We start from the raw sequence: 211,469 nt of genomic DNA, 5'->3' as shown, positions 1-211,469 counted from the left end.
GCTCCCGCTCCTGTCCCGGGAAGGAGGCCGCCTGGAGAGGAGGCAGCATCCAAGCGAGTTGGAGCTGACATTTTCTTTATCGCCGGGCCAGAGCTCTGTTCTCACTTAGAGCAGTGCTGGGCAGGAATATCTCCGTTGGGTTTGATGTCTTATTTGTTGGGTTTGGAGGGATTTTTTTTGTTGTTCTTGTTTTTCTTTGGCCTCACTTACATCACTGTGCGCGGCGGAAGACGGGCCGGTGAGCTTTCTGAGATACCTGTTTGCTTTGCGGCACGAAATCGCTCGAAGAGGACAAATTCCTGATCCCTGGAGCGCGGTGGGGATGGGACCGCTGAGAACCCCGGTGCCAGCAGCAGCCCCGTGTCGGCGCGGGGCCGACCCTGCAGGGTGGTGGAGGATCGTACTGTATGTGCCCCATAGCTGCAGGCTCCTGACTCCGTCCCATGGCACTATACATGCCCGCCAGCCCAGCCTGGCCTCCAGCGATGACCTTGGACACTGCTCCTGAGGGCCTGGGGCTCCCCAGCGGGCTCCAGGCTGAGCCCCCCGAGCAGATTTCCCCACACTCTGCCACGGGGCACATCCCTGCGGGCTGAGGTTGGCCACATCCATCTGCGTTGCTGCACCGAAGGCCTGGTCCCACTGCGTGCTCCAGCACCTTGCCTGGACAGAGCCCCCCGCCCGCCGCAGCGGGACCCTCGCCCACCAGAGCCCGGCTTTCCCAAGCCAAGCGTGGGCACCCGTTTCTTTATCCCCTAATCTCCGCTCCGTGGCGCGGAGCTCAGAGCGGCGGGGACAATCTCCTAGCGTGTCGGCAGCTAAATTCCCCGATTGTCCCCGCTCTGCAGAGGGGACCTGGAAATAGCGGCTACCTTGGGGGACAACGTCGGGATCCACCAGACAGGATTACAGAAGGGGCTTTTCTTCCAAGTGCGGGAACTGGAAGTTTGTCTGCATTTCTGTTCCTGCGCCGCATCTCCAAGGAGGTTTTCACTTTCTAAGAAGGATGTTACCCACTGAGCTATTCATCGAAGTTAAATGAGAAAAGGGGTTAATAAAATACATGCTAGAAAAAAGAAAATAAGATTAGAGGGACTGATGTTTTGGCTGTGAGGCCTTCTGTGGGCTGCGGAGAGAGGGGAAAAAAAGGAACAAGATTATTATTTTCTTTTCCCCAGCTCAAAGAACTTCATGGCCGGAATGGCACCGCTAATCCAATTTTCTTTCTAACAAGTGTTTTATCAACACCTCTCTTTTTTTCCCCTCTCCTCCTTCTCCCAGTCTCCACGCTGACATATCGGTAGGTGCACTCTTAAAATCAGAGTTTCAGCCGCGCGGTGCCTCCGCTCTGCGCTCGCAGGACTTGCGCAGGACTCGGAGACCCCTGGCCCGTCTCCCCCAGCACACGCACGCCTGCGCACACGCATGCAGTGCTGCTCTTTGGGCACCTGGTTTCTCTTGCCAACCGCAGAGAAGTCTCTTTTCCAGGGAGCTCAGCGCCATTTGGCAGAGGATCAGATAGCAGCTCCACTGCGAGCAAACAGCCGTCTTTCCGAGGGAGTAAATATTTCGCAACGTGTTACTTCAGTGTTATTTATTACGAACATATTTTCCCTTTTATCCAGGGATTTGCCAACTCGTCAGAGTCCCAAAACCTCGCCGCGGCCTCGTGCAGCGCGGCTGCGCCTCTCCTCCCTGTCCCTCCGGCTGCTTTGGGAAGGTCTGAACCTGCAGGGGCTGTGCGGGGAGGAGGAGGCATTACCAGGGATTACCCCCCTGCTCCTTTAAACCCATGGGACACCCGGGAAGGGAGGCGTTAATTTGTAAGCATTGCTGGCGGGTCATGCATCAGAGCGGGGATGAGTTGCAGTAGGACCCGTCTGCCCCAGCACGCACATGATGAGGAGGGTTTGAGGCAGTATGTTGGAGGAATGGTAAAAGGCAGGGAGGGAGCCGCTTGCCTCCAGCCCTGCTGGTGGCTCAGCCTTGTCCTCGCCACCCCTCGAGCCGGGATGGAGGCAGGAGCCAGCCCGGCAGCCCCATCACCGGGACCATCACCGCGGTGCCGAAAGCAGGGGCCGACACTCATCGCTCTCCCGTTGTCTGCCTCCGCTCTTAATGGTGGAGGGAGAAAAAGGGAAGGTGCCGAGGATGAGTGGGTGGGGGGGAGACCCAGGGGAAGGCTGTTTGTCTTGGGTGGGGAGAAAACGCGTTGAAGCCTTAATGGAAGCTGGTTGAGCTTTGTTAGCCCGTGATTCCTGCCTGGCCCTGAGAACCCTCTGGTGCCCCGTGTCTCCGAGATGGGGAGAGCCGCCTGGCCTCCCCGGCGCAGCTCCTGCAGCTCCAGGCGCTGCCTGGCTCGGGGCTCCTCCGTGTACCCCAGGGCTTTATGGCACCGTTTTGCCCTCTTCCAAGACCCAAGGGACCTGGTCACCCCCTGCAAGATCCCCCTGGGCCTGGGGAAGGACCATGTACATGACTTCTCCGTCCGCCAGCTCAGCAGCAGCTCTCAGGGCTGGGGGCACCAGCGTGGGCCCCAGCTGGGTTACACGAGCACCGCAGAAGAGGAAATGCCTGGTGTGTTTCCTGGGAGCAGAGCAGTGCAGCACGCTGTCCTCAGCCACGTACACTGCTTTCTGGAGGAACTGGGACCTTTTATAACAAACTCATCTATTTTTTTTTTAGGGTATTTGGCTCCATTCTTTGATACAAGTTGGGAAAAAAAAAATACTAATTCTCATACTGCACCCCCAGGACATGTCCGTGCTCCCCGCGCCACGGCCGGCCACGTCTCAGCAGCCAGGGATGCTCCCGGAGCTGGGGTGTGCTCGCACCGTCCCGGGCAGAAGCATTATTACAGAAGCAGCGAGAACTTGAAAGTGTTTCTTTCTTCCTTCATTACCTCCTTCCATTACCTCCGTCTTGCCTGAGTATCCAGGTGCTGATAATTGGCCAAACATCAGAGCAGCTGGAGCCGGTGCGAGCACTGCCGAGCCCTGGCTGGCTGCTGAGCCCCACGGCCACGGCTGCTGCTCGTTTGCTTAGCCGGTAATTAACCCGGGCCAGGCGTCCTCCTGGTCCTCCTGGGCTGATGCATGAAAGGGCTCTGGAGGTAGGCGAGCAATTACCCGCAGTGGCTCTCTGGGCCTGGTGCAAGAGGAAGCCATCGCGGGGTGTTTCCATTTGTTCCTGAAGCTTCTTGGCACTCGTCTTCGCTAGAAAATTAGACCGTGTTGGAACATGACTTCACTTCGGCGTATTAATTACGAGGATGATTAAGATAGGTCAGCAGTTAAGAGCAGGCAGGCACGGTCATGTTCAAGGTAACGTCGGATGATGGGAGTTAATCCTGCCGTTCCAGGGAGATTCACTTGGGACCAGGTGGCAGAGCTACAGCCAACTGAAATGATTTTAGTTGAATTTGGGTTTTGACGCGGGGACAAAAAAGATGTTAGGCTGTAACACTGTGTTTACCAGCTTTGTTGTTTTTTTTTCAAGTCAGCTCCATTTTCTTTGAAAAACCTTCCCTGCCACTCCTTTTTCAGCCAGTTGGCTGCACAAAGAGCAAAAACCTCCGCCTCTCTCTGCTAGGCTCGGCCCTCCGCGTCTCACCGTGCTGCTCTCGGTGGTTTCCTCGCCCCCCTGCGTGACATTCGGTGTCCCTGCTGGTGTCAGCCTCTCCAGCAAGCCTCCCGGTCTGCCACCAGCCCGCTCCATGCCTGCCCCTCGCAGCGCAAGGCTCTCCCCGGCTTGCTTCACTGCATCCCGCGGAGGCTGTCATTAGCGTTTCTCAATCAATGCATTCTCGTTAGTGACTGGGAGCTTTGAATGAACGTGGAGCCGAGCCAGAAAAAGTTCCTCTCCTGAAAAATTATAATGAAAGCAATAATGGTTGGGTCCTTGAGCAACGCCGCTGTATGACAATCGTTGTCTCGAGGCTACCTTAATTACGAAACAGTGTTCTCAGCCCCGGGCTCCGCGGTCTCGGTGCCTTTGCTCTCTCTTGAGCAATATTTTATTGCTATTGTCCTAAACCTATTTCTTATTAAGTTCAGAGTATCTGAAAATTGTATGAGCTATATATTTGTTTTCTATTATGTTTGCACAAATTTCTTGCATTGTTCTATTTTTTTATCAGTATCTGGAAGCCTAAAGCTGGGATTATCTGAAGGATTATAGGGGAATTAGGCACCCAAAGCCAATTGATTTTTCACTGTGATTTAGCCAAGTGCATTTGGAGGGCTGGAAGCTGAGGTCTGCACTCATGGGCTTGGATCCACCTCTCCTTGTACCTTCACGGTAGAGAGACCTCGGCACCTCTCAGGAGGCCCTTAAAAAGAACCAGAACAGGGGCAGGCAGTAAGAAAGTGCAGGTACGAGGAGGCAGACGTGGCCCTGAGACATTGAACTGCCATTGTGCCTTTGAAAATCTCCTTCTGATTCCCTTAGGCTCTTTAGAAAATGCCACTATAAGTTACCATCAATTTCGATAATTAAGCACTGATTTAATTTCAGAGTAACAATAATTGTCAACATTTTCCAACCCAAGCACCTTAAATTAGACACACAAATCCAAACGTTGGCACCGGATCAAAGCAAAGCGGGGCGATTTTCAGAGATGCTGAGCACATGCAGCTCTCGCTTGACAGTGTTGGAGGTTGTGCTCAGGACTTCAGAAAAACCAGGCCATTTGGATTTGATCCCGCGCCAAGCTCGGCGTTCGAAACACAGATTTCAACACCTTGCTTTAGGCACCTCGGATTTAAAAAAAAAAAAAAAAAGAAAAAGAAAGAAAGAAAGAAAATTGGCCAGCAGTACTACAACAATTTTCCCTTGATGGAGTAAAAGCAGAGGGTGTCTGCCTTTCCTTGGGGAAGGGGCTGGGTGGCACGCCGATGTCCTTTGGGGGTGCGCAAAGGGACGTGGCCGGTGTCGGGGCTCCTCGTTGGCAGTGTGCGTGCAGGGCTGGGGTAACAACCTCGTCGTGGCTCCCCTGGGCCAGCCGTTCTCCAAAAAGGGACTCCCGTGTCCCTTGGTGGCTTCGTGGTGCTGGGAGGTGGCCAAGGACCAGCGGGGTGCAGGTGGCAGAGGGCAAGACGTCCCCTCGCAAGGGACCCTGCGGGTTGGGGCTGGGAGCGACCCGCCTGTGACCTGTTGGGCATCTCGTGGTGTCTCTGCTGGTGCCACCATTCGACCCAGGCACTGCTCTTGTTGGGCTGAGGTCCTACAATGGGGACTACTCGCCGTGCTGGGGACCACTCGCCGTGCTGGGGACCACTCGCCGTGCTGGGGACCACTGGCCACGCAGCTCTGCAGCGGGACAGGGGGGACGCAGCCGTCCCTGTCCCTGCTGTCGCCCGGCAGGGTGACGTGCCGTGGCGGACATCAAAGCCCCGATTAAGCCAATACTTTAATCGTATCTGTGGGCCTCATTGCTTGTCCCGCGCCTTTGATGAGCGCCTCACCTCGCTGTGCTCTCCCCACTCCCAGCCCCACCCCGAATTAGTGCTTTTGCTTTATTTTTAGCAGTGGTTTGGAAATTGCTGGGGCTCCTGTTTTTTTTTTTCTTTCCTTTCTTTCTTTCCCCCCTTTTCCCCTTTCTTTCTTTCTATTTTTTTTTTTTTTTTAAGATCATATCACTGAGCACCACGTCCCCTGCAGCCCCCAGAACCGCAGCCAGCCGTTAAGGGCACATTCACACCTCTTTCCCTGGCCTTGTCTCCCCTTTATTCTTATGAAGCTCTCATTGATTATTGCCCTTAAATTCCTCAGTCCGGTCATAGATAAAAGGATAACCACTTCAAAGCGAAGTGTTAAGAGTTTAACCTCGAGCTAAAAGAGTGGACAACAAGGTAATTGAGGGTAATAACTGATCACAGACCTACTTTCAAAGGCACATGCAAGCCTCACTTTCAGATGGCTTTAATTTTATTAACATTTGTAGCAGCTCTAGATGCTTTTGAATCATTACAAACTTCAAAGCTTGAGGTAACACTCCAAATGGAGAACCTGACACCAGGTTTTTTGTTCAGACCCACATCATATTGATAGTCTCTGTTGCAAGCATGTAACATCTCTTCTCAAACTATAAAAACCTCGCAGAAAAAATATTGCCAATAGAGAAGATCAAAGCCTGAACCTCCCTTTGAATAATCCAAAAGGAGTCAAAACAGAAAACAACATGGAAAAAAATGTATCTATATTATTCCAACTATCTTTATCCATATTTAAACTTGTCTGCTGAGGTGGGTATGTCTGGATAATTCTCCCTGAGTTTTATCAAACTCTGTGGCTAAGCATCCATTTCTTTTGGGCACTTGGAGCTGCCCTTTGCGCCCTCTGCGTCCGAGGCATTTAAAGCCAGGGCTGGCCCAGGAATTTGGAAACAGCACATAAAGGAACAGCCCTGACTCGCTGGGAGCGGGGGACACCTGAAGTAAATACAAAAAATACGTTTGTACGCTGAAAACATACGGAATAAAATCAAAAGTAAAGACAATTGCACAGAGTCCTCCCATCCCCAGTGCCGTGGCCACTGCCGGTGCAGCGTCTCGTGCCTTGCACCGGTGCAACCGTCCTGTGGCTGCGTGCTGAATCAGGGCAAGGAATTGATCCAGAGTCTAAAGAGCCTCTTTCTGTGTCTGTTTTTTGTGGGGAGGAGGGCTGTTTTGAACTGGATGCATTCCCTGATCCCGCACGAAGCACTCACAGTGAAGGGGGCGGCCTAAGGAAGCGGGCTGTGGCTGCTGCCCCAAAGCGTGTCCCTGCTCCCCTCTGCAGCAAGGGGAGGCAGGTAGGTTGGAGGTAGAGGATCTTTAGGGTCCAAAAGAGGATCTTTAGGGTCCACATGGCCAAAGCCCAGGGCTGGGCGCTGATTGACCCCAGGTGGCCGGCCCCCAGGTTTTTGTCATTTTACTTAGAGCCCCGTGTGACAGATGGACACTCGCAGCGCTGCCTGCTGTCAGGTGTACCACATCAGGCTGTGAGCTGTGCTCCCTTCAACAGCAGATGGGAACGGGCATGAGCTCGTGGAAACGACACACTGCTGAATTTAATAAATTAACGGGGGGGATGTGCTGGCCTTTTCCAGACTAACAATAGCAAACTAGGCCCTGCTCCAGTCCCATGGCGGAGGTGGGCTATGACTTGTACAGCCCAGGAACTGGAAGGCTCTTGAATTAACGGGGTGGCTATTCGCCACGGTCATCCTGAAAAACAAAAATGTTATGAAAAATGGGAGGGAGGTCAGTGGCATTGAGAAAAGTCCAGGATTATGCTCTCAAGATATCAGGAGACTTAAGTTAAATTTGTTCTCAAGGGAAAAAGGTGTCTTAATTTCAGCTGTGTTGGGAAGAGGGAGCCCAGAACGTGGTTTCAGTGGCCACAGCTGGTGACTGCAGCTTTGGGACTACACAGTAGCGAGGATGTGGCCAAATCTCTCTCCAGTTTCTCCTGATTTTCAGTGACATAACAAGGTTCCCAGTTCCCCCAGTTTCTTATGGGGAGAAAGGATATTGAGAAAATGATTTCCAGGCTTCTACAAAAAGATGAGAAGTCATAACTAGCAAAAGGAGAAAAGTTTAAAACAATATTTTGATGGTCTCTCCCACGGCATGATGATTTCTACTAAAAAGAAAAATCAATAATGACTCTTAACCAAAGATATGTCCAAAGAGCCATTTTGAGGTCTAGTCTGGAGAGAGATTGACCTCATGCTTACTGAGCCTTCCCTACATTTAATGAAAAGGTGAAACAATGATGCTGAGATTAATTATTTAACCTGTCTTGAAAGGATTATGGTGTAGGTTCCCATGGTGGAAGAAAACGTGTTTTCTTACAATCAATAGGGCTTTGGCAGGGGAAGATACTGTCTACTAAAAAAAGATGCATAAATTAGAGAAATTGCGAAAAAGGGAGAGCAGTGCAACCTGGTATTGGATGAAATGGTACCGAAAAATTGCACTGGGTGTTCCTTGGGCAGAAGGGGCCCAGTGCCAGGGAAAGCTCTCCCAAGCACCATCCAGGTATTTGTTTGAGAGCCGGAGGGCCCCTCAGCAATAAACATATTCTGGATGTTGGTGCTGCTCTGGAGGGAGGACACGGGCTGGCAGCTGGGCCTGTGTTGTGCCACAACAGCACAATGAATTTTTCTGGTTCCAGCTCTAGAAAATTGTGTAAAGAATACACGCATGCTTCTGATGTGGAGGGCCAGGCCCTACAGCACAAATTCTGTCACTGCTGGCCCCCTGTTTGCTGGCTTGAACAAAAGAGTACAGGAGTGGCAGCCCTCAGGGCTTTTTGTGCATTCAAGGCAATGAAGGAGAGCTTTGTATGGAGCCTGTCCCCAGCAGCCTGCCAGCGGCGGCTTGGGCGAAGGAGAAATCGAACCAAAGGGCGTCACTCATCTTTTGGGGACTCTGGGGGACTGTGCTGGTTTCCCCACACAGTGGGAAGTCCCACCCAGTTTGGTGCAGGTCAGCAACAAACCCAGCTCGCTGCTTTTGCTCTGTAACAGAGGCAGACCCAGGGTAGAGAGTCCCATCCCATCCCATCCCATCCCATCCCATCCCGTCCCGTCCCGTCCCGTCCCGTCCCGTCCCGTCCCGTCCCGTCCCATCCCATCCCATCCCATCCCATCCCGTCCCGTCCCGTCCCGTCCCGTCCCGTCCCGTCCCGTCCCGTCCCGTCCCGTCCCATCCCATCCCATCCCATCCCATCCCATCCCATCCCATCCCACCCCACCCTTCTTCAGGCAGACAGCCCATGTGAACCATTTTTACCATCCCAGGAGGCTGGGGTTTCCCCTGATGCAAGGCCAAGAGGGACCCTTGGGGCATTCCCAGCACCACAGCCAGGTTCACGTTGTGTCCTACGTGGTGTGTTTGAGCACGGGCGTCTCAAACCATAAAAACATCGCTTAACTGAATAATCTGCCTCTGGTTCCTCCCTGTTATTGTCCCCTCCATCTGGTGGATACTGGGGTTATTCTCAGAGGTGTTTCCAGCATCGACTGGGCTCAGATAAGGGGTTTGGTTGTGTAACTGTTTGTGTGCAGGAAACCCCAGGGACCTTGGGGCTGGGGCTGTGCCTGCTGTACAACGTGGGGATGAGGCTTTCACCACGCAAAGTCTCCTCCCTCCAGTCTGTATTTCACAGGCATCCTTTAAAAAAAAATGGTGGTTTTGCAGCCTCGGTATTGGTCCCGCTTGTGAGAGGCATGGTGGTGGCATCACCCAGCTCCTTCAGTGCCTTCCCTGGTACTGAGAATTGAACGGACAGGCAGAAACAAACCAAAACTGGTGTCGTTTTAGGGCGCTCAACTTTGACAGTGCACCTGAAAATAGCTGTGCAAAAGGATTGCGGGTTGGTTTTATCATTGGTTCTGTTTTCTTTTTCTTTTTTCCCCTGGAAGTGGAGAGTTCCATTTGACTTAGTGGTCTCAAAGGTTGCCACTAATCGGGAAGGACTTACTGCTTGTAACTGGTTTCTCTTCTCCTGCTTTTCCCATTATCATCGCCCTTTTGGGATCATGGGGGTACCCAGGGCCCTGCTGTCTGCGTGGGGTGCCCCGCGGCAGGCGCGGCTCAAACCATCCTGCAGCAGCCCAGCAAGCACCCCGCTGCATGGGAAGGGTTAAACTTCGTGCTGCAGCTGCAAAGCCCAATTTCTTGATTTCCTGTTAATGACATTATTGCCTACATAAAACCATTGAAACATGTTTCTTTCATTTGTTTAATTTCAAATTCTGAGCACACTAGCTGGAAACTATGCTTAATAGTTAAACTCAAAACATTTGGGTTTCCTTTCCTCGCTGAGACTTTCAGTGAGTGCACTTCATACTTAGTTGAGTTTTTAAGTAACCGTTTTTACACAGCTCTAGAAACCAGCCAGAAAACAAAACGGATTATATTGCAGAATCGAATCCCATCAGTTCAGGCTGGTAACACATCATATATTTCACTTCCTGCGCTGCACTGCCAAGACACCCTCGGCCCCGACTCGTTACCCCGCTGGCCACGGGCTCGTCCAGCCCTCGCAGGACTGGAGCCAGTGCACGCTGCTTGCTCTGCGCACGCAGCAGAACGGCTCCCCTGAGCAGGGGAGAACGGGCCCGTTCCTGAGCACATGGGATGGATTCTGCTCCCGGCCTTCCTGCCCCTCGCCAGCACCGGTGCTGCCATCACCTCCTGGTGTTTCTCCTGTTCCCCCCCCCGCTGAAACGCAGAGCCGGTGCTGCCCAGCGCTCTCGGGGCGAGGGCAGGGGGCTGGGGTGGGCAGGAGCAGGAGGAGTGCACGTGTGGGTGGGGCTGAAGCTTCTCGAATTGGAAGGGAAGGCCCTTCTGAGCCCATTTGGCAGACAAAGATCCAAACTGCCAGAGAAACGTTATCCGTTGATGCTTTTAGCAAGCCAACAACACCGGTGCAGGAGGACACCTCGCCTGGGGGTGCCCTAGGGGCGCTTCACTGGCACCCGTGGGTGCAGTGGGTGCAGAACCCCTGCAGGCTGACCTCCAGGCCGCTCTGCATTCACGGTCAACACGGCACTCATAGGCTATGTATGAAGCTAAACCAGAATCAGTACTAAGCCTAGCAAAGCAGTGAGCAGAGACAGATCGAGGAACGTGGACTCTAAGGAGTTCCCACCTTGCCTGCCAAGAGGACCACGCTCAGTGGCTCCGCTGTGGCATCCCGGGTACGTCCCCAGCAGGCACAGCAGTCCCATCCCACACCTAAGTCCATCAGTGGAAATATTTCCACCTTCTCCCAAATCAGTTCCACCTGATTTCAGGGTGTTTTTGTAACGTAGGCACCTCCTGGCCTCCAGCAGGATTTAAATGTTACCTTCAGGGGTAAAATTTGGACTCTGGCGCCTGTGAGGAGCTCAGCAGAGGACGTAGCACAGCCGCATGCGACAGCGTAGGGTTCGCATCCCTTGTTCCCAAGGCAGTGGCACACATCCAGGCAAGTAGCCGCCCGTCAGAGGCCTTGCAGACCTTCTGGTTGTTGAACAAGAAGCTAGCAGAGAAAGCGGTGTCTAGTTCATGCGTAATGAGGAAGGGCGTGTGGAAAAAATAAGTCGCGGAAAGTTGGCCATAAATATCCTCGTTCCCCTTTTTTGCCCCCACCCTCTTTTCAATCACTGTTCCGTGCAGGTGAAGGAAGCAGTTCAAAAATGTTAATAGATAGCAAAGTGCTTGTGTGCGTTTTATCAGCTCTCAGAGAACGTTTAATGCTGATACGGGGCCCCTTTCAAGTCTAAAAAATCCGGCCAAACGTGTGCAGATAGCAGGGAGTGCGCTGAACAAAACATCAAGGAAAAAAGTCTGTAGGGGGGAATGGAAATGTTAAAAGGATTATAGGAAGAGAAAATGTATCAGACTTATCTGGCGATACTTGGTAACAAAAGTATGTCGATTTATGAAATGAACTTCAAATCCCATAAAACTAATTGTGTGTTTTCTTGTCTTATTTTTGAGTATCTCTGGCAGTGCTTTCTTCTCCACCGCAAAAGCATGCCTGCGTGCGGGTAATGCTCTGTGCTTGCAGTATGTAGAGAGCTTACACAGCCGATCGGTTTTATACCTCTTAAACTAATGATGTTAAACTAGTTTATAAAAAATAAAATTAGAAAAAAAGAATAACTTCAAAGGTTCACATGTGGGTTGCAAACCTCTCATGTCGTCTGTATACAGGGCCTTCCTCTTATTTTGATCAAGACTGTTCCCAGCACTTCTGTTGAAATACTCGCAAGCCTTTGATCTTGTTATCAACATGACCACCAGCGAGAACGCCGCAGCTTGCTGAGCATATGACAGCGCCCGTGATGTCAGCCTCTGACTAACGCCGCGTTCGGATTTTGCCCGTGCTGCCGCGTGGGTCCCCTCGGGCTGTGCGATGCCGCGTGCCCCGAGCCCCCCGGCCCGCCGCTGCCGTGCGTTTCGCGGCGGTGGGAAGGGTCGGCGTCACTGCTGGCTCTCCTCTGACCTGCTGGTGCCAAAGTGGCTGGGGCTGGCCAGGGCTTGGTGGCGTTTTGGGGCTTTGTTGCTGGTTTGGGGACGGACACGGGGAAGGCACTGCCCTGTCCTCAGTGTCCCCGGTGTGTGCAGCGATGGGCACCGACTTTCATCTGCGGTACAGGACTTGCAGTCCAGGAAAAGCAAGATGTAAGATGTAGGCGTCGCTATTCTTGTTATTTACCAGGCTGTTAGATTTCGTTATGCTCCCCATATCACTAGAATTTCAACATAGAGGAGAGCAATTAGCCATCGGAGCTGGCCCTGGGGATGGCCAAACACCTGCCGTGGCTGGATGGAGCAGCGGAGAGGCACCACTCACCTAAAAGAAAAGGGAGCCCCCCCCAGCGAGCAGCCAATGCTTGCACAAGTTGCCGAGGATGCTTTGCACCTCTCCTCCCCTGGACACGCACGGTGGCAGGAGGCACCTGATGGATGCAGTGGTCCCTGAGGGGTGGAGGCCATCAGCGAGGCTTGCTCCAAACAGCATGAGCGACGTGACAAGGCAGGAGGGGACAGCAGCGTCGCCTTTAGACATGCCGGCACTGAGAGGACTATTTCAAGGTGAAGGCAGTTTAAGAACTGGCAAGGCGTAGGTCCCTCGGCTCGGGTGTACCCATAAATAACTGTAGCCAGGAGAGCTGAGCGGCACAGCCCCGGTGTCACCTTCAGAGCCTCGCCATCGCTGGCGCTTGACCTCGTTTTCTGCAGGCAGACACCAACCTGGAGACACCTCCCGTGGAGCAGCACACCTGCAGGCAACGGCCTTGTGGGCAGGAGAGGCGGCGGAGGCACCGAGCTGCTTGGGGGCAGGCGGGACAGCGCGGGGTGCTGCGCTGCACCGGGAGCTCTTCGGCTCCTTAATGGCTCCCGCTGCTTTTTTTCTTTCCTACAGTGTTTTGTTTTTCTTCACCACCTGCTCCAAAAAAAAGCTCTCACACACATTAAAAAAAAAAAAAAAAAACATTTCTTTTTATTATGGAGCTTCACTGCACACGGATTCTTCTTTTCATCTAAAATTATTCCTTTTTGGTGCCACGATGTGACTTCAAGCTTCTTTGCTCTGACTGTGAGTGCAATCTGTAGCAGCATCCAGCAAGGCGAGGATGTGGCTGGCCTTTGCAGTGGCACCACGAGGGCATTAGCTTGGCTGGGTGATGCTACCTTGCAGAGCTTTTTGCTGTCGTTTTTTTTTCACATATTTACTGAATTTATATCTAAAATAAAAAAGAGCTAACAAATAAAATATAAATAGTTAATTTTCCTGCTGTTCAGCCTGGGAATTCAGATTCAAGTTTAGACTGGAAAATCAGAAGAAAATTCAAAGATACTCTGCTTTCTTGATGACTGCAGCTGCTACCTGAGCACAGAGATTCCCTGTAGATCTACGAACAAGGACTTCCAGAAACTGATAAAGATGAAGAAAACTGTGGAGGCCCTTCTTGTACCTGCCACCGCCTGCCTAGTTCATCAGATTACTTTCAAACCTCAGGCACTATGTGACTCTTCCCCGTTGGCAGGAGGAGAAAATAGACTCCCTGACTGGACGTGCAGAAAATGAATGGGGCCACCGCGGCGCTGGGAGGACAGTGCTCCGCGGGCACTTCACACAAAGCCATGGCCCCAGGGGCTTGCCCTCCTCTAATTTTGCTCCCAAAGCGTCCGCCTGCGGTGTCAGAGGCAGGATGGCGGGCTGTTCTTTGGGTGGGCCGTTCTGGTGTGTGTGATCCCGAATAATGCAGTAAATTTAAGAACCTGAGCTGCCTTATTGCTTGGTGCAGGGCATCAGTGCGTGGCTGAGGGCAGTACTACTGCACGATGGGGCTTGGAGAAAACGGGTTGGTTCAATGACACTTTGATGCCTACGTGAGGTGTAACGAAATGATGCTGCATGAGATTTTATCCCAAAGTGGAAAAGTTCAAGGTTTTCAGCTTCCGTTGCAATGGCTTAATTTTTCTGTGCTGTGGTGGTAAATGGGACACGGAGTTTTCAATGCCAGCTTGGTGCCTCGGAGCAAGTTCGGGACAAAGCAGCAGGCAGAGCTCAGTCCCCTCCCGGCGGCTGGCGGTGGTCTCTCCTGGGCTAGCGGAGGTCTCACACCCCCATCACAAGGGGCTCGGGGCACGCAGGCTGCGCGTTCTCCCAGGAAGGGATCCTTTTGTGTGGCTCGGTAGCATCTGGCACGGTGGCGTGTCGATAGTCGGCACCAGCGGCAGTAAAAATACCAGTAATCCTAGTAACTCCTAACCGCGTGCTGGGCCTAGAAATGGCTTTTACTGCTCGGCATTAGAGGACGCTTGTAGGTTTGGCAGAAAGTTTGCTTTCCCTGTCCAGTGGCAGACGTTCCCAGGCCTGAAAAATGTGTAATTGGGCAGCAACAACCAACCACCGCTGTGTTACTTCGTATTATTAGCCCGGGCCAGGCAGCTATTAACATGCACGGGGTCAGCTCCTCGCTGCTCGCAGCTCTCGGGTGCACTCGGCCGTCCCAGAGCTGGTGGAATCGAAGCTTCAGAGGCCGCCACATCGGGGCTACCATGACTCGTGGCCTCCTCGCTGCTCAGCTCGGGATCGTGGTGCCACCGGTGGGGCCGAGAGTTTAGGAAGATCCATCGAGCTCTCAAGCTCCTGGCGGGGACAAGCACCTCATTTAGGGGCGCTGCAAACGAGCTGTGCTTTCGGCGGTGTACAACGAGAAGGCGGCACGGGTGGGCAGGGAGTTTTATGGCCGCGACTCTCTGATTTCCATCCCAGGGTCACCCTCAGCACCTGGGGCCAGAGCTGGGGTTTGTCTCCCCGCTGTGCCAGCTGCTGGGGATGGGGATGTGAGCGGGGCCCCGCGCGCCTCCTCGTGCCCCCGGGGTCTCACAGCGGGGTCCACCCGTGCGGTGGGGATGTGGGATGGCAGGAGGGGCAGGATGAGGCTGGCGGGACGCTCCTCAGCGGTGGGTCCTTTTTGGCTCCCCTTCTCAGGGCCGTGGGCGATTTTGGCTGGCGTGGGCAACTCCAGGCTGTGCCCCGCGGGGCAGGCTGGGGGCCCAGCACCGCGCGTGTGCTTTTGCCCAGGGCATGCCGTAAACGATGCTCAGGCACACCAAAGCTAGAAAGTGCCTTTTTATTTTATTTATTTATTTATTTAGCTAGAGGCATCACCACGTGCGCTGCCTGCCCTGCGCTGCCCAGCTGCCCACCACCTTCCTGGCCCCAAGGGGCTCATTTTGTGGAGCTTTTCCCCTAGCAGAAGGGGGGATGGAGGGGTGCGGAGGCCAGCCTGGGCATGGGGTGCCCACAGCTGTCCCTCCTGGGGGCTTGTGGAGTACCAGGCGCTGCAGGGGGCCTGTTTGCTGCCTTCCAGCACCGTGGAAAATGGGGCTGAGGACCGGGGGGGCGGGGGGGCAGCAGGATGGGGGCCAGAGCCCAGCAGGGCTTTGCCCAGGGGGACCCGCGGAGCCCCCACGGGCAGCCCGGGAGCGGGGCCGGGCGCAGGGCAGCAGGCGCCTTGGGTCTGGGGGACAGGTTTGGGGGCCAAGCCCTAATGAAAACCTCTTGCACGGAGCCAACCCGCCCCGTTCCGTGCCTGCTTAATATTTAACAGATGGGGGGGCGGGATGGGGGGGGGGATACGAACACGACGGCAGGAAAGAGTTGTGCTGCTGTGCCAGCTGTATCGCAGTCAGAGAGTGTTCAGTTAGCATGCAGAGCGAAAACATGCCTTCGGATTATTGATTAAAGAAATGTAAAAAAGGGGAAAAAAGGGGGGGGGGGGGGCGGCGGCGGACCCGTTTTCTCCCCGAGACGAAAACTTTTCGGCAAGTTTGCCCGGCTGCGAGTGCCCCCCCCGGCCTGCAGCGCTGCGGCTGGCCAGGGGATGGGGGCATGGGGGGGGATATGGGGGGGATATGGGGAGCACGGGGGGGGGTTAAGGGGCCCCGGGGGGGGTAGGGGGGGCCTCGCCTGCGCCTTTAAGGCTGGGGGCGGCGGTGCCGCGGTGCCCCCGCCCGGGGGCGGTGGCTGCCGATCGCTTCCCTTTGATAAGGTCCTGGCAACTCCGTAGCCGCTCCGGGATGCCGAGAGCAGGGGGGGGCTTTATTTTATCCCCCCCCCCCCCCCCAAATATTTTCTCTCCCCCTCCCCGGACAGGGCCAGCCCCCCCCCGCAGCAGGCTCCCCGCCGCACGCCCCGCACCGGGGATGCCCGCAGGCAGGAGCACCGGGCGGTGCTGGGGGGGGAGGTGGGGGCTCCCCCCGCTTCTGCTGTGCATGTGCGGTGATTTTTATGGTTTTTGCTTTTTTCCCCCGCTTTTCGGCCTCAAAACGCGGCTTCGCTACCGCCCTTGCAGGACCGCTCCGGCGGCCCCCGCTTTGATGCGGGGAGAGCCCGGGGGGGGGGCGGGGAGGGGCGGGGGGAGGCAGGGAGGGGGAGGAGGCGGGGGAGGGGCCAGCGCTTTTGTATTTAAAATAAATAAAATAAAACAGCCAGGGGAGGGAGGGAGAGGAGGGAGGCGCGGATCGCAGGGGGCTCCTTCCCTCGCAGAGCCCCCCCCCCCCCCCCGCTCCCTTTTCCCACCTTCCCCCCCCCACCCCCCGATGCTCTCCGATGCGGTTGCACCGCCGGGGAGGAGGAGAGGAGGAGGAGGAGGAGGAGGAGGAGGAGGAGGAAGGCCGCTCGGACAGACGGGCAGGCGGCGGGGCCGCGGGCGCGCAGCGAGCTCCGGCCGCGCGGTGAGTGGCAACTTCGGGGCCGCGCTCCCCGCCGGCCGCTTCTATCGCTCTATCTCGCTCCTGTTTACGGATCTTTATGCGTTTATTTAATTAATTGATCTCCTCCGCCGATCGGCGCGGTGTGAGGGGCGCGGGGGCTGCGCGGGGGCTGCGCGGAGCGGGGCCGGGGGAGCCGCGGCGTGCCGGGCTGCTCCCCTGCGCCGTGCCCGGCTCCCTCCTCCCGGCTCCGTCGCCATTTCGGGAGCAGGTTTTTTACGGGCAGCCTCCGTCGGGATCGAGCCTGGGCTCCGCGCAGCGCCGGGCAGCGAGGCTTCACCCCCCCGGCCCCCCCCCGGCCCCTTCCCTTTTATTCCTATTTATCGCCCGGGGAGCCCGGGATGCCCCCTGCGCCCAGGTACGCCTGCCGCCCCCCCCCCCCCTTATACATTTAATTTTTTTAATTATTTTTTTTGGGGTGGTGGTGGAGCGGGTGGCGTCCGGCTGCCCGTGCCCCGCTCCCGGATTTCACGCGAAGCACCCCAAAAAGCCCCTCTCCCCCCCCCCCAGCAGGGAGGGCGGGGGGGTACCCCGAAATGGGGCGAGCGCTGCCCGGCCGGGGGGGGGGGGTCCGGAGGGTGCTGGGGGGGCCCCGATGGGCAGCAGCCGGCGGGGCAGAGCCACCCGGAGCCCCCCCGAGCTGGGGGAGGGCCGAGGTGCCCCCCCCGGCCCCGTAAAAGTGCTCCGGGAGTTGAGCGGAGCGGGGCTGGTACTCGCCACCGGGCTGCCATGGAGCCGCGCTCCCGCTCCCCTTCTCCCCTTCCTTTCTCTCCCCCCTCCTCTCTCTCTCTCTTTCTTTTTTTTTTTTTTTTTTTTGAAGAGTTGAAAAGCCTGTTTACTTTTTGTCTTTGATGTCGGGAGGATCTGGTTTTGATTAGATCAATACTCCTTTTTTCTCTTCCCCCCCCCCCCCCCCTTTTTCTTTTTCCCTTTGCAGAGAGGAGGCTCAGAGGATCCCCTGCTGACTTGAGCGAGAGGCAGGCGGAGGCGCAGGCGGCTCCTGCAGGATCTCCGAGCCCCTCTCCCCGCCGGGCTCCGGAGCCATGAGCAGCGCCGTGGTCCTCGCCCACCTCCCAGACCCCAGCAGCAGCTTCAGGGAAGACGCCCCCCGGCCCCCTGTCCCGGGGGAGGAAGGAGAGGCACCATGCCCGCAGCCCGCCAGCTCCTTCCTCGTGAAAAGCCAAAGCTTCAAGGCCATGCCGGTGCCTCCTGCCCCGAGGAGGAATGAGAACGGGCTCGGGGAGCCGGAAGGCAGCGCGTCTCCAGACTCCCCTCTGGCCAGATGGACCAAATCCTTGCATTCCTTGTTGGGAGATCAAGATGGTGCCTATCTTTTTCGGACCTTCTTGGAAAGGGAAAAATGTGTGGATACCTTAGACTTCTGGTTTGCCTGCAATGGCTTCAGGCAGATGGACCTTAAGGATACCAAAACTTTAAGAGTAGCCAAAGCTATATACAAAAGGTACATCGAGAACAACAGCATTGTCTCCAAGCAGCTCAAGCCTGCTACCAAGACCTACATAAGGGATAGCATCAAGAAGCAGCAGATAGATTCTATAATGTTTGATCAGGCACAGACTGAGATTCAGACTGTGATGGAGGAAAATGCTTACCAGATGTTTTTAACTTCTGATATATACCTCGAATATGTAAGGAGTGGAGGAGAGAATCCTGCTTACATGAACAGCAACGGACTGGGGAGCTTAAAAGTTGTCTGTGGCTATCTCCCGACCTTGAATGAAGAAGAGGAATGGAGCTGTGCAGACTTTAAAAACAAAATCCTGCCTTCGGTGGTTGGACTATCCAGCAAGACGTTGAGGGTTACAGCGAACGTCAGAGCTACGGAAGCTATCGAGAACGGCTACAGGTAAGGGAAGCCGTGGGAATCGTGCTCTGTGCTAACTTTGGGGACTTTGAGGCTGCTTTTGGAGAGGCTGGTGGAGCGGCGTGCTGGGCAGCGAGGCCGGGGAAGGCTGGGCTCGCAGGGGACACGGGTGCCTCATGCACCTCCGAGTGTTGTGGAATTCGGGGGGCGTTGGCTTTTTCTTTTTTTTTCCCCTCTCTGCAGAGGGAAAACAAGATACTGTGCTCCTGAGCTCTATTGGCTCTTTCAGTTCTCTTATAGATCAAAAACTTCATAGCAACTATGTCCTCCGGACATACGTTAATTATTGGTTCAACTTTCAAACCTATTAAGCGCAGTAGTAGAGAGGATCACATAGACACATGAATAATGTAACCTACTTGTTCACCAACTTCACCATCAGCCAGCGTTTAACTATGTTGGTTATGTGGGAAGCAATTGTGCGGTCATGGAGCAGGAAATGTATGCACTTACTACATCAAACTGTGCAACTTGCAGAAAATCTTCTTTTATTTTGACTGTGTGTGTGTGATACGCAGCCTCTCTCATCGCGTTCGCGGTTGGTATCATGTCAAAGCCATTTGGGATGGCTGTGAGCCAATGTATACAGAGGGATACTTAAAATTAAGTACTGAAGGTAGTGCAGACATCCCAGGTGTGGAGTAAGAGCAGATCTTTGGTGCTCTCCTCTTGGCTGTGTACTCAGAGCTAAACTTGCAAGATGTGGTTGTGCCTAATGGCAGCTGGAGAGGATGCGTGCGGGTTATGGGATGGCACTTGTGCCCGTGGTAGGGGCACGTCTGCCACCCCGACCCCTTTCTTTTGTTGGAAGCAAAAGAAATGATGATGAGGTGAGGAGATGAGGGTGAGGAGAGCAAGAGCCCTCTCCGAGAGAAGGGGGATGGGGAAGAGAGACTCTGATGAGCAAATGATGAGTTGTATAATCCTCTGAAAATGTATTCTTTCCTCTCCCCACCCTTACCATAAATGTGGCTTGTTGAATCAGGGTTGAGAGGAGAGGGCTCTGCTGGCAGATGTGTGCTCCTGTCTGCTGGACGAGGAGTTTGGGTTTTGCTATGGTAAGTGTTTGACATCTCGTTTACAGGAATTTTGAGAGCGTGTCTGTGATTCATGGACATCAAAGGGCATCGGGCTGCTTTGGGCTGCGCTCTGCCTCGCAGGGGAGGCTGTGCTGGAGTGCTCTCTGCTCCTGCCCTGCAGAGAGCTTCCAGCTGTGCAGGGCTTCCTGGTGCCGAGCAGCTCGAGGGGCTGCGAGCCTGAGCCTCCTCCTGCCCCAGCAGGAGCTGGGAGGGCTCCTCAGGGCTGCAGGGGCGATGCTGTGGGGCCGAGCGAGAGGCGGCTTTGGTCCTTTGCCTCTGCTGGAGGGGTGACAGCCGTCAGCGTGGGTACGGGACAGGAGGGACGCGCCCCGTCCCGCCGTGGCCTCGGGGGCTCTCCTGCTGGGAGCCGTCGCGGGGCGGAGGCGCCGCTTGGCAGCTGGCGTGTGGAGGACGTGGGGTTTGGGGATCCTCGTCTCGTGCCTCTCCGTGTTGCTGCCCGAGCATCTGCTGTTCTGCAGAACCTGGTTTGAACTGCTGCCCTTCGCTTGCTTTCCAGGAGGGGGATGTTGGATGCTTTTATCTTGCAGCCTTTGTTGGTATTCAGAGCTGGAAGGGCTTGGCTGTAATGTTCTAGCAGTGCTGCAGGCCCTGCTGAAAACCCACGCGCTCCTTGTCCGTGAGAGCTCTCGCAGAACTGTGGCTGCTTGCCCGATTAGTGCTGTGGTTTTTTTTTCCTTGTCTTTTTTCCCCTTTTTTTTTGTCCAAGGATTAGTGCAGCTTGCTCCTCACACATCAGATCTACCCTCCCAGGACATGAGGTGGTGCATTTGGCTTTGATCACCTTCTGTTGAATTTCCAGGAGCGTTTGCTCTCCATGGGGCCAAGAGATCTCAATGCAAAGAGAGGGAGGTCAAGCTGAGATGCTTCTCGGTCCCTCCCCGAGCTGTCCGTTTGTGAAGCCACTTGTGCGTGCATGTGCTAGGAGCTGATGAGCATATGGATGGGTTCTCTCTCATCGCTCAGCATTTAGGATTGCATTTAGGATTGGAGCTGGAGCTTACACACAGTCTTTCCTGGTGAGTGGCCAAACCACACCTCCCTCCTAGTATGTGCAACGGAATTAAAGAATTCCTGCTCTCCTCCCCAGTGTGTTACGTTCTGGAAGTGCTGTGCAGGCTCTTTCCACTTGCTTCAGTGGGTTGCGATGTGACCATAGCAGCAAAAGCCGGGCTGAGCGCACCTGATCCCAGGAGCTGAGCAATCTGGGGCCAGCCCAGTGTTTGGTTGGGAGACCACCTGGACATCCCAGGGCACGGAGTCACGGCCAAAAGCATGGCAAGCTGGAGACCACAGAAACCGTGCGAGCTGCAGGACGTTGGCTCCAGCACCAGTAACGGCCAGGAACAGAAGTGAAGTGACAACACGGTGTTTGCGCCTGGCTGCAGAGCAGGCGCGTGCATGCAAATTGCTGCCTATGTATTTGGAGCCCTAATGCAGGAAATATTTTTGACTTAGAGAGCTCTTGTCCTTTAGAGTGGCTGCCCTCCCCTGTATGTTGTGGTGAGGTTAAAAGCGGCCTCCCCACGCCGCCGAGAGCGTTGGACCTGGCCCCATTGTCCAGGAATTCCAGCTATTATTTATATGCGCTTCTAAATTTATCATGCACGAGTTTGTGTACACAGAGCTGGGCTCCTTCCTTTGCAGCCCCGCCGCACAGTGTGTTTTTGTTCAGGCCAAGGTGGACTCATCTGCCTCCCATTAAGCTCTCGGCTCTAACATCAGTGGGGCTGGCCTTGCTCGGGGAAGGCTGGGGCTCGCAGATGGCCTTCTGCCGGCTCCGAGGGCTTCCTGGCCTTTGAAAGAACCCGCCGGTGGAGCTCGTTTTGTGTGAAGTTATTGGAACCGAGTTTGGCTTCAATTATCAAAGTAAATGATGCCATTGTAAAGCTATGCTTCAAGCAGTGTTCTACAATTAGAGCATGGAAGCTGTGATTAACATAGTTTTGTTGAAATACACTTTTTTTTTCACATTTGTGCACGCATTTTTTTTCCTTTTTTTGCCTTTAAACCTGTGATTGCCCCGTGCCGTTTGTCCCAAGAAAATACCTAATGAGATTCAGTTTTGCCTCGAAACGCTCCTTGTAGGCTTTCACTTCTCTGTATAAATCTCTGGTTTGCACTGCCAGAGTGCTTTCATTTCGAAGAAGTGGAGTTTGTCAATTAAAAAAAAAAAAATCCCACTCTGCAACTGCGCCCTCGTAACAGGGGGTAGGACCAAGAGCCCCTGAAAGTTTCATGGCAGGGTCCCGCCTCTGCTGTGCCCACGGCCGAACGCGGCACGTGGAGTTACCCGCTGCGTGTCACCGCATCAGGGTAAGAGTAGTCGCAGAAACATCAGGCACTCTCCTTGGAGCTCCGGAGCAACTGCTACCTGACAGCTGAAAGCACTTTGCATGGGGGTTTGGAGGCTGGGGGGGGGGTGTGTGTGCGCCTGGGCACAGCATCTGTGGCAGGAGCCCACCGCTTTCCCCTGGAATTTAAAACCCTCGCAGGCAACTTGGTGCATCTGGGTGCAATTACTGGAGTAAGGTGGTCGAATTAAAATAAAAATTAAACAGAGAGAACCGGCGGGGGCTGTTTTGCTTGAAGTATGTGGGGATTTCTGGAGGGTGCTGTGGTGAAGGGGGAGCATGGGGGCCTACTTTAAAAAATACGTAGACTTTGGGGATTTTTGTGTCAGTGGGGTTTTGGTAGGTGAAGCAGTGCTGCAGCCTGGTACTGCCTGGGAAGATGAGTTAGTTCTGGCCACTTTCTCTAATTATATCTTCCCAAACGCTGTGCTTGGACACACCTCCTCTCCCTGTGCCGTGTTCATACGGAGCCGCTGCCTCCGCCCCCACCGCAGCTTCTCCAGCAATCGCATCCGCGGGGAGAGCACGGGAACGCAGCCCTCCTGGCTCGGCCTGCGAGAAGCCAGGCCCCTCTGGGCAGGGCAGTGGTCCTGGGCTGGGGAGCATCCTGCTCCACCGAGCCTCATGGAGCATCCTGCTCCACCGAGCCTTGTGGAGCATCCTCTCCGCCAAGCCCCATGGTCCTCGGATGCACTCCTAAGACCCAAGCTGGTTTCAAGTCAAAGTCACGACGAGCTGCACCCTGTGCGCAGTCAGCCCAGCAGCCCCCCGAGGACCCGGGCGGTGTCACGGGGACTCCACGTCCCCCTGAGGCCGAGCAGAAGGCTGCACGTTTTTAGAGGAACTTTTCTGGAGCAGTAGTGGGATAACTTAGCTTTCGCCCACATGTGGAATTAATTCATCTTTGAAGATTTAACTTCTTTCCTGTGGCATTCCTCACTATCTCGTTTTTTGCTGGGTTTTTTTTTGGCTATATATTTTTTAACATCTTGATCTCCTCATCAGAAACGTCTTGGCCTCCCTCGGAAAGGAATGCAGCCCCGGCTGGGCGGAATACCTGCGAGCAGCCCCAGCCCTGCGCCTCATACCAGAGAGGCCCATCAGCTCCCCCATGCTTCCCCCTCCTGTTTTTTTTTTTTGCCTTTTTCATTATTTTTTTTTTAACCTCAGCCTTTGTAAAGCTCCTGTTCTCCCGTGCTGGTGGGGCGTGGATGCATGGCGGTGGGGCAGTGGTGGCTGGATGTTTGTGAGAGCAGAGCAGGGGATGGGCGATGGGGTGGGTAGCGGCAGGAGGGCTCTGCTGCTCCCCATTAGGGCCGCTCTGCTGCTCACTTGCATCCAGCCCCGGCCCCTCCAGCCCCGCCGTGGTGGGGGTGGGGAGCTTGAAAGCCCATTAAAAAACCTGCTGAGCCTGCTGGCACATTCCTTAGGCCCCCAAGTCCTGGGTAAGTGGCCCTAATTATTAAAATCAGCAGTCCTTATCAGATGACAAGGCCCTTTGCTTTGATATACAAACGCGGAAGCTTAACAACCCCATCTTCCCTCGCAGAGGAACAAAATGTGCACCTTAACACGCAGCTTTAGAAGCTCCCTGCGTAATCCCCTTATCGCCTGCCCAAGGTATGGCTATTGATCCCGGCTGGGACCTTGGGGGTGCTGGAGGTGGCCCCCAGCGGGCGCAGGGACGCCCGGTTCCCCCACATGGTGACCCCGCCGTGCCGTCGCCGTGAATTCCTCATGTCTGCTCCTGGGCGCTCAGCTCGAACGCCCCGGTGGGACTTTGGGTTTGCCAAGCCCGTGGTGTCGGTGTCGGTAACCGCTAACGCGAGCCGCTGCCACCTTCCCCCTTCAAAGCGCCGCCCGCAGCACGTCATGCTGGTCCTGCCCTCCCATCCTCCTCTCCCCTCACCCAACCCTAAGCACAAGAAACCCCAGACTGAGGAAGCAGTCGGTTCTCCTTAAAAGTGGGCCGCTTTGTAGTGCGGGGAAGATGGCAGCCCTCTGCGAGGCCAAGGCGGAGGCAGCGGATGGCGGCTCTGGCCATGCTCGCCGTGACACATGGTGGTCCTGCCCCAGCAGTTTTGGGCAGTTCTTTTGTCGCAGGCCGGACCGATACCGTAACTGGTTCTCCCAAAGCGCCCCTAACTCCTGTGTTCAGTGGAGATTGAGGCATTTATCAGCCGGTCCCTCAGCGGCTTGCAGTGGGACTTGAGCTCTGAACTTCTTGATTTTGTGCTTGCTGATGCCAACAGCAGAGCTCCCGTTGGCCTTGGCAGAGCAGCACCAGGCTCTAAGGAGCAAGTCTCTGAAGGTGTCAGAGCGCCCAGGGGTGCTTCGTGGGATTTCGTAAACTGCATGTCCAATGCCAAAAGCAACATCTTTAAGGTTGGTCTTTGGATGCTCTTAGACACTGCCCAGGCAGTGGGTGGCTGGTTGCTCCTCAGGAGCCTGAGCAGCCAGTGTAGGTGGTTCCCAAAAGGAGAGTGCTGCCCTTAAACTCGTGTGTTGTCCTCCAGCCCGAGCCCGACTGGTAACTGGACTCTTGTTTTGCTCATCCCTAGGTCCTTCAAGAGGAACGATCCCGTTAACCCCTACCATGTGAATTCCGGCTATGTCTTTGCCCCCGCAACGAGCGCAAACGACAGTGAAATATCCAGCGATGCCCTGACGGACGACTCCATGTCGATGACGGACAGCAGCGTGTGAGTATCCTGTCCTGCTCGGGCCCTTTGGGACGTGCCATCTGCAGATCTGTGCCGATGCGTGACGGGGACTGGTGGGACCGAGGGTCCTGCCAAACCGGGGCGGCGTAGCAAGGCCTGGCAGCCTCGTGCTTCGTGCTGTCGCCGTAGGCATTGGATGGAGTAAGGTGGTGAACCCCTCTGTTGCCATTGTGCAGCTGCAGCTGAGCAAACGTGTTTTCCCCTGTGCTGGTAGTGCTGCCTAACCCAGGAGCGCATCTCCCTGTGCCTTCTGTCTTAAGGCCAGGCTTCCTTAACTAGTTATCAGTCATCAAAGAGAAGGAGATTGCTTCCTGTAGGAAGTACTTGCTGTAATTAAGGTTCATTGGTAATGTCAGAACGTACATTAATAGGGCCAGTGACCTGAAGGGGCAAATAGCTGCTCATCTAGTGTGGCTGGGGCAGTCTTCAAAGGGCCATTTGAATGGAGCTGCGTGGAGCAGGGCTGAGTGTGTTAGGAGGGTAGGGGTGAGAGGTGGTTTTGTGGCTGAGCCCAGGAACTGCAGGATCTGTGCTTTCCTCCTGGCTCTGCTGAGAAGTGTGCAGCTGGGAGTAAGTTGTGTGACTGTTCTTCCTCAGTTTGCCTTCCCCAGCAGGAGAGAAATGGGGCTTTTGTGTCTGGGGGTAGAAGAGACAGTAGGACTCGCATAGTGCTCTTAAGGACCATTTTCTTCAACTGGATACAAGGCAGATGTTTCCGTTTGTGTTTCATGATCTTCACTTAAGTACAAGTCCTCTAGAAAAACCAACCTGTCACTTAACAGTGCTGTGCTCTGTGTCTCGCCAGTGGAACTTCCCCAGTGCCTCTGTCACTTGTGGCCAGCGATTCCCGTGTACTCCTCAGGGAGATTTGCATTCTGGGTTTTGTAAGTCAGCAGTGCTGCATGATGCTGCACAATGGAAAACAGGATTTACCAAAAATCCTTGATGCATAAACAAAAGCTTTTTTTTTTTTTGCCTTTTTTTTTTTTTTATGCACAAGTGTGTTTTGAACTGATATTATGGAAAAAAATAGTTTGTTGTCCCACTAGATTCCCTTATTGAACAATATTGGCATTAAATAAAAGAGCTGAATCATAGGGTGACTTCTTTATTTCTTCTTACTGGCTCTGGTTGTATGTGATCATGTGTCAACAGAGCATTCATTGGGTTAGTCATTTCTGGACCAGTGTAGGGTCACTTGGGATTCACAGGGCTAGGATTATACCCTCTCTTCACAGCAATGCCAATTGTAGGCCTTATACAGATGAGAGCACTGAGTGAGAAATAAAGTGCATGGTGGATGAAAGGCTTAACTGAATCGCTTTCAGCCCATTGTTAGTCCAGGGGAGCTTAGCGGGGATAAGAGGGTAGCAGCCCGCTTTGAAATTTCCTTGAACAAGTGAATAGGAGCTCCCCATAAAGCAGCGCATGAAAGAAGCCTGCCTGTTTTTTCCTGCCGTAACAATAGCCCGTGCAGGCTGTGAGAGTTTGGGGAAGCTTGGCTGATTAAACTGCCCGCAGCTCCAGGTTGGGGGGCGGCTGGGGGGGCAGCACGGCGGGGCTGGGAGCAGCCCTGCCAAAGGACCGGGTCCTGCTGCGGAGCCAGCTCCCGGGCGTCCCCACGGCCCCGCTCCATCCGCGGGCCGGGGGCGGGCGGGCACCGGGGCGGTTGTGTTTTGGAAGTGGGAGAGGTGAATTGGCACTTCTTGAGGCTCGGCTGAAGTTAAGGCTGATGTAAAACTTCCTTTACGGAGACGGAGGGCTGCTGCCAAGATCGCAGTAAAACACTTGGGATTAGCAGCCGTTCCTGGCACCTGGCTCTGCCGGTTCCTGAAGGCACCGTGCGTGCGATGGGGGCACAAGCCCGCCGTGCTTCTGCAGGCCGTGCCAGGGTGCTCTCCTGCTGCCAGGCTTTGCCACTTTTCAACAGGGGACCCGGTTTTATTCTGTTCCGTCGGCGCGAATGGAAATGAGTTCTTTTGGCTTCTGTTGGTATCGACTGAAGAGCAAAAACTCGTTCTGGAAAAGTCTGTCAGACATAACAGCAAAGTCAGTTTTTTAAAAATATATCTAAACCTCAACTGCACCGGACTTAGGAGAGGTCTCCAAATAATGCACAAGCTGCCTTTTTTTTTTTTTCTGTGTTAGGTGCCAGGGATCAGCCTGTGTGTATATGTTTTGTAATAGCCACAAAGCATCATGCAAATTTATATTTCCATTTCTTGATTGGGGGGGGGGAGAGGAAAGGGGATTTTTTTTTTATTTGCTTATATCTTATTTATGGATTTACTTTGGACACAGGGGAATGCTGCTGAGCAAACTTCAAATATTACCTTATCTTACAAACCAGGCTTTTGATGTTGGCAAGATCAGAGGCTTGTTTCAGAGCCGTTGCCAAATGAAGATGGGAGTGAATGCATATGCGCATGAGTCTGATATTTCAAAGCAGCAGTAAAACTACATTCAGGTTAGGTCAGGCACATCTGAGTCAAAAGGCTAAGATAATTGGCTCGGCTTAAATGGCAGCTGACTGGGTAGAAGACTTCAAACTAGTATTTCCCCCAGAAACAGATTGGCTTAGCCCCAGCCTGGTTAGCTGAAATGTTTATAATTAAACTCTACTATTTAGTGCCTAAACCCTGTAGCTCTTCAGCCCACAGCCTTTAGTAGCCAAGAAGGTGAGTGCAAATGTTTGCTGCTGGAGCATGGGGAGAGGCTGCACCAAGAGGAGCACCTTCTTGCTTGGCGTTGACCCTAAACCCGTGCTCTGTGCTGGAGCCTTTTAGTTTTAAAGGCACTTTCTCCTCATCAGGGGGGCTATTTCAGTGTCGGGGTTTTGCCCCCCACAGTATCTCTTGGCTGTACTCAGCCTGGCTCCAGCTCTACCCGCCTGTCCCTCCTGCAGTAGGTGACCACGTTTTGTTCAGCCCTCCTAATCTGGCATTGTCCGTTCTCCCCCATTTCATGTGGAAGGCCTAGATTTAGAAAGCACTCATCAAACTGGCTATAAAAGTCCCTCCTCATTCTCCAGGCTGACTTTCCCAAGCTGCACTGCCTTCCCATCACAGTGAAATACCTTCTTTTTTTTTTTTTTTCCCTTTAATTCTGCACTTTGTTACAAGTTGTAAAACTCTTCTGACAAGGCAGGGCTGTAAAAGCAGGGAGCAGGAGGCTTGATCTGGGGCTCTGCTGTGCAACCAGGGGAGGTTTAGGGGAAAGGAGCAGCCTTCATAGTGACCTGAACAAGGGCAGATCTTAAATAAAGAGAGGAGCCGCGCTCTTGAGTCGGCTTCTGCAGGGCTTTGCTTTTTCTCCTCCTTTTCAAGCCACTCTGCCTGGCTGGGCTGCGGGAGCAGCACAAGTCCCCACTCCTGCTCCGTATCTCATGGACCATCCCTTTGGGCAGAGGTGGTCCCGCAGTGCAGGGAACATGGGGACACCCCGCAAGGAGAGCTGCACCCAGCCTGGTACAAGGGCTGGGGACAGCATCTCCTGCTGGCAGACCCAGGGGGAGGGAGGTGGGGAGCTCCCCCTTGTCCCTTGGTCGTGTCCTTGGGTGCCTCGTGCTGAGCACAGACCCTCAGCATCCCCCCGGCGTGCCCCGTCTGGCCCCTGGGACTGCCACCGAGGGAGGGCACCTCCTCTGTCATTGACTGTGCTAACGGGATTAGACCTTTATGTATGTGTGCATGTAATGTGCTCATGCTGGCGGTTTTACTTACCTTTAAAATCTCTATTTTACTCATTATTCTGTGTACTGAAGGTCTTCCCTAAGAGACCTTTATCTCAGTAAGCCTCAGTGAACAGATGCTTCTCTGAAGGTGCAGCTCATTTGGCTTTCACTCAAGATTTGCTCTCCCCCGTCCTTCCCCCAGCCTAATGCAAGCAATGTCAGGTGCCCCGCGCACGGGGCAGAAACACTCGGGGGCCACCAGCGGCTGCGGTTGGTGGCCATGGCCAGCTGCCCCCCCCCAAGGCGCTCCGCAGCCCCGTGTTGTGCAACGGGCACAAGTAGCTCCTTCCACTCGGAGCGTAATGCACGCTCACGGGCTGCGTCTGCAGGAGCCTGGTGATCCTCTTGTGGCATCACGGACTGTTCGTGGGCTCCCAGCGCGCTCGCGCTCATTATCAAGATTTTTCCAAGTTCATGAAGATGAATTTGTTCTGCTCTTTCACTCTGGGCTTTGCGACTTAGTCTTGCCCATTAAAACAGTCGCTCGTTAATAGCGACTGAAGGATTAGCTGAGCTCTTCGTGAAGGCCTGAGACAGGGCGCTTCAAACCAGGAGTGTGGAGTGGCAAGATCTAGCCATCCGCCTCCGGAGAAGGGACCCGGCACCCCGGGATGGCGTTCCCTCGTGTGGTGGCTCTGGCCGTGCACCCGAAACGTGTCGCACCACCAGCGCAGCCTGCGCACGCAGGGCTGCCGCTGCCTGCTCGGCCGCCACAGCTTTCTGCTGGGCAGGAGCTGTTCTGGAGATGAGTAAGGTGTGGGGGCAGAGGGATGAAAGGGACTGGGCCGGAGATCAAGGTTATTCAGCGAGTCTGAGGGAAGGGGTGGCATCAGACATTCAGGATTTCCAGGCACGCTCTTCCGGTTGTCCCCGCTGTCTGCGGAAGGCCCTTTAATCCTAACCGAGGTGGTTTTTTTTTTGCGTGGCCAGATGAGAACGCCCCGCGTTGCCTTGAGCAGGCCGTGCAGTGCTCTGTTGGCACCCGTGCTCCTCTCCCAGCCTCTCCTCGTGGCTTCCTGGCGATGAGGGGAGCGATGTTGTGCTGAAGGGCACGGCCCGCATTTGCTCGCACCTCGCCAGCCTGTGCTGGCCAGCCTCAGGGCAGGGGAAACATCTCGGAGCCTCAGTAGGGCTGGAGGTGGGGAGCAGCCCTTTGGTGGCCATCCATCTTCAGCCTCCTTCTTGTTTCCGTAGTGCCGATGTCCCATGGGGTGGTTTAGGGCTAGAAGAAAGTTGTGGCCTCAGCTTAATTTGGTGGTGAAAACTGCAACAAAGCTGAAGGGCAAAAGCTTCAGCCTATCAGTGGAAGGGCCTTTCAGGGAGATGCCTCAGAAGTGAAGCTAATGGGATCTTCGGGGCGTCTTCTCAGGTGGAGTTGCCTTCAGCTTGCTGCTCAGCTTTTACTTAGTTACTGCTCAGCCGTGCCTATGGTGACACAGCCCCTTCCCGAGCCGCCAGATGCTGGAGGCTTATCCTGGCCTCAGGTGACATCCAGGGCACTCGGGACAGCTGGGAACACGGGCCTGTAGCATGCCCAGGGTATTTTAGGGCCGATGGAGAACTGGCTTGGTTAGAGCACGGGGTGATTGCGTGGAAGCCAGGCTGATCTGCCATGCCATGCCTCCAAGAGCCCCAGCTGACGGTGACCTCTCTTCCGTGTGCAGAGATGGGATCCCCCCGTACAGAATCGGGAGCAAGAAGCAGCTCCAGAGGGAGATGCATCGGAGCGTTAAGGCCAACGGTCAAGTTTCTCTACCTCATTTTCCGGTAAGTTCAGGTGGGAGCTGCAGGGCCTGGGACAAACCCCCTGGGACCGTCGGTACACCTGGAGGGATGGGAGCAGGGGAGGGGCGCGTTTCCATCCTTACCCGGTGCCAGAGCTTTTCAGGAGAGATCTTGCTCAGCGTCAGGCAGGAGCCGTGTGCTTTCAGCATCCTGCCAGAAACCTGCTTATGCACAGTCACATCTGGTCATCGCCTGAAAGCCAGGTGCTAATTAGAGCTCTTCCATGGCACTGAATTTGCCCTCCTGGTCTCAATTCAAGCATGGATGCTCTGGTGGGGTCCGGCAGAGCATTGGCTGCAGGTGCAGGAGCCGGGCACCACCTTGACACCTCCTCGGTGCCGCACAGACCAGGGTTTGCCTTGCGCGCGTTGCTTGCAGCCTTCAAAAGCACACCATGTGTAAGCTGGCAGGAAGGAGGCTCTCCCGAAAGAGAAACATTTGCAGCAAATATGTGCCTTCAGAACTCTCGCTGCCTTGCTTTGAGGGGGTCCAGTTCGTGGGGTTGCCTTGCTCTTGAAAATTAACTCGCTGACTTGCTAATTCAGTTGACTCGCAGGCTCCTGATTCCTGCAGTGAATAAACTGTTTACACAGACAAGTATAAACTTATCTTGTCTTGAGATTAATATGCTAAAATTCCTCTTTCTGCTGTCTTAAGCAGCAGGAAATCATAGATGATATTTCTGGTGGAGGGGGGTGGTTTATGTGGTTTTTCTTTTTGGTATTTTTTTCCCTTCCTCCATAAAGAAAGTTCTATAGCCTGAGCTTGTAAATTAGATTATTTTGTCCCAGGGCGTGCAAATCGACTTTCTCTGTAAGGCAGTGCTTTGATCAGGGACTGAATAGAGCCAGCTTGTGTAAGAGTGACAATTTCCAGCAGAGTGGCCTTTTTCTACCCTCACATCATTTCTGGAGCTAAGTGGTTGCCGGAGAGAGGCCCCACCTCATCTGGTGGGTAGTATGTGAAAGAGTTGGCAGTTCAGCTTTCTGCTTTCAACAAAAAAAAAAAAAAGGAAAGAGTGAAAGTAGGGGTGAGGGGGAGTGGAGTGGGGGTGCGTGGGGATGGCAGGAAGGAGGGGAGAGTCAGGTGGGTGCTTTCTTTTTCCATTTTTTTTCCCCCCCATTTCCCTACCATGTTTGCTGCTTTTGGCAGAAATTCTCGTTTTGCCTTTTTATATTCTGCACTTGATTTGGAGATGTTCCCTTTTTCCCTTGATAGATCTGCTTGAGGCAGCCAAGCTCAGCAGTGTAGCACTGCTAGCCTGCAGCAGCTTTCTTCATTTTCTGTACAAAGAGATGGAGGGGGGGGAAGAGATCTAGGACACTGTTGAGACAACACTACCTCAAAGGTGCCCAGTGTGTAGCCAGGAAATAAATTACCAGTACTTCTCTGATCTGCAACCGTTTGACTTCTTTTTTTTTTTTCTTTCCCTTTTTCTCCCCCATCTTATTTTTTTTAATTTCCAACTCCTTTCTGTTTATACTCACTTTATTCCTTGAGTTAAAGTCTCTCCCTCCCACCTCAGAGGTTTTTTTTTTTGTTTTTTTTTTTGATGTTTGACAACAGTCTTTGAAGATTTTCTACTTCAGAGTAGCTACTGATGGGCTGGTTGTACTACAGAGAGAACAAGCGGGGGTTCCTCAGAGTGCGACCAACTGCTCCTGCCGAAGGCAAACGCTGGTGGGGAGGATGTCACTCCATGAGGCCACAGCACTAGCTCATAAAAATCCGGAGCAGACCATGCCTAGTTGCGGTCGTCTTTTCATCCAAACATGGATACACAACAAGCGTAGCGGGGCCGGCGATGCTGCTCCGGCTAAGCGCCCGCGCCCCGCGCCGCCCGCTAACCATGCCTTGTGCCTTCTGTCCCCGCTCCTTGTAGAGGACCCACCGGCTTCCCAAGGAGATGACCCCGGTGGAGCCGGCTGCCTTCGCTGCGGAGCTCATTTCCCGGCTGGAGAAGCTGAAGCAGGAGCAAGAAACCATGGACAGTCTGGAGGAGAGGCTGCAGCAAATCAAGGAGGTAGGAGGATTAACCGAGCAGAGATCCCGCATGCCGCTGGGCTGGGGGGGCAGCGGGGCCGTATCCTGCCTGCTCTGAGGGCACAGGGAGGAGCGCGGCTCCTGTGGGATGGCTCTGTAGTGGGCAAGCTGGGGGGGGATGTCCCAGCTTGTGTCTCACTGACTCCCCGACCTCTTGCATTTATCCCCCACCAATGCTTCACCTCCAGGACGAGGAGAAAGAGGGCTCGGAGCTCCCTGCCAGCCTGCAGAGCAGTCGGGAGATGGCGAACCCCCAGCACCCGCAGCACCCGCTCTCGCTCCTACCGTCTGGCAGCTACGAGGAGGACCCCCAGGCCATCCTGGACGAGCACCTCTCCCGCGTGCTGAAGACCCCCGGCTGCCAGTCTCCCGGCATGGGCCGGCACAGCCCCCGTGCCCGCTCCCCTGATCGCCTGCCAGGAGGCAAGCTGCAGCCCGGTGTGGCCTCGCCGGCCGCCTGCACCCTCCTGGGTAAGGGATTTATCACCAAGCAGACCACCAAGCACGTCCACCACCACTACATCCACCACCACGCCGTACCCAAGACGAAGGAGCAGATCGAGGCGGAGGCGGCTCAGCGGGCGCAGTGCTGCTGCCCAGCAGGCAGCGACTACTACTGCTTCTCCAAGTGCAAGGGCCACCTGAAAGGCACAGACCCACCTCTCCCTCCGCTGGAGCCCTTCGGGTAAGCCGCGAGCCTTTCTCCATCACACCCACACAAAAATCACCAGCCCATCCTCCTCCCGCAGTGGGATCGCTTGGGAAAACCACAGGGGGCTGGGTGGGTTGTGGTCGGTGCTGCCTGGGGTGCGTGGGGCAGCGCAGGCGACTAACCATGGGCTCGTGTCCCCTTCTCGCCACCAGCAGGACGGGCACGCTGACCAAGAGGCCAGGCAGAGGAGCGGAGAGCGTCGCCCTGCCGGCTGGGGACGGGGGGCTGCCCGGCCCCGGTGGGGTGCAGCTACCTGGCGGTGAGGCGGACCGGGCGCAGAACGTCTGGCAGTGGATGCTGGAGAGTGAGAGACAAAATAAGCACAAGCCCCATAGGTAAATACGCAGCTGTCTACAGCAATATCGCTCCCGGTAAATATTTATATATTACATGGGCTGTCTATTTTTACAATCGCTAAAAACAAATGAGACTCTTTGCTCCTCCGGTTTAATATAAAAGCTGTTCCGCAGAACCAGAAAAACCACAAAAATGTCATGTTTTTGGCAATAAACCTCCTTTCATGTTATGACAGACTTTTGAGAGGGAGCGAGCAGAATAGGAGCTGCTATTAAAGTCATATTTTCCAGCTTTTCTAACCCGACTTCTTCCCCTCCCCAAGCACACAAAGCACAAAGAAGGCCTACAGCTCCGACTTTGCCAAGGGGGCCCCCGGCGAGCGCCCCGGCCGCCACCACCCCTGGGGGACCGGCAGCCACCCGCGCGGGGTGCAGCCCGCCCACCCCTTCGTCCAGGACCCCACCATGCCCCCGCTCACACCGCCCAACACCCTCGCCCAGTTGGAGGAAGCGTGTCGCCGGCTCGCCGAAGTCTCCAAGCCTCAGAAGCAACGGTAACGGCGGCAGGAGGGACGGGGTGGCCCCAGCTGGGTTTGGTGCTGGGATTTGGGGAGCAGTAGGGGTTTGCCCGGGGTAGGAGCCTCAGCCAGGGCCATTTGCTGGGTGCTGGTTGTGCTTTTCTTCACCCGAGTGGAGGCTGAGCGCTGGCAAGGCTGTAGCAGGCGTGTGCGAATGCGTGGACGGTGTCTTCCTTGCGGTGTAGGTAGAGGTCCAGATCAGGAATGGGGCCGGACCATGGGGATGCATGACGGCACAGCTTGGCCAAGCCCCAAGGATGAGCCTCCTTATTCCAACCCCACCCTACCCCGGCACAAATAGTTTGAATCCTAGGCTATTACTTCCACTCTTTTGATGGCTGTAATTTGCCCATTTTTCCTCTGGGCCGGACTCCAGCTACATACCAAGTGGAGAATTGGACTGGTTATCATTCATTTGGGTATGGAAGGATCATTAGCCCACAGCATTTTTAATTCTTCCTTTGATTGTTTACAACATATGAGGGTTGATACAAAGAGCGAACTTAACGACCCACAGGAGATTTCAATTAAGAAGGCTGTATTTCAACAATTTTTAAAAGATCTTTTTTTTTTTTTTTTATTTCCTCTCCCCCATTTGTTCCCCCCAACTTCAGATGTTCAACCTCAAATCAGCAGAGGGATCGAAACCACTCAGCTGCTGTTCAGGGGGGAAACACCCCATTTTGCAATGCAAGTCTAACGACAGAAGAGTGAGTATTGCACATGGATAAAAGGATTGGGAAATATATATATCATAATAATTTTATTTTCATTAAATGGATTGTGCTTTGAAAAGAGAGGAAATTTTTATATCTGAAGTTTTAGTCTTTCAAACATTCTTCTTAAAGAAAGAACAAAACATTTTCAAATCTTGTCTCTGGCTCTTTTTAACTTGCATTCCTGTAAAGTGGACAAAGATTGGATTAGTCTAATTACAGGATGGTTCTTTTAACAAGAAATCTGCTACAGAGAGGTCTAAAATGGCCTAAATAATTAAAGTTTTCTTTCTTACCCTCTTCATCTTAAGCAATGAGTAATGTTTGAAGTCCAGACTGAGCCACCTGACTAGAGCCTTTCATTTTTAATTGGTTGACCTTAAGTCCACCAGCTGTCTTTGCTAGCAGCTTTTTTTCTGAAGCCACTCTACAAAGACTTAGAACAAATTAGGAAGACTAAATTACTGCGGACTAACACTTTGTGACCTTTTGACATGCCAAGTGTACATTGCCTCAGAAGCAGTTGTAGATTTGGCTGCATGGCATTCACCAGAGCGTTGCCATTTTGCTGTGTAATATTGTTTTAATTATTCTTTAAGAAGAGTTCCTTATTTCAAATGACAAGATCCGGTTAATTTTATCCTTGCTGTTCATGAGTAAAAAAAATAAGATCACCTGTGTACTTCAGGTGAAATAGTCTTGGAGTAATTTTACTGTTAGCTGTTGCTGGTTGCAGGTAGATTTGTGCATGAGAAAGAAGTCTGTCAGATGCTTTGTGTGAAGGTAGATGAAATGAATCTTTTAAAATCAGACACGTACAGTGCTTGGGCCTGGCAGGTACTTAGCCTATGGTGAGCCCTGTGCACGCTCATCCGGACCTTGGTCCTGATTTTACAGCAAGTTCCTAACCTCAGTTCTCCCAGCCACAGACTGGGACTGAGTCTCTGCTGCTCAGATGCACCCTGAGGCTGGGCGCTTTGTGATGCTGATATTTCCACCATCAAAGCAACCAGGAGCTGCTGTCAGAGCCCAGCATCCCACAGGGCTAAGTGCTGTGCAAACACAGCATGACAAATTCACCTCGAGTACAGGAATATCTGACTTTCAGGTCACACCCACTGTATTTCTGACCAGCATTACGTGTAGACTGAGTGCAGTGAAACTGCTTGTTCTCAAGTGGAAAAATAGAGTTTTTGTGTGTGTTGTTTTTGTTTTACAGTCACAAAGAGCCAAAGAAACTCCCGGTTGTTCACACCTCTCAGTCTAGTGAGTTGGTTGTCACCTATTTTTTTTGCGGAGAAGAAATTCCCTACAGGAGAATGTTAAAGGCCCAGAGCCTGACACTTGGGCACTTTAAAGAGCAGCTGAGCAAAAAGGGAAATTATAGGTAAGAATCTTTGTCATTTGTTTGTTCTTTCATGTACTGAAATAAGACAAAAGAATCAGCAGATATTTTTGCAGATCTGCCCACAGCAACACATTTACATCACCTTTTGGAGCCTGTAGCTTTTCTATTCTTACTCTCTTCCCACTCAAACCAAGAGCAGCTTGGAGATGGAGCAATGGGACAAGCTGCACTCCCTGAGCAGCAGCTTGGCTACTGGGCCACCTCCTCTCCTTCTCCATCCCCTGCCTCTTTCCGAGTTGCATAAACATGCAGGCTGGCAAGCCTCATGCTACAGCTCTTGTCCAAAAAGCTGGATACCAGGTGAATACCTCACCTTGCAGCGAGGGCCTGGAGCCCCTAGAGTGGGGTGGGCTGTGGGGTGCACTTTACAAACCAGAGGTGTCAATGTTCATACGGCTCTGTCCTCCTGTTGCTACTGTAATTTTTTGTGTGTTTGTAAAATGGGCACAAGGCCACCTCTGTCCCACAGCTCCTGGGGTGTGTTTGAATAGTGTTGCTGTAAATCCAGTGAGTGGAAGGCTGGGATACTGCATCTGAGCGGACATGTAGCTGAGGTGCAAGCCAGTTTGTTTCAGCTCGTCAAAAACCTTTTCTCTTTGTTAGGGGGGAAAAAACACTGCCCTGTAGGGAAAAATCCACCATTGATACTGGGTTTTTCCTCAGACACCACCAGCGAACCCTGCGTGTCTGGTTTCCAGGGCCCAGTTTAGCCAGTTTGCTCCTTCCTTGCTCTTGTTCCCATGGCAGTATCTTTGTCGGCTGTTTTTGCTGTAATCTCCCACTGGATTTGGGTGCTAGTGGGATCATCTGTCTGCCACTTCTTGTACAGGCTGTGCAGGGGGGGTGAAGGTCCAGCTTTAAGGTTTGAATTTGCACTGAATTTGGCACTTCTTCAAAGAGCCAGGCAGCCTGCCCTGTAACTGGCAGCTTCGGATTTAACCTCCAAATGGTCATTTTGTTTTGTTAAGAGGCCTTTCCAGCTGGTGCACCATCACTGGCTTGCCTTTAGCTTTGGAAACTCCACATATGCGGCTCAGAAATCACCCTGGGGCGCTCTCAGGCTGGGAGGGTGCTGAGCTGTGGGTCTGTCTCTGGATGCTGCCCAGTGGGGCTGGGGCTGAAATATTGCCAATCCTGCCCCCCAGTCATCTTTGCAGCCCGCCCAGCTGCCATCAGATGGCAGCAACCTGCAAGTACACCCAACCTGGACAACCTCCAGGGTAGGTGCTGGTGTCTCTTGCACCCCTTCACCACTTCCCAGCTCGTACAGTCTCTCATGGCCCTCCGTATAGTTCCTCTTGCTACAGCCATGGATGCAGCCCCATGACCCAGTTGCAGACCAGCTTGCTCAGCCTCGCCCTGGTTTGCTGCTGCTCTGTTCCTTGTGGCTGTAGTACCCTGCTACCCCCCTGCCCCCCCCCCCCCCCAAAAAAAAAAAACTTTTTTAATTTTTTTGGTGCGTTTGTTTTCCGTGACAATTTTTGTACGATGACTGAGTGCTGGAGTAGGATCCTAGAACCTCTGTGGCCTGAAAGCCCCTCCAGGTGCAATTATTTGTGCCTTGTCAGACTGTAATTACTTTAGAAAATGTTTTTAAGTGACTGACAAGGATGAAACAATGTTTTGCTTAGATCTCACCCCTTTACACCTGGGTAAAGACAATACTGAAATTTATAAAAGGAACTTGGGTACATGCCCAGTATTTTATCTTGCACAGACACAAGGTGAAACTAATTACACAAATGTGTGTACCTCCAGGGAATCATTTTGATCTAAGCTTTGACTTTTGGCTGGACTTTGAGTGAAACTGCGGGTGACCTTCAGGGAAGAGGGCCGCAGTGCCCAGAGTAGCGTGTGTGTTACGGGGAGGCACTAACTAGGCTGCTTTGGTCACATCTGGCATTGATTTCTTTTTAAGGCACATTTAATAAGCATGTCTTTGAAGCCTTTGCCTTTCATTTAATGCACAAAGACATGCATAAATGCTCGACTCTCCAAATTCTTTATTGATTGAATCAGTTTGTGAGGCGGGTACCTCAGGCCCTGTCACTGCTCCTCCTCGAAGCCGAGGCCTGCGCCCGCTGGGCCATGGGGCAGCCCCGCAAAAAATTGCTGCTTTGCCCCCCACAACCCCCCCCCCCCAAAAAAAAAGAAGGAATTAAGCAGTGATTTAATACTGATGGCGTTAACAAAAAACAAACACACACACACAAAAAAACTGGGTGGTGTCGGGTAATCTTAACATGGCAGTGGTTCAAAACAGAGCTGTAACACCAGGCCTGCTCGGCTCTATTGGTGCCAGATGTCCAAAAAAAAAAAAAAAAAGAAAAGCAAGGCTTGCCACATAAAATATGTTTCAATGGAAAGCCCATTTCTGAGCAAATAAGAGCAGAGCGACTTGTTTGAAGATGTTGTGGGGGAGGATTTTGCTTTGCCTCCTCTTTTTTTTTTTTTCCCCCTTTTTTCTGTGAAATAAGGTTGTAATTATGTAAAAGGTCATAGCGTGTTTTCTCAAATAAAAATTTTGTAAACACAGCCAGCATTTCAGCTCGTGGAGGAAGTTATTGGGAAGAACGGCTGTTATCTGGAGAGGGGCGGAGAAGGGGAAAGGAAAGAGAAAGTTCTTTGTAATTCATTCAAACTTTCCTTGTTTTTTTGGTTTTGTTTCAAGCCTGCTGGCCTGGGGAATTGTGGCCTTGACCTGCAGCATTAACGGTGGTGGGAGTTGTGCCATTGCCTTCAGTGAGCGCAGGCTGTGAGGAACTTAAATAATGTGTTTTCCTTGCTGAACCTTTAAAGACACAACATGTGTCAATTCAGCTTGGACTGACTTTACAAAAATAAATCCTAAACATACCTTGACTAAATGTAGCTGCTTCAATCTCTGTAAGCAAAAAGCCAGCTTTTATCCCCCTACCAAAATAATTTTAACTTACCCTAAAAATAAATAGATATGAAAGTCATCTTTACTGTGTATTTTAAAAATGCGTAATAGAACATTCCCTACTTAAAAACAAAATTCTAATAGCCTGCCCTGGCCTTTTCAGTTTTACCAGTAAGAGTAAGTTTAATTTGCTCTCCTTTTTTGAAAATCTCACCTAGCAAACATCTGCTAACCCCAGTTGTCTGGAAACTACAGGGGAGGGGTGTGGGAAGTGTTTTTTTGGTGTTTTTTTTTTTTTGGTAATTCTGATGAAGGTTTTTCCATTTCTGGTGATCAGATGGGAAAGCACTTTTCCAAGAGAGCAAGGGAGCAGGCATGTCCGAGGAGGTGTGCGGTGGCAGACGGACAGGCTCCCTAAATGCTACCCCTCTGAATGGAAGCCCTTCATTTGTGCATATGCAATTAAGCAGCCTTAGAGGGAAGAAAGCTAGAAACGGGATAAAAGGAACCTTTAATCAAGAAGCTGAACGGTCTAATTCAGGATAATAGAGGGGTCCTTACTGTTTGACACAGGAGGGGTGGGGGGTGTTTTTTGTCTCTGGGAGCATTGGCTTCATGATCTAACGACCCAAAGCAAAAGAGAAGGAATGCAGGACACTGCTACTTGACCTTCTGGTGTCACATCTTGCAAGCTAGACCGGGGTTGCTCTTTGCATGTGACCGCTAGGAAGCATCAGGAAACAAATACAGTAGTTTCTGTCATTTAAAATGGATATGTGAATTAGGCACTTTGTTGTTTCTAATGGGGAGCTCCCAGTTTTTCTGTAGCAGTGCCACAGAGTTTCAGCTGCTGCTTTGCAGGAAGCTGGGCAGGCTTTCTTTTAATCCATCTGTATGCCTAAAAAGCCTCTCCTTTTAATAACAGTTGCTAATTTTAATGTTGGGACTAGGCTTTGAAACAAGAAAACACATGAAAGAAAGGAGGTGGGGAGAGAGGGGAACCTTAAGAATGCCTTGCTTTGAAATTGTATTTATTTATTTTTTAAATAAGATATTTGACCAGAAATCACCGTGCTTTCTAATTTTCCTTACTGCTAAGGATACCCACTGCCAACGCGTGTAATTTACTCACAGTGCTGTAGAAGCTGCTGTCACTGCTGAGGAGCGTGCTCAGCCTCGCTCCCTCTGTCCCATCGCTGTCCCCGCTTACATCCCTGCAGAGCCGGGGACGCTTTCATGTTGCTGGACCTGACCTGCCCTGAGGTTTTCCTGGCCACGCTGGGAGCTGGAGGAGCGTCCTAGGAGGGAGAGATTGAAAATGTTGTGGTTTAAAGAGCTGCCAAAGCATCCTTTACTTTACCTTTTGATTTTTAACTGTGTTTTAATTCTCCTCACCACAGATACTACTTCAAAAAAGCAAGCGACGAGTTTGACTGTGGTGCAGTGTTTGAAGAGATTTGGGAAGATGAAACAATTCTGCCCATGTACGAAGGAAGGATTCTTGGGAAAGTAGAAAGGATCGATTGATGGCATCTGTGTTTCTTAAGAAAATTTAAGCTAGAAAAGTCTTTGGACACACAACAGTAGTGATGACAAGGAAAAAAAAACTCTGAAGGAAAGTTTTGAACCAATGAAGAAAAAAAAGTGAAGTCTCTGAAGACTTTGCTGAATTAGCCTTAGAGGAAAAAAATGGCATTTATTATTCATGAGTTGGGTACTGAGATGATAAAAACCCTGAACTATTTATTAAAAACATGACCACTGTTGGCTATTGGAGATGCAGACTGTGTTTGAGAGACTTCCATACATAATATATGATTTCCCGGGGATCTGAAATCTATGGACTAAGAGAAACTATGTATAGCTTACCTTAACAGTAATCCTTATTGATATTTATTGAACAGTCTGTTTTCCCTTATGTCCAGTTTTTGGATATGCTGCTTTAACAATGGAGAAGAGAGGGGCTGGGAAGTAGGGTGATGGGAGGAAGGATTATTTTATTTTTTTATATTGTTCCCACTATCTAAAATTTAGGAGTATGCCCAGGAGCGCATTCATGATTTTTTTGAAGGGGGAGGAGGGAAGGACCGATATTGTGCCCAATATTTCTCCAAGTGAAGATAAAACTTTTCTAAAGGAATAATAATAATAATAATAAAAAGAAATAAAAATACTGTCCTACCATCCATCTAGAGACCGGTGCATTTTAATCTATGCTGCTCTAATTTGAAATAAAGGTCTTAAGCATTAAATATGTTAGATGCAATATAACACCAAAAACTTGCTATTTCGTCCATGGATTTCTGTGGTATGAGGTTTTTGCTTTGCTGCTGTCAGTGTTGAGGGTGCCGTGTGGTGTCCAGTGCCTATCTTGGTCGAGGTGAGCTAGAGCAAAACCCCAGTGTGGAAGAGCTGTAGAAGGAGCCATCCAGTTCCCATTTCCATACTTAACACACCAAAAGGACACATTGCTAAAGCCAGGTTAAAAACCCGTATGTATTCCACACAGCTAGCTAATTTCTTAGCCATTCTACTTCAATGTTAGCACAACTTATATTTAAACGACATGTAACTATGATGAGGAGTATTTTCAGATCGTTGTGGAGCGTGTGATTAGTTGTGTCGTGGTTTTTGGTGGTGGTTTTTTTTTTTTTTTGCCTTACCCTCACAACACCCATTGAAGCCAATGGGAGGTGTCAGCGAAGGCTCTCTGCAACCCTTTGGAAAGCTTCGTGTGTGTGTGCGTGGGTGTTAGGACAGAGCGACCCTTTCCCGAGGAAGACCTTGCATTTCTACAGTTGGGTTTTGTGTTGATTAAGTTAATCTGTGCATTCTGTTTGCCATTGCTACTTCGTGTAAGTCTGTATATATTGTAGAAAATGTATGGTGAAAATATTAATACACTATCTCTAGTGTTGTTTAAATTTAATCAGTACAGTACCTGTGCCTGCATGGTGTTACTAGGCCATGCGTCGCCCTATATTCAGGGTTCAAGCTTTCCCTTGTTTGTTTAAGGGGTTTATGTATAAATATATTTTATGCCTTTTATTACAAGTCCTGTACTCATGACTTTTGCCATGGCATTTTGTTCTACTTATACTGTAAATTATGCATTATAAAGAGTTTCATTTAAAAAAAAATTACTTGGTACAATAATTATTGTAATTAAGAGATGTAGCCTTTATTAAAATTTTATATTTTTCAAATTAATATTGTCTGACTTCTTTTTTTTCCACCCCTAATGTCTTAAAAGGTTTCTTCTCATGTGTGGTGGTAGCTGAGAACAGTAGCTGAGCTCTGCCCTGCCTTCCCTCCCTCCCCTCCTTGTCAGGAGTTGTTCCTGCTGGGAAGCATTTGCAGCTCCAGTAGGTAAGGCAAAGGCTTGGGCTGGACTCGAGTGCAGCGATTAAATCACGCACAGGTCCTTCAGGTAACTCGGGCACAAATTTGGTGTGGCCTGCAAACCTGCCTGATGGGGAGGCAAAGGCAGAACAGAGGAGGAGGACTTTCTCTTGGGATGCTGAAGCCCAGGAGGGATTTCTCAAACTCCCCATTCTGGCTCTCTCTGGCCAGCCCAGGTTGGCCCATCGGTGGGCTTTGTGGTGGAGGGGGGGCACATCCCTACGGGGTGCTCCTGGCTTCCAGCTCATCTGCCTCAGCTGCCTGCAGCTCCTGCCCGAGCCACCCCCACCTCTTGGCTCGCCCGCCTGCCTTTGGGAGGGAGCTGAGGGGCGAGTGAGACGAAGGCCGGGAGCTGCTAACCGCGTGCCCATCCTCGCGCTGGTATTTATGGCACAAAACCTATTTTATAGATGAACGACCTTAATTTGTTCCTGAGGGAAGCTGCCCGTACCAGGGCTGGATTTGTCTCCCAGCTGTCGCCCAGACCTTTCCCGTCTCAAGCAAGTAACCCTGGGAAAGCAATTGTGGAAAAGCTTTTGGTCTGTCATGTTGGTAACCAAAGCCAGCCTCCTTTCTTCTGCTAGACCAATGGCACCAACTACCTTTTTTTTTTTTTCCTCTCCACCCTATTTTTTCTGTGAGGTTTTAAATTATCTGGGTTATTTTGTGTGTTTGAGAAGACTTCATTTAAAACATCAGTAAAACTTCTATCAAAGGGCTCAACTTCACACCGAGTACACAGAGCTCGGGACTGAATCCCGCACTTAAAGGGAGCCGCAGGCAGTTTTACACATTTAAATGGATGGTGCCTTGTTTTAAAAACCATCTGAAGTTCATGGGGTTCATCTTAATTGATAAGCTGGACATAACGGATGGGTGTAGGGAGACTTCAACAACATAAGGGAAGAAAGATTTTTTTTCTCTCTCTCTTTTTTTAGTCTACCATCAAAGGTTGGGAACTTAGCACTACATCGTAGTATTATTTTTCTTCTGCTATTAAAATGAATCACACTGTGCCTAATTCTTCTTGGGAAGATAAATGCGTTTGAGGCAGCTTGAAGCCATTCAGTGCCTCACAAGCCTTTGCATCTTTCTATCAATGTTCCAAAATACTCACCTCTGTTTTTTGGATGTCTGTAGAAACAAAATATAAAATGGCTTCAAATACATGGCAGGCTGTTTAGCGGAGATGAAAGGGTATTTGAATAGTCTTTTAAAAATGAATGAAAAGTGAACACTCTCTTCTGTTTCAATTATAAGTGGGACATGGAGATCGTTAGACACAACCTTAATGTGTGACACCCTGAAAATGTTCAGCTACCTTCAGCATTTCAGAAGCATTTTGTTTTTCAGCCTGTCTCGGGATGAAGATGGTGATTACAGCTCAGTCTTGTCAGCGTTTAAATGGAACGGCAGCGTGGGAAAATTGCACGGCTACAACTTTAAAAGTACAACTTCGATTTTTTTTAAATGGTACAGAAGACACCTGTCTGTCTGGGGGAGCACAGCCTCCCTAGCACCCCGGGGCCCTGCTTTCCAAGCCAACATCCCCCTGCGAGGAGCTGTGCTGCTCCCGCGGGAGCACCGCCTCACCCCCCAGCGCCGTGCCCAGCACTGAGCTTTGCAAAAGCAAAGCCGAGCAGGGCTCGCTGCAGGAAGGAATGTGAGCGAGACCTAACTGCTCCGTACGCCTAAATCACACTAATACTTAACACTTAGAGCGTTTTTCATCTTCAAAGCCTGCTGGAAACATTCATTAAGGCCTACAGCACCCGCGGAGGTAGGAGAGCCGCCCGCGCTAGGCTGCAGCGCGGGGCGTAATTGGCGGCGTGGATGGGGCAAGCGGCAGCCGCGCCGGGCAGAGAGCTTCAAAGCCGTGGTTCTGCTCTGCAGGCTGGGTCATGGTCCAACAAAAACACAATTAAAACGTGTCGACGGACCTTTAACAGTCCTCGGGAGCGTTCGGGCTGGGTGGAGCCTGGAGCAAGCAGCGGGCTGGGGGGCTGTTATGGGCATGCATTGCCTGGAGGCTTTTTCTGGGGGGGGGGGGGAACACTTTCCCAAGTGCCTCACAGCTTGAATTTGTTGGGGAGGTGTGAAGAAGTGCAATGGTCTTGCTGGATCCCAAATGGAGCCCGAAGTGGTGGGGAGTGGGGGCTGGGTTTGGGTCGTGGGCAGGCATGCAGGCACCGGGTCATCTCCAGCGTCCGAGTACCCCGAGCACATGCACTTCCCTTCCTTAAGCAACAACCAGTCTGTGCTGGGACACAAAACAGGCTCAGCCCCCGCTGGCAGGTAGGTCAAAGCCGGTGCATGACATATTTTGCTCTCCTGCCTCTAGCCTGAATGTCTGACGTCTGCCTCAAAGGCGGCAAAACTTCTGAGTCAGCGTCCAAAAACGCACGAAGCTGCCCCCAATATAACAAATAAAAATCCGCCAACCCCCTCAAGCCATGAGTCCTGTCTGATTCTTCAATTCCTGGCTTTTGGTGTGAAAGCAGGAGGCAACGATGGTGTGACTAAGGGCACTGACTCACTCTGCTCTGTCCCGCGTTTGCCACCGTCCCGCAGTCCCTCTGTGCCACGGCACCGTCAGAGGGGCCGGGAGTTTCCTCTCCCTTACCCGACACAATTCACAGCAACCCAAGTACATCAGCCCTCTCCGCAGCCTTCCAGTGCTTTCCTGCACACCAGTCTCTCAGACCATAAAGTGAAGATCCCAAAACAACGACAAAATGCTCCCTACCACCACGAACACAAGGGTAGACTATAGGCTCTGCAGTAATAGGAACGGAGCCAGTATCAGGGCAGGAGGGCGTCTTGCACTGGAAAAGTCCCATGAAAACTCCCTCTTCCTCCTCGCAGGTGCCCTGGTCCTGCAGCGTCTCAGTGCTGCTGCCCCCCAGGCATTTCTCGGGGCTCTGTGACGTTTTCTCCCCCCGTCAAGGGAAGTTTATTCTCCTGAAACGAGGAGGAAGCCGTGCACTGGCCAGGCAGGGCATCTGCTGCTTCACGCTGCTCGCCGCATGCTGGCGATGGTTATTCCCTTCTGCTTCCACCTTCCACTAAGAAGTGGAACACTTCCTCGTGTTCCTCAAGCACCTTCCTCCAACTGCTCCACTCCAGGAGCAACCTCAGATTAATTAAAAAGGAAAAAAGTAAGGAACACTTGGGCTCTGAATGAGGTTCCTATCCCATTGCTTTCCAACGTTCTCTCTATTAATCACAGAGTCCAGAAAACACCCACACAGAGGAGGCTGGAGGATTATTTAAAGCAAATCATCTTCCTTCCCCTTCTGTAAAAAGCTCAGACTGGTTCTGGATACGGAAAGCTGCCCTGGTTCAGGCCCTTTCAATTATTCCCAGCAACATCCTCGATTCCTGCCCCAGCCCTGCCCAGCCTCCTCGCACAGCCCCGCGAACGCTCCTTCCCCCGTGGCTTCGTTAGCATATTACTAATCATCACAGAGAGTCCCGAGCTCAGTTTTTCTGACATTTAAACTATGGCATGCCATATGTCTTAGACTCTCTTTAGATTAAATGAATGTTGTGCTGCGTTTAATCTTCAGGGAGCATTGAACCCACGCAGTGAGAGAGGAGGCTAATTTTGGACACCAGATCTAGGTGATAGCGTAATTTCAGCCAATTTCGGCTGACCTCCCTGGGCAATGCCCTTCATCTCTTTCATGAGAGGATCTATTTTTAGGGAAGAAAGCCCATTAAGTCTTGTCTTCCTTAATTCAGCGCTTCACTCGATACTATTTGACAGGTAGATTTTTTTTATTAGTATTTTTATTTTTTAAAAAGAAAGCAGAAAGACCCTCTGGGAATTCTGGCTTTCAACATTTGTCTTGGGCCCTGCAGGAGTCTGGAACATCTCTGAACCCCACGGCTCGCCCTGCTTTGAACCAACCACCTCTTCATTCCCGATGCGCGGCGCCTGCTCTGCCTCCTCATCTGCAGTCCCGGCACTGCCACGGCCCCATCCCATGGCTCCGTGCCCCATCCCACGGCTCCGTGCCCCATCCCGTGTCCCCCCTTCCTCGTCCCACAGCCTCCCAGCAGTGCCCCAGCCCCCGGAGCCCAGCCCCGTTCCCCCCAAGGAGCTCAGAGCTAGGGCGCCCTCTCCATGGGGTCTCGCTGGGCTCTGCGCTGCCCCTTTGTTCTCCCCTTCTGCTGTGACAGCTCGAAGAGAGCTCTCACTCCCCCCAAATCCTTCGCAAGTCGAAGGATAAATGGGATGCGTGGCCAGGGTGCTCCTGGCCTTGCCTTTTCTCCTCCCTCCCCTCGCAAAGCAACGCATCCCGGAGAAATGCTGACGCTTCGGCATCGTCCCTGTGCGGGGGCTTGCCCCCGGCACCAACAGCCCGGCCGAGCGGCTCCCTCCTGCCCTCCCCAGGCTGCCCCCGGGCAGGAGGCTCACCTAGGCGTGGGGGAGCCCAGGCAACCCTCAAGATCTCACCCGGACCCAAACTACGAACTGCAAGGAGTCCAGCAAAAAACCTTTCCACCCTCCAAAAACCCCAGCACCTGCAGGCGGCTGCGGCAGCCTGGCAGAGCTTGGAGCAAAAGGTTTGGGCCTTTTCTAAAGCTCTCGATTCCTCACATCCTTACATCTTCGAAGGTTTCGGGCAGCCCTACAAATGCAGCATCAGATTGCAACCGTTTCGCAGCCAGCTGCTAACCTGGCCGTCCTCTACAGGTAACACACCGAAGGGTTGCACCGGCAGACGCGGCGCAGCAGCAGCAGCCACCGCACGCAACAGGGCGAATGTCCCCAGTCAGCTATTTGTGTTCACAGACCGACCACCCTCCCAACAGCCCCAGCAGGACGGAGGCAAAGGGCAGCGTTTGGGACATCTGCCCCAGAGGAGATGCTGTAAAACCAAAAGGTGGTTGGGCAATATCGACGGGCACGTGGGCAGGGAGCCCGCTGCGGCACGGCCGGGCAGGGGTTAAAGCCCGCAGCGCCTTGCTGCCATGCAAAAACCACCCAAAACGCATTTTTTTTTTTTTAGAGTTTTGCATTGAGATTCAAATGCCCGGATCAAAGCAGAGCTCCAGGAAGGAAGGGCCAATTTAGGTTGGAAGCGGAGAAAACTTTCTCAGCTCACTTCTGGGAAGTGAGGCAGCCGGGTTCCAGAGAGCTCCCATCCAAAAGGTGCCTCCAAGGGAGACGGCGTTCCCGCGGGAGCGGAGGAGGTGGCTCTCTCCCTCTCCTCCCAGCCAGGGAACTGTTATTGGACGCTGGCTAACAGCACACCCCATTACGGCACTCGCCCCGCTCTCCCGAAGCTGTCACCGAGTTTCCCCGGCTCGTTCACAGCCTCCCAGCGAGGGACGAGCAGGAGCCGAGCCCTGCCAGCCTTGCACCACCGGTGCCGTTCGTGCCCAGGCCTTCCCCAGAGCCAAGCCCGAGCCCTTCGGAGAGCGCTCGCCTCCAAGTCCGTGCTCCCTGGCCTTCGGGGCCGGCCCCTGGCCCGCAGCGCGGCATTTGATGGAGCAGCCAAAGTGCTATTTCCAACTTTTTCTTCCTTACGGTTCGTTCCAAAGCAAACAAACAAACGAAAAAAAAAAAAAAAAACACGTTTGAGAGTTGAGCTTTGATAATTTACGGCCATCTCAGCTGTCCTTTCTCCTCCGGGATCCGCTGCCTGACCTTGGCGAGGCTGCAGGAGGAGGGAGAGCTCTCACCTTGCCTGCGGGACAGGGTGCCAACGGAGGGAGAAAGTGTCTTATTCTAGTAGCATGGAGTGCTTTTGTATTTCAAGGCTTTGTAGATTTGCAGCGCCTTTAAAAACCCTCGCAACTGTCCAACATGGGGTGTTTAATTACCAGGTAAAAGAATTTTTTTAGACTCCATTTAATTATTTGATTGCACAGTAACCAAAGAGTGTAAGAGGGCTGTAGCCAGAAGGCACTTCAAAGCAACGCCTTGATGTTTCTTAGTGGGCATTAATGGTTTCTGAAGGCAGGAGATTGTTTAAAAAAAATATTAAAACCCTCCTCATGATCCCGCCAGCAATCTCAAAAAAATGCATAAACACTGGAATCCTCTGCCAGGGAGGAAAAAAAGAGTTCAAAGGGATCTGAGAGTTTTCATGTAAAGTTTAGAGTTTAAGGCGTGACTGTTGGCTACGGAGCCCCACTGTTTGAACTCTTGTTTATTAAAAACAGTTTCCCAGCATTTCACAGGGTTCAGAAAGACAACAGTAAAGTGCAGCCTTTTTCACAGTGCACTGTTTAAAGGCTCCATTGATTTCTACCTATATGTTTTATCCTTTTTTTTTTTTTTCTTGATCAAATGCTGCAGTCGAGCACAATATCCAAGGGAAGGCTGAGCTGGGTACAAGGAGGAGAGAACCGCTCTGGAAGAAGGGTTTTACTTTGTTTTTAAAAATACTTTTCAGCTGTTCGCTCCAGACTCTCCGTGCCCCAGAAGGCTGGATGACAGCAGCGTAAGGAAATGACAATTTGGCTGGCCCAGAGCTCCAACTGCCTTTTTGATATTATCGCCAACCCCCCAGCCTTTGTCCGAGAACGAGCCTCAGTCAACATCCAGCCAAACAATCGCCACTTGGAAAGGAAAAGGAAAAATCAGTTTTTTTCCCAGGGTGGGAGATAATCTTTCAGTCTGTCCTGTCTGGGCACGCGCCTTATTTTTGATGAGCCCACCGCCATACCACGAGTTGTCTCATTCTGTGCTCAAACATTGCCTTTTCTTTTCTTTCTTTTTTTTTTTCCTGTGGCTTCAGCCAGCATCATCTGCTTGAAACCCCCTATTTTTTCAAGCCAGGGCTTTCTTTTCATCCAACAAAAAAGCGAACCGAGGGGGAGAGGGAAGCGCAGCACGCTGCAGCTTGGCCCTGCCGGCGGTGGCAGAGCTGGGCTTTGAGCGGGGCGCGGATCCCTGCAGGACAAGGAGAGGAGCTCGGGGATACGTGGCAGCACTGGGAAAATCCTGCGCTGTCCTGGGAAAAAAGCTTCCAGCCGAGTGTTTTAGCACGTTCTGAAGTCTGACTGGAGAGATCTGAAGATAACACAGCCCAGAGCCGCCCAACCTCAGCCTTTAACAACAGAGGCTAGCATCCATCCAGCACAGGCCTAGAAGTACTGCCAGAAGACGTTATAAAAGGCACATTAAGAGCAGAATTAAAGCAAGCATAAAACAAAACAAACAGAACCATCTGCCGAGCAGGTAGCCTGAGAACAAACCCCCTGCTAAAGCCGTTCCCAAGGCCGAAGCCCCAGCTCCAAGTCACCGGGGCGCCGCTGGGTGACACCAGCCGAGGTCCCCTTGCAGGAGAGGAGAGCTAATGGCAGAGCGGGGTCAGGGACCAGTTTGCCTCGCACAAACACAGCAAGGGGAAAAGAGGGACAAGCAATGGGAAAAGGGGGTGCTCGGGAAGCAAGCGGGGTTTTGTTTGAGTCCTGCCAGGCTCCTCTGCAAACGTGGCTGGGAGCTAACGCGGGACATGGATCTTCCTGGGAACGTCCCCGTGAGCCGGAGCATTTCTACATCTCCACCGAGGGAAAGAGGCGTGTGTAGCGGGGTAGGGCAGGTTCGGGTGAGCTCAGACCTCGGGCATTGCAGTCACACGCCGCATTTTGCACCGGAGGGGTCCCCTTCGGACCCGAGGACACAAAACGTCTCCTGAACGAGAAGGTGCTCGTGTGGGAAAACGCGCCGTGTGCTGCACGGCCAGGGGGATAAACCAAAGCTGCAGTGGGGAAAGAAGCTAAAAGAAAAAAAAATCTAAGTCCAGGAAGGAAGGAAGGAGGGAGCACCAGGCTTCTCGCAGTGCCCGGCGGTACCTGTTCCTGCCCGGCCGCCTCCAGCCGCAGAGCGCGGCGGAGCCGGTGCTGCCCTCCTGCCATCCCCGCTCGCGGCAAAAGCCTCCTCCCTGCGAACTCCAGGGATCGATGGAAAATATGAACTTAATTTCGGGTTCTGTTTTCCTTAAATCGGCGCAGTTCCAGTAAAATCAGATTAAAATACCTCCAGTTCCTGATGTTTGGGGATATTTAAAGTCAGATCAAAGCGCTCCTAACCAGCCCTTTTGGTAGCACGTTTGATGAGAAACACAGGTGCACTAATACGCGGAGCTCGCAGCCGGCCTGATTTAAATGCTGCCTTGCAATTCTGCTTCTGATCCCCTTAAATATCAGCTGGGGGCGAGAGGAAGGAGTGGATGGATGATGTTTTAATAGAAGACTACTTTTTTTTTTTTTTTCCCCTGGATGCAATTTGAGCTGCTTCACTTTCTGCATGAAAACTTGCTCGCCTCCCTTTTTTTTTTTTTCCCCTATAACAATTACGAGGAGAAAGAGACTGTCAGAGAAGGGAGAGCCACGGAAAGGTGAACTGATTTACAGACCATAATCTTTCAAGCACAAGCTGTTGGCTCGCGCTTGCAGGGAGCCGAGCACGAGCTCCACGTCTCGCACAGAGCCCCGAAGGTCCAACCCTGACACGTGGGCACATTTTTTTTTGTTTCATGGCACACCTGCAGAACCCGCTGGCTCTGGTGGCACAGGGGGCCGGACCCTCTCACCTGGCTCCGTGCAGGTGAGGAGCGGGGCCGGCGCTGGTTTTAGCCCCAAGCCCACCACTGCTGTCGGGTGGGGAAAGCTCTCCCAGCCCCGCAGCACACGGGACTTCTGCAGGGATCTCCCCGGAGGCACTTAGGTGGGAATTTTTGCTTTTGGAGATCAGGGAACAAAACCCAACTGCGCTCAGCAAACGGGACTGGATTCTAGATAACTCTGCAGGGTTAACCCCAAACCACACAGTGCTGGTGTTGACGAGCAGAGCTACTGAAAGCAGAGGAGAGCTGCTCCAGGGCATCCCTTCCCCATATTCTGGGTACCACCGTTTGTCAGGAATTATGAGAGGTCTCCTTTCACTCTTGGCACTCGTGGCGTGCTTGTCCTGCCTCCAAACAACACCTGCTCCGTTCAAAACGCACCCCGCTAACCCCAAGTGAAGGCAGGCTAAACTGAATTTTTTTGACAAGGCCAATGAAAAGTTATTAGTGCAGTTCATTAGTGCATATACTTCAGGAAAATCAGCACATTTCTTACAAGCACTGGTTTCTTACATGGTTCTTCAGCCCTGGTTGTTGACAAACGACGTGACCCCAACAACTCATCCCCAGTGAGACAGGATGGAAAGTAGGATAGGATTTTCTCTGCTGGGAGCTTTCAAGTTTTATTGTGTGCAATTAAAATGCAGATGAATAACGTAGTAAAATAATAAAAACCTCCTATAAAAGCGCCCCAGCGAAACGAAACTGTCAAAACACAAGGAGGAAATAAAAAAAAAAAGGAGCAAACATGGCTTTCTCTCAAAAAATCATGCAAGTTTAAACAAACTCCTTGTTATCAAGAGATAGCAGCCAGTGGTTTGGTTACAGCTTCCCATCTGCTCGTCAACAACTCAAGAAGGTGGCTGGAAACACAGAAACCTCCAAAACACCGGCTGCCCCCCCACCAGCCCAGCTCTGCTGCATCGCGGTGGCATCTCACCGCCAGTGCTGCTGTCCCCACCTGCACCCGGGTGGCACTGCCTGGCGGCACTGCCTGGCCCTGCAGAAGGGAAGCACGGAGGCACCTCCCTGCCCACTGGTTGCTTTTGCCAACGCGAAATTGCAAATGGTCCCTGAGAGTCAGTCGTTGACTTTTTTTACTTTTTGCATTAAAATCACATTGAAAATGCAATCCAAACCTTGCTGACACTGCGTGGTTAGGGAGTGGCTGCATTTTATAAGGCGGGTTGTTTTAACCGAGCTACTGTCACGTTACAAATAAGAGGCATAAAAATAAAAAATAAAAATTAATAAAAAAAACAACACAGGCTTTTGGTCAGTTCAATCACTTCAAAAATCAGAAGATGCCAGATTTGTGTTTCCCACCTAAACCGAGTGCAAACACAGATGAGAATAAAGTTACAACAGACCTGGACAGGGCTGGACGCAGCCGTGGGGTGGGTGGCACAAGGCTGCCCCCGACCCCCTCCCCAGCACGTCCCCCCCAAATCATCCCTCCAAGCCCCACCTCGGATTTACACAAGCAGGTGTTGCAGCACGGGTTAAAGCACCATACAAACCTAATAATAAAAAGGAAGAAGGATGCACTGAATTCACAGACTGCCTCTTCTCTTGTGACAAATGACGGGGCCGAACAACAAACGAGGCCAATAACAGCAGGAAAATCAACCCGCACGGCCTGAGCATCACCGAGGAGAGCGGCTGTTAGAGCTGGAAGGGCAGCAGCTGCCTTGCAGCATGCTCCTGGTGGCTCCGTGTCTCAGCTCGGAGCAATCCAAGCAGGCCAAGGCACAACCTGGGTAACGTGCCCTGGGCTGTGCACTTCGCGCACCTGATTCAGCAGTGACATGCAGAGAAATCCCTTAACTGAGAAGGCTCCAAGGGAAGACGCTGCTTGGCGGTACAAGCTCGCTCCGTCTGTGTTTAGATGCTCTCAGCAGATGCTGTGCACGTTTTGGGTGGTATCAGAGCTCGGATTGTCACCGCTACCACAATTCATCTTCTGTCAGCTTCGTTCCTGGGGCTCAGAGCCCTTTTGCAGCCCTACTTTCCCCATCACATCAACCCCTGCCAGGCTCGATGGATGCTGAGGCAGGGCTGCACTGGTGGCCAAGCAGGATAAAAGCACAAGAACCCTCCCCACATGCAAAAACACCCTAAAAACATGGGGTTTTAGCTTAGGTGGGATGTCCTGCTGACATGCAGCCACCTGCAACCCCCAGCTCCAGCTCCCCTGATGAGCACCACATGGAGATTTGCTCCGTTTGGAGCGCTTCAGAGCAGCTCCCACCTTTCCCAGCAGCTCCTGCACTTACAGCTGTGATTTTCCCCTTTCGTACGGCCATTGAACTCCTGTTATCTCTCTGAATTCATATGAACGGCTTCCTTTACGTTCCCCCATTAGCTCTCACTCCTTCCAATGACATTTTGATGATTTTGATTCCCCCGGACTCCTTCTCCCCATCTCCCCTCTGTCCTCACGCTGCTCCTCTGCCTCTAACCCACGGCGTGTCCCCAGGACGGCACCGGTGGCACTTGCTGCGGGGTTACTCAGGTTAGCAATGCTTTTAGCCCCCCACCCCTGCCGCCTGCTCAGCTGTTGCCCTGCCTCCTGCCGAGGGCCCAAAAATGCTAAAGCAGAGGCCACGCGAGCCCTCAGGGGATGCCACGGGGGGACACGAACACGGCTGCTCCCTCCTTGCATATCCCAAGAGGGGACTGGGCCAGGGCCGGGCCCTGCCAGGTTGCTGCTTTTGTCCGAAGCCGTTCTTTCACCACTCGAAAGCGTTTCCTTAAGGCAGAGCCTCCTCTGGGGTGCAGGATATCTTTCTTGCATTTTATGAGGTTTTTTCCTAATTACGGAATCTCTTTCAATCCAGACCTCCTTTGATCACGGCCGGCCCCGGAGAGGAGTCGCCTTGTCAGGATCGACTGAGAAAAGGAGGAGACGACGGACGCGAGCGACCTGCCCAGGGTGACTCAGAGAGCACGCAGCAAAGCGGAGATGCGAACACAAGCTGAGCACAGCCGAAGTGTCAGAGAAACCCCGGGACAAACCTCCCGGCCAGCCCGCGATCCACCACCACAGCCTTCCAGGTACGCCCGTTTCAAGCGGGAACCAGGGGTGAGCACTCAGTGAGCGTTTCCCACAGCACTTTTGCTCCCCAGGTTCAGGCCGGACGAGATGGGGCCGTTCCTGATGCCATCGGATGGCCCGATGGGGACTTCAGGGCCAGGACCCGCTGCTGGCACGGGAGGATGGCGCCCAGATAATCAGCACCGAGGAGACCCCGCTCTGCTTCAGCTGGCGGATCACAAAGCCCTTCCCATTAAACCCGGTTAAATGAGATTGCTTCAGAAGAAGGCTATTTTCAGTGCCACTCTGATTATTTGCCCTCTGTTGTCTTCCATAAAGGATACTGTGAAGTTAATGATCCAGCCGTGGAATTTTAAATAGCTGCTTCATGACTAACAACATGTGCTCCGGATCAGCTCGAGCCTGTATTTACATATTTCCCATGATAAGTCAACATATGGTTCTTGTTTGGAACGTGGAGTTGCTCTCTCCGTATTATTACCAGTTTTTTCCTCCTTTTCACAATCGCAGGGGAAAAACCTTTCCTTATAATTGTTGTCAGAAGAAGTGCCGTACAAATAAGAAGCTATTAGGGTAACCAGGAGCCTGCTAATTGCTTTATTTCGGTTCCCACTCAATCCCAGACCCGTTAGTCATGCAGGGGCTCAGGCTGCACCCAGCAGCGCCGTGGGATGCTCCAGGTCAGCTCTCACCATCATGCTCCCGGGCCGCAGGCAGGGATTTCACAACCCTCCTTGACAGCTTGGCCGTGGCCCTCTTTGGGAAACTTGCACTAATGGTTTGAATTTCTTCCCTTTTGAATTTGCAGTTTTAAGCATGCAGATAATTTGTACAATTGTTTTTTTCCCCCTCTGTTTCCCTCCCCACATCAAAGCGGCGGTTGATGGCTGGATACAAACATCCTAGCTGCACTCGCATGGCACGGCTGGAAGCACAGCAATCGGTGTTTTCCGATTTTTTTTCATGGCTGGAAGCACAGCAATCGGTGTTTTCCGATTTTTTTCACGGCTGGAAGCACAGCAATCGGTGTTTTCCAAGCCCCGGTGCTGTTTTCCCTGGTGCTCCGCTCCCCCGGCTCCTCTCTGCCGATTCAAGTCCCGAGGCTTCAGCTATTTCCTTTGGGAGATTATTCCACATGGAAATGGGCTCCAACCATGAAGAATTTTTTCCTTCTACCCAGTCACAAAGATTATTTCCTCTATTTAATCTCATTACTCCCTCTTGAACCGGGCTAAATAATTCCCGTCCTCCGAGGGTGTTTACGCCCCTCAAACTCGCCGACAGACACTGTATCCCACCCTTAGTCATCACTTTGCCAAGCTAAACACGTGTAACTCTTTTAATCCTTCCCCATAAATCAGTCCAGCCCTTTCATCGGTTTTATTGCTCCTGTCTGAACACCGTCCCCTTGTTGACGTTGTTCTGCCGCGGAGGTGCTCGGAGGACGGACATCCCAGGTGAAACCCCAGGGCTCAAGCAGGTTCACGGGCACCACCTCCCCTCTGACGACCCTTGGTGCAGCTCACGGGACCACCGTGTGGTGCTGCAGCCTCTGCTGATAGGGACAAGGACCCAGGGGGCTCACTGGGGCTAACCAACAAGTGCTCACGGGATCAATCCCCCTGAACACCCACTGTAAGCTCTCTGAAGAGGTTTGGAGCTCGCGTCACCCCACTGAGGTCCCCCGTGTGGCACGGCCATACAAAAGTGATGGTGTAGAAGGGGCTGCACCTTGCTCGCCAATATCTGATGCACCAGTAGGGCCAGGCAGGAATTGTGTTCCCCCTCCTGAACCCTACCGGGGCAGCCGGGGAGGTACAACCGTGTGCAGGTCATCCCCTGCCGCCTCACTCGCTGAAATCCCGTACATCTCACGGGGTGGCACAGCCCTGGAGCCAGCCGGTGCGAGCGTGCGGCCGCACTGCAGCTCAGCCATGAGCAGGGCACTGAGAAACAACCGCTCTTCCCATAAAAACCTGCTGTAAAATCGCTGCAGCAATGCAAAGCGTGCAGCCAGGCCTGCACCGTGCATAGCGAGCCAAGGACTCAGCTGCTGAAGCAGGGAGCGCTGGGGGCACGTGGGGGTGAATAAAAGGGGTGAGGAGTCCTGGGTGGCTTCAACGTGATCCGGGGCAGGTGCCGTGGCTGACGCTTGGGTTGCTCTGGATTCACACCGGTTTAACTGGACTTCTTTAATTAGTCTGCTCAAAACAGGAGTCTTCTCTGAGAGGAATTAGGGCTCCCTCTGAGATCTGTATGGCGATTACTGCTACCTATGGGTTGCTCGTGTTCCGTTGACACCTCCAGCTCCCATAGCGGCTGCTGTGCCAGGGAAGGCACGGCCTCGCAGGACAGAGCAGAAAGGGAGACGTGCACTGGGGTGGAGAGCACGGCCGAATTGAGCTGTGCCGCCCCCGGAGCCCCCAGCCCGCTCCATCACACGCCGTGCAGCACCGGGGCAGGACGGGCAGCCCGGCCGCGGTGCAGCGATGCTCAGAGGATGTTGCAGCAGCCTGGACAGCAGCACCTGCCTGCCCGCAGGGTGGGGAAGGGCTGGCGTGGGACGGGGCAGAGCACCCCTCACCCCAGAGACACCGCTTAAAGGAGACCATGCCGGGTCTGGCATCAACACCCCCTCTGCTGATTGTGCCTTTACAAGGGGCTCAGGAGCCCCAGCCCTCCAAAACGTGGTCCAGAAGTGCAGCCGTGCCCGGTTTCTGGTCCCGTTGCCTTCCACCCTCTGGTGACAGCCCAAGGCCCCTCACGCTGCAAAGCCCCACGGCTCTCTGCTATGAGGCTGCTGCCTTCAGTTAATTCCCTTCGGCTGGCAGCGATGCCACGATTCATAACAAATAGCCTATGATAATAAATACCTTGGTGAGATCAAAAGATCCTTAAAGAGCCTTAATAAAAAAAAAATAAAAAAAATCAGGGAAGCGCAATTTGGTTCTGTTCTTAAACACTTTTCTCCTCTCCCCTTCGCAGAAGGTGACGGCCACGTAACTTTTACATTTCAAAGATCCCCGTCTCATTTCATGTAAAGGAGCAGGCTGAGGGCTTTGTGCTCTCCCCAGTTTTGTCCAGCAGTTGTCCCACTAACCAGCCGCCAACGGAAAGGGATTTCTCCCTTCACCTGCTGACAGCATTTTCGCTTTGAAAGCGCGAGTTGACTGCTTCTTAATTAGTGCTGTGGTGAGCTGGTCACTGCGGGCTGGGAGTACAGGAACAAGCTCATCCATTCACTCCTGCTCTCGCCTTGCACGCCCGGTGCTGAGAAGCCAGCACAGCCCCGGCTGCCCCCGCCGGCAGCTCCTGGGGCTTCTCCTAATGGCCCCGTTTAAACCATGAAACGCCGCTCAGAAGCCTTGCAAATAAACGCAGTGCACTTTATAAAAAGAACAGAGATGGAGATGTTCTGAAAGAGAGTTTCCTTTCAGACCCCAGGTATCCCGAGGTGCTTTACAAAATAATGTTAGGGGCCTGCCGGTGGCAGCCAGCTCTGAATTTGCCTGATTTTGCTCACACAGAGCCCGGGCTGTAGCTGGCCCTACACAGGCAGCCGAGGCCCTGCCTCCCCCTCCCACCAGGCAGGCCCTGCTTTGCACCCTCACGCAAATACATCGATAAGGACAGAAGGGTCCCAAAGGAGTTACATCTCCCAGTAAAACGGTTTTCTGGGTGAAAACGTTCAGATAATGGGAAGGGACCGAAGCAGTCCCAGCCGAGGGAGCAGGGGCTGCTCAGGGTGCTCCCAGGCCACTGGCCAGTGGTCTCCTCTGGTGCGAACACGCTTGGGTGTTAACGGGGAAAATCTGGTTCTCATCCAACCTTTCAGAAATATTCAGCTGCTCAAAGAAGCATCAAACTCTGAAGAACGTAACTGGTTTACCTATTTTCAGAGGAACACGTGAAATTATTACTATTACTTCTATCTGTGTTTATTACAAAAGCACCTAGAGGGAGCAACGGGCCAGGACTGCCCTGGGACACGGGGTAGCAAAACGGAGCAAGCGACGGGTCCACAGCACGAGGGCAGTGATGCCTCCAGCCCCGTGCTCCACCACCCTCCTGTGTCACCCATAGAGCACAACAGAAGCAGTTCCATTAGCCAGCACTCCCTCCATAAGCAGACAAGTGGATGCCTTTATAAAACTCCCATTTTTTTTCCTTAAACAATATTTTATCTTGAAAAACAATATTTTATCTTGAAACTATTAGCAGCAAATAAAGATGGAGACTTTTTGCCCAGGCTGCAGTGCACGTAGCAGCCAGCATCTCTTCATCTCCCTTACTGCAGGTTCCCATCTGATTGCCGGGCTTACAAACGTGCACGCTTCCCTTTGTGTGTTGGTTTGGATCCATACAAAATACAGGATAAGGTTCCTTTGAAGAAAGTGGGAAAGGAGCATGGCAGCAAGCCTGGGTAGGTATTGAGTTACTTTCTGTAATTCATATTTTCTCTAATGAGAGGCTTGCAAAAAAGATACTCCTCTGGTCGCTCTTCGAGTCAGACAGGTACAGCAGCAAGTGCACCAGACAGGAATATGTAATCTAGAGATGGCTTTGAACCAGCTCCCAGGATATGAGCACTCTTGAACTTTAGAAGTATTTAGATCCAAATCTGGATCCGTGCTTTGTGGTTGACCATTTAGCCCACTCCCCCACCACATTACGTGTGTGCATATGCACACATATTTTCAACAATGACCCAAATCAAAACATGAGACGTTAACAACTTTTGACTTCAAGGCAATTGTTGGCATCTCAATTTTGCAAATATAAGTCAGAAAACTGAAAGGACTTACACAAATGTTCCTAGCGTATGACTTTCAGCACTTTCCTGAAAGTATTACTCCACTTTGCAGACTACCTCGCCTCAAAAAAGAAAATAAAACAGAATGCAGGAAATACTACACATGTAGTAGGTACAACAGCGTGTACGATGCCTGTGCCAGACCACTTTATCAAATCCTTTGTGCTGGGATCAGCACAGCAACCTCCTAACACTCAGACATCCTCCACCACAAGACTGAAGACAAGACAAGAATCCCGAGCAAACGCGGGATTCCCTGATTGCAGCCTGATACCTTCCTGGGAACATCAGAATTGCAATGAATTTATCAAGAGTGCTTCGGGCCAGGAGGGAGGGTAATAAAGATAGAGAGCTCAGGCCAAAGCAGTACCCCAAACACATTCCAGTAACCCGGAGATCTCGGATGAGAACAATTCTTTTAATCTTTTAACGGCATTTCAGATTTATTACTCCATGGAGTGATTGCAGATACTTTGAGGAAGTTCTGCCCGCGTAGCTACAACCGGCTGTGCTATCCACGTCAGGGCTTTCTGCTTCTTGGCCAAATAAGCTTGCAAATACTCTTCCCTGAATATATCAGTGAATTACAACAATTAGTTCCCATGAAGTTACATTGAGGATGCGACTTTGAAGTTTCCCTTTTGTGAGCACCGGGGTCATTAGGAGTCATTCCTTGCAGTGACGGTGGCAAAGGAGCTGGGATGCAGAGGTGTAAGGACAGCCAAAGGGTGAAGGTGCAATTTGTAGACCTGATAATCGGCTTAGAAAGCATCCCACAGGATTTCGTGGCATCACTTGTGGCATTTTCACAGTGGATATATGTTACAAGAACGGACAATGAGATATCTAAAATATTCTAAGTCTTTTATCTCTAAAATTATTTTTTCAATAGGCTTTAAAAATAGAAGACCTTTCGTTAATTTTCCCTCTCGCTGGGAGAAGCACCCATGGAGCTAAAAGCTAGATTTGGCCCTTGAGCTGCATTTGGTGGCTCTTGCAACCTGAAAAGCCCAGGCTGTGCTAAGAGGGGGAAAAAACAACCTTGGAAGAGGAACTTTTCCTTCTTTTGAAGTCAGAATGGATTTGCAAGGGTCTTATGTGATGAGGGGACAGTTTTAAGTAGAGGGGATATGTGTATAATTTTAACCATGTAAATAGTCCTTTGCAGCCTGGGAATCTTCAGACGTTTCAAGGCTTTAAGAAGTTGGCAGTGCATACTTGTTAAAATCAGTTTAACCACTTGCCAAGAGGTTTAAAAGAAAGACGACACCTATTTTGCATGAATAGTGATATTACTCTGATGAATTTAGTTATACTAATGGGAGAGCTTAAAGAATATGCTCCTGCCCATGACGGATTTTTTAAGGCAAATAATAAGGTTCTGGAGGGTGTAACCTAAAATAGACATTTCATAAAAGATTCATCCTTGAACAAAAATGCCATGAAAGCATGAAATGAAAAATAGACGACAATCAGAATTCCTCTTGAAGTGCTTTGTAGTAATTATTTTAAAAAAATCCTCACAAAAGGCTCTTTTCAATTGCAGAATAGCAAGTGAGGTCTGTGTGGTTCAAGGCCAAATAATTTCTGCAATGGAAAAAACAGCTTCAGTTCTTCAGTTCTGATGTAAGGTATTTTAAATGGGCACGAGCTTCAATTATTGCTTTCTTTTCCTCAGCTTCAGTGAGCCGTGAATTACCCACAGATAAACCCCCTGCTCCTCAAAGCGATGACCAGCATCGCTTCCCTCCTTAGCGCTCCCGATCCCACAGCGACACCGAGTATCACAGCCTCCACGTGAGGGCCAGGGGCTGCGTGGACCCGACAACCCTCGAGGAGCTCCGAAAGCCCCATGGATGGGGCTGGAGCCCTCCCCTTGCCAGTCCCCAGCTGGACTGGTCATACTGGTGGAGGGAGCCTGCTCCTGGGTGACTTACAGGAGGTGGTGTTGGGAAGGTTGAACTTTTCCTCTCCCCTGACTCTATCACGTCCCACTTGCACCCCACAACCATTTTATTTATTTATTTATTTATTTTTGCTTTTCCAGCACTCTGCTGGAGAGGGACGTGGTGGAATGATGGGACCAGCACCGATACCTAGGAGAGGAGCACAGGTGGCTGGGTACCCCGACAGCATCGAGCAGTGCCGTCAGAAGAGAAGTAATGACAGCTCTACCGGCATCATCTTTAGGTACTTTTAAATGACTGCCATTGCGGGATCACACTGCCATGGTGACAGATCTGCTCCAGACGACATTTTCCTGCAATGGAGGTGGACTTCTAAGTCGTTTATAAGTTATAAACAAGCCTGGAAAGCGTCAGCACCTGGACTCGCCCCACAGGGAAGCGGACCCGTACCCCACAAGGCAGGCACGTGCTGCTCTCCCACCTCACATCTCAGGGGTAGCCCAGGTGGAAGCTGGCGGAGCAGCGCACAGAGGAGATACCCCTGGGGGAGCTCCAAAAGCAGGGCCACCAGCCGGGCCTACCGGGCTTCCCCTCGAGGCAGGACAGCTCCTGCCCTTCGTGGGCTTTGTAGGAGTGCCCAGCCAGCAGGTCCTGGCTGCCGGCATCTCCCACAACCCAGGGCTCACCTTGCTTTCCTCCTTTTTCATTTTCCCTTCTCAAATCTCGTGCAGGAAAAGGCACATCCCGAGCCACCGAAGCAGCGAGCGGCCGCTCCCCACAGCTCCGGGGTCGCCCAGCGGTGCCGGATCGGCCCCTGGGGAGAAGGGGAGCGGGCAGGGCAAGACAAAGGGCTGACATTGTTTATTGTACGTATAAATGTTGGTGTTTTTAATGCAGGCAGCCTCACCCCAAGCCTACGCCGTGCCTCCCTCGCTCGGAGGGGCCAGGCTGCCTTCAGCAGCCCCGCAGCCCCGAAGCGCGGGTGACAGGGGCGGCATTCTTCGCTCGAACAATAGCGACTTGTTCACAGCCCGATACCAGGCTGGTAAAACTCTGAATTTTCAAGTGTGTTTGAGTTGGGGCTTAGCTAAACAAAACTCATTTTCCATGCAAGGCTGGGGATTCTCCCAAGCTGGACACGTTAAGGCTCCAGCTCGGACCCTCTCCTTTTCCCCAGCACGGGTTCCCCACTCTCCCCGTGTTTACGCTCGTTTCCCTTCTGGCAATTCTAGTTTTGCATTGAAAATCCTCCTGGTCCTTCCTAAAGCTAGGGCTGACCCACATTTCAGACGGCAGTGTTTGAAGCAGAACCTATTCCCCACCCCACAGCCCCACCAGAAGATTTTAATTTTAAACTAACTGCTGCGCTTTGTTTCCAAATGCTTTTTTTAAAAATTACTTCAATGTGTAGCTTTCCGAAACATTATTTTGCCTTTTCCGAGGCTTTTCTGGCTTTGCATTTCCCCCTCCTGATTTTTAGGACTTCTCTTTCTTCTTTCCTGAGGAAACATTACCCTTAAAAGCAGGTCTCCTGCAAAGTGCCTCTGGACGCTCCCGCGAACGCGTAACCCCTGCGCCTCAGTTTACATAGGTGTAAAAAACCCACAGAGTATCATTTCCCTGCCTCAAAGAAGCACGGTGAAACTTAATTAAATTAAGTAATGCCTACAAAGGGATCCTATATCCTCAGGTGGACAATCTATATGGAAAACGCACTTCTAAGAGCGCTCTGTAAGCGCTTCAAGATGAAGATACAGCACGAGGAGATCACAGGGACCTGGCGGTGCTGCTCCTCCTCCAGCCCTGGCACCGCCTGTGCATCTGTTTGCCCCCAGGGGCTCGCTTGGGTTGCAGAGGAAGCACCCAGGGACCAGGAGCCCACCCTCGCCCCCCGGGATGCTCTCTGGAGGGACCAAGTGGAGGTGTCTGCACAGAAGGAGGTCTGTGCTCAGCTTCAGTGGAGCTGCTGGAGGGCTTGAGCTGCTCGCACTGCAGCCACCGGGTCTCCCCTTCCTCCCAAGTCCCTTCAAAGACCTCGGCAGTGAATGAAATGCAGCTTTCCTGTGATGTGACAGCCAGCGAGAGGAGTGCTTACGATCAAGGAGGAGTGCGAGCTGGTGAAAGCAGCAGGATGCTCAGGCCGGGTTTGATGCGGCTCCCGTCCCGAGGCTGAGCCTCCAGCCCCGAGCACCCCCGGGGAGCCACCATGCCGGCCCTGGTCGGTGAGGACAGCACTCGGTTGCTGCAAAATGAAGCAGAAGCCACATCCTCTGGGCTTGCAGACAGGAAGCTGGAGGTGTCCCCGGGCAGGGGACAGGACAGGCTAACGCTGGTGGAGGGGACACGGCCCCATCCCCAGGAGCTGTGGGGCAGCAGCCCGTGCTCCACAGCACCCATCTGCTGGGTACCGCTGCCCTCCTCCTCCTCCCACAGCAGGTCGCCCTTCCCAGGGGAAGTCAGCTGTGTTAACAGGTGTGAACACAAGCCAAAATAAATAAAAAGTTATATTTTCTGAGACAACAACATATCCCCCACCCTGCCCAAGCAAACCTACACTGCCTACATGATGAACCCAAGCCCCTTGCTCTTTGCAATTACAAGCAAATGCATATTTCATCACAACATTACAGCCACCTACGACAAAAATAATTAATGACTGCTTAGTGGCCCTGGCTTTTTTGGGCATATGAATAGATTAAACTAAAAAAAATATGGAAAGGAAAAACTATAGATCATTTTGAGCTAGAAAAAAAGAGATGTATAGATGTTAGATAAAGAACAATGGATAATGTAAGTCAGCAATTTCTGAGTGACCGAAGTAACCTCAACAAGCGCTGCATTTTTCCTCAGTCCTTCCAGAAAGGCTGTTTTACATTCTTCAGTCAGAAGAAAACACTACTTTCATTTTAAAAGAGTTTCACAAGATGGCAACGGAAAAGAAAGCTAAAACAACCAGAGGTGACAGGAGCCACCCGTGGCCACCGCCACACAGCAGCCCCCAGCCGAGCCCCAGCCCCAAAGAGCTGAGGCAAGGGCGGTCGGGATGCCACGGGGTGGAAGATGTAGACGCAGAACGCCATGCCCACTGTTCGGTGGGAATGCTACACGTGCTGCGTGCCTTACTGCATCTCAGAGGACGTCGTTGCAGACAGTTGTGCTCAGCAATGGCTGCTAAAATCCAGAGGTACAGGCACGTTATTTTGGCACTGCTAAGCCCTCAGTGGTGCACCCACCTTCGTCCAATGCTCCAGCATCTGCCCCATGCAAACCCGTGGAGCCAGAGCCATCGTGAGCAGCATCAGCACCAAAGGCCTGCCCATTCATTGCTGCCCACTTCTAGGGTCAGAAGTAAAACCCAAAGCACCACAGAAGTAGTTGGAGACTGCCCAAAAGGAGCAGGGGCAGGAGCAGCCCCATGCCCAGGCACCCCCCATGCTTTCCCTCTCCAAGGCCTGAACCAACAAGGATGCCACACGGCCAAGCGAGCCAAGATGTCAAAGGAGGAGCAGAGGATCGCTGCCACATCTAAGCACTCAGGAAACCATTGCCATACAAAAATGATTGCTTTTTAAAAAGCCTGAAGGAGCTCAGTTTGCTTTCTGGGTTCAGAAACCTCAGGTTTCCCATGCTTGGTCTTTACTCTGCCAGGATAGAATCCACTCAACACTTCCCACTGTCCTCAAATGACAGCAAAACCCCTACAGAGACAGGCTTTTTCCACGTCCCTTCTACTTTGGTGTTTTCTCTCTTAATTTCTCAGTCTGTCTCCTGAGATTTAAGCAAGACCTCGGCCAGCATGTGTTACCAGATGCCACTAACAGCCCCAATGCTCTGCCACGGCGCCCACCGGCTGGCAAAGCAACCAGCCAGGTAGGAGAGCTCAGGGAACTGCTCCTCCACGCCAGGCGAGCACGGCCCTGCTGACGGGGATCACGGGCAATCAGAAAATCCTGCGGCTCACCAGGTATTGCTACGTGCTGCAGGTTCATCACAGAGCATTGCTACAGCATCTACGAAGCGGTTTGCCTTCCCGCACTAGACTTACGTGGTTCGGGAAGTCGTAAACAAATTATCTTTTCAAGTGGAATTGAAAGCTGTTTGGCAGCGTTGTGTTCTCTAACAGCCCCATCACTCTTAAGGCAAAAATATCCCAAGTTCAAGTCCTGCACGCGCAAGGACCTGCAAAGGCAGCTTGGGCATTTCTCCTACCGATTCCTGGAGCATTGCACAGCAATGACAGCCACGAGTGCCTCTCTGAGCACATTCAAACCTCGCCCTATTGATTTTCACTCTGCCTGCTCTTTCAAACTGCTTTTTCCTGATTTACTTCTCTGTCCCCAGCTCTGCTCTTCCTTTCAGCTCCTACTGAGCAGGATGGAGACCCGGGGATGCCTTGCTGACTTCCAGCCAGCTCCAGAACTGGACACGAGGCCCCCATGCACAGGCTCTGGCACCATCAGAAAATCTCAGCGCTTAGCTCCAAATACAGGACTAGTCTCACTGAAAGTTAAAGCTAGCAAGAAGCTCTTAAAAGGCATTTAAAAGGCATTTAAAAAGCAAAATACAAACTTCACACAGTCACCACAGGGTGAAAAAAATGTATATTTTTTCAAGTGACAGTTTAAACTGCCAAATAGACGATACTGTTCATTGCCTTCCATCAGCTCCCTGTGGCACATCACCCATCGGGCTAACGGCCGGCCTGTTATTAACCATGCATTTCATGGCCATTAACTTGGGTTCAACAAGTCACAGGTGACTTTATTAGGCATGACTCAGATAACCACCATTTTAATTGTTTGAGCTGTCCTCTATGCCCACAGTGAACACAAGTTATTTTTAAGTTGAAGTAACATTTTCCTTTCTATTGGGAAGCCCAGCGTGCCGTCACACGGGGCACTTGGCCAGCAAAGGAAACTAAGTAAAATAATTCAGGGTAAAACCTTGCCCATTTCTCTGCGTCTTTGAGGTACAAGCCACATCTGATAAGCAACTTGGCAGAAGCGAGACCATGAGAACCACGCTCTGCTCAAGGTTTTAATAAAAAGACTAACGGAGAACGGAGGGGAGGTGATGCTGAGCCAACAGACTGGATCAGGCTCCAGTCAACAAGGGAGAGGAAACCTGTCAGCTTCAGGAGAAAAAAAGAAAAAAAAGCAAGACTCTGGAGTTGGCCCATGCCTCCAGCACAAAGCGTCATACCCTTGTCTATTATTGTCATTAACTGTGCAACTGTTTGGAGGAAGAGGCTCCTTCCCATCACGTGCTCAAACACCAACCGTTACGGACCCGGATTTCTGTGCGGATTGGTGACCTGCAGCCAAAGACAACCCCAGCACGCCACCCTCATTCTTTGTCCACAGCGGAGGTGGTCCGGCTTGTTTTCAATTGTTTCAACGCATTACAAAAAAACAAACAAACCAAAATAGACAAAAACTAATTCTGAAAGTTCCCATTTTCCATCTGCACCGTGATCAATGCAGACTGTTTGTGCGAAACTTCAAGTTCTGAAGCATGAGAAAAGCAAATATCCCCCAAACCGGATTCCATAGCAAGCCGGGCTGTATGACCGGCACGGACAAATTCATTTCTGCATGAACTGCATTAAAGCACATTCACATCCCCAGGGCATGCAAATGTGAGGTTACCACGCTGCAGCAGACACAAGCCCCGATACAATCCTGAGCTCTCAAAAATCTCCCAACAGCCACAGCACAGCCTGCCCAGGTCAACAGATCTTTCCATCTTTCCACAGGCACAGGAACTCCTCCTGGATGTCCTACAGGACCACAGCCTTAGATCTCCCATTCCATCAGAGATGCATTTTTTTTCTTTGTACAGATCCTTTCTGATTACTTTTATTGCAGAGTTTAAAGACATAATATAGCATGTGATAAATAATTGTGTTTGCTCTGCATACATGAATGGCTCTAACTTGCAGTTTATACTTAGTAATGAATGTCAGATTATGTGTTAATAAAAAGTTAAATCACCGTAGCATGGTGTCAGGATACATACTTTTGTAACCTAATGCTGTTAAGTTTTCATGTCATGTGTGCTGCAATATACAGTAGCAATGAACAGACATTCCTATTCCCTTCGGATCGTACAGATGTTTTGTGCTCCCAGAGAATATTTTGAGAGACATACGCCGTTAGTATGTATCTATTATAACATTATTAGCCACACTCCTAATTAATCCTTAGGAATTCCAGGCATTTCTCATTTAGTTCGTAGCAAAGGAAAGGGGGGGAAAAAAAAAAAAGAGGTGCCTTAACAACTATTTGCGTCGTAGAGTTCATAAATGAGCCCATCACCCTATACCAGAACTGCTATAATTTTATCGGAATGAAAACCATTCTCTTTGATCTCCTCCAGTTCTTAAATCCAGCAGTTGTGTATTCAAACATCAATGGAAATGTGGTTTCAAGCTTCCTCTTTCATTATCTTTCTCAAAGATAAAAAAGAGCAAAAGAAAAAAAAGTTCTGAGCTTTAGAGATGAGGCAATATTTTTACAGTAATTTCTTTATCTGATTTCATCCTGTTTACAGAAGCTGCCGTTTGGAACATTTCCCCCCCTACACCACCATTTTTGAGATGGCTTTTCTTTAAATAAATGTATATTAAAAAATAGCGCAGACAACAGAGTCAGCTTCCTGCTTGCTCTTTATTGTGAGGGAGATAAGGCTGCTAAATGCTGTGCTATCTGACTCTGGTTCGGTGCGTGACCTACATGGATCAAGATGGAGATTTAATGATTAAGCTTAACTCCTTTATCTTCAGCAAGGGGGGAGGAAAGAGTACCCAAACAAACTACTTATGTTGCAGCATGATAGAATTACATTTCAACACAATAATTAACTATCTGACACATTCCTGCGAGGCTGCAGATGTCACTAATGGCTCCGAAATGCCCCCTCTGTGTTGTCATAACCCAGAGCTCTTCGCAGCAGCCAAAACAAGCACGTACTCTGAAGAGCATCAAGGCTGGCAAAATGCATTTCATCCCTTCTCAGCTGATTCATACAGCCCACAGGTGTGTTTCATGGTTCATATACCACTGATAGACAAATTTAGGAGCAAATTCAATTAAAACAAAACAGGTCCTTGATCTACCGAACCCACAAAAGCATTTTAATCTCTTCCGTCCAAGGCCCTTGTCTCCAATCTTCCTGCCAGCTTCTCCGCAGCTCTTGAAACGTATCTTGATCTCTCACACCCAGATAACGTGGCCTGTTTCGCTGACTGTTATGCAGCCAGCATCTCTGAACAAACCAGGAGAAGTCAGAGCCCTCTGGGTGGTTCCCAGGCTGCTCCTCCCGCTCCTCCTGCGCCCTATCAAACCCCTTGCAAGTCGATCCTAAAAAGCTTGCTCCAGTAAAGCCTTCAGAAAAAATCAGCTCCAGTAAAACCTTCAGAAGGCCAGGCACTTCAGTTCTGAATGACAGTAAAAACGGCATGTACTTATGCACGCAACCTGCATGCAAAAAGACTGGCAACACATCCCAAAGACAAGCAAACCCAAAGTCCAGCCTAAGGTTTGTAAGCACACGAAGCAAACTACAGACACCAACAGTGGTTTATAGCTTTGCACGAAAGCCACATGACACGCAGCAAGTTTAATGAAGTTTGCTCTTAGCATTAGTTCGAACCTCCAGGGCTGCTGTCACCCACGTGGATCAAAACAGCAGGATTTATTTGCATCCACTCCCACTTGAAACAAAACGCAGCAGCCACCAGCCCCAGCTCCTGCAGCACCCAGAGAAGCAGCAAGCTCCCTGGTGCCTCCAATACCAAGCGGACAAGGACTACATCAAGAACAGAACCCACGCTTCGCTTTTAACCCCCCAAAGTTCATTAAAAGGAAGAACAAATTCAGGACCTTACCTTCCAAAACCACCACATTGCTGCAAGACCAGCTACTTCGGGTGCCAGAGGAGTCTCCCTGCCAGGCACCCCAAGGGAGCCCCAGCAGCACTCCCTGCCTGCCCAGCTGGGAGCATTTACTTTAATTAACAAACCCACATACAGCTGAGAGAAGCATTTCTGCCCCCTCCGCCTCCCAAAGCGTTAGCGTAAAAATCTGGCTGCCCCTGGCTGGAAGGGGTTGATCAGTGCTAAGAGGTTCAGAGAAAACTGGTTTTGCCTTGCCACCTCCTGGTGCAGGACTGGGGTGGGAAGAGCGGTTGGCCATGTTACACGGTGCCTCTTCTGGTTGCTGATAAGGAGCTTGGGTGAAGCCTGAAGTCAATTACGTTACTTCCCAGAGCCCTTTTTCCTCACCTTAATAGCCTTCCTGTGCCCTCCCTCCCTTTGACCACATAACAGTCTCATGTCCCAAAAGCTTGGCTGTGGAACCATGTGCCAGCTTCATGCTCCAGGCCATTTCTGGCTAAAAGCGCTGGAGGGAAGCAGCCTGCAAACACGATGCTCCACCTCATCAGGAGACAGGAATTTTGGCCTGGAGTGCCACAACTGCTGCTGCAGCCAGAAACGGAGCTGCTTCCAGGAGGTGCTCGTCAGTACCTGGGGAGATGCTGCAGCAGTGGCTTGTGGTCAGCTCGCCAGTTACGTTTCTTCAGCCTCTGCATTGCCTGGTAGTGGATCGTTGTCTTCCTCCTTAGCACTGCCAAGCTCGTAGCTTTAGATTCTCAAGGGCAACCATCACAGCTTGATGGTTTGGTGCTAAGGAATCAATGAGCTGGTGATGGGAAACTTCTGGATTTGGTAAAAACAAACCAGAGGGGACAACACTCACTGGTCAGGCCTCTTTCCTCTGCATCTTTCTAAAGGGTGAGGAAGAAGAGCAGGTTAAGGGGGATTTCCTGGATGGAGAGATGTAATAAGCTAAAGCTGGCTTGGGCTGAGGGATGGGAGGTTAAGAGGATGCCCAAGTCAAACTTCAGGGACAAGTTTCAGAGTCACATATGGAGTAGTTAACATAAACGCTGGGGACTTTCGGTCTCAAAGCTGATTCAGTTCCTCAACTTTGTTATCCAGCCTCTTAAAAATGTAAGCATGAGGGATTGGACAGGAGAGAGCCAGAAGGCAGATTTTTCCAGCCTTGCAGAAAGAAAATCAGAAGTGCTTCCATGCTGCCGCATGCAGCGTGTTGCTTGTCACACTGATAGATTGGGGATGTTGCGTGAAATAAAATAGAAAACAATTAAGCTGCACGTGACTCGGGGAGGGGGTAGGTTTACTTTGCAGGATTTGCATCAACATTTCTTTTGGCTTCCATCCAGGCAGCTCAGCACCGCTTCGAGTCACTTAAACAAAACCAACTCTGAAAGCAAAACTCCGACGGAGCTTCTGAGTCTCACCCAGCTTCACACTCACACCGGGGGAAGGGGAAATCGCAGGCGAGGTGGCCACAAATCTTCTCTGAAGGACCGTGCTCCTTGCACACATGTAAAAAAAATTCACAGCCACCTTCGTGAGGGCTGTAAGCTTTGCAGTGAAGATGCAGCACAGCCCTGTGCAGTCTGATGGCCAGCTTTCTGGACAGAGCTTTGAGGGAGCAGCAAAGCTCAGCTCCACCTTCAAATACCTGCAAAGTTTAAAGGAGGTAGACTGGGGGCTTTGTTCAGCACCTCTAAAGAATGTCGTAGGGGGGATCTAACGCTGGGTCCAGATGTGGCTCTCTTTGCCTGGCATCGTTTGTGGATGAGCTAGGGCTTGACTTCAAGCTTGCTAGCGACAGAAGTTTTGGTGCATGAATAATAAGCAACCTGGTGCATATTAAAACACAGCTATTGAGTTGTTCCAGCAGAAAGTTTTGATTTGTCTTTTTTATGGCAAGGTTTGCAAGTGCAGAACAAACTTTTTGTTCTATAAAGTTCGGAGCGAACTGCTGGCTCGCACCAATAGCAATATTTGGGGCCTTTTGATTATTTTATTTAGAGCTTTTTTTGCAATTAACCTCAGCCCTAGAAGTCTTTCTGTTTTGATGAGGTTATTTTCATATGGTGCAATTTGAAAGGGGGCTGTGACAGCTACGCATATGTATTATAATCATATTTGAGCCATTTTTCTTCTTCATCTGTTTAATGTCATCTGCGCTGCCAAAGTAGCCAAGCTCCTTTAGGGCAAAACAGTGTAATGGGAACTGACTTTCCTGATGTACTGTCCCTGTACGCAGCTCTGCAAGTAAGGCATTGCTGGATCGGCCTGAGCTCTTCTGGTCCTATTGCTCAATTACTGCTGCTTTTACAACTGAACGTTAACCTCATGCTAACCACTGTCTCTTGTCAGTTGCTGCACATGTGCAATGGTTTCTGTCGCTGTTTAGACTGAACTAAATCAGAATTTGGTTCAGAATCAAAATCTAGACCTGGATTTACGTAACACCTCAGAAGGGCAATGAAGCCATGAGCGGGAAGGTTTAATCCAGTAAGGGATGGGGTGAGGATGAGCCGGCTCCTTCCTCGCAGCCGAGGGGTGGGTGGCTGTTTGGAGGGGGGCTCACGTCGTGTGCTCTGCTCCAGACTTTTTTGCTTGTCCATTAATAAACAAAGGTGAAAATCTTTGCCACTAAGAGGGCACCGGCAGCGTGCTGTCACACTTCAAAATCACACCACAAAAATTCATTTCTTTGGTCCTTCTTATTTTCCTTCATGTTCCCCAAGTACACACAGACATTTAACAACCTAGAACTGTAATTGAAGCAATTACGTGAACACAAAGGCATACACAGGTTCTAGCACCCTCCCAATGAGGCTTTTAGTGTATTTGCTTAATGCTTTTAATTACAGTTGTTAATGTGACAGATTGATAAGATGCTTGATGGCTTCTGTTCAACTTGAGATGTTCTGGTAGTTGGCAAATGCTCCAAAGACTCCTGGAAGAAGCCACCTGCACAGGAAGCAGCGTTACTTGGTCAAAACCATATCCCAGGGCATCATATCAAATTAAAATGATTTTTTTCTTCTCTTTTCAACAGGGAGCTTTTCCTCCTTCACCTCCCAGTGTGAATGTGGATGTATGAGCAATGAATGGCAATGGGAAAGGAAATGCAGAGAAACCACACAACGATTTACTGGGGCTTTAGCAAAATATTATCATTCTTAATGTTTGTCGGCATGTGGCAATTTTCTTTGAACCAGGGATAGTTTAAATTCCTTCTTGCTTTGAAGACTTAATTTTCTCCCATAAAGATTATGGAGACTGTCTTGGATAATTTTAGGACTTAGGCACACTATTTGCTGAGCTCAGGCATGTTTTGGACCATGTATATTTTATTTGCCACCTGCCAGCTCGTGTTCACATTTTCCCAAAGTCTAGAGGTCACAGACAAATCTTGAGCAAAGCCATTTGCTACGGCCCAGATCCCGCGTTGCACGTGCATGGCCTGAGAGCCCTGCTTGCATACAGGCACCACTCAAAACTTATTAAATGATGTTTCCAGGCAGAGCTAGATCCCCAGCCTTGCAAACAGTGGCTCCGGTAAGTAACTTTGCAGACGGCCACATGACAACCGCAGGCATGACGTGGTGTCTGTCTCGTTGTTTGCTGGTGGCACTCGGGGGCCACAGCCTGGGAGGAGAACATCGGGCTGGAGGGCAAAGGAGATGTCTGGGCACTACACAGGGCTCGTCTGGGTCCTCTACAGACTGAAGCTCATCCCCTGGCCACGACGCAAAATCCTCCAAGCTCAGTGAGCCAGGGTTGGTAGGCAACTGTGAGCCAACAGAAATGTCTCAGTCGCTCTGAATACAGCCAAGCCAGGAGTTCGCCCACTCTGATTTGGCCAACGCAGAATGGACAAGAAACATTTGGAGGTGACATGAGAAATCACCATGCTCCAGCCCTGGGGACTTTTATTAAGGAGAAGGTGGGGATGAGGCCTGAAGACAGCACATCAGCATCAAACACCCAGCTCTTTGGTTAACAGGGGAATGCTCTGAAAAGGACTGATAGACGAAACCCAAGGCAGACAAATTCAAAATAAAGCCTGTAGACATAGCAGTCATTGTAGAGTATTTTTGAATGACTCTTGTGCCCATGCTTGTGTCTGCAGATGCAGTAGAGATTGTTGGCTTTGCTTGCACACATTCCCTTGCCCTGAGTTAACTTCCTGGGGCAGATGAGTGCCCAGAAGTAAACTGTCATAACCTCTGAGCAAAACTGCCAAGGGGCGGTGAAGTCTCCAGCTCCAGTGTCTTCAAACCAAGGCTGGTTTCCTTCTTTGAAGATATACTTTTGCCAAGCACAAGTTGCACCTTAGTCAGACACCAGTTACCAGACTTGATATGGATGAAACTTAATGGCCCGTGAAATAAAGGTCAGCAGAAAAAGATTATTGAATGGTTTCCTCTGGCTTCACATATACGAATCTGTGAAAGGTCGGCAATTCGTACCTACCGTCATGGTGTTTTTCATGGAATCCTTTGATAACGGGATTAGGAAGTACCAATATTAGTTCAAATAAGCTGCTAAAAAGTGTCTGACATTTGGTCATTACTAGCCTTCAGTCACTATTGATCCATGTCTGCACTGGAGCCGGTAATCCAGTGTGGGGAGGGATCTGGGGCAGCTGCAGGTACGGCGAAGATCGATGGCGAGGCGGGCCGAAGGATGCTGCCTGGACGGCAGCCTCCCTCTCGCTGGGGGTTTTTAATGAGAAGCAAGCCCTGCTTTTTGTTTTCTAACAGATTATTCTGCCAAACGGTTTGGCAGCATTCTCGTTCCTCAAAACAGAGGAATCACCATTTTGCTTTTCCTGAAGCATTTATTATCGGAAGAGACCGCCCTGCACGGAACTGCGTTCCTGAAACATGAATATTTCATGGGACCGGTTTCGGGGTGATTACTTATGGTTGAGTTTTCATGGCCAATAACTAGATTTTTGTGACTATCAGCACTTCTTTGGTAATCTAAAATTTACTTGAAAGGGAAAAGAAGCAAAGCAAGGCTGAATGGGTACAACCAAGGTCTTGCGCTCCTACAAATACCACGATAAAAGTATATTTGTTCATAAGAATACTTTGAAATATTTAAGAGAGCAACAGCAGGAAATATATGCACATGTATATGTATAAAACTAGCGTTTCGTGAAGTGTGTGGGAAGGAGACTATTTGGGAGTCAGCACATTTCTTACCAACTATATTAAGTGCACCCAAGGGTGAATTTTTTATTTATTTGGATTTTTCCTTAGAACCACCCCCTGTGGTGCTTTGGATATCTGGACATGTAAAATAACAACAAGCTTTACAAACATGCAAGCCACAAAGTGCAGCAGCTTTCAGAAGGCACTGAGCTGCCCATTCCCTTCCTCCAGCAGGGCGTTGCCGCCCCATTGTTTCCCACTGGTCCCAAAGAGCACGGAGCTCTCCCCAAAGCACCCAGACCCACCTGGACCTGATGGGTGGGCACACGGGGGCTTCTCCTGCCATTCCAGCTACCCACCGTACATCTCCTGCTGCCCCCTGCAAGAGATATTCATGCCTGAATTTTCAAGGCTAGAGTTCATGCCCAATGTGGAGTGCCTCCTTTGTACAAAACCCAGTTTGAAACATTCCTGGGCTTGAATAGTGCAGAAAATTTGACCAAACATTTGAATTATATTTCATTCCTTGGATGTATGTGTCTTGCTAGAAACATAACAATTTTCATGAAGCTTCTACTTGGAGAAAATTCTCATCTGTCTCTTTGCTCCCCAGACAGAATAACTGTGAAATCAGGAATGAGGAAGACTAACCTGGCATCCCAAACAAGTGCTCTGGCCTTGCTGGAAGGTGGCGGCTTCTCCTAATCTCGACTGTTAGGATTACTCCAATTCCAGCAAGCATCAAACAGCCATTTTTCCAGGAACTTTAAGCAGATCTGGCCTGAAGGGGAATCAAGAAATAAACCATAAACAAAGGGGAAAAGATTTGCAGGTTTTGTTCTGCAGAAGGATAATTTTATAAAATTTAAAAAAAATAAAATTATAACTTTCTATTTTTTTTATTTTTTCTCCTTTTTTTTTTTTTATAAGAGAAATTTTTCCCTTGGAGACACTGCCTGGATTTTCAGGGGTCCTGAACACCAACTTACCTTAGGTCCTTACCAAAGGTCCTTACCCTTGGCCAAGTCAGGAACACTGCCTACCTCCAGCCAGGCTCTGGCTAAATGCAAAGAAAAGGCATCCAAAGCCAGCAATAACTCCTGAACCCGCACATTCTGGTGTCGCCCTTCTCAAATCCCAGCCCACCTGAGCCACCCTCACCCCAACCAAACCAAGGTTTCAGCAGAGCTGTCCCAGTGGATGGGGCAGACAAGTGTCACGCCTGGGGTGGCACCAAAGCAGCTGTCTGGCTCTTTCTGCCTTGCCTCTGAAACAAGAAGAGCTCCAGATCCCTTTTTTTTTTCTTTTTTTTTTTTTTCTTTTTCCTGCCTCTTGCTTCCAGTGCATTTTGCCTTCCTGATAACTAGTCAAGGGCCTGGCCCGCTCTTGGCCAGGTTTTTCTCCTCTTCTCATGTTATGCAAACCATCCCTGTCTGGGATGGGAGCCCCTGCCCGGGCATTATGGTCACTGAAAACTTGGAGAAATGACCCCGAGATCTTCCTGACCCTGGCTGCGTTTGCTCATTTCCTCCCCAGCTCTCTTTCTATTGCTTTTCAAATTAAGGTGCACAGGAAACCAGAGCAGTTTCTGATCTCTCCTCCACCTAAAAAATTAGAACATCAAAACCAGTTTTACCAGCAATAAACGAAGCTACTTTGAAAAGTGAGGCAAAGGGATCTATCTGGAGTCAGTAAGACATTGTTAGGATCTCTTTGATCGGGAGCCTTAAATGAAAATTATCAAATGGCGCTTTAAAACATACACCCTTTTGTTTGATTAGCCTGCTGCAGATAACCTTTATTAAACCTGATCTAAAATTACAGCCATGCACTGGTGGTTCTTTGATGCCTTGGCTGTTTCATTTCCTGTTTATACTATGATACACGTTGCACTAGGAGATAAAGCACTTCTGAAGGATATTAAGACATGAAAGTCCCTTGGCTATTTGCTGGCACTGTTTTGATGTTTTCTTGCTCTCTAGAAATTAGCATATCCTTTTCAAAGACTGCCTCTGATGAGAGTAATCCTTTGCCATGATGTATTTGCTAAAAGTCATAAATGATAGTATATTGTGTAAAGAAATGACACATAAAAGGGACGATGCTAGATTATTGATAATGAGGCAACTTGTGCAACTCTGCTTTTGGCTTTTATAAAACACATTTTTGACACCATAAATACATTGAGCTTATATTAATGAGGATTTAATACTTCTGAGATTTTAGAAACTTGCTTAGAACAACTTTTCAAAAGAAGGGTTTTTGGGGAAGTTTAATGTTTTCACTAATTTTGATAAGATAGTCTGTTAAGCACGTTTTGCTGCCTTCATAATGAGAACTGACGGAAAGGTTTTTAGCTTGGCATTGCCAGAATTAAATGGTGCTGGAATATTTATTTTATTATTTTTAATAGTGTCTATTGCCATAGAAACGAGGTGGCTTAATTATAGGAATTTGCAACAAAATGTTACCTTTCAAAAAAAGGAACTTTGACACACATAAAAGCAAAACATAAGGATCTGATATCTGAAGTAAATAAGTATCGCTCCATTGAAGCTTTGAAGTGACATTGATTTACATCACCAAAAGATCTATCCCTTGTTGTCACTAACAAATGACCTGAGCATTTTCACAGAAGAGAAAGCCATGCCTGGATGATGACCTAGAAAATACGGACCAGGGCGTCGGGATCGTGGTGGGGTGAGGAGGAGCAGCGAGGGCTTTGAGATCTTATCCAGCCTCTTTTCAAAGAGACTTCCCCAGGACTTTTCAAAGAGCGCTGGATGACACAGCGTCAGGTTAGACTGTAACATCCCTGTAACTGCGTGAAAGTCAGCACAACACCTGCTGTGTTTCATTTGCACAAGCATCCTTTGGTGCTCTCACTAGCCCGAGGCGCGGCAGCACCCAAAGGTTCGGTCTCCGACAGCTGTGCGTGGGTCCGGCACGGTGGCACCGAGCGCAGCGTGGTGAGGGTTTACACCCTGCTGTACACCACGTGCTTTCTGCAGACAGAGGCAGAGAGCTGAAGTTTGTGTTTTCCAAACCGGGTCACCTAAGCTGCATACCTGGGGACGCGTGAAGCACACCTGAGGATGAGGATTTTGTTAGCAAAATTAGTAGACGGAATTTGCGGAGCCTTTGAATACCCGAACTCATCCTTTAAAAAATTCCATTCCCTTATCTGTATGCCTTAATGTGGAACTGAGGCCTCACCTTAGATATCCTGGGTTGATAATCCTGCCCTCGGGAGCTAAAGATCTCATCTGATATCCACTGAAGTCAATGGGACAATTGGCTGTGGGTGGCTGCTCCGGTGAGCCCCAAAGGGAATAAAGTCACAGCCAGCCTGGCGATGCTGTATGAGGGTACAAGGGGTACGAGCGCCGCTGTCACCGCTCTCTTTCCCACTGCTTCCTTTTCAGCAGACACTGGCACAGGCCATTTGGGGCTGCAACCACACTAATCAGCATCAGGCATTATTCTTCGCTGTGCATCTCAGTGTGTTGGGGTAGGAACTGGATTTGTGTTAGTTCAGGTACATTGCAGAGGGAGATGAGAGAAAGGGAGGAAGGAGCAATCGGGAAGGCAGAGACAAATTATAACTCCAGTGATGAAAGCCACTTTGACTGCAGCGAGGCCAAGAACTTGCCAAGATGATTGCCAGTTAAGCATGCATTAAGCAAACATCCCTCCTTCCTTCCTGCCAGGCCTCCGCCGGCGTTGCCTTCTCCTACAAGTTACCGGATTGGAAGCACAGAGAGTGACAAAATTATTACTTTTTTAACGACTGCAGAAAAAATCACAGACAGTTGACAATTCAAGAGAAAAAGGCTTTTAAAAAATTGATAGTGTTTTTTTTTTTTCCCTGTATCCTTATCAGGAAGTCTTTCAACTCCTCTCTTGGAAAGCAAAGACATGAAGAAGGTGCTGGGGAAGGGATTTCTGCGCGGGCACCTGCTGTTATTACTGCAAGCAGTGCCAGGGAGCAAAGCCATTTAGGATTAGTCCCTGAGAAATGGCGATTATCGGGACTTCTTTCTGCAGGACCTCTGCTCATTGGCCTACATGCCACCCGCTAACTGGATTAGCATGACTCCAGCCAGCTGCTTGGAGAATGTGTCCCATTCCAGTGCTTTGCCATATGTCATACAGTATTCACGGCAATGAGCATGACTCATAAGATCAGCTTACGCTTATATAAGGTTTTCTGCAAATTTGGGGTGATTTAGCTAAAAGTAATACAGGCGAGGCTCACGCTGAGCTCATATTCCAACCAAAAGAAAAAGGGGCAAAGAAAAGCAGCGAGCAGAAAGCATGCGATGCCCTCAAAGCCGGAGGACTTGGTTTCTCTTGGAGGCCCTCAGCAGACTCCTGCAGTTCTCCTCTGATCTTCCGAGCCATCCGCAGAGGTCCATCGGGCAGAGGAGCCAGGCGTTGCTCTGGCATCCGTCCCTGCCCAGCTTGGCCGGCCCAAAAGGCGGCTGTGAGAGAGGCCGGACGCTCCCTGCAGTGACGGCCTCCTTCCAAGGGCCTCTTGTCCCGCCAGCACGCGGACGACGGCCAAAATCTGCAGCCTGCCAGGGTGTCACAAGACCGGTGAGTCACTGGAGGATCACAAAGTGGTGCTCTCATAAAGGAGCTTAACAGCAGGAGGTGTCAAGGTGAAAGCACCTGTAAATGAGATGGTTTATAACTTTACAGCCTTGCAATAGCAATGCTGGGCCACCGAGGCTTGCAGGTCCCTGCGCTCGGTTCCTCTGTGCTCGGTCCTGTTCTCTGCAGTGGTGCCGGGCTGTCATTGCCCCAAAGATGGGGTGTTTGTGGGACTGCGCTCCCAGGACTCCACAACCGGGCAGATACCACGCTCCCTCCTCTCCCTGACTCACACGATGTAACCCAGCCTGCTGCAGAGCAACGTGGCCCAGGATCCAGCCCGCACAGCGGTGGCTGCCCAAGATCCGTTGTCCAAATGGAGATGAGCTTCGTGCTGGGCCACCGCTTGTGGCTCCGAGAGGAGGCTGCTCAGCCCTGACAGCCAGGGTGGGAGGATGCCTCACGGCACCCCAGCACGTCCTGCTGGGAAACTCCCCCTTTCTTCTGCCAGCAAACCCTTCGTCTTTCCCATCCTAGTGCTTTGCAACTTCAGAGGGACTCCCCTTCTCTTTCTCAACATAACCTAACTCACCTTCAGCTTTACCTCTGCCCTGCCACCCATGCAGGAGGGCCATAAACAGGAAGAAGCCCTCACCAACAAATGCTGGCCCTAAGCTTGCCCGTTCAGACACCTGGCGAGGACATCTGCTCGCCTGCAGCCCCTCCTGCCCACTCGGCAGCCGAGGATACCCCTCACCACCTCTAGCTATCCCGATGGCAAGGACCTGTCACCCTCCAGGTTTGGTCCAAAAGATGCAGCCCCCAAGGATTCCTCCCTGCGATCACATCCACACCCTTCCTCTTTGCAGGCATCGTTGCTGTTTAATAATGATCTCAGAGGTGCTAAGCTGATAATCATCTACCTCAGCTACTCCGCACACGTTGTCAGACACACTGGTAATGAAAACATAAAGTGTAAAGATATCCCCTTCCCAAGGTAATGGAAAACCTGAGCGGAGATTGACATTAGAAACGAGATAGGCGGACTGGGAAGCCAAATGAAAAGGAGGAACATCTGGTTCCGTTTTTCTTTGTGAAATTATCTCACACTGACCAAGCAGTACCTTCTCTGAAGTATATAAACGTTGAAGACGCACACACATGGTTGTTATCAAATGGTATTGTGCAAAATTAAATTGGCTACTTTATGGTGAAATGGAGAAGGAAAGCAGGCATTTCAAACACATGCGTGTCTCTCAGCAAGGTCTGGAAGCGATCACGATGCAAGGATGGCTACTTTAAAATATCTACAAATAGTTAGGGCCATTCTGAGAGATGAATAAGCTGGGGCTGAATTTAATAAAGTTATCAAGGCCATAATAATACAGGGGCCAGTGCCTGAAACTAATAAGCGCTTTGGTGAGCATGAGATAGTTCATATGTGCAAAGCATTCCTCCCGCGCTGACTTGCGAAGGTAACGCACCGTGCCAAATTCCTCTAACTTCACCAAGATGTGCTGAACGTCTGCCCCATGGCGAGGCTCAGCCAGCCCGATTTGGGACACACCGCACCCCTTTTCTGTCCCAAACCCGGTCACAGCTCGCAGCGTCCCTCGCTAAACGTGGCTGGTGAGGTCCCACACGGCACGCACGTGTTTGTCCTTAGCACGTGCTCTCCATGCCAGCTGGTAGCACGTTTGTGGTTTAAGACGAGAATTGAAAAAAAATCTTCCCCAGAAACAATCTGTTACGTCAAATTTCTATCTCCTGGTTCCCATCAGAAGCTTCCGAGCAGGTTCCTGGGGCTCCATCCTCACTGCCTGGCCCCAGCCGTGGGACCTGGCTGCTCCCCGGCACCGGGCAGTGGAGCGGGGCTGGCAGGGATGCTCTCGCCTTTGGGCTCTCCAGATCTGAAATTTTCCATTTGTGGAAAATTCCACATCTCCGATTTTATTTTATTTAATTCGGAGGAATATATTAGATATGAGAAATTTTCTCTGGACTGGAAATTCCCGTTACCACACATGTCGAGAGGAAAGCGTTCAGTTTTTCCAGCAGACTGGTAGCCGAGCAGGAAGGAGGGCTTGGTTTTCCTGAATTCCACTTCAGAGCTCTGCTCATCGAGCTACACAGCCTCTGCAAGGCTTTTGTTTGGATAACCTGCCTTTCCCACAGAGCTGCAAACCTGGGCAAAGGGTGAAGTAACAGCCCTCCTTATTCCTAGCAGGTTTTGGTGGTTTTTTGTTTATTGTTTGTTTTGTTGGTGGTGGGTTGTTTCTTTTTTTCCCTTTCCTTTTTTTTTTTTTCTTTTTAATTTCGGATTCAGAAGCAGAGAACCAAGAGCAGTGCTGGGGTTGGCTTCAGGGAATGCAATTCTCATTCCTTTGAAAAATTCTCGTTCTGCCAGTTTGGAGCTGTGTTCAGCATTTCACTTCCCACTTGGTATTGTGGGGCTGAACTTTCTCAAGACATTGACGGTGCATGAAGCAGAAGAAAAGAAGGGCAGATTTCATCTAGCTTGGATTTACCCAGGGAGTGATTTTCTTCCAGAGATCCTAATCTGAAACCGCTTCTTCCCGCTCTCCCCCGGTTTGCCTTCTCCAGTGTGTGCATTGGAGTGAAGCTGTGGGTACCAATGGGACTAGGAGGTACTTGGCAGAGAGAGGGATTGGCATTTTGGCTCACAATATTCAGAATCCAGTTTATTACGGCCATAGCAATATCTCAGCACTGTGCTTGGTATTGGTTTCTACCCTGAAAACGGTAGCATTTATTAAAAAAACAAAAACAAATAAAAAAAAACCACAGGTAGGCAGAATTTTACCCAGAAATTTACCAATTTTGCCAAGGTAGACAAGTGTAGCTGAACTCCTGGACACCTGCTGAAGTTGGTTCTGTTGAAATTAACCTTAAAATGTTCCACTACAGCTCTGTGAGAAGGTGTGAGAGGCGGCTGCAGACGTGTCCTTTGGAGGGAATGGTTGCTGAGAAGACTTTCAAACTGCCTTGGGAAACATAACTCCGAGCCCCAAGTTTCAGTGGAAATGCAGTAAAGGAAACCTCAAAAAGCAAACTACAAGCTCCTCTCCCAGATTTCCTTTTCCTTTCATGGCGCAAATTAAAGAATACAAACTTAGTGGAATTGCAGGCATCTAAGAATAGCTTTGATTTTCCTAAACATTTACAATTCTGTTTTATGTACATCGTCAGAAAAAGAGCAAGGAAATACAAAATGTAAATCTTTAAATGAACCTGAATACGAAGGAGACTTTACATATCTGCTTGTAACAAATGGGATGTTGCAGCTAAATCTCAAACACGGTAATCAGAGAGCTTCAATAGCTGTGGATGCATGGAGTGTAATCAGACACGGGATGTCTTCTGTAGGGCCCTTCTTTCCCTCCCTTCCAGGTTAGGAAAACTATTGTGACTTGCTATAGATTCTGACGCCTGCCAGTCGGTTTGGTTTCACGCCTCCCGGAGCCACAATCCGATCTCCATTTCAGAGAGCAGCCGCAATGTGCTAAGTTAGATGCCAAAATCCTCCCTGTCCTTGTGGCAAATGGGTCGAGCAGTCACCCTCCCTGCCCTCGGATACGCAGCGGGTGGTGTCCCAAATAACCGGCTGTCATGCAAGGTGTAACGAATCCAGAACCCGGGGATGTGAAACCACCTCCAGACGGGAAGATTTGCAAGGATTCTGGAGAGCCTGTTGGGCATCTTTGATAAAATGCCACTTTTACAACAGGGATATTGTTCTCTCTCGTACAGCAATGCTGAGTGAAAAGTTGAGTTTGGGAGGAGATATTAGCCCTTTCCTCAGCGGGACAGCCCTGATAGAGCAGAAGGCATTAAGAAAGCAATTTAAAAAACATAATGCTCAGGAAGCACCTAATTTTACTACCAGCTGGGTGTTAAATTAATTGTATGGAAGCCGAATGTGGCAAAAGATAGAAACTTCAGGCTTTAAAGTGTATGTGCTTTTCTAAGAACAATTCTGCTTCTTGGTCGAAAGCGATGAGGATACATCATGGAAAGAGTCCAGTGATCAGCCGAGTGGCATCGTGATGGATTAGCACAACCCATGCTTGCCTGGAAATGCTCAAGTGCTAGAGGTCAGCCGCAGGTTATAACTCTCTCCAACACCGAGTTACAAGCATGTGTTACCAGCGCCCCGTAAGGAGAGGATGCTTTGCAGAGCGGGGCAGAAGGCTGCCCACAGCGGGCAGGATGATGATTCACTTGTCTCAGCAGACTGAGGAAACACACTGAGTGAAATCTCGGATACCGCAGCGGCTGATAAGTGCTACCACTCCCACTTTCCCACTAGGTAAACTGAGGTCAGAGATGCTTTTTGACTTGCCCAAGGTCATGCATTAAATTAGTGGCAGAGCCAGAAACAAGACCTAAAAGACCCTGCTTCCTTTCATTGCCACAGTGTTTTCAATTGCAGATGCAGAAACGTTGCAGGCCTGTTGTTCAAAAAGAACCCATTACCCATCTGCAGGACTTGTATCAGCCTCCAGAGAGATCAAATAGCCCCGTGGTGGAAAGGCATCCAAGAACAGCTGCCTGCTAACTGGTTTTTAGGCTGTGATTTCTTCAGTAGCATCATTCCTGGTTCCCACTGAACACTCTTAATTTAGATTGATGGAACTGTTCTGCAAAGCAAGAAACTTTCACTTGCTGATATGCAACTTCTACGCTTGTTCAAAACAGCCAGAAAAGTTATTTAAACTAAATTTACAGCTCAAAGCTAACAGCTTTTAAAGCCCCTCCTTGCCTACTTCTTCCATCTTTTTCCTTTTATTTTATTTTTTTCTGGTCAGGACCTCGTTTTGGAAATACCCCAGGCTGTAATAGTTTTGCTTGTACTGTATTACTTGGCTTTGTTCATCTACTGATGAAGTGCCAGCCCTGAAGCGCTGCCAGATGAAAGTAGGCACCTTATAGCGCTGAAGGAAACTTTCGTGAGATTATTTATTAGCGGAGTCACCGTGCAAGTGTTCTGAACGAACAGCAGGTCTCTGCCCACGTCAGCTCGCAGCGGGACGGAGCACGCAGGGCCCGACACGCGGGGAGGAGGCCGCGGCCTGGGCCGGGCCTGCTCTGGCCACATGTTGAGCAAGTCACGGGCTCCAAAACTGCCATGGGCTCCAAAACTGCAGGGCAACCCCAGCACTTCCACCCCCGTGGCTCGTGTATGGGGTGGTTCGGGTCCTCAAGGTCGCAGTGTGAGGCAGCAATGCAGCCCGGGAGCGGGGGAAATCCTGCCACAGTCTCCTCTGCTCCTCATCCCACGCCAGCCAATACTCACCTCCCGGCTAGCCGAAGTCCAGGCCTGGCTTAGTCCCATTCTCAGGCCCAGATTCCTTACAAAGATCTGAGTTTTGATGAGTCTTGATGAATGTTTTAACTAAGTTGGCCCGAGCCCCAAGTTCATAACATAACACGAATGCAGGCACCTTCATGTGGTCTGAGGTTTGGTAAAGAAAGGTTCCCTTGGCCCTCCAGCTGGCTGGGGCTTGGCCGTGTCTCCTGGGTCATGCAGCCGGCGAGGGGAGGTGTGGGCTGCCCAAGCACTGCGTCGCTGTCATGGCTGCGGGGAGATCGGCATTTGTCATCGCAGATGGGACAGAGCAAGAAAATAGTGGGCTACTGATATAATTAACGCTTAGAGGGCTGCAGGACCATCTTCTACATGCCCTTCCAGAACTGCAGGCCTGGGATCGCTTTGTACAAACAGAGCACACCTCTAGAACAACAGAAAGTGAAAATTAAGCTCATCTCGCACGCTCCTCTGAGCTTCGAATGATTGTAATAGTTTAACTGGCATCTTGGTAAGACTACGGCCTACTTAAACATTACTTCAGAAATCTAACTGCCAGTGTTTTCTTTTTATCTTCCCTTGCACAGATCCCAGTGGTTTAAATGCAATACCTTAGAAAGGAGGAACTGTTTTCCTGGGTAAGGGTGGTGAAGAGCAAATGGAAGTGGGCTCCTGGCAAGGGAAGTCCTTCGGGTGCCTGTGCATGTCACCGTCGTGGCACGCCAGCTTGCTGACCAGTAATTAGCTTGGCTGAAGTCTGGCTCAGCAGATCTAAGTACAAAGGCACGCGTTTTTGAGGGACTCCTTTTTGCAGAAAATCTAAATGCCTTTCTAGGAGCAATTGCTAAGTCCCTCCTGTGATCTCACACAGTAGAGCTAAAAAGTAGATTAGGAAATGTAATAAGCTAAAGGAAAAAAACACAGCGCTTTGCTCATTTATTTTATATATTAAGGGGAACACTGACCTTTGAGATCTCTTTTTTCCCTAGTATTCACGGTGATGAATAGAATGTATTCTGACTTTAAATGAAACAGAGTGCTTTGAAAAGACAGAAAATTAGCAACATATGGGCCAAAAGACCCAAAGAGATGAGAAAGAAGGAGGGGGAAGAAAACGACTGAAAGAAAGTTTCAGATGTCGCTGTGATCTTGCAGCAGAATATTTTAATGTTACCGCTATTAGAGGAGGTCAGGGCCCCTTTGGACATCCCCCTTGCATCACGCGTGATGAGGCCTTTCGGCACGCAATGCAGAGCAGAAATTGCCCTTCCTGCACTGCAAATGCTCTTTACCCTGCTGGACCAGCACTGCCACAGAGGACAGTAGGATTTTACAGCCAAGGTCCTCTTTGTCCTTCCCAATTCCTCACTGCTCATCTCACCAGAGATGCTCTCACTGTAGGATACGGTCTTTCCCTGCCAGGCTCTGTGGCAGCCTTGGAGTCCTCAGATTCCAGCCCCTGGTGCTTGCCCCAGGCTCAGGTTAGGTTTGCCCCTTGTTCCCCATGCTCAAGAAGCATGTTCTTATTTGTACAAAATGAAATTAGTGACAGCAAAAAAATCAGATTATCACTTGTATTCCTATCATAATTGTTCCTTATCTGGCTTGTTTGGGGGGAATTTTCTGGGTTTTCTCTAAATCACACCTGAAAAGTGCCATTTCTAAAGGAGGAGGTCACACAGTCAGTAAGGTGCAGGTGGTTAAAAGCCGTTAACGCCACAGCTGAACATTAATCACCCGAGCCTTCTGGATGGCGGGGAATCTTCATCAGCTCAGGAATCAGCTAGAGCAGCAAACAGCTAACTTTGACATTTAAGACATATTAAGGCAATAAGACATTTAAGTGTCTTATTAATTGATTCAATACTCTTGATTAACTTCCAAAATACTCCCATTTTAATCAATGTCTGATGCACGCCTGCCAGAGAAAAGAAACTTGGCATTAAGTCTCTCAGCTTCACCTGTAACTCTCCTGCAGCACATGTGTTTAGAGAGGCCACCTGCTGATAGGAGGTACCTCTGATGAGCTATTAATTAGAGCAGATGAGGCTGACCTGGCTATGGCTGGCTGGTCCACAGTGACATGGGCAAGTGCCACATTTCTACATGATGCAGACAGCTCTGAGAGACAACATGTTGTTTTTTTTTTCCCAAGCAAAACCAAATCTGGGTGAAATTAACATTCTATCCTGCTAGTATATTTAGTCCAGATCCAAGTCTGCTTATTTTTTTCCATTCTGTCTCTGTCATTTTAGTTCATTCGTCTCTCAGCTGAAAAAAAATGAAAAAAAGAAAAACCAGTCCTCTGCTGTTGCAAGAACTTCAAAATTATTTTGTGCTCCCTACAGTACCGGTAAGTCTATGTATCCCCAGCACACCTTGTGATATAAATTACACACCTACACTTAGATATTTCCACAGACCTGCTATCACTTTGCTTTACATAAACACACACACAGACACCTATTTTGGAAAGAAAGAGTTAGAAACTAGAACTAGAAAAAAGAGTTAATTACTTTGGGGCTTTGCTTCTCCTACTGGCCATCAATAGGGTTTGCTTTTGCACAGGATGCACAAAAGATTTCCAAAAAAGCTTTTTGCAAATACTGCTGCCCCCTTCCAGAGCGGCACAAGCTTGAGTGCTAAAAGCAATGAAGTATATAGGAAACTTGGGACCGAAATGCTCTATCTTACAACTCCTGCAGTAATAGCATAAAACCCTTTTAGCATTAGCTGTGGCCCAGTTTGTGGAAGGGTGGGAGAAAAATTAAGCTCCTGTGGGCTTTGGCTTTTCTGCTGGGTCTGCCCGCACAGGTTGTTAATGGCTGGTGGGTGCTGGAGATCCTTCGGGCCGCTCCACGTCTCGGGCAGTTTCCAAAGAGGAAGCCAAAGCCTGAGGATGGGGCTTGAAACGATGGCTGCCAGGGCCAGCGAAAGTTGTTCTGTCCAAACTCTTCCTGACTGTGATGGGCCACATCACGATTGAACACTGACAAAAAATTAAACTCGTTCCTCAGTGTTTTACCAGGTCAAAACTACAGCCAGCTCTGCCAGCCTTTGGCACGTGGAAAGAAAACCCATCCCAATTTCTTATAAAAGACTCTCCCAGATGTCCATGCTTGGGATAAAAAGAGTGAACAAAACAGCACCCAGAGGCTGAATTTTGCCCTCAGACCAGTGACACCAAGGACAAAGATGCGCCAAGGGCAAAGAAGCAGGGAGGACACCAGTAGCCCGAGGGAATCCAGCCATGAAGCTGACCACAGCCTGAGCCCCTTGCTGCCCTCTGCACCTCTCTGAGCAGCAGAAGCTGCTCTGATCTCTGATTCTAATCCTGCCAAGCTGCTGTTAGACAACTCATAAGTGCAGGACATCAACGAGCTGGTCCCTGACCCTTCTCACAGCCCAGCTCCCACAGCCTTGTGCATCAGGTCCGCAGGGAAAGTCCATGATTTTCCTCTCAGGCACAGATGCATCATCAGAGCGCATTATTTTCACCCTACCTGTTCTCCACCGGTTTCTCCTCCACCTGTTAGGTCTTGCCTTGAAGGCCAGCAGGGCTTAGGTAGAGCCAGTGCCCAAGCCCAATGGTGCCCTCGTCTGGCTGAGGCTCCCAAGCGATAACTATCCACTACAAATATTCATCCTCATCCTTGCCTCCACACCGGGCAATAGGAGGGACAACAGAGACGAAAAAGAGCAGGTTTTGGATCAGGTCAGAAGACGGGGTGGCCCCGTGGGAGCCTTTTCCCACCGCTTTTCCTGGCTGCTTTCCCGTTCGCTAACAACTCACCCCCCTGCTCCACGCCGTGCAGCACACGGAGCGTGCAGCCCGGGATCCAAGCCCCCAGAGGATGGTTTTGGGGTCACATAAACTCTTTCCTTGGGTTCCCCAGCGGGAAGCCCCCAGAGACACCGAGAGGAGCCCCAGCGCCGAGAGCAGGCTGCGGGCAGCGCCAGCATCTGCTGGCCGGGGCTCGCCGGTGACATCACCAGCGAGTTTTTCCAAAATTCGCTATTGTGGCTCCTTCCACGGATTTTGCTTGAAGAGATAAGACTGGGTTTTGGCCCGTGGCCAGCCTGACTGTTGACAGAGCCTTATAGTTCAGCTCCGAGCTGCAGGACTCTTCCTTCAGAATAAAGGGTCCTTTTCAGTTTACAGACACAAATACACGAATAAAGGCATATTTCATGCGTGATGTCTAAGTATATCAATCAGATAACTGGAACTGGTGTGCGTGTGGAGAAATTTCTGACGTAATATAACTTGTACTGAGAAGAAAGGAGCTTTCATTAATCCGATGCCTGGAATGTCACTTGTACACTAACAAGTGATTCAGTAAGAACTTGGAAAAACAAATGAAGCCATCGTTTTTTCAAATATCCAAGAGCCTCCCAAATTACAAGAGCAAGTGAGCACGCAGGAATCACAAACAGGAGACTCGCAGATCCCTGAAATGTCTAACGAAGTACCTGGACAACGCAGAGCAAGTATGCATAAATTAAGCTGATGTGCCCAACAGAGGAAATAAAACCAGTTTTCAATATTGACTCGTTTGCGGGAAGGAGGAAGTCACTGCAGTTCTGCACAAACAGCAGATCCTGAGGACTGGAGGTTGCGCCAATGCTCATGCAAATGGTCTTTTGTAGTGGGAGTACAGAAGTCACTTGCTGACTCCTGCCAAGATTAAGAACCTCCAACATTCAGATCCTGTGTCCTGTTGAGACTTCCAGCCTGACTGTAACGTGAAGGCTGACTCTTCCTTCGTGTCCTTGCATCCCCGAGAGCACGCGGTAATTGAAAGGCGTTGCGGTGCGCCCGCACAAACACCAGCGGTGGGTTCACGTTGCAAAATTCACTTCTGGATGTAGGTTGAAATGCCCTGAAGTCTGGTAAGTTTGGATTTACTAAAAAGCACTACATTAAAATTAAATGAAAGATTTTATTTGAACCAAAGAAAGGAAATTAAATTTAGGCGGAAATTCCATCATCAAAAATTCCTGCACCGTGTCTCAGTGTTTTGGCACCTCCAGAAGGGTAAATACAATTCTGTGCTCTTTGGACATCTCCACCATACCTTAAGTGCCTTTCGTGTAGGCACAAGATGATAGGTTAATAGTATTATTTCAACTTCAACTGAGAAACGTTTTCTTGTCTTTGGAAATGAAAGGCAGACTCTTAAGATTACTTTCATGTCAATTTTGTTATTTATCACAGGTATTTATAAGGTGCCTATCACATGGGTATCCATGCGCCAGGTTTTTTACTCTTGGTAAGTTCTTTGATTTTTATTTTTTTTTTAAAGGTAATTTCATACCAAGAAAATGAAGTTTTCATTTTAAAGAGTATTAAAAGAATTGTTATAAAAAAGGAGGAAACATCTCTCCAGGGATAATATGAAAACGGTGTCTGCTTTACAGCTGTTAGGGCCCATTCCAGCGGTTCCCTAAATGGGTCTTGAACCACTGACGGTCCATGGCATATTTGCTGGAGTTCCACCAACATCTTGGCTCGCTTCCTTGTTTTCAGCTCCTAAACTGTATGAAGAGACAGCTTAAAAATACACACTCTTCTCTCCTACCACAGCTTTTCCCCTCCGGCAGCCAGTCCTCGATGGAGGAATGTCTGGTGCTCCCGGTGGCAGAAAGGCAGCAGATAAGTAAGGAAGGGGCCTGTAAGAAAATCAGAAATTCTAAGAAACTTAGAAGTAAGGAAATAAGTGGGAGTGATGGAAGATGCCCCCCAGGACAGGCTGCTGTGTGTACGGAAGGGTGGATAACACACACCGTCCTGCTGCTGTCCTGTGGTGGGAGCCCAGCCCCAGTACCATCAGCTCGCACCAGTGACCGCAACAGCCTGGGACCGGAGCAAAGGGGATGCATCAGGCACACCCGACACGTGCTCGGTTCGGTGTCGCATTGAAATGGGGCTTTTTCACACAAACTGCAGAAGAAATTTGCGCTTTCCTTCCTTGTTTTGCAGAATAAGTTCAGAAAACCTGGCCCCAGCCGCCAGAACCGTCCTAGCACTGGACAGGGCGTGCAATGGGATATCCAGTGGCAGCAGGGGATGGAGGGAAGCCCCGAGATACAAGAGGGCAGTGAGTATAGGGTTAATTCCCCAGACCCCAGCACAAAGCATGACGGTGCTGCTAATGACTGTGCCACAACAGCAAGCCCTAATGGGGCTGGGCAGGCAAATAAAACTGATTTTAGCGACTGCATCTCAAAAGTTGAGAATGTTTCCATGACTTTTGTGCCAGCGAGAGGGGAGCTGAGGACGGTGCTGCTTGCATCCCTATTGCAGTCTTTTCACAAGGGACCCTGCTCCGGCCAGGGCCTGATCCTGTAGGCACGGGGTCGGTGGTAGCTGAGGGCAGCTTTGGTGCCATCCAGCCTCGCCTCTCCCTCCTCTGCCTTTGATCAACCGCGCTGCAGAGAGCAGTGTCTCCGGTTAGACTTAGCTCAACCTCCCTCCAGTATTTATAAACACCTCAACACGTGCAGCCCCAAAATCAGGCTCCCTAACAGAGCCGTGAGCACAACCTCCGACGGCTGCCGTCACTTGGGTGCCCTCCGTTTGGGGTGGGAGCTCCGAGCCTCCAGCTGCCCGCAGGGCTTTGCACGCCCGCAGGTGCGTGTGAGCACGCAGAGGCAACGCAGGGCTGGCGCCCCGTGCGCAGCCGCCGTCCCGCTCGTGCCATGTCTGCAGAACAGAACAGCCCCATCAAAAAGGGCTCTGCCCACTTCAAAGGGAGACGTTAGCAATTACGCCGAGCTAATTGTATCCTGATAAGAACACCAGCTTCATTATTCCATCCTGGTTCACATTTTCATATCTAAGTTCTGTTTATTTAAAATAAGCACCCTCAAATTATAATTTTTTTAAAAGTACAAGATACCCACAATTTCATTTCCAGGGATACATGTTCATTAGAGATAAGGTGATTAAAAAACATCATTTTATACTGCTAATTGTAAGCAGAAAACAATAAGCTCCCCATGAAAAATGCACAAATAATGCGCCAGGCAGGCCTGTAATGCTGGAAGTTCAATAATTGCTTTCTTGATAAAATGTTTTCAACTTCTTAATAATATTTTTATAGCTAGAATCTAGCTTTCAGACAATGGGCTGGGAACTCGCATTCCCTGCATGTTTTAGACAAATAACGCACGCTCCATCGAAAGCAATGGAAGAATCAGTCCTGCCTTGCGGGTATTATATTTTTAATCTACCAATAAGTTTGGGCCTTCTTTCATTTTTTTCAGTTTTACATAAAGTAATTCCAAACTATAAGCCACGACTGACCTAACTACTTATTAAAAATGCTAATATGCTTTTGTGCTTTGATGTCTGGTGAACAATAAAAGGGAGAGAGTTACTCTGGGACACTGTAATCCTTTATTTGTCACTAAGTTATGACACCCAGCAGAGCTGTGTGACAGTCCAAATCAATCATCCCCCGTGCACTGCAGGCCTTCGCTGCCTCCTGCAGAGTCTATGCAGTTTAATTAGCTTTTTTTCACACTAGCATAATGTACATCTGCAGCTTCAGCAAGAAAAAGAAATGGAGGATAGTTCACTGGGATACGGTGCCTTAAAAAAAAAAAGTTCATATAAAAAAAAAGTCTGAAAGAAGAAACATCACAATCCTTTGTAGTTTACTTCAGAGGAGTTTGCGGTAGAAATCTACAGGACTGGGTACTCTATATTGTTAAATGTAGATTTTTTTTTTAACCTAATAAAGGCCTTTTCAGCTAAAATCTCAGATGGCATTTAAGCCTTGTTCTTTTCTAATGGTCTCTATCTTTTATACCTTCTTCTTGCGGTTGATCATGCCGTAGCTCATTATCTGCTCCTCTTCCCCTCCCCATGGTGGGCTGCTACAATGGAGGTTTCGAGCCCGTGTTTGCTGGTTAGAAATCGCTGCCCCCGATCCCTGGCGGCCGTGGCAGTGCCCTGGGCACCGCTGGGCTGAAGGTGCCGGTGCAGAGGAGCCGCGGGGACCTGCAGGGAACGAACCTCCTGCAATTAGCCCGTGAGCGTGGCTGGCGGGGGAGGACACTGCCGGTCGGCGTGGGACCAAACAAGGTCGTGGGACAGGAGGTCTCCGGATAAGTGGGATTGTGCCGCCCCAGGGAAATATTTCTAGCCTCGTTATGCGAGTGGTTTGGTCCGATGTGTTCGAGCAAATAAAAGCGACTCAGGTGTGGCCTCGTTTCAAAAGGGGCAGGATCCTTCTCCAGCCATTCCAGCTGATGTGATGGAGCACGTTAACTCGATGGTGCAAGCTAATGCTGCTTGACTTTTATTTATCTTTTCTACCCTTTGAGTCCCACTACAAAGTTTGAAGGCATGCGTGATCATTCCTTACGCTATTCCTCCGAGCGTGACCACAAAGGAGTCACCTGCAGAACACAGCGGCTCCTTTATTCAAATGATAGATTGCATTACTAGAGGCTTGTCACTCTTAATAACCTTCCAACAGAGAAATGCATCGGAGGAGGTGATGGGTTGGGTTCAAACAGGAACATTCAGCACGAGCAACCACTTTCTGCCCCCCAGTTTCGAGGAGACAGGCTGTGCTGGAAGTGCCTTACAAAGGCTCTGGCTGCGGACAGCCAAGGTCCAGTGGGTCACAGCAGCAAAGACCCTTACAAAGGACGGCGAGCGGTCAGACATCCATCAGCCCCTTGATTTTTAGGCACAACTCCGCCCTCATAACACAGCAACTCCCTTCAGATCTCTTGGACTGCTTACATGCAGCTCCTTCCCCTTCACTCTCAAGAAGCAGCCGTGATGCACCAGCTCTGGGCACTATGAAAGTGTAAGAGCAGTAACCAGACCTACGGGCAAATCTCCGTCCCTTTTAGAGCTGTACCTTAAATTTCCTTTTAAAGCACCTCTCTAATCCTTCAGTGCAAAAATACTTTATCCTCTTGTGGGAATTATATGTATTTCCCAGTTCAAAGGAGTATAAAATATAAATGTACTTCTGTACAATTCAGCATTAATAAGAGTAAATAGTGTACAGTGCCTTTTCATCTTTAGATTTCAAGTTGCTTAAGCATTTAGAGACTACAGTTGGCATTTCTTGCTGTGCTTCTTCCTGTCCTAATGCTATTATTGAAAATGCTCTTATCCTGGGCCTTGCCTGGGATAATTCCTTTGAAAAGTCTTATTCCACACTTAACGCCAGTAATTCTTTGCTGTTTTTCCCTTCTAGAACAGGTAAATCATTAAGACTGAAATCCGCAGTTCTCACGTACTTCCAGTTTCGTGTTTAATGGAGATCTCCAGTTGTGGACTTGGTGGATGCAAGCAGCGGGCTTCTTGTTCGGACGGGAAACATTTTGAAATGACCAAAATAACCCAGCTGGGCAAGCACAGGACCGAGTTTCCCACTGTGCAGACCGAAGAGCAGCCATGCCCCGCAGGAGGGACCCCCAGAGGGACCCTTCTTGCACGGGAACCCACTCCCAGGCATTTTAACACAAGCATCCATCTCCCTCCCAAAGCACCCCGAGACTAGGCCCAGCAGACCTTCAGGGACCTGCAGGAAGAAGAACACAGGAGCAAGATGACTTCTCAGCTCTGTGCTCGGAGCACAGCCCACGCTGCTCTCACGAGGAGCACACCAGGCACGCACTCCTGCCCTTCTGCATGTACCAAAGGACTTCCACCGACACTTCATTAGCCAACGCCTTTCTCGTGTGCCCAAGCCACAGCACTCCCAGTTCCTCTTCCCAGGGAGAGCCCGAGGGGTTTGCTTTTCATTTCCACCCCCTTGCTTCCTGGCCAGAGAGCAGCCCTCACCCCCAAACAGGTTCCCAGACAGGTACCGCAGGGCGCCGAGCAGTGCCACTTGATTAGAGGAAGGGATGAAAGGTGAGATGAAGCTTCGCTCCTTCCTGTTTCTTATGCCCTGGTGGTGGGAATCTTTCAGGGATCAGGAAAAAGGTGAGGTTGAAGGCTCCTTTAAAACAAAGACACAATTCAGACTAGAAAGTATTTTTTCCTTGTAATTCAGCAGGTCATACATTAAAATAAAATGGTGCCCAACCAAATAATAATAAAAGCATTTGTGGGGCATCGATACTTCTGCAGGGAAAGCATTGCTCTGGTGAAGAACAACCTGAGGAAGAGGGTGGCTCTGGGGAGAGGCTGGAGGGGCTGGTTCTCTTTTCGAGAAAGTTATGGGAGGAGGTGGTGGAAAGAGTCGTGCTTCTGCTGGAAGACAACACAATGATCCATGAAGACAAGTCGTAGTATTTACCCTCTCCTGTCACACCATCACATCCTTCAAGGACATCCAAAATGGAGGATCTGGCACCTCGGTGCTTCAGATGAGATCTGCAAAAGTTTTCTGCGCTGCTCCAGCCCCGTCACCTCCCTGCCCAGCGTCTGCAAGAGGTTTCTGCTCCTGCAGCGTGGGGAATCAAAGGCTTGGCCCTGCTGCTCCGTGCAGAGCCTGGTGGAAAACCTCCCTTCCTCGCCTGCCGAAGCGAAGCCGCTGGGTTTTCCCTCGAGTGCTCTTGGTGCCGGCACCGCTCGGCTCTGCCAGCGCTGCGAGGGAGTGGCAGGGGGGGTGGTAGGACCTCGGAGGGGAAGCGGAGGTGTGATAGCATCTTCAACCACCCCAGCAAGACCTGCTGGAATTCACCTGCCAGACCCCGCAGTCAGACCCCGAAGGTCAGCCGGATCCACGCGCGGTTGGGCAGTAGCCTCCAGCGAAGAGACCTGCTGTGCCGGTGAGGGATCCCACCCCGCTCCCGATTCTGTAGCTCCCAGTTTGCTGACACTGGAAAGGCATCAGAGGAGATAGGAGGGTACTTATGCAAAGACTTCTATCAATGGGGAGGCCCAGTCTTCAAAGCTTTGATTTTACCAGGTGCTGGCATCCCTTCTGAGAGCTGTTCTTGCTTGGGGGGATTCCATCTCAAAGTCCTCACATCACAGGAAGGGGAGTCCTGCTTTGAAGAGTCTCACCAGCATGGGCCAAACCTCCTATTTGCATTTCATTTTTGGCTGCATGAAGCTTGCTCATTGGCACCAACCAAGCATTTTGCAATCTTTTTAAAGCAACAAGGCACAGCGTTTGCTGACACAGCTCAGCGCCAGGACGTGTACCTGTGCATCCAGCTGAGAAAGTCACCAGCAGTTTAGGCAGGTGTGGAGGGGTGAATTAGAGCTAGAACAAAGCAGTGGTGCATTTGCAGTATGCCTATCAAGTTGCAACAAGCAGAAGCTAATGTTAAATTACGGGATGTACTTCCAGTATTTGCACTTGGCAGTTGGTTTGATTCCTGAAGTGAAACCATGAAGAGAATTTAAGGTTGGATTTATTTTAAGGCTACCTGTTTGAGTTGCTTTGCTGCTGTTCCTGTGAATTTGTGTCACGTTGGACTCGGGCAGAATTTCTGCTGGATCCTCAGCGCTTCAGCGGGGCCTGCCTGCTCAGGGAGCAGCATCTTGCAGTATTTCAGAAGTACAAAAGGCATTGCCAGAGGCCACTTAATCTCATTTTTAACTTTAGCTTTGTCCAACTAAGAGTTTCTTTAATTTCCTAAAGGTTCTCAGAATATAGGGCAGTGCTGACATAATCAAAGCAGCCAAGACTCCAGACTCAGACACCGTCTTTGACCTTTCGGTGGCTCATTTTCCCTCTGTTACTTACTTTTCAGTGGAATTGTAGAGCTTCACCCTCTAGTGTTTGAGGAGGAGTTTGGAAGGCATTTAAGAAATCAAGGTCATTAGACATTACCTTTCCTGTTGCAAGCCCTTGCATGATGCACCGAGGATTATTAGGCCATTGCCCTTTGGTGTAAACAAACCTTGGAGATGTTCTTTGCAATGCTTGTAACCAGAACAAAGCCCTTTGCGTTGTTAAACCTCTAACATAAGAGAGACTCAAGGAAAGCCTATTTACCATGCATAACACAAGAAAGGTTCCTGAATAATCCAAGACAAAAGGTCTATGCTGGGAAAGTACAGAGGTGGGACTGCCGGTTTCCCTTTTATGAGGATCCCCAGATTCCCCGAGTCTCTTTTTGGCTGCTACAAAGAACCTGGAGCTGCTGGTCCTCCTCCCTGCTCTGCTCCCCGGCCACAGAGGACTTAGAGAAGACACAACAAGTTTTTTGTCAGGTTCAGAAATACCCTGTGCACTTCCCTGATGCCTGGAGATGGATAGAGAAGAGGGGTTCCCAGGGAGATGGAGTCACGCTGAACCCGTCACGCATGAAGAAAGCATTTTGACCTGCCTGTGACTTGGGTTCTGCTCCAGATTTTTTTGGTTCAGCCAAGCCTGGTCCAAGGGCTTGGTGCAGCCAGCGTATCTGGAGCACCAGCAGGAATCAAGGAGCTCTCTAGCCCTGCCAGGCAGCCTCGTGCCCATCTCACAGCCCCTTCACGCACCCTGCAAGGGGAGGCTGTAAGCAACAGAGGGGTACAAAGCAGAGCTCGTTCTGCCCGGCTTCCCATTTTTACCATCACCTTAAACCTCTGAGCTCAGCTGTGCTGTACCAGACCTCCCAGGAGACTGCTGTGGCCCCCTGACGGCAGCATGGGAGCGGGTGGCGGAGGGCTCGGGGTGCAGCCCCTGCTTCCCCCATCACGCCTTCAAAGCCCCGCGCACAAAGGGCCCGCGCTCGGCGGCGGTGCACCCGGCGGGTCCGCCAGGGCAGGTCTCCTGCTCCTTTGTTTAAACGCTGCCCATTTGTTGACTCGGAGGCACCCACTCCTCGGTCTCGGCAGCAGCAGTGAAATCATGTATCACTCTAATGAGCGTCCCTTCAATAACCATTGCCCTGATTTTTGATACCTGGAGAGAAGATGCACCAGCTAGGGAAGAATTTATCAAAAACACGCCACTGACTAGACATCAGAAGGAACCTCAAAGGGACAGTGAACTAGAACAAAGAACAAAAACATTTACAGAAGTGCTACGCCGAAAAAAAGGGAAAGGAAAAAAAACTGTACTAACAACAGTAACAAGGTCAGCTATAAAACCAGAATTAAAAGGCACTGCTGGGGAAAAGACGACGACTCAAAAAAGCACCAAGAACTAAGAACACAGCTTGCCAATCAGATCTATACAGATTCCCCTTGATATCTTCCCACTAACAGGCTTTCCTGCAGGACAAGTAAAAAGTTTAAGCGACTGGCTCTGGGAAGGTGGGCTGGAAACGGGAGAGCAGCATTCACAGCTTTTAACACAGATCTTCAGGTTCTGCATCAATGGGATTGCTCAAAGGCGCCCCGAGCCTTCAGCAGCTGGCGGGGCCGGGAGCTGGAGCAGCCCTGCAGCAAAGCACTGAGAAAACCCCATTTAAGCCCATTTTGTGGTTTGAACCCCTACTGGTGGATATTGATACCTGAACGGACTGCGTCTGCCTCTGCTGTCACTTGCAGCTGGGGGAGCCACCAGTTTAAATCGGTACAAGTGTCCTGAGCTTCACCAAAGCGGTGCTAAAATTAGGATGTGTTGAAATCTTTCAGATAAAGCACTTCCCAGAGAAACAAGAGTTTTCTACCCCTCGAGAAAATAATTCTACTTTTTGTTGAAAATTTCGACCCATTCATGGGGATATGAAAGTTTTCAGCACTCTGCCAGAACGCTCAAGGCCCTTCCTATGCAGAAAGGTCATCGCACCACAGCCCTCTCCACCCTGCCTCCTGCTGCATATGCATTTATTGCAGCTCCGGAGCATCCACCCAAAGGGAAAGCCTTTTCCTACCTCCAGCCCTTGGTGGTGACATCCACACAACAGATGAGCTCCGTTTCACCATGCTCATCAAACCAATATCAAAAAACTAGCAGGAGAAATATTCATCCTGAGTTCTCCTGATCCCTCTTTGCCATGGGAGGCGAGGATGTTGCACAGCAAATACTGGTACGAAACTAAGAATATTCTAGGTTACCAGAGCAACTTTTGGAGCCAAGGCAGCTCAGATCTGGACCCCAGGCTGCTAATTTCTGCCTCCAGAAACTTCAAGAAAACTGGGTGAACCTCTCCGAGATGCAACAGCTCTTCCATCTTTCGACTCCTGGTGCCTGCCCATCACCTCTGGGCAGCACACTGCATGGGAATTAGGGGTGTGCTGCAGCACGGGTGTGCAGCTGCAGGTTTCAGGCAGCACCTGTCCTGACCACACACCGCACCACGAGGCATGCGTTTCCCACCAGCCTTCGCAGACCTCCCGTGTGCCCTGGGGAGCCAAAGCAGCACAGGATGTCTGCATTCAGGTCACCGAATTGCTCCTGAGGTGCCACAGAAGAGCTGGAGACATCTTCTAGGGTGACACATGCTCTGCCTAAGCGAGCGCAGGGGCCAGCCTTCGCTTCTGAGCCCCACAGGAGCCCTTCTCTCACTGCCAGCAACACAGGGAGCTCAGCACACCGAGACCAACCCTCAGGCAGCACAAATACCCTGTAATCACACACCTCCCACTGGTACCTCTCTAAAACCAGGCCGACTTCTACAAACTAATATTGCACGGCTAGGTACTAATATATATTTTTAAGCAGGTCCTGCTTGCTTTTTTTCCCGGTCCCTTCCCTGCAAAGCAGTGCTTGTTAGCGAGAGAGAAGAGACTTTTGATTTCTAAAGCCAATGTTAGAATGAGCATTTCCCCATGAGAGCACCTGGTTCTCGTGTTTAATGAGTAAACACAAGGAAACAGAGGTTTGAAGAATGATTGTTCCCAACATCATTACTTCTGAACCCAACATTAAAGAGAAGTAAAAGACAACAGCACAGCAGTTCTTTGTTTTTCCACCACTCTTCCTAAAAAATACCTTTAATGAGACGCATTTGAAGTCTAACACGGGGCCGTTCTCCCAGATTATAATTGATAAATCTTCCAAAGTGGTATGGGGAAAGGATTGTGTAATAATTACTTGTTTCTTTTGAGGAAATAAATAAAATATGAAAAATGTAATTATTAACCAACAAAACGCAGTGAGTGGGTTTCCCACCGCTCCGCCGACCCGAGTCGGGATTTCACCAGCCTCTCCGAGTTCAGCACGACACGCGGCGACGTCGCTGATCGTGTTTGTTTGCCAAACGCCAGCTTCTCCGGGCAGAGTCACCCGCTCGTTTGAAGCTCTCGCATTCATTCCGTTGCCACAATTGATTTTTCTCGAAAATGGAACAAATCGCTATTCCTGCCAGGAATAGGAGCTGAGTGCCTTCGGAGAAGCGGGGAAGGCCCCTTGAACAGCCAGGGGAGGAAGACTGAGCCATGCTCGTGGGGTCCCTGGGCAGGTGGGTGCCCCCAGAGCCTTGTCTCTGGGCTGGGCTGTATCCAGCGTCTCCTGGGGACGAGCCTCTTCTCCCTTCTGTAGTGTGGCTCCACCTCAGCCATTTGCTGCTAAGAAATTCTCAGCCTAAACCACGGGCAAAACTTCTGTTCGGCCCTAAACCGCTTCAAGTACCAGATTTCTGATTCTCAGATAAAACTGTCAAGTATGTATTCAAATACATATACTCATGCCTCCTAGACCTTTTCCTCTTCTTGCTTTTTTAACCATTGCTTTGAACAACAGCATGCAAATTTAATGGGTTTAGAAGACTTCAAGCCAATTCTCCCCTTCTTAATTTTGTAAAATGTTATTATAAATGTTTTATGGGATTTAAAAAAAAAATCTCTCCTTAAAGTAACAATTTAAATTTTTCATGCACAATGAAGACCTTTATCTTATTCACAGTTGTCATTTTCTGTTTAGCATCACAACACAATACTAATAAAAAAATGCAATTGGATTGCCGTAAGCAGTTTTACTGATTTTAACGTATGGTACAGCTTTGTTCGTGTTTCTCCTTTCTATAGAGCATCCTCAGATCTTTGTTCTCCAAGAATGTTATTTACTGGTTATAGAGAAGGCACGTTACCTACGGAGTATGTCTTCCCAGAGAAAAAAAGGGTGACTTTTTGATTCAAGTAGTCTGTGGTAGAATTCTAGCGAAGACAATGATTAGTAAATCACAGTAGTTTTCTGAGCCATAATCATTTGGTTTGATTCTGGCCCTTGTAAACCCCAGTCCGCTTACAACCCATGAGCAATTTTGTGCAAAATGGTAGCAAGCATTGCTCTTCTCAAGGCCCTGAACACTCCTCGTCATAACCTGCAGATAAATTAATGCTGGAGCCACCCTGACATGGGGCAGGACGAGCGGCACAGCCGGGAGCAGCCTCACTGATGGAAAATCCCCCAGGACCGAGGTTGTTCCCTGCGGTGCCGAAAAGAAATGGACCCGTTGGGTCTCCCCATTGAACACATTTCCAGCTTTCCAGACTCTAGGCGCAAAAGTGCATCTCTTTCAAGTTCCCAGGCAAGAGATTTTCTCTCCATCTTTTCTTTTTGAGAATTCTAGGAGCATATTCCATTAAATACAAAGATGTTTAGCCTTTTAACCCTCTAAACGCGATACCACAGGCTCTAGTGATCTATTGTCAGTTAAATTCACCCTCTACACACTCTAGTACAGCTTCCCTCTTGTATTTTCCTCCCTGCTGCGTGCACTTATCCCTGCATTGAAAATATGCTTTAGACTAATACACACCATTGGTTATTTTTAGGTATCAAAGACATTTTTCTCAAGATCTTTCTTCATTAATTCACTAATTCACTTTTTTGTCTCGATCCCAGCTGCCCCATGTTCTTTATTGTCTCTTAACCCTGATGCTCAAGAGGTGTCAGCACAGATTAACAGCCTGATAGCTTCTGGAGAACGGCATTTCATCTTCTGCATCGCTTCAGTCAGGTTTAAACTCTCGTGGCCTTCCATTTGAGTTCAGTTTGCAAATAGCCAGCAATCCCCAAATGAAAGAGCAAAGAAAACATATCAGCATCCATTTTTTCAATTTCGACATACATTCCAAACGTGCAGCTATGTAATAGGAGGCAGAAAAGGAAAGCATCTCGAATGGAAAGTCTTGCCCCTTCTATTAGTTCCACAAATAACTTTGAGCTGGTCAATATGAAGAGGGGAATCATAACGACACGGCACAGAAAACCCTTCCGTCTCTTCTCCTGAGTGGCAAAGTGAAGCACTGAGGGCAAGAGATAAGTGCTGCAGACCCCTGCAATGGACATCAACCACGGTAATAGGTCCCAAACCTCAGACTCAAATGCCTCTGCGCTCTGGGGTTTTCAGTATTCAATCCTAGCAGCGCCTCTGAATTTTGCAGCTTCAGTTCGTCTCAAATCACAACCCGGTCCTAAAGAATACTTTATTGTAAAGAATGTAACTCTATCCCCTATAGACTGCCTGCCCCAGTAATAGCTTCTTATTCCCAATTGCTTTTCCCATGCCAGAATGAGCGATGCTGAGCTAGCAGTTAAAGGAAGGGATTGTGAGCTGGGGGTCCGGGGTCTAATCCCAGCTCAGCTCCTCATATATTTTGGGAAAACACTTTACTTTTCTGACCTGAAAAATAAGGTGGCACTTCTTCATGCTGAGACTTAGTCCGTGAAACTGCAAATGGCTTTGAAGTCCCTAGCTGAAAAGTACTTTAAAAGGCCAGAGTATAATTATGAAAGAGGTAATAAACTCTTATTTTCTATTGCTGGGCCTAGTTTAAGAAAAATAAATTACAGTAAGACCTTGGGAATCTAAGAAGACTCATGAAAAACCTGAACTGGCACAAACCTTAGCGCATGGACACCCCGGTGATCGATTTGAATTGGGAACAGCCCTGAAGCTGTTATCTCCTTAGAGGTCTCAAGCTGCTCCAGAGCCAGAGAGACCGAAGGGGCCGAAAGTGAAGGGAAGTCACTCCGTCTGTAGGAGGATGGCCAGCAATGGCAGGGCCGCACAGCCCTGGGAAGAAGGGACAAATTGACCCCGGTGAGGAAAAGGAGGCCTCAGAAAGCACAAAGAGCTTTGTGGAGCGCTGGAGGCCACAAGGCTTGCCCACTTCTGGAGCCTGAGGCTGAGCCCTTTGGGAAGACCCGGACTGACCCAAGGAGGGCAAAGCCAAGGTTGCTGCAGCCCTGCCACCCCTCCCCACAGAGCTGCTGTTTGCCCGCATTACGTTTTCTGTTGGTATCCGAAAAAAAAAAAGAGAAGAAAAAGCCAGTTTATGCTAAGCAGCGCATCCTTGTCACCCCACCTCTGCCAATCACCGGATAAAAGCAGTCATTATTTTAAGACCCCTGTGGATGTCTGTCTGTCTTTTGTAATGAACTCATGAGCCACAGCGACCGGCGTGGCGCTGTTAATTGGAGCACCCACCGTGCCGGCTTCCGAGCGGCTGCTGTTCGTGTCACCCGAGCGCTTCTTCTTCCCACAGGTTTGCTTTGCACGCAGGCACGCACGGCTGCACGCAGCTGGATCCAGGTGGCTCTGCAAAGCCAGACCAGGCTCCGGGGGGAGATTTCTCACCGCAGTGTCCTCTGGAAGCCTGCTCTCCGTCCCCTCCCGGGGCGCTGGGGAGGAGGCTGGGGTTGGCGAGGTGTCCCATTAGCTTTATGGAAAGCCGTGCGCCTGGCCACCCAAGTATTTAGCTTCTGACGAGCTTCCACCTGCAGCAATAAGCTCGATCGGGTAATTAATACCAGCCTTTACTACCTGCGCTACCAGAACTGCTATGGAGATGACGGTTTTGTTATTTTTTAAAGAGCTTTCATGTGGTTACTGGGGCTTGTGAAAAAAAACCCTCTCTCCCCCCGATCGCCGTCTCTACGACTTGCTTTGTGTTTTCCTCCTCCCCCTACCCCCTTCCATGACTTTCGGGCTTTCAAGTCATGTAACGCTTCGACATGGCGCTGGGAGAACAGGGGAAGAACAGAATCATCACAAAGACATTTGAAAACCCAGCAAAACACTTTAGCAGCAGGGCTGGGTTAGTTAGCAGCTTTGTTTGGTTTGATTTCATCTTGAAGTTTATTTACCAGAGAAAGCTGGGCTCCAAGAGGCTGCATCTGTTTTTCCAGTGAGGACGTTCCAGCCTTTTTTTTTTTTTTTTCTTTCTCTTTTGCAAGAAGCTAGGGAAGGAAAAAAAGCCCAAACCTGTTGTTCTCCAGAGGGAGCTTGGCACAGAAGCTGGCCCAAGCCACATGTCCTGTGGGTGGCTGGGCCCGTGTTAAAAACAGCAGCGCACAGCTCCCATTCTGCCTCACTCCCATCCCCACGTTGCGTCGTCTTCCTTCAGTCTCCGTCAACAGGCTACCCCATCTGTGCTTGGGGTGCACCAAGGCCAGAACCCAAAAGTTTCATTTCTATTTTGCACCACTTGGTCTCATATTTCCTATCGGCCCACCCGAGGCCCTCGGAGGCACCTATTTAACGGATGACTGGTAGCTCAGGACCTCTGTTGGACCTCGAGGGAGCGATGCTGGGCTCAGGGCTGCCTACACAGAAGATCACGTCTGGATCTCCAGCACCCCGTAACTTTGAACATCAACTTAAAGCAACTTCCTAAAGAAATGCTTCTTAGCCAAATGCAGGACTTCAGCACACGTCAAGCACAGATCTGATAAAGTAAAACCACGTCAGCTCCATCTTCGAGTTTGACTATGTCCCGCTGCGGGGAGAAGGAGCTCTTTGCTCTCCTGGGGTGTGCGGGTAGGAAGTGATATGGCCTCCTGGGATGAAGTCTGGGGCCAGGAAAAGTGCACTGGGAAGAAGAGCACTGCTCCTGAGAGGTAACACAAGAGCCTCGGACGGACGTGGCTGGAAGCCTGGAGAGGATTTGCAGTACAGTACGTGGGCTCTGCGCTCCCGTTCTGGGACCTGCAGGCTCTGAGCCTCCTCACGGAGGAGAAACAGCACATTTCACTCATTAATAGTGGGATCCCACAGCAGGCAGCGATGCTACCAAAATATCCAGTATAGGGTCTCCATGCTGTGCTTCCCTGGAACTGGCGATGATTTTCCTGCGCCTTGCCCAGTAACTTGTTGCTTGTCTTAAATCTAACTTTGAGAAATGTTCAGTCATTATTTAAAGGCTCTAAATGATAGAAAATCTGCCATACATCTGAAAAGGATGTTGGGATGATTAATTATGCTCTGTACAAAAGCTTTTCGTCTTATTTCTGCTTTGACCTTTGGTAGCTCCAGCTTACTGGATCTCGCTATTCTTTTGTCTGCAAGTTTAAAGGACCCTCCAACTCGAATTGATTACTGTGAATAAAGGGACCTTCTGCCATCTTCACTACTTCAAAATGAGAACAAGGTGATTTCTCAGCAGTATAATCAAGTACAACCAGATGTGACGAGCTGCCATCTTGCAAAGGGAGCACAGCTGGATCCAAACACACACACCTGCTCACGTAGCACAGCTTTCACGAGCAGAAGCACGGGCACGAAGGCCACAAACGAAGGAAAGAGTAGCTGCATTTAGTGACCGCGTTGGGTTTTACCGTGCCTGAATTTCACGCAGGTTTGACAGGTTGCTGAAGATTTATTCCTCTTCCAAGAAAGGAGCAGCAGCTCTGAGAGCGGTCCAGCAGCGCAGCGAGCGGAGCAGCCCCTCTCCAGGGCTGGGGACAGATGGCAGGAGCTCAGGAGGAGTGAGGAAATCAGTGCCACGACGCTGAAGGGAGCAGACAGCCACAAATTACAACTCCAGAAGGGATGTCTGGACCTGAGCACACAAGGGGTTTTTGTTTCTTTATTTTCTTGTTGTTTTGGAATTTTATGAGCATGAAGTTGTCTCCTCTCTGAAACCAGGCTTAGCAGTTCAGGGACATGATGAAAGCTGGAAGTCAAGGTTGGCAGTGCCTTTTCCTAGTATTTTAAGAAAAGAAAGATATAAAGGGAGCCTATAAGGGGACTGGAAGAGTTATTGTAGTCCTGCACATCCCAAGGAATAACTGGACTTGGACAATGCCACCTTCCCCCTTGTCATCAAGGGAAGGTATTGTTCCATGCCAGGCTGGGTGGTGTCATCAGGACCTTGGTGGGAAGGAATGCATCACTCAAAAGAAGCAGCAGGAAAGGCTCTATTTTCAATTCTTCTGGAAAAAAAAAAAAAGCATTTATTTTGAAATAACAGTTTGTTATTTCCTGAAGGTCACGTTAAGATCAAATGTATTAAATGTCTGTCAGCCAAATCTGACCTTACTTTGAGAGAACATTCAGGCACACATTCTTCTGAAGTGTTTAGACAAGTATGTGAGACATCAGGTTTCCCAAAGTCTGCCTTATCTAAACTAAATCCCATTTATTTCAGTGGAACTGAAGAACTTTTCTGTAAATCTTGCAAGGCGTCTTCTGATTGTTTAGGCACATAAATACCTCTGAAAACGTGTGCCTGCAGCTAGAATCCATCTTGCCACATGAAAGTTGGGCGCAGCCTCAGCCAGCCACGTAAGCAGCTCCTATAACCAGCGGAGAGTGGATGTCACCCCTGGGCATTTCCTTAAACCTCCCCTGGCCATCACTAGGAGGACTGAAGCACTCTCCCCCTGGGGTACTACCTCTGTCTATTGATCGCAGGGGGACCTGAGATGTCTGATTCCAGCTACAATGTAGGTTCAGTCTACGTAAGGTGAGGTGGATCCCACCCTCCCTAACTGCATTTGAGAGATGAGCAAGACCTGCTAGAAACATACTGCAAACACTTCGCTGAATTTGCAAATGGGTGAGCAGAATAACGAGCAAGGTGCATTGGGTCAGTGTGCGGTAGGAAAGCTCAGACTCTACCAGCAGGCGGGCTCTCAGGCTCTCCAGTAATGAAGCCTGAAGTTCAAACCCTTGAACGTTACCCAAAAGCAAATTTCGGATCAAGTATTTTGTTGGTCAATCATCTAAGTTGTTTAAGAGGAAAGAGAAACGATCCCATATGACAGAGCTAATTCGCCAACACTGATGGAGTGATAAAGTTTAACTCTTTCAGGATAAACAGAAGGAAGAAATAAAGTACAAAAACATGTACAAATAGCTCAGAATAACAAATAAAGGTGGTGTTCTCTATAACCAGCCATCTGGAGCTACATCTGGAGCCTCAGTTGAGTCATACTGGTGAACTCTGTGCTTTGAGGAAAAAAGCTCCGTTTCTTTGCTTTGGCCATCAGCATTGAAAACAAACTGCAGCCTCGGAGCAACCAGTTTGACTGGGAAGTGAAAGCAGCGGGGAATTGTGGCTCGCTCTGAAGCAACAGAGCAGCAGAGGATCACCTCAAGGAACACGCCAGCAAGCTAGCAACACCCCCTAGAAAAGGCCACTCGAACAGCACAGCACCATCCATCACGTCCTCCCGAGGACAGCTTTACAGCCTCTAGGAACCAGGCTGGTAATTGCAACACAGAAACTTAACACGCAGAGGATTCGGAGCCCAAATGGCCCAGGGAGCCAGCAGCCTGCGGGCAGGCATTTGCATTTCCATCGTACAAGCGAGTGGGGCCGTGTCTGCTCTCGCTGGCCTAACTCTGGAGTTGTTCGTTCAGCTGAAGTCTTCTCCTCTGCTTCAAAGAGAGGCCAAACGATCTGGTAGCATTATGTAAAACTATCAGCTTCCAATTATTCTCAAAGCGCTTGGCTCTTTCTGTGTGAAAGGCCAGAGCTGAACTCTCCCTGGAAAGGTAACAGAGTATGGATCCCGACGTGAAAACAGCCAAGAATGCAGGATGTTTGCAATCTGTGCGAAGGGCCTGAGACCCTGCCTGGCAATATGAGAAGCCTGTCCAAAATCACGAGTTCTAAATTTAGCTCAGAGCATAGAACATTAGATCTGAATCTATTTTGTCTCTGGCAAAATGTATGTTCTGCAAATTTTATGATTTATTCATGTCGTTTGTTTTCCTTGGTCATCCTAGACACAGGATGGGAACTGCTTGCAGACGAGATTCTGGAGAGCTGTAATTTGCCTTTTATTATCACAGGAAAAGCGTGCTCTGCAAATGCAAGATTCGGAAAGACGACGTGGAGGCTTCCCAAGCCCCGAGGCACCACTGGCACTCAACACACCGGGAGCCAACGTAAGCAGCAGCGTGGCAGCACGAAGGGTCCCCGCTGCAGCACCTTGCGGCACCTGCCTGACTCAGCCCTGCAGAGATCTCTGCAGTGAATGAGGCTTCGCAGAGCCCGCCAGCACCGCCAGCAGCTCTTCCACATGTGCACCCCTGGACAGCACGGCCACAGGTGGATGCTGTACAGTCCTCAGGGAGCACAGGCTGCTTCTCTAACATGCATTTCCTTTCCTAAAGGAACATGTGTTATCTTTGGTTTTCATCAGGACTTTTAAGCGTAAGTACCGTTAACTACGCTTTTGGTATTTGTGCCTTGCTATTTTGGCAAGATCGTGGCTTAACCCATGGGCTTGGGCACTGCAAGGATCTGCCCGACATAGCGGTGGCTTGCAGGGCAGGTGGGAAGCACGGTAAACCTGGCCACATACCACGTAAGGATATCACTTCTGTTCCCAGTTCTCTTTGATTTTTCCAGTGCTGGAACCAGGAATACTTTGACTCCTCGGAGCAAAGCACAACCTCAGCAGAGGTCCCAAAGCTGCTCGAAGAGGGCAGGGCTGCTCGAGAGGCTTGTTGGAAAAGGACTAGCACTAAATAGCAGCTGTGGGACCCCAGGAACCCAGCTTTAATGGGGACACAAAAGAAAAGCCCATAGTGCCTGGAGAGCCTGGCACAGGGCACGGATGAGGAGCACAGCTCCTCTGCCCCCACACGCAGCACCTCCGGCATCCCAGCCCAGCACCTACGCGCTCGGCCGACGGCCAGCTCTTGCTCTGCACTAACGGCTGACCACTTGTATTTTCCCAGGCCTTTGGTACAAGCGGAGCAACTGCTTCATTTGATTTTATGTCATTGTTCCCACGATAGCGCTGGTTAATTGTAACCAGCAGAACTCCTCTCGCTGTGCCTCCAAGGGACAGAGTCGGTCCTGGGCAGCGAGCGCGCTCGTCTCTCTCAGCTCCACGCTACCCACCAATGCGCCTTTGAAAACATTTGCATTTCAAAACTTGTTCAAATAGCTTTTCTAGTGATTAGGTCAGTTGACAGGCAGCCCGTGTCCAAGGCAGAAAGGGGAAAGGAGCCTTGGAAAAGTCACGAGAAAAAAGGCAGAATGCTGCGTTCGGTGTGCCTGAAACCACCCAAGGCCAGTCTGAGAAGGGACAGATAAAAATGTCAACATATCTCTATGGTAGCTATAAGCTCACATACAACACTTGAGATCTATTCAACAACGACACATTCACTATAAAGAGTTATACACTGAAGACTGGGATGAGATCCCCATCACCAAAGTAAGAGGCGCAGGTTGAAGTGGGTGCCCTGCGCTCACCCAGACCACGCTTCGGTGCCTCAGCTGCGCAAGGGCTGCAGGAGATGGCAGAATGGTGATGGATGAATGCTGGCAATTCCTCTGAGAGTCTGAGATCAAAAGTACCACTAGAGGAGGGCAAAGCATTATATTAGCAAGAGCCAGTTCTCCTCCTCCCTTGAGATCTCTTGCAGGTGATGTCCAAACACCGAGCTACACACGGACCATTCCTGCGGCTCGGTATTTTCTTTCTTTTGCACTTATCCTGACTGAAAAGTGGAAGGTGAACGTGACAAATGTATGCACACCAAGGGATCCACATCCTTGCTGGGCAGAGGCAGGCTGGATCTGCTCCCACCTCCCATTGCTGCTCGCTCATCAGCGCGCTGAACGTATTTAATACAGGCGCAAGAAAGGGAAGAGGCTTGAGCAGGAACGTGGGCTCAGTCCAACGCTTAGATCCTGAGAATGGAAAACTTGCTGTCCCTGAAGAGGAGAGTGGCTGGGTTGTGGTTTGGGGAGGGAGAAATTTAATATGAGCCTGTAGAGTAAATAAACTGCAATCTCATCCCCATGCCTAGCGTGTGAGAATCTGCAGTCCCAGGCTGCGAGAGAGAAGCCCTGCCTTCGGTGGGTGCTGGAGCAAGGAGCAAAGCGAAACCAGATGCACGAGCAGGGTCAGCATCGCCCCGCCAGGGCAGGGATGTGATGCCCCAATTTGATCCTTCACAGGGGCTCCACGTGCACTCGTGGTCGGGGAACGCACGGATGCTGCCCCTTGCATGTCCCTGCCGAGGGGCACCCGGCCCCACTGCTCCAGCACCAGGGTGTGGGGGGAAAGCAGCTCCAAGGGGCAGCAACAGGAAAATTGCCCTAAATCCTCTTTAATCCCCAAGGACACCCATGTGTCACAGAGCGAGGATCAGCCCGCAGAGCATCATTGTTAGCTTGAAAAATACCCACCGCAAACTTCCCCTACTATAAAAATGAAAACTGGGCTGAAACCATCCCAGAAGACCAGCGCTTTAAATCGGTGGCCAGCTCTGTAAACCGTCGGTCCTGGACTTTAATTTCCTGAAGTGTCTCATTTTTCTGCCTCGCAAAAGGGAGCTGGAAAAATCCTCTCTCTTTCTCTCCTCCTCACAGTTGCTCTTTGAGCAAGGCCGTACCTAACAATTATTTGGGGAAACATTATGTTGACATTACTGTTTAGAAAATAAAGGGTTTTTAAAGCTAGAGAGTAACATCATGACCATATAGCACTAGTGAATGATTAAAAATTTAGATGACTGCCTTTGAAACAATAAAAAGCTTTCGAAGCTTCTTAATGAGCAGCTATCAGAAATAAAGCATTTAAAACTTCAGAAAGTGCCTCTGTGGAAATTTCATTGTCTTTGATGCTGTAAAATAACTGCAGGGTGGATTCATTTCAAGTTCTTTTTAGCATACTGGTCGTTTAGAAATATTGGGAGATATCTTTCTTAGCAATATGTGGGGAAAACAATGTCTTGGTCGCTTTCATTTATCTGCAATTTGACAGGAGTGCAGTTTATTAACTTGAAAAGAGACAGATACATTATCTGAAACACAGAGAGTATAGTGGGTATTGCCTCCTTTTTATACCAGTGGGAGTCCATGACACTTTGAACTTGCTCACCATTAAACGCCTTCCTGAGTTGTTGAAGAGGCCTTTAAAAAGGCAGCCTGTGCATTTATGATGTAAATTCGTTATTTTGACAGTCTTTGAAATCTGTCATATTCACATCCAATTTAATGCACCGCAAAAATTCTTTTCTTTTAAAATACTTTTCTTTTAAGATTTCAAAGCCATTTTCATGTAGAAAACTATTGTTATACCTAATATATCCTGAAAGTGTTTTAGCAAAGGAACTTATATGATTCTGTTTTAAGTCATGTCAGGTTTTAAAACATGTCATTTCTTCAAATAAGCTTTGACCACGTTATCTCTTTTTTTTTTCATTAGTTAAAGTGCACTTGATTTCCATGGATACAATTAGTAGGAATATATGCTATAGTATCATCACCGGATCAAATGGGGCTCTTTGAGGCTGTGTTCGGCGGAGCAATTGCCCACATATCTGAGATCAATACAGCCCAGCACACAGGTAGGCAGGCGCAGGGAGATGCGGGCTGGTTGAAGCACAGCATATTTAACAAGAACCTGGGCCGGTGGGAAAATTAAACTGCTTCTTTTAAAATGATGAGCTCCGAGTATTTGCTCTGAGCGTGGAGTGGGGCGAGGAGGAGCGGGATAGAAGAGGGCCAACGCGGCATCTGATGAAATCCAAGTTCAGTTTAATTCTGGTTGAATCCAAGCCTCAGACGTTTCAACTCCATCTTCAATCCAAACAAACCTCCTTAGGCTCACTAATCCTTATTACACAGTGGATTTTAGCTGTACCTGCACTTCTTTATCAGTTTGCAAGATATTTTCAGCCAGTACAGAGGTCTTCATGCAGCTCTGCTTCAAAGCGCTGTACAGAGGAGGCTCTGTAAAGAGTTTCAGAGAGTGTTTACAGATGCCTTATCACGCCGGGAGAGGAGGTCGGTGGGCAGGGGGGACACATTGCTCCAAAGCAGCGCAGAACCATCCTAATCTAGGGAAACGATCAAATAGGAGTTTCAAAGATCTCCTACTACAAAGGAAGGAATTAAGCTCACTCGTTGCCTGCCCAGACTCCGGGGCTGTTTTGGAATACATGGAAATATGTCTGGTGTACGAGGGAACCTTCCGCCGATGGTTTAAGTACCGTTTCACATGTCCCCGACAGCTGGCTTTAAAATACAGCGTATCGCCAGTGAGATAAACCAGGAGAATCATTACTTCGGTGGCATTTAACCCTATAATAGGGGGTTTTTTTCAGCGCTGATTTTATAAGGTCACCCTGTTATTTCCTTTGCTGGCTGGCTTGTGATGGTGCTCTCACATGTTATTACTCTCTTCCATCACAAGGAATGATATTTCAGGACTGAAAGGTCGGAAGATTTATAAGGACAGTCCTTTCCCACACTGTGATTGTCTGAAAGCTTCAAATAGTCAAAGGCTGAGCACAAAGGTGTTTTAGATGGGGTCTCTGGGGCAGAAATCCCATCTGGTCCAGGGGTGGGAAAGAACTCTCGGGATCCGATCATTTTATAGTTAGATCTTGTCCCTCCACAAAGGAAGGATATATTTTCCTGATAGAGTTTGTATCAGATATTAAACCAACACTACGCTTGATCTCAGGAAAAAAAAAAGGCCATTAAATCTCACAACTTGAAAAAGGCAGCTTGATCCTTGAAGCAGGGAATCCTGCAGTGCTCGCTGCCTGCTCACCCCACGGCCTGGCTGTGCTCGTTCACAGAACTCATTTCTGCTATCATTTCCCCGAGTTTCAGATTTCGTTGGCACGAGCAAAACCTTGGGCTGCATGAGAAAATACTTTGAAATGGTGCCTAATTGACTTGGGGCTGGTTCAGAATATAGTACACCGCATAAACCACCATAACATCAATCAGAGGGAGAAAGGATGTCCCCATGTTTGGCTTAAACTACAGGGTATTTCCTTTGCCGAAAGCATTTTAATCACACTTAAGTATAGGTTTGCAGTGGCAAAGAGACCGACCCATTCCAGTTATTGATTTTTCCCACAGAAGGAAACTTCTGCGAGGCAGCGCGTCCAGCGAGACGTCCCGGGGTTCGTCGCACCAACTGCAGCGACTTCGCCAGCCTTATCGCATCGTCTGCTCTGCACTCCCACAGCGGAAGGCATGTCCCTGTGGTCTGCGAGAGCAGCGTTTCCATCCAAGTTTGCTGGTATTAAGCTCAGTCTCTGGGATCTTACACTCCCCTCCCTTTCTTCCTGGGTTTTGTGCCCTTTCCCCTCGCCTCCCCCTCTCCAATTACCACCGGTTAGCTCTGATAGAGCCTCCCCGCAGGAGGAGAAACAGGATCCGCTTGTTAGGCGCACAAAGTTTTTTCATGGGGAACGCTGAACACAGACAAAACCTGCGCTTCTCCCGGGCATGCCCACCCTGCCCGACCAGCCGGGGGGCTGCCAACAAATGCAGACACCAGCCGGCCCCAGGGACCTGCGGCCACCCACGGCCAAGCGTCGACTCCACTGCAGCAGCTTCTGGAGCCGTGCCCGCAGGAGAGCCAACACCTCCCAGCCTTGTCAGCGTGGTTCAGGGTGTCCCTGCTGCTTGTCTCCCAGAGCAGGATGCCACAGCTTGCAGGGGACAAGGGCCATCATCATAGCTGGCGGCAGGGTCTGACCAGCAAAGGGAATAACGGGTGTGAACGGGACAGAGAGGTGCTTGCATCTGCCACAACCTTCTGCCTGGGAGCATCTGGAGATCCATGGAGAGCCTGGGCTCCACTGGATCCCAAAATTCTGGCACCTTCATGGCCAGGCACTCTCAAAAACCAGCTAAGCCTTTAATTAATGGGTTTAACTGTCAAACAACAGTTGATTAAACGCCTCCATTCGTGGTCACGCGAGTGTCAGAGACCTGATTTTCAGTAAGTTTTGAGTGACCTCCATGAAAACGAGGGTCTCAAACCACGCCAGTCACATTTGGGAATCCATGCCGATAGCTACTGTTATTAACAAACCGACGGCCTAATCCTGCTGCTACTTCAGCAGCCCAGTGACAACACCACCTGGCTTTAGGCTGATTCTAGAAAAAGTGAAGCTGCAGACTATGCCATTAACGTACATCGCCGTCACTGAAATTACTCAGAAATCAAACTCCCTGCCTGGGCACGCAGGGAGCAATCATTAATAGCGGTTTCAGTCATCATCTCCATTGCATAAGGCGAACAAGAACCTTGCCTTTTTTTTTTCCTCTTTCACTTCCCTTGAACCAGTGGTGATTTGCTTACAGATATCAGCAAGGGAGAGGAGGAGAACAGGAGGAAGAAGCACATGTTAAGGCACTCTGATAAATCAGACAATACAGCAGGAGAAAGGATGAAAACCTTGAACGAGAATAAAAGCAACAATCTCTAAGAAAGCCGTATGAAAACCCAGCCATCTTATGACATGCTGTAGATCTGTCTCATCCACTTGCGTGCAGACAAGAGCACAAACACATAAATGACAATTATATCCTGGCTGACGCCGGCAGCAATTTCCAACCTCTTGAGATACCACCTCTGGGAATAGTCATGAAATCAGAATTTTATTGGAATGAGGTTTCAGTGATAATCCCAGTTGGACAAATCTAGTTAGTGAATCACAGGCGTATACATGTCAGAGCGGATGGAGAGCCTTCCCTGTGCATCTCCAGCCATCGTTCCTCCTGTCTCGTGCAAGAGGGGCTGTTGGCTCACGTCTATCACCTGGTGGTATCTGCCACAAGGACTCAAGCTGTTCCATATGTACCCACATCCAAACTGGCTTGGATTTTGGTGTTAAATCTGCTGCTTTTACTCCTACGTGAAAACTGAGTACAAGTGCAGATCTCAGAGTAATGTGTTTTGGCAAGAAATCCCGCTTAATAGGCAGGCTACTGAAACCTGCACTCCCTGCAATTTCTAAATGGCTTTCAGGCATGGCCAATGTCCTGCCTGAAAGGGAAAGACAGCTGCTTCAAGGAAAAACACAAGGAGCAGACCTTATCCTGCAGCCCTGTGTCCCAGACTCGCCGCCACACGCCCGGATCTGAAGCCCCGTACTTCACATGGGACTGGGAGGAACAACGACCCGCGCTCGTGGAGGAAAGAGCTGCTGTTCCTAACGCAAATATTGCCCAACCGTGTGAAAGGGCTCGGTGCCTCGGACACATGGATGCAATTCATGAAAGAATCCAAACAAGGCAAGATCAAGGAATCCTGAGCTGTTTTGCAACGTTAGACCAAGAACAAACACAGAGAGTCACTAAGGAGCGTCATGGCATTGGGAGACACGCCAGGACACCCCGATATGGCAGCTTAACCGTGTCTAAGGGCAACTGTGAGAGAGAGACAGACACATCACTAGGGCGCGGAACCACTCCCTGCACGCTTCTTGTGGCTTCGTGCCCCTCCACATCTCCCCCTGCCACCTGCCCATGGGTGCACGTACCCAGCCCAGCTGCCTGCAGAGATGCTCTCAGTTCGGCCAGGCTCCCTCGACCCACACTTTTTGCTAATATTCACTTTTTTGTTGTTTACCATGAGACTTTTTTTCCCATAGAAGCATATCCTGCTGTTAGGATTGCTGAAAATGATAAAATTAAAAAAAATAAATAGAAGGAAAATATAAAACCAAGAGGCAACTGAATATCTCCCAGACAGAAAGGGAAAGAGTAAAACTGCAACAGTGGGTTGCAAAAGCAAAATCCATTGAACTTAGCAATCCTAGCAACACAGCCCTTTGTTTATGAACCATCTGAAGCAAGTTTTACCCTACAAGCTCCATAGGGATCCTTGATTTCCCTAGCCAAATTAACTAATTTTCCTAAATCACGCTAAAATCTGATCATTTGATCTGTCACTCAAAGCCTGTCCTGTATGTAAATAACGATTCTGCACAGTGCTGATTGCACAGACGGTAAGAAGTGACAGCACCCTAAGCGAGCAGGGCTGTGATGGATGATGTGTGTTCGCCAGCAGTACGCCTCGGCATAATGCTTTTTATCCAGGACGATCACAAGGAGCTCACCTTTTGCAGGAAAAAAAAATCTTGAAAATGGCTGAGAGGAGAACTATTTTTAGATTTGTCTTAGATACAGAACAGATCGCAGTCTTATATGATATAAAAACACTGGCATTTAAATTCTCGAGTAGGTTAAATGGGAGCGAGAGGCAGCGCGGCTTCACAGCGCCTCTGCCTCAGAGCCCCCTTCGCACCAAGTGGGCAGGCTTGGTCCTGCTGCTCTATAAGCAATGAGAAAAGTCGTGTTTTTTGTGGCTGGATGCAGTAGAATGACTCTGACATGAAAATTATGGTCCAATTTGTATTTAACGAGATATAAAATCCATCAGATCCAGGGCTGCTTTACTTGCCTATCTTCCGACAGGACTCCAACAGCTTTGCAGTCACCATGGACTGATTCCTTCTGTCCTGATCCTTTTTCTAAGAAAGCTTTTGTCCATCAGGACCAGATGAAGATCTCAAACCTCATTGCAGTGAAGCTAGAATGCCAGAGACAACACAAAGCGATAACCTAAATGGAAATGCTGATGCTAGCTTCGCCTTTAAATATTCACATTTTTCCCTGCTGTCATTTCAGTGTCAAAGGCTGTAAAGCCCAGACAGACAGATATACAGTACACAAATAAAGCTGTAAAAGAACCTGGCACCTCTTTTTTTTTCCCCCGTGTTTTTATAACAGTATTTGATCTGTTTCCCCAGCTACTAAGGTATGACTAACTACAGAAGAGGCTTGACAGAAGCAGCGTATTGCATTTGAAATTCATGCCATGTAGGTAAGTGACTGGGCACTTCAGGCCTGAGACACGTTCCCAGCAAGAGAGTTGGTCCCAATGTCCGTAGATGGACAGGATTCTTCTCCAGACCTTGCTCTGAGCAACCATTTTCAGAGCTGCTCCTGCCAGTAGGGCCACAGCAGGGATATTTTGAGGGGAAAAGCCAAGGGGGGAAAGCACAGAGAAGTCAGTTTGGAAATACGGATGAAAACCTGACCCTTGGACTCTAGGGAGAGTTACCAGTGACAGCTCTGCCTCGCACAGGGTGGTGCCAGCACAGCTCCCCCTCTCCAGAATTTGAGTGGGAAGCTGCTAAACGCACTTTATAGCTTCATGATTTTTTTTTAATTAGTATTTTATGGGCTTTTAGGTGAAGCTGCTGCTCACCTGTCTGGAAGCCCAGCTCGCAGCCGCCCCTCTCACTGCAGGTGCATGTTCTGCAGGAGCACATCGCAGCCACGGAGCTGTCATCAGTGCAGGCACTGCCCCTGCTGTGCACCTGCACCCTCCTGGCACCGCAACAGGGAGAGCTCCCAAGGCACAAAGCCGCTCTCGTAAGACCTGCTCTGTCTGGTTCCTGCAAAAGCACACGAGCTGATTAACAAAGAAATCATTAAAAGAGTCAAATTCCCTGCCGCTTGCACACGCACGTCCAGCAGCTCTCCAGCCGGGGTGCGTGTGCATGGCCCTTGGCATGTCTCGTGTCCTGGCAGCACCACAGCTGAGCACCACAGCTGGAGGCTGCCGACAGCTCCCGTGTTGATGCTCAGTGTCAGGGGTGCAAATCCTCATTTAGGCTGAGGCCTCTTTAGGCTGGTAAAGTGATTTAGAAGGGCCGCAGTGAAGTGGCAGTCACAGCGCTGCCTTTGCCAGGAGCGGTGGAAGAATCTGCTGATATTTGGCCCCTTCGAGTTTTTCTTGGGGAGGTGGGGATTGTTTGGTTCCCAGTTCCAGATTTCCTCCTGCACTTACATGTTTGTCCACGGAGGGGGAAAAAAAAAAAGCCCTCTATTGTAAAACTTGTCAAATGAGACCACCCAAGTGGCTGAAGGGAGGGAATGGGGAAGGAGGAAGAAATGCCTTGAAAACCATTTTCTTTTTGATGGTTTAGAAAGGGAATTGAATGTTATTGTCTCACTTTAAATATGTTCTTTATGAGGAGGTCATGTAGCAGGCACATCATTTTCTAATTACAACCATGCAGATAACATGGAAACAAAATATATGGAGGCTTTCCAAAACAGAGGACGCGCTTGCAAACAATGTCCTGTACAGTTCATCTTCCGAGCCTCAAAACAAAGCGAGGAGCTTTACTCAGGAGGAGCTCGATGGAGTCGTAAGCTGTTAATCGCTTTCTTTTCCCCACTGTTTTATTGTCAGTGGGAAACCCAAACTCAGGCAGCCACTGGATAATAACTGGAAAATGTTGCCTGGGCTTAGGCTGAGTGTTCCCAGGACGTGCCGGTGCTGTCCATGGAAACAGCCTCGCTTACAGGAACCCAGACCTGCCGTAATACCGCCAGGGTCTGCGAAGCTTTCCCAGCAAAACTTACTCACTGCAAATTGGGTACGAAGGGAACTGTGCGCTCAAACCCCCTTCAGTTGACAGGAAATGAGGCTTAAGTGAAAACCAGGGCTCGTCTCTAAGCCTTCCCAGGCGCAGGGCGGACGGCAGCGCTGAGGGGAGGCAGCAGCACCCACGCTGAAGCAGCACAGTAGCATGTCATTGAGGATGGACCACGTTTAGGCTAAGCTACCCCGATTGCAGTCCCCTATAATGATAAATCAGGGACTGAAAGCAAAGACGATGGGCTGGATCCTGAGCTCAGCGGCACTGCGGGAAAGCCTGGATTTAGGAGAACCCAAAGATGCCTCTCAGGTTCCTTTACTCTCAGCTCCCCGTAAGAAGTGAGCCCAGCTTCCTTTTGGAGGAGGCAGCTCTGTCCGATCGCTGCGCAGCTTGGGGCACCAGACCTGATCCTAAACTCTGTTCACAGATCTCACACGTTTGCCAAGACTGTTCACTAGAAATAACCCAGGGACAGCTCTGTGTCTAAGGTCACTGAGATCCTGCTGCTTTTCTGACCTTTGTTCCTTTTGGGCTAAATCCCAATCCCCATATCGGCCTGGCATCACAAGCTCAGGCCCAGATATAGAATTAATTGCTTGCGTTTTTGTTACGTGTGATAACTGCAGGAAAAAGGAAAGCAGCAACGCCTGCAGTGCTGCACCACTCCCCATCAGAGCTGGAGATGTTTTGGTTCCTCCTGATGCTTTACAGTAAAAGAGCAACCTCCCCCAGCTCACATCCGTGGGCACTGCGGATGGAGCCACTTCTCCTCCCAGTCCAGATAAACTGCATCAGCAATCACAGACCGACAGGTCGATGCTGTTACTTCTGTCACTAGCCTGAGACAATGTGAAGCCCAGCTTCTTCTTCATTCTGCATGCTTCTTTTGCCAGGCAATTCTAATGAGGTCAAAATTTTCCTTCCTTTGCTCTAATCTCCTCAAAGAACAAAAAGAAGTATGAAAAGAAAACACAATATTTATTGTAAATCAGTGACTTCTGCATTAAAATGATCAAAGTGTGTTTGCTGCACACTTGAAGTTCAGATGCAAAGGGATTTCCAACTTAAATAAATAAAAGATTGTTTTTCTGTAATGCAAATTCGGAAGGAGCAATCCACACAAAGTAGTCAGACACGCTCTGCAGAAGGATTGTCCCCCTCCTACACCCCACATATTTTGCATGGTGGATGCTCTTAATCTGTTCAAAAGAACCATCTCTCCGCCAGGGCCTGCCGCCACGTGCCAAGGGGAAAACAGTGGACTCTACTTGATGTGTGTGATTACAAGATGCAGCCTAATAATATAATTTCTCAGTTCAGATATTGATCCTTGGGAGTGATGCAGTGCTGGGAATAGAGCGAAGCAGGGGGTGGAGAAATATCTGCTGCCTGTTTTCTCATCTAACAACTCCCCAAAGAGACAGAGCCTCATCCATCCCGCACGGCCAAGCATGACAGGAGATCAGAACTCGCCGGGGACATGCACCATGCCTTTCAGGTAACTTACACTATTATTAACGATCATAAAAGAAACTATCACGGTATTTTGCATCTCTTTCATCTGGCAAGCCTGCGAGCACATTTATTAATTGAGGAAGCCTCACTTTTCTGCAAGGTAGATTTCAGCACTTTCCTGCTGGAGCAGGAAACTGAGGCATGGAGAACACGCTGTGACGCCCAGCGCTGCTGCTGTCACCGCATTGTCCTCGTTGCTTCCTCCTGTCACTGCCCCACGCTCCCAAGTCGAGCTGTTCCCTCTGGTCTGTGCCCCCAAAGACCACGCACGAGAACAGCCTCACAGCCAACCTGCTCAGATGCCAGGCTGAGCTGGTGCAAGCTAAACGCTCTTGCTGCAATTCAGAAAATAACGCGTATTCCTCAAAAATCAGGTCTCACGTCTCACCTGGCATCGCCTTCCTTCTGCTGCTAAACTCTGTGCGTGCTGCCCTGGGCAGAGCCACTCCCACACCAAGGCGCAGCACATCAGCACTGCTCAGGCTGCTGCTAAAGCCAGGAAACCACTCGCAGGTGGCACTTGGGAAATTGAGATGTTTTCTCCTTCCCTGTGTTTTCAGAAGCTGCTCTGGTTAACCCCACGACCACCGCCGCTCCCACCATCTCACATGTCAGGAGCACTCATTTGTCTCAGGGAGACATATGGAGCCTGAAGTCACCAGAAATATCCCGAATTGACAAAAAAACCCACTGGAGGTTAGGGACATGCTCATGTCGGTATGTCCAAAGGGCAGGAAGGGGATTAGCGCATCAAAGCGACTAATTAGGGCACTGGCTTGTTTCTGAAACAAGACCGGCTCTAACTCAAGGGGCGCAAAATGGAAGTTGAACCCGAAATATTTGTGGCAGACTCTTGGATCCTGTGAAAAACGGTACACATGTTTAACTGTACATAAGTGAACACTGCCATTAAGTGTGAGGGAAAACATGTGCTTAAGTGTTTGCAGAATGCAGGGCTAAATGTAAAACCGCTGGGTAACAGGGGGAGCAGCATTTGAGGAAAGTAAGGTCACCCGCCCTCCGCAGATTAAGCGAACCGTTTCCCAAGGCCCACTGAGAAATGGCAAAGTTCACCCACAACACAGTCCAGGCTCACTCACAGACATGTACGCTTTTTGGAAACTACACCAGGATAACAGCTTTTCAGAAAGCCAGGACAAGCTCCAGGCCCTGGCTAAGGACCGTGCTGCAGAGCCCGGATCCAGATGAAAACTTCTCCAAATTCCAGGGTCTGTGTCCACCTCCATGGCACTCTGGTGCTCATCCCCAGCAGGATGGTCCCCACAGACCCCCGTACATGACCACCACCGAGAGCTGGGCTCAGACACCGTATTTTTAAGCCAGCTGCAGCATCCTCTGCCGAGTCCCAACTGCCAGGAGCGGTGACAGGCCGGGCCCAGCAGGATGCTGTTTGTTTAGCTGGGAGCCTGAAAGATGTCTCTTACTTACGCATCTGAGTGAACGACTATATTAACATCTGATTTTTGGTTCCAAATAGGATAAAAATAGAGGCTCATATACAAATTAAACATTGTTCTATGTATATTCTGAACCCTATAATTAGCAGGTAATATTCACTCTTTAATTAAAAATATTGTTATGCTAAATAGAAGGATTTTTGCTTAATTACAGGCTAATCCTATTTCCCCAGCATATGTGATATTTTCTTATCTCCCACAATGGAAGAGGCGCATTTGAGTGGGAAGTACTTTTGTGTGTTATCCTATGACATACAGGCTCAGGGAGGGACCTTGGTTTTCTGCAGAGCTGCTTGCAGGAGGACAGCAGGGTGAGCTCTGAAAAACCCACAAGGCAAAGGAGTCGGCTGGGTTTGGCCAGGCCTCACTCTGCTGCGCCCTGGGTCGAGCCTCAGGGGTCTGCACTGTGCCACCTCCAAGCCTCCCACACGCCAGGAGCCATCAGCAAGCCCAGGGACAGTGGCTCAAAAAATCAAATGCTTCAACCATTATCAGAACATCTGATGCATGGCCCCTCACGCTGCAAAAACCTAAGGCCCTATCACCAAGGAGGGGACAAAAGCTTTCGGGAGAAGAAACACAGAGGAACGTGCAACAAGGAAATGCCTCTGAAGGGAGATGGGTACCTGAGGCTGGTACCAGCTCCAGCAGCGGGGCAGCCCTGGTGGCAGCATCCTCTTCAGCACGGGTCGGGTGCTCGAGGCTGGCCCCAGCCCAGCGCCAGCCTGCTGGGCTTTTCAGACACGTTCACGACAGTTTGCATCTTGCAGCAGAGCACTGGTTAAGCAAGACATCCTGTTTGTGTTATTTCCAAACCCTCGGACCTTCAGAGAAATGAGTTATAGCCAAGTAACCGAACCTGACAAAGTCAAAGGGTAATCCTGCCAGTTTGTAGATGGAGAAACCGAGGCCAGAGAAGCGTGGCAGCAAACCTTGCATTGGGTCAGCAAACAACACCCAGGCACCGCTGCCAGCGCCTGCCTTTAACCACTGGGCTCGGTGGCTTTTGTGTTTCTCCTTTCCATTATGCATACCCTTCCTTTTTCCCTTAATGATTTAGTGATGTTTGTTCCCTCACACTGTGCGCAGACCTTGCAGATCAAAATAGCCAGTCATCTAAAAAAAATTCTTCATCCTTTGTTCTTCAAAGAAACCAAATAATCTCAATCCTTTGAGAAAACTCAAAGGGTGAAGGCAAAGCATCAGGACTGATGAGAACAATAGTGGTGTATCCCCCAATGAACAAGTAGATCTCTAGTGCTGTGTGGTTATTAAAAAAAATAATAATAATTCCTTGTAGTGAAAATTCTTGGGTCAATTACTTGTTGCCACAGGGAGATTTCCTAGGAGTTTTATTGTTATTATCACTATTCAATGATTATACGCAGCAACACAAAGGTGAGTTTTTATGTGAAGAGATGCAATATTTGGTAAATCTTAAGCAGCACACAGCAGAGGAGGTGGGGGGAGATCAAAGCCCCTGCTATTCCTGCAACATTTTGGAGCCAATGACGGCCATTTACTGCTTCTTTCAGAGATCCGAAATGTTTTTCCTCAGTAATGAAGGTGAAATAGTGAGATGGTAGCGCGTGGACGTGCAACCACGGCATTTCTGCAATGAGTACATCCGCAGGCACCACGGTCTCACTGCCATGCCCCCCATCTCTCAAGATGGTGGAGGAAAACCTTTGGGTTCCCATCACTTGCCTCTGCCTTCGTTTCTGCCCATCACACTCCAGGCCGTGCCCACTCGGAGCCTGCTCCAGTGGGCAGGAGCAAACGCAAAGTGGAGCTGGACAACACTTCTGTGAAGCGCCTTTCTGATCCAAACAAAGACTGCCTGTAATTCCCTTTTCAGTACCCCTGTAATTCCCTTTTCAGTACCACAGCTTTGTGCACAGGGAGCACCTCCTCTGCAGCAACTTTCTCCAGCATGCAGAGGGCAAATACTGGTCTGCCTTTTATTTTATTTCATTTTTTCTGACTAAACGCAAAAGGAAGTATCAGAAAAGTAGGAGGCCAATGCATTTCACCACATGCTATGAACAGCAGCCTTCCTCTGACAAAGTAATGAGAACACTAACATTAATTGTCCTTTTTAAATATACATATTTTAATGCATACATACAGACATACCATTTCTTTCTCCTGAGAGGAATTACAAGCATGTTTCCCAACCAGGTACACCAGAAATGCTCCATTTCACACTGGAAGTCTGCACTGAGAGCCAAGCTTTGATTCAGAGCACTTGCTGCCTTCAACAAGCCCACCATAGGCACCATCTTCTCCATGCCTCAGCCTGCCGAGCACACAGCCCCCGCCTGCACAAGCTGTTTGCCCAGCACACCACTGCATGCCAGCCCAGCTCCTGGTCCCACAAGTACAGACAATTTATTTGCCCCATCCTATTTTCTGGATGACAGAAATTAGGATTTTGCTCTGTTCGCACTACCACAACACAGGACTAATGCTTTGCCCAGTAACTCAATCCCAATCCCCTGCTCCAAACAAGGTTTGCACGTCTGAATCACGTCCCAGGGGGCCCCCGTGGGTGCCACACAAGCAAAGCCACCTGCAACCACACATCTCGTGGTTGCAGAAGCAGGGCCTGAAGAAGGAATGGTTCCCATTTCACCGGTTGCCTGAAGAGAATTAATCTACTAAGTGTTCTGAACAGATACGTTTGAATGTGAGCGGTGATATGAGATGCTGTCTGGGTATCAAATAGGCAGCTGAAATACGTCTATCAAGCCCGTACTCTTTGATCACCAGAAGTCACTCAGCATTTACACATCACAGGAGGATGCTCAACTCCAGAAGGCACAGAGTCAGCCAAAAAGGAAGAAGGATCAGCTGAGTATTTGTGTCTTAAAAATGTGCAGCCACTAACAAAATATAAAACAAAAATCACATATTTCACCTCCCAAGGGCAGCAGCACCTCCTGCTCAGAGAATTTATGCATGCTTTACATGACGATTAGCTCTACCGCTCACTAAAGAGTTAAGAGATGTTTTCACTGCTCGTGTCACCAAGTAATCTCACTTCCAATTCCTCTTACAAAGTCATCCCACAGGATCTCCTGTATTATTTACAGCCTCTCAAATGCCACTCTATAGCTGAAAGGCAGGACAGGGCTGTGGAAATACAGTTAATGCCTAAGGGCCTTATCCTTGCCATGCCTGGACCCACACACCTGCGACATGGCCGCCTGCAGCACCCAGGGCTGGTGCCGGCCCAGCACACAACCTGGCTGAGGAGGAAGGCTTCCTTAACGCCTCCTCAGTGCCCAGAAAGCCAGGGAAGGACATAGAAAACAGACTTACTTTGCTTCCACAAACAAAAATGAGCATTGTGTGAGGCATTTTTAGACTCTATGGTTAAAAATCCTCTCAGATTGACTTATTTTAAGGTTAAAATAGACAGGTCATGATACAGAGGAGGGAGGAGCCCTACCTGCTCTCACACAGGTACCAGGACACCACACGTACCCCACACACCGCAGGGACCAGGTCAGACCAGCTCCTGGACACACAACGCCCCCATCTCCACCCGGGCCTTTGCAGCAAGGCCTCGCTCACCCCCACCACACGTCGCGCTCAGCTCACCCGCAGGGCCGCGGGCCTGCCAGCGCCTCCACACCAGGCTCCCCCGTCCCGTTGTCCTTCAGGGCTGTAGCAGAATCCCCAACATGAGCAGGACTTGCTGCCAGTATCACCCCCAACAGAGCCAAAAGGAGCAGCTTACGCTCCTCGGGTGCAGATATCCCTGAGGAGGGCCGGGGCAGGGCTGGCAGCCTGTCAAGGCCAAACAAGGGGCACCTGTGGCCTGTGCTGCCGCCCGAGCTGTGCTCCCCTCCCAGCTCCCCTCTATGAAGGCAAGGACATCCCCACATAGCACAAATCAGCCTCAGGCCTCTCTCTGTTAAACTTACGGCCCTGTGGAACCTTTGGTACATGGCCCCACGCTCACCTGGCTCGCTGCAAGTTCAGCGTTCAGCCAGGCTTCACCCAAAGTTTTTGCTCGAGTCTGCAAACTCCCCGAGCAAACCTGGTCCCAATTTGGAGCTGGTTTGAACTCAGTTTGAGCTGATTTATAGTTTGGCATTAAACAACAACAACAACAACAACAACAACTGTGCTTCAAAATGGCAACTCTGACCATAATTTATGTGAGGCCAGATGGAACTTGGTGTTTTCCGTTAAGTTTCAGCTGGATTTTGCAATTTTAGTGTTTTGTTCAAATAGAGAGTTAGAGCAAAACATGGAGGAAGGAATGGAAAGCAGCAATTAATTCACATAAAGCTTAACAGGAGGGTAGGTATATAAATGGCTTGCAACACCGAGCGGTGCCCTTGTGCGTATGATTAGCTGCAAATGAAAGACAACAGTGGAAGTGTTGCTTTGAGCTTCTCCCTGTGCTGCTTGGCCAGGATTTCTTTCCACTCGCCAGACAACTTCGCAGCCCCTCAGATCAACTGTGCCATACACTACACTGCAGTCCAAGCCATTGCGGTCTTGTCTCATAGCTACTTTCCTTGAGATCCCAATATTTTAGCACCTAGGATTAGGTCACAGTGCAGGCCGAACCTTTGGCATTTCTTCCTAGCGAGGAACTCACAAATTGATGATGATGTTTGAATGTGCTCAGACCAAACCAATACTTGAAAATTTGCTCCTCCGTGAGGTACCAAGTCTCAGGCTGGGTATGTTGTTTTTTACAGAGGAATATCTGGAACCTTTTAAAGGATTAAAAATAAGTTGCAGTGGATCATTTGTTTGTGAGACAGAAGCGGCTTCAAAGATCCTCAAGCGGATCAAACAGGAGCGTTCAGAGGCTTCACAAACTGATGGAGGCCACCGGGCAGGAAGCGTCTCAAATGGCTTGGTCTTTTGTGCCCACATCAAAGTGCCCCTGCGTGACTGGCAGCCTCCTTTCTGGCCGGTGGTCCGCTGGGGACTGGGTGGCAGCAGAAGGAAGAGGATTTGCCTCCTAGTTCACCCCTGCGCAGTGTATGTGCAGGTCAGAGGAGATACTTGCACAGCAGTAAGGCTTAGAGCAGGACCTTCCCCTCGTGTTGTTTGCCCTGCTTGCTCTCTTGTCCTCTCCTCATCCCTGCTTTACCTTTTGGTAGGGCAAGAGGAAGCCATATGAATGTAAAAATCTTCAGTGTGACCTACGGCCCCCATTGTCCTCACCTTATAGCTGGGGCTGCTGTGCCAAGACGTTTATTTATGGGATTTATGGCCAACTGAAGGCAATGGGAAGAACACCGCTGGCAGAACTGGCTTGTGGGTGAGGCCTTGGGCTGACGGATTCAGGAAAACCTAAGTGAAGGGTTGGAGAACACAGCTACTTGTCAAAGTGGGGGGCCTGAATACGCTTGTGCTCCCCTTTTCTTTCTTCCTACCTTTACTCTGAAGCTGCTGGAGGAGGATGGAGCCTTCTGCTACCTCAGTCCTCCAAACCTGGGCCCGGAGGAGCAATGGCAAAAGTGTGCAGTAACTAACTGCAGCCTCAGCACCCCGGCAGGATGCGGCTCAGGACCAGGGCCCTAGGCAGGCCCAGAGACACCGCCTGCCTCAGCTGCCTGAGGTTCTGGCAGTCTGCATGCCCCAAGCTGGACGGGGTCAAACTGGTGCTCAAAGGCTGCTGAGGAAAAGCTGGACCACAGGGTGGGAGGCTGGAGGGATCTGTGTGGCTCTGGGGCCTGATTCTGCAGCCGAGGACCAAGCCCATTGATCTCTGCAAAAGGCTGCAGGAGCTGAAGCCCGCCTGCATTAATTCAAGGCAGATACACCAGCAGCAGCCACATGTACTATGTGGCAGTGAGAACCTCCAGAGTTCATGGCAGGGGATGGCAGTTTAATGAAGTTTACTGTGAAATTAGCTAGGAAAACTCTACATAAAGGGAGGAGAAATATAGCCTGTACAGTCTGTGAGATCATTATATTACAGACACTTTCAAGGCCATTTCATAAGGAGACACGGAAAAAAAGACCTTATGAGAGACTAAAAAAGTCCTGCACCTCTTAACATCCTGCACTTTTAACCAAAGGCTGAACTTGCACAGAGACCAACGCTTTTCATATTTAAATCCAATCAGCACGATGGCAGGCCAGGGAGAAATATATCCAGGCTTTGGAGCCCAGCTATGAAGCGGGGAGCACATAAAAATGGGGTCAGCTGGGAAAAGAAGCTAGCAGAAGCCCTGGTGCAGCCACCAGTTCACTTTTGGGTTTTAAGAGCCAGCCAGTTGGTGTCCAACTCTCCTTCAGCTGATCAGCAAGCCCTAAAGAGGAGGTGTCGTGGTGAGGTGGTCACCCAGGTCACTGTGCAAAACCAGCAGCACTCTGCCCCGCAGATATATGGTTTTAGGAACTGTGCAGGTGGCCAAAAATGTCATCCATGGGAAGGAGAGGCTTACTCCGCTTCTGGGGAGCACAGTTCTTACTCCCGCTCTGCACACCCCAAGGCTCACAGCCTCCTTCGAGGCTGGCTGCTGCTAGCTCACCGGAGCACACGGTCAGGGGGCAGGTAGGGAACCCATCTCCAATATGTCTCAAAAGTTTACCGTTCCTAACAAGGCTAAAAAGATGGCATCTTAATTAGATGTAAAAATTACATCAAGCTCATTAACTAATTACAAGGGAAAGTCCCTGCAGCAGATGCCTGGATTGCCTAAAGTACTGCTTACTCTGAACTACTAACTTTGAAAAAGGATTCTGCTATTAAAGCATTATTTAGTTCCAAAAGCACAACAAACTCATTTATTTTTTATCATGTCTGTCCCATCTAATCCCTTTACAGCTTTTATGAAGTGTGTGCGAGGCAGGACGGGGGCGTGGGAAGACGTCCGTACAGCTGCCTGGGACCCTTCACAATGACACCAGGAGCCTTGGCAGGAGCCATCCGTCCCGTACCTGACACTCGGGGTCTGGGCTTCAACTGGTGCCTCTGCAGCTCCGTCAGGAGTAAAATATTGAATGACCTGAGGGGTGAGGGCTCAAGCATAAAGTTATGGAGCAGCCAAGAGTAAATGCAGCCAATAAACTACCTATGGACAGCAGGAGACCTTCCCCTTTCCTTTCTAGTGGGAGCTGATAAAGCAGGAGGCAGAGATGGATATCATCGTTACTCCTCATTGCGCCAGACAAGGACTTGAACTGGAAATATCATTTGTATCAGTGAGCACATATCGTTGCTTCCAAACCTGCTGGAGAGGCACAGCTGTAGCAGGCTCGGGGTACACAGGAAGCCAGCGGGCCTTCTTGTTGACCTCGTGAGTCAACGTGAAAGTGTTGTGAAACCCTCCCTTGCGTGGAGTGCCGCAGTGGTTCAGCAGAGTGATCGTGCAATTTGCTGACAAATTGAACTCAGCGGAAACGTGCTGAGTGCTACACAGAAATATTTGCGAGAGGTGGGCTCACTTCAGGGAATACCAATTATATTTTCATTTTTTAACCGATAGCGGCTGACACGCAACCTGCAATAGTACGCTCTCCACTTAGCTTTGAAAGGGTATTTTCACATTCAGAGAGCTAGCACAGGAAAGTAGGAAGAAATCTTGGCCAGCAGCAAAACAACAAATTTGATATGATCTCGAGAGGCTCATACAAAGGCCGGGTGCCCATTTGTCACCTATTTGGAAGCTTTGCTAATTCCAGTGGGAGTTACAGTAGAGAGAAGGTGTGACTTAGGGAGGAGAGGTGGCAGAGTCTGGCTGCAGTGTTCACCTGTCGTGGTGCTGGATCCACGATGGAGTGCATCCAGAACCCCACCGGGATCTTTAGCAGAAATTCTAACTTGCACACCGATGTGAAAGAGAAATAATCTTTGTTTTCAGGTGCTTACAGGCTGATTTCTGTCTCCCAGTGCGAGGGAACAAATGAGGGCTACACGAGTGACACGGGGCAGTAACACCAACAACACAGCGGAGATGAAGGGAAGGTCGCCTGCAGAAAAGAGAGATTTGAGGCAGGGACCGGCCCTTTGTTGTGGGGTTTCAGGCACTGCAGTCACACCAGTAACGCTTTCTCCCCATTAACTTGTAATGAGAATTGAGTCGGGCCAGTTTTGCTCTGCTGTGGCAAAGGGACAAGAAGCTCCTGGGGTGTCCGCACCAGGAACCGTGGAAGATGCTGCCTCTGTGTCGGCGTTGCTGGAGTCGTGGTGCCCGTACCGACTGGAATACAGAAAATTTTTTCAGAAACCACAGAGGGAAAGGTTTCAGAGAACCACAAAGACTGATCCAAATTTTGCAACAGCCTGTCCCATATCTGGCATCCCGACGCCTGAGGGGCCTCAAGCCTCCATCGGCGGCTGCAGCGTGGGCTCCTGGCTGCCTCATGGCCTCGTCCCCTGGGGAAGAGGCACCCCTCCGCGATGTGTGTTCCTGAACTGCGCACAGCAATCCCAAAATATTTGCCCTCCTCCCCTCTTGAGGCTGCAGGAATGCCTTAAAACGTTTCTAATCATGTAATCTCAGCTGTCATATGACCTCAGCGAGAGAAAATGGCCAAATTCAGAGGAAACTGTTTGCTTAAACCTATCATTAGCTCCCCCCTCCGCCCCCCTTTAAATAAACAAACAAACAAATGAAAAACCCTGCAGCCTGTACGGGTGTTGTTGTTTTCCTTTCCCTAGAAAGCCGGAGGAATTGCATGCTCAGGGCACGTCAGCTATTTGAGGACGCTCTGAAAGCCACACGGCTGGCTAACAAGCCGTCCCTCTGCTCGCAGGGGCATTATCAATAAGGAGCGCCATAAATCGTCCGCCGAGCAGGAGCTCAAAGACCAAAGCCGAGTAACTCAAACAGGCTCAAAGCAAAAGGAGTCCCTTTAGTGTGAGGGTGGTCTGTGTAAAGTTAGGAGACACCTGCTAGCAAGTCCTGAGACACTAGCATCTGTGTAAACTTGCCCCCTCCCTGCGCCCACAACCCTTCTAAGGTGTTGAATGAATCAGTTCCATGAAAAAGGCTCTGTTTGGGGCAGTTCTAAGGCTTACATACACCTAAGTAAAACAGAGCCGGTGCTGTGCGGCCCTGGGATGGATTACCAGGGACCACAGGGAGGCCTATTAATTATTGTGACAAGCTGATCTGCTTGCTGACTGGTGGCTAGAGCTGCGCGCGGAGGGGCGGGTGTGCGACAACACGGCCGCCCGTGCGAGGGCTTTGGGAGCCTGCCGTGAACTCAAAGGGATGCGAGGAAAGCGGAGCGCGAGGGGAGAGCCCAGGGCTGCGGGGGCACCCACGCCTGGAGGGGCCGGGGCCGGCCCCAGCACCCCGAGCACCCCGGTACCACCCCAACGGAGCGCGCTGGCAGCGCGGATCCATCCATCCAGATGTGGGGGCTGCAGTCCTTCACCCGCTGAGATCCGCCGCGAGCAGGATTTGAGCCCTGATTTGTTCTTAATTGAAAAGCAGAAGCTAAACAGTGAAATCTCTCCGCACAGGCCAGCACGCTTCCCTGTGAATTAAGCAGCGGGAATATATTAGCACTGGCAAACCGAAACCTGGAAATGCCAATATTTCACCAAAGCCGTTTTTTAATATGCAGCAGAGTCACACGTATCACTCTGAAGTTTCTAGCTGTAGGTGAAATCTTCTCATCACCAACCCTTGCTATAATACGCGCTTATCTTAAAGGACATTTACTTTCCTGTGCTTACCGACTGTATTTGAATTGTCAAATGACACTTTGCTGGAAATATTAAAACCTAGAGGTCATGGAGGACCCGACTTGAAAGCAGGAACACGCATTCTTTCGTCTGAGCAAAAGTGCATATTTGGAATTTTAAATGCAAATTTTTTTGGGGAGGAAGAATCACTTTTCTGGCAGCCGAGTACAGGCAGAGCATTTGAAAGAAGGTTCTGCTTTAATTTTTGACAAGTGTTGTGAGCAGATACCCCGCGCTGCTCTTAGGGGGAAGGGATGGAGCAGGGCTGTGACAGCGGGGTGACGGGGAGCTGGGGGCTCCTACAGCCCCCTGTCTGCTTATCCTCCTGGTCCACGTTTGCAAGCAAGTGCCCCCGCTCCCCAAGCAGCTCGCGGGCGGTCTGGCAGCCCGGTCCCTCGGGAGGGCGGTGAGGAGACAGGAGGTCTGCGGGGCACTGTCCCCCCCGGCTACGCGACCTTTGGCTCCGGTCCTAAGCCCCAGCAGAGAGCCAGGCTCCGGCTGCTGCGATACCCGCACGGCTCGGGCTGAAGAAAGGCAGGCGGTATCTGGCTTATATACTCTGACTGCAGGAATGTTTTCTTTCCGAGGGATAAGGCTTATCTGTTCCCCTCGTTCGTACTTCCTTTTAGGGTGTTCGGTGAATGGACAGGAAGGGGAAAATAAAGATGTTTGGCATCTCTCTAAGAAAAATCCTGGAGCGAAACCCCCTCACGGGACAGCTGCAGATTAGCCGTAACCTTCCTGCTGTGCGGTGACGCTCCGCGGGACGTGCCAAGGTGCATCCCAGGACATGCCAGGCTGCGGGGCCAGATCCTGCCAAGGGTGCTCGGGCAGCGAGCAGTGAGCCAGCACGCCTGAGAGAGGACGAGCAGTGACCATGCGAGGTGCTGAGCCAGGTTGGTTCCTCTGCCTCTGCATTAAGATTGCCACGCAGGGAGCAAAGCCTGCAAGGCACGGAGGTGAAAACAAAACCCCCAGGGCTTCTGAGCGCAGAGGTTCCCTGACACCTCTCAGTCCCCCTTGTGCTGGGCTGCTGGTAGGTCCCAACGTTTGGATGCGAGCCCCCAAAACACAGAGGTTGCTCTGAAGAAAAGGGGGTGGAAGACACCTGCACGTGAGGGAAGAGAATTCCCATCGCCAGGCCCTGTCCTTCCCTTTCTCTTTACAAATACAGACGTGGTTTGAGCTACACAGACCGCAGACTTGCTCCTGGAGGTAACGCAGGGCAATCGTCCAGCACCACGACCAGCACTGCGCTTACCTATGCCTGCAAATGTATTCATTTCTAGCCCACGCTGACATCCAAGTTGTCCACCTCCTCCCGGACGCTTTAACCTACACGACCTGGCAGTCTGTGCAGACACGCTCCCAGTCACCCCATCACCTCGCCGTGGGTGCAGGACCTCCTTCCCTAGCAGGACGCACCCCACAGGGCTGCTTCACGCCCTCCTCGCCATCCGCAGAGCCTGCTCCGCGCCTCCTGGAGAGCTCCTCGGTGCTGATCTGAAGTTTGGATGCGGCCGTGTTTTTATACAGAAATGACATTATGACAAATGGTGAAGGATTAAATTACACTTCAATCAAATCAAGCCAAACCAGTAGGGATTGAGGTCCCAGTGGAAAGTATACATGGAGTTCCTCAGCTTCCTGATTTGAATGACTTTGTTCTTCTTCCAGAGAAAAGAGGGGGGCGAAGGAGAAGAGAGGGGAAAGGGAGAGGAGGGGGGAATTTGGCCTAAAATGAAACATTTTCCTTTTAAGTTGAACATTTGAAAATGGCTGGGAGGAAAGAACTGAAACCCTGTAATGGCTGATACTGAAGAACAGCCTGGGACTTTTGCTTTTCGAGAACAGAAGCCAGGGAGAGAGCTGTGGTGTGAAAAAGGCAACGCTGTGTGCCTTGAAGGGGAAGGTGTTTGCAGCAGCCCATCTCCTGCAGACACTGAAAACCCCCTGCAAGGCACTAACCCAATTAGCTTCGCGAAGAGCTGTGCTGTGAAAAGGCAAAGGCACTGACAGTGGTTTTGGTAAAGGCTAAAGACAGCTTCACTCTGCCTTGCACTCCCATCAGAGTCACTTTATTATCTTTGTATTACCAGATCTTGCACAGGTTGGCTCAAGAGCCTTTAGCTCCGCGTCTCTGTCCAACTGGAAACCTTTCGTGGTGGTTCACAGCGCTCTTTTGAGTGTGGGAGCCTTTCTAAACGCTGCAGAAATAGTCATTCCGTGAATGGAACTGCCTGCAGACAGACGCACAGACAGACAGACAGGTAACACGCTCTGGAAGTTGCGTTGGGTACTTTGCTCTAGAGCTTGTCCTAAATACCCACTGAGCGCTGATTTCTATGGGCAGATCTTGAACGTTGTGCCCAGTAGATCCCATTAAAGAAAGCCCATACGAGTCAAGCAGAACATGTCAGGGACCCTTTGGCTCAGGCTGTCTGAAAGACAACCCGTGAGGCTGCCTCATCACTCCTGTGGAAAGGAAGGAGAGAGGGGCGAGCTCCTCTCTGAAGGGCAGTTTCCATTATTCTGGCCATAAGGTGTGTGCCGGCCGTGGGCATACCTGCTAGAAGACAAATCAAAATTTTAGTCTTCCTGAAATGAAAGGCAAAATCTCCACTGCAGCAGGGCTGCAATATCATCCTCAATGTACGGGAAAGCCACTTGCACTGACGGAAGGAAGCCCACAACAGCACGCACATGCACACGTCTCCACATGTGCCCAGGCACGCGCTCCAGCCCGCAGCTCAACGGGATGAAAAGCAGCAGATCATCCCTTTGCAAAAGTCTTTTTGCTCTGAAGTTTCTCCCCACTGTAATAGGCTTTGCAAAGTATTTAAAGAATAACTTGAGCAATAATTCCCGGGAAACCATTTGTTACCTATGGTTAATGTCCAATCTGTTCACATCACATCTCAACTTTCTTGGAAAAAAAAATCAAGGAGAACACTCGCAGAAATCAAGATCCAAATTGGTTCAGCCTCTGAGGATAATAAAGACTTAGAAATATGTATAAATTTAAGTGGTTTTGAATAAGGACAGCATTTCAAAAAGCAGTTGAATTGTTACTTTGAAATAAGCCATTATTTTCTGCTTTTTTAAATTCCAATCTTTAATAGGGGATGAGATCCAGACCGCCAAGAACCAAGGAGAGTTTTTGATGCAAATGAAAAGCAGCATTTAAGAAGTAGAAGGATCCCATAATAGAGCCCACGCCAAACTGTCGGCTCCAAGATCTGCCTGGAACATCCAGGGGAACATCAGGCCCGGGAGATGAGAGCAGGGCTGGAAGGCCCTCTTCGCACGTGCTGACCTCGCGATTCACCAGGTGAGAGCACCCCGGAGCGGCCCCGTCGTTGAACATCGCCATCCTAAGAGTGCTCCAGGTCTGTCCGGGAGCCAGCTGCAGCACACGGCGTGGGCAGAGCATGCCACGGCAGGGAAGGGACGGGAGGATTGCTCCTGACGTTCCCTCGGACTCTTTTCACTGATCCCTGCCCTGTGTCCCAGGAAAAACTCTGCGCTTCAGTGGGATTTGTGCAAAGGGCAGAGAAAACCCACAGGATTCTCATCCTTGTGTGGATGTTTTCAGGAATGACGACGGGAGCAGCGGCTAGGTGGAAGAAGCTCGGTCTGTCGGTGCTGCGTGCCTGCCCTGGCTGTGCTGGGGCTTGGAGCCCAGCCTCTCGGTGCAGCACCAGCCTTCCCCCGGTGCTGTCCTTGGAGGAAAACCCCCTGCAAGGAAGCATCACGGGCACAAACGTGATGCCACGCTTTCCTCCCATGCCACAGGGGGAAAGTGGGGAGCGGGGCGAAAATGGGAGCCGGCCCTCGCAAAAGGGCCCAATTAGCCAACAAACAGCCCTCGTCCCACGTCCTTCAAAGGTGGCTCAGAAAATAAAAGGGCTGCAGTCGGGACTGGAGGGCCCAGGCGAAGTCGTGTACATCTATTTAACAAGAAAACTCATTGATAAGCAAACCACCTGATGCTTGCACAGCAGAAAAGAAAACACCTGGTTCTGCCTGTGGGTTGATAAGCCAATATCTTTAATCTTTTTTTTTTTTTCTCTTGATGACTGAAGTACACACTCTGTGCGGCCCTATGCTCCAGCCACATTGGTAATAGTAACAAAGCTTTGATGTCCCCCTCATTCAACAGAATGTTGTTTAGTTCAAAGCGAAGAACAGAGGCAATTCTTTGCTTTTAAATTATTAGCTCCCTAAGTCTTCTGTAATGATATAGTTTGACTGAAGTGTGCAGTTTATTAACTACATAAAGACGATATTATTAGAGCGGAGAAAGGCAGCCGAAAGTTTTGCCTTTCAGCTCAGCAGCAGGGGTTTTTGATACTTTGATCTCAATCAATGCTAAATGTCTTTGTGAGATAGAGGGAGCAGCAGAAATTACCTTTGGCACCATGACTACATCAATTATTTAGTTCTTTTTCTTATAAATTAAAGTGTTCTTCAACTTTTACCCCAATTTTTTCTTCTTCGTCTCTTTTTTTTTTCCCTTCAGTTGATTGGGAAAAAGAAAAAAAAAAAGAAAAAGCTGACTGGAAGAAGTCTGGCTGTGCACGTTAATAAAATTCCCACTGACCTTTCCCAGTCCTGGTCTGGAAGGGTCTTGTCTGGGGTGAGGAGACAGATGCATGAGAACAGCAGCAGAAGGGGAGCTCAGGTTAACGTGCTGTTTAACCAAACGACTGCAGAGGTTGTTGCTGCAAATTTGTCCGTGTCTAGCCTAATCTTTTTTTATATGTATTTTTTTTGGTCATTTCCGATGTTGCTAGCGTGAATGCAGCCAGAAAAATGGGACACGTGATGAAAGCAAAAGGATTGCTCTGAGCAGGATTCGAAGTGCTGACATTTATCAAAGCGCCTTCCGTCGCTCCCAGCACCGTGAGCGCACCGGAGGGAAGGCTTCGGAGCAGGAGCGAGGCCGCCCCACCCCAGGTATGATGCGAATAAATTCCGGTCTCCGCGGGCGTCACGCCGAGCTTGCGGAGAGGCAGGCCGCTGGGGCGGCAGCAGGCTCCTGCCCTCACCCTCAGTAAAGCCACTAATGTGAATTAGGGTGGGCCAAACGTCACCAATTCCTACCCATATGTGAGTTTTGTCCCGTCTCGAGTTATTCCCCAGGGCTAACCGCTTCCAAAGCCGATTCGTCCCGTCCAAAGAGTGGTGAGCGACCCCGTTCCCTGGGAACAGCGGGCACCCGGCATGATCGGAGCGGAGGTGAGCGAGGACAAAGCAGCCTGGTGCTTCTGCTGGATGGCAGCAAGTGGACGGACATTTCAGGGGATTTTGTGCTTTTAGTACTCTTTGGAAGAGACTGGGCTGCTGGGCGGAGAACAGCACCAAGGAGGGAGGGTACTGCTGGGATTTATGGGGCAGAATTGGTGGCTGGGCCTCCGTGCTGTGGTATGTCAGGGTGTGTTAGAAGGCACTGGTACCAGAACCTCAGCTGGCAAGATGAGCAGCAGCAGGACCGCGGCGGTGCCGAGGAGCAGCTTTACACCACCACCGGGCCTGAGGCAGCCAGAGGATTGAAAGTACTATCCTCTGGCCTGAGAAATGTCAGTGAGGGAGAAATAAAAGAGGGCTTTGCAGAGATGTTGAAGCCTGAACTATGGGGACTTCAATATATTTAGATGTAGAACATGGTGGAGAACAACATAATTCTGTTTTCATGGTGATCAAAGTTTTGCAAGAAGGAGGACTTGAGACAGTGTGCTAAGCTGCTATGGCAACGTGAATTTTAAAAAGTAAACTGACTTGCAAGAGCTTATCTTTTCCTCTTTAGTGTGGTGTGGAAGAGATCTGGGAACCTTTACCCTACCAGGGATCCTGTGAGGTGCTCACCTCTGCTTCCAGGCCAGGCGTATTGCAAAATGCATGGAACACGTCCCTCGCGGCAAGGGGGAATCTGCCCCCCCGACTGGAGTTCTTCCTGCATCCCCGAGGCTCCGCACCCCGAAAAGCTAAGTCATGCTGATGCTTTCATAACGTATTTATCATAACTCAGACACTCAGGTGTTGGGGTGACTGTGCCGTGAACCACTTCGGTTCCACTGAAATCCTATTCTGGGCCCCGGGTGGGATGCAACGCGCCGCAGTCCCCGCGCAGAGGTGAATTCCGCCCACAGACCTCGGTTTCCAAGAGCATTGTGACGTGGGCTCGGCTTACAGCTCGGCTTTCAAGCCACCCTCACAAAATGTGAAGGCAGCGGTGTCAGGGAAGTTTCTGACGGCTCATCACACGAGGGGATGCTGTGAAGAGCTGTCATGCTCTGAGTCAGCTGTTCTTCCCCGGCTGGCATTTCAGGCAGGAAGAGCCTGCTCGCAGAGCTATCCAAACCACGCGGCCTGCCAAAACCACACTGGGAATCTCATGGGAACAAACCCTCTCCCGAGCCAACTGGTACTTCCTGCTCCTGAGGCCTGATCCTGCGGGATGCTGAGCATTCTTTATTCCATTTTTAAATTAACGAGACTTGAGCAATGCACACTCCAAGACTCCAGGAAAAAAAAAAAAGAAAAAAAAAAAGAGGTGCTCAGTGTTTTTGGCTCTCGGGCTCTGTTTCCCAGCTGGAGAGAACAGAGTGAAATGTCAGGCTGGAAGGGAGACTTGAGAGGTGCCGATCGCCTGGGAAATAGATGTGAAATTCGGACATTTCAATGGGGGCTCAGCTTCACTGAGATGCTGTGTCCCATTCTCCATCCTGCAGGTTGTGGATGGATGCCCCCAGCATCCCAGCAGGATGCCCCCAGCCCCACGGCACCACCACAGACGCGGTGAGGCAGCACAGCTGGATCAGGTCAGCCCCAAAGCTGGCAGCAGGATCCTGCCCATCGCTCCCATCCTATCCCAACAGTGTCCCCTTGAGGCTGTTGGCTGAGGCAGCCTGGGAAGAGCTCTCCCTGCGGCGTGGGGAACCCCAGAAGCTGGCCCACAGCTGCAGGGCGAGGATGCAACAACTCCCACGGGAGCACAGGAGGCTGGAGGAGCCCAGCCCAGGAACCTCCACCTGGGAGCATGTTGTAGAGACCGCGTGGCTAATTAAGCATCCCTCTTCTCCCTTCCCAATTCATCCAAACAATACCTAACACCCGACCGTTGCAGCACGCCAGGATGGAGCTCTCCTGCAGCAGAAGACCTCCTCCTCCCAGTTGGCAGCTCCAGCAGCACCAGCAGCACCAGTAGCACCAGTAGTGCCAGCAGCACCAGCAGCACCAGCAGCTGGCAGGCCACGCAGCCGCAGGAGGCGGGTGAGCAGGGCACGGGGCTCCCTCGCTGCTGCTGGAGCCTCCTTTCTTCTCTCCGCCAAACAGCAGGGAGTTTTCTGAGAAACTGCCCACAGGGAGCGATCACTTTTTCCAGTCATTAACCTTACACATCCCTCACATTATCGGAATACTTTGGATGTCTAAGTTGCTGCAGTGAGCTAATTCTTCCAGGTGACTCCAGGCAGCTTTAAATGGGCTACTGCACAGCGAGGGGATTTGAACTGCCGGAGCTGAAAGCGCTCCAGACTCCAGCACGACGGGGGCGAGATCGTCAGATGTCACCGTGCGAGCGCGGCGGAGTGGCAGGAGGGATGTGGGGCCTCTGGAGCTCTGGTTTCCCTGCAGGCAGCTGGGGGGTCTGCAGACCACGAGGGCTGATGGAAAGGAAGGAAGGAAAGCGAGGCGCAGGCTTGAGACTGCCCACACAGGTGTCTGCCCCCCTGGGAAAGAATATACAAGTCCACAAAGTGAAAGAGATTGAAAGGAAAGCACTGCCCTGAACGGGTAAATGATGGGAGCCCCTAGTGCTGTCCGACGGGATGTGCACCGATCTGTTTGTCTGGCTGTAGCTGCATGACAGAGGGTGTCTGAGTCTTGGATCCTGAGGTCTTCCCTCTGGTTTTGAGGGGGAACATGAGGCCAAAGGACCATTTAATGCCCTGGCAATATTACAGTAATTCTTATCATATTAATGTGTGTGATATCAAATGGCAAAATTTGACTCATCCATCACAACGTCTTGTTTCCTGCATAACACTGTAACTGCCTGATCAAGAGCGGCTGAGTAACGAGCAACAAAAGCTATCGCAGGAGACACCACGTTTGTCTCTGAGGGGCAGTGGGTGGACACTGCCAGTGACTGCCACAGCAGAACCAAACCCTTCCAATAAAGCAATGCCAGGAAGAGCAAACACACAGCCGTACAAAGAGAGGCACAGGACCCGCAAAGTGCCCTCGGTCACATCAAAACCTGGCATGCAGGCACCGCGACTTCTGATGCAGCAAGGACTGCCCAGGTCTCATCCACATTGCGTTCTACCGAAGTCACACCTCCTTTGCCTTTTTAGAGTTCTTGAGGCTGATTTGTCAGGGCAAAGTCAGCCACGTACGATGCACTGAACAGCAGCTTTACCTCCTGCCTTGCACACGGGGACCACTGAGCAGGCAGGAAGAGAGACTCCAAATCCCGCAGTAGAAACCAGCATGATGAACCACGTCAGCCACACAAGCAGAACTTCATTTACACTTAAAAAGTACAAAATAGCAACATCAAAAGTCACAGGCCACGTGGCCGACTTGCAGAATAATGGCCCACATCATACACATCTAGGAAACCCCTCTACACTTGAACAAAATAAAAAAGATCTTGAAACTCTGGTGTGACATAAGGAAAGCAATGTTCTAAGACTCTTGATAATAACACAGTTAAAAATTGTGCATCAGGCAATGTATCAATCTAAGTTTGGAGAGCCTTAAAATGCCAACACAGACTCATTTCTGACCTTCCTGGGTGTTGCAGGGGTGTAGTCCAATTCACAGTTTCAAAACCCATCCTGGCACTGAGAAGCAACAAAAGGGAAACTGGAGCTGATACAGACATGCTCAGGAAAGGTTTGATTTTTTTTTCCCCAGCTATCAGCTGTTTCTTAATGAATTTGATTTAAAATTAAGAATTCTTATTAATAATAAGAGGTGGACCCAAGCTGGGACACAAACACGTCTGATCTTGGCAGTGCTTGAAGTCTTAGTCCTGCTCTGAAAAATGCCTGCAAGCTCTGCTCCAGCTGTGTTGTGTACAGTGTGCTGACACCTCATGGCCAAGCAAGTAACTCAGATAAGACACCATTTCCCAGGATATATGTACATAAATTCTCCATCTGCTATAAGGCAAGAAATGAGCTTCATTTATCAAGAAGTCTATAATGAATGGATCTGAATATACTAAAGATAGGAAAATCAGTCCAGAAATGCTTCAGATTCTTGAATTACAAACAGATGGGTATATCAGAGTTCATTATTCATAGATGTCGTAGTTTGAGCTGCCTTGATGCTGAAGGATGGCTCTAATGCACTTCTTTAACAGCATGGCCCATGTACTGAACCACACGTGGCAAACCCCAGTGTCTCAGCAAGCGTCTGTTCGTTAGGGGGTCACATCTTTGCTGCTTCAGGCGCTGCTGGTTACCCAGCTCTGCCCTCTTCTGCGGGGCTCTCCCAGGGGCAGATCACCTCCTTTGCAGAGTCCTTACAAACCTGGTGGCACTTGTGCTCTTCCTCTGCAGAGCCTACAGGGTAGGTTCGGCTCTCCAAAGCAATGTCCATTTTTATTTGGAAGAAGCTGCGTTGTGAAATAAAAACTCATCATGCACAGGGCACTTTTTGATGTGCTCTCTGAAACAGCAAGCATGCAGCACGGAGTCTGGCTTTGAGTGTTTTATTGTTCAAACCCCAAATCCCAAAGCAAAACTCCTGGGCACAAGCCCACATAGATGGAAAATGGAAAAAAAGAAGTGCACTCCACCAGCTTTGAAGCAAAACTGCTGTGTGCTGGAGTGCACAGCCAGGTAGATAAAGAGCCCTCAGATTTGTGCTTCTGAATTTATAATATGGACTCATCCACTCGGTCAGCAGCGTAGGTGGATTAATAGTGGCTGAGTAGACATTAATTTCAGCGAGGGACAAGGCCAGGGTTTGGTCTCGAAAGTGGGAGATTCTCTAGGTAAAAATCCCCATTCTTACAGTATCCTGTTCCCAAACAACAAATGTTTTGAGGTTCTCTCTCAAGATTTCTGCTCTCTTTTTACTTCTGTGTCTCCTCTGACCATTAAACCATACCTGAACCAGAGAGCTTGAGAATAAACACAAACATGCAAGTGAGTTTCAGAATTCAGGGACCTAAAGTAAAACCTGGGAACTTTACACCACTAACAGGAGGCCTGAGTACAGCAGAAAGGAACAACCAGGACTGCCTCCTGCCTGTTTATCAGCAGAGGAAATGCTGCACGCAGAAAACAAACACAAGCCAACACGACAATCCAGTTTGGAAAGGCTTTCTGTGATTCAGGACAGGCAGAGAAAACACCAGTTGTGATCTGAGTTGTAAGAAACCCTTCTGTAAGCCCAGCTCAGGGCATCGGGCATCCTCCCAGTGCTAACAAAACGCGCCAGCAACCGGCTGCCGTTGGTCTGAGGACCTTGAGGGCACGTTGTGGAGATAGTGAGACTGCACGGAAGAAATACCTGAATCGGACAAATTTCTGCTAATGCAAACAACAGCTTGGCCACGCCGTACACAGCAGCCTCACGGCTGCTGGTGCCCAGGACACGCGGGAAGATGGCGGCTCCTCCATTTTGTGCCCCGAAGCCTGTGAGGAGCGGAGCTGCTGCCCGCTCGCCATGACAGGCGAGGGAAGCCCTCAGCGGGCGGGCACGGGGGAAGATGGTGACAGCTGACTGGAATATGAGGCAAAAAGCCTGCTCTGTGGGCTCTGCTGATAATATTTAGCCACAAACTAACCACAAAACCAAACGGTCCCTGAGGTGAGCCCTTCGGGAAGGCACCCAGGCACGGCGCTTACCTGCTCACCGCCTTGGCGTCCTGCCGGAGCCGCCGCTCCCGCTCGCCCAGCGGCTGCACCTTCCCGTGGGGCACGGCCGGGCACCTCGGCGAGAGCGTGGCGAAGACGGGCGAGTTCAGGCAGCCCCTCTTCAGGAACCGTCTGAGGGAAAGGGCGGCCGCACGGGGCTTGGGAGGCGCCGCAGCTCCCACCTTGCCGGCGGTGGAGGGGAAGGGGCTGGGGCTGGCCCCGCCGGGCTCCTGCTCCCTCTCGGTGCCCGCCGTGCTGTCCAGGGCCACGCTGATGGGCGAGGGGCAGGCGGTGCTGTGGGGCAGGGCCGTGGGGCCGGGGGACGCGGGGGGCAGGCTGCTGGGGCCAGCGTACACGGGCAGGCGAGGGGCCGGGGAGGTGAGGCGGCACAGCTGCGGGGAGGAAAAGGAGAGGCTCGGTCAGGGCAGCACGCTGGTGGCTGGTGTCCTCAGGCATGGGGACAGGGCTCCATCACCGGCCCCCCGTCTTGCACCCCTGGCCTGCCCCCAGGGGAGCAGAGGAGTCGTGATTTTCTCACGGAAAACACCAGGATTGCTGCTGCCGGCCTCGGTGGGTGCTGGTGGACCAGGCCCCACAGCAGACGGGGTGCTGTAGGAGACACCAGCTTGTCCACGCGTGGAGTCTGCTATTCTGAGAGTGTGAGCACGGCTGTGAGTGGTACAACCACGTTTAACCCGAAGCACCGCTGTGCCAGCCGCTGTGGTGCCCAAGAAATAGGACAATGAGCTCAAACCCCCGAAGACTGATAACACAAGACGTTACATCTTGTGCTGAAGGCCCCAGTGTCTCTAGCTGGTGCTGTGAAGGCTCAGGCTCAGCTAACAAAGCCCTCAGGATGAGCTGGAGGACAGATTTGTCCAGAGTATGTGGTGCATGCCCAGGTCCCTCACCCACTTTCCAGAGCATCACCACCAGCAGAAATGAAACGCAGCTCAAGCGTCCAAAGAGAAGTGCTGAGAGCAGAGGCACATAGAGAAAACGCATGCATGCATGGCAAAGAGATGACACAGTGAGGGATGAACATGCTGAGACAAGACAGAGAAGGACGAACCGAGTTCTTTTTTCATTTTCTATTTATTTTTATTAGACAGATGAATGCACGGAAGTGATGGCCAAGAAACAAACAACATACTGCTCTGATTTCCAATGGAAATAAACAATTTCTTGGCTAACACAAAACAAAGTTCAATTTGTACCATGGTCACACTTTGTACCATGCAACCTTCCTCTTCAGGGACTGAGCAGCAAGGGACCAAGGAGTGGTACGCTGGGTTATACCAGCTTATTGAGCCTGTAAGCAGAACAGAGCCAGCTTCTGCCTGCAAGGGGGGGACTGGTGTTTCACAAGCACGGTGACTCTAGAGCAGGCAGCATTAACCCATGGCGGTGGGACAGCAATGCAAAGCTGAGCTGATGAGAATATCAGAGAAAGGAATGGATAGAGATAACATAAAAAGCAAAGACACAGACAAAACAGAAGTAGAATCACAGGGACTGACTGGAACACACGGATTTGTTATTTATTATTTATACCCTGACTTGATCTTCCACGTGTTACTACTACTGGCAATCCCGACACGCTCAGTGTCCCACGTTACACAAACTCTGAAGGGACTGTACAGCTCATCACAGCCAAGCAGCTGCAGACCAGCCCTGCCAAGCTCCTGAGTACCCTTCAGTGCTTTTATGTCAAGGTGAGTTGATGGTACAGTACTTCACATACAGAAGCCCTGTGGTTTTAAGCATTTACAGGCTGAGCCTGCTCCCCCTTATGGCATTGCAAAATTTGCTATTGCTTCCCTCGGGAACGCGAGTAGGGACTCAGCAAGCAGACCTTGACACCAGAGCTGAATACTCATGTAACTTGATTTCAATTCCTCTATACCATTTATCACCGTTAGGTTAACAGAGCTCACAAAAATCTCCATAGCTCAGCTGCAAAATGAAGACGACTGGTTCTGAAGTGACACCAGATCAGACCACGTAGCCCCGATTCTGCCTCTGATAACACACGCAGGGAGGACAAGAATTGCTGTTCGAAGCTGTCTGGGCCTATGGCCTGGCTGTCTCCTCGTCAGGGAGAGGCTGATCTCCACACACCCTAATACCTCAGGGTTCCCACTCACATCCAGTTTTCTCTATCTCCATTTTCCTGTAAATTCATTCCAGTAATAAAAACGGATGAATAATGCAAGTAGGAGTTAAGGAGTTTCCTGTATTCCAGTGCTTCCCACCCAGTCCCTCCACTTCCCCTAAATTCTAACAAACGAGGAAGTTTTTCTGCTCCCCCCGCGATTCTCTTTACTGGGCTTTGCAGGAATCTTCCACTTCTGGTAATCATCAGCCTGGTCCAGACAGGCAGGGGGTTCCCAGCAAAGCCTGGAATCTCCCGAAGCTCTCTAGTGCTAACATAGTTATTTAAGTTTCCTTATTCTAAAGAGCAAAAGAACAAATGAAAAAACACTACTTAAAGTTGAAGTCAGCTCTTAACACCTCTGCCCTGTTTTTTCCTTGCCTCTAGGCTACAGACCAGTGACAACTAGAACTACCTCCTGTTAGTTTTTTTAACAGCAGAAAATAGAATAGCAGGAAAAAGACAAGAGAAGAGGCAGAAGGGATTTGATAAAAGAAACACAAAGCTGTGGCTGTATCTCTCCAGCAGGCTCCTGAGAGGGATGGCTCTAAGCCTGCACACCTAGCTCGTTGTGTGGGGGAGGAACAGGGAGAGCAGAGCTTTCCGCTGATCATCTCCAACGAGCCAGGGGGACTTGGGATGTCATTAAAATTTAAAGAGTCACCCAAACCTTCAGAAATGGTCATCATGCTATTCTCACGAGAAGTCTAGCCCACTCTTCTCTCTGTGACTCCTCTGCAGTGACTTGGAGGTGCAGGATACTTCGGGTGCCTTATAGCAGATGGAGAATTTATGTGACCACTCCTCTCGGAAGGGTGCCCACTACGCATCCCCTGGGAGGGTGCACGTCCTACTGAGAGGATGGATGCCAGCATGGACGTGCTCTGAGGCTGACTGCTTCGTCCTGCTCCCTGCAGGGTCCTCCACTGCTGCTCCAGGGAAGGCCGATTTGAACCCAAAGGACCGGGACAGCACAACTCCACTCTACCCTGTGCCATCCCAGCTCCTGGAGGAGTAGGAGGCAGGGAGAGGTGCCTGGGCTGCCCAACCTCCTGGGGTCTTGGGGCAGCCAGAAGGCATTGCACCTCCGTGGTGTGCACAAAGGGGTTCTGGCCCTGTGCCACGAGTCTGGCACAGCCAGCGGCCTGGCTCCGGCAGCATTCCCATGCCTGCCGTGCCTGGGAAGTGACATCTGCTGCTGCAGAAGCCATGGCAACGTGCAGGAAGCAGGCTGCTGGCAGAGCCGGCCTGGGAAACCTAAAGCAGCACTGACACCTTCAGGAAGGGGAGACGAAGCTCAACACCAGCCTCAGCTTGTCTTTTCCCTGCGCTGTGCCCTGCAGGGCTCAGAGCCTACTTGGGAGGTTCCTGCTTGAGCTGGCTCCTCCGATCCAGCTTGCTCATGACCTGCGTGATGTCCACAGTGGTGGCAGCTTCTTTGGCTTTGGCCTCTTCCTCTTGCTGCCTCAGGATGACGGGGCTGGGGCTGGAGCGGAGCTGACGGCGGCCGAACGGGAAATTGGAGCTGGGCAGAAAGAGAGAGAAGCAGGGCGTTACCGAGAGGTGGAAGGGCACCGAAACCACACCGTCACTGAGTGAGAAACCACGTCCTTGAAACCCCTGCACCTCTGGATGGCCTCAGGGACAGCACAGACACCAGTTAGAAAAAACACTCCGGTTAAATCCCTGAGGCTACGCATGGGGAGCGGGGCACCTGTTACAGCACCTGCTGGTACCTGACCAGGCAGAAGAAAGGCTCTTCATACATGAAATAAAGATGCATCTTAGCATTTTGGCTGACTTTGCTCCTAAAGACTTTTGATCTCTTTATGTCTCTCCCAAAGAGAGGCCAACGAGCACTCCAGGAGCTCACTTACAGGAGGGCAAGCTCAGATACAGAAATGCTGCTGTCACGCACCCAACAACAGGGAAGTGCAAGTGCAGACTAGGTGGTTTAAACAGGGCTTGGTGACTCAGTGTCACACACCAGCTGCAGAACTACTACAAGAGTAAAGGCGGTCTTGTTTCTGGTCCTAGCGGGGACACCGAGGCCAGGAGATGTCCAGTACATTGCTCTTTTGTTGTAAGCATTCAAAAGTAATTCACAGTCAGTGTGAACCCAAACAACTGCCATCGGGTGATTTTTTTCTCAGTAAGATCGAGACAGGGATCAGTATTGGGTGGTTCTGGCATCCCTGATACCCCCAAAAACACCTGCTATCTGCTTCAGCAGAAGCATTACCAAGCAGTGAAAATAAATCTTAAACCTCGTCCGGATGGGGTGCCAGCCCTGTATTTCCCTCAGCGTGCTGTCTCAGCACTGCGTGTCCAGGACAGGCACTGACAGACGTGACGGTGGTCACCAGGGGTCAGCCAACATCTGCCAGCAACCTTGTGATGTGTGGCTCAGGGAAAAACTAACCAAGCCCCAAGCAGGAGGGTTTTGGGGTTTTTTTTCCACTGTCTTGAAATGGGCTCTAGATGAAGTGATAGTGTGAAAGTCCGCGATTCCTCTTTTTGCTTGCAAGGCTGACGAGTGGAAGAGGAACGAAAAGAAGCACACCACCCAGTCTGGCTCTGACACTGCACATTCTGCTTTAAGAAGCAACTGTAGTTCAAATGGTCCAAATTTGCCATGCGACTCTTAGCTTGGTCTGGAAAGAGCCATTTCAAGCCTGCCCCTTCTCAGGCTGGCTACCTTGTGCCAGCAGCCACTCACAGGAAAAGGTGCCATTCGTTTCCATTTGGCTGCTTTTCACCTTCATTTCGCAGGGTGTAAGCGGCTTTGTCCAGGCAGAGCCGAGCAGAATCTGCCGAGGACCCTGCAGTGGCTCTGCGTCTCCTCTGGCAGCCAGCGCCTCGCAGCTGGGAGTTTTCCCATGCCCAGTACACAGTGCTCTCTCCTTCCAGGAAAGGAGCCGTGATTAATTCAACAATCACAGCCTTTCTAAACAGACCCAACACACAAGGCAGCTGAGCAATCGTCAAGTATATTCTGGCTGCACATGAGCCGTTTCCAAAGGGCTCACAAATAAAGAGCATAATCAGTCTCAAAGCAAGGCATCTTCTAGTGAAAAAAATTATTTAATTAAGCAAACATCTAAATCATAGTAATTTTGCTGCAACTCAGGCTTTTTCTACCCTTGCTACAACAAGAAAAACAAACCCCACAATTACATCCAGTTTCACTTGCCTTTTTTTGACAGTCTCTTGAGGCACAACAGCCTTGGCCAGCATTTCCTTGTATATTGGAGACTTTAAATAGCGGCCATAGGAGTCCTACTAGGAGAAAAAAGGGAAACTGGTTGTTACGGGCTGCAAACAGCAAACACCACCAAATACAGCTGCTCAGGAAGATGGGAATTGGAAAATCTCACCCAGCAGCCTAAGAAACTTTGCATCTCTCGGGAAAACGTAGTTACTGAAACCAATACCCTTTCATCTTGCAAAATTCCCAATATTTTTCTTTTTCCAGTAGAGTTTCCCAGGTAAGATTCAGACCAAGAGGTCTTAGTCCAGGCCAGAGGTGTCCCACAGCCATTGCCGGGGGAAGTACTTATATTTTGGAAGCCAAACCTTTCAGCAACTGGCTAAAATCAATATTGGTCTTTTGCTTTCATTGTCAATCTTCATTAGCTGCTGATCTGGCCAGCAATGCTCCTTCCTGCTATGTGTGTTTTGTATCACTTATAAGGAGGAGCTATAGGTTATCTGCGGTCATCATGCTCCAGTGAAAGCCCTGACATTATTACATACTGCCCGTATCAGCCCTCAGCCTGCTGCATCAGTCAGACCTCAGAAAGGGGTGTCCGTCAACATAACCACAGAAAAGTGCTTAAAAAAATAAAATCAGTAAAACTTATTTTCAAGAGATTAATGAGGTCTGGTTATGCTCTTGGTACAGAACTCGTGCAGTTGTATCACAGTTGCTACTACCTTTCACATCCACTGATAAAAAACAGTTGGATACAAGCATCCCACCATAAGGACACCTGATGTTGCACACAGAGCGGTACCAACCGAATAAAGGATGACCCTTAAAAGAAAATATAGCTGCTACCGTACCAAATACTGGTGCTAGGAACGTAGAAAACTTTCAGGTGCTGAATGAACACTGAGTTAGTCTCACACCGGTTCTGGAGGTAAAAAGGCAACAGTATTTCAATTTTTCAGCCAGGGAGTTAAAAGATTTGTTCAAGCCTTGAACAAGCTGGTGACCAAGCTGATGTCAGAAAACAGGACTTCGAGCAGACACCCAACCTCTGCCACCTTGAGGGCATGCTGCCCCAAAGGGAGGAAGCAGCAGCACAGTACAAAGGCCTGAACCAGTGCTTGCCTAAGTCAGCAAACTTGCGGGATTTTTCAAACAGAGGCCACTTGAAAGTGACAGCTGATAACACTCAAAGGCACGGAAAGGCCCAGAGACCTGGAATCCCCCTCCGGCTTTGGAAACAAACAACAAACCTTTTTCATCAACATGTAAATGTGGGTCTGAGCAGCATCTAGCACATAGCGATGAGGGTGCTTGAGGCCTTTGACAGTGATGCCCATTGTTGTGCCATCGATGTTAATCCAGCGTCTTGCTCCTGGAGCCAGGAAGAGCCTGCAAGGAGGAGGATCAACAGTGCCATTAACAAGTGAATTCCCCAGAGATTCCTCTGCCTCCGGATGAAAGGAAAAGTCCCTTCAACTTCCCACTACAATTTGCTGTCCTAATCTTGGGCAATCGATCTCCTCTTCAGCAGAGCGAACTGTGTGACATGCAGTCACTTCCTCTTGCAGCATAACACACAACATAAAACAAATTTTAGCTCACTGGAATCAAAAGGGTCTCTCCACTCGCCTTGTGGCAGCCCCAAGATATTTGCTGTTCCAAACCTGTATTTAAACTATGTGCTAAGACCTCTCCTTGACGAGATGTAAATGTCATACTGGAGAACAGAGGGGAAAAGTAGCTCTATAACAAAACAATATTTACGCTTTCACCTCCACAAGCTCCTTTCCTACACGGGGACATAGCACAGCCATACTTAATGACAGCTTACAAAGGAAAGCCTCGGAAATAAATTGTTTGGAGAATGCCAACACATGGAAGGAGCATATGGGACTCATGTAGAAAGAGTTTAAGTATGTAAAATTACCACACTCACTTGTAAATTTCTTCTGCTTTTTCTTTGACCTTGGATTGGTCTCCATACTTGAGGTCCTCACAGGCTTCCCAGAAACTCAGATTCTCTCCTGCACAACAAGCACTCAGTCAGCAGAGAGCAAGAGCAAGGAAATTGCAATCCCATTAATTAACTCCTAAACTGAATTAGTTTGATTCAGTACAAGTTGGCCCCGATTCAGAGTCTCTCCAATTCTTACAGCCACCTTGAAAATCTCCTTGAGACTGCAGGAGGAAACAACCTTCCACTGCCTTCTGCTCAGTGACAAACCTGCAAGAGCATGAGAATGCAACCAGTTCCAGCTTGCCTGGGAGCAGTCCCCTCACCCCAGGCTGCTCTGCGCTGTATTTTGTGTCCTGTGCCACTAGGTGGTATTGCACGCACTGCCTGCATAGCCACTGCGCCCAAAGTCGCTTCTGCTCGCCCCACTTTGGGACTTTACCATTATTTATGACCAAAGCATCTATTGCAAAGGCAAGGATTTCCCCTGCTGCTCTGTCTCAGCTGTACAGCGCCCTGCTGTGCGGCGCAGGCAGGGGGAAAGGGACAGAGCACAGACCCACCGCTGAACTCCTTCTTCAGGAAGAGCTGGAAGTTCTGCCGGCCTTTGGGGTCTCGTATCAGCTCGCTGAAGTTGAAGGCCCATCGCTCCACACGCATTCTGGTGGGGACATCCACTCTGCAAAGGATGAACACAAACAGCACCGACAGTTTCATGGGGCCCATCTAAATGGCAGATTAATTAAAACCAAAATGCGCTTCGCTGGAATGTCAGGAGACTTCTCGGCATTTTCTGGTTTCCAGAATGCTGTAATGAGCTCCTCGAGTCAGCCCACTAAGTAAGCAGTAATTAAACAACTTGGTACACAGTGGGATGAGGATTTATCTTGGGTTTATTCTGCTCTCACAATGACGGCCCAGCTTTGATGGAGGTTTGACTCCGTCCCATTCTGGAGGAGGAACTGGTCGGTGCTCAAAGCTTTGCTTCTCATAAAGGCACTCTGCGAAGCTACCTTTGGGGCTGTCTAATGGGATATTATCACTGTAACAGGATTGCTGGTCTCAAATGAGAACCAGCAACATGCTGTATGCTTCAGAGAGATGCTTCTGTGTAATCAGCAAATGCTGTCTGAATGAAAAACCAAGGGAGACTTCAGAGAAGGGATGGACCACCAGCAGGTGTCTCCAACCCAAACTCTGTATAAGAAAGCAACTTCGGGTGTATGCAGAGTGCTATACCTGAGCATAACTGGTCACGTTCCACACTCCTGTGCTAGTAAAACTGGACTGCACTTATCCTAAGGGAGGATTGGACCCACTCAGCAGCTTCTAAGTGCATACTCCCAACACTTCGGGCATTTCTATAACGTTAAGGAAGGCCCCACTTCAAGAAGGTAATGCTGCAAGTTCAGCACGAAGTATTCCCAGGAGACACTTTCTTTAGCTATGTCAGAAAGGGAATGCTTCCCTGCTCACAACCAGAGACCGGATATCATGATGAGATCAATGCTTCCCCTTTCTGATTTCTATCAGCATAAAGGTCAGTGTAAACCACAAGCTGGCAAAACAATATAAATACATACAGCTTTGCATTGAGATCCCAGAACTCAGGGTCATCTGTTACCCAGGGGTTGCTGGGGAGACATCCCGACAGGATAGGATCGTTGGAGAGGAACTGCTCAGAGTACTTCACAAGCCTGCAAGTAAATCCAGCAAAATCAAAATCTTAATTTGCAAGCAGAATTGCTGGCAGCCCCGTTACAACCACCAAATGGCTGCACAGACTGCGGGTATCTTCAGAGGCGCAGCCTTACCACGGGGGTCTGGAATGTGACCCCTGCCTTACTGCAAAAATTGATTCATTAGTGCTGTTAATCTTTTCCACTTGCCTAGCAGTAATCTCCCGAGTGTCTTTCAAAGCAGTGATTTTGTCAGCTCAAGTGCTGGGAAATCCAAGACTCTCCTCCCTCCATCACCTCATTTTGCCTCTTCACTTCAAGGAAGTGGGACTGAGCCCCCAAACGAGTGCTGTTTCCTTCTCCAGCCAGCAGCTCAGACCGAGAAACGCCTGCCCATGTTGTTTTGTGCCACACATTACAGGGAGGGAAGTGCCAAGAGAAAAGGAAAGCAGGCGTGGTGTTTGCTCAGGCTGGGTTCTCTGCAGCCTCCTGACAGGGTGTGGGAGAGCCCAGCGAGCTGTGGGAGAGGTGAGGCAGTGCTGAGGGCTTCTCCGTGCCTCTACTCACCTACCACACGGCCCATTCCTCTGCAAATGAGTCTGAGGGCTCAGCACAAAGCAAAAATCTCCCTACCCTAGCAGGAACCAGACAAACACTTCTCCTACCTCCTAGGCTGGCGAGACTTGTAATTACAACCAATTTCACTAATGTCCTGGAATTTTAGCTTTCTCCTCCCTTTTTCATTCTTGAAAAAAATTCATCTGGTTTCTCTGTTTAAAACTCCTTCCAGGCCAAACTGCTTTTATGTGCTCCGAGCTGGGAGAGCACTGTCCAAGGGCCTGTTGCTAACAGGCACCTTGGCATGGATCCTTCAGTCATACAATGCGACTGCACAAAGCATACCGCAGGTTTGGCACAGAAGCGCTTGATCCTATCTTCTCATTCGAAATGCCAAGGCATTCCGCACCTGCATAATTCAATCCAATCCGTATATTCTAATCAAGCTGCAAATCTAAACCTGTCAGCTCAGGTAACATTGCTCTGTCCTTTGAATGATGAGTGCTTTGCAGCTCCTCCTAAATCAATGCAGTGCTCTGATGCATGCACATTATCTAGTCGCTGATCTTATCCTCATCAATAATAATTTGATTTGGAGCAAATCCCATAGTTCAAGGTGGAGATCCAACTTTTCTAAGGAGTTTTTGATCCAGATACTGGGTACTATCCATCATAAGACAAGGACTATTGTGTAAAAAATGCTTCTGCCAAACAGTTAAGCACTACAAAATTCCTGAAGGCAGACAGGTGTCCCCAGCTCCAGCTCACAGGCTGGAAAACTGAGGCAAGAAGCATTTAATGTGACCAAGCAGTCAGTGGCAGATGAAGAAACAGAACTGCTGGTGCCTTGCAAGCTGCAGTTCTCAGAAGACAGCACAGCTTCCTGGGCTCTTCCTCCCATTTCATTCATCTGTAACTATTTTCTGTCAGGGAACAGGCCTGAGCATCATGTTTATCTCAGGTTTCATAGGAATCTCTGGATGGCAAGGACTATGTGAAACAGCCCAGTGTTGTGGTCTGCACCTCCAGGGAGCTGCCCAGCACACACGATTCCAGGTAAGAAACACCCGTGGCAAATGCAGCAGCAGCTGATGCTACAACTGGGAGCTTTGCACTTAATTGGCTTCATCAAAAATCTGATCAGGAAACACTCCCACTGAGAAGAGGACTTGCTAATTAATTGCTTGGACTTTCCTGGGGAGGAAAGTGTGTTCCTTCATCATACAGACTAATCAGAGACTCCCCCAGCTCTGCTGCCTTCCGAGGGCATTACCTTTTGAGCAAGAACACTCCCTGGGGCCGAACCCTGGGGCCAGGAGGGTCGATCTGTCTCACTGCTTACTCACCCCACGCAGAACAGGCACAGGACAGACATCACTGCTGCACCCGAGCAGGACAGCCTCCAGAGCTGCTTTTCCAGCCTGCAGAGCTGGGCTGGGTCCCAGCCCCGGCCAGGCTGAACACCTCTCAATTTCAAAGGGGAGCTCAACCGAGAGGCTGAAACTGCTCCGCAGACATTTGTAGTAAAGCTCCCCTTAGCTGCAAGGGGCTCTTCATCGCGACTGGGGCTCTGACCCCCCCCCCCGGCCTTGTGCCTTCGGGCCCAGGGGCGCACAGCCCAGACAGCCAGGACGCAGACAGCACCGAGCGTGGCCACCGGATCGATTCCCCTGCTGAGTCACCGGCTGCCAGAACAGAGCTGAATCATCTCACGAGGAGACGGGCGCTGAAGACTAATTAACGAGTGCACAGAAAGAAATCAGGACTTACCCTCCAAGGGAGACAGAAGATTTCACTCTGGACTTCATGATGGCCTGCTGATAGTACATGATCTGAGAGGAATCAGAAACAGCCGTGGTTAGGAGCACGGAGATGTAAAGAGCAGGCCAGCTCTATCCGAACCTCAGAGCGCTGGGAGGAGTGCTTCCTCCCAGTAATCCACTGGATGTCCAAGGAATCACAGAATCCCTACACTGGCACAGTAAAATGGCTATCATCACCGAGCTTATTGAAAATATCAAAAGAGCATTTTGCAATGTGCAAGTAATTAAAACCACTCTCCATCCTATATAAAAATTGGGTAATAGCTACCATTCTGGGCACCTAGAAATGCTCCCGATGATTTACCATGTAATTATCATTGATCCTTGGCTGTCTCTACGCTGGCGCCACTGGATGTATCTCCCGTGATTTCCCCACCACTAATTTTGATCTATTGGATTTTAGTCCTGGTACCAGCCCTTGCTGAGCCTTCCCATCGCTGGGAGAGCTGCTGGCTGCCTGTAGTGGGAGAAAATGTCCCGAAAACATATTGACTGAAAGCTTCATAGCACAGAGACTTTGCCAGCCAAACCCAGACATTTTTAAAAACAGTTTATCCCCTGCAAAGGGGGCTTTGGTCCCCCATGCAATACTGAAATAAGCAATACGTATAGGTTGAGCGCGTAGAAATAAGGGAATAATTAGTTACCTCTCTCCTATAAACATCCATTGTTTTTTTCTGTAACATAAAGAAACAAAAACCATTAAATTGGGGTGGGTGCTTTCACTCGCCTTTTTTGAAATATGAAAACACTATTGCAGGGCTGCTGTTGTGCAGTGCTCTCCAATTAATTCTCATTACAATTAAAATCAAACACAGCAGCTCAGCTAATCCGGGCTATCATCAAAGCTAAGAGCATCTACACACCGTAAATCATTCCATTAGCTGTATTTACTATTTAGTGTTGCTTCTTCCATCACAGCCTGCCTGTGTGCCTTCAATTAAGGGGGTATTCTAATGTAGCTAAAATAGATTCGTTTACGAGACACAGATTAGATCATTCAATATTCGCTAAAGGAGACAGGAACCAACACATTGCAAAATATAAACACCACAATTAAAAGCCTCAGATGCAGTATCTGCTGCGCAAGGGCTGCTTACGTTGTGATTTGAGTAACGCAGACTATGTTAGATGTCATCCACAAATGAGCAAGCAATTGAAGGCAAGAAATTAACTGCAGGGTGTTTATTCACCCAGCTTCCTTTGAAGCACAGTTAGTTTGTGTGAAATAAACTTGACGAAGGAGAGCGAAAGACAGGCTAAGTCAGTGATGCTCCCAGCAAGCCTTTAAAGGCTTCTGCAGCCTTTTAGTTCTGCATCTCCCATTTTAGCCAACAAGAGTCCTGCAGCTAATCTGCGGCCCAGAATTACCCTATCTAATTAAGCCCCTAGCAGACGCTAGTCTGCAGAGTGCCTCGTGGAAGCGCCGTCTTTGTGAGCCATGAGGAAGGGAGCATCTGGCAGCAAACGACACAGGCAGCCTGCGTCTCCCACCTTCTCAGCAGGGAACCTGCACACTGAGCTGCCCCGTTTGGGAAAGGCAGGATGCCCTCCCAGCGCTGCTTCCTGAGGGACCGCAGTGAGACTGATGCAGGTCTGCCTGTGCATTTTAACTATAACCACTAGTCCTGCTCAGGAAGGAGAAATTGTCCTACACAAGGAAGAAAAATGTGCGTATTTTGCTGACACTTGGTTGGTTCTGAGAGGGCACACTCACCGTTTCAGCAGCAGGAGCCAGATACGCAGCAGATCAGCCGATCTGTACAGCGCTACCATGAAGCCAGCCCGTCTGATGCTAACATAAACCTAGCCCGGCAGGTGCAGTACTAACAGAAATCCTCACCGTGGCATTGCAAGGGGAGGAAGACTTTTACTGCTGGAAATGCCACGGCCAGCTTTGAACGACAGCACACACAGTCTCAGCAGGGACAGGCAGGAAAGCAAACACCAGCCGCGCTGGCCGCACACAAGGAACTGCACATGAGGAGTTAAGGGCTGACACATCAACGGGGGTACAAAGCTCTTGGACAACAACAGGATCGTTGGCCACAGGGCCGTACAGCCTCATAATTGGAAGAGACAAGGACTAAAGAACAGCTTTTTCACCCTTCTCAGCTTAGCTGTACCCCTGATGCCAGGAAAGCTCTCGTGCAGGCACCTCTTCTTCCCCCACATTTCTACAGCAGCATTATTGTTTCAGATCCACTGTAGAAATGGAAGTCAAAATAAAAAAACAAAACCCCAAAAAAAACTCGCCACCTGTTTGCATAGAGAAACTAGCTGCATTTACTGTCCTAGAAACGCCCTCTTTAGAGAACTTTCTGTTTCAGGTCACCTAATTCCTGCACAATACGAGTTTGCTATCTACTTGGGCAACCTGAGATACAAATCAGGCCCCATCAGATTTCCAAAGTGCCAGCTGAACTGTTCCATTTGAGGAAAATGAAGAGTGGCTAGGGCATTTACTTTAGGAAAACTAAGAGGTTAAAATCATTAGATGATTTTAAAAGGCCCCTCATGTCTTCTGCTTTGTCAAGTGGGTGCCTTGGACAGGCGTGGTGCAGGGGTGAAGAGAGGTGGATGCTGGCATAACGGCTTGACGGCAGCTCACGTGGCAGTTAAGTTGTGTTTGTCTTCTACAGGGGTCTTAGAGTCACGCAGCACACGACACACACATGAGACAAATAGCTGTTGGGAAGGAGAAAAAGAGCCCAGTAAGTTAAGTGTTACACAGAGCAAGAAATAAATTAAACTACCATCAATGAAGAAAAGTTATGTGTACATATGTTAAAAAAAAAATCAAAGCTAATGAACACATCTGCATACAGGGAAAGATTTTTTTAAGTACATCCTACACCAAGGATCTCCTCCTGCCACAGCCTGACCAGGCAGGTGAGCCTCTGGACAGCTGGCCCTGGGAAGCCGGGGGGGTTTGGTGGGGTGCTCTTGGGTGGGGGACTGCACAGAAAATGGGGCTATGGCATGAGAAGGGCTGAGCATCACTCAGCGGTGGCAAACACTGAACTGGCGAGGAATCAACCAGGAACCCAGCACGGGGCACAGCATCCATCACCCCACCGACGACTGCAGGTGCTGGCTGTGCTCAGCCCTTTCCAGTTCTGAAACCAATAGCAACTGGGAAGGATCTCAGCTGTTTCACCCCATGGCTGCACATCATTTCATTTTCCTTCCTACCCCAGTGCTTCCCACACCAGTGTTTCCAGCTTTGCTGCTGGTACAAGAGACCCCGGATATTCTCTGTGTCCTTTTGAGCACCGCCAGTTGTCCCCACTGCACTCCCCGTCCTGACCCCCAGCTGCTGACAGCAGCAATGCCCAAGTGCCCCATAGCACCCACCCGCCCTCTGCCATTTAGAAGGAAATAACATTTGGAACAGAAGTGTAATTTCTTATAACGAGATTAATTTTGCAATGCTCTTAATGGGTGACTTAGCGCAATTACCGTGGATAAGCTCTCCGGCCCTCCAGGCTTCCAATCAAAATGGCAATTAGCGAAAGAGCTCCGGCTGACTCAGGAGAGGGCCACGTGCTCATTAGAAGAACATCCTCCTCCCTGAGACCCGGCGCAGCGCCGTCCCGCCCTGCACAGCCTCGTCACAGCCCGCTGCCGCCAGCTGAGCGCTCCCCACGCACGCAAGCCGCAGCTGCAGAGCGGAGCTGGGAGCCAGCCAGGACCCGGCCGAGAGCTGATCCACGTGGCTGGAGCCCCGAGCTCCTTACGAGAGCTGGGACGCCTCCTGCTAACTTCCAGCTGGGTGACGGACCTCCTCTGCTCTCGGCGCGGGCCTTCCCGACCACGTTGTGGAGATGACGGTAATGTGTTTTGGCCCGTCGGGCTGCTCTGCGGTGTTTGCGGAGGACGCAAACAGCTGGACAGCAGCTTTCGTGGGTGTGCCCAGACGGAGCTCGGAGTGAATTTCAGACCTGGTCAAATCACCCTGCAGTCTGCCTGCTCCCCGAATGCTGGCAGTGCCCCCCACCCACACGTGCAGGTCAGTAAGCAGCGAGGACGAGCACCGGGATCCCGTGCAAAGCACCAGCTGCCAAGCACGGGGCGGCACCAACAGCCTGGCCCCCCTCCACAGCTCGCTTTCCTTCAGTCAGAGCGAAAACCTGCGGGCACCGCCTCTCTCAGTGAGGAGCAGCACTGGAGCATGCAACCAGCTGCTCCTGCACACACAAACCCCCCTTTTGGTGCGCAAACCTCCCTACACGCAGCCAGCTGGGAGCCCTGCACTCCAGAGGCAAATTCTGCACCTAGCACACGACCATCTGCACATGCAGCTCTGCTGCACTCGTCCTTCCCCCCCAACAGCTGGAAATCAGATTCTGAGCAGCCCAGATGTTGGGTTTCTTTCAAATAGCTGGTTTTCCCCTATCTTGTTTATTTGCTTCCTGATCCCGTTGGTTCAACAGACGGGAAGGATGCTGCGGAAGCTGCGTGTTTATCAGGCAGCCAAACTGACGGAGACTTGGGAAATTAAAGGTCAGCAGCGACTACAGGGAACTGCTGCAGCTGATTTGCTGCATGCGACAAGCCAGGGTGTTTCATTCAGTAGTCCCTGGATCTAGCACGGTGATTTTGGGTAGGCTAAAGCACCATTTTAAAGGCCTTCCGCTCACAGAAGAAGGCAAAAGCCGTACCTGCAGGAGAGCCGGTGGGCTCTGGCAGTTGCCTGGTAACTCCCTAAGCAGTGATGCTTCATCCTGAGCCTGAGACCTGGGTAAAAAAGGCTAAAGCAGCCCTTAATTAGCTGATCAATGGACAACTACTGCTGCCTTGCTTCCCCTGTCCAACTACAACTCCTAACTCATTCTAATAGCATGCCCACGGGTCAGTGATAAAAGTCCCCTTGGAAGGAGTGCAACATGTGGCTGAGCGCCTGTTTATCTATCAATTAGAGCGAGCAGCTCACCAAAGGGTCTGAGGCAAGTGAAAAAGAGATGTTCTTGCCACTATCAGCTTCAAAGAAGCCATCCTGATGTCAGAAATGAGTTATCGCTGGGAGCATTTTCTTTCTCAGCTGTCAAGATAAAAGTAAACTAATTGGCCAGTAAAGCTGAACTACATCGAGTGGAATCGGAGTCAAAAATCAAACAAATGGGTGCCGGATTCATGCACTCGTTTTCTGCTCCCATTGCTTCACCTATGTCAGAGCCAGAGGCTGGGCCCACAGAAAACACCAGTAAAACTCCCTGCTGCCTTAGCACGGGATAGGATACCAAATAATACAGTCCAGGTCAGCATTTACAGGCAGAGCCTGGGCCACCCTTTCTGCCCAACAGAGGCTGTTGAGCCACAGGTGTTTATGTTTATGTTTTGCTTTCTGCAGCCTGCAGGGGAAAAAAAAAAAAAAAAAAAAAGCTTCAAGTCCAGTGGTGAACGTATGTGAGCTTTTGGCTGTCTATGGATTTTGGATTTTTTTTTGGTTTTTGGGCTGTCAGGCTATTTGCAAAGCTAAAATCTCCCATGTCAGCTGTAAAACTGTGGGTGAGAAGCTGGCTACTCCTCTTTTCCATTTCTCTCTCTTTCCCCCTCTCCTGCTTTCTCTCTCTCTCTCAAAAAAAAAAAAAAGGGGCTTTCTGCAGCTGCTACTTACAGCAAGAAAAAAATAAAATACACCCCAAACCTACACTTTGCTCATGTTCAGTCTCTATGGTAACAGAACACAGTTGGCCAAAGCAATTATCCTGCCTCTGGCTGTTGAGATGTTTAAAGGCTGTTACAAAAATGAGAAGTTGTGGGAATACAGGGAGTGTGATCGCAGTCACATTTGCATTTAATTGCCGAGACACGCTCTGTCTTCACTTTCAAATGAACACCATTAAGTGCACAGCTACAGGATCGCTTTAAAGGACTGATGAAGGAGCAGAAGATTAGCTTCAGCTCCTCATCGAACCGCGTTCGTCTCGTTGTGGACTCCAAACCAGTCCCACCCAGTTACAGCCTCCACAGTCTCAGCTCATTAATTGTGTTTCTTTACGGTTTAGCTTCACAATACGAATTCTCACACAACATATTGTGTCTCCTATCCACTACACCAACTTTTTGCCACACATTTACCCTTTTGGAGGGATTCTGCCATTTTATTTTAAACTCTGATCTTTCCTCTAGTCCTTTATACTCCTCAAGCCCACACTGAGTTCACTCAGCACTAATAACAAGGCAGCCACAAGCATCTGCAGGTAGAGGATTCCTTAATTCAGCTTCACCAGCAGAGAAAACATTTCCTCTAGCTACACACACACTAACTGATGTGTCATGAAAGTTGACAAAGCCAAAAGAAGCTGCCAAAGCCTATTTTGAGGGCCCCACACCCTGGACAATGAGACAGCTTCAACTTCTGGCCCATTTGGCCGTCACAGCTGAGCTGACTTGCACAGCCTGCGTTCCCCCCAAAAACACCACCCTAGGGACGTTATTTGGGTCCTCCCAAACGAATTCAACAGCGGTGAACAAATGCTGCCTCACCTGGTTTACCTTATTTTCATTGGGATCCGTCGCACGGTCTAATCCATACTCCAGGACGTCGAGCATGCCGGGCTGTCAGGAGCAGGAAACAACCACAGCTTTGTCACTCCTCTGTTTTAAAGTCTGGGGGACATGCGAATGCACGGGGAGACTCCCGGGCCCTGAGGGCTGCCACTCATCACTCTCCACTTTCACCTTAAAAGCCTCTGACTAGCGAGCACGGAGCACAGCCCCAGAGCAGGCTGTGACCAGCACAGATTTGCCTGGCTCTGCTGAGCACGGCCGCAGCTCCCAGCCAGGTGTGCCCCAGGGGAGCTCTGCCCCCTGTCTGGAGGAACTCTCCCCTTGAGCACGGATGCTGCAGCCAAATCTCCCTCCCTTGCACCTTTGAGAGCAATCACGGAGAAGGTGCTGTGAATTCAGGGCTCATTTTGCATCCCAGACTGGTTGTGGCTGGGAAGGCTGGCGGAGCTGTGGACTGCTCCCCTGTCTGGATGTACCACCTCCCCCCAGACCTCTTTTCCACGACTGCCACCGAGTCAGTCAATTCTTCAGCCCTGTGGCCCCCTTTTGCTCTGCTCGTGGCTCTCTACATTTCATACTGGGTCCAGGCTGACCCCTTCCCTGAGGAGAAGCAATGGGGTGCACACCCCGGGGCCGTGACCATGGCTGTTCCCCTAGCAGGCAGGAGCTTGTCCCAGGGGGACTCTAAGGAGGGCACTGCTCAGATACAACACCACACACCTTCATCCTCTACTTACGGGAGTCCGGTTCACAAGCCAGTAGGCTCTCTCCTGGCAATCCAGGGCGTACCTGTCCGCCTTCTTCCGCTCCTTCCCTGCCCTGCAAAGCCAAGAACAGGAAATCATTAATTTTTCTCTCCTAAAACCACCGGGATGACAAAAGCGGCACAACCTCAGCCTCCCCTCCCTCTGGGTCCCAGCCTGGCTGCACGATGCTCTGAATCAGTCTCCTGACCACAGCCTTGCACAGCTAATTCTGGACTACACATCACGCAGTTCACATGGCCACACATGACTGCCACTCCTCCCTGCTTTTAGCTTTTGAGAAATCATCTTCTTCCCGAGCTCAGCTGGAAGCAGACACATCCTCTTTTGATTAGGCAGCCAGCCCTGCGGTAGTGTTTCACACCGAAACCCCACTGCTCGCAGCCACTCCTGCTGCTTCGTGTTTACCCACCTCAGATGTCACCGTGCAGTACCTGAGGACCGCTGTGCAGAGATGCTGCCCACACACATCCTGACGCCTCTCAGTAAAAGGGACATTTCTCACAGAAATTATTTGGAAAGCAGTGCCAAGCTGCGTTCCCAGGCACTAAAACTCAATCATCTCTACTATTAAATAGAAGAGGAACTAGCATGGTTTGGGGCTGAACCAACTCATTTTTTTCCCAGACGAGCCCTGGGCACACTTCAGTGCTGAGCATGGGCAAGGGAGCATCCCCGACGGGGCGTTTGCATGTGGCCACCCTGCTGTGGCTGAATGCGGTGGGTGTGGGCTGCTCTGCACCACTCAGCACCATCAAACAGCCTCAGACACGTTTAATCCACCAGTTCAGATATTGTGTCAGTATCTACCTCTAAAATGGCATTTGGTATCTCTTAGCCCAAGTTTGACCTCAATTTACAAGAGCAACAGCGCCGTGCTTAATGAGACAGTTATCTGATGAGCTGCACGCCGATGGCTTGGCTCCCATCCCAGCGAAGGCAGAAACGGCTGCTGAACGGCAGAGGCAGCGCATGTCACGCTGCAAGGTAAGAAATGGTAAAAGGAATCCATAGAACTAGGCAAGATCTTATCTCCAAAGGAGCAATCCCATCTCATTTTCGCTAACTCTCCTGGGAATCTGAAGGATTCAGCTCCCCACATCAAGTCATGCTGGCGTGCTGCCTAAGTACGTATTTCAGAGTTTTCTCCAGAAGTCTCTGCTGGGAACACTTACTGCTTCTTGATTCAGGCCTGAAGTTCTGCCGTGAGACGCGTACAAACGCTAATTGAAACAGACCACTAACAGCTCCTAAGTCTGGTGGCCTGACCTGCAAATGCTCACAGACAACCCTGGCACTTGAGCTAAAGGAAGCTGTACCTCACGAGGCTTGCATGCTGCAGCATCGGGGCCCAGCTTCTTCAGGGAGTCGCGTCAGGTGCAACATCTAAGCCTCCCCTTGCACACTTGTGCATGTGCAAAAACCACTTGTGAAGAGCCCCGCGCTTGTGTCAGCTGGAAGGGCTCCCACCCCCGCCTGCGCGCTCGCTCTGACAAACCACACCGATTCCAGGTCTCTGGTGGACAAATGTCAGGCAGGGAGAGAAGCGCAGGTGCGGCAGGCAAGGGTGAGACTTCACAAGGGGGTGTCCAGTCATTTGAAAACAGCTGAAATCCTTCACTTGTGATGTGTGTAGTGAGCAAAGCTTCCACGTAAAATGGAGAAACCCCCAACCCAATATGAAAAGCAGCTTCATTTCACCATCCTGAGGAGCACACACAAGTTATTTTAAAACTGCAGTTTATGCTTTAAACCGTAATTTAACTGTGTACCAAGACAGTAAAGCTCTGCCTCCTCATAGCCTCCCCAGTGATGCAAATAACAGAACGCAAGTCAACTCACTTATACTGCTCTTTGGCTTGCATAATAACGAAATCCCACTTGTAGTTTATTTTTTTATTGAGCATGTTGTAATGTTCCTGGAATAAAAATAAAAAAGCAGTTAGTGTGAAAATTCTGGATACGGTGCTCCCAGGCTGGGGTTTTCTTCACTCTCCATAGCTCCACCAGGCCAGGCTGGCAACTGAGCCAAAAAATCTGGATTGCTCTGAAGGTAATTATATGAATTGCAACAATTTGAAATACCATAGCAAGGAGAGCAATTACTCCTGCTAAAATTATCATTGACTTCAGAGTATTTTTCTGCATTAGCCAATTTTTCACTTCCACAGTTTCGGCTTTTGACACAAATGGAGTAACACCTCATTGAAAAGAGATGATTTTTTGCCATGCCCCTTTCATAGCAACGGAGGGCTACAAAGGGGGTTTGCAACTTAGGGGTTTGCAGTGGAACGAGTACAGCATCTCCTTACCTTTTCGTATTCTTCTAAAATCCCCTTCCTCTTAATGTTCTTCTTTGCTAGGTAAATTGCTGTGGATGGAGAAGCACATATGCAGTCAGCTATACTTAGACCAACAAATTCGAGAATAATTAATAAATTGCCCCCATGGAAAACACAGGAATCTTTGTCTGTTATAATACCCTCCCGGGCATGAGCTCCAAGCTCACAAAAGCTCACTGAAGAAAAATGAAGCTGGTGCTTTGCTCTGTCACCAGCGCTTCGCAAGCCAGTGTGCTGGCTGGGAGCAACCGCGGTGGCGTGTGCCTTCCACCAGCAGTTCCTCCTCCTCTGGGAGCTCAGGCAGGGTTTCACGGGTCAAACTATACTGGGACAGATCTTCAAGATGTTGAGGTTCTTAGAGTTCATCCTCCAAGTTTTCCAGTTACAGGCCAGTGTTTTCTTCCAAGTTCTATTAAAAGTATTCCAATGTAAAATGTGCTTTTTTTTTTTTCAGAAGTTCTACAGCATGACATAGATAAAACCACAGAGGACAATCTCGGTATAAACTAATTCATCCATGAACTGCACAGCCCAGAGGAACAAATCAAGCTGATCAGCCCTAGTTTCATCAGCAGCCCGATAATAAAAGGCATCATAATGGCAGCAAAAGATTGATAGGGAAGAGCTGTCAAGCAATATTGGCAGGCACTGTGCATTATATAAAGAGAGAACCATCTCTGAATGCAGGGCTTGATGCAAACCTTCAGGAAGACAGTCTTGGGCTCATATCCAGAAATACACTTAACTATTTAGGGAAATCTAACCTTGTGTTTAAAGTCTTCTGTACCCAGCAGAGTATTTTAGATGCATTCCAGCCTGATAGAACTTGTTGGAATGTAAGAGAAGTTTAAGCACTTTACATCATCAAGGGCACAACAAGGTGTGCACGTCCAGAGTGTTCCCTCCGTTCAGCATCGCACACAATCGTTCACAAAACAATATGAAAGAAAACGTAAGGGCTGGTCACACAATGTGGAAACAGCATGAAAAGGTAAAGAGCAAGCACAGTGCAGGACCGCATGGACTGGCTCTACCCCTCCTAAACACATACAGTGCTATCACATACCGTAGTCTGTGTCATCAGCAGGCCAGCTCTGCGTGGGCCAGAAGTACGGTGTCTGCAGAAAAAGACTTTTGTTAGTGCACAACAACCTTGAACTCATGCCAAGCAGCGCACAGCGCTGCCCACACTAAAGGGAGAAGAAACCTTTCCTCTGCCTTACTACTGAGAACCTCAGCTCCTTAGCGGTGTCAGCGCACACGGCGGTGCAGGCCAGATACAGGAGAAGAATCGAGGTCATCAGACTGACGATGCCAACCCCACTTCTGCTCTGCAGCCAGTTAACATGGCCAACCTTTCACTGCTGCCTGAGCATTTGGACTGAGATGCTGCAGCCTGATTTGTTAGCATGGGGGAAACAGACTTCTCATTCAAAGTACCAATGAGAGCATCCTAATTTCCCATCATAGCGGAAGCTCTCCAGCCGTGAACCTCGATAATATCCCGCTATTACCGTGGGTTTTGTGTATTCGCTATTCAGTCTCCCCACATCATTCTACTATCACTCACAGATTCCATTTGCTACATTAAACCTGGAAGGAAACATACATTTGGAGGAAAGGACAGCTATTTTTAAGTTGAGCAGGAACACTAATTTAGTTAAAGGAAGTATCACAGTTTGCTTGTAAACCATGCTCTGATACACAGAACTGACATCAGGCTGGGGGAACTGGCCTGAGGCTGCTCTGTGTATCCTTTCTTCCTTCCTTCTATACCCTGAGCGATTCGCATGGCTACATCGCAGGGCCTCATGGCTCCAGCTCCTGGGGAACTGCCCTAGGTGCCTGTTTCCAAACCTCATGCTGAGCTCCCTCGCTTTAGACAAGGTGCAACTCACCTGAAACCTGTACAGACTACCGTCTGTCTTCAGGGTGAGATTCTTCGGCTCCTGAAGAGGGTAGATGTACCCATATTTGACAAACAGGTCCCCCAGATGTAGTGCCTCTGAAAATGGAGAAGGCAGAAGATGGTTGCACAGAAACACTGAGCTGCAATTTAGAAGTGAGCTGCTACTCAGGAGAGAAGAATTCATCTAGGAGGTTTTGTCTACGGAGATCTTAAAGTCTTACAGCTCAAATTTGCAACAGCATCACTTTTTACATTTCTACCCACCTTCATCAGTGATCTGCAAACGCTGGAGAATCCACTGCAGTATATCGTTACCTGTAAAGCAGAGAAAATATCAGGCACTTGGAATCAGGAGCGTGTAATCTGCAGGCCAAAAGGAGACCTTTCCACTTCTCACCCCTCACACCGTCCCTGGAGCCCAGTGACTGCACAGACCTCTTCTCGCAAACACACCCTCAAACGTGCCATGCCAGAGAAACACAGGTACAATGCACGGCCAGTATCTCACTGGCCATGCTGTCATTCTGGCGTTCTCCTGACCGTGTAGGTGTCAGTCTTTGGGAGCAGGAGCACGAGGCAGGCAGTGAGCTCAGGAGGACACGCTCACGTGTACAGAAGCACACATGGCCTGAGCAACGCTTAAACCCTAACCACTGGGTGACTTAGGTGGTGCAACCGCTTACACTCCCAGGAAAAGGGAAGTGCCCCTTGTTTTGCACCATCTCATCTTGAAAGATTCACTGCAAAGCATCTCCGGATCCACAGAGCATGGTCCTGGCTCAGTTTTAGTAAGAGCCCGGTGACCGGTCCCCTCCAGTCCTTTAAGGGACACGGGTTTCAGAGCAGAAGGGTATCCAAGTCTTAGATCCAAGCTGCAGCGGTAACAGGCCACATGAAACACAAACAAGATTTCTGCATTCACAAACACCCCATCTCTCCCCGTTTTCGTTGGGGTGTGGTCAGTCCTAACCCTGGTCAGCATGAACATCCAGTGGTTTTAGTTTTCCGTTCTGGGAGGCAAACTGCATTAACCTCCTTCCATTTAAACAGGACCAGACAAAAACGCTCTCAACTCCTGATCAATTATTGGCCTTTTCCTCCAAAAGTCTCCTAGGATTGCAGATCGAAACGCTGACCTTTCTTGACATTGCAGTGATGACTTAGCTTTCTAATAGGGGCTTAGAGCTCTTATCCTACCGCCTGCTTCCTGAAATAGATGAAATTAAAGGATTATCTCATCACTCATTTCTAGACAGCTCGCTCTGTAAGCGTTTTCTCCCAAAGGTACGCATTAAACAGGAACGTTTCTTTGTCTTTTCTGTTCTAAGCCATTTTACTGATTCTGAATTCATCACCTAGTTAGCTTCCTGCACGCAAAGACCTAAGTTCTCTTCTGTGGATCTGTGTCCACTGATTGAATCACCCTACTGTCTTCACCATCCCTTTATTAAAAATGAATTAGTCTCTCAGGCAACACCCAGAAGCCAATCAGTATATACGCGACTTTTGCAACGCCAAAACCAGCACAGTTTAGAGAGCGATGACTGCTGTGCAAGGAGACTGCAACTCCCTTGCCTATTAGAATTGGACTAAAATGTTTGACTTACGTGAGAGGTAACTTGTAGCAAGTCTGGCTAAGGAACCAGAACAAAGCCGATGGCACGCAAAGACGACGAGCACCAACGGGCATCGTCCCTCCACATCATCTAGCCACAGCCTTTTAGGAAGCGGTATTTCATACTGGCCAGACGTCAAGAGAAGTACTTGTTCCCACTGCACTTGATCTAGCTGGCACGTCATCTGCAGTACAGGAGGAACTTTTCTGCAGCACTGCCTTAACCATGCAGTAAGGACTAGGGAGGCAAGAACAGATCTTTTGCAGATGCAGAGCACTCTACCAAATTCCGCTGCGTAACAGCTATGTGAGCCAGGCTCTGCATACACTATTACGCACGGAGGATGCTCGTGAGAATGAGCTTCACCCAAGTTCTCCGTCCCCTTTCACTGACTCGGACTGGATCCATGGGCAACTGCCTTGAACCTCTGTGCCTCTGCTTCTGCGTCTAAGAAAAAAAAAATGGGGCAAACAACATGCAGGGCCTACAGAGCTTCACAAACATGCTCGGGATGAATTCATCTATTTGGCTGAGCTTTCTCCCGATTTGCCCACAGCGAGTTCATTGGTTTCAGTGGGATTTTGTGTTCCGAATTTCAAAGCTCTGCAGAAAAAAAAAAACAAATCAGGAGGAAACATTGGTTCAGAACGTGTGAATATTTATAGTGGAAGGTCCCTCACAAGAGCTTTTGTGGAGGCTTGGAGAACAGGGAGCAGAGATACTGATAGTGGATTGCTGCTGCCCTGTGAAAGGAGCTAGCAGGCACAAAGGGAGACTGTGATAAGAGCTGCCTGTAACGCTAGACGTGACACCTCACAACCCAGCTACACGCCTGTTTCTTCTCCAGCCCGCTTGAAGGAGGAAAAGCTGTCATTTAGAGGCAAAGGAGTGGGCTGAATATTTTGTTCTTCTCCTGCACTTTGAAGAAAAATGATTATTACCAGAAAATGTTAAAAGGGAGACTAATTGTTTGTTGCTCATTTCTGAAGCATGATATTTCATTTCGATTCCACTCTGCCTCTTTTAATCAGATTTTAATATTTATCCTTATTTGTGATCCAGCATTGCCAGGAATACGCCAGGTCTGGAGGCTGAAGCACCTGTTCACCTCTGCTCTTATTCAAAGAGCTAGGAATGAAACAAGACACGAGTGAGAATAAGATAACGGGAGATCTCACAGGACATACAGCAAATATTTATTGGGAACATGGGCTCCAACGTGCCCCCATGCAGTGATAACCCAGGAATGGCCAAGGAGTCCACACACACGCAGCTTTTCCGTGATGAACGTCTTGGCCTGGACCTTTCCCCAGGGAAGCTCTTACCTGCCACGGCATGGGGGATGTTGGTGATCATCACCCTCTGCGTCTGCATCTTGATGCCCGTGTCTGGATTCTGCATCTCCACCATAAGCGCTTCGATCTGCAACACACGACGGGATGAGACACGTTACAGGAGGGGACAGGAGGGAGCTCAGGACCACTGCAGCCCTGCGCCCCAGCGGAGTGCCACAGGAATGGCTGCAAGAACTACAAAACCTTCCCTTTCCATGAGAGTTCCTACTTCAAGCCGATGTCAACTTTCACACCGACTCACTGTCACTGCCTCCTACAGACAACACATGCACAGACAGGGTTTGCAGATGAGGGACAGGAACTAACTACGCCACGAGAGATAAACGTTAAAAAATTCTTAGCTTTTCTTTCATTTTTTTTAAACAGGCATAACACTGCAACATTTCTCTTTTATTGACAGAAATCTCTGCTACCCATAAAAGTTCTTCTCTGGTTCAGTGGGCTCCTGGCTGGGGCAATAAGGGAAAAAAAAAAAAAAAGGAAGGAAATAAAATCTGGAAAGCTGCTTTTGTTGCAAAAATACCCCAGCTGTGCACACTCGTAGATATTGCACCACGCACCGAGAAAATAAGCAATATTTTGGCCGTCGACCAACCAGCAAAGGTTCTGCTTCTGGTCTGCAGATAATAACCAGGCGGGACTCTAGAAGAGCAACAGGAAAGGCACAGCACTTTGCTGCGGGGCTGAGCGAGAAACGCGAGCCCCAGGGAAGACGAGAAGGGCCCATCCTTTGAGAAAGCACAGCCAGCCTCCAGGCCAAGCCTCTGAACAGCAGGCCAGGAGCGATTAGGGCGGGGAGCAGAATTTACCTGTGGGAAAGCACACCGCAAACAGAAGCGCAGAAATAGGGCCCGGCTCTAAGCAAGGAGGCACCCAACAGGCTCGCCGGCCCTTCCTGGGGACGGCTGCACCCTGTCCTGGGGCTCAGCCCCACTTGCGGGCAGCAAAACTCAGTCCTCAGGGATGGTGCAGCCACCACCAGGGGTAATTCCCTCGTGTCTGGCAGCATCTCCCCCTCTGACTCCGGAGCGATGCTGACGACCAGCTCAGGCTCACTGCCTAGTCTGTAACAAAGCACGGCGCGCACGATGAATCTCACGCTCTGGCCAGACCTAAAAAGAAACCTGGTTTCCAATTTACTTTTTTTTTTTTTCCTAAAAAGGTGAGGATTTTCAAAGGCATTTTCCTTTTCTTACGTTCGACTTCCTGACAGCAACATCCTAACGGAGCAAGAGCCTCCTGCTTGTGCTCAGGACCCTCTGCTCAGGTGGGCAAGGTCGAGGCTCGCTCCTCACCTCCTCGTTTCGTGATGCTCATCCGAGCGCTGCGAGAGCACTGGCTCTGCAGAAGATGCTCTTCTTGCCAGAGATATTAAATCAAAATTGCCCCAACAGGACCAATTTGGTCTCTCTGCACTTCCATTTCAGGAGAGGCAGTAGCTTTTTAGCTGGGATTAGTGGATTTAATGACTGTGACTTGATGACACTCAGGCACAATGAAGGGTATTGTTTCCACAGGCACCACAGTGACTTTGGTCCCTGGGCTTGCCAAGTTCAGCGAGGATTTAAGCTGTAGTGACAGGGTGCAGTCTGGGCTTGACAGTAAAAATGTATTTTCAACTGTTCTTAAAGCCAGTGTCAAATTATTACTGTAACAGAGAAGTCTGCTAACATTTCACACGAGTACTTCGATATAAGTACTTATATAGAATACTTTAGAATAGCAAAACCAGACCCAAATCAATGCAATGTGAAGATTTTTTAAAGACATTTTAACTGAACCACTGAACTGAACCCCCTCAGTGATGGCACCATCTTGGCCAGATCCAGAACGGACAAAGTCATCACCTCCTTCTTGGTTACCTTCTAGATTTTGAGACTTGTAGGTTCAGCCTTCAGCCCTGAGGACGAGGAATGGGACTTCTGTTGTGCAAGAGAGCCGGGAGACCCTCATTTGCTCACTCTGAGCTGAAGGTCCTCCTGCTCCCCAGCCCACATGGCTCTGCAACCACCTGGGCCCCAATTTCGGCCTCGACAAGACCCAGGCCAGGCGTGGAGAGGTGCCCACGCAGCCACGCAACACGGGACGAAGCAGGATGGTCCCACAGGCAGGGCACTGATTCGGGAACCTCATATTGACTTCCCCGTTCCCCCTAAGCAAACGCGGGTGATCTCGGGGAATTCCCTTAGTCTCTCTGTAACCGTCTGCTCTGCAGGCAGCATCTCCTCACCCCGCAGGGATGCCAGGAGGTAAATTCAGGCTGCCTGTTGCCACCGGACTGCTGCGCACCAGGCAGGTCCCTTGGCTTTGGGTTCGAGAGATGGGTCTTCACGAGTCGGGAGCGAGGAGTTGGCTCGGAAACCCCCGGGAGCCTCCCAGCACAGCACGTTCTCTTCCGGTAATGAGCGAAGAACTCCAGACCGCTGGCACGTTGGTTCCCTGCCGGGCTCCCTCTCGTCGCTGGAGAAATAACACACATTGGAAGGAAACAAGTGAGAGGAACCAGGGAGCTGCTGGGGGGGTGCCTGCTGCTCAGGCTGCAAACCACGCGCTCGGCTGATCGAAACTCAGCGTGCCTCTTCCCCTTCTCCCAGGGGAACCCCCAGCTTAGTGCAGGTTGCTGGAGATCAGGAGCTGCTCTCAGCACCAGCCCGCCAGCGGGAGGCCAGGAGGGCCGGCTAAAACGCAGCGAGGCTATTTACTTGCTTTGCTAAGGGCTGTCACCCATTTTGTCATGCTTTCGGCCAGGGAAGCACCGTCTGGTTTGAATTCTGTACAGCGAGAAGCCACTTCCTGCCTTTGGTCGATGGGTGGGGACGTGCAGAGAGGTAAATATCAGCACAAGCACGAGAGGAGCCAGGCTCTGGAGCAAGCTCGCCTCAAGCACCGAGCCGCCGCAAGTCACAAACCCCGCCGAGGTCTCCCGCCAGATCAACCGGAGCATCTGCACGGAGGCGGCTTCACCCCAAAAGCCGCAGAGAAGACAACAGGAAAACTGTCTCCCAACTGATCGCAAGTCACTGGGGCTGTTAAGCGCAGAGCGAAACTCTTCAGCTCGCCAGTAGTAAGGAAAACCTTTCAGGAGCCCCGGGGATGGCGGGGAGCCTCCCCGCGAGGTGCTCACCGGCAGCTGATGGGAGACTGCTGGGGCTCCACGGTGAGGGTGTTCCCGTGGGAGGGAGCAGTGGGGACAGCACGAGCCCGGGCAGAGGCATCTTGCTTCGGATGGAAAGAAGACGAATTTTCCGGCAGGCTCCAGCTCCGAGCAGAGTGCCCGCTCCCGGTGCTGGAATTAAAAACCTGCGGCCTTCTGCACCGTGACCGTGTGCCCAGCTCTGGTCCCCCTCAGTGCCTCGCACCGCCTGCAAAAACAAACCAAAAACCCTCCCTGCCTACTCCCCAGGTAGCAGCACAGGCTTGCATGGTTACTCCAGCCTCGGAAGGCTAACTCGATTAGTTTTTTCTGCTTACGACAGTCCTGCTTTGCGCACTCAGAGATGATCAGGAAAAAAAAAGAAAAGTCCCTCGTTAACCGGCTAAAACTTCCTGCTTTTTCTTAGCCGAAGCTGAGGGACGGAGGCCCGTTCCCACCCCACCCAGCCCACAGCAACCCCACACCCTAAGGAAGCACGGCTGTAAATGGGGAAAGGAGGGCTGTCCCCGGCCCTGTCCCTGCGCTCTGCCCTTCCTCATCGGGCCACCAACCCCACTGCTAATTAAAGCCACAAGGAAGCGGACCCAAACCAAACAACAGCTGTGCGCACTGCCTCACCGAGGCACGAGCTTCTTGTCCCTAGGAGACTGTGGGGAACGAGGAACGGGCTCACCTCTGCCCACCTCATCTGCGGGGACAGGACAAGACGGACGTGGCATCGCACCGGCCACGGGGCTGGCAGGTCTCCTCCCGGGAGCTGCCAGCTCAGCTCCAGCAGCATACGGGGCCTCACGCAAATGGGAGCATCCTGAAGAGCTCCTTCCAGCGACAACACAGCTCCAGCACTAACACCGCTCTGGAAACGTCCAGGCAGATGAAGAGAAGCTGACGAGTCTCTGTGGGATGAGGGTGCCGGGCTGCGAAGCCCCCGGCCCCGCTGCGGGCCCGGGAGCAGCCCCTGCCCGCCTGCAGGTCAGGAGGAGCTGCCCAGCCGCCAGGGACCAGAGCAAGGAGGAGGCAGAGGAAAACGGCATCCATCAGCCCTACCCACGAGCTCTGAGTCACGACGCAGCTCATGGAGCACAGCAAGGAAAAACACACAGCCCACCAGCTGCCGGCGAGCGCGGCCCCGCTGCAGGGCCAGCTCCTCGCTGCGGGGACAGGCGCGGGCGCCGCCAGCTCGTCCCGAGGCAAAGTCCCGTCCCAGCACCTGGCCTGAGGTGCCTGTGGCCAAAATGTGCGCTTTGGGGGCTTCCTCCCTGTCCCGAGGGACTTTCTTGCCAATGTTCAAGGCAGTTTAGAAAAAAAATATATAATAAGTCAGCCTAAGCGTTAGTCACGGGCATTTTGTGGTGAGCGTCACAGAGCCTTGGGGGGGCTCTTTGATTCCCCTGGGGGTCAGACACGAAGACCGAGCTCTACGCCCGGCTCGAGGCCCGCAGAGCAGCCCCACAGCAGGGACACGGCGCTGCCCACCCCCAGAGCAAACCCCCTTCTGATTTCCCCTGTCTGCCCACGGGACTGATCCGTCCGCAAGCAGCCTGCCGGTGGCACATCGTGGCTGCAAGGGCACCGCAGGTGCCCAGCACCGCAGGAACTCCCTCCGTGCTGCCGGCACAAACCACGGCTACGGCGTCTGTGCCAGCCGGCGGCGAAGCGCGAGCACAGACTTAAGCGATTGACAAAGCTTCTCTCTAGGATTTTAGCTCCTCGAGGCTCCAAGCCCGCAGGGCGCTCGCTGGAGGCGTGCCAGGCACTCGGCTCCCACCGGGGACAGCCACCACAGGTCCGTGGGGTGGCAGGGCTGTGCCCCGGGGACGTGGCCGTCAGCACAGGCAGTGTAAGAGCTGAGGCTCCATCCACAGCTTCCCTGAGCTCCGGGACAAACAGCGGAGGAAGGAAAGCAGAGGATGAGAGCCGAAGCTGGCCTGCTGACCATCCAGGAGCTCCCCTTCCAGGTGCTAGCAGCCCTTGCACTCGCAGAGCGGTAGCTACTCGAGTCCTCCGCTGCTCAGCGTGAGCTGCACACGCCGCGCACAGCGACGTGCCGTATTGTAACAGACCTTCCCCCCGAGCAACTCCGAGCGCTTCGCACGGACGGCTGCAACCCCGGGGAGCGGCCAAAGCACAGCTGCGGGAGGTTTTCCCCAGGCACGCAGCTTCTCCTCTGCGCTCCCGCGTGAAACCCCGCAGGGTGTTACTCAGTGCAGAATTTGGCCCAGCGTATTTCCTTTGGCAGGGCTCCCCGGCCAAATTTACCTCGAAAGACGCAGCCCCAAAGGAAATATCCTCCTTACTTCCTCCAGTAAGAGGAGTACGGGGCTTGTCGTGCCAGGCACTCACCTGAGTACTGAACAGCCTCAATTTTCCCCCCTTTTCCCCCAGAACCTCCCCACCTCCTTAGGTCGTAGGCGTTGCAGGAGAGCTGGCTATGATTCGAGCAGCGACTGGCTGGCTGTGCTTGTCACCGGGAATCCAGCTAATTCCGCTCAACAAGATAAGCCACGGGCAGGAGAGGTGGGCGGGAGGGAAGCTAGCTTAACGTTCTGCTTTTCAAACCCTCGGCAGATATCAGCTGCACTAAAACCGGTTACACTTCTGAATGAATGCTACAGAAAAAAAACTACCGAATGCTTTACAAGACTACACATCGCATCCAAAAGCGTGGGCATGCGTCTTCCCACTCTTTCAACTGTTTCTGGCCACAAATACGCTTGTTTCTGAAAATGAAAAAGTGGAAAGAGGCAGGGAGCGAGCAGTTGGCCGGGATACATCCCCTGGAAGCAGCCGTCAGCTGGAAGCGCTGGGAACGCACGCACCACAGGCCGTAACCCAGAGCAGAACTGGGCGGCCTGGCACCGCGTGTGATGGGATTTCCCTGAGGGAATGACACGGTTTTTAGGGTCGTTGGTGAAAAACATAAGAGAGGGAGAAAAATTATCACAATAATTCATCTGAAGCAATTCGAAATGAGTAAATAAATAAAAATTACAGATTTCTTTTCCCTGTGACTTCTGAACAGGTCGTCCCCAGCCCCCCAACCCCAACCCGGGCAGGTGCCAGCAGGGCTCCAGGTGGCTCTGCAGCAGGTCACAGCCCTGGGGATGGGGACGGGACCCCACGGCCCCCAAAAGGCTCCAGGGAGCCGCAGCCCGGCAGGATGCTCGGATGGCTGGGGCACGGTGCGGACACGGGGACCCGTGCCCGGAGCATCATACAGTGCTGCCCTGAGTATGGCATGGCATGGCACGGCACGGTATGGTATGGTATGGCACGGTATGGTATGGCATGGCATGGCATGGCATGGCACGGCATGCTGTGAGCCCGGCGTGCCCCCAGTGCTGACACCCAGGCTGTGACCTCACCTTTTTCAGGAAGGCCATCCGCGGCCGGTAGCGCTGCCCCTGGTCCAGCCGTGTGACGGTCATGGTGCGGTGCGGTGCGGTGCGGTGCGGAGCCGAGCCGAGCCGAGCCGAGCCGAGCCGAGCCGAGCCCGCCGGGCAGCACCTGCCCGCCGCCCCCCGCCACCGCCTCCCGGCCCCCTCGGGGGCGGAGCCGCCGCCGCGCGTCGTAGCCAATCAGCGCCCGCCGCCCCCAAGCTCATTTGCATGAAGGCGAGGGGCGGTGCTGCTGCCGCCTCGGGGCGCTAGTGGGGAGCGGGTGGGGGGCGTGGCCGGGGAGCGGGTGGGCGTGGCCTGTGCGCGGGTGGGCGTGGCCTGTGCGCGGGTGGGCGTGGCCTGGGCACGGGTGGGCGTGGCCTGGGCAGGGTCGGATTCTGCTCTGGGGTCGGGGTGCTGGGCGCTGGGGCTGCAGGGGCTGGGGGCTGCTCCTGGGGGGCTCTGGGGGCCAGGCAGGGACGTGTCCCCAGCAGGCTCCCTGCAGAGCCCCCACGCACCGCTCACACCGCAGAATGGGCGAGAAGCCCTCCCCAAAACGCTCCTGGTAGGGGTAAAGCAGGGGCAGCCGTGCCCGGGGTGCTGCGGCGGGGCCTCGTGTGTGCCAGCCGTAGGCACGGCCTCAGGCACCCGCTCCCTGAACGTCACCGGCCCTGCCCTCCCCGGCTGCGTGGTTTTGGGGCCTCGGCGGATTTGTCATGTGGGGAAAGGGTGAGTAACGGCGCCCGGAGGAAGGCCGCAGGGTTACGGGGCGCTTCCTCGCGAGGCAGCCGTCTCACGCCGGTGGGTGGGGGAACGGGACCCAAAGGGCAGCGCTGGAAACTGCGAGCTGGGTTTAGTGGGGTCGCTCGGAGGAGGGCGGAATTTCCTCCTGCTGCCCCGCAGCGCAGAGGGCCGGGACCCCCTCGCACCGCAGCTGATGGTGCCGGGGCTCGGGGTGGGCATTCCCTGGGCCTCCTGCCAGCCGGGTGGGCACGGTGCCTTTTGTCATTGCACGCCTGTAGGTGCTGCGTGTGTACATCCGCACACTACAGATCCGTTTCCAAGCCAGGCACGGGGCATCCACACACCCCACACGTGTAATCACAGTGCCTGCCCCACCACGGTGTTTGTGACAGCGCCGACGTGGCAATCTGTGCTCACACGCTTCAGGAAAGCCCGTTGGCTCCCAACAGAGCTTCCTCCATTCACACCGACACCCTGAAGGCACGGGCTGCGTTCCACGTTGCTCTGCTGCCCTCGTGGAAGTTTTATCTTCATCTCTGTTCTTTCATAGTGTCTGAACAAGCCAGTGCTTTGGAAGGCTTCTCTCCTCTGTCTGCTTGGAGTCATTCCCATGTGAAATCCCCGCGTGAGTCACAGCAGCCGCTGGATCACCGACACTCCTTACTTTCCAGAGGCTTTTCCACCGTCCTGTGGTCTGTGCTGCTAGCTAATTTAATGACGATGAGTAACCCGTGTCGTTCCACACGCTCGTATCAAAGTTAGCCTACCTCATGCTTCAAGGCATCAGCTGGCTGCCAGAAGGAGCAGGAGGAGAGCTCTGCACACGCTTGCAGTGTCTCGTACAAGTGTTGAGTTTCTCAAAACAAAGCTCAGATCCTTGTGGCCCTCCGAAACTGCCAAGGTGTCAGAAACTCTGGTAGCACAGACTGTTCTGTAGGCAAACAGCAGGAGAGAGGGAATTACAAGTGGAGTCAAACGACAAAAGGGAAAAAACAGTGAAAACGTGCAGGCATTTTGAAGGTGGTAGCTAACGAAAGTGAGACAGATACTGGCAGGAGAATAGGATGTCTGTAACTCCTGGACATGATATCAGGGTAAATGGCACTCAGATAGATGTAGGTCAATTTCTCGGTTTTGTAAGCCAACTGGGAAAACTCTTTATAAATTACAGACATTTTTCCTGAACAGCTCTTGGTGCTGCCCTCCTGTGTTGTGGCAGGAGCCAGAAGTACCCCAGGTGAGACGCAAACACTGGCCTAAATAAAGGATCAGTTACCACCAACTGCACACGCCCCACGCAGAGGAGCAAAACCAGCCATTTCACCCCAAAATACTGCCTTTAAATGTGCCATTGAGGCATCTAGGTGTCTGATTTAGGAGAAACATTTTTGAAAACTGGGGCTACACATGAATTCAGAAAAACAAAACTTCCTTGCAGGAGATCCAGGAGAATTATCTGGAAAGAGCTCAAGCTGAGGTGTGAGCTCTAACCTTGCCAAGCTCCGAGGCTCCTGGCAATGTTAAACCCTGCTGTTCTGCCCTGACACCCTCCTCGTAGCCCAGGTTTGGATTTTTTTTTTCAATTTCTATCCTTCTCTGACAAGCTAAAATAAAACTTAGGAGCACGTCTCTGCCTGTTACAAAGCTACCTCGTGTCTTTGTTACAAAAACGCCCGATATAAGTTCAGCGATGATAACGTCTGTAAATGACAAACCAGCCGACACAGAGAAGATCAGAGATGAGCCGCGCTCCACCTGCTGCCCAGGTGAATTACCCAGCACTTAATGCACTATGGCAGATTTGCCACGTGAAGCACGAGGCACCTCAATCTGATTATACAAGCTTGTAAAGGGCAGACAGTCCTGGGCTTTAATGACAAAACCCTCACTTGCGGAGAACAAACAGACTTTTACGGTCCCTGATACAGTCCTGAAGATATCTGTGTGAATTTGTGAGTCAGGAAAGCAATGGGCTTGGACAGCGGGGCAGAGCAGCAGAGGGAGGGCTGGCAGAAGCCCTGCGGGCTCCCTGCCTTCCCACTAATTTCTGGTTCCCTGTGTTATTCCTGACCTGTTCCGCACAGGGAAAGGTCTGATCAGAATTAAACTTTGTTTTCTGGTTCTCCTTGTGAGGTCCCTGTCAGTAACTTTCACTCTCACCAGACGCGTTCACAGCGAAGGCGACAATTCTTGTTGCTTTCTCTTGTGGAAAGCGCTGCAGGTGGAATCCCCCCTGTTTTAAAGATCACATTTCCTACGTGGTTGCCCCTTCTTCACACATCAGAAGTTAATCATGCAACACAAAAGGCATGTGGTGAGTAAGTACCTTTCTATCTAAGGAAACTGGGGACGGCGGTGAGGGGAAGGAAGGAGTAACGTAAATGAATCAATGAGAATGGCCCTGCAAGTGTGTCAAGCTCAGGCTGAATTTCGGTACGCAGTTCCTTCCAGGAAGATTTCAAAGCAGTTTATGAAAAAAAAAGAGTGCAAACTTGGCAGAGAGAGAGGCATGACTTAATCTCAGGTCTCCCAATAAGGCAATAGTTTAAGCAGCATCTCCGGAGCCCATTGTCCTGTCTGGTAGGGCACAAGCACTCAAAATGAGAGGCTTCCTTAGATGCCACATGGGAAGAGCTGTGAGCAGGAACGGGCAGCAAGCATTTATTTCCCATCACTCCTGGACTTTCCAGGGACAGGAGTGCGAAGATAAGAAGTGTCAAAGAGGAAGGAAAAAAGGAAAACACAAAAACCTTGTGCACCCTGCCTTGGAGATGAAACTTGGCTGCTTGGGAGAGAGGATGCAGCTGGGCTCGCTCACACCTGATGCAGGACTGAGCTGTTTGGCTTCCCCTGCTGAGCTGGATAACATTCAGTCTCCTCTCCACGGAAATCTGTCATCCTGAGAGCAGGAATAGCCCTTCCCTCTCTGCAGCACGCTGAGGGCCACGCTGGTTTGCCAAGAGACTGGGAATGGTGCACCTAGGAGGCTTTGTAGGGCTTGGCAGCTGCTGGGAACGTGAAAGGGAGAGGAGTGATGGCAGCACTGAGGGGAGGTCCAGCACTTAGGAGACTTGGACAGCTGGAAATGGGGAATGCGAGTACTGGAGAATGAGGTGACAAATTTGAGAGTGGGGTGGCAGCCAGCAGCAGCGACAGGGACCTGCCCAGGGAGGGCCAGCAGGAAGCAGCTGCCTGGAGCGCCACGGCTGCGCGGGGCAGCTGGCTGCGGGCGGCCGCAGGGAGAGGCTCCAGCAAGTCACTGGGAAGGCGAGTGGATGGGGAGAGTGAAGTGAAACGAGGGAAAAGAGGAAGGAAAAGGGCAAAAATGAGACTGCCAGGGAGAGCCGATGAGAGACCAAAGCAGCCTTGAAGGAAGCACAGGTAGACCTAGGAGACACCTGCCAGTCCTGAAGCAGCTCTGACCTCTGGTGAGGGATATCCTAGGTTAGGAAGGTGGTTTTGCTGTTGAAAGACACCAGAAAATAGCTATTACTCTTCATTCTTTCCCCCATTATTGTTGCAGCCTAGATTTTAGGTGCATTTTGCTGACGGCCTGGAAGAAGACTCATTATGGTATCCTTGCACAGGCTTGGCTGTCAGCTACCTTTTCTGCTGCACAACTTTGATTTTTCCTAAACTGCATCTACTGCTTTCTACATTTTTTTGTTGTTATACTTCACTGGTAGGTGTTAATTCGCTTCTCCAAAAGGAGGCAACCAATGCTGTCTGTGTGTTTTGTTGTTGGCTTCTTTAACTCTCTCCTTCACTAGGATGAAATAAATGTTCATTTTCTCTTAGAAAGAACATTAAACGTTTTTCAAAGGAAAGCACGAGTGTTACTTACTTCACTTTGCAGACAAGAAGCACAAAATTAGAAACATTTGGTGGGATTTTCATTCACTGAAAACTACTTAAATCCAAGAGGAATTGTAGAAACTGAGGAGTGCTCTGTGTTTCAGAAGGTGGGATAAGGCAGCTGTGTCAGGCTGGCAGAGATCACCGTTTTTAAAACTTGGACAAGAGCTCAAGAATTAGTCTTCCATGTCTGTACTAAAACTACCAGGATGTGCTTATTAGATGACTATATGAATTTTATACCACATCCTGCCCTCCTATAAGAAATGTTTTGTTTTGTTTTTTGTAAAGCCATATGGAAGGAGACCCTTCCAGTAGAGGCACAGTGATATTTCCTTGAGTTAAATTCAGCTCAGTTTCCTCTGTCCTTTCTTCCTATTTTCTAATTTAGGATTATCGTTAGAAAAAGCAGAAACACACTGACAGAAAAGATCAGCAGGTATCACATTTGAGATGTAAGGAGAGATGAAAAAGACATTTAATGTCACTTTTGCGTATGTTTGTATGTGATTTCTGCTGCATATTTCTATGACCAGCCACGTCAGAAGTGCAGCTCGATGTGGGTACATGTCCTTGCACCTGAGGTATGATATAGCACATTAGAAGTGCTTGATTTTCAGTCATATTTTACCTCACGCCTTACGTCTACAGAACGTAACCAGCGTGTCACTGTGCAGTTGAGAGCCCAGATCTGCTGTTTTGACCAACATGTATGACATAAGACTTGTCTGAATAGTTCTGAAAATTTGTGTTAATAATCAAAGTAATACAAAAGAGAACTACGTTTTTGCCAGTTATCCCGTGGACCACATCTTGTCGGCGTAATCCCGTGTTGGCAGTGTTGTGTCACCTCTCACTATGTTGGTTTACGTGACAGTGTGTTTGTAGGCTAATTTTTTCAAATTGATCAGCAGAATAATTGTGCTGAGGGATGGATCACACCAGGAGCGGGATTTTCAATCCTTGCGTGCCCTCAGTATATTACTTGCTCTACCCATCACATGAAGAGCCATTAACTTTTAGGAAAACTTCACTATTAAATACGTTCAAAGGGCCAAGCCCCACTCAAGGCCAGAAGCAGCGTTCGTTCAGCCTGGTTCCATGGCCCGGCAGCACAGCAAAGCTCTCCTCAGAGGATCCGGGCAGCGCGCACCGAGCCGTTGAGGCCATTTCCACAAACCCACTCGAGCCGTTCAGACCGTTTTTATTACAAAACCATTTTATTTCTGCGTCAAGAACAAAAACCCACTTCGCTGGCAAGCTTAACCGAGGGCTGACCCCCCTCTCCGGGGCCGCTCCCCAGCCATCCCCGTGCTCCCCTCACAGCCGCCACGGGGCCGCTTCCCGCCATTTCCTGTCAGGCTCCGCGCCCCGGGCGGGGCTCCCCGCAGAGGGCGGGCACGGGACGGCTGCCGGGCGGCCGGGGCGGCGGCAGCGGCGGCGGCGGTCACGTGAGGCGGGGCGGGGGGCGCATGCGCGCTGCGGAGGGCGGGCTGGTGCGGGCCGGGCCGGGCGGCCGCTCCCCTGGCTGGCAGTGCGCGCTAAGATGGCGGACTTCCTGCCGTCCCGCTCCGTGCTGTCGGGCTGCTTCCCCGGCTGCCTCCTCACCAGCGGCGAGGCCGAGCAGCAGCGCAAGTCCAAGGAGATCGACAAGTGCCTCAACCGCGAGAAGACCTACGTGAAGCGCCTCGTCAAGATCCTGCTGCTGGGCGCGGGCGAGAGCGGCAAGTCCACCTTCCTCAAGCAGATGCGGATCATCCACGGGCAGGACTGGGACCGGGCGGCCCGCGAGGAGTTCCGTGCCACCATCTACAGCAACGTGATCAAGGGTGTGTGCTTGGACCCCCTCCCCGGGGCACCCCCCGGCCCTGGGTCGCCGCCCTGAGGGGCTCCGGGAGGGGCCGGGGCCGGCTGTGGGGTGCTGGGGCCGGGTTTGGGGCCGCCCGGTGGTTGCCCCGGCCCCGCAGCGGGGGGGTCGCCGGTCCTGACCCCTCACAGGGCTCGTCCCGGTTGGGGCTGGTGGCCCCCGGGGCGCGGGGTGAGCTCTCATGGCAGGGAGGCGACGGGGAAAAAAGCTCACCTGGTAGGGTGTGAGGGTGGGATGGGGCCCGTGGTGGAGGGGGAAGGTGCCTCAGCCCCTCGTGGTGGTGGGAGAAGGGCTGCCCCCGGCTGGGACCTCGCCTGCGCTGACACCTCGCCCGGCAGCCGCCCTGGGGTGCGTGGCCAGAGCCCCCGTACGCGGCTGGGAGCGGGCTCCAAATTTCGCTGCTGTCACCCTCCTTCATCTGCCACGCTTCTGCTTCCCAAATCAGTGCCTTTGCTCGTCAGATTTGGAGTTGGAGCTGGGTAATGCTGGGACAAACTCTTAACCAAGTTTCCTGAGGCAGCAAACTACAGACATCAGCCCCGCGCTTCAGTGGGGCTCCTAAATCCCACCAGTTCTCAGGGAGTTGATTTATAAAGCTGTTTACAAATCGAGTCCAAAAAAAATCAAAAATAGCAAGGTAGTAAAAATCGCAAGCGGGAAGGTTGATGAGGTTATAGTCTATTAATAATGTAATTCTTACTGCGCAAGAGTATACACGTAGGAACTGCAGGTCGTCTTTTGCTGAAATCATTGCTTTTGACAGATACAAAAATCATAGAATGGAATTGAAAAAGTACCTTGGTGTTGAAGGGGCATGTTGTTACACAGCCATCTGTCAGTACATCTTACTTATGCCTTCCCCCGTACCTTTACAGTTGCTTATTCTTCCTGGATTATTTTTTGCCACTAGTAAATCTAATAGTAGAATTTATGTCATTTAATTTATCAGTGTCAACACAGTGGTCTTTTTTTCTTCTAAGAGCTGTGTAAGGCAAGATTAAAATAATCAGTTTCTCCTACAGAGCATTTACTTTTTTTTTTTTTTTGAAACTACAGTAACTGTGGGAAAATCTTTATGTAAAGCAATTCATTCTGCTCTTAAGTGGTAAAACATACAGTTCAGAAAGCGCTGTGACTTTAGTAAGTGTAATCTACATATCTGTGAAAATATTAAAGGCAGTGACAACTCTCTACAATGAGTTATAACTATATACAAAGTTAATAAGAATACAAGGACTAGGCAACCTTAAAATAAGCCATCAGATGCTTTAACATATTCTGAAATAAGCTTTTAAACATGTTTCCTGTGTCTTGTATTTCTGACAGGTAAATATAATGATAGTAAAATGGTTTTGGAGGTCAGAGGAAAGTAGGAATATCTGTAAAAGCTATTTATGTAGTAACATAGATTGGGGATTTAGTAATTTAAAAACTGTACTTCTGCAGGAGTTAAACTTGCAGTTTGGATGTTACACCGTTTAATAAGGCCGTGTTCTTCTGGTAGCAACTCTCTGAGTTTTGATATTACCTGGAAATGTAGTACTTAAAATCCATTTTTCAGAACCTTTCTTATTTTCTGCTGGGCGCATAGTCTTACTGAGCCTCGATTGTACAGAGTAAGGGTATTGTTTGAATCCTTGCAGACTTGTAGGTTAGTGAAACATTAGACGCTGAGAAATTCTAATTGCGATGCTCTTTCATGGTGTTAAAGGTGTGAGAGTCCTCGTAGATGCCAGAGAGAAACTTCATATCCCTTGGGGAGATCCTGCGAACCAGAGCAATGGAGATACGATGATGGCTTTTGATACCCGGTCGGTCACAGTGGTGCAAGGGATGGTGGAGACGGCAGTTTTTTTACAGTACCTCCCGGCCATAAGAGCTCTCTGGGCAGACAGCGGTATCCAGCACGCGTACGACCGGCGCAGAGAATTCCAGCTGGTAAGATTTGCTTTTTGGAGTTTTCAGTTGGGCTTGTACGATGTCTTGTTCCTATTTTGCTTTTCAGTGAAACTGAAAAAATTGATTCCCAAGCGGCCTCCTTACGGGTGTTGAGCATTTTGGATGGCAGACTGTTACACTGGTGTTGCAGACAGATGCTTAGCTTCTTCCCCCCTCCTTGTTTTCCAAAACCAAGATTAATGTAGAGCTCCCGACATAATTGTCCTCATTTAATATGTGAGAAAGCTCAGGCATAGAGTGCTTTTTATGTTCTGCCACAAAGCTAGGACCTGTCTAGTGTTTTTACTGTATGATTATTTTCTACCTTGTGCTAACTGGTGCATTAACTTAAAAAAAAAAAAAAATAATTAAAAATCATAGCTTGCAATAAAGGAAGAGTTGATAGTAATGTGATTTTTAGGAAAAGATATGCATGGGTTAATGAGAAGAATTTAAAAACCACTCCCTTCTCTATTCCAATTTGAGCAATCTAGCAAACATTCCCTCTATACTTCCTGTTTAATTTAAAATGTCTATGTTAATTCTCATGTAATGAGATTTTTGTTATATGAAAGTTCTCAGCTGAAGATGAAATGTACAATTCAACAGCAGGATTGGGAAGGAAAAGGGAATGTCATGATTCTTGAGTTGGAGCTCTGACTGTTTGTGACAGCTGAAGTCCCTTTGCTCGATTTCCATGCTAATGGTGCAAAAGGAAATGAAGACTTAAGTTAATTTGCTGTTTGTTTTGTAGGCTTCTGTAGTAAAATGCCAATGGCATACGGTTTCTTAGGGGTGGGGTTGCAGGTTGAGAACCTTAAAATAGATTAAATCTGTTCCTGTAGGTCTCTTAAACCTAAGTGGCTTTGTGTTTTTATGTCTTAAAAATAACCTTTGTGTTAGGGTGAATCTGAACAATAGCTGATGATGTCTCCCGTTGAGCTATTATGAACGATTGTGTAATTGTAGGCTGTCTTAAAGAGGTTGTGTAAATACTCTTTATAAATATGTATTGCCCTAATCCTGGAATGTCTTCCAGAGCGTGCTGCATGGCAGGTGCTTGAGTAGCCTATCCCCTGCCCGGCCTGGTACTGTGCTGTGTAAATGGGTTCCTAGGGAGACCTGACGCTTGCATTTTGCATTCAAAGTGATCAGAAAGGGGTAACGAACCGCTCTGCTGTATTCAAGATCCTCTTCTGGTGCAGATGTGACTTCTGGTGACGTAACTGCTGTGCTGGAGCGAGCCGTTTTAAAATCCGTTAAGTAAAATCGTTTCGTCTTTACTAGGCACGCTTCATGACTTCAGGCTAAATAGCTCCCTTTTCCTTCGCTGCTGCTGCTGTCATCTTGAGTTTCTGACAAGTAGGTTCTTTCCATAACTGAACCATGTGCAGAGTTTCACTTTGAGTAGGAGCTGAAGAGGTTTTCTTCTGAATCTACTAAAGGGGAAAAAAAAGATTGCTATGTTTTTGGTAGCCCCTAAGTCTGTATAATATTATCTACTCTATATATATATCGTTCTGGGACAGAATTTTAAGTATTTCTTGGAAGTGTTATGCATAGTTGAGTATTGTCCTAATACTAGATTTTACAGATCAGATAACTGCTTTATTTATACTTACATGGCTTTGTTTCCTAAATCCTTTCAAAATCTCAGCCCAGTGTATTTATGCCAAGTTAGAAACGTGAGGAAAAAAGAAAAAAAAAAGCGGAATGATGTCATTGTACTGAGCACAAGCAGAGTGATAAAGCGATGCCTGAGCATCAAGTCTCAGTTTTGCCCCAGTAAGCTTAAACATGAGTTATGAGAGCTCCACGTGCGTAACGGAAGGACAGAAACTCCTGAAAGCAGTGCACGTTCTTGCCGTATCTGTTGGCAGACTTTATAGAAACGTGTTCAGAGTTCAGGTACACGTCGTGGTATGGAGGGAAGACACCCATGGTGGAGGAGGGAGTTATGGGTGTTCCCCGAGCCAGGAGGTAGGGTGGAGGAAATTGGAAGACACACAGACCAGTTGTATTGAGAACCAAATCTTGAAATAAGGCTTAAAAGGCTGAAAATGTTTGGTATTGGAATATGGGGAGTAAAAGACAAATACTGTTCTACATCCAGTTCAACTGCATGCAGCAGAAAATGAAAGGAGAGAGATCAGCAATAGTATAATTATATATTTAGGAGAGAGGGAAGAGTGTCGTAAAAAAAAAAAAAGTACAGTGCTGGGACTGAGCATGGTAGAAGAGAATTATTTGCCTGCATCTACTCTAACTTCAGACTGAGCGAGCTGAGCTTTTTTTCCACTGGACTGAGTTTGACACTGTGCTGAAAACATGGTTCCTATTATGAGGGCACAGGCAGGAATGTTGAGAAAGTGCTGTTTACGATGGGAATAAGACAGTTTGGGGCAAAGGTAGAAGTGTGCAAATGAAGAACAGAGCGGTGATGGATAAGGAGTGAAACAAATTTACATTGAAATCCAGGGGAAAAGGAAGTAACAGTGCTGCTCTAGGAGCCATTTGTACTTGGAACAGATAGGAAGTACAGAAAAAGAGAGGCGAAGATTAAAGTTTCTGCATTTATAAGCTAAAATTTAAAGGTGTTTGTGAGAGATCATGGAGCTGTTCTTGCTTCTGTTTCGTTTTAGTCCGTCTTCCGTTCATGGTGCCAGACATGATTCTAGGAGCCTGAAGAAAGAACGTAGGCTTTTTATAGCAGCGTGAGGGGGAAAAACAGAATGCGGTTGTATTTTAATGGAATTAGAAATCAGCATTTCCATGCCTAGTTCACTAGAGTGTCCTTCCTCATTTTGGTAACTTGAGTGGTCATGCGAATAGAGTATCGTCTGGTTCCCTCGGTGTAAAAATAGGGGCCTTCTGCCCAGCAGCACAGCAGCGTTTGTGAAAACTCGTGAGTTCGCCCTCGTGTAATGCTTTAAAACTGGAAAGAGCTAATGACAGCTTATGGTGCAACAGACACAACTTCAGTACTTCTCAGCTGGTCAGTGTAAGGATCCCTCAAACTTTATTACAAACCAAAGCCATTCAGGTACTAACTTGGGTACCTACAGGTTATTTTGGATCTGTAGCTTAGACAGGTTCTGCAGTTCTGCTTGGGATTTTGGGCATCCTCAAGCTTTCTCTTCATCTGCTTCATCTCCTATGGCCTTGCATCAGATAGCAAAAGTGGATTATTGATGGAGCTGGTCTGCATCACCCTAATGCTTTGTCATCCAATTAACATTTCGGATTTCCCATTGCAAGTTGATTTCCAATTTAAAAAAAAAAAAATCTCATGAAGGGACTTGTATAACTGCATCTATTATCTTAATTCTGTAACGTGCAGACCAGTGGTTAATTTCAGCACGAAACCCAGTCAGTATTGCGGTTGGTCAGAAAGCTGATGAATGCTGGAGTGAAATTTGTGTCACTTTGTTTGGAGGAGGTGGTAAGCAGCATATATATTTGTATGGATGAGGAAGAAAACAGAGGGTTTTTTTGTTTGTTTGTTTGTTTTTAAAAAAAAAAAAAAAAGTAAAGGCTGTCTCAGGACCTGCCTAGAGCTTTTTCCTAGCTGCTATGTTTATACTCAGGAGGTACTCAGAGTTCTGCGGCTGTAAAGATTTGCTGCTCTCATCGAGATTTGCTTCGAGGCGCTGGCAGCTGAGGAAGCGTCTTGCTCTGGCGCTGTGCATCTCTAACACCGAGGACAGGGCTCCTGTGTACGAGCGCTGCTGTGCGCAGCCTCTCACCTTAGTTCGCCGTGAACCTGCAGTTCCTGAGGCTTGCTGCTAGAGTCACTAACAAAGAAGGGTTTTGAAACAGTCTCCCTGAGTCTTCTGCTTCTCCAAGACTGGAAAAGAGGGATGCAATCTTCAGATAGATGCTATACTTGCCCTACTTGCAGATCACACCGATTTTTGTAAATGCCGTGACCCTGCAGTGCAAGGAGGCAGCGATGACGCTTGATTCTGCCAGCATTTGCATAGAAGTGCAGACACAGGTACAGCAAGGACGACTGGATATGCATTTACTTCTGGGTCCTGTTTACTTTTGTGACATGTCTGCTAGTGCTTGATCAGATTATAGAAGACAGGAAAAGGCGTGTTCTGCTTGAAGTTCTACTGCTAGTTTTGCTGCAGCTTCTCTGTAGCATTGTCGGAGAGTATTGTTCGGTTTACTGGAAGATTGTATTTCATCTTATTCTTTTGGGGCTTTTCTGGCTTCTGTCTCTGAGTATTGATGGGGCTGTTGTATGTAAGAGAGCATTAAATTTCCATAAATTTTCATTTATGGATAGAGTCAGCCCTCAAATGGCCACTGCAAAGCATTAGCAATATTTGCCATTCTTTCAGGTCCGTGGGCAACAGATCCGTGCCTGCTTATAGAGTAGTGATCCTGAGGAGGCCGGTGGTTTGATGGCTGACTGGGCTGCCCCAAGTTGGCGTCTTCCTCTTTCTCAAGTGTGGACGCACGTCTTAGGAAACAGTTGTGAGGTCAGTGCCTCAGCAGCTCTGAAGTCACTGGTGTAGAACCTGGAAAAAGGCAGGGTACGTTATCTGCGCTTCATCGGTGTCTTCGACGCCGTACTTGTGACACAGAACTTCCAAAGCTTTTCAGCAGCTTGTGCCCGCTGGCACGTGTAAATATTCATCCTCTGCAACCTCCCCAGACCCCCAAGCGGGGGGCAGAGATGTCTATTTTTGTTTGTTTTTTCTCCGCTCCCTTTCCCAGATCTCCTCCTGGTTCTAGGACTGTTTCTGCTTGAAGTGGATAGGTGGCTTTTCTATTTAGGATGTGCTTGAGTGCATAAACTGTCAGAAAGTTTCCTAGACTGATGTAAGAATCTTCATTACAGGCATGAGATCCACTCCCCCAGTGTTTCTGTAAACACATGCATTGGCTTAATCATATAATTGAGAGTTACTGTATTTAAATAAAACATAGTGATTACACTGAATGTTGCTTAAATTTTAGTGGTGGGGAAAAAAAAACACAAGCCTGCTGCTGCTTTGTCGGTGTTGAAATACGAATTATTTTCCCCTTTTTTCCCTGGCCTGCCAAACGTCCCATCACAGGACGGCATGTGTACGGTGAGCATAGCTCCTTAAAACCCTTGGAAAAGTTAGAGCTGCTTGCCGTCTTTTGGTCTTTCCTTACATATGAATCGGATTTACCAAAGATTGTTGCTATAACTATGGAAAGAAAAACGTTTTACAAATTTCTACTTAAAAAATGAGTCATTCAGATTCTCGGGAGAGGCTCAGAGTCTTTGCTGTTTTGCTGTTTTTCTTGCCCTGGTGACAAGATCATGCTGATTTGTATTAATAAGGCTCTTTATAGAGATTAACGCTAGAGTCAAACAATAAGGAGGCTTGAGCTTCCTTCTTCTTGCTTTTTGGCCAGGAACCCTCCAACGTGTGTACTAGCGCTCTGGGTAATGGGGATTGGCCGTAATATTTTAATTGAGCTCAATTACTTTCAAGTGAGCTTTAACACTAACTTCACACAAATGCTAATTTTCTTCATTTTCCAAATTGGGATTAGGATTTCTGTCCGGACCTCTGAGTTACTGTGCCTTGAGCGGCTGCTTCTGGGGCTGCCCGCTTCCCTTTCTGCCGTTCTTCCTTTCCTGCCTGCGAAGTTTGCAGCAGCAAGGCACTGAAGTACTTGGGGTGGTCTTGTAGTACCAGTTGATTTGTGCGGCAGGCTGGTCTCATTTTACTGATGAACATCTCCATCAGTTCTCTTTCCTGAACGCATAGGAAGTAGATTTGCTTGTGCCCACGGTAGGGTTTTTTTCAAGTTTAAGAGTTATTTTGTTATGGCCTTTGCCTCCACTTGCAGAGTGGTGACTGTGGTTGTTATGCTGCACGCTGCCAAGGCGTTTGGTGCAGAATGTGCAGCTACTCCAACTGTGTGTGTATATATATAAACAATATAAAAATTATTATTAATCCAGAGTGATATCTGTACTTAAAACTGATTTTTCTTCAGTGAGGGCTCTCTTGATGTGAACGTGTTATCCCAGTACACACATGAGACAGAAGCATGTTGAGTTGACTTCCAACCAAGAACGCCAGCAACTTTCTGGGGCTACTGTGCTGCATTTCTCAATTTAAACTCAATCCAGATAACCTGCTTATGGGCAACAACTGCTTTTAAAATGCTGCCTTCCACAATAGAGTTTGAGAGCACAGTGCCGGGCTGTTATGCAAATTCAGGCTTGAACGGCCTAGGCAATGTTGATCGTGTGCCTTAGTTTTCTAAATATTTTGTTGCAGAAGACTAGAAGGTGACGTTCTTTCTGCAAAACTCTAGATCTCTATAAATGAGCCTTGATTAAAAGCAACAGTAAAGGTAAAATGAAAGTGCTGTTCTGAACGCGCTGTACGTGTCAGCAACCTCTAAAGAGTTCACAGGAAGAGACTTTCTCAGCCTTTCACGACTTGAATGGGTAAACCAGTTCTCAGCAACTTCTTTTAAATGGGTGCAAATGTGCTAGATGAGCTTCAGCTGCTCCTGCTGCCCAAAGGCTAATGTGAGACCTCGGTACAAACACTGGTTCAGAGCCGATTTCCTTATTAACTAACCTGCAGTACACGACGTGTTAGTACCTGTAGCACTGTATATTTCACAGTTTCACAAAATTTCAGTATAGCAATGGCTACGACTTGTTCTTTGGCCATGTAGAAGTGAATTACTAAACATAAGCCCAATCTACACTACAAAGTCCCAGTATTCATAGCTGTCAGCAAATCTGCATGCTGGCAAAACATGCGGTGTGAGAGCAGCTGTGACGTTCCATCTATATAGGTGAAATTAATTTTGCACCTGAGGCAAAGAATATAGAGCGATCTTTTTCATATGCAAATACGGGATCCTCTAGGATTAAGGTGCAGTGCCAGGGGCAGTGTTGATTTGTGCTGCTGTTCCCTAATTTGAGTTTACTGTAATGAGATTTCAGCCTTGGAGGTTGGTAAGTCTGCTCTCACTGAGCACGTGATACTTGGGTTGCATTCGGATGCCTGTTGAGGCTGTCTGCATTGACCTGAACTTCAGTTTGTGATGAGTGCTATTGAAATGCTTGCTGTTGATGCCGTAGCTCTTATGCAGAAGCAGCAAAATGGTAGGAAACTTTAGCTGGTGGTAGCTGAGGAAGTTGCTTAAGAAAATGTGAGAAAACGTTAAGTACAGCTGACCTGACTACGTAAGAAAAGCAATAGAATAACTCTACTAGTGTAAGATGTAAAATACGTTCCGTGTCACCCTAATTCTCCATACCAGCCTTGTGTCTACTGACACTTTGGTTTTGAAGTACCTGAATTTACCACAAATCGACTGAGAAGTTCAGGCGGTGCAGAGCCTGCCCTCCTGTCGGAATGCTGAGCTGTGATCCTGACCAAGTACCGAGTGGTATCTTGTTCTGCTCTGCAATATGAAGCTTTTGGGTATAATATGTTAAGGATGAAGAAATTGGTTGTAAAACACAACATTAGTTAACCTGGCAACCTCAAACATTAAATGTGTTTAGTCTAAATTGAATAATCCTGGTGACCGAGAGCTTGTCCTTGTTCTCTACAACCAAAGTTGCTCCATGGGACAAATTTAAACGGTGAATAAAGAAGCTGAAGACGGTCAGCAGCTAAAGAGGGTCCTAAGTAATTCCTAGTATCTTCTCCACATGCGTGTCTACATCAACAATAAGCATCAGGTAATATGACTGAAAGGTTATGGAATTTTAAATACAGGAAACAACCTGTTTTTTTGTCATCACAATGATTTTAGCTTGACAACTTTAATGATCTCAGAGAAGAAAAAATGTGGACCATAGTAGGCAATGAGCTGCCTTCTACAGCACTTAATTCACTGTACCGTGCTGCACGCTTCTCCGTCAGGCATTCGTGCCTTAAATTTCTGCCCAGTACTTCAGAGTCTCTCCAGTAGCTAGAGTGTCGTGCACCTCCTCCTTGACTTAACCAAGGAGCTGGAAAGGCCACAAATTCTCTTTCTGGTGAGAGGTACGGGAAGGCATAATCGTGTGAGTTTGTGTCTTTATCCCACGTTTAATGATGCTGGAGAAATGATCTTTAAAAACCGACTGCAGTCTCAGCAGGCTGCCTAGAGCACTGCTCACTGGACGCGTGGTGGTGCTTGATCACCCACTGGTGACCGAACGGAGAGGATGCAGAAACTGCAGGGAGGGAAGGAGCAGTGTGCTGCTGCCTTCCGTGATCCAGAGGCCTGCTACAAAGCGGCGTGGAACAGTTGCACAGTGGCTTTAGTAGGTTAATTGCTAGTATGATACCCTGAATTCTGCAAAACGTTCGGAGCCTCTTGGATGTTGCTGCTGTTTTGGCAGTCTTCAGGACTTGACTTTGCTATTTTGAGTGCTTTGGACACAACTTTGCTATTTCTTAAAGAAATTAACATTCATGTAATGGTACTTGTAGATCTTTCACAAGACATAGTAAATTTATCGCTGAATCTTATCAGATAGCTTGTAACAAGAGCTGATATATTTGTATGTTATAAATGCTTAATTCTGCTGCTTTAGCGCTGTTTGCACACAGAAGTACCAGAACTTAATTGAAATGGATTCTGCTAATTGAGGCAGAGGAAGGAAATAGAAAGCATTTGGTCGCCTGGATTTCTCATGAGGCTGAAATAGAAACCAAATGTGTGCTGTAAAACTGAATCCTAGGGATACTTCAGTGCATGCATCAGTGTCTAGTTTAGGGTCCTGCTTTTAAAATGTTATGATTTAGTTTACAGAGTATGCAATCAGATGCTTTTCAAGCATCTTAAAGTTCAACATGACCAGTTTTAGTGCTGATGTGTTTCCACATGCCAAATATTTCTCGTGTTTTTTGGAGCCTTCACCAGTCCCGTACAACTTGGAAGCGAGCAGAGCTCTCTCTGCATGATGGATGGCAGATCTGCAGACTCACTCCTGCTTCAGCGTTAGATGAAACGCACTTGGAGTTGCAAACACATGAAGTCATGGAGCCAGTGGGTCAGTGCACTGAGAGAGGAGCAAATGTTTACAGTCTGGTTCCAGTCTGTGTTGTGTGCAAAACATCGAGAGTTTATATAGATGCTTCCCGGAGTGTAAATAGTAATTGGGAGGTGGCTGTTTCGTCTCGGTCAGTGCCTCTTTTCAGATGACTTCTGCTAGGCCTGTGGGGGTGAGTTGTGACCTGGGAGAGTTGTTCCATCAATGAAATTTTGAAAATCTTTCACAAAATATCGGTGTCTTTCCTGAAGTAAATTTTCTAGAAGAGGAGTTTGGATTTGTAAATACCGAGGGAGGGAGTAAAAAGGTCTTTGAAGAAAGAAAGCGCACCTGATCTCGTGGATAGTGTATCCTAATTTGTGTTCATGCATTGGTTTCTGTTCAGGTTCTGGCAAACGTAAGCATCTTTATCGGATGTTCCGGGTTTGCAGATGCTGTGTCCCATATGCCGTTTATTGCGTTTGTTCACCTGGCTCTGATCTCAAGAGGAGGCTGCAGCAGGCTTCTGTTTGCTTCACATTCAGAATGGTCCTGAGCTGGTCCGGAGGCTCTGTGGCATACACAGTATAAATGCTGTGTGTGGCTGGGGTTTTTAATCGTGGGAGAGCGTCTCAACAGACCCCTGGGTTTTGCTGCTGGGTTGCACAAACAGAATATCACTTGGTACGACCTAAAGCTACTCAGTTTTTCAGTATTTTCAGCTGATAATGGAATACGGCCCGATCTGCTTTTTGAGCAGTCTTTCAGAATTAGCTGGAAATGTCACAGCCGAGTGCTGTACGTGGAAGCGACTGCAGTTCGGTAGGTTTTAATGGAAAGTTGTCTCTGCTCTCGCCTAGAAGCTGTAGTGAATGTTCATACTTGTATGGGAACTTTATTAGGAAGCCAGCGATTAGATCCCTTCAGGAGTGGGGGGGGATACCTAGCTAAGAAAAACGAAATTGGATTTTCTGCTTCATAGGAAGACGATTCAAAACTGGAACAGTTTGTGGCATACAGCGTGTGGGTTGAGTTCTGCATAGTGCTCGGTCGTGGCTTCGCCGGGTTATTTGGGATAGCACATTACATCTGAGATCGCAGAAATACTCGACTGATCGGAGCAGCGCCAAGCTTCGCGTTCTGCAAGTCAGTGAAGCGCTTTGCAGGGCAGTGCAACGCCAGATTTGGTGCAAGAAAAACAATTCTGCCAGGGCCGCCTTCGAGAAGCTGGCTGTTGACTCAGGCGCACGTGGCTCGGCTTACCTCCCCCGTTCCACGCGCAGCTGTTGGGGTTTGGCAGCCGAAGTTCCCGCATGCCTGGGTGTCCGGCAGCCCGCAGGGGCTGCAGGGTGGCTGTAGTGCAGGCGCCCAGGTGGACGTGCTCCGTCTGCCTCCATTTGTTAACCGCGTTTGGAGAATTGTGCTTTAATTGGATTACTCGGGGAAATAGGGGATAACAGATTAAAGGGATATTGTTGGGTTAAAAACCCTTCTTAAACTTTTTCACCTTTCGCTGTTAGTGCCATTACACAAGATAAAAACGCCACTCGTGAAATAACTACGTGTGACTCCTCCCTTGCTTGGTTCTTCTGGAGCTTCACACAGAGCCCCCTCCACCGAATTGCATCCAGCTGTTCTGAATCCAAACTCAGCTCCTCTACCAAAAGGTTTTACAAAACATTACTTTTTGAGTCACGACTTAAACCCTTCTTTTTTGAGGACAGACGCTCAGCCATGTGACCGAATGCAAGAGAGGTTTCACTTCTACACTGCGTGATGCATTTCTGATTGCTCTGAAAAAAGGCAAACACAACTTGAGCTGCACATAGGAAGTGCTGAAAAGAGGAAATAGGATAGCGCTCTCAGCAGAGGTAGGATGAGCAGTGACGCATTTGTGACGTGCATTGGTGGAGAAAAGAATTGTTTTGTTACCCCTATAAAAGCAAATGTAGTCTCTATCTGAAACTCCCCAGGTCAGTAGAAAAAAAATGCTGAGACTGATCCTAATATGCTTAAGTTTTATCTTGAAAATGAGCAGATCAGAACTGAGCTGGCTATTCTATGGGTTGAACTGGAGAGAAGGAAGCTAGGAGACCCTAAAATGTCTGATCTTGCCATAAGGTACCTGCATTAGCCCCTTATAAGGCTGCTGTTTCGTTAATGCTTCCACTGGCAGCAGTGTGATTTTAAAGCAGTTTGCCCTCCCTTCTTGGGGGGATGAGTTTAACATGGATCAGTTATTGGATCTGGTTGTACCACAAGGCAGCAATAATGCTTTTGTGGGCATAAATGGGGGCTGCCTTGTTTGGGAAGGAGTTCCAGTTTGTGCTGGTTTTAACATAACTTTGTCCATAATTAACACTTAGAAAAAGGAAACATTTCTCTTCAGGAAATGTTTTCTGTTAGCACATTTTCAAATATTTTGATCGAGGCTTGCAGTTTGGTAAGTAAAAGTACTGCTGCTTATACTGATGCGTTTCTCTAAGTACCTTAGCACCCTTATAAAAGGGTGTATTATTGTATATGCTTATTGTAAATTCCTGAAACACTGCTAATAAAATTGCTCCCTAAACAAAGAGCAGTATATCAAGTGTTAGAGCAGAGGAATGGCAACTGGGAAACAAGTTGTTTCCCCCCAGCCATAGGAGATACCAGGGGAGTTACTGAAATGTTAATATAAAATAGGGAAAATCTGTGTTTTTTTTTTTAATTCAGTTCCTTGAATAAACAAGTTACTGCTATGAATGCGTAGAAGTTTCATCCTTTTCTGTTGACTGAGGCATGCTTGAAAGAGGAGCCCCCGTTAGGAAGCACGGGGAGCAGTGAACAATGAGAGAAATTAATTTGTAGAAACATGGAAGTTGAGAAGGAAAAGGGATTATTTTCACCTCTGAGGCTAGTGAAAGAAACCGAACAAATTTAATGTCTGGACATGAGACTTGGCTCAGCTTTTACTGCTCTAACAATCGACACAGTTTTGGATGAGCTGAACACGTTAACTAGGGCTGGATGCATTCGTGGCATGAGTGTACTGTCTCCATCGTCTGCTGCTTTCGTGCAGAGTTCTGAGTATCACCATTCTGGGGGGAGAGGGCTGTGGTGCTCTTCAGCGCAGATTTCCTGGTGAGAGAGACGTCTCTTTGACTAAACCATCTCCGTGAATTGCTTCTGTGCTTATTACGGGAATTTCTGAAAACTGCTGAAACCTCAAATGCAGCACTATTGATCTGCAGTCAGACTGCTTTGGACTCAGCTGGGGCTGGGGTGGGGCTCGAGAAAATAAAGGTTAGAGATCTCTTTTGTTGGATTCATTGTGAAAGTCCTAAGTCTTTAATAGCAAAAACTGTACATAATGGGGTGCAGGGTATAAGGATTATTAGGGTGAAGTGCAGAATTTTAGCACTCTGGTTCTTCCTACATCCTCTCCTCCTTCAGGCTGCTTTTCCACAGTTACAGGTGGCTCGCTTTGTATGCCAAGCTAGGCATATCCATGGCAACCTAAAAACAGTATAGTTACCTGGTCTTCCTCTAAACCAGGCTTTTTTTTTTTTTAAAGTGCTTTTTGTTGTTGTTATTTTGTAATAGGAGAGGAAATGTTGGTCTCTCTTTAGCCAGAAATTCAAGTAAGGTCAAGAAGAGAAAATGATTGGTTTCTATAATTCTGTTCTAGTAACCAAGCTCTATCTCCTCTTAGCATTAAATATCTGATTTACTCTTCCAAATACTTAAGTCTTGTCAACTTAGTATGCTTCATTGAACTTGCAGCCAAATTGCAGTTTGATAAATCGTGTGTTTATTTAAAGCTTGTGATGACTAAATCTTTATTTGATGCTTCTCCTCTCCCTTCTTTAACTGATAGCTTTTGGAAAAAACGTAGTGTCTGTGTTCCCCCAAAGCAACTAGAATTCATTTAGCTATCTTAAGGTTTCATCAAATCATGTTTTGGTTGCTGACATTGTTTTCATGGAAACCAAATAAATTGGTGCCACTTCCTGGGTTTAAAAGCAGCGTTCATCTGCTGTATACTTCACCTCGTTTTCCTCCCCTTCCCAAAATATTTTGTGGTTACTGTCCAAAATGCCACCAGTTAGTGTCTAAAGCAAAGTAATCTCTCTCTGTGCCATGTTTCATTTATACAAGATTATTAATTTGCTTTACTTCAGGAGACCACGTGAGCAGTTGTCCTATTGGTAAATACCCACTGTGCTGTAGTCACCTCGCTGCAGAAAAATTGTGTTACCCAAAACTTGGGATCCTTGGACAGGCATGAGCAAGGCTAGTGGAAATGAACGCAGGGTGTAAGGGAAGCTGTAGTTCTAATGTCAAATACCTTGATAAGAACATGATTTAGTTGTGCTTTCTTATAAATTATGTGCGTGTTCATGATAAAACGACTTGGCTTGACTTCCTTCAGAAAGGATCATAAGACTCCAGGAGGCACACAAGCTGTTTTGATTCAAACCTTTCTGAAAATGGAATATTTGACAGTTATGAATAAAGTTATTTAACAGTCAACTTCCTGTGGTTTACATGCATTTCTGAATCAGGAGGAGGCTGAAGGGCTGCAGCTGAAATGTATATGCCTGGCTTGAACAAAAAAGGGCATCTTTTACCAGCAAAGTGATCACTTAAAATCCGAGATTCTAATATGGCTTACTTCGATCCTGCACTGAAGGTAGGAGAGCACAGTTACGTGACACTGGAAGATGCTGGAAGCTAGCAGAGGCCAGTTGTTCTTGCCGCACTGGTGCACGTTCAGGAAGATTGCTTTGTCGCAGCGCTTGTTGTTTCAAGTTGCTGTACGTCAACATGTGCACAAGAAACGTGCTCGAGCCCACGTGTGACTCTGCTGCTTGTGTTGGCGTCTTTGGGCCTGTGCTCGGAGCTCAGGGGAAGGAAACGAGCCGCGGACAAGTAAGAGGGGCTCCGTGCCATGGTCCATGTAGCAGAAGGGGTCACTGGTAACCTTCAGCCGCACCTCAGGAGTTTGCAGTTGAGAGCTGCTTGACTATAAAAATGACTTTAAAGGGCTCACCTGCATTTTAAAAAAATAAATTCACCTGTGGCTGATTTAAGACCTTCCTGTAATGTGAGTAGCACCATCTATATGATGTAATGTGTTCTTCTGTGAATGTGTTAATGGCCCTAAATTTAAGGGGCTTTGCTCAAACAGTTGCCGTATGTTGTCCTGTATTTAGCTTGGGTGAGAAGCTGGGTACCGGAGAACAGTTGGTCCCTACCTCATGTTTATATCAGGTATCAAATCAGCATGCATTGGTTTTGGTTTTTTTTCCTCCACTCCTGACTCTCACAGGAACTTTCTAGTATCTTTTTTTGACCACTAAAATAAAATCAAAGATGCATTATTTCTGGCTTATGACTTGTTTTTAAATTGGAGTTTGGTGCTTTGTGCTCGCGGAATGTGGGTTTAAAGACAACAGGACATACTGGAAAACCTGACTTATTCAGTGGAGAGAGACCCTGCGGTTCTCAAGCTCCTGTTGGTTTTGTCCTTGGGTGGCTCCTCTGTCTCTCAGCTGGGAACGCTGGAGCACCGAGCTGCTGCTGCGGCAGCCACGTTGCAGGGGTAGGACGTGGTCAGCCGCATGGGAGCTACTGGGGCAGAGCGGGGAAACCCAGTTGCTTTTTTTTTTGAGTCCTCTCAGGTAAAGCAGATAGTTTACAGTTTGTCTGAAGGGAAATTCTAGAATGTGGCAGGTGGACGTTGAAGCCAACTGTCTAAATATAGCTGATGTCATCAATTCACTGTGCGAGATCTCGTTCTCTATCTAGTATCAGGACGGTCTAACACCGAAACTGTCTTTGGACCTGCTGTCATACGAGATTGCAAACGGATCATCATCTTACTCAGCTCTAATTGCTGGTAGTAAATCTTTGCTTGGTTTTGTCTTTTTTTTTTTTCTTTCTGTGGGTTTCTCTTAATCATTACATAAAACATACAGCTCTACAACCTTTGCAAAACTATCTAAAGCCTTGCCTGGTTGCTTTGTAGTGCTGCCTTTTTAAAGCTTATTTAAGATGTGTCAAAACCCTTCAGTTCGGCAGTAGGGCTCTCTGATAACAATCTGTTAATCGTGGCAGTTTGCTGTTCAGGAGTGTCAGTAGTTAGCAGTGCTTGGCCTGCGATGTGAAAATGTCCCGGTCAGAAAGAAAATTACCTCAAGCCAAGACCCTGGCTTGCAGCTGTATGACATGGGGAGTGTCTGGAGTACGAGAGTAGAACAGAGGATAAATTTGAAGCTGTTTTGAGTTCCTGATCAGATACAAATTGATAAAAGCCAATGACTGAATGACTTTTATCCTTAAGGATAATACAGTTCAAGTGAGCTGCTGATGTGGAGGAGGGAAGCTGGTCTGTTGCTGCTTCTTTAACTTCACTATGCTGCAGGTGATGGCTTTTATAGCTCAGTCTCCTGAGTTTCACACTGGTCACCTTGATAGTTATCTGCTGTTGACTTTGACCCATGACAGCCTAAGAACTGGAGCAGTCTTATCAGCGTGCTTTCTCCCCGGTTACTTTACTGATGGTGGATGTGTGGCTCTAGAGCATTACCGTTGCTACAGGGCAGTGTATTTTGTGTTTGTGTTTTCCAGAAATCCCTTCTTTTGGGAAGCTGCTTCTGCTGTTGCTTTGTGACATTTCCAGGCAGTGGCTTGCTTGCATGCTCGCTCCATAGCAGTAGCAGTAAGCCCCAGGATTCAAAGGAGAGGTAGCAAGTTGTGCATTCCAGCACTGCGGAGTTAATGCTTCTTCAGGGAGTAAGCATTGCCATAAGTAGTATGCAAAAAGAGCTAAGATTAAAATATATGTATGCACACACACGTGGCCCTACAGCCTCTGAGGGCCAGGTATTCTAGAATGAATGCCTCCACTTAATGAGTCTGAAATCTGGCCAATTTGTACATAATCGTGTGGGGGCAGAGGGTTCTCAGCTCCGACTAGAACCTTAACAAGAAATTAAATCTGTCCTTAACTTTTATTTTGCCTTAACATTCAGCTGAAGACAGTGGTTTTAGTACTTGGAAGGCCTGAATTCTGATCCTGTTATGCCTGCTAAGGAAGCTTGAAGCAAAAGTACTCCTGATAGATTTGTGCATCAAGATTGTGTGTTTTTGTTGTCTGTGAAATAGGAAAGTGCTTCCACATACGCTTCCTTACAGGACTGAGACCAGAACAGATTTCCGAAGTGCTGGAAAAGCTGTAGGTATAAATTACTCAGTGCAGTCATGGCAAGCGGTTGCTGCTGTGCCCCAGCAGTCTGGTCTGTGTTACCGCTGCAGTTTCTCACCGTAGAGAGAATTGGTAATGTAAGTCAAAATGGAAAGCAGAATAAAGTAATAGATCGCTGTTGGACTCTGTTCCTGCAGGTGTGTCGAGCACAAGGCACATTTCAGCCGGAGTTTCAGTCTTGCCTAGATAAGAGTTGATGTTCAGAGGGCACGGTAAAGGTGCAGTATCTACCTGCACGAAGTGACTTTTTAAGCACCTGCAAACCTCGCAAAGGTGCCTGGCTCGGGTGTGTGCCACAACCCTTTTTGTACTGTTGCTTTACTGGCACTGCTTTACCTGGCACTGTTGCTTAGATGACAGGCTTATACTGAGATTTGATAGTCTTCCTAGATAAATCTGTAGAGTTTGAAGTGAAGGGGAAATCATTACTGAGGTGTAACTGCTGTCCTAATTCACTTGTCTGGCTTGGGTGTAGCTGCCCCAGTGTTGGGTACTTGATGGGTTTGTCATCAGTGGAATACAGTCAGAATTCCTGCTCTCCATCCACAGAGTGCAAGTACAGATGGTTTCCTTTGAGTATTAATAACAACTAAGTGACGTTACAGCTTGGTTATCAAGAGCTTTCAAAAGGAAGCGTGTTTCTGCTTCTGTCATGAAGCTGAGAATCCTAAGAAGGTGGTACTTTTCTTTGCAATAAACTTAATCAGTATATCTTGCCTGTTGCAATTGAACTCAGGTCCAGCAGTATCCCTAAAAGGGTTCTTCCTTAATGTCAGCACCCTAACAGAGGCCTGGAGAGCTGACTGCAGTTAGGGTTACAAAAACAAGCGTTAGTTCTGCGTTACTGGAGGCATTAAGAACTGGCCTTACTACTCGCAAGGTCAATGATGGCTTGATTTGGAAGGTAGGCTGTATAGTAGGTTTGTTAACAAGTGGTATTGCAGCATGGAGGGAGCTCTGTTTGCTAATCCCGAGTAAGGGGTTCTTGTCCAACTTGACCTTTGACATGAAAGTTCAGTAAAATGCTTCAACTGTTGTGGTTTCTCTTCTGCTCGTCGGTTGTTGTGTGCAGGGGGAGTACCTGTACGAATGGGACCTGAAGGCAATGCAGTTATAAATTAACTTATCTCCCATGGTTAATCCTCGTCTCTGAATGCCTGTGTGTGCAGACTCTTCAAAGGGCTAGAGGAGTTGAATGCGTCTTTTCATAATGAAGGTGTGGTTGCATCTTTGGTAGCCCCTATGAATAACACAGTAGGATTTACCTAGCAATTCTAAACTTGGAAAGAATTTAACTACCATAAATGTGGCTGCCTGTGCTTTTAAAGCTTAAATATTAACTGGCCTAAAATAACTTCCATTGTGCACTTAGGATTGCTGCTTAAAAAAAAAAACATTTAAAGCTTCCAACAGTTTAGATTCAGGTGAATTAACTGGACTTCAGAATATAAACCACTGGAATCAAGTGTGCTGCTTACTAACTAACTTTTCGCTTTGTTTTCTAGGGGGAATCTGTAAAATACTTTTTGGACAACTTGGATAAACTTGGAGAACAAGTAAGTTTGTGTTTTTTTTCCATTTGTGAGCTTTAAGTGGCCCTTAATCTCTGGATTTTAAGTAGATGAAATGTAATTTTGTGTCTGCTCCAATAACTTTAGTTAACTTTGCCTGTCCCATTATCTCAGCAGATCATCACTGATGTGTCAAAAACACAGGGCGTTGTGAGGGCCAAGTGTCTTTGGCAATACAACTTCTGTGGAAATTGAACAAAAAGCAAGTTACAAATGTTTGTCTAGTCAGAGGATTGTTAAAGTGGCATTTCAGCATTAATTGATATCCAAAAATGTTTATTTTTGAATACCCACTTAGAAACACGAAGCTAAATCAGCGTACAAATCAGGGGTACCTTTCTGTAGTTAGTGAACAAACTTAGTACGGAGTAGAATGTGTTTTCTCTAGGGAAAAAGCCGAAACTTCTATAGAATACTTTTAGATAAAATGCTGGTTACTGCTTCAATGATGAAGCTGTATGCCAATAGTCATTAGTCTTGTATTGCAGAAACAGCATGTGAAAAATTGCTTTTAAAAGGGGATGCCAGCTTGCACGCCATGGGGAGGTAGTTTCTCCATGGCCGTTTCCAGCTGATGGGTAACAAATGATGAAGGAATCCAAACCACTTCAAATAAATAAAATTAAGCATGATGTAACAGGATTCTTCTTTTTCTCTTTAGCAGATGGATAAATTTTGAGCCAGACAGTTCAAAGCAGAAAACCAGTATTTTTTCTAAATAGAGCACTGTTGATCATCTGGTTGAATGCGTGCTCTTCCCAGGTGTCTTGCCTGAACTCCAGCGCTCACTCCTTGAATTTTTATTGGTCTTGAGTTACGAGAGAATACAAAAACTGCATTCACTTTAACAAACTACTAAACTTACTGTTAATGGTGGGTTTCTCCTAGTCTCTGAATACAATGCCACTCTAATTTCAAAAAAAAAAAAAATCCCCCCACATATTTGTGCACGCTTGGGTGTGGATTTTTGCAGCTTCTCATTCAGAGAAGAAACCTGTATTAGAAACCTTGATCTAATCTTTGATTAAAGCATAAAACTAAAAGTCAGTAGTTCAAAGGAAAAAAAAAATCTCTGTAGGTATGTGCGCGCACACAAACTGTAGCTCTGATACTGTTGTGGGAGTGCTGAGCACTGAATTACAGCATTTCCAATTTAAACTTAGACCAAATGCTACTGAGACACAAAGGATTCTTTAAGATCTGATTCAGAAAATGTTAGGTCTTTGTGGAAAAAAACGCTAGCTAAGTTTTGTTACTGAAAGATTTGATAGGTTCTTCTGGTTTGTTCTTATCTATATGCAAGATTTGTCTAATGATTGTTTCTTCAAACTGTATTAATGCAAGTATTTTACTGTTCTTATCTGATAATCTGATACAACTAGGCTGGCCTGCAACTAAATTGCTTATAAACAGATAGACCTCCGATTCGTGTGCCTCTTGCCAAAAAGGAGCTCCTGTGCCTCATGCCAAAAAGGGAGCTGCTGATAAGAGCACATAGGGAAAAGAACTTACTGTTCAGATTTAATCAGCTCAGCAAAGTAAGAGTGCCTAGGATCGGCTGGATTCCTTGCAACTCCTTGTTACTTCCACTGCCAGGGCAGACTATATGTATTCCGAGTATCTCATAACAAGACATCGGTTTCCATGGTGTGGCTGGATCTTATTCATACCTTAAATGCCAATTTTAACTAGGCAAACAGTGATGTGATAGCTGAAATAGCTACCCGATAACCGAAAGTTTTCCTTTTGAAGACGGCAAACCATAGTGAATTTGAGGAGGACAACAATTCAGGAAGAAAGCGAAAGGTAGAAAAGAAGCTGAAGTCACTTTTAGGAGTCAGTGTCAGTCTGAATCCTTGGGAAGAGCTGATGCTTGCGGGCAAATTGAGCTGCACAGAAAGGAGGAAAAAAGGTGACAAAACAGTCAGCATAGAAGAGTGGGAAAAGTATAGAAAAGTAGTGGATTGAGATGCTTGCAGGACAAGTACAAATTGACATTGGAGAGACACTGAAAGGACATGGAAAATAATACTAGGTGCTGGCCCGGGACGTACCTAGTGCTGCAGGCTTTGGACACAGAGCATGGGACCAACAGTGAGCAAAGGGCTGTATCAGAACTGCTATAGGAGCAAGCTGCTAGTATCCAAAGGATCTCTGCACCAGGGAGAAAAGAACAGGATCATCACTCAAAAAGAGCATTAAAATCCTTGGAGATCTCTATTGGAGCTGTTGTTTTTAGCCTCCGGTAGCCAAATGATGTCTCTATACCAAGCACTTGACTTCCAGTGCACTCATTTGCAGGCTGTTACATCAGAGTAGCCAATTATCGAGGATAAACCATGGTAGGTTTTCTTCTGTGCATGTAGAAGTTGAAAGCACTTGAAAATGTTTTAGTTGTGGTTGCAAGTGTAGAAGGAATTTTAAATGAATAATGATACTCAAGAGGGAATTTGTCAGGAATTCTGGGATGAGCTTCTTTTCTTGAAAGCTTTACTGAATAAATGGTCAGGGCTAGCTCCCAGAAGAGTCTGCTTTGTCCTCGTTTCAATATTGAAGGCTATGTATGTGGCTCTTCTTATTCATTGATTTTATTCGTTCCTTTACTGTAAGGATAGCAGTCACTCCTGAACTTTCCTAAGGCTTTCCGGTTTTATTCTGAGAACTTGTGACTGACTTCCTGAATAAAACATACACATGTTGGAAAGATGGAAATAAGCGTTGAACCTGCGACATTCTCTTCCGAAAGTGTTTGCAGTCAGCTTTACTCAAGATGTCTTTACAAGCACTCGGTGCCATTTGGTAGGCATTGCTCTGTTCAGAGTTGCAGAGGGGTTGAGGATGGAAGGGACCTCTGGAGGTCATCTAGTCCAGCCCCCTGCCGAGCAGGGTCACTTAGAGCATGTTGCAGAGGATATTCCTCTGGTAACCCACAGGATTCCTCTTGTTGTCCTCCCTCCCTAACAGTTTTTGGTAGAAAAGGCCCCAAATAAACCTAACAAATAAATATCAAAAATCTCATTACCCTTTACATTTGCTTCTTTTTCGTCAGAAGGGGATGGAAGCATGTCTGGTGCTCAGTTTGAGGAGAAGTTGGTGCTGCTTTACAGTCGAACTGTCCTATGGATTTGGGTGGTGCAGGCTTGAGATGTGTAGTAGTACAGTAAAAAGTGCAGGGTGGGGAGCCTGTGCTTCGGAGAACTGCTTTGTGATTGCAAGCCGTGATAAAAATACAGGCCCTAGGCCTGGGCAGCTCCAAATAAAGAGACTCAGGAGTTCAAACAAAACAGTCTAGCTAGTTTCACTTTTGAGCTTACATAGTAAAGGAACTTGATCCTTGAATTTTTGGAGCATTGCGCTTCCCTTATGATTTTTAAGTTGCTTTCTTAAGGCTGTGGATCAAAATTTTCCAGCTCCCTTAAATTTGGAATACCAGCATTTGAATTACTGTGTAGTTTGCCTGCTACCCCCAGCTCACAGGTTAGTAGTTGATTCAGACTTTGTGGGCTATTGTCTTACACATCTTTATAAAAGCTTCGTGCTTGGCCTTACTTTGACACTGCCAGTTACCGTAGATCATTCACAAAGAAGAGACTAAAGTTCTGGCTCTGAAACCCAAACCACTCTCTCGGAAGTTGAGAAATGCTGGAAAAATGTAAGGAAGAGCTTCAGTAAGAAGGGAACAAGAAAGCTGTAGGCTTCGGTGTCAACTGGCTGTCTGTTATTGGTGGACTTTTTAAATAGCACAAGACTTGGGCCATATGGAAAAATGTAATTCTTAGAATGAAGAAATCCCCAGTATGAGTCTTGATTTTTTCATGCCATCAAAAGCTGACTAATAAGAATTCCTCTTTTTGTAAGCATCTGCTGACAGTGATCGTGTAAAAACTGCAGGAACTCGTATGGCCCCTGTTTAATTCTGGGGGAAAAGGCAGGCTGGAGGGAGAGCAGTGTCTGGTGCCTCCTAGACTGTACTGCTGCAAAAAGCCTGCCACCCTCCACTGCCTGTTGCTCCCTGTTCTACTAATTGCACAGGATGTTTTAGACAAAATCAGGCTGTGGGAGCTCAGGTAGGGTACAGCTAATTAATAGAAGCACCTTTTTTTGGACAGCTGGATCCAAAAAATCCATGGTACAAACATAGCAAGTTGCTTTGGTTTGGCTTTTCTGGCATAGTTAATTGATTGCCTTAACGATTACTTACTGGAACAGCTTCTTTTTTTTCTAGAGGCAGCTGTGCAGTATGCAGGAGAACATGGGGCGAATCGAGTGCCCACAGTTAGAATAGGGTACCGCCACGGGTATTGGTTTGAGAAACCTGTTTGACACCCCGTTTGCTGCATTCTGGTGTTGGTGCCAAGCTTGTGCCCCTGCTTTGTGGCAAGAAGATGAACGAAGCAGAAAGAATCCAGAATGAGGGAAACTGGCACGAGGAGCTGCTGGTACAGCTTTCAGGGCTGTTTATGGATGCTTGTCATGTGGCGAATGGAAAGCTTCAGTTCTCCGCGAGTAGTAAATGTTTGGATTTAACATTGGGTGTGTTTCCTGCTTTTGACTCTAGATCTTTACAAAATGCTTCAGTGTTGGAATATAAATATACATACGTGTGTATGTTTGTGCAAAAGCTCGTGCTGTTCCCCTGCAAGCTTTCTCTTGATTGCAGGTCAGCTGCGATCATCATGCCTGTGACTTGTATCCTAATCATCAAACTCCTTTATTTTTTTAGGACTATCTTCCCTCACAGCAAGACATACTGCTGGCACGAAGACCCACAAAAGGGATTCATGAGTACGACTTTGAAATAAAAAATGTTCCTTTCAAAATGGTTGATGTAGGTGGCCAAAGGTCAGAACGGAAACGGTGGTTCGAATGCTTCGACAGCGTCACATCGATACTCTTCCTTGTTTCCTCAAGTGAGTTTGACCAAGTGCTTATGGAGGATCGGCAAACGAATCGCCTTACGGAGTCCCTGAACATTTTTGAAACAATAGTCAATAACCGGGTTTTCAGCAACGTCTCCATCATTCTCTTCTTAAATAAAACGGACTTGCTTGAGGAAAAAGTACAAAAAGTGAGCATCAAAGACTATTTTCCAGAATTTGAAGGGGATCCCCACTGCTTAACAGATGTCCAAAAATTCCTGGTGGATTGTTTTCGTACCAAACGCCGGGACCAGCAGCAGAAGCCCCTCTACCACCACTTCACCACTGCTATTAACACAGAAAACATCCGGCTAGTTTTCCGCGATGTCAAGGATACCATCCTTCATGACAACCTCAAGCAGCTTATGCTACAGTGATGTGCAAAAAGACATTTTTATTTGAGTAACTATTGTGTGTTTTTTTTAACTAGGAGTTTACAGCAGGAATAGAGAAATTCAGATCCTGTCAGACTTCTTGATACGTGGCTAAAAGCTGCTGCTGAACACATTATTGCCAATTTCTGCAGTAATTCAGGCTTAATCTCTACCAGTGTAGCTTCAAGTTGACTCAAGTTGTAATTTTATAGCAGACCTATGTCTAAGTTACCTGTAAAGTGATTAAATTTGACCTTTTGAGAAGAACATGTATATTATCCTAGAAAATTCATTCCACCTTTAGAATTCCAAGCCCAAACTTGAGTGAAATCGTTGCAATTGTTAAGCTTTGGCAGTAATTTTTTGGGGGGGAGAACTTCTCACATCTAACTTCATAATGAAGACTGTGATACCGTAGCTGACTTAGGATTTCTCAGGTCTGTTGTTGGCTAGAAAACCCATAAATCCCTTGCTGGAATCGTGTATTTGAAGCTAGAATTCCTGGGTGTAACGTACTTCCTACTTAAGTATAAATCTTTGCATGGGGTTTGACTAGGATACGCTTTAAAAATACCTAGGTTGGGAACTAAAGACATCTGGCAGGAAGTACCAGTGCAGGCAGCAGTCCAGAGACAAGGGATCAGCGAATGGCACAGCACACTGCTTCACTCCTTTGCATCGTAAGTACTCGACGTCTTAGAGCCGTGGCGAAGCACAGAGCACTATGAGATGGTCCTCTTGAAACTTGGATGTGGGAAGGGGGAGCAAGCTAAATTCGTATTTCTTATCTTCACGAACCAGATGTTACATGTAGGTACCTTACCTTTCTTGAAGCGCTTTAACATATCACTGGTTTATCTTAGTGTGCCTCCTCTGAGTCGGTAAGCATTTGGTGATGGATAGAAGTACTTGCAGACCTAAGTGCCTCCTTGTGTTCTGTCCTCCTGCAGCAGTTTCAGTGGCCTTATGAGCATGTGTGTTCCCAGCAGAGGCCTTGTGTAGCTGACACCGTGAAGATGAATGTTTTTTTAAAGGGGAAAAAAACCAACATGTCACAGCAGAATGTGCTTCAGCTGATGAGGTTCTTTCGGAGACTTCCCAATTGGGTCTACCAGTCCTAAGTGTACTTGAGCCAAATACGTTGCACAGCATGTTTCCGAGTGCTGGCTGTGACTAATGATACTTTACCAAAAGTTCCATTGCTTTTTTTTTTTGGGGGGGGGGGGGGGGGGGGGGATACCGTTGCCATGTGATTACAAAATAATAAGAAAATGCTTCTTGCCCAGAAATCCTCATACACCATGCAGCGTGCAACTGAGTGAGCTTGCCAAGGTGCCAACACGTGTCTTTAAAAAGTAGTGCCGCTACCACGTCCCCCCCAGGCTGCAGTTTTAGCCTGTTCAGCTTGCCACTTTGCCCCGTGGAACCGGCAAATTCCTGTGGATTGTGATGCTGGCCGATGTTTCCTTCAAGGAGTTTTTATTAACACACCACGTGGGTGGCGAGAGGAGTGACATGATATTCTCACTGCTTGGAGCTGCGTCCCTGCAGGTGTGATCGTGTTAGGACATAGGAAAACTGCCCGTCTTCTGAACTTAGCCTTTACTTACTGTGACTGTAAGTTGTGTTAACATCTCTGGACCTCGTTCTCCTGCCCGTAGAAGGGGAATCGTGTGTTTTTATTTAGTTAAGTGCTTTGAAAGACCTCTATTTTTTTATATCATCCAAGGAGTAGTCATAGATTAGTCTGCAGTGTCTGCGGCACTATTTTGGGAGGAAAGAGTTCTGAAAGGAGCTTTGGAGAAGTCAGTGCGTAATCCTCTCAAGGAAGTCAGTGCAGCACTGATGTCAAGAGGATTAATACAATCTTTAGATGGGGATATTTAATGGAGATTTTGCCTCCTTAGTAGGCATGGCTATGATTACTTCTGGTTTTGTCTTCAGTTTATGCGAGAGCAATTCAAGAAGGATGAACTAAAGAGCTTTAAATACCCTCAGCCCTTTTGAAGGATTGGGCAACATGCACAGGGTCCAAAAGTTCTCGGTTCTCCTCCCTGGGGAAGGATTACAGGTTGATCTGGCTGAGCTGTAAGTGCTGTGTGAGCAGGCAACAAACCTCTGTCTAGTAGTCTCCAAGTATGTAACAAAGTCCATTGTTTGCAAGCAGAAGTTGAACAAACCCACACCCTTGGAGTGAGGGCAATTAACCATTGGAACAAATCAACAGGAGGAGTAAGAGACTTTTTTTTTTTTTCCATTGCTGGCAGTTGTTTGAAAAAGTTTCTTTTGAAAAGAGACTTAAGTCTGCTCTAATTAAAATAATTAATTTGGAGAGGGTCTGTAGTACGTGTTTTGCAGGATGTCAGACTAGATGATTAACGAAAAGACTGGATATTGGATGATGATGAATATTACCAGGAATCTGTCTAAAATCTGTTTATGTGAAGTGTTGATGAATTTTTGTCTAGGGACCTGTTAATTTACTTAAAGATCCTCAAAACTGATGTCAGTCGAAGGATGTAGTCAGTATCACCAAGGCACTGGACACTTCTGATATTAGCTAAAGTAGGAAAAATACTCAGCAGGCTTCTCCCTGAACCAACACCAAAAAAATAAACCCAACCCCACCCTGTTTTTAATCCTTTCAGATCATTTTCCCTGTGAACACCGGGGCCTACGAGATAGCGAGGTGAACCCCACGACGTTGGGTAACTTCTGACAAAGTCGGCCCTGGGAGATAAGCACTATGTGAATCTCAGGCAGAAATGAATTATTTTAATGAAATTACTGAATCAAATCACTTGCATTTCCCACTCCCACTTCTTTCAAGGGAGTGAGGCAACTAACCTTGATGTCACTGTTTACATGGTTCCTATGTTAACATGCTGGGTAAACAAAGTGAATCAACGTTGGGCTTCTCCATCCCCAAACTCGCTATTCATTAGCTACCTGAAAAGAAGCACATCATGTACTGTTGTCTTTCTTTTTGATTTTATTCTAAATATAACTTCTTTATAGCAGGATTTAATTTTGGTACAAGAGCTGAAGGGCTGATGTTGTTGAGCAGACTGATTTTATTTTTATTAAGCTTGAGGCAAGCGAACAAGTCACACGCGGCTAGTAAGGGTCACGCGTGTTAGCGGCAGCCAGCCTGCGGTACAAAGGCAGGAGATGGTTCCAGTGAAGGTGGGAAAGCAAGTTTCACAAAACTTTTAGTTCTCTATGGTGCAGCAAGCCCTGTTAAAGAGATGCCTGATCGGTGACCATATGGAGATATACCACTGTCTTGTACAGTCCTCCTGTACGTGAAGGTGAAATTGGTGTTTTAGGGGCTGTTCCCGGCTGCGGTGCGTTCAACTGCGTTGTCTGATACCTTAAAACTGTGGCTGTTCATCAGGGCTTTAAAAATTTTTTACTTTATGTGTTGTATGTGGGAGCATAAGCCATCAGCTTGTGTAAAACTTAAAGCTTTCTTTTAGAATACCCACTGATAAAAAAAAAAAAAGACAATAAAAGGTGGGTTCATTGATCTCATTGGCTGTATATTGGACTCGTTTGTCTAGTAAGTGGCTTTAAATTTTGCCCATCAGAATTATCCTCGCAAATTGTTCAGATGAGGTGAGTGTTTCAAGCTTCGTGACGCTTGGCTAATAATAGTATTTATGATCGGTTTCGGACAGCTTATCAAACTGCTTCTGCTCATCGTGTTTAGAAGGAAGTCACTGCTTAAAGACTGAGAACTACACGTGTTTGATGTGGCCATTGCCATCAGGAGACTCCTCTAGCTGTTCCTCTTTAAGGTTGATTGCAAAGTGTTCATTTTCCGACAGTAACGTTCCCTGCTTCAGATCAGAAGCTTCATGCCATACCGAATTGTCCACAAGTTAACTTTACAGGTCTTGTCTGTTTGAATGGTACCATTAATTAACATAGTTGTTTTTTAATTACACAGCATTGCAATACAGTGCCATTTTGCAATTTCTTTGCATTGTACTTGAAAATGAATTGCAGACTATTTAAAACCGCTTTCCTGCGCTTTCAGTAGCAGTGAGAGCTTACCTTACGTGAAGCCTTTATGTAAAAATATATTTTGTAACAACCTCATAGATCTTTAACAAAACCAAGATTTGTATTAGCTTTGTATAAATGTTTGTGGCTTACACTTTTATATGTTTAACTTTTTATAAACTTTCCAGGGACTACTTTTTATTGTAAATTTTTTTTCTCCTTGCTTTAGTTTTAAGATTGGCAATAAGTTATTTCTAAGGGATGTCTTAGAAGAAAAAGCATCGCTTCCTTTTTATAAAACGGTTAAATCAATTAGTTTAAAACCTCTTCCATTTGCTTGTACATTGCTCTGTACATACTCTTCCAAAATGTTGCCTTTCAGCTATTAATATTTGCCTTGTGTACAAAAATTACTGACAATGAATAAACATATACAGCCTCATATTGGTATGACGGAATCATTTTTCAGATTTGTACTTAAAGTGTGGAGGCAGTCAACTGACTTCTGTTACGTTTCTGCCGCACCTTGTGTTTCAAACAAAATAAGTACCGATGGAGGTCTCTGGTCCCCAGCAAGCTCTCTGCTAAAAGGGCTCGTGCAGATTCCTGCGTTCGGCCTGGTTGCTTTCTCTGCAGTGAACTTGCTGAAGTTGCATTTGGCAACCAGTTTGGTACTCAATATTTAAAATATTGATGACGCTTGTGTGTGCCGGTGTGGGTGGCAAGCCTCTGTATAAATTATGTATCTCAGTATTGCAGAGTTAGACTTTTCTTTAATTATTTTTAGCTGCTTTCTGAATAAGCCAGCCTCGGCCTCCTCCAGAAACGGATCACTGGCTGTTCAGCAGCAAAACATTGATTTCTCCTTGTCAGCCTTCATAGGCCTGAGATTTGTGTGGCATGCTGTGAACAGGAAATCTCTGAAAATGCTCAGAGCAAGTAATGCGGGTTTATATGGTTAGTTCTTCATATGAATATTTGTCTTGATAATGGTAATACATAAACTGTAAAAATTCTTGGACCTGTGTGAATCTTCTGTGGATTAATAGGAACCTGCATTATCTCCCCTACCCTCTGCACTGTGAAGAGCAGAATTAATTTATGGCAAGGAGACACCTCAGCTCTCTGAAATTGTGAGTGAAAAAAAACATGAAATATGACTGGAAACTTTACCCTGCTTTGCAATGCAGTTTTGATTCTGGGTCTTGCCGGTTCCTAGAGCAGTTGTTTCTGAAGAACTCCAGCCTTATCACTCGATCACTTTCCTGCACCAAAGTCATTTTAGCAAATGAACGGCATTAGTGGTGTTGCTCTGACTTTGACAATCAGTCTAGGTTTTCTTGAAAGCTGGTTTTCTTACCTTATTTCCTGAGATGCTGTCAGCTACCTGAGGAATAAAACTAACGACATCCAGAACTTAACAGATATTTTAAAAAAAATAATAAATCCAGTGTTACAAGAGTAATTGTTCAAGGTTCATGTAGGCTTCTAGTTAAGGACTGGCTGAATAAAGCTGTCGTTAGGAAGGCCTTTTCCTTATTGCCTGGGAGGGCCTTCTGAGGATTCATTCGAGTTGTAATAGGAGTGCTGGTCACACAAAATGACTTTTCTGAAATATGCATGCTCTTGGTGTTTGAAAATAAGCTCCTTTAGCAGAATGTGGGATAGTAATGTTGTTCTGTTCGGCAGGAGCTTGTGGATTCTGGTAACCTCACAGCACTGAGTGTCCTGTGTCTGACAGCGTACGGAGAGCCAGACGAGGGGCAGGGAAGGACTGTTACAGGATTTCTGAGCAAGTAGAAATTTCTTCACTTTCATAAAGCTCTTGATTTAACAAAACACCTAATTGCACACGCTAGTGAAAGTAGGTTGGGTTTTTGAGCCTCTTCCTTCCTGTTAAAGTAACTCGGTGATTACACAATAACTGACATAAGGGAACAAAAATCAAGAGAAGTTCTGCTGCGAAAGCTCCCTGAGCAGCCCTGGCTGGGCACGGCCATGTTTCAGAGCTGACCTTAAAAGAGTCCTGTTCCTGGAGGGGACCTGGTGGGTCGTGGTCAGCTCTTGGGGCAGCTGAAGGGCAAAATGCTAGAGGAGCAGCTGCCAGGGGACAGCTTTTCTGGGGATATGGGTGGAAATGAGATGTCTCTGGCCTAGGCCCTGCTGATTTTTTCCTTGCAAAAAAAAAAAAGGTAATTGCATCAAGGTATTTCTGGATGTCCTACCTAAGGCACTGCTTAGGTGTTTTCCAGACAAGATGTTTTCGCCGTACGTGAAATGTGAATTACTAGATGAAATCAGTAAGAGTCCAGATAGCCAAAGTCCCACAAGGTCCTGCAGGAGTGTGGGTTTTGTTTTTATGCCTAACTTTAGATAGCATTGGATTCTTTTGTTCTTTCTTCCCGTGTGCTTTTATGCACACTTAAAAATGAGAGGCAAAACATTTGTTGTTGCTGGAGTCTGATTCTTGCTTGCTAAAGCCAAAAGAAAAGCTCTTGCAAGACCACAGGGCGAGCCTCATGCTCTGGCCTGTGAAAACTGCTGCGGCAGAGTCAAAATCCTTACACTTGAGTTCAGTAAACAAGTTGCGATGACTCGAAGATAAGGAATCAAAACATCCAGCAGAAACGAGATGTGCGCTCGAGCCGGGAGGAGCAGTCCCCGCCCATGCGTGGAGTCGGAGGCACTTGGGGCCAAGCGACCGCGTCGGCTGCGCGCGGCGGAGGAAGTGGAGCGGTTTGATTAACAGCCGAGCCCTCGGCCTGGCAAACGGGAGTTTGATGTAGGCCGTTCCGAGGAGAGTTCTGCTTCTGCACAACCTCCAGCTTGTGACTTCGTGCCAAGATTAAAATTCAGAGGGTACCTCCTCTAAGCTACGGGCTGTCACCAGCAAGTTGTGCGTTTGCTGCCCCGCAGGCAGCGAGGGCTGCAGGGCACTGGAGGATAAGGTAGGAATGTATTTGTCAGCATGCACAGGAAGCGCATAAATCTGATTTCTCTGGCTGGAGGGTTTAAAATGTGACGCAATAGGACCCA

At 49.3% G+C, this 211,469-nt stretch overlaps 5 protein-coding genes and 1 long non-coding RNA gene across 9 annotated transcripts; 2 read left to right on the top strand and 4 right to left on the bottom strand.

Moving 5' to 3' along the window:
* The first annotated feature begins 16,583 nt into the window (after positions 1-16,583).
* Positions 16,584-42,196, top strand: AXIN2 (axin 2). 2 transcript variants are annotated; one of them, XM_080560600.1, is made up of 11 exons: positions 16,584-16,736; positions 17,710-18,639; positions 24,670-24,810; positions 30,229-30,331; positions 32,232-32,372; positions 32,581-33,077; positions 33,260-33,439; positions 33,724-33,954; positions 34,593-34,688; positions 35,914-36,081; positions 40,387-42,196. In XM_080560600.1, exons 2-11 carry the CDS (start codon positions 17,816-17,818, stop codon positions 40,511-40,513), a joined length of 2,508 nt encoding a protein of 835 aa, XP_080416726.1. In that variant the 5' UTR covers positions 16,584-16,736; positions 17,710-17,815; the 3' UTR covers positions 40,514-42,196. The 2 variants fall into 2 exon arrangements, with proteins under 2 accessions (XP_080416726.1, XP_080416725.1); XM_080560599.1 differs by having other exon boundaries at positions 33,257-33,439.
* LOC308179863 lies at positions 34,695-125,245 on the bottom strand. 2 transcript variants are annotated; one of them, XR_013940641.1, is made up of 4 exons: positions 123,548-125,245; positions 74,456-74,585; positions 40,119-40,284; positions 34,695-34,878 (listed from the first exon to the last, which is right to left on the bottom strand). It is a non-coding gene; the product is annotated as an uncharacterized lncRNA (long non-coding RNA). The 2 variants fall into 2 exon arrangements; XR_013940642.1 differs by lacking the exons at positions 74,456-74,585; positions 123,548-125,245 and adding an exon at positions 68,643-68,765.
* A 12,889-nt stretch (positions 125,246-138,134) lies between these two features.
* On the bottom strand, positions 138,135-140,916 carry LOC308180120 (regulator of G-protein signaling 9-like; the record flags this gene model as incomplete). The annotated part of the gene is made up of 2 exons (XM_080561283.1): positions 138,135-139,251; positions 140,492-140,916. Coding segments are annotated over 2 exons (582 nt in total), but the record flags the coding sequence as incomplete, so codon positions are not given.
* A 663-nt stretch (positions 140,917-141,579) lies between these two features.
* RGS9 (regulator of G protein signaling 9) lies at positions 141,580-173,090 on the bottom strand. Of its 2 annotated transcripts, none has more exons than XM_080560610.1 (17): positions 172,905-173,086; positions 166,356-166,452; positions 163,679-163,729; positions 163,404-163,510; positions 162,572-162,623; positions 161,476-161,534; positions 161,006-161,082; positions 159,137-159,218; positions 158,385-158,447; positions 152,531-152,560; positions 151,831-151,892; positions 149,407-149,520; positions 148,387-148,502; positions 147,806-147,893; positions 147,120-147,258; positions 145,849-145,934; positions 141,580-144,180 (listed from the first exon to the last, which is right to left on the bottom strand). In XM_080560610.1, the coding sequence occupies exons 1-17, from the start codon at positions 172,965-172,967 to the stop codon at positions 144,009-144,011; spliced, it is 1,458 nt and encodes a 485-aa protein (XP_080416736.1). In that variant the 5' UTR covers positions 172,968-173,086; the 3' UTR covers positions 141,580-144,008. The 2 variants fall into 2 exon arrangements, 1 of the variants encoding a protein (XP_080416736.1); XR_013940636.1 differs by having other exon boundaries at positions 144,063-144,180; positions 145,849-145,937; positions 172,905-173,090.
* Positions 169,402-172,779, bottom strand: LOC308179909 (uncharacterized protein; the record flags this gene model as incomplete). Its single annotated transcript, XM_080560733.1, has 3 exons — positions 169,402-169,411; positions 169,510-171,935; positions 172,758-172,779. 2 exons carry the CDS (start codon positions 172,777-172,779, stop codon positions 170,938-170,940), a joined length of 1,020 nt encoding a protein of 339 aa, XP_080416859.1. The 3' UTR covers positions 169,402-169,411; positions 169,510-170,937.
* Positions 173,091-178,954: 5,864 nt separating the features above from the next.
* Positions 178,955-208,875, top strand: GNA13 (G protein subunit alpha 13). Its single transcript, XM_080560603.1, has 4 exons — positions 178,955-179,344; positions 181,094-181,320; positions 199,067-199,117; positions 203,856-208,875. Exons 1-4 carry the CDS (start codon positions 179,062-179,064, stop codon positions 204,426-204,428), a joined length of 1,134 nt encoding a protein of 377 aa, XP_080416729.1. The 5' UTR covers positions 178,955-179,061; the 3' UTR covers positions 204,429-208,875.
* Positions 208,876-211,469: the final 2,594 nt, after the last annotated feature.

This window comes from Anser brachyrhynchus, assembly GCF_964034855.1.
Source record: "Anser brachyrhynchus genome assembly, chromosome: 18".
NCBI lineage: Eukaryota > Metazoa > Chordata > Aves > Anseriformes > Anatidae > Anser > Anser brachyrhynchus.
Note: the sequence above shows the minus strand (reverse complement) of the source record. Positions and strands in the feature narration are given on the sequence as shown.

Coding starts and splice junctions, on each gene's coding strand:
- AXIN2 (XM_080560599.1), top strand. CDS start 17,816: ATGAGCAGCGCCGTGGTCCTCGCCCACCTCCCAGACCCCAGCAGCAGC. Junction 34,689..35,913: donor GCAAGTCTAACGACAGAAGA/GTGAGTATTGCA, acceptor TTTGTTTTACAG/TCACAAAGAGCCAAAGAAAC. Junction 36,082..40,386: donor AGCAAAAAGGGAAATTATAG/GTAAGAATCTTT, acceptor TCCTCACCACAG/ATACTACTTCAAAAAAGCAA.
- RGS9 (XM_080560610.1), bottom strand. CDS start 172,967: ATGACCGTCACACGGCTGGACCAGGGGCAGCGCTACCGGCCGCGGATG. Junction 158,448..159,136: donor GGCTTGTGAACCGGACTCCC/GTAAGTAGAGGA, acceptor TGCTCCTGACAG/CCCGGCATGCTCGACGTCCT. Junction 147,894..148,386: donor CCTGAAGAAGGAGTTCAGCG/GTGGGTCTGTGC, acceptor CTTGTTGTGCAG/GAGAGAATCTGAGTTTCTGG.
- GNA13 (XM_080560603.1), top strand. CDS start 179,062: ATGGCGGACTTCCTGCCGTCCCGCTCCGTGCTGTCGGGCTGCTTCCCC. Junction 179,345..181,093: donor CTACAGCAACGTGATCAAGG/GTGTGTGCTTGG, acceptor ATGGTGTTAAAG/GTGTGAGAGTCCTCGTAGAT. Junction 199,118..203,855: donor TGGATAAACTTGGAGAACAA/GTAAGTTTGTGT, acceptor TTATTTTTTTAG/GACTATCTTCCCTCACAGCA.